The sequence below is a fragment of the Barbus barbus genome (assembly GCF_936440315.1).
Source record: "Barbus barbus genome assembly, chromosome: 12".
Taxonomy (NCBI): domain Eukaryota; kingdom Metazoa; phylum Chordata; class Actinopteri; order Cypriniformes; family Cyprinidae; genus Barbus; species Barbus barbus.
Genome location: NC_136740.1, coordinates 17,837,742 through 18,126,099, shown reverse-complemented (window position 1 = coordinate 18,126,099; position 288,358 = coordinate 17,837,742). Strand labels below are relative to the sequence as shown.

The 288,358-nt window shown below is 37.4% G+C and overlaps 14 protein-coding genes and 1 pseudogene across 22 annotated transcripts in view; 5 read left to right on the top strand and 10 right to left on the bottom strand.

The window, feature by feature from the left end:
* LOC306878268 (polypeptide N-acetylgalactosaminyltransferase 1) overlaps positions 1 to 103,852 on the bottom strand; it is a 119,331-nt gene extending 15,479 nt beyond the window's left edge. Inside the window, exons 1-7 of the mRNA XM_079430509.1 lie at positions 103,458 to 103,852; positions 62,407 to 62,526; positions 37,924 to 38,070; positions 32,290 to 32,458; positions 16,318 to 16,484; positions 3,264 to 3,471; positions 1,355 to 1,525 (exon numbers count right to left, since the gene is read on the bottom strand). Of these exons, the coding sequence (XP_079286635.1) occupies positions 1,355 to 1,525; positions 3,264 to 3,471; positions 16,318 to 16,484; positions 32,290 to 32,458; positions 37,924 to 38,062 (854 nt within the window). The 5' untranslated portion in view covers positions 38,063 to 38,070; positions 62,407 to 62,526; positions 103,458 to 103,852. The remainder of the gene's footprint in view (positions 1 to 1,354; positions 1,526 to 3,263; positions 3,472 to 16,317; positions 16,485 to 32,289; positions 32,459 to 37,923; positions 38,071 to 62,406; positions 62,527 to 103,457) is intronic.
* Positions 103,853 to 110,858: 7,006 nt separating this feature from the next.
* Positions 110,859 to 112,705, top strand: ino80c (INO80 complex subunit C). Of its 2 annotated transcripts, none has more exons than XM_079429573.1 (5): positions 110,859 to 111,204; positions 111,297 to 111,407; positions 111,492 to 111,603; positions 111,789 to 111,856; positions 111,963 to 112,705. In XM_079429573.1, the coding sequence occupies exons 1-5, from the start codon at positions 110,986 to 110,988 to the stop codon at positions 112,092 to 112,094; spliced, it is 642 nt and encodes a 213-aa protein (XP_079285699.1). In that variant the 5' UTR covers positions 110,859 to 110,985; the 3' UTR covers positions 112,095 to 112,705. The 2 variants fall into 2 exon arrangements, with proteins under 2 accessions (XP_079285699.1, XP_079285700.1); XM_079429574.1 differs by having other exon boundaries at positions 110,885 to 111,204; positions 111,309 to 111,407.
* Positions 112,706 to 113,411: 706 nt separating this feature from the next.
* Positions 113,412 to 116,457, bottom strand: LOC306877694 (uncharacterized protein). Its single transcript, XM_079429605.1, has 4 exons — positions 115,364 to 116,457; positions 115,025 to 115,255; positions 114,853 to 114,876; positions 113,412 to 114,771 (listed from the first exon to the last, which is right to left on the bottom strand). Exons 2-4 carry the CDS (start codon positions 115,127 to 115,129, stop codon positions 114,625 to 114,627), a joined length of 276 nt encoding a protein of 91 aa, XP_079285731.1. The 5' UTR covers positions 115,130 to 115,255; positions 115,364 to 116,457; the 3' UTR covers positions 113,412 to 114,624.
* LOC306878548 (zinc-binding protein A33-like) lies at positions 113,786 to 114,394 on the bottom strand (annotated as a pseudogene). Its single transcript has 2 exons — positions 114,379 to 114,394; positions 113,786 to 114,328 (listed from the first exon to the last, which is right to left on the bottom strand). The product of its transcript is annotated as a zinc-binding protein A33-like (transcript).
* Positions 116,458 to 128,632: 12,175 nt separating the features above from the next.
* Positions 128,633 to 134,322, top strand: LOC306877688 (pyruvate dehydrogenase [acetyl-transferring]-phosphatase 1, mitochondrial-like). The gene is made up of 2 exons (XM_079429599.1): positions 128,633 to 129,141; positions 130,873 to 134,322. The coding sequence occupies exon 2, from the start codon at positions 130,900 to 130,902 to the stop codon at positions 132,457 to 132,459; it is 1,560 nt and encodes a 519-aa protein (XP_079285725.1). The 5' UTR covers positions 128,633 to 129,141; positions 130,873 to 130,899; the 3' UTR covers positions 132,460 to 134,322.
* A 10,271-nt stretch (positions 134,323 to 144,593) lies between these two features.
* LOC306877683 (cadherin-17-like) lies at positions 144,594 to 155,034 on the bottom strand. The gene is made up of 19 exons (XM_079429588.1): positions 155,019 to 155,034; positions 153,052 to 153,114; positions 151,954 to 152,049; positions 151,678 to 151,812; positions 151,073 to 151,211; positions 150,823 to 150,981; positions 150,538 to 150,696; positions 148,459 to 148,658; positions 148,181 to 148,309; positions 147,900 to 148,044; positions 147,275 to 147,490; positions 147,115 to 147,191; positions 146,810 to 147,001; positions 146,459 to 146,703; positions 145,603 to 145,733; positions 145,296 to 145,514; positions 145,101 to 145,211; positions 144,882 to 144,998; positions 144,594 to 144,798 (listed from the first exon to the last, which is right to left on the bottom strand). Exons 2-19 carry the CDS (start codon positions 153,094 to 153,096, stop codon positions 144,710 to 144,712), a joined length of 2,604 nt encoding a protein of 867 aa, XP_079285714.1. The 5' UTR covers positions 153,097 to 153,114; positions 155,019 to 155,034; the 3' UTR covers positions 144,594 to 144,709.
* Positions 155,035 to 156,521: 1,487 nt separating this feature from the next.
* LOC306877693 (GTP-binding protein GEM-like) lies at positions 156,522 to 159,798 on the bottom strand. The gene is made up of 4 exons (XM_079429604.1): positions 159,239 to 159,798; positions 158,250 to 158,326; positions 157,951 to 158,155; positions 156,522 to 157,761 (listed from the first exon to the last, which is right to left on the bottom strand). Exons 1-4 carry the CDS (start codon positions 159,552 to 159,554, stop codon positions 157,487 to 157,489), a joined length of 873 nt encoding a protein of 290 aa, XP_079285730.1. The 5' UTR covers positions 159,555 to 159,798; the 3' UTR covers positions 156,522 to 157,486.
* Positions 159,799 to 166,277: 6,479 nt separating this feature from the next.
* Positions 166,278 to 180,736, bottom strand: LOC306877682 (DNA repair and recombination protein RAD54B-like). The gene is made up of 15 exons (XM_079429587.1): positions 180,649 to 180,736; positions 179,621 to 179,795; positions 178,906 to 179,119; positions 174,504 to 174,635; positions 173,698 to 173,982; positions 173,291 to 173,453; positions 172,981 to 173,206; positions 172,699 to 172,906; positions 172,444 to 172,583; positions 171,677 to 171,979; positions 171,444 to 171,592; positions 168,520 to 168,781; positions 168,090 to 168,156; positions 167,558 to 167,758; positions 166,278 to 166,996 (listed from the first exon to the last, which is right to left on the bottom strand). The coding sequence occupies exons 2-15, from the start codon at positions 179,792 to 179,794 to the stop codon at positions 166,770 to 166,772; spliced, it is 2,751 nt and encodes a 916-aa protein (XP_079285713.1). The 5' UTR covers position 179,795; positions 180,649 to 180,736; the 3' UTR covers positions 166,278 to 166,769.
* LOC306877691 (fibrinogen silencer-binding protein-like) lies at positions 175,169 to 177,358 on the bottom strand. The gene is made up of 2 exons (XM_079429602.1): positions 176,751 to 177,358; positions 175,169 to 175,986 (listed from the first exon to the last, which is right to left on the bottom strand). The coding sequence occupies exons 1-2, from the start codon at positions 177,146 to 177,148 to the stop codon at positions 175,413 to 175,415; spliced, it is 972 nt and encodes a 323-aa protein (XP_079285728.1). The 5' UTR covers positions 177,149 to 177,358; the 3' UTR covers positions 175,169 to 175,412.
* Positions 180,737 to 180,817: 81 nt separating the features above from the next.
* Positions 180,818 to 186,933, top strand: rnf41l (ring finger protein 41, like). Its single transcript, XM_079429603.1, has 7 exons — positions 180,818 to 180,950; positions 182,834 to 182,946; positions 184,256 to 184,462; positions 184,568 to 184,707; positions 185,957 to 186,119; positions 186,204 to 186,324; positions 186,397 to 186,933. Exons 3-7 carry the CDS (start codon positions 184,257 to 184,259, stop codon positions 186,643 to 186,645), a joined length of 879 nt encoding a protein of 292 aa, XP_079285729.1. The 5' UTR covers positions 180,818 to 180,950; positions 182,834 to 182,946; position 184,256; the 3' UTR covers positions 186,646 to 186,933.
* Positions 186,934 to 186,969: 36 nt separating this feature from the next.
* On the bottom strand, positions 186,970 to 207,610 carry LOC306877679 (protein virilizer homolog; the record flags this gene model as incomplete). 3 transcript variants are annotated; one of them, XM_079429581.1, is made up of 23 exons in its annotated part: positions 186,970 to 187,323; positions 190,665 to 190,808; positions 190,910 to 191,256; positions 191,364 to 191,530; positions 191,797 to 191,893; positions 192,609 to 192,769; positions 192,883 to 192,999; positions 193,084 to 193,216; positions 193,472 to 193,951; positions 194,614 to 194,849; positions 195,109 to 195,653; positions 196,137 to 196,230; positions 196,546 to 196,628; positions 196,800 to 196,954; positions 197,232 to 197,756; positions 198,325 to 199,534; positions 200,107 to 200,337; positions 200,479 to 200,598; positions 200,683 to 200,848; positions 201,165 to 201,213; positions 201,368 to 201,454; positions 202,793 to 202,905; positions 207,527 to 207,610. In XM_079429581.1, the coding sequence occupies 23 exons, from the start codon at positions 207,587 to 207,589 to the stop codon at positions 187,139 to 187,141; spliced, it is 5,508 nt and encodes a 1,835-aa protein (XP_079285707.1). In that variant the 3' UTR covers positions 186,970 to 187,138. The 3 variants fall into 3 exon arrangements, with proteins under 3 accessions (XP_079285707.1, XP_079285708.1, XP_079285709.1); XM_079429582.1 differs by having other exon boundaries at positions 192,609 to 192,766; positions 207,527 to 207,589; XM_079429583.1 differs by lacking the exons at positions 186,970 to 187,323; positions 190,665 to 190,808; positions 190,910 to 191,256 and having other exon boundaries at positions 191,408 to 191,530; positions 191,698 to 191,893; positions 207,527 to 207,589.
* A 2,054-nt stretch (positions 207,611 to 209,664) lies between these two features.
* Positions 209,665 to 225,063, top strand: LOC306877687 (epithelial splicing regulatory protein 1-like). 2 transcript variants are annotated; one of them, XM_079429598.1, is made up of 15 exons: positions 209,665 to 210,055; positions 210,558 to 210,686; positions 210,979 to 211,092; positions 211,199 to 211,313; positions 211,899 to 211,997; positions 212,091 to 212,145; positions 213,042 to 213,152; positions 213,276 to 213,408; positions 213,634 to 213,676; positions 214,313 to 214,614; positions 215,769 to 216,002; positions 217,529 to 217,715; positions 220,006 to 220,213; positions 221,340 to 221,511; positions 223,652 to 225,063. In XM_079429598.1, the coding sequence occupies exons 1-15, from the start codon at positions 209,924 to 209,926 to the stop codon at positions 223,757 to 223,759; spliced, it is 2,142 nt and encodes a 713-aa protein (XP_079285724.1). In that variant the 5' UTR covers positions 209,665 to 209,923; the 3' UTR covers positions 223,760 to 225,063. The 2 variants fall into 2 exon arrangements, with proteins under 2 accessions (XP_079285724.1, XP_079285723.1); XM_079429597.1 differs by having other exon boundaries at positions 217,529 to 217,727.
* Positions 224,994 to 252,914, bottom strand: LOC306877695 (band 4.1-like protein 4B). Its single transcript, XM_079429606.1, has 23 exons — positions 252,258 to 252,914; positions 245,932 to 246,036; positions 245,579 to 245,621; positions 244,886 to 244,964; positions 243,194 to 243,238; positions 242,653 to 242,705; positions 242,427 to 242,547; positions 241,221 to 241,308; positions 238,809 to 238,897; positions 238,638 to 238,707; positions 235,806 to 235,975; positions 235,616 to 235,725; positions 235,411 to 235,441; positions 235,224 to 235,257; positions 234,412 to 234,524; positions 232,748 to 232,884; positions 229,768 to 229,877; positions 229,584 to 229,667; positions 228,494 to 228,558; positions 228,288 to 228,383; positions 228,093 to 228,216; positions 226,922 to 227,016; positions 224,994 to 226,385 (listed from the first exon to the last, which is right to left on the bottom strand). Exons 1-23 carry the CDS (start codon positions 252,504 to 252,506, stop codon positions 226,322 to 226,324), a joined length of 2,175 nt encoding a protein of 724 aa, XP_079285732.1. The 5' UTR covers positions 252,507 to 252,914; the 3' UTR covers positions 224,994 to 226,321.
* Positions 252,915 to 253,227: 313 nt separating this feature from the next.
* Positions 253,228 to 276,640, bottom strand: LOC306877684 (tyrosine-protein phosphatase non-receptor type 3-like). 4 transcript variants are annotated; one of them, XM_079429591.1, is made up of 26 exons: positions 276,308 to 276,640; positions 270,696 to 270,865; positions 268,351 to 268,458; positions 268,180 to 268,222; positions 267,260 to 267,338; positions 266,982 to 267,026; positions 266,087 to 266,139; positions 265,772 to 265,889; positions 265,608 to 265,695; positions 265,390 to 265,478; positions 265,002 to 265,065; positions 264,705 to 264,835; positions 264,448 to 264,573; positions 263,319 to 263,432; positions 263,127 to 263,217; positions 261,864 to 261,941; positions 261,703 to 261,759; positions 261,465 to 261,621; positions 261,170 to 261,333; positions 260,977 to 261,067; positions 259,427 to 259,491; positions 259,163 to 259,303; positions 258,631 to 258,759; positions 254,817 to 254,962; positions 254,606 to 254,741; positions 253,228 to 254,060 (listed from the first exon to the last, which is right to left on the bottom strand). In XM_079429591.1, exons 2-26 carry the CDS (start codon positions 270,837 to 270,839, stop codon positions 253,980 to 253,982), a joined length of 2,538 nt encoding a protein of 845 aa, XP_079285717.1. In that variant the 5' UTR covers positions 270,840 to 270,865; positions 276,308 to 276,640; the 3' UTR covers positions 253,228 to 253,979. The 4 variants fall into 4 exon arrangements, with proteins under 4 accessions (XP_079285717.1, XP_079285715.1, XP_079285718.1 ...); XM_079429589.1 differs by having other exon boundaries at positions 261,864 to 261,944; positions 276,308 to 276,615; XM_079429592.1 differs by lacking the exon at positions 276,308 to 276,640 and adding an exon at positions 276,012 to 276,221.
* An 11,325-nt stretch (positions 276,641 to 287,965) lies between these two features.
* The window catches only part of LOC306877690 (serine/threonine-protein kinase Sgk1-like), a 4,726-nt gene continuing 4,333 nt past the window's right edge, over positions 287,966 to 288,358 (top strand). The window contains exon 1 of the mRNA XM_079429601.1: positions 287,966 to 288,358. This exon is cut by the window's right edge and continues 435 nt beyond it. The gene's annotated coding sequence lies outside the window, so the exon portion shown is untranslated.

Below are 288,358 nucleotides of genomic sequence, written 5' to 3'. Positions count from 1 at the left end.
CAGTACAACAGTACTTTTATAACAGTAGTAGTACATTGCTGACACAGTCTGAAAAAGGAGATTATATATGTAAAAAGGACATTATATTTAATGCAATAGTCTCTTATGCTCACCAAGGCTGCATTTATTTGATCAAAAATACAGTAAGAACGGTAATATTGTGAAATATTATTAGTTTAGAATATCAATTTTCTATTTTAATGTATTTTAAAATGTAATTTATTCCTATGTGTGTGCGATATCATCAATTTTGAAAGCCGCTGTGCTGCTTAAAGAGACCCAAAAATGAACGTTCTGTCATTAATTACTCACCCTCATTCATCTTCATAACAAATATTAAAATATTTTTGATTAAATCCGAGAGCTTTCTGACCCTCCATAGACAGCAACCCAACTGCATCGCGATACTTATGTGAACGTGTGTCGAAGACTGACACGGAAGAGAAGAAATTGTTGAATAATGATGTCATTTTTGTTTTCTTTACACACAAAACGTTTTCTCCTAGCTTCTTAAAATTAAGTTTGAACCACTGACATCGCATGGACTATCTTAATGATGTCCTTACTACCTTTCTGGGCCTTGAACATGGTAGTTTCGTTGCTGTCTATGCAGGGTCAGAAAGCTCTTGGATTTCATCAAAAATATCTTAATTTGTGTTTCGAGGATGAACAAAGGTCTTACAGGTTTGGAACGACATGAGGTTTAATGACAGAATTTTCATTTTTGGTTGAACTATCCCTTTATTGACTCTCTCTCCTCTCCACCTGTAGCTGGTGTGTGGTGAGCGCACTGGCGCCGTTGTACTGTGGCTGCTGTCGCATCATCCAGGTGGATGCTGCACACTGGTGCTGGTTGAGGAGAGACCCCCCCCACATGTTTGTAAAGCGCTTTGGGTGTACAGCAATACACAATAAAGCGTTATATAAATGCATCATTCAATCATTCATTCATTCTTTAATATTTTAGTCGAAACCATGATACATTTTTTCAGGCTTCTATGATGAACAAAAAGTAAAAAAAAAAGCAGCATTTATTTGAAATAGCATTTTATTGTAACAATATAAATTTCTTTGTCATCATTTAACACAAGTTGTGTGGACTACTTTTATGGTGCTTTTTGAATATTTGTTCTTATTTTCCTTTTCGTTTCATGGAAAACATAAAAGCACAAATGTTTGGAATGACACCAGGGTAAGTAAACAGAACTTTCATTTTTAGGGGAACTATCCTTTTAAGACTAGAACGGTACTTGATTCTACTATGAACCTTTGACTTCAATTGGACATGGTTTATCAAAGCTATTTAATCCTGATTCACTTGTCTAACTACATGATAAGCATTTCAGTTTGTTACCTGACAGGCAGGGTTCTGTCTCCTTTCCTGCGATCCATCTCTCTCTGTGGGACCGGATACCAGCGGAAGTTCAGCTTCCAGTTGAAGCCACCATATGTCATATCAGAGCCTGCCATGTACTCAAACGTGTCATCGCTGATCACGTCAATGATGGGGCACACTACGGTTTTCCTGTGAAACACACACACAAGTGATATTAGCAATACACTTTCACTGCTTTGACCTCATCTACCTGAAAGAATGAGTTTTGCCTGCCACAGAATGTCCCTTCTTTATTTTGAATTCAGCTGGCACACGCTCAGACAAACCTCTCTTTACTCAAACAGATGCAGACACAAATCAGAGGGGATGTCTCGCTAAACCTGTGTCATCAATCAGCACCAAGCAGCCCACTGTGATGCTAACCCGGGCGATGAGGATGGATCGCGCACATACACTCAGGCACTGCAGGCACACTTTCCTTTCCTAAATTCAGCAGACTTAAGCTTCATCTGCTAATGATGCCCCAACAGGCTGCCCGAGGCAAGACAACACAGAGAATCAGCATGTGTATGTGGGCATGTGCACATGTTTAGAAGAGGGGAGAAATATTCCGCATATATCTTCAAAGAATCAAAATCAGATGAAAGTGAGTTCATGTTTCTATACCCTACAAGTTCTCCATTTCAGACACAAATGCAGCCTAAGGTGAAACCCAACTACAAAAGTGTAATAAAGGCCTGGGAAAAAAACTCTGAAAGCTATTGATCGCTCCGCTCTCTGCAAACCAACATGCCAAAAGGGCGGAAAAGAAAGTGTGTGTGAAAATGACTGGTTTGTTTTTATGTTCCACCACAAAGTGCAGAAATGAAATGAAAGGCATGTGCTGGGTGTAACATTTTTTTGTGTTTGTGACCGCATATATGTGTGAGCTGTCAATCCACTAGTGGAATGCTATTTCCCAACTACTAACACTAAATCTAAAGAAAAAAAATATATAAGAAAAATAAAAAATTATATATTAAAATTATATATATATTGGTGCAGACCAAAACACACACACACACAATGTTATTCGTTGTGAATGACTTTTCATGTGTCTTTAGAGATTTATCCTCCTACTACTTAATGCATACGCAGTTTGTGAGCAGTTTTTTTATTTATTTATCATTCAATTCAACCATTTTGTATCGTATTTTTTGTCTTATCTTAATATGCAATTACAGTATATTATGTAGATTATGTAAATAAAATAAATGAATATATGAATAAATAATAAATGAATAAATATAAATAAATAAATAAATAATATGATAAAGACCATCGACTCTACCGTGCGACTCCACCGGGCAGGGACACCGGCAAGGGATAGTAGTAGCTTTTTATTAAATTTTTTCATTGATATGTTTATTATTGAAATGTTGTTGTTATATGCATGTGTTAATTTTATTTAATTTCTTTATTTTCTTAAATATGTGGGTAGATAGTATTTATAGAGTTGTAACTTTTTAGTTTTAGTTACTTTTTCTTATTTGTAAGTCGCTTTGGACAAAAGCGTCTGCTAAATGACAAAAGTAAGTAAAGTAAATAGTTTTATATTCTAATAATAATAATTACTATAGACTAGTAATTAGACTAGAAGTTAGCCTTAAAACATCTTGACCCTAAACCTAAACCTCCACTCACACTCTTTATTTCATGAAGACATATCTTACTTAGGTAAATTATAGCTAAGCAAATCTACACATTTAAATGATCATTAAAATCAAATTTGAACAATTTTATTCACAAAAATATAACCCACATACTATTACATCACATGTCCTGGGTATCCAGCAGAATATACTAGGGGAGAAAAGTCAGCTTTGGATCCTAGGGTTACAATGTTGAAATTTTCAAAGTGTTGCAACTTAAAAGTAGTAGTACTTACTTGTCAAGTTTGATGCGAGCGAGCAGAGGCTCTAGCCAGCCGGTGGTGCATTCACAGTGGGCATCCAGGAAGGTAATCACCTGACCTGTGGAGATGGACGCCCCCTTCAACCGAGCGCGAATCAGGCCCGAGCGCTGCTCCATCCGTACCACCCTGACAGGAACCTCCAGCTTCCGCACGTACTGCTCCAACTGCCTCTTCAAGAAGTCTACATGCACACAAAGGTAACAAACAATTATACACTTATTCACATATACATAGATTATATAGATCAAAATCATATCTTCGCTAAATATCCATCAGTGGATGTTTAGCAAAGCAAAACCTCTCTAGATGCAAACCACAATGCATATCTTAGCCAAGGCACATTCTGAAAAGTTGGGTGGGGCATATTATAATTAAGTGAGAATATTAATTAGGTGAACATTTATAACTGTTTTGCTAATTACCTCTCTCCAACTGCATGCTAATTTGTTCAATAGTCTACCAATGCCTCCAGCCAGCTGATGGTTTATTTTGCCGTTAAAATTAGATTTTTTATGTGGCTGTCAACAATTATTATTTTTTTTCACACTGTGGAGTTTAAGTGAAGCTCTTGAAATATAATGATTGTTGCCATAAAAGGTGTGTGAGGGGGCATGTTCTTTGTCTTGCCGATGTACAGGAAACTTTTCTTTAATAATTTCCCCCCACTTCAATCATTAATCAAGTATTGCTCTACAACAGCATCTGCTGTGGGCGGTTCGATTCATGCTGACAATGACTCCAACGCTTTAACACAGCTCATGTGGAACAACATCCTCAGCTACAGCAGCTATCTTTAAATACAGATCTAAAGTTACTGCGGTAGGATACCAACGCTGTCTGTTATTTTTAGAGATTATTTTAACGAAAGCAACAAATAAAATCTGTAAATTGGTCCAAAAAAAATCTATGTATGGCAAACACACATCCACAGATCCAATCACAAGCCTTGTGATTGGAGATGTGACGGGAGGACATGTCTGTGCAATACAGTCTCACAGAGGGTTTTTATCTGCTCTCTCATGCTTTATTTGAGGTGTGCTATGTGGAACAGAACAGAACGCGCTGAACTACAAAGACAGCAGGAGCAGCAGGGACTTCTCATGCCAGCGACCCCCCTAAAACATTCCAAAAACAGAAAGACAAAAGAGTTTCACATTCAGCCGGGAAAGAAACGTTTATTTTCTGTTTCCATGTAATTATCTGGTGATCCGTCTCTTTAACTCCTTCACACATACAGAAAAACTGACAACATGCAAGTTCCATTCTGCAATATTTCCCACTTTAAGGCGCAAATATGTCACATAATTTAATGTAAATTAAATGCATTGCGAACTCCATAACATGTTGTATAAAACAAGTCAAATGGATGCTCCACTCAAATGAACACTCATCACTCTCTGCATACACGTGAGTAAATCTATGCACACATAAATCAATATCCTGCCTTATTCCTCTAGACATTTAAGTGGAAATAAAGAGGAGGAAGAGAGAGTGGGCGGAAAGAGAGAGAAGGAGAACGAGAGAGGACATCATTAGAGGACAAAATTGAGCGGCAGGAAGATGAGAGGAAGAATTTGGGTCTTTATCTCTCCACAGGAGAAGCAGATTAGCACAGATGAGGGAGGAGGGGGGCTGGCAGCTATTCTTATGCAGGACGTGACCTGCGCAGTCAATCTATTACCGAGCAAACTGGTGCATGTATGTGTGTGCGTGACAGAGTGAGAAAAGAAGACATCGATGTGTATTTTTTGCATCTGTCAAAATGTTGCAATGGTTAGACAGGAGTGTGTGTGTGTGTGTGTGTGTGTGTGCTTCAATGAAGCTTCAAAGCACTCTTGGATGAACACTCTGTCAAAGTCTCTGCACTCTCTCACCTACAGACTAAATTCTGATGTGGCTACAGTTACTCCAGCTGCGCTTTTCTGTCATGGCGGGACTTGTATAGGTTTTATACTGAGGTAATAATGCTTTCAATCCCCTACCTCTGATCTTAAAGGCACAGTTCACCCAAAAATGAACAATCTGTCATTATTTATTCACTGTCCTGTTGTTTCAAAACTTTCTTTCTTCTGTGAAACACAAAATAAGATATTTTGAAAAATGTCTCAGTGTGATTTTTGTCAATACAGTGAAAATGTATAAATCAATAGTGCAGCAATATATTATGAAGTCAATTTCAAACCACACTGCTTTCTGTTGGTAAACTCTACAAATTCGACTTGAAGCCGATGCAAAATCAAAATTCCAGACTGCACAGAATACAATCGAAATTACTTGTTTCTGACCATGAACAATTTGACGAACAATGAAAAATGTGACCGCAAGTTAATGAGGTCCAGAAACAACAATTTATCCCACTGACTTCCCCCTTCGTTGGACAAAAACAGTGAAAAGTTCTTCAAAATATCTTTGGTTTGGAACGACATCAGGGTGAGTAAGTAATGATAGAATTTTTTGTATGTTTTAATAAGCTGTTTTCTTTGCGAGGATGTTTGGGTGGTCCCCACAGATGAGGTGATTTCAAGTTTTATCATCATTGTATGGACATTTGACCCACACACACACACACAAGCACACTAAACATACACATAGCCTACTGAGAATACAAACACACATACGGCACAGTAACAAAATCACATTGTCAAAACCACACTGGTACGTAAACAAGACCCAAGTAGTAGTGTACTCAACTTCCTGTAGTCAACAACACAGATGCAATATGAACTCGCTTACAAAAACAGTACAAGAAATAGTACAAGGCAGAGTCAGACACACACCTATGAAATCGCTAATGGGGAAAAGATGGATCTTAGCAGTTCCATTCACTATTTACCTTCCGTTACAAACCATATATCTGATAACAGAGAGCATAAGAAATACAAAGAGAAACCTTGAGAGAAAGAGAATCAATAGAGTGGAAAAAAACACAAAGGACAAAGGGAGAAAAGGGGATAAAGTTTTTTCTCTAGTGTGTCCTTCAGATAAATAGTGCTCCTCTGAAACTGTAAGGTCAGCATGTCCAATGAATGAAGGTTTGAAGTGAGCAGATATTCACTGATATAAAACAGAACAAGCCAGTTTTATGCCTCAAACTACCGAACATGTTAAATAAGCTATTCATAATAGCCTAGACAGGGCTCCAGACAAAAAAAATCGAGTAAGGAGCCATTGGCTCCTATAAAAGAAAAACTTAGGCGCCAAATTATTTTTTTAGGTGCAACAGAATAAAAGTGGTTTATTTTATTATTATCATTTTATTTTTCCCCCCTATTTTAACATTTCAATCATTTTGTCATGTGTTTATGTCTTATCTTTTCTAGGCTTTATCAGCATTTTAATCCATCTTGTAGATGATCAGGTCGACCGGGGGACTAAGGTTCACTTAAAGTGTGAATTAAATGTCTTTTACAACTTGAAATATACAGTCACAAAGAATTGTTCGTTACACAGAATCTGTACCAATATCATGGACCATAAGCATCACTTGGCAACTGAGAGCAGTGCATCCTATAAATGTTGTCACATCTTTCACACATTCAGTCTGTTTTTCTTCATTAGTAAAATGCAATTTTATAGGAGGAGTTGAATCATGTACAACAGAATAAGTAAAAATATTAATATGCAACAGCGCATAAATATAGCATATACCTCTTTATAGTTATTTTTCTAGCTGACTGATGAGTTTATGGACACTGAGTGGTTATTCTGAGGTAAATGTATTACAATGCAATGTTTACAAGCTTTATACATTTCCTCAGTTTGAAACACTGAATGAGCTTTTACATAAAACATTTCAGTAAGTTGTACTATAGGCTTTCTTATTGCCTACCTTTTGATCATGTTCATTTCATACTATAGTAGTAAATCGAAATATATAATGGGTTCACTTGCTGCTTTAACTGAGGTGCTAAAGAGATCGCGCCTGAGTATTAAGTGCGATACTCTCCGCTCGCGCGATCCGGACGCATACACGGACCGTGTGGACGCGGGGTACTGGTGTTTATATTACCGAACGTGTGCGCTTGTGGTCCGCATTAAAGAGCACCCAAACCGCATCATTTGAATTTCGTAGCATTTTAAAGCTGATTGTTTATTAAAAAGACAGCACAAAGCTTTTTGCGATTACTGGATGGCAAGTGCGCTTCAAATAACAGGAAGTCCATGCATTAACACAACACAGCATATAGACTAAGATCTCGACAAGAAGAAGCCATATTAGTAATGATTATAAATAAGAATTGTTGACGATAGTGCACGAAATAGACACGGCTTTTCTGCACATTGCACTTTGGGGCTGTTTACACCTGGTCACTTCATGCATTTTTTCCTGATCGGATAGCTATCTGATCCTGAAAAGACCAGGTGTAAATGCTGTCCGAAACGCATTCGAGACGGATATAAATCCAATCGCTCGAACCACTTCAGGAGGTGGTCTGGGCGAAACCGGACAAGTGTAAATGCATCTGGTTGTTGAAACCATATATGGTAATTTTACTCCTCCCATAATATTAAAATAATAGACGTGTGAGAGCGTTTTATAGGCTATATGGCATGTTATAGTCAGATATGACAGCGCAATGCAACACGCATCACCGCGGATGAGTAGCGAAGTATTTCTTCAGCAAGCGACGCGCAAACTGAATGAACCTGAAAGTCGCAGACGCTCAACACACAATCTTCTTCATTAAAAGTAGCGAGACTAGCCTATCTTTCCAGTGCTGATGCCAATGGATAATTAATAAAATTATCCATTGCTTTCATTGACGTGAACTCCGTTATATTTGCATATGAAGCGGGAATTGAAGAACGGATTTATATCCGTTTTGCGAAGACACATTTATGTGGCCAAGTGTAAATGGGGAAACGTTTTAACAAATCATATAGATATCCGATCAGAGAAAATGCATGAAGTGACCAGGTGTAAACAGGCCCTTTCAGGTCTCTCTCACTGCGTTCAGCAGACTGTGTGCGGCAGAGACGAGGACTGTTTGAAACCCTTTTCCAGTAAAACTTTGATGCGCATCGTCTTATGTAAGTTTAATACGTGAACATAACAAAAGATGTGAGCGCAAAACAATCGGGAAAAAAGTCATTTCATGCAAATTATATATAGTCGCCAGTGGCTACCTCAGCAAAAACTTCACTCGCAAATTAATATTTTTGGTCGCAAATGCGACCATTTTAGTCGCAGTTTGGAGCCCTGCTAGAGCAGAGATTCCCAACGAGTTTTGTCAGTTAAACCCCTTGACCTAAATATTTCTTTAAAATCTCCTAGAGGTTTTACATTTTATTTCAAACTTATTTTAATTTTACATTGTCATTATTCCATTAATTCTTAGCTTTTAATAAACTTGCAAACCCCTTGCAGTACCTCACAAATCCCAGTTTGGGAAATGCACTCTTGACAAATTGAGCTGCAGTACTAAAAAAGACAACCTGGGTTCAAATCTGTCTCGCAACACTGACGATCTTGTTTCATCCTCCTCTTCTCATCATATTAAAACAGTAACAGCAAGTGTCCTAACAGAGATCGATGTATGTGTTCATGTAAGTTTTTGCATGTGTGTTTGTCATCACATCACAGTGCTGTCAGCGGTTTCATTGGCTGTTGTCTGTGTTTGTGAGTGAATGTTCACCCTGGAGCTGCACACCCCGAGCCGGGTCACATGGAGCACTCGTGCAGGGCTTTCAGCAGCCATTGCAGTGACGCTGGAGGGCAACAGAGTCACGCAGAGGTCATCTATGTAGAGGTCAGAGCACTCCGGTGCAGCTGCCAACGAGACCAATGCCAGTGAAAGACCCGCAGGACACATTTCTACAGTCAGCTGAAACGCTCCTGACCTCTTGGGTCACTCAGAGTCAGTGGCGTAACGGGGATTTGCAAGTGCAAAAACTTGGTGGCGCCTCAAAACAGCAGCCTACAAGAATAAACTTAAAACATGAAAATATTTCAATGCAATTTTGGTTTACTTAATTCATGCAGTCTAAACCGATATGATCTTTTAAAGGGACACTTCACTCAAAAATAAATTCAGTCATCATTTACTTGCCATGAGGGTCATTAAAAATGCATAACTGTCTTTTTTACGTTAAACATATGAGAAGATATTTTGAAAAATGTCACAGTGAAGGTCCAATATTGATCATCACTGACTTTAACTCGATGCATTCATTAAAATATCTTATTTTGTGCTACACAGAAGAAAGTGAATAATACACATTTAAAACAACATGAGGTTGAGTAAATTTTGGGTGAATTTTAGCCTTTTAACAAACTTGAACTGTTTTTTTTTGGATGCCTCTCCAGTAATTTTATAAAATAATTATATTAATTCAGTTTGTTTATTCTTAAAAACCGTGCTTTGCTAAATAAAATTAAATTTAGGATAAACTAATTAATTGTACCATGTAATCATATAGACAGATTAATTCATAATTTATTGTCGGTTTCTTTCTTGCCTTCTTACCTCATCTCCAATCTCTCTGTTAGTGTTTAAAAATCAATAGGAAACTAAATGTTAACCTGATCCATCACAAAGCTTCACTGTTGCTTCATGGCATTCTACCACAAAGTATATGACAACATACTGGATATCAGCATTATCACTCACTGTGTGTCTTCACTATACCAGGGGTTTTCAAACCTGTCCTGGAGGGCCCCCAGCCCTGCACATTTTGTATGTCTGCCTTATCAGACACCCAATTCAGGTCTTGCAGTCTCTACTAATGAGCTGATGAGTTGAATCAGGTGTGTTAGATAAGGGAGACATACAAAATGTGAAGGGCAGGGGGCCTCCAGAACAGGTTTGAGAACCCCTGCACTATACTATCATAAATGTTCAGTGTTTTTGGTCGTGTCACTGCCTCGGCCCTCGGCACTCACATCAATGCGGGGATAGAGGCAACAGCAGTGCAGTGATGGAGAAGATGATTCAGGGCTATGGAAAAAGAAAACCTAAACCTCAACACCTGGATTGAGTAATTACATTAATAAGTACGACACCAGCTAAATCAGATTTCCCAGGATTCACCGCAGAGCAGGAGAAATGCATATGATAATTTGATTTATCGTTTAGAAATTAGTCATTTTGACATTTTAATGAGTTTTAGAGTAAGGTGTTAGGCTCAATAGACTAATGTATATACCATTTAGAAGTTAATAAAATTTAAACCACTGCAAAATGAGCAGCACAGTATATAAGAGAGCTAGAAATATGAAGATGCTCAAAGCCTTTGCACTTTTTCTTTATCACAATTATTTAATAGCTCTCGAGTGGTTCTAATAGCTCTAATAATGATTTCCATATTCAAAAATGTAATGAAATTCTGGCCAGTACCAACAAGGCAATAATTAATTTCATGCTATGACCAATAACTGATAAACGGCAGATATTAAAAATCTATTTTGTATATTATAAAAAAAGTCTAAAAAAATTAAATTAAAATTAAAATAATTTTAAATACTAAACTGTAATGCATTATGAAAAAATTATATTCACTTAAAGATTCTTTGTTTATATATATATATTTTTTTTTTTTTTTTTTTTTAAGAGAGCGTTAGATGATATCAAAGGTAAAAACAAATAAGAAGAGAATGTACAATTAAATGTCCAATATCAGCCAATATGTATCCAAAATCAACTGAAAAAAAATCCCTTATGTTGGCTGATAATCGATATGGTGTATACAGGTCCTTCTCAAAAAATTAGCATATTGTGATAAAGTTCATTATTTTCTGTAATGTACTGATAAACATTAGACTTTCATATATTTTAGATTCATTACAACACAACTGAAGTAGTTCAAGCCTTTTATTGTTTTAATATTGATGATTTTGGCATACAGCTCATGAAAACCCAAAATTCCTATCTCAAAAAATTAGCATATCATGAAAAGGTTCTCTAAACGAGCTATTAACCTAATCATCTGAATCAACTAATTAACTCTAAACACCTGCAAAAGATTCCTGAGGCTTTTAAAAACTCCCAGCCTGGTTCATTACTCAAAACCGCAATCATGGGTAAGACTGCCGACCTGACTGCTGTCCAGAAGGCCATCATTGACACCCTCAAGCAAGAGGGTAAGACACAGAAAGAAATTTCTGAACGAATAGGCTGTTCCCAGAGTGCTGTATCAAGGCACCTCAGTGGGAAGTCTGTGGGAAGGAAAAAGTGTGGCAGAAAACGCAGCACAACGAGAAGAGGTGACCGGACCCTGAGGAAGATTGTGGAGAAGGACCGATTCCAGACCTTGGGGGACCTGCGGAAGCAGTGGACTGAGTCTGGAGTAGAAACATCCAGAGCCACCGTGTACAGGCGTGTGCAGGAAATGGGCTACAGGTGCCGCATTCCCCAGGTCAAGCCACTTTTGAACCAGAAACAGCGGCAGAAGCGCCTGACCTGGGCTACAGAGAAGCAGCACTGGACTGTTGCTCAGTGGTCCAAAGTACTTTTTTCGGATGAAAGCAAATTTTGCATGTCATTCGGAAATCAAGGTGCCAGAGTCTGGAGGAAGACTGGGGAGAGGGCAATGCCAAAATGCCTAAAGTCCAGTGTCAAGTACCCACAGTCAGTGATGCTGGTGTTTAGGGGTCGACCGATATGTGTTTTTCAGGGCCGATGCCGATACCGATACCGATTATTACAGACCAAGTAGACCAATAACCGATATATTGAACCGATATATATGTCTGGTGTAAAAATGAAAATGAATGTCAAAATTAAGAATAACAAGGGCTCTGACAAAAACGGCCTTCCCTAGTGTTGGTTGCACTTCTTACTCTTGTCTTCCCCCATGCATCCATCTACAATAAGGGTAATATATAAAGAGAGAGTTAAAAGTGGGGCCACTGCATGCTTCATGATTAAGCCTATGAATACTAAATACTACAGCTAAACAGCTTGGGGAAATGTAAGTATTTGGCTTCAATAATTTACATGTTAGAAATGTATGTGTAATAGCATAACCTCTCATAATTCTTCATTAATTATTTTCGGTTGACTAAATCATAACCTACAAGAGGTGACTATGCAATTCATCATCTAATGCACATCAATTGATTAATTTAAAAAGCGCAATGTATATAATACGTGTAAATAATTTAATTGTCTTCATAGCTCCATTGTAGAAGTTGCGAAGAAGACCGCAACTATTTTAATGAAACTATAACACTAATAGCCTGTTATAGGCTCACTTGGTTCAATAGCCTATTGAAATGTCCCAATTTCCGTCATCCTAATCTTGGCCTATGTGACAGCAACTTAATCTTGGCCTATGTGACAGTATCTTAGTCTTGGCCTATGTGACAGTAATTTCCATTAGTTTTCATTTACAGAGCAGTGCAAATGAAGGCATAAAACATTAATTTAATTTATCTTTTAATCAAATGAGAGTTGAACTCTATTTTTTGGCAAACAAATGTGTTTACTATTAAAATTAAAACATGTAAGAAATAGCGTATTGTGTGATTGTTCTTTTAAACAAAAGTTGTAATAATTGTAGTAGCATTAGTAAATAAACCGAACTTTTATTTTGACGGGTTGCCATGAGGACCTCTTAAGTTTCTGTAGCCTATTTATGATATGACGATCGTTTTACTCAAACGAAACAGTCAAATGCTCATGAAGTAACTCTCAGAGCAGTTCTGGGGATGATGTTCATATATTTATGTCCTCATTTAGTGACATGGCAGATGCGGAAAACACAGCGAGCGTCGCGCACTTCAGTGTGTGTGTGTGTGTGTGCGTGTGTGTGTGCGTGTCAAAACCGCGCGTCTGTGCCTTTCACATATACAGAGACATGCCGAACATGCAGAATTCATGTTTAAATAGTCTTTTTGCAGCTTAATGTTTACAGATAGTCCATATCATGAGTCGATTTAAGTGTACTGACCTACTTTTGATTAATTCATCCAAACTTTGACTAATTCCGTGACTCCGCGTTATACAGTAAATTCCATTTATATGACTGGATTCCGCGATTCCCCCATCTCGGACACCATAAATAGATAATATTGAGGTTTTTACAACTTCAGTGTAGTGGATTGTAATTTATTGCAACTTGTGCAAGGTCTGCTGCTGCCTTTGAGAGAGAACTGATGCGTGAAGCAGCAGCACCAGTTAGCAAGCGCTTTCGGTGTGAGAGTGCCTTTAGTCTTCCACGTTGATTGGTCGGACTCCTGACTCTCAACAAATCAGATGCGCGGTGGGCGGAGACTGCTCTAGGCCACAGAGTGGTGAGTTCCGACAGGCTGCATCAGAGCCAAATAGCGCGTTTCAAAATTAAATAATTTTATCGGTACATCGGTTTTGAAAATGACCGATGCCGATTATCATAAAAATGCTTAATATCGGTGCCAATAATCGGCCAGGTCGATAATCGGTCGACCCCTACTGGTGTTGGTCCACTGTGTTTTATCAAGGGCAGGGTCAATGCAGCTAGCTATCAGGAGATTTTGGAGCACTTCATGCTTCCATCTGCTGAAAAGCTTTATGGAGATGAAGATTTCATTTTTCAGCACGACCTGGCACCTGCTCACAGTGCCAAAACCACTGGTAAATGGTTTACTGACCATGGTATTACTGTGCTCAATTGGCCTGCCAACTCTCCTGACCTGAACCCCATAGAGAATCTGTGGGATATTGTGAAGAGAAAGTTGAGAGACGCAAGACCCAACACTCTGGATGAGCTTAAGGCTGCTATCGAAGCATCCTGGGCCTCCATAACACCTCAGCAGTGCCACAGGCTGATTGCCTCCATGCCACGCCGCATTGAAGCAGTCATTTCTGTAAAAGGATTCCCGACCAAGTATTGAGTGCATAAATGAACATAATGGCCATTCTTTTATTGGTCGGATGAAATATGCTAATTTTTTGAGATTTTCATGAGCTGTATGCCAAAATCATCAATATTAAAACAATAAAAGGCTTGAACTACTTCAGTTGTGTTGTAATGAATCTAAAATATATGAAAGTCTAATGTTTATCAGTACATTACAGAAAATAATGAACTTTATCACAATATGCTAATTTTTTGAGAAGGACCTGTGTGTATATATATATATATATATATATATATATATATATATATATATATATATATATATATATATATATATATATATATATATAGTAGATCCCTATGCTAAAAATACTGGTGGTTTTCACAGGACCCCGATTTTTAACACGAGCGTATATGTGAGCGTGTGTGTATGTGTGGGCTAATGATAATTTAATTCCAGGTATGTATTTATTACACCTGCTAATCCACTAATCCCATAATCTAGCCAAATTACAGGTTAGTGCAGCAGATAACGACAAAGACACTATAGCTGCAAACCCACATAGCAGCAGACACACAATAGAGCTAATCAGAGACGTCAGGCTGAACATGCACACACACTCTCTCTCTCTCTCTGTATAAATCTGTCTTAACAAACACGCTCGCTTTCCAGTGCGTAAATCACATTTCATCATTGACGTTAATACGCAACAAGGTCACCAGCCATCTTTTTCCTCCAGATCTGTTCTGTTCCCTTTCACTGCACACAAACTCACAAAATACACACAGTGAAAGCAGAGCTGACATGATACAGGCATTTTCAAAGAGTGGAAACAAAACCATGTCATTATCGCTGGAGTGCTGCGGTACAACATCCTCATCTTAATTTAGAGATCTGTGTGAGAGCATTTATTTGTGTATACAAGAGATTTCTGTGCTATCATTCCCCCTCTCAGCATTTAGCACCACATACGTCTGTCAAATTGACAGGTATGTTACTGATCTAACTAGACAATTCATCCAAGATTCATAATCAAAATGTCATAACTTGATCTTCCAGTAGTCTGCTTAAACCAAGCCCCTTTCTTAAAATCAACCTCAGCTTCGCATTCAGATCTGCCTCCATCCAATCAACAGCTGATGGATAGATCCAAGTCACCCGTTTCAATCAAATGTACATCACAAAATGGAAGAAAACATCTGTTACATTACAGTTTTAAGGGGACAGTTCACTCTAAATAGAAAACTGCCATTATTTCCTCACTCACAAGGCTTTCACAACCTCTTTGACTATTCTTTGGATTGCCCACAGAAACATATATAGCAGAATGCCTACACTGTCCTTTCCATACAATTCCATACAAGGCAAGTTATTGTACAGAACGGCTTTATTTCTTTCTGTGGATACAAAAATAATTGGAAAATAGTATAGCCTATACATCATATAGACTAGTATTATAGTGCTTTTTTGTCATTTGAAGCCTCATCAACTATTATTGTATAGAAAAGAACAGCATGAACGTTCTTCAAAATATCTAATTTTGTGTTTCACAGAAAAAAAGTTAGTCATACAGGTTTTAACAAACATGAGGGTGAGTAAATGATGACAGAATTTTTGGGTGAACTATAACTTTAACAAAAAAGAAAACGCTTCAGCAAACACGCATACTTAGGCACGTTTGTTTTCCTGACATGGTGGGAACTTTTCATTTACCTGTATTGTTTTTATACTGGAAAAATAATGTTTCCTATCCCCTATCCCTAAACTAAAGGGGTAACTCACCCTCAAGCCATCCTAGGAGTATATGACTTTCTTCTTTCAGACAAATACAATTGGAGTTATACTGAAAAATGGCCCGGCTCTTCCAAGCTTTATAATAGCAGTGAATGGGGATTGAGATTTTGAAGCCCAAAAAGTGCATCCATCCATCATAAAAAGTACTCCACACGGCTCCGGGGGGTTAATAAAGGCCTTCTAAAGTGAGGCAATGCATTTGTATAAGAAAATGATCCATATTTAAAACTTTATAAATCGTAATATCTAGTTTCCTCTAACTGTTGTGCGCGCATACACGAGAGAGTGGCATTCCAGCAGATGACTTCTCTTTAAGACATGCTCCCAAAGCTCCAAAGCTGTTAAACTTATGACCCTTGGCTCTCCACAATATAAGAGATTTCAAGTTTTATTATCCTTGTGGAAACATTTGGTCCCCAAAACATTGCTGAAATCTAGTGTGCGCACACTCACCTCTCTCACTGAAGTCATCCACCAGAACAATTTCCTCCAGCAGGGATCTCGGTGACCTGTCGATGACGCTGTGGACCGTTCGGAGCAGCGTGGTCCACGCTTCATTATGGAACACAATCACCACACTGGTGCGTGGGAGATCGTCTGGATACACCTTCGTTTTACATCTGCAAAATATAAAACTTGGCAATGAGAATCGACAAAACCTGCAGACAATCAAGTTCAAGATATTAAAAAGTCTACATTCTCCTAAACTCTCTTCCCTCCAGAGCACAGAAATGAACAGACCGCACAGGGTCTGGAGAGCTGCAGAGAGCTCTGTTTGAGATGAGTGGAGATTAGCCCTTATCAGAAACACACAGGCTGTTATGGAGAAAGGGTGAGCGGAGAGCTGCTGGAAAGACTGTGAATGCATCTCATTTAGTGTGAGGAGCTCTAAAAACAGATGACACTGGAATAAATGATGAGAGAGCCTGAATGAATGTTTGTGACTTTGGCGGGTTTGGTGTAATATTCAGTGTGAATGAGTTAACAATCAGCATTAACCAACAGAAACAAGAAAGATATTTATTATTACTGTTATTAGTACTTTCATCTAGTCTTTATCTTTAGCTCAATCTTCTTAAAGGAACAGTTCATCTAAAAATATATGTCTGAACATAACAGAAGCTTAGAGGAATGCTGACGGTTTCATACAATGAAAATAAATGAGCCATATGGTGTCAATGATGGCAATGCGATTGGTTCTTCTGTATTATAAACTATCGTGACACACCAAATTTGAATATGAGCATGTTTAAGTTTCACAAATAAAAAATATAACATTCAGTAAATGATTTAGGACTTCAAATTTCTGTTGGTTTTTGAGTATATGGAGCCCCTAAAGCGACATGGTGATAGAAAAAAATAAGAGATGGGAGAAAAGAATAATATGTTTTTGTATATTAGCATAAAATGCATATTAGCATTCCTGCCTAATTTCTTATTGTATATTAGCCTAAAAGCATAAACTGTTTTTGCGTTCACTCACAAAACACTGGAATAAATGATGACAGAGAGCCTGAATGAATGTTTGTGACTTTGGCAGGTTTGGTCACATATAAAGTTCGAGATGGTGCCGTAGATGGCAGCTACTGTGCATTGCTCTTCAGTGTTTGTACTGTTTTTGTTTGTTTTTCCTGTTTTTTGTTACTCAAATACGATCAGTTTTGCCAGGGATGACCTGCTGAACATTCGGCAGAACACAACACAAAATCTTTTACCGGATTCTGACTACTCGGATGTTTTGCTGGACATTGTAGTTGGCGGAGCCGTAGCTCTGATCAAACACTTCAGGAGGACGCACAGACGTGGGAAGCGAGCCGGCGCGCTCGTGAAGCGTCGTCAACGCGGATTTCGAATGCCGTTGCCTAGCATCCATCTGGCGAATCTCCGCTCTCTACCCAACAAAACAGACGAACTCCTGCTCTCTCGGACAAACAAAGATTTTTCTAACTCTGCTGCTCTGTGTTTCACGGAAACCTGGCTAAATGGCGACATACCGTACAGCGTACTACATCTGCCTAATTTCCAGCTGATCAGAGCAGATCAGGACGCGGAATCAACGGGGAAATCGCGCGGCGGTGAGACGTGCTTTTACATCAATGAGAGGTGGTGTACAGATGTAGCAGTATTAAAGAAGATGTGCTGTTCAGATCTAGAAACGCTCTTCATTAATTGCAAGCCGTTCTATTCGCTGCGGGAGCTCTGCTCGTTCATTCTCGTGAGTGTCTACATTCCACCGCAAGCGCACGTGAGCACAGCTTTACAGAAACTCGCTGATATGATCACAGACACAGAACAACAACACCCGGACTCTGTTTTAATCATTCTCGGGGACTTTAATAAAGCAAATCTCTCCCGCGAACTGCCAAAATACAGACAGCACATCACATGTCCCACCAGAGAGAGTAATATACTGGATACTGGTTACACAGCGATAAACGACGCATAGCACTCTGTCCCACAAGCAGCTTTAGGACTCTCTGATCACTGTTTGGTTCATCTTATTCCTTCCTACAGGCAGAAACTTAAATCTGCAAAACCTGTATTAAGAACTGTTAAAAGATGGACTAATGAAACAGAGTAGGATTTACAAGCCTGTTTCGCTCTCACTGATTGGACTGTTTTTGAAAATGTTGCCAACAATCTGGACGAGCTCACAGAGACTGAAACCTCTTATATCAGTTTCTGTGAGGATATGTGCATTCCTACCAGGACTCATTTAACCTACAACAATGACAATCCATGGTTCACTGAAAAACTCAGACAGCTCCGTCAGGTCAAAGAAGGTGCTTACAGAAAGGGGGATAAAGTCTTGTATAAACAGCCCAAATACACACTGGAAAAGGAGATCAGAGTGGCAAAGAGGAATTATTCTGACAAAATAAGGAACAAATTCTCTTCCAGTGATCCTGCTTCAGTGTGGAAAGGTATGAAGGATATTACCAGCTACAAGTCACCATCCCCCAGCGCTCTGGAGAATCAACAACTGGCAGACGATTTGAATGACTTTTACTGTAGCTTTGAAAAAACAACCCACACCCGCCCTGAACACCTCTCCACACAACCATTAATACCTCCAGCAGCCCCCCTCTCCCCCACACCTACAATTCAAATCAGTGAAGATGACGTGTGCCAGGTCTTCAGAAAGAACAAAAGAAGGAAAGCACCAGGCCCAGACGGTGTGTCACCAGCCTGCCTAAAAACCTGTGCTGATCAGCTAGCCCCCATCTTCACACAGATCTTAAACAGATCACTGGAGCTGTGCAAAGTCCCCTCATGCTTCAAACGCTCCACCATCATCCCCTTCCCAAAGAAACCCAAAATTACTGGACTTAATGACTACAGACCTGTGGCTCTAATGTCTGTGGCCATGAAATCATTTGAAAGACTGGTTTTGGCTTATCTGAAGGTCATCACTGGACCCTTACTGGAACCCCTGCAGTTTGCCTACAGAGTAAACCGGTCTGTGGATGATGCTGTCAATATGGGACTGCACTTCATCCTGCAGCATCTGGACAGACCAGGGACTTATGTGAGGATCCTGTTTGTGGACTTCAGCTCGCTTTTAACACCATCATCACGGACACCCTTCAGAATAAACTGTCTCAGCTCTCCGTCCAGCACATCCAGCACTCGTACCATCAGCACTGGAGGTCCTCTGGGCTGCGTTCTCTCCCCACTGCTCTACTCCCTCTACACCAACGACTGCACATCTAAAGACCCCTCTGTCAAGCTCCTGAAGTTTGCAGATGACACCACACTGATCGGCCTCATTCAGGATGGTGACGAGTCTGCTTACAGACAGGAGGTTAAGGAGCTGGCTGTATGGTGCAGTCTTAACAACCTGGAGCTGAACACGTTCAAAACTGATGAGATGATCATGGACTTCAGGGGAAACCCCCCTGCACTCCCCCCACTCACCATCATGAACAACACTGTAACAACAGTGGAGTCATTCAGATTCCTGGGCACCACCATCTCCCAGGACCTGAAGTGGGACAATCACTTTGACTCTATTGTGAAAAAGGCCCAGCAAAGGTTGTACTTCCTTCGCCAGCTGAGGAAGTTCAACCTGCCACAGGAGCTGCTGAAACAATTCTACTCTGCCATCATTGAATCTGTCCTCTGCACTTCAATAACTGTCTGGTTCAGCTCAGCTACCAAATCTGGCCTCAGAAGACTACGGAGGGTAGTCCGGACTGCTGAGCGAATCATTGGTACAACCCTCCCCACTCTCCAAGAACTGTACTTATCCAGAGTGATAATGAACACTTGACAATAAAACGCAGAACACACAACTCTATTATTTATTCACCACACTTGCTTACTTTTTATCTAATTTTTTCATTTCAAATTTGCACATATCAGACCTGTACACACATAATTGTCTATATTATATATTGTGTTTTTGCTGTTTTGTATATTGCCTATTTGGATATTTGTATTATTCTTTATTATCTGTGTCCTGTCCTGTTGCTGTCTTTCTGTTGCACTGTGGAGCTTCTGTCACTAAAACAAATCCCTTGTATGTGTAAACATACTTGGCCAATAAAGCTCATTCTAAAGCTTCTAAAGTTCTAAAAGTTTTGCGTTTCCCAAGAAACTGTGCATTTGTGCTCCCAAGACACTTTGCATTCTCTCACAAAACTTTTGCGTTTGCATGAAAAACCTCTGAGTTCCCCCAAGAAACTTTGTATTCGTTCACATAAATTTTAGGCAAAGTGTCTCGGGGGAACGAAAAATTAATCACATTTTTTTCTCATCAAAGGGCACCATAGAGCTATTAGTTTAAGTTCTGTTAAAATAAGGTTACTTAATTTATCCATTTTTGTTCATTTCATTGTTAGATATATTTTCAGTACTCTGTACTGTTTTATTCTTTTGTTAATTTTTTATTTGTTAATATTACTTGTTTACTCAATCTACAGTAATGTTTATTTTTACTTTATTTTTCTTATTCACCAATTCTCATTGAAGCCAGTTATTCTGGAAATGCTCTGGCATTAAGAACGTTCTTTAACACACAATGGATTTAGTTGAAGAGGGAGAAAGTGAGATTCCAATCTTTCTTGGATTCCAGAATATGGTCTGAAATTCCAATCAACGTTTCCGTAAACATTCCATTTCTCAACTTCCTTATTGGTCTAAATTTCAATCAGTCATCCAGAGCATGGGCTCTGATTGGTGGTTTGAGGGGCTGTGGGCAGGTTCAGAGAATGTGTTGATTGTTTTGTCAATTATGTAACTGCAGGTCACTGTGCCAGTCTATGCTGCTGTAGGAAGAGGAAAGCCAGTGTTTGTTGTATCTGGAGAGCTAAAGTGGGACACACACTTCAACTTCCTGCCTCATTTCCTGTTTGCCCTGGCACAGCTGGGGGATTTTTTCCTGCGATCACCCAAAAAGACAAAACATCAAGCACAAAACCACATTCAGCAGCAAACATAACTACAATGATCCAAATGATTAATAACTTACACAAAAACAATGACACTAAAACATTTAAAACAAAAGAGACAAAACACCTTCCAACCTACTTGCCATCACACACACAATTAATTAAATGAAGGTGAGGGGTTGTAGCCCATCATGTCCCATCACTGCGGTAACACAGACCCTCTTGGCCCCTTCTTTCTTAAACTCATCATCTGGAAACACACAGACTGCTCTTTTTAAATTCATTAACCTGATGTCGCCTCTCAGGACCCCAGACAATGGTTTAATTTGCAGCCGAGGCGTCTCATTGGTCAGCCCTGCTACCTGCTTGATTAAAATGAAGCACAGATTTCGCTCTCATTCCTTGGTGTCCGTTCTCCTAGATTTTCTTTCTCTCTATAAAAATCAATTTTGTAAAGAAGGGAGATCATGCATCCCTTCCCTCCAATCAGCACAGACACCATCAAAGTGTGAGCGAGTTGAGTGGGTGAGGTAGCATATGCCTGGCTATGGCTTTATATGTGCGTGTGTGTGTGTGTGTGTGTGTGTGTGTGTGTGTCTGTGTCTAAGAGCAAAGGCTAAATCAGCCTAAAATAGCTGCGACAATGTGGAAACGAATGGCTGATCAAAAGATGGAAAGAATCAAAGTTGAAACACACACACACACACATGCTCGCACAAACCCTCAGAGACGCCAGACACGCACAAAATCACATTTCTCAGGCCCTAGGAATAATTGGGTATATTTGGTGCAATCAGAGAGACAAAAACAGCCGTAGGTCTGTAGAACTCTTCCATCACTCTCTCGCTCTCTCACACACACACACACACACACACACGCTCATTATTATACTGGATTTTTTTATCAGACTCCTCAGGCCAAATCATGCTTAACTTCAGCAAAGAGAGAGAGAGAGAGAGAGAGAGAGAGAGAAAGAGAGATGCAGTGGAAGAAGAATATGAGCTTTATAGAATATGAGTTATTCAGTCATTTACAGGACATCCTACTAGACTGAGTTAGTCCAGTGACACAGCTCACTGCGATTTTACACACATTTTCAGCTAGGTGCATGTGTGTGTGTGTTTGTGAGGAGTAATTGAGAACAGCCTTTCTCTTTTACTTTTGCTCGCCTTCTAAAGCAGAAATAACAGCCAGAGGACACACAGGATCGGTTAGTCATCAGTTCTCAAAGTCACCATAATCTCAAACACACACATCCTAAATCCAAATCTCTCTGACCAGCGCTTTCATCATATCTAAGAACAGAACCAAAACAGAAAATGAAAATACAAAAACAACCAGCTGGTGTCACGGCCGGCTTCATAATCCAAAACACAGACTGCAAATGGCAATTGTGGGCTGAAGGACACATTTGACTAATTTGTACGATTTTATTTGGTCAAACCTTTGTGTAGTTGTGTAAAGCAGTTGAAATAAAATTTCAATTGGTTGTGAAGCCACTCTGTCACACACACAGACCACTCCTTTCTGTCAGCATTTTTACGTTTACATTGCTATAAATTTATACAGGTATGTATATAAATGTTGTTCTTTTAAACTTTTATTCAGCAAAGAATCAATCCAAAAAAAATCAGTTTCCACAAATAAATTTGAGCAGTTTTCAATATTGATAATAATAATAAATGTTACTTTAGCATCAAATCAGCATATTACAGTAGCATGATTTCTGAAGGATAATGTGACTGTCACATGTATGTTCCCATTTAGTTCCTGTTTTTCCTTATTTGGTTTAGTTCCTTTTCTCATTAGTTAATCATCATTCATTCTGTCCACCTGTTATGTTCCATTATCTCATTTATCTCCCTCCATTTAAGCCCTGCGTTCTCCTGAGTTTCTTGATCTCGGATTTATGTTGTATTGAATGGTTTAAGTGTGTTGATGTTCATTAAAAGGATCTCCATGTTTAATTCCTCTTCGTGCGTGCTTACTACAGTCACGACAGCGTGGCAGAGACACTGAAATGTTGGATTAATGATGTTGAAAATTCAGCTTTTGAAATATTAAATTATTAAAATAGAAAACTAAGCTATTTAAATTAAACTACTATTTTACAATATATAAGTTTATACTGTATCAAATAAATACAGCCTTGGTGAGCATAAGAATCTTCTTTAAAATATTTAAAAACGTACCAACAACAAACTTTTAAATGATACTAGGCAAAAAAAATGTGATATGTGATTATAAAGTGGAAACAGTGCCTCATCTCACATCACCTCCTTGACTCCAAAACTTTAGTATCTTAGTGAAAATTATTTTTACATTACTCATTTATTATTTAAAACATTATACATTAATTTATTCATTCTGTAGAGTAAATTATTTCCTCATGTTTTTAGAAGGCATGCCTCTCTTGACTCCTCAGAAACTCTTTTTTATTTACCATGCCAATAAAAGCTACCTGAATCTAAGAGAAAGTAAAAAGAGACACATAAAAACAAAGACTGTCAAACTGTAAAGGAAATCTTGTGTTACCTTACCACAGTACAGCTCTCAGCATCAAACACACACACCCAGACAGCAGGAATGCAGTGAAGGAGAAAAGGTCAGATTGTTCCCAGCTGTGAGCTGTTCTCTCTATGCGACACACAACTATAAAAACAGTGTGTGTTGGCGTGGTTGTGTAAATCTATGCTGACTGCAAGTTTACAGTCTTGACCATATGCTTTTAATGGTTCTGCACAACTTGCTAATTACAAAAATACAAGCCAAAAACGTTTTGCTCGCCACACTGGGAAGTAGGGCTGCACGATTAACCTTTATCGCATCGACATTGAGGTTTTAACTCCTGCAATAACATAACCTCAGGAGTCTGAGGTTTTTTCCCCCGCCTCTGACATTTGAGTGACAAACCTATTAGCCAATCAAAATGGTCGAATCTCGCATTCCTGGCTTGCTGGCCAATTAGAAATGGCAATGGAAACAAGGTTGTATGCAGTGCACCGGCTTTCTGTCAGCAGCAAAGCAGCTAACACACAACGTGTACCTCGAATTGTGCCAATAGAAAAAGCTTGTAACTGCGCAGAAATGGCCGAAGGCACTTCTTCGGTGACGGGAGAGGAAGCGGGGGAGCACTTGGTTAACAAGAAGGGTGGTACTTCAGCTGTTTGGACTTATTTTGGATTCGCGAAGAACGACGTGGAGCAAAAGAGTGCTAAATGTAAAATATGTCGACGTGCTGTGGCCAGATCCAGAAGAAACACTACCAATCTATACCAGCATCTTAAAAATCACCACCGACAGTAATATGATGCATGCACAAAAAGTGTGGATGAAGACGAAGCCACGACTAGCCATGGAAAAAGTAAATGGCAGTGGACTACAGAATTATTTTGTTTTTCTAATTGTAAATCTAAATCTAATAAGAATTCATTTTCTATTTTTCAGTGTTTAAGATTGTTAAATTTAAAAACAAATGACCAAGTGGTTAAGTTAATTTCCATTATGTCTTCTTATTCTTTGGTATTTAGGTTCAGGTATTTAATAATCACGAAGCATCAAACAATCTCATTACCTCAATCACTATGTATGTAGTTTATTTAACCCTCTGTGTCGTAAAAGTAACAACATATTTTATTCATAATTTTAGGTTTTATGCACTTAAAAGTATCGAACGCAAAAATCGAAAATCGCATCGCAATCGCAATATTTGTCAGGAAAAACCGCAATTAGGTTTTTTCTCAAAATCGTGCAGCCCTACTGGGAAGGCAAACCAAAAAACTCACACGCAGAGACAAAAGAAGCAAGAATAAAAAATACAAAACAAGAAATCAAGCAATGCATAATTTAGCTGACGAATCGCACAGTGATTATGATCATCACATCATTAAACAGTACACCGAACAGCCAATCAGGTCACACTTTTGAACAGTTAATCATGGTATGAAGGTCAATACAATAACAAATCTTGTTAAGGGGATCATATTCTACAGCAGAGATGTTCAATTAATGATCCAAAAGGTCCAGCCTCTGATTGCAACGGAGGTACTCATACAGAGGACAAATTAGGATCAACTGTTTAATCAGTTGTCTATTGTTTTCGAACCCCCTTGCTGCATTCTCATTTTCTGCAGAGTTGTAACAAAAGTATAAATTTCTCACTGCCGTTTCTGCGCTACTGTTTTTAAAATAACTGTTGTCATCTGACTGAAGCTCTTTTTTAATCAGCAACAGGGCGCTTTAGCGGGAATTGTTGAAAAGAAGCGCGTCTGGAGCTAGTTCAAAATATTAAAAGAGACAGCAGCCAAAGATCATTACCACAAACAACACTGAGCACTTTTGATGTGTACAGCTCTGTTGTTTTGACATATTGTTTAATGTAACTGTTAAAACGGTAATGGTGTAACTGTTGTCTCGCGGAACTGGTACCAGACCGGATCAAACCTGTCTAATATTCAGTTCCAGTCTTTATTCATATTGTGAATTCACTTTTTATTTTTATTTATGCATTTTCCATTTCATTTGAGTTGAAGTTAAGTAATTTTGTTGTGTTTTATTATTTTTATATTTCTATATAGTTCAATAGTTTTTTATTCTTTATTTCAGATTTAGTTTACTTATAAGTTTTAGTTGTACTCATTAGTACATCAAGTCAAGCTAAATGAAAATGAGAAATGTTGCCTTGACAGCGAACTGAAATAAAGGAAGTTTGTTTTTTCAGTTATAGTTCAGTCAGATATTTCACAAAAAAAGAAAATTCTGTCATTATTATTCACCCTCGTGTCATTCCACATCCGTAAGATCTTTGTTCGTTTGGATTAAATTACAATAGCTTTCTGACCCAAACAGCAACAGAACTACCATGTTCAATAAAATAGCCCATGTGACTTCAATGATTCAACTATACATTTATGGAGCTACTTTTTGTGCGCAAAGAAAACAAAAATAATGTTGTTATTTAACAACTGACCTATCGGTAAGCCCCTCCCCTCGAATGCAGATGAGCCAGTGGTACTCAAGGAACAGTTGCACGGGGACCGGAACTCGGACATCTTTAGGTTTCAGCGCCATAGAGAAATATTGGAAGATCCGATCATCGGTTTGATGGTGTTTATGCTACAAAAATGGAAAAACTATGTGCCTGGGGTACTTCTAACACTGATTCCAGGTATCCTGAGAGGATGGGCAATAGAGTTTATTTTATTACATTTACTAAACCCAAACAAAACAGAGCAAAATGTCCCTAAGCATTCAACCCCAATCCCAATGAAGACAAAAACATTCATTTTCTTGTTGTCATACACTCATTAAGTTACAATTTTCATCTGATCAAGCAGAACGTTAATGTCATCTTGCATTTCAGCAAGGTATCTCTGGCTAAAACCAGCTAGCATTGAAGTTAGTGAGTCAGTGCTGAAGTACAAACCTAAATAGCCAACTGTTTTCACGTCCTGTACAGTGTAGGTCAAAAACACATAAACGAAGGTCTATATTTCAGTGCCTCTCCATATTAAAATGGTTAAACGTACATGAATTTAATCGTACTCTGCGCTACATGAACAGTGTTGATCCTTGCACTGTGATCTGTATACCCTCACTTCGAGTTACCCACCATATTTATTTTTAAATATTTTATATAGGCTATCCCTCCATGGCATATTTAATTCCCACTTGAACATTGGCCCTTCTGTGTCCAAAATTGCTCAAAAACCGTGGGACAAGGTTTTCACACTGACTGTCATTGTAAGACAGTGAGCAGATTGTTTGTTTGTCCGAGGGAACAACAGCAACTAAGGGGGGCGGTCTTACCGATAGGTCAATTTCTCTCTTCCGTGTCAGAATTCAACGCACATTCACGACAGTACCACGATGCATGGGTGTGCATTCCGCTGATTGAAAACAAGTAGCAGTGTGCCCAGGTTCTATGTCAGAACACGGCTCCTGCATCAGCAGCACCACATGCATGCGTTGTGGTGCTCTTGTGAATGCATGGAGGAGACTGACATGGAAGATAAGCAGTGGCGTAGCAGATGGGCACGCAGTGCACACACTGCAGGGGGGCCCCGTGATAAATTCCTATTGGGGTGCATCGAAAGACGATGATCATGTATCGACAATAGCCAGAGATATTGTCAAAAGCATCAAACACTGGCAATATTATGAGTATTTGGCATTTCCAATTAATGTAGAACTGTTACATTTTCTTTTTATTATTAGGTCAATGATTATTATTAGGTTATTTTTATTATTAAATAAAATAAGTGCTGTGAGGATAATAAAAGATTAGGCTATTATATTACTCCTCATTGAAAACGTTTTAAAAAAGGTATTTAAAACTGGTCTATTATACAATGATTTATAGGCCTATAATTAAAATTATTCATTAACACTGCAGTCATCAATAAAAATTAAGAGCAGCTTTATTTCAAGATTTTCAAAAACAACCTGTTTAACACGAAATACATTTCTTCTCATTTTTTACACTGTTTGGGCCACAAGAGAAATATTAAGGGAATAATTTAAAACAGTTATATATCATTATCAGCATATAAAGTAGATTTGTCTCTTGTCATCTCTGGGAGAATATGTGCTGTTAATGCAGCAGTGAAAAAACACAAACGTGAAACTCATTTATTGCCTCATAAATCTTCTTAAATCAGTTTTCTGTTTTGCAGAAGTTTCAGGGATCATCTAGATGACACAATATTGGGACAGTTTACGCAGGGGTGTTTTTGGGAAGAAATAGCCACAACTAGGAACAAATACATGAAGATGCTTGCGCACACACACACACACACACACACTTTCTTTCCCCTTTGGCAGATACATTTTCAGTAGCTTTCATCTCCACTTTCCTTTTTTTCTCGCCTAGTTATTCCACTTCCTTCCTTCCGTAGAGATTGAGATATCTTACTTCTTTGATATCAGATCTCTCTCTCTCTCTCTCTCTCTCTCTCTCTCCGGCTCTCACTCATCCTCCTTTGATATGTAATTTAGAGAAACAGAATAATGTATTCCATTTTACTCCATTCAGAGCAGCAAAACAGTAATTTAGTACACATCACACACAGCACTTAGGCGCTATGAGTGTGTGTGTGTGTGTGTAAGACAAGGGAGAGAGCAGAATGTAAGGGAAAACAGAGAGGTAACTGGGAAAAGGTTTATCTGATGATGCACAGTAAAGCATAATGACATGTTTGAAAAGCGTTGCTAAGATACTGTCAAATCAGTCCGATCAGAATCTGATCCTCCAACCAGACGAAAAACGATCCTTAAAGCTGAAGTGCTTCAGTTTTCCTTCCCCATGCAGAGACAAGGAGAAGTAATCAACAATCATCATTCTATCAGAAATACACATCTAATTTTCAATATAGCAATATAGAAAGAATAGTTTTCTCTGGGAAGTCTGCTGCATATTTTGAAAGAAATTATGAATAGAATAGACTATACTTATGACTTTGATTTTGAGTGCATGTCATTTTCTATACACACTCAGTGGACCCCAGAACAGCCCTTCATGACATGGATTTAACAAGATGCCAGAATCCTTCTTGGTGCATGTCGAAATGATCACGTCATGCAGATTTGCAGCAGATTTGTTAGATTTGTGTGTGAGGAGAATGAACGAGGGAGAGAGAGAGAGATGAGAAGATGGATCCTTCTTCTTCCCTTACATGTTTTTGAGCTGTAGAGTCAACAAAACACATCAGACCATGTGCTCTCACGCAAATATGAGGTCATATTTGCAGAGAAAATCAGAAGCAGGCAAACATGATGACTCTCACAGGCTCATAACTCTATTCCAGCTGCAGCATACACACCCCACACTGCGCATCCCCACTTGCTCATATTCTGTCACTTCAACATAGAAAACCATGGGCAAACTTTAAAACTGTTACTTGACCCGTTTGCATGGTTGAATCAAACAAATTAATACAAAAAAATTATTGTAGACCAACATTCTGCATGTTTCTAATTTAATTTTACTTCTTTTTTTTGTAAGATGTACCACTTTAGTATAGGGACCAGTTCTCATTATTGACTAATTGCTTATTAGCATGCCTATTATTAATAAATTGGCTGTTTATTAGTACTTACAAAGCACATATTCTGCAAGACCATATTTTTCATCCCTAATCCGACCCAATATCTAAACTTAACAACTACCTTACTAACTATATATAAGCAGCAAATTAGGAGTTCATTGAGGCAAAAGTCATAATTAATGGTGTGTTAATAGCAAGAATTGGAATAAATTGTGACCAAATGTTGTTATTTATAAAACAAACTTATTGTTTATTTGATCATTTTTCTATCTCTTAAAATAAATGCTGTTCGTCTGAGCTATCCATTCATCAAAGAAACTTGAAAAAAATGCTAATCAGCATATTAGAATAATTTCTGAAGGCTCGTGTGACACTGAAGACTAGAGTAACGGATGCTTAATATTCCGCTTGCCATCACAGGAACAATTTATTTACTTAAAATTTACTTTTAATACACTCTAAAAATGATGTTAAATGCTGTCTGCCAAGAAGAGAAACTATAGACACCTCCAAGCACACCTGCACACACACACACACACACACACACAAAGAGAGTCACAGTTTGACAATGCATCTGTTAATATCAAAGAGTTTAAAACAAATATTGGAATGCAAACTGGAATTTTGAGCCAAATTGTACAGCCCAAGCCATCAGAACCGAATCGAAATACATGGTTAAAAAACTGAGGTATGAATTGAACCACTGGCTAACTGTATTGTTGCATCCAAATATATATACATATATATACACACACACACAGATGGTAAGAGATGGTACTACATAATTACAAAACTCATTAAACAAGAATAATCCTGGCATTTTTATCAGACCTGCAGTTCCCTCCAGTGACCCAGTGATTTATCACCCTGCCAGGCACTGCCAGGATGCATATGCAAACGATTCAGTTCATTAAACACACTTGACGTAATGCTTGACGTGCAGCTCTATGCGAGTGTGTGAATATTGCGTCTGCCTCACAGACGTGTTTCTGCTTTACTTGGCTCCGAGACCTCGGGTGATATTATTGTCATGGTGGAATAGTTACCATGGTGGCGCCTTGAAAGAGAGAACATCCAGGGACTTATTAAAACCGTAAATATTTAAGGCAAGGCCTTTTGAAAGTGTGTGTGTCCACTGCAGAGGGACAAACTCCACATTATTTAGTGCAGTGGGAACGGAGGGGGAACAGTTTGAAGCGATATCACACAGAACAAAAGAAGCGTCACAAATACACATGCACACAAAAGTCTTTTTCTTTGCTTTCTCAAGGACGAATGTGGCATCTTCTCTACATATCTTTCCTTTCCTCTGTGTCACAGAAATAGAAGGTGTATTACGTAGTGTGAAAAATACACACACACCCACACTCACAATCCACACACAGTAATCTGACCTCTACGGCAAATATTAGCAGTTAATATTTGACGTGGCAAACGCTTACAGGATAATAGGTGTTTAAATAACACTTAGGGACACATCAAACAATTCCTCACACACTACGTAATTCACAGTCCAGTGTCTTATGTAAATGTAACTATGAGTTTGGACATGTCTTCACAAAAAGGCTCAGTGAATATGTACTACAATATGAAATATTTAATTTAATTGAAATGTTCTGTAATACTTTTTAATTGATTTTGTTGCACATACTACTATAATTAATTACATATTTGTACACTACCATTCAAACGTTAGGGGTCATTGAGATTTTTTTTGTTTCTGAAAGTCTCTTATGCTCACCAAGGCTGCATTAATTTGATCAAAAATACAGGAAAAAAACAGTAACATTGTGAAATATGATTACAATTAAAAATAACTATTTATTTGAATAGATTTTAAAAAGTAGTTGATATTTAGTGAACTTTTTTCATAGAAAGTTATTTGAAACAGAACTCTTGAGTAGCATTATAAATGGAATTACTCTCTTTTCATTCATTTACTGCATCCTTGTTGAATAAAAATATAAATTTCTTTAAAGTAATATAGAATCTTACTGACCCCAAACTTTTGAACACTTTAGCATAATTATGTGTATTTAATCACATTTGAATGGGCAGAAATTCTCATCACATAACACTGCAAAACAACAAACAATACAAACTCTAGTGTTTTACAAAAAAATAGACAAACTGCATGTAAAAATAATGTTGCTTATGTGTCGAATAAGCAACTTCTCGAGCAATTTCTCAACAAAACTAAAATATAATACACACACACACACACACACACACATACACACTCACAGACAGATAGATATATTGTGCTACAATGTGAAAAACGCTAATAACAGAACGAATGTGTGTCCAAACGGTTGACTGCTAGTGTACGTTGTGACCAAATGCTGCTTAATCTTCACATTTGAAACCAAAGACGGAAAGCAGCTGAAAAGAGAGCAGACCACATCCTGCTTTAAGTAGAAGAGTTCAGCTCTTTCATTCTCACTCAGATTTCGACCAGTTTCTCCTCAACTCTTTGGTTTGACAAGTTTGTGCATAAATACGTTCTTCATATGTTCTTAGTTATAAGAGTTAGAAGATCACATTCTTATGAAGGTGATAGTTGCGAGTCTGATGCTGTATGTGTGTGTGTGTGAAGTTAGGTCATGACTGTGACTCTGTAATTAACACACTCTTATCTTTTAATTGAAAATGTTGATTCTATTGGTTTGCTTCAAACACAGCTGAGAAAAAATACCTCTCCGGTAATTAATCTGAGGGGCAGAAAATAAACACATTTCACGGATCAATGTTTACATTTCACTCCCTGCCACACACGCATTTCACTCAGCAAAAAAACACACACACACACGCAACAATACGACTGTCAGTTACTCTAAAGTCAAACAGCCAAACACCAACCCTCACAGTTCAAAACATAACCTCCATTTCAAAATGATCATTTGGTTCAGTTACAGGCATAAAATGTATCTATTAAAAAAAAGCAAACTCAATTTAAAGGAAGCGATCATAACTAAGCAGACACTCACCCCTCGAGACGCACATCTGGTAAAGATCGGTTGAGTGCAATCATCTCGCTGGCCATCAGGTTAAACTGGTTTATCTTAAACATTTCCTTCATCCTCTCCTGTTGGTCTTTAGCGATGACCACTGGCTTTCCCATCTCCCCTGGGCCGTCATGAGGCTTTTGAACCACAGCTGGAACACAAACACACATGGAGTCAAGACTGTTCCCTTGGCTTTTGATTGAGTGCATATGGGCGTTTCTCCAACTATGGCCACTTTGGGCCCTGTGGACTTTATCAAAAAAGTAAACCCATCATGCTCTCACTAGTTTATTTAATCTGTCCAAAAGTGGATATACACACATCACAAAACAATTCTGTTATGTTTGGCATTTTTAACACCACAGTAGCATTTCCACTGCATCTCAAATGATGTCTGTGATGAGAATGAAATCTAAAAGGCTAATTAAATACACAAAATAAAATAATACTGTCATACTTTTTGCAAACCTGGAAAAGGCACAATAAAAATATCCTGTTCCAAAGGAATATTTATGTTGATTTTTACATATCACATTTCATATTCATCCCAGTCATGCTCTTCAGTGACACTATGCTCTCCTTGTTAAAAAAGCACTAAAAGTGTTCAGAATGGTGAAAATGTCACCACAAATGTGTGAAATATCATAAAACATTTACATACATCCTGCCCACCGAAAAGGATTTGTGGCCTAGATGTCTGTTCACAATTGTTCATTGTGGCATGTGTGTGTGAAGTGTGTGTTTTTGTGGATTTTGTGTGGGTAGATAAGCACTGAGCTTTGATCATTAATAACTCAAAAAGCATGCTTTGGTGGGATTAAGGTCAGATTTGCAACAGTGTGAGAGATTACATCTGCTCTAAGAGGCAAACTGCCTGTTTCTAAGCCGTGTGCCATGCGCTTGCGTACACTGTGTGTGTATGTATGAGTGAACCGCATGCATGTTGAGTGGGCAGGATTTAGCTGTTCGGACTGAGCGCATTACAAGGCAATTTTGTCTTGTTTCCCTGCTCAGCAAAATCCAATGACTTTCCTCAGGGATTCTGGGGGTAAAAATCGTATAATCATCGCTAAGGACACAGGGACAAGCAGCAGAAAATGTGCTTTATTAATGTGGTGAGCAGATTATTTTAGGGTTATTGTTCTATGAGATGATGTGCCAAGTGACCAAACCAAAGTGAATAGTTAGTGACAAAGGAAAGCTTTGTGAAACAATATGCTTTCTCACTGCATTACCATTTTTCTGTGACTATTCCTTTCAAATTCAAGATCTTCTTTCTGCTCCGTTTTATAGTCTCTAAAGCAGCGGTTCTCAGCAGGTTTTGCTTTTAGATTCATATTTTACCTTTACTTTGAGACTAATCACAATACTAAAACTGTTTATAAAGGTAAACTAAAAACATCCATAAAATCAAATTTTGCTCTAGATTTCGCCATTCTTTCTCTAAAATAAGCTGGAATGTGGTTGTATCCTTCAGATGATGTGGAGTCAATACAACTCTAAAAGTATGAGATTATATTTCTACACTCTTTTCTTCTCCCACAGAAATACACACACTTCAATACCAGCCCGTATTTCACAATATAACACCATCAGACACACACATCCAGTGGAAATACACTGTAAAAAAAAAGTTTTTTTTACAGATTTTTCATTATTCAATGAAATACCATTGTTTTACAGATATTTTCTGTATTTTAAAGTTCCACCAATAAATTTACAGATAATTGCTTGTATTTCGGTATTACATACATTTTCTGTTTTTTAAACTGAAATTTTCTTTGAAATTTTTAGTGTATTTTCATAGAGTAATGTGTAATTTTACATGAATTGCTATTTAATATTATGGATTATTTCTGTAAAAATAGGGGAATTTTTTTTTAACCACAAATCATTCAGTCAAATAATTTTTATTTTATTGAAGATCGTTAATCATGTGAGGGTTAAAGTGAGGTTTTTAAGGTTAAATAATAGTATTTGTACATACAGTACATGCACTACAAATTATGCATTGTTTTTTTTACTACTCTTTTAACCTTGTCTTGCAAATAAATGCTAATTTTAAAGCACAAGCTTTAAAAAAAAAAACGTGTTTACTGCATTTATATAAATTATTTCTTTAGTTATTTTACATGGAAAAACTGTACTTTAAAAGTAATTTCCTGTAGATTGACAGAGCAGTTTTATAAAATAACTTGGTGGTTTATGGTGATTAACCTGAAAGTTGGTTGTTTTTCTATGTAATTTGACATGTTTATCTGTTTTTCCATAGTTTAAAAACAATTTTCAACAGTACTGTAATTTTGTGAATTTTGACTGTAAAGTCCTTTCTGTATTGTTACAGTTTTTGCTTGTAATTTTGTGAAATGGTAATTTTCTGTAATTAAACAGAATAGGTCTGGAAGTCCTGCTGCCAGTCTTTTTACAGTTAGTTTTTTTTACAGTGTAGTCTTCTCACTTGTGTGTGTGTTGTTGAGTGCTTCCTGTATTAGCTGTATGTGTGTTTGGAGTTATTTAGCTACAGTATACTTTAGGGACAAAACTGTCTCCAGAGGTTAGATAAATCTGACAAAAACTCTTTTGGAAGCATCCAGGAATGTCTTGAAATTGGAGCCGTTTTCATTTTTTCCCAATAACCAGAGAAGCATACTGGTCATTTCGACTTGAAATAAAGAACAGGATCTGTTACTGTGTTATGATGCAGCTGGTCTCGCGTAGCCAGACCTTCAGACAGACGGCTGAAGGTCTGGAATAGATGTCCGCTTGTTAGATGTCCACATGTCACAGTTTGTTTCATTCAGCGTCACAATTCGGGGCGTGGAAATGTCACCACAATAACAGACCACTGTGTGAAACTCTTGGATGTATTTTAAAGATTCTATGCTGCAAACTTTAAATATGCCACATACTTTTGAAAATCCAGCGTTTAGTTGACCCTGATAAGCGTTCGTCGTCACATTTGTAAACACGACTGCTTTCTTCTTTTGTGAGGGGGTTTGCGCCACGGCATCTTTGTTTCCGGGCGGATCGAAAATAAACGCGACACTCGCGTCTCTCGGAAATCCGGTTTAATTCAACCAGTCAGATGACGACTTCGACATTCCTAAAGTGTTTCCAGAAAAGTGTACCATATGCATCAGACGTTTAGCCAACATTCCGTGGGCATGACGTCTGAGGCTGAGACTATGATGCAGCTAACTTAAGCTTCATGCTACTTGAATCAGTATAATTAGTGACTCATAATGTGTAACACAATGTAACGAGTTGTTAAAGGTACACATTAAGCACATCATTTTATATAATAAATGATACTTTAAAAAGTATATATATTATTAGGGGTGTAACGGTACGTGTTTTCGTACCGAACGGTTCACGGGGCAAATTCCAAATGGAAGTGATCATCCCTATGCCCTAATCCTCGAAAGGCAGAGCCCTTGGAGTGGAGGCTTTGGAGTGAGCAGGGCATTAGTGAGCGTGCCATTATGTAGCCATTTGGAATAGGCCTTTATCACACTTTCGCGTTGGAAAAGCGGAAGATTCAAATAGTAACGTAAAAGAACTTCCGCTGCAGCCTCTATCAATGGCTGTGGCCATAGCACGGCATTGTTGTGGATTATTTATGTAGAATTCAGCACATATACGTCTTCTAAAGACACCAATTTCAGTTTACAACAATTAATTGAGTATTATAAAACGAAGGAATATGTTGTCACGATATCCTGATGCATATTTCGTGACTTAAACAGGAGCGCACGAGGCATACTGTATGTAGGCAATTCTTCAGTCTGATCACCTTATTTCATTACAGAACAGCGAGAAAAACTATACAAACAACATATCACATTAATAAGCATTAGAATTAGCCAAAGCTTAAAACATTAATTATGACTAAAGGCTGTATAGGAGGATTAAATTAAAGGTTTAGGGCAAACTTGTTGTATTAAACATAATGCTCTAATTTTTTCACGACTTTATGATGCAGTCCTCTATAATTGCATCAAATAGAAGTTGTTCAAATAAATAAATATTTCCAGCCCATAGACGATAATTCAAAATAAGTTTCATCATCTTAATCGAGTTAAAAATAAATAAAAATTTTATAAAAAAAATAAATAAATAAAATTAAATCAGTCTGACTGGCAGTGACTTGAGCTGCGTGCTCTTCATTAATCTGACTGGCAACACCGGCAGCGCTGACAGTCGCGTCGCTCAGATGTTATCAGGCTAATGTTACACATTAAAATGATAGGATGACATGATACATGCTATGGAAGTGGTATAAATACGCAGTTTTTACATTGACGTTCATTGCGTAATTTCCTCATTATCTTCAGCTGGCATGTTCCCGTGACAACGAAGCACAGTGTCTGTCAGCAGAGGTCACTGTTTTAATGGCATAAGTGTATTTTTATTGTATTAAATATGCTATATAATATATAAAAACTAATATAAAACTTTTTAAAATATAAAATGAAAGAAAGTGAAGTGACATGCGGCCAAGTATGGTGATCCATACTCAGAATTTGTGCTCTGCAATAAATCCATCCAAAGTGCACACACACAGCAGTGAACACACACACAGCAGTGAACACACACACAGCAGTGAACATACACCCGGAGCAGTGGGCAGCCATTTATGCTGCGGCGCCCGGGGAGCAGTTGGGGGTTCGGTGCCTTGCTCAAGGGCACCTCAGTCGTGGTATTGAGGGTGGAGAGAGCGCTGGACATTCACTCCCCCCACCTACAATCCCTGCCGGCCAAAGACTCGAACCCACAACCTTGGGATTACGAGTCCAACTCTCTAACCATTAGGCTACGACTTCCCCTTAACATAAATGCATGTTTATTTGCAACAGTTATGCTTACAACAATAAATATTTTATCAGCAGCCGTAAGTAATCAAAGCATGCCAATGTACAGCCATATCACACTGCTATGAGTGTGATATTGCATTTATATAACAGTTTGACCCCATGAGTGTGTAAATACACAAGAAACAACAACGGAGAGTCTTTAAAAAAAACCTTTTGTGCGAACTACTTACTTCCACCATGGATTCAAATCTCAAGTTGACCGTTTTAACAGCTGAGATCAAGCCTCCGTTAGCAATTCGAAAACGTCACTTTAGAAGTAGTAACATATATACACACACATGCACAAATAAGGTCAATTATCAATTATTTGGTACTTCCTCAAAAGTAAGATTGCGCAGTACCAAACAGATTTAGAATCAGAACCATAATAATAATGACTTATGATTCCAGCTTCCAAAAAAAACCTAAACAATTATAGTAAATAAAAAAAACTGCTAACAAAGAATTTACCATGGTCACTCTGACTTTTGTAAAATTATTACAGTTATTGTTACAACTATAAAAAATAACACTAAATAACAGATATATTCTAAAATCTTAATTTTTAAGAAAAATATATATATTTTTATTCTATTATTTATTATGGTATTTATTAACTGCGGACAATATTTCATCAGGAAAACATTTCAAAAGTAAAAATCCCAAAATGTGTCTGCAAATAGAAGTGCTAGGACATATTTATTATTAAAAACTACGTGATAACTATGTTATACAACAAAACTGTGTGTATGCGTGTACTCACTGTCTCTCCCTGGCAGTCCTCTCTCTTTTTTGTCATCACATTTGTTGCATTCGCTGAAGTAGAGGAGGATGAACATGTCTAGCATTACCCACACCAGAGAGGTGGCCAGCACCACCTTACAGTACGCAAACTTCCTCATCTTCACACCTGAAACACACACAAACACACACAGGGTGTTACACACAAACACAGGTACAAGCAATCACTTGAGAAGCAGCCAGCGATATTTTACACCTACAACCAGCAACCAGACACCGTGGGTTAAACCATACAGAAGTGAGTTATACCTTACTGTACGCCAGCTATAGTTTTAAACACCATACTCAAGAAACTTTGTGAGTAATAGCTTACCGTAAATATGCCCACTACCTGAAAAAGTTACAAACACAGACACTTTATCATCTTCAAACCAAAATAAAGCACTATAGCTTTTCCAAAGAGACCTTAGAGTGGACATATTCTCACATCCTTTCCCCTGAAGTCCAGAGATAAAGTAATGGCTTCTTGCACCAGAAAAGCCACTCTGGCCCTTGGAAATAAATCTTGTAGAACAGCTTTAAGAAACGGTTTTGTTACCGTATCTTTAGGACATATTTAAATGATCTCTGTTATGATTGGCTAAACTCTCTACATGTGAAACAAGGATCAACATCACAGCCAAATTGCTAAACACTAAATAGCCTTCAATGTAATCATGAGCACATATAACACATAAACATATGTTAATGTATTCATCATGAATGACCTATCTTTCCAGCTTAATTTCCATAAAGGTTCTTGGCGGACTGACCGGGAAGCTCTGCATTATAAACATGAGTATTTTTCCATAGTAAATCAAGCTTTTTATATCAAAAGAGCAAAAAAATCCATTTTTGGTGATTTTCCGTGACCTCTGTTAAGGGCGAACATCTCAAGCAATGAAAGGTGAATACTAATAAGACATTTGACTCTGGTAGTCTCACTACACCACATTAGCAGATGATTTGGAGTGATTATTCCAAAAACTGCTCAAACAGAACCTCAGATTTGACCTTTGACCTAACGGAGGGTGAAAATTCCATTCTTTAACAGGCTTTCTTTAATCCAGCCATCTGCCTTCATTAATGAACTGGAAATGAATCTTTTATTAGCCAACTAGGAATGCAATGAGAAAAGAGGAGAGATGAGGAAGACATGAAAGGTAAGGAAGGATGATGTTCCTATTGGAGGTGAGCAGCGCGTGATACGCTTTGATAAAGGAGAGGTCATTATAACGTAATTACACTGCATCACGGATCACACGCTGAGGCTCCAGTGAATCGCTATCAGACAAGCCCTAAAAATTCAAAACCAATTTATAGAACATAATCCTTCACTACAAATACGTCATTCACCCAGAGAGTAAATGTGTTGGTAAAAGTAGGTGATGTAAACTATAGGTCCAGAAGTAGTACAGCAGATTCAGGAAAACATTTCTTTATGCGGCATCCTATGACGGTTCCGTTAAGGGATAATTCACCCAAAAAATGAATATCATTCCAAATCCAGTATGACATTCTTCTGTGGACGACAAGATATGATACTTTGAAGGTTTCAAATGTTTTTGTCCATAAAAATGAATGTCATCTGGGTTTAAAATAACACTGAGCATTGAATGGACAGAAAAAAACACTGGCATTTTCAAAATATCTTCTTTTCTCATCCACAGAAGAATGAACGTCTTGCAGGTTTGAAAAAAAGTTTATGTATTCCAGTCCATTACAGGCTCTTTGAGCAGGAGGCTGCCCAGCAAGCTGCAGTTGACAAAAACAAAGCTGAAAGCCTCTCCTCTGTGACTCTGTCTCTCTCTCCAGAAAGCCGTACCAAACTTCTGTCATTGTCCCCGTTCAACTCTACCTATAGAGTTATTGGAAGTGTGTTTGTGTGTGTCTCTTTGTGCTCCACATAAGGGAGGAGGGAATCTGCTTAGACAGCCATTTTTGAAGGGAACAGCAAGCCATCAAAAGACAAAAAGAAACACTGGCCACTGTCATCCCGTCACTCTTCTTTATTTTCTGACCCACCCAGACGTCAGCGCTAGAATAACACACTTTTATATGATTCACCATATCTCAAAAACATTTTTACTGTAGGAAACAGTGTGTCCAAATGACTTACTACTGATTTAATTAACAGCATAGTGAACAATTATTTTAGTTCTAAGATGAACAATAGATCAAAATGAATAATATAAATAAAAACATTAAAATAGAATATCATTACATATTTTGGTCACTTTTTATTTTAAGATCCAGTTCTCGCTATTAACAAACCATTAACTTCGACTTTTGCCTCAATAAACTACTAATTTGCTGCTTATTACTAGTTAGTAAGGTTAACTGTTAAGTTTAAATATTGGGTAGGATTAGGGATGTAGAATAAGGTCATGCAGAATATAAGATAAGATAAACTTTATTGTTCCGAAGGAAAATTGCTTTAGACACATACAAGACGATATCTGCTGCTCTACACAAACAACACACCATGCACATACAATACATACAGCGACCCGTCTCAAGTGGTACGTCAGAAACATCCGGACGTGGTGTGCACACCTGTTCAAGTGCAGTAAGACAACAATGATGTTCCTCCCCATCCTCCTCCGTCTGAAGGAGAGTGGCAGGATTCAAGGTTGTGCAACGCTTGACAATGACATTCGGCATATCAAACAAACAGCAGCACAAGTATGTGTCCGTGTCGCCCGCAGAGCAGCGCCAGCTTGTACGATAACATAAGTACGGTAACACTTTAGAATAGGGAACACTTATTCACTATTAGCTACGACTTTTCCCTCAATAAATTCCTAATTTGCTGCTTATTAATAGTTAGTACGCTAGTTGTTAAGTTTAGGTATTGGGTAGGATTAGGGATGTAGAATAAAGTCATGTAGAATAAGGCATTAATATGTGCTTAATTAGTACTAATAAATGGCTAATATTCTAGTAATATGCATGCTAATAAGCAACTAGTAAAGAGACCCTAAAATAAAGTGTTACCATAAGGACTAATAAACAGCCAACATATGTTAATAATATTCATGCTAATAAGCAACTAGTTAATAGTGAGAGAATTGGTCCCTATATTAAAGTGTTACCATATTTTTATATATGTGTCTCTTATGCTCATCAGGGCTGCCTTTTATTGTGAAATATCATCACTATTTAAAATAACGTTCTTTTCTATTTTATCATATTTTAAAAAGTAATTTATTCTTGTTATGGCAAAGCTGAGTTTTCAGCATCATTAATCCAGTCTTCAGTGTCACGTGATACTTCATAAATCAATAATATGCTGATTTGGCGCTCAAGAACCTTTTCTTATTTTTTCAATGTTTCAGAACAGTTGTGTCTTGCTTAATATTTTTTTGTGGAAACTGTGATACATTTGTTTTCACAATAAAAAGAAAATTAAGAAGAACAGAATTTATTTGAAACTGACTTTTATACCAATATAAAAGTCACTTTTGATCCATTTAAAGCATCCTTGCTGAATTAAAGTATTCATTTGTTTAAATCAGAATAAGCTTTATTGGCCAGGTATGTTTACACATACAAGGAATTTGTTGTAGTGACAGAAGCTTTACAGTGCAACAGAAAGACAGCAACAGGACAGGACACAGATAATAAAAGAATAATATCCAAATATCCAAATAGGCAATTTAGAAAGCAGCAAAAATACAATATATAATATAGACAACTATGTATGTACAGGTTAAGTATGTGCAAATTAGAAATGAGAAAATAAAAATAAAATAAGTGAGTGTGGTGAATGGATAATGTTTTATAGTTGTGTGTTCCACATTTATTGTTGAGTGTTCATGAGATGAATTGCCTGAGGGAAGCAACTGTTCCTGTGGCTGGACGTTCTGGTGCTCAGAGCTCTGTAGCATCGACCAGACGGTAACAGTTCAAAGAGGGAGTGTGCTGGATGTGATGGGTCCAGAGTGATTTTACCAGCCCTTTTGCTAAGTACAGCTCTTGGAGAGTGGGGAGGGTTGTACCAATGATTCGCTCAGCAGTCCGGACTACTCTCCGTAGTCTTCTGAGGTCAGATTTGGTAGCTGAGCTGAACCAGACAGTTATTGAAGTGCAGAGGATGGATTCAATGATGGCGGAGTAGAACTGTTTCAGCAGCTCCTGTGGCAGGTTGAACTTCCTCAGCTGGCGAAGAAAGTACAACCTCTGCTGGACCTTTCTGACAATGGAGTCTATGTGATTGTCCCACTTCAGGTCCTGGGAAATGGTGGTGCCCAGGAATCTGAATGACTCCACTGCAGTCACAGTGCTGTTCATGATGGTGAGTGGGGGGAGAGCAGGGGGGTTTTTCCTGAAGTCCACTATCATCTCCACAGTTTTGAGCGTGTTAAGCTCCAGGTTGTTAAGACTGCACCAGACAGCCAGCTCCTTAACCTCCTGTCTGTAAGCAGACTCGTCACCATCCTGGATGAGGCCAATCAGTGTGGTGTCGTCTGCAAACTTCAGGAGCTTGACAGAGGGGTCTTTAGATGTGCAGTCGTTGGTGTAGAGGGAGAAGAGCAGTGGGGAGAGTACGCAGCCCAGAGGAGCTCCAGTGCTGATGGTACGAGTGCTGGATGTGAATTTACCAAGCTTTACTAACTGCTGTCTGTCTGTCAGGAAGCTGTTGATCCACTGACAGACAGAGATGGGGACGGAGAGATGGGTTAGTTTATTCTGAAGGGTTTCCGTGATGATGGTGTTAAACGCGGAGCTAAAATCCACAAACAGGATCCTTACATAAGTCCCTGGTCTGTCCAGATGCTGCAGGATGAAGTGCAGTCCTATGTTGACTGCATCGTCCACAGACCTGTTTGCTCTGTAGACAAACCACAGGGTGTCCAGTAAGGGGCCAGTGACGTCCTTCAGAGAAGCCAAAACCAGTCTTTCAAATGATTTCATGGCTACAGACGTTAGGGCCACAGGTCTGTAGTCATTAATCCAGTAATTTTGGGTTTCTTTGGGACGGGGATGATGTTGGAACGTTTGAATCATGAGGGGACTCCCACAGCTCCAGTGATCTGTTGAAGATCTGTGTGAAGACGGGGGCCAGCTGGTCAGCACAGATTTTCAGACAGGCTGGTGACACACCGTCTGGGCCTGGTGCTTTCCTTCTTTTCTTCTTCCTGAAGACCTGGCACACATCTTCTTCGCTGTTTTGAATTGTAGGTGTGGGGGAGAGGAGGTGTTCAGGGCGGGTGTGGGGTGATTTTTCAAAACGACAATAAAACTCGTTCAAGTCGTCTGCCAGGTGTTGATTCTCCAGAGCGCTGGGGGATGGTGACTTGTAACTGGTAATATCCTTCATACCTTTCCACACTGAAGCAGGATCAGTGGAAGAGAAGTTTTTCCTTAGCTTGTCAGAATAATTCCTCTTTGCCACTCTGATCTCCTTTTCCAGTGTGTATTTGGCCTGATTATACAAGACTTTATCCCCTTTTCTGTAAGCATCTTCTTTGGCCTGACGGAGCTGTCTGAGTTTTTCAGTGAACCATGGTTTGTCATTGTTGTAGATTAGATGAGTCCTGTTAGGAATGCACATATCCTCACAGAAACTGATATAAGATGTTACAGTCTCTGTGAGCTCGTCCAGATCGATGGCAGCGGCTTCAAAAACAGACCAATCAGTGAGAGAGAAACAGGCTTGTAAGTCCCGCTCTGTTGCATTAGTCCATCTTTTTTCCATCACACATAACTAAATAAAATAATACAATTTATCTTAAACGGTAGAGTTTCCTGAGAATTATCCATACATCTACTGCAGTAGGAGCATGAGAGTAATTACGTCCGAGTGTCAGTGTCAGTGTGCTAATATATGCAGGTGCGACCATTAAGAGATATTTAAATTACATAAAATTGAATGTCAAACAGAACGGAGCAGTATGGTGCTAAAGCAGTCAAAAGCTTGCCAAAAACCTCTGGCATCTGATGTCTCTGAGGAGGTCTCACCAGCAGTCAGAGTGTGTGTGTGTGTGTTGAGCTCAAGGTTATGACTGGCACAGAGGTAACGCCACTGTTCTGGTGGCCCTCGTCCATCACAGTGGCATCGCCAAAGGCCCCTGCCCACACCAGCTGGGCCAGGCATTCATCACCGTGACAACACACACACACCTGAGTGAGCACAGGCCTGAGAGATGAAAACAGACACACATATCCCTTGTGCATCGGCTCAAAATGGCAAAGTCTGACATCACAAATACAAACATAGTCTGAATGAGAGTGTTTATGTCATCTAGAAACCTAAGAGGACAGGACGGGTTACACAACAGGATGAAAATATGAATGCTGCTGACGTGAATGATTTGGAATACAGATATGACAGATATACACTCTCCTTTGGTGGAGGTTTGTGTGCAGTGTGTAACACTCTGCAGAAGCCCTATGAGGTGACAGTATAAGACAAAGGAAATTAAGTTGTGTCCTAACTCCTGTGTTCTGAGCCCTTTCAAGGATGAAGTACACTGTAAAAAATATATATATTTTTTTCTAAGTTATAAAAGATTAATGGAGTACATTTGCCAAAAAAATTTTTTTTAAATTTTTCTACTTCAAATTTTTCTTGTAAATTTTACAAGCAATTTCTGAGAGAAAACTGCAAAACTGTAAATCCTACTCCTTTTTTTTCAGCGTAGTTGCTGGACTTGAAGTTTGCAAGCATCAAATCTATATACACAATTAAATTTGACATTCTTATGCACTGTATATGATAAATATTATTTCATATTTACCTAAAACGTTACATATTACCAGATTCCTCCTTAGCTAGAAAAAGCTGTAATGTGTTTCAGACTTTACGCCAACAGGTCAAACGTCTGGATTCATAAGATTACAGCAACAAGAGGCTGCATTAAATGAGAATTTTCTTCCATTTGCATATTTAAAAACATTAATTAATAATTAAAAATGCACTACGAGGCAGCTGTGTGCACATGTTCAGAACATATAAGAATAATTGCCTCACAGGCACACACACACTTTTCTGTCTGCTCTCTGATGTATAAACAAAAGACAAAAAATTCCCCAAATAATTAAAAGAATAAAATAAATAAGTAAAATACTGGTCTAACAGGGTTTCTCCACTTGGAAAACATCAACCACAGTAAAGGATGCTAATAAGTGAAGTGAAGAACAGTTCAATTTTAAAACAGCCCACAAAAACAGACTGGGGGAAAGACACACATGAGGATTTGGAGAGAGAAATTAGTAATTCCAATGGAATAATTCATGGGAAATTGTTTATTAAATTGTGTGACTGGATCACAGTACAGAAATGCCTAATGTTTTTCACACGGTGGGGGCAAACAAATAGCCTAGATCCTGTGATACTAAGTTTAAGATCAAGTTTTGTGTAAAGGTCACAAAAAAATACCAAGCATTATAATATGTCACTCGATGCATAAAAATTACAAACAACATACTCTATTATCTAAACAGTACAAAACAGTTTGACAAAAATCTCTCTCTTCACCATTCTGTTCTCTTATGCACAGTCCTGTTGTCCCATTCCCCCATATGTGTAAAACACACTTCCTTATACAAATACCATTGTCTTTTAAGCACTGGATGGTAATTGTTTCTCTTTTTTTCTGTAATTATTATTAGGCCTACAAAATTATTATTATTATTAATAATTATTATTATTATTATTAGTTTGACTACAAAACCACCACTGGCTCTGCACCCCTTTACCTAAATTCAGTACTTCATACCTATGTTCCCTCTAGAAGCTTGCGTTCTGCAAGTGAACAACATATTATTGTGCCATCCCAAAGAGGCCCAAAATCACTTTCACAGACTTTTTCATTAACTGTTCCCTCCTGGTGGAATGACCTGCCCAACTCAATCCGAGTCCTTAACGATCTTCAAGAAACGGCTAAAAACACATCTCTTCCATCTTTATTTGACCCTCTAACTCTATTACTCTCTATTTTAATTCTCTTTTATCTGTCGTCTTTGTATTTATAAGTCTTCTTTGTATCTATCTGGCCCTCTAACACTAGCTTTCTTTCTTGTTTTCTTTATATAAAATTTTAAAAAACACTTGCTACGTGTTTGGCGTTAGGCTAACCCAGACTTGTCATTGCGCTTGCATATTTTTGCTCTTTTGTTGATTTTGATTGCTTCTATTGTCCTCATTTGTAAGTTGCTTTGGATAAAAGCGTCTGCTAAATAACTAAATGTAAATGTAGTAGACCTTTTATTTGTATTATTATTTTGACATTAATAATTAAAAGCTTTATTGTTAAAAAAACATAATATGCAATATTATTATTGTATAATAAACTAAATCAACAACCAAATAAAGTTAAGTGTGACATCGATAAAATAATCCATGTGACATCAGTGGTTCAACCGTAGTTTTATGGAGCTACAAGAAAACTTTTTGTGTGCAAAGAAAACAAAAATAATGACTTTATTCAACAATTTCTTTCTACAAACACTTTTGGTCCGCTCTATCACCACTCTTCATCAGAATGTTAAGTGAGTCACAACAAAAATGAAAACTCCCAGCTAATATGAATACTGCCACAATTTCACTTCTTCTCAAACCCAATAACGATCCAAAATTACCATCAAGCTACCGTCCCATTTCTCTGATCAATGCTGACATTAAAATCATCGCCAAAGTATTATCCATCGCCAAAGTATTATCCCATAGAATAGAAAAGGTCACACCATCTATAATACACCCAGATCAAACCGGTTTCATTAAAGGTAGACTAGCATCCACCAGTGCACGCAGACTATTCAACTTAATGTACTATTTTCAGTGGCGTAACTTTGCTTTGAAAAGTGGTGGGGACACCGCACAAAACGTTTTGCTATTTGTTTATTTAATAACCGAATTTACTTGGGGACTGAGTTCAGAGTTGGAAATGCACTTAATTTCCACACATGCATCACATTCACAAATATGTCTATAAAAATCCAAATAAGAAAAACGTAACATTCACAATGTGGAACAACTTGCTAAAAGGACAACTTGCTAAAAGTAGGTGATCAATGCACGCGCTGAACGAAGAATCAACATTACCTCAAGAGTCAAGACAAGCCCACAAAATGTTTCCTCATCCAATCAAATAATTTAACCAATCCTGAACTACGCAAAACCTTGTGTAAAACATGAATGAGTTAATTTGTGTTTGAAATAGTTAAACTACCTTTATTAATTAAATAAATGAAATTGTTTTGACGAATCTTTTTTTTATGACGTTTTTATAAAAGCTCTATTTTTTCCTCCCCCACCCCACATGTAAAGGCTAGTTAACGGTAAATGTTGCTACCTATAGCATAAATGTTAAAACATCAACAAAATGTCCAAAAGAAAGCGTGGAAGTGATACAAGAAGCTTTTTAGTGAAGCAGCCACGCACAGTAAAGGCCATTGCACACTGAGTCCGAATTTTTCGTCCGAAATTTTCGCACGTTGAAAAATAAATACGACCTCACGTTGTCAATCACGTTTGCACACTGCCTCCGAAATTGTCGTCCGTCAAAAAAAATCGGATCGGGTTCGATTTTTTTGCGTTTCTCGCATCCGTATAAAGCATTTTGAGATGCTTTGAGAAGGTGTTTTGACCATTCAGAGCCACCGTACAAGCGAAAGCCAAAATCCAAAATGGTGTCAGACAAATTAATACACTTCGTCTTGCAGCACAGAGCACTTTATGACAAACAAATTGCGGAATACAAAGATACAGAATATAAAGAACTGCTGTTGCCTATTTTTTTTATGCCTGGCGCGCACCTTTCCGATGCCGCAGTTCGGTGTGTGTGTCTGTGTGTGTGTGTCCATACCTCAGACAGTCTCTGTTCAGGATAAATTGGTTCACGGAAATTGGTGGTCTTCTTTTTAATGTGGATTCAGTATCGCTAGCAAAGTATCAAACTGAGGCACTGACATCCTGAAATAAACTTTGAATCTCTCGGGATAATCCCGCAGCTCTTTGATAAGGAGGTGGAACTCTCCTTCCTCTCTGCCCAATCTAAGGATTGGATGGACCCAATATTTCCTTTTTCTTTTTCTTTTTTTAAAAAGAGAGAGGCCAACAAAATCATCCTCACTGCTTGAAGACATTTTGTATAGTTTTGCGAATTCTTTCGCAACGGATTAATTAAAACTCATTGGACTCAGTGACAATACTTGACGTACTTGACAATACGTCACGATTTACTTACAGTGTGCAAGGTCTCTGTGCGTGACGAATTTTTAAGATTGCGAATGCGAAAAAACGCATGCGAAAATTTCGGACTCAGTGTGCAGAGACCTTAAGACTAAAATACAGTAACATTGTAGACTACAAATAAATTTTAAAAGAGGTACAGGATCTGTAGACTAATTAATTATAGGGAAAGGAAACTACATATCCCATGACGCATATCGCGTATCTCGCGATAGTTTCACAACGAGACTTAATATTCATCTTTGAGGATGTTGAAAAACTTCTGACCGGCGGAAAAATTTGTTAAATGAATGAATTAGATTATGAAGAGTGCCGATTTGTAGATGGTGCTTTTCCTTTAATACATACCTTACGCAATCTATTTTTCAGTTACTTTTTAAAAGTGGTGGGGACAATATCGAGCCTGGTAAAAAGTGGTGGGGACATGTCCCACCCGTCCCACCCGTAAATTACGCCTATGACTATTTTTCAATTCCAAAAGCAATAGCCATCATAGTCACTCTGGATGCAGAAAAAGCTTTTGACAGGGTCAACTGGAAATTCCTGTTTTCCACATTAGAGAGGTTTGGTTTTGGGGAGTCATTCATTAATTGGATTAAAATTCTATATACATCACCTTCAGCCACTGTCATCATTAATGGACTAACATCACGTAGCTTCACACTGCACCGTGGGACTAGACAAGGATGCCCACTCTCTCCCTCATTATTCACCATTTTTATCGAACCGTTAGCAGCAGCCATCCGCCAAAACAGCTACATTAAAGGAGTTCAAACATTAAACATACAGCACAAAATCAGTCTTTACGCAGATGACATATTACTATACATAGACATATTACAAGATCCCTCATCATCATTACAAGAAACAATTAAACTTTCATTTTCAAACATTTCTGAATACTCAGTCAATTGGAGTATTCAGTCCTTTCAATGTTCCATCCTTTCATTAAGTCACAATAGCTTGGATGTGACATCCCAGACATCACCTATCCCTCTATGCACCAATCACATCACATATTTGGACATTAATATTTCCCCCAGGCTGTCAGAGCTGGTTAGTCTTAATTTCACCCCATTACTCAAAACAATAAATGATGATCTTCAACGCTGGATGAATTTACCATTATCCATTATGGGCAGAATATCAGTAATCAAAATGACTATACTCCCTAAACTAAACTATTTATTCTCAATGATCCCAACACAACCCACCCTCACCTGGTTTAAATCTTTAGACTCAATTATTATCAAATTTTACTGGAAAAATAAGACCCCAAGAATTAAACTAGCTACTTTACAGAAACCAAAAACACAAGGAGGATTGGAAGCACCACATTTCTACCACTACTCTCTGGCTAATCAGCTTCAACAGATATACAAATGGATTCACCCAAACTCATCAGAAAACATATGGCTAGATATTGAGCAAACAATTTGTAAGGATCTAATATCTAATTTCAGTTGCTTTGGGCCCTGTTGCCCAACAGCATCCTTCCCTGGCCCGTGACATGGGCTGGGGCATTAAGTTCTGATATGTCGTAGCCACGGGGGGGATCAATTTATAATTCACAACTAATATTATTAATATTATTATTTTTACTTGCCCTCTTCATTGTCCTCCACCCTCTCCCAGTTTTGATGAAATCATTATTATTATTATTAAAATTATTATTATTATTATTATCATTATGATTGATATTATTATGCTTATTGTTGCTAATAACATTTGTTGGCTTTATTATTACTATTATTATTATTCGTCTTTATTTATTTATTTTTATTTTATTTATTTATTTTTTACACTACTTATATCTGTTATCAATCTATTATGATGCTATTTCAGTTGTATGCTTCCTTCCCCAACCCTAGACACAATGACAGACACACGCACACACACACACACGCACACGCACACACACATGTATGCTCACAGACATATGAATGCAAATACAGGAGTTAATCAGAACGGACTTGTCATGTTGGCCATCAGTATATATGTTTATTTGTCTGTGTTTCTGCATTTTGGCACATGTAAATATTGTCACCTTCTTTACTTAGTGTTTTGTTTTGTTTTTTCTTCTCTTATATGTTTGATCTATGGGGTTCTGTATTTGGTACATGTAAACATTGTCACATTCTTTACTTGCATAATAAAAAAAAAAAAAAAAAAAAAAAAATTCTCTTCCTGGTCAGTCTCCCAGAACCACTAATGTCACATGGACTATTTTAACAATGTCCTTACTATCTTTCTGGGCCTTGAACGTGTTAGTTGCATTGCTGTCTATGCAGAGTCAGAAAGCTCTTGGATTCCATCAAAAATATCTTAATTTGTGTTCTGAAGATAATCGAAGGTCTTACGGGTTTGGAACGACATGAGGGTGAGTAATTAATGACAGAATTTTCATTTTTGGGTGAACTATCCCTTTAATGTAAATTAAAGGAGCAGCAAGCGATTTCTGAGAAACACTGTTATAAGTGGATCAGGCCGAGTACCAAAAAACGCTTCTAGCAAATCACCTGTAAGGGGCATGTCCACTCATGATAGGGGAGTTACCTGTGTTGCATAGCGTGTTTGTGAATTGCGGGGCAGAGCTGTCAAGATAGGGGTATGATTCTTTTTGGTAAGGGAGTGTTTGCTTTGCTGACTACATTTTTGGTGATAGCATTTCTCAGAAATTGCTTTCTACACCTTTAAGAAATGACAATTCAGACGGGAATTAAAAGTACCACATGACACTAGTCTTTTAAATTAAAAGAAAAGGTAAATCCAGCAAAGGATTTTCACACACAATACCGATTCAGACAGTAATTAAATAACTAGCACCTGTAAACGCTGACATGACAGTATGTCCTTATGTAAAACAATTATTTGATTAGGACTACAGAGTATAACATTACTTGCTCAATGCAAATATTGCACACATACAACACAATCAGCAAATACCAGAGCGGGACTGTGATTGTTCTTTTAAGGTTTGGAGTTTCACTTCCTGTGTTACTTCCTGCAAGGGATTCTTACCGTGCTTTCACGTCATGCAATATTCATGCTGTTAGCTGATACTGAGACATATGGACAGGCACACCACCTGTGTGTCACATACAGAGGGGGGGGGGGGGGGGGGGGGGGGGGGGGGATTCCTGTTCAACACACCACACACAAACAGGAATATGAGTTAGCCTTCGATCACACAAACAAATCCACTACATGAAACATCAGAGAAACAGACAGACATGTGGTGGAAAGAAAGGGACAGGAAGAGAACGAGTGAAAGAGCAAGAACACTTTCTCTCTACGCCTCCAACTCTGTTATCTCCCGTTCAAAATGTTTCAGTAAAGTTCTCTTATTTCGGACACAAACTAGCACAATAGAGAAAAGAGAAAATGTCAGACAAGATTATGATATCTGTGATAGTGCCTATATCTCCTCTCATGCACCTTTTTATATCAAATATACATAAAAAAACAGATAGAATGACAGAAAAACATGATAGACAGAACAACAGACAGACAGGCAGACAGATGGAAATAATGATAGCTAGAAAGAAAGAAAGAAAGAAAGAAAGAAAGAAAGAAAGAAAGAAAGAAAGAAAGAAAGAAAGAAAGAACAGATTTAAAGACAGAGAAGACTGAATGACAAAAAGAATGACAAAATGAATGACAGAATGACAGAATGACAGAAAGAACAGACTGACTGACAGACAGAAAGAATGATGAAAGAACGACAAAAAGAGACAGAAAAACTGAAATAACAACAGGAAGAACAACAGACAGATGGATAGAATGATAGAGAAAACAACAGAAAGAATGACAGATAGAGCAACAGACAGGGAGAAAGATAGAACAACAGACAGATGGAAAGAGCAACAGATAGAAAACAGACAGACTGAAAGAACAATAGATAAAACAGCAGACAAACACAGACAGACAGACAGACAGACAGATGAAAGGAAGATAGAAAGACAGACAGATAGAGGGACAGACAGAATAAATAACAGACAGGCAGACAGACATTAAGAATGACAAATCAACAGACAGATGGAAAGAACAAAAGACAGAATGAGAGACAAAAACATAGAAAGACAAGACAGATGGAGAGACAGACAGACAAACAGACAGACACAGAGACAGAAAGATTAAAAGACAGACAGACAGACAGAAAGAACGACAGATGCAAAGAGCAATAGATAGAATGACAGACAGAGAAAGACAGAAAGAAAGAACAATAGATAGAAAGACAGACAAACCCATAGATGAAAGAGAGATAGAAAGACAGACAGCTGGAAAGACAGACAGAAAGAATGACAGACAGAAAGAACGACAGAACAACAGACAAATGGAAAGAGCAATAGATAGAACCATAGACAAACAAAGACGGACAGACAGACACAGATGGAAAAAGAACGAAAGACAGACGGAAAGAACAAAAGAAAGACAGATAGACAGACCGATGGAGAGACAGACAGACAGAAAGAACGAAAGAACAACAGACATGAAAAGAGCAATAGATAGAACGACAGATGGAAAGCACTATAGATTGATTGAATGACAGACAGACGGAAAGAAAAATAGATAGAATGACAGAGACATATAGATATAAACATTATCTGAACTGCATGCCTATTGACCCCTATTTATTAATGAATTGCAAATTAATCTTTCTCTCTCTTTCTCTCTCTATAAATATACACACTGCAAATCTGTCTTTAGTTCTAGGTTCTCGGACAAACAACACTACTGAATGGACTGCACATCTGTCCCTCACAAACACATTTCTTTCATTTGTGAAAAATTCAATATGGTGTCTACACTTACAACAGTCAAGTGTCCATTTGCACATTTGTGCAGGTCTTGACTTCAGTATGACATTGAATTATGCATATTAGATTAGTCCATCCCAAACAGCAGCCAGATAAATGAATTACAAGTCTGATGGCATTACAGTACGAATGGGTCATAAAAATCGAATGAGCTGCGCTTTAACAGATTTCAGCTCAACTAACATGCGTGCAAACTACAGGAGCGCACATCCACACCGCATTGAAGATCATTATCAGCCGATAATCGCTTTGGGATGTTTGATCGGCGGTCTCTAAAAAGGCAGATCTAAAAAAAACAATCTCCAGCTGATGACGCACGTGCCGTGAAAGGTTTGGCACGACATGCAGCGGCACCGTCTTTAGTCTCTGTCCGGCGCGGGTGAAATAATTATAATGCTGAAGGTGAGGTACAATTCATATTTATTCAACATATAAAGTAATTTGAAACTTTCTGTGAGACTCTCCTGGAGACCGTGCGCTCATGCGCACTCACAGCACACACACATAATGTCAGGTTCACATTACTCTGTTTGCAGTGCGTATAGTGAGTATATTTCTCCGTGCTCATGTTAACGGATCAGAGTGTTAACACTGCACGCGGTTGAGGTCCAGTAGTGTGTTCCAGGAGCGGTGCGTCTGCAGCAGTGCAGATCGTTTCCGCACTGTGTCTATCTTTGCTGTACTGCACGCACTGAATTAAAGTGACAATGCGTTCACGGTGTGTGTGTGTTCACTGCTGTGTGTGTGCACGTTGGATGGGTTAAATGCAGAGCTCGAATTCCGAGTATGGGTCACCATACTTGGCAGTATGTCACTTCACTAAAAGTGCTGTTGTAATATGCATTGTTTGCGGTAAATATGAGCTTGGATTGACACGAAAATGTAGTAATTACACCAGGGCTCCAAACTGCGACTAAAATGGTCGCATTTGCGACCAAAAATATTAATTTGCGAGTGAAGTTTTTGCTGAGGTCGCCACTGGCGACTATATATAATTTGCATGAAAGGACTTTTTTCCCGATTGTTTTGCGCTCACATCTTTTGTTATGTTCACGTATTAAACTTACATAAGACGATGCGCATCAAAGTTTTACTGGAAAAGAGTTTCAAACAGTCCTCGTCTCTGCCGCACACAGTCTGCTGAACGCAGTGAGAGAGACCTGAAAGGTGATAATATAAACACCAGTACCCCGCGTCCACACGGTCCGTGTATGCGTCCGGATCGCGCGAGCGGAGAGTATCGCACTTAATGCTCAGGCGCGATCTCTTTAGCACCTCAGTTAAAGCAGCAAGTGAACCCATTATATATTTCGATTTACTACTATAGTATGAAATGAACATGATCAAAAGGTAAGCAATAAGAAAGCCTATAGTACAACTTACTGAAATGTTTTATGTAAAAGCTCATTGTTTCAAACTGAGGAAATGTATAAAGCTTGTAAACATTGCATTGTAATACATTTACCTCAGAATAACCACTCAGTGTCCATAAACTCATCAGTCAGCTAGAAAAATAACTATAAAGAGGAGCGTTTTGTAATATTAATATTTTTACTTATTGTGTTGTACATGATTCAACTCCTCCTATAAAATTGCATTTTACTAATGAAGAAAAACAGACTGAATGTGTGAAAGACGTGACAACATTTATAGGATGCACTGCTCTCAGTTGCCAAGTGATGCTTATGGTCCATGATATTGGTACAGATTCTGTGTAACGAACAATTCTTTGTGACTGTATATTTCAAGTTGTAAAAGACATTTAATTCACACTTTAAGTGAACCTTAGTCCCCCGGTCGACCTGATCATCTACAAGATGGATTAAAATCCTGATAAAGCCTAGAAAAGATAAGACATAAACACATGACAAAATGATTGAAATGTTAAAATAGGGGGGAAAAATAAAATGATAATAATAAAATAAACCACTTTTATTCTGTGGCACCTAAAAAAATAATTTGGCGCCTAAGTTTTTCTTTTATAGGAGCCATTGGCTCCTTACTCGATTTTTTTGTCTGGAGCCCTGAATTACACTATAAATGCATATAATTAAATTCTACTGTGTTTCAGAGTCATCACATGTGGCTTTTTGGCTAGGTTTAAAGGAAAAGAGCCCTGTTAGATAATAATAATAGATGGCATAGAATAATAGAGGCAAGAATAGATGGCACTCATGGAGGTATGGAAAGCAAAGTTCTTTATAAATCGCAGGATTGTTGTAATAAAGATTTAAATGCAAAATAAAATCAGTCGAGCTGACTGTTTCTGCCAGTCATAAGTTAATTTAGAATGTTTGTGATAACATAAGAAAAGTAGTTTAAATGTTTTGCCACTTGCTTGAGCAACTTAATATATAAATCTAGAAGTAGCCTAAATGCAAAAGTAAAAAGCATTGAATAATGTGTTTCTTATATTTATTGCATTTAAACACGTCTATAAAGATTGTATTACTGTAAAAGAAAAAAGAATCTCAATGAAAAAGCATTTTCAGTAACAATGTTTGGATCTGAAATCAAAATGAAGGATAAATGTTGTGTTTGTGGTAAACAGATGGATCAGTAGTGGACTCCTGTGTGAAATCAGGCTTGTAAGCTTTTCAGCAACAATTGTAAAAACAAAAATGCACTGGATGATCAAACATTTAGATGAGATAAATGTATATTTTTGAAAAATGTCTAAGAAATGCCAACCCTCCACCCCTCAAATGAAAAAATCCTCTCTCACAAGAGTCACCTAAGAGGGGAATCCCCCCCCCATTTTCAAAAATGAAATTCAGCCACTGAATAAATGTCTAAAAATACTGATTAGAGTATCACTATAAATAATTCTACATGATAAAAAGTTGGCTTTAAAAAGATCGGTATCAGTGATCGGATCAACAGATACTGCTTTCTGTGATCGGCCTCAAAAATCCTGACCGGAGCACCCCTATTAAATATGCATCATGCACACTGAGGGATCATATCACAAGATCACATGATTACAACAGTTATCAGTATCAGTAAGGGCCATAACTAAGGTAGAGATGGAGGACTAGTTTGTTTGTTTGTTCGTTCATTCATTCCAGATTTTTACTTTAGCTTTAATATTTCTTCAGAGATGCTTCTTCTCAGAGAGGAGTTTAACATGCCAACAGTGTGTGTTTAGACTTCCAGTGTGGTAAACTCTCTCTGAGAAGTTGCGTCAATCATAACAATAAATTCCAAGGCAATTATAGAGACTTAGAATCGCCTGCTGTGAGCAATGATTCTGCTATTTTGCATAATCTGCAGGTCTATGATAGTTGTGCAATAAAAAGTGTACATATGTAGCCTGTCTATTGAAGAGCTGTGTATTCTTGGATTTAGGCTTGGCAATTTTATAATTGTTCGTCAATGTGCACATACAGATGCATTTTTGAAATTGTGTATCAAGTTGGATTCAAATGTTAAATGTTCTTTTAACTGGACAGAAACTCATTAAACTATATTTCTTATTCATGCACACCGCCTTGGCAAGAAACTCCCTCAGTGTCAATACTGTACTAAATAACTTGGCATTTAACACACTAAATACAATTAGCACTACCACTCAAAAGGACTTTTCCTGCTGCAAAGTGCGCACTTCACACATCATAGTTTGCAATGGGGGATTTTTTGAATTTAGGGTTTAAATAGTCACAGCTAACACTTCATTGTTTGTGGGTTTGCATGTTAGCAGTGCAGTGGCAAACTGTTGAAGGCTACATGATACACGCGACTGCTGCATTTTACTAACTTCCTTTTAGGTATCTTTCAGAGGAACAAAGGCAGTCTGGTAGGGGAAGGGCAGGGACATCAGAACCCGCTGATTGTGACCCATGGTTAACTGTCTTCAACAGGATTTGAAATAAATATAAATGCTTCTTGTGAAAAGCTGGTGTTGATCATTGGGGTCCCTGCCAGCACCAAATTTCAGTGTTTTTCCAGAAACATCAATACTGAAGATTGAGAAATTACACTGAATTACACTGAAAAGACACTACTCGATAAAATCATATCTTATTTTGTACCAGTCAAGATTATCTAATCAAACACAAATAAGAATTGATTAATGAAATTAATTCATTATGAAAATCACAATGGTTAAAAAAAGTTTAATGTCTAATGCACATCTGAATGACCTAAGGCCTAGATTTTTGTAACGGTTTTTAGTACATTTGCTAAACCATATCTCCTACATACTGTTCCTCTTGAAGCACTACATAGCAACAAAAACACTACATCACTACATCCCAAACACCTGTAGCACTTCAAACAATCGTTCTGCATAAGTGGGGATGAATAGATTTATTGAAATAGATGTGTGAAGTGAACCGACTGCTTCAGTGACAAAAGAGTCGAAATAAGCTTACACTAAAATTGTAGCTCTAAAATACATTGTAAATACATTGTAACTAATATATTACATATATGTGTGAAGCAACGTATAAATAAATGTATACTTTTGTTCAGGAAGGACACATTCAATGTATCAACAGTAACAGTAAAGTTATTTCTATTCATCAAAGAAACCTGAAATAAATGATTCCATAAAAATATTAAGCAAAATAAAAGATATTTTTAGAGTATAACAGAAATAAATTACATTTTAAAATATAAAGTTATTTCAAATTGTAATACTATATTTTATAATATTACTGTACTGAATTTTTTTTTATCAAATAATTCTTAAAGAACCGAACCCAAACTTTTGAACTGTGGTGTAGTTCATATCTATCGGCAAAAACACTTTGTGAAAGGTGATGTTTTCTTTTAACATAAACCCCAATTATCAACAATTCACAGAGCGGTTTCTAAAAAGAGATTAGCAGAAAAATGAGCACAAAGCCACCTGTAAAATGCATTGAAATACACAACTGAATTAAACTCACATATTGTAGAAACACGAGCCACTTACTGTGAGAGCAAAAAAAAGACTGATATGGACTCCACGTTTGAGAGAGAGAAAAAAATTGAGAAATGTTTGTTTCCTGTAATGATAATTCCTCACGTATTCAGAAGAGGTGTTGAAAAAATGTTCAAGATGTATGTGTGTGTGTAATGATAAAACATCAAAGAAAAAAATCCAACTCCGAGCAGGATGGAGCTGCCAGACTTAGTTTCATAATTAACACACAAGTGAGATACGCTCCTGCATAATGAATTCTCTGTGAATGACAGCAAAAGAATCGCGGCGGTTTAACAGACCCAAACCAGTTATCACGGCGAGCTTCTGTATCCTAATGACTCCTGCAGAGCACGTCCAGCTCCTGCTCTATAGAGACATCCAAGCCAGTGTAAAACCTCTGCTATCGGCCATGTGTGGGAGTCATTTCTGTCTGAAGCATCTGTCTCAGCTATTCATATTTGTGACCCTGGACCACAAAACCAGTCATAAGTAGCACGGGTATATTTGTAGCAATAGCCAAAAATACATTGTATGGGTCAAAATGATCTATTTTTCTTATTTGCCAAAAATCATTAGGATATTAAGTAAAGATCATGTTCAATGAAGATATTTTGTAAATTTCCTACTGTAAATATATTAAAATTACATTTTTGATTAGTAATATGCATTGCTAAGAACTTCATTTGGACAACTTAAAAAGGCAACTTTCTCAGTATTTAGATTTTTTTGCACCCTCAGATTCTAGATATTCAATTAGTTTTATCTCGCCCTTATGACTGGTTTTGTTGTCCAGACTCACATTTGTTTTTTTGTGGTTCAGATATTGCATACAATGGCAAAGCATAAATGTGCGACAGTAGCTCAGCTGCTTTTAAAAATAGTGTAGCTTTTATAGGGCCCTATGATTTCTGCAATGCAGAAAACGCGGACGGAATCGCGGAATAAAACGGAATTTACAGTTTAACGCGGAATGTCACGGAATTTGTCAAAGTTTGGATGAATTAATCAAAAGTAGGTCATTACACTTAAATCAAATCGCGATATGGACTAGTATCCCTAATAAATAAATTATTTATTCATGCTTGGGTGTCGGCGGTGAATCTATTACTATTATTTAGTAGAATGTATGTAATACTACTTCTACTTACCACTACTGTTGAAAAATAATAAAACTTTATTTTTTAAAGAAATAATCACAAAATATTTCACTTTTAATAGTAAAGCCCCTTTATTTGCCAAAAATTTTAATGTTTAACTTTCATTAATTAAAATATAAATTAAATCAATGTTTTATGCCTTCATCTGATAACCAGTAAAATTTAAATACACAACACAAAATTTCTGAGGGGAGAAAAACATTTCATAAGGCTACTGTAAGAATTAATAAAAATTGTTTGTAAAATAATTAGACATGCATCCGATATCATCCTGCTGTGATGTCTGTTCATCAAGAATAAAAGAAAAAAGAGGAAATCAATAACTTTTATATAGCTGTAAGTATTCATCTGTCTTTAGTTTAGAATTTAGTGTTTGATAACGTTATTCAATTTCTGTATTTTCTGCTGAGGGGCATAGGTAGCCTAGCTAAATATAACATTTATTAAAATGGGTTTATGTGAAGATTGCTTTAAGTTCACTTAAATTCTAAGTGATTTTTAAAGTCTATCTGTAAAAATTGATAGCTCTTAATTATAATGTAATGTTTAATGGCTTAGTCAATGGTTAAATGTTAGGGGAATTGTTTTTATAGGAAAATCATTATTACTCAGTGATACTGGCCTTCAGTCATAAAAAAGATGCCATTAAACAAATAATGAATGTGAAATTATTGCAATATAAAAGTATATTTAAAAAACTTTAATGTTAGGTGGGATTAATCGCGATTAATTTCAGAAAAATGCGCGACTAATTAGTTAATTTTTTTCGGTTGACAGCACTAATTTTTTTTTTATGATGGCAAAGGTCAATTTTCTTCAGCCATTACTCCAGTCTCCAGTGTCACACGATCCATTAAAAAGTATTCTAATATGCTGATTTGCTGCTCAAGAAACATTTCTTTGATCCATCCTTGCTGAATAAAAACAATTATTTCTTTTACTAATTGAATTTAATGATTAATGATTCCCTGTGAATCATTAAATATACATTGGCACGATGATTTAAGTCTCACAAACCTTGTTTCATTTCGAAATGAACAGTGATCATATCTTGCAGTTATGAAAGGCTGATGTGGACTCGTCATTGATTCAAATCGATAACTCATGAGTTTGTGAGACTTTCTGAATGATTCATTAAGTACCTCATGAAAGTAATTTGTTTGGGTAATACCGGTTGCTATGTATGTTTTGTTTATTTGCGTGCAGCTCAATAGAAAGATGTTTTCTTGCCGTTATTTTAGTAGCACACAGTTTTACACATTCATTTCAGACTGCAAGATAACCACTGGTGTGTGAGTGTGTGTGTGTGTGTGTAGACCCATAACCAAACGTGATATATATGCAGTATGAAAAATTCCCCTCTGTCCTGACATAGGAAAAACTAATGTTCTTAAATAAACATAGCTACTACTAAATCCAAAGCCTGCACTTGAGTAAAGATGGATAGAGAGAAAGAAGAAAAGGAGGAGGATGTAGTTGTAGTTCCCACTTTCTCAAAAATCCCATGTGTGTTTATAGGGATGGGCCAACCATATAACACTATAATAGCATCCATGTTTTAATAGGTCAGCAGTATTACCCAAAATGCAATAGTGCACAATGTACCAGTCTAATTTCAGAAACCGGCAGTGAGTGGTGATTTCACCATTTCTCAGACAAACTGCTGAAGGTGTGTGTGTGTGTGTATATATGCCAAAAGGCTTAAAATAGAGGGACATAATGAACAGGAAACTTTCAAGGCTTCATGGTTCTATTCTCAAAACTGCTAAAAAAAAGCTTTCCTACTTTTTTGTTTTAAGAAAATCTTATCAAAAATACAGAAGACCGCTCAAAGAAACTGAGGGAGGTTCATTTTGATGCAGAACATCCACACATTGTAATGGCAAATTTGGTGTAGAAATCAGACTGAGGAACAACTGCGCTTCCCCCAAGCCTGTGTTTGCAACTTCCTCTTCCTCTCACAGACGATTACAAGCCTCGAGCACAGGCTCTTTCAAATCAGCACAGCTAACAAGCTACACACACACAAAGACTCACAAAAGAGCGAGAAACGGGGGTGACGGAGATGGAGGGAGCTGTGATGCAAAAACTGCATCCAATGCAGAAAACAAACAAATTGATTATCAATGCAAAGCCTGGCAGCAACAGCAAGTACAATTAAATACTTCAATTCACAATCATTCAGCCATTTCGTGGTGTAACCCAGATCAATATACATTACTGTCTATTTAAAGTTTAGAGTGCTATACACACACACACACTCACACTCACACACTCACATTATAAACTAATTTCTGAAAACTCAGGGAACCTTTTGATTTCATTTGTTAGGCAAAGATCTCATTAAAACAGACCTGAAACCTTTTTATCATCCCCTTATTATTATATTTTGCCACTTTGAATGCCTTATTCAAACACATTTTATAAAACAGATAGTTTCGGTCCTTGATTTTGATTGGTTGAGCCACATTCGCAGCTGTTGTAAATTACTCTACAAACATACACTTTTGTTTTTATTTGTGTAGAGCAACCACTTTGTTGCAACCACAACTGTTTCTGAAGAACTACATTGTTTGGCGGAAGAATACTGTTTTTATTAATATTATTGCACTTTATTTGCTCTGTTTTATTTTGTGAAACCTTACTACGTATATGGAATAACCATTTTATAACGCTTCGCATCGTGCCTAACAACGCCCCTTAGCTGTTCTAAATTCTTGGGGCTTATGGCTTTATTGTTGTTTGGCTCTTGCTCCACTTTAAATCTTAAATATGAAAATCCATACAAAAGTGTAAAGTATTACTTCCTAAAGATGTAAAATTACAATAATGTAAATAAATAGTGAAATAAACTATTTTAATATTTATTGTGTGAAAATGATTTATGTACATTTTTAATTGATAACTGACCCACATTGAGGCCTTATTTCCATAACACAAAATAAGATGGCATATCATTTAAATTAAGCTGTAAATGAGTTAAATTGGGAAAAAAAATTAACTAAGATTATTTTGTAATTGTGTGGATTTTTAATTCATAAAATTTTAGCTGTGAAGTTAACCTTAGCAAGCCAATAAACACAACATCACTTGAGATGCGGTAAAATTACAGTGCATTGGAAATTTGTATTATTTAAAAGTGGAAAAATAATGTTTCCAATTGCGTAAATTGTAAACTTTAAAAAAAATCCATCACGTTACATAGGGAAAGACTGCAAAAGTATTCTTCGCTTTCAGGCACTGCAAACTCCTTCATTGTCACGCTAAATTAATCATGCATTGTGAGTAAAACTGAGCAGACATTCATTCACACGTTGTATAATAAAGAGACTACCAATAATCACATAATGACATAATTGTCTGCTGTATATTAAGTGCATACCTGTTGAGCTGTGTCAGAGCCTGTGAAGGAAGACAGTCTCGTATCCTACAGCGCAGGGCCTCCAGACGAGGGGAGGAGCTTGAGGTCCCGCCACAGAAACCGGTTACTCACGCATGCTCCCTGTAACATACAAAGACAAGCATTAGAGAGATTAGACCGCGCAACAGTAACACTACAGTAACAGCATTTAATAGTGACAGGCTGCTATAGAGGCTATCACTTTTTCTGATAACTCCTGTGAATGATCATAAATTTAGAGTTTTGTCAGTGAATAATGCATATTTTTTAAGTGTTGAGTAAATATTATTAAAAAAAGAATGCATCTAAATTTATCAGTAATTTCTGTAAGTACACTCGGGTTCAATCTTAAATTGTGAAAATGCTATTTGTGTTTCGTTTTTAAATAAAATTAGTATTCAAATATAATATAAATATATTAAATTAAAATACAAATTTTAGATAAATTTTAGATTTATAACACTTTAAATAAATACTGTGCAAATACAAACTATTACACTAAATAATTATATATCATATCAATACCATGTTGTTTATCAGTTTTCACCAGTATGATGTGGATAAAATTTCTCTGCAGTACAAAGCAAGTAAGTAACTTTGGATAAAAGCGTCTGCTAAATGACTAAATGTAAAATGTCAAATGTATATGCAAATGTACACGAAAATGTAAATAAACAACTCAGCCACTCAAAAATCACTTTTAGGCACATCCAAAACAAAATGAACTTGCAATGACTAGAAACAAGAAATCAATAAGTAAGCCCGTTTTTAGCAAATAAATTCAATGTACACCCCTGTGCCACCACTATCTATACAATCAATCGCACCCTCATGAATCATAATATGACATTAAGGACAACATCGACCACATCAGGTGCAGCATTTCAGTCAAAGTCTAAGACTTTCTTTTGTAAAAACAAAAACTGATGTCTCTCTATGTCATCTATAAAAATTATCTCTAAAAACTGTTTATCAGACATCCCACATTCCTCAACTCAAGCAGAATAACCACTATGACCGGAGATTAAGGTGAGTCATGGGAAATCAGAAATCACTATGAAAACGAATCAGCCACATGCAGCGCAAATCTATCAAATGAAGAGCAAAGTCATGATCGAAAACGACTACAAGATTATTTCAGACAGCATCTCCTCCTCTTTCCAGCCTAATATATTCTCTACCTTTCCTTCATTACTTCCCTCTCCATGCATTGTATGTGAGTTTGTAGAGACGATGGAGTCAGAATCGGTTCTCAGCGAAGATGAATAAAAGATCAGCATGCAGCCCGACATCTCTATCAGACGGAGAGAGTGACACTCGCACACACAGTAGCAGCGAGGTCTTGAGCGAGGTGCTGGTCACTGAGCAGCTCCGCTTCATCAAAAGCACTTTTATAATCCCTCACACACTGTACAGACCTTTCCACAGTCCACCACACAACACACACAACGCAATGACTGTGTTTGTTAGACAAACTTCCAAAAACCTGATTGTGTTTCTGAGGTGTTTGACATTGCTAGTGCTAGAGCCTTTCCCAGGAACCATAGCAACGGCTGCTAGGTGAACAAAGGCCCGATTAAAGACTTTCATCTACGATGGGCAGGTCACTACAGTAACAAACAGCCTTTATATCCTTCACAAGACACCAAGTACACACATAGAAACATATTTCATATATTCTCCTAGTTTTGTTTTAGTCAAAGTTTCTTAAAAAAAAATTTCCTTTAGTTTTATATAACCATTTTCTACAATAAATGCCAAGCTGTCATACTAAATGATTATCACTTAACATTATTCAGAACTTAATGTACTGAGTGGATATTAAAATGCCCCGATGTACAGAGTAAAAAAACTCACCAACAACTTTAGATGTTAGTCCACTTGTCAGACAAAATTTGGTTTTACATGATCATGTGTAAACATGCTAACATCGGTGTTTCTGGACAGTTTCAAACAGGTTGTTTATGCTACTGTAAGTTTAAGATGACATGAGTAAAATATATATATATTTTATTTTTATTTTTTTCTTTGTTCAGTTTGCCCTACCTCAACGTCCTAAGTAGGAGATATGTCAACATGAAAGATAGGGCTGTGTATCACCAGCAAAGTCACAATACGATAAGTAACACAATACAGGACTGCACTGAATTTCACCTCAGCTGAATTTAGTAAAACAGCTGTTTATTAAACACTGCATACTATAGGGCCATTTCTATCTATAGGCAGAGGAGACAGTTGACCTCTGCATTATGAAGGGCCTCCATAACTGTACCACAGTACAATATAGGTAACGGCATATGTTTCATGTTTATATTGTGCACTCCCCACCAGGTAAAATATTCTGATTGTTTGCATCTTGTTTTTAAGCCCATAAATAATAATGTACTCGTTCTAATAAATTCATCTTGTAATGTACTCATTCTAATATATTAAAGGTGCCATAGAATGAAAAACTGTCTTTACCCTGGCATATTTAAATAATAACAGTTCTGTACATGGAAATGACATACAGTGAGCCTCAAACACCATAGTTTCCTCCTTCATATGTAAATCTCGTGATTAAAAAAGACCACTGAAAAACAGGCGAATCAGAACATAACACCGAACCATCAGAAGCTCTGCAGGTATTGTAAATAAACAAGCGCGGACAACAGCGAAAATAACAAAATAAATTTTATGTTCCAGGCCGTGCAGGGGGTGTGCAGTGCAGGGATGGGTTGGTGTCTGTATTCAGAAAGGCACAGAAAGCAAATAACGCGAGCCACTAAAGGGACATGGTTAGCTCCTTGCTAGCGGTAGCCTGTTACAGTACATAAGATTTCACTCTCAGTAAGGAGAGATGAGGATGATGGCGAATGACTTACAGATCCTGAGCACCACTGACAAGCATCTGATCTTGTGAAATGTGTGGTAAGTACTGTTGCTCCATAATGTAAACATAGTTTGTGTGATCGCGTCTCTTGAAAGTGAAACTATAACGCGATCGATGGATCGTTCAAAAGCAGTTTCAATGCCTCGCATATTAATAACGGCTCCCTGATGCCCGCGTTTTATATACAGTATAATTACCCGACGATATAACTGCGAGAGAAAGTATTTAAATATATATTTTCCTCCCTGTGCTTCCTTCTTGCTGATGAGCCGTACTGTGAAACAGCCAATCAGAGCAGAGCTCATTATTATTCATGACCCTGCCAAATAAGCCAATAACAGACCGTTTCATTATAGGGAGAAATCCTAGGGTTGTAAATGGACATGTAAAATCGTTTCTGGAGATTTTTTGCCCTTACCTAAGCCACATACCTTCTGTGTAGATATCAGAGAACAATTTAAAATACTGTATCAATGCATTTTATGGCACCTTTAAAAAAATCATCTTTGCTGATAGGTTATCATTGCACAAATTAACACGCTCTCTACGTTTAAAAAAAATAGCAAGCTACAGTGGAGAGAGAGCGCGTACACATGGTTGCCAGGTTGACAAAGATAAGTATCACATTTAGCAGATATTTCCGTATTGCGCAAGTGGGAGGCTCTGTTTCAGCGATTACATCTCTATTTATCAGGCAACCCAGTTGTGGTCCTCTGCGGCCAGATTTAACCTTGTTGTAGCCTATATATTATGCTCTATTCATTTTTATTTTTAGAAACTCGCACTTTTCTACTCAATTTTAAACAATGTTCTTATATTCAAATTAAGCACGGTCCACTGCTGCACACGCGCCACAATATTGATACAGGGCCAGCTGTATCTCTCAAATCTCTGTGACGATACCGATGTATCGAACACAGCGCTAATGAAAGATATATTTTAAACAAAATGAAAAAATGGACAAAAATAATGTATCAAAAATTTTATAAATTAATAAAAAAATAGGGATGTGCAATACATGAGTTATTTATTAGTTATTTGAATTTTTGAATTTTTTTATTTATATTAAAAAAACACATGATGGGGAATGGGGAAGTTTCCAAAAATTTGGTTGATTTGACACAGAATGACCCGATCTGTCCTGGCTAGTCCAGTTGCTGAATACTAAATTGACATATTCAAATACTGAATATTTGAATATGCTGATAACTACCGTGACGTGATCTGCGTTTGCATAATAATTTTCATAAACGGTCTAGAAATTGTGGATTGAGATGGAGTTTTGTTTTGTGAATGTCTACTACAATGGTGGACTACACTATTTTATTTCAAAAAAGCAAAGAAGATCATGATTTCAGGATGTCGCTTTAAAAAAACAATTTCATAAGCTAAAAAGAGCTGATATGGTTCACAAGTAATAAGGCTAACGACACCACTAATACAACAAATCCTCCTCTCTCTATGGCCTGATCCTCTTTCCCTCTCAAATGATGAGCAAATCTCTCTTTCAAATGAACCACAAGCAAAGATAAACAGTATTTATGAAAAACACTGTGAGCACACCTGGAATGAAAGGAAGAGGGTAAACGGACAGCCACAAAACCACACATGGACATGCTAAAACATGCTAGCTCTCTGTCTGTGTATTTCTGCCAAAAAAATGTTGTTTCAGTCAGACAGAGAGCCCACTCACACAGCACATTTACCCTTTATCTTCACTGGACACAAAAGAACTCGCACAAAGGCACTTACATTAACCCTCTTGCAAACACATAAATAAAAAAACAGAGCTGACTGTTCTCAATGAAGATCAATTCACTTTCAGCAGCAAGGCTCCTGGACTAAATTGATCACAAAAGCAGCTGTTCTTCCCTCTTAAATACTTTATCACCCTCAGAGGGCTGCACCCCTCAGGTCAGCTGACTTGCTGCCCAATTACAGTTTTTTACAATCTCTATGACAACGTTTTCAATACTTTTAACAATTTTACTAAACTCTTAACGCAGTTAGCACAACATCTGTTTGTATAGGCCAGTGGTTCCCAACCTTTTTTTCAGGGAACCCATATTTTAACATTCAATTTTAACACATATATATATATATACATCATTAAATAAACTAAAAATATTGGTTGGATGACTACAACACAACATGTTAACTACTAACATGTATGACATTAAAATAAAGTTTTGACAAAAAAGTTTCAAAATGATAAACCTCACATTTCATTTCATAAAACCATTTATAAGAAAAGAGATGAGTCAAAATGATGAATGATTATAGGTGATTATATTATTTTATCAGATTTTTAGAACAATTTTCATCAACCGGTTAAAATTTACAACTGTGCATAAAAAATTCGGTCTGATTATTGCATTGATTTGAACAATAACGGGAGACAGGCCAAAGTGGGCGAAGATAAAAATCTTTGTCATTATTTTATCTTTCTTATGAAAAAATAAGAACAAAGATACACATTACAAATACACAAAATATACAAATAAAACAAACAGTGCTTTATTTTCAGGTACAATAGGTGTATTTAGCAGAGCATTCAAGAAACTGAATGAACAAATATATAAATAAAACACTACACAGACTGATTCCTAAAGCATCTGTATCAAGTTTTTCAGTCAAGTATAGTGAGTGATTTTTCTCTTTGCGTTTTGTTGTTTTATTAATGTTAAAGGAATAGTTCCCCCAAAAATAAATATTCTGTCATCTGTCAATTCTGTCATAATGTTTTATTTTTATACCATCATTTACTCAAAAGTAGTTTTAAACCTGAATGAGTTTCTTTCTTCTGCTGAACATAAATGCTATTTTGAAGAACATGGAAAACCAAACAGTTGCTGGTCCCCATTGACTTCCATAGGATTTTTTCCTGCTATCAAATTCAATGTGGACCAGCAAATGTTTGGTTACCCTCATTCTTCAAAATATCTTCTTTTGTGTTCAGCACAAGAAAGAAATTAATAGAGGTTTGGGACAACGTGTGAGTCAGTAAATAATGACAGAAATTAAATTTTAGGGTGAACTATCCCTTTAATGACAGTCGACAGCATGTTTAGTTCTGTCCCTTTAAGAGCTGCACGCATCTATAGACACGTATCCATTTTTCTCTCAACGGTTTACTTTCATTTTAGACATAACCAACTGAGTCTATATGTAAACCTTGTGTGTTTTGACAGTATTAGCACAAAAGATAACTTAATTCAGTAATCAGGTGCTGTTTGACAGGATTTTAGTGCGTGCGCTTCTGGTGTATGCGCTCAGAAAAAGCAGACGTCAGACCAGCGCGCAAATGAAACATTTAACCAGCAAGGCTTGTATGCAAATAATGTACTTTTGCGATCACGAATAAGTGCAGTGTCCTGTCAGAGTAACTCTATCGCTGTATGTCGTGTTGTACAGTATATAGAGACGGAGGCACCAGAACTGTATTTGATAGAATATGTTCTGTAGCACGATACTACGATATTACTTCAAAAGCAGATCGTGGAGATATTTTTATCGTGAGCTTGGCGACCCCTTGTAAATCTTTAGCGACCCCCAGGTTGGGAACCACTGGTATAGGCTATACAAGTAACACATTTCTTGTTGCTTTGACACAAAATGCATGCAGTTAACACAAATGTAAAATGCTTGAACTTCTTTTACACACAAGCTCAACCAAGACCAAAACAATGGATTTTTACTGCCAAATTTACAAATGCTTTCACACTATATCAGAACAGATAACATCATTTTCTAAACCTAACTTATAGGCTAAAGTCAGGGGGAAAGCTGTTCATATTGTGAATGTTAAACACAAATATATCCTGTATTTTATTCGTTAATGAGAAACAGCTGCTTGCAAATATATAAATTACAGCTGATTCCCATCTAGGAAACACACTCAGGGGTTGAGGTTCTTTCAATCACATGACCATACAATATACAGTAAAAGCCTGAACTTGTGTGGAAAAGTGCACTCCTGCATAAATGTAAGATTTTAGAAGACCTGCACGAAAGACTAGAGCCAGAGGTAGAAAGGGGATAGATGGGAGACCCCTTGTCAATACAGGGCTCCAGACAAAAAAATAGAGTAAGGAGCCATTGGCTCCTATAAAAGAAAAACTTAGGCGCCAAATTATTTTTTTAGGTGCCACAGAATAAAAGTGGTTTATTTTATTATTATCATTTTATTTTTCCCCCCTATTTTAACATTTCAATCATTTTGTCATGTGTTTATGTCTTATCTTTTCTAGGCTTTATCAGGATTTTAATCCATCTTGTAGATGATCAGGTCGACCGGGGGACTAAGGTTCACTTAAAGTGTGAATTAAATGTCTTTTACAACTTGAAATATACAGTCACAAAGAATTGTTCGTTACACAGAATCTGTACCAATATCATGGACCAGAAGCATCACTTGGCAACTGAGAGCAGTGCATCCTATAAATGTTGTCAAGTCTTTCACACATTCAGTCTGTTTTTCTTCATTAGTAAAATGCAATTTTATAGGAGGAGTTGAATCATGTACAACACAATAAGTAAAAATATTAATATGCAACAGCGCATAAATATAGCAAAACGCTCCTCTTTATAGTTATTTTTCTAGCTGACTGATGAGTTTATGGACACTGAGTGGTTATTCTGAGGTAAATGTATTACAATGCAATGTTTACAAGCTTTATACATTTCCTCAGTTTGAAACACAATGAGCTTTTACATAAAACATTTCAGTAAGTTGTACTATAGGCTTTCTTATTGCCTACCTTTTGATCATGTTCATTTCATACTATAGTAGTAAATCGAAATATATAATGGGTTCACTTGCTGCTTTAACTGAGGTGCTAAAGAGATCGCGCCTGAGCATTAAGTGCGCTACTCTCCGCTCGCGCGATCCGGACGCATACACGGACCGTGTGGACGCGGGGTACTGGTGTTTATATTACCGAAAGTGTGCGCTTGTGGTCCGCATTAAAGAGCACCCAAACCGCATCATTTGAATTGCGTAGCATTTTAAAGCTGATACTTTGTTTATTAAAAAGTAAGACAGCACAAAGCTTTTTGCGATTACTGAATGGCAAGTGCGCTTCAAATAACAGGAAGTCCATGCATTACCAGAACACAGCATATAGACTAAGATCTCGATAAGAAGATCGACCGGACAAGTGTAAATGCATCTGGTTGTTGAAACCACATATGGTAATTTTACTCCTCCCATAATATTAAAGTAATAGACGTGTGAGAGCGTTTTATAGGCTATATGGCATGTTATAGTCAGATATGACAGCGCAATGCAACAAGCATCACCGCGGATGAGTAGCGGAGTATTTCTTCAGCAAGCGACGCGCAAACTGAATGAACCTGAAAGTACTCAACACACAATCTTCTTCATTAAAAGTAGCGAGACTAGCTTATCTTTCCAGTGCTGATGCCGCGCGCTCTCTTGATATTGAAATTAGCTGATAATTAATAAAATTATCCATTGCTTTCATTGACGTGAACTCCGTTATATTTGCATATGAAGCGGGAATTGAAGAACGGATTTATATCCGTTTTGCGAAGACACATTTATGTGGCCAAGTGTAAATGGGGAAACGTTTTAACAAATCATATAGATATCCGATCAGAGAAAATGCATGAAGTGACCAGGTGTAAACAGGCCCTTTCAGGTCTCTCTCACTGCGTTCAGCCGACTGTGTGCGGCAGAGACGAGGACTGTTTGAAACTCTTTTCAGTAAAACTTTGATGCGCATCGTCTTATGTAAGTTTAATACGTGAACATAACAAAAGATGTGAGCGCAAAACAATCGGGAAAAAAGTCCTTTCATGCAAATTATATATAGTCGCCAGTGGCGACCTCAGCAAAAACTTCACTCGCAAATTAATATTTTTGGTCGCAAATGCGACCATTTTAGTCGCAGTTTGGAGCCCTGCAATATATGTGATCACATGGAACAATGTGGCATTCCACCATTCCTGTGCAGTCACAGACTGGTTTAACACCCATCCGAGAATGATGTCCATTTTCCTTGCCCCTTACTCTACTTTCCTCAACCTCATTGAGGAGTTTTTCTCAACCTGGAGATGGAAGGTTTTTGACCAAATGTCCCTCCTGGATGCAATGGATGCTGCATTCCAAGACATCACAGCTGAACACTGCCAGGGGTGGATAAGGCATACCAAAAGATACCTTGCCAGAGAACAAGATATCAGGTGTGATGTGGATGACAACATGTGGCCAAATGCAGAAGACCTGGCAGATTAGAAGATGGCTTTTTCTGTTTGTATATTTTGTACTTTCATATAATAAATAAATGGCAACTGTATTGCATATTTTTGTTATCTTGCAGTAATGTCCTGTTGCAAATATAGCACAGGACATTCATATTGACATTGAGTCATGTTTGCGATAGTATTTTCACACTGTTTTTCTAGAGCTGATGTCAATGGAGCAATTCAGTGATTAATCTACTCAATAGCTTTGAAAATTACGAGACGTGATGTTTTTAAATAAATCACTGCTTGGAGGAACATAAATTACTCTGCTCTGTCAATACACCTTTCATGCATGCCAAAGGAGAAAAAAAACAACAAAAACACAATATTTCTGGGCAATATTTTTTCCATTATCTCACTCTGTGTCTCTCTGACACATCGTCATATGTTCAGATTTGATGGCATCAGGGCAGCGTGACAGGATACAGCCTCTGTTCCACTGCACAGCCTGACACTGACTTCCTGCTAATAGATCCGTCATCATCCCAAACCATAAGGAAATGGATGGCACACTATTCAGGAAAATGTTTTTTTTTTCTCTTTCACACGCACACCAGAAAATATGTGCTTTCTCACTCACAGTGATACTTTCTTTATGAGATCAGCAACCACATTGATGTCAAAGTTTCAGAAAGGAAATGAACCCAGACAGAAAATCATTCACAATGACACCTGTCAACCAATACCCTACTGAAAACACAGACAGGAGGATAGAACCCCTCACTGCTTACCACGGTAACATGTCAGGGTCACTTGGTCACATGTTAATAAAATGGCAAATCATTTATTAAACCTATGTTTAGCGATTGAGTCATGGGATATTCCCCAAAGAAATTCAAACTTTTTGTGTCAAGCTTAGAAAATAATGCAAAATACCCTGAAAGGATCATAAAAGTGGTCCGTATGAGAAGCAGCCATGTTTGAATCTTGAACAAATCCAAGGAAGAAAATAAGCCATACTGGTTTGGTACGACTTGAAGGGAAATGACAGCAACATCGTTTAATCTTCAAACTAGTGCATTTCATCTGACTGCAGATCAGAAAAGGTAACATGACAGGATTTTGAAGGAAATCACAGCCCACTTATCAATGTGCAATATCATGTGATATCAATATCAAAATTCCTCTGGCTCTAATGTGACCGAGACTGAGGAATTTACAAGGGTTTTATGTGGACGCACATGGCGTGTAATACCGGTGCTATGTAATATGCTGGCACTCAGCCGAGTGTTATATGAAGCCTGCTTGGTTTGCTTACATAAGATACAGAAGTGTTACAGAGACCATAGTGTGTGGCGTTTCACAGTTGAGCATGTAAAACCGCACACACCCTGGGGCCTTTACTACTATGAAGAGTGTGTGGATATAACAGCACTGGAATATTAGGTACGTCATCTGAGGCGATGAGGGAGCAAAAGTGACTCTGTCCATCTGGCTCCACACCACGCCTAAGAGAGCATGAGAAACGTCTGAGAGCTCGGCCTCAAACGACACATGCGGCACTCACTCAACCCAACACAGACTGCTAAAACATGCTAAGCATCTGTGTCTATGGGTGGAGAAACTCTGCGTGTGTGGGTGTTTGTGTGTAAAACCCAGAGAAAACCAACAAAATGTCCCTCCTAATTAAAATGCAAGGCACGCAAGCCACAACCTCAACCGATGTAATAAAACTCGCACACAAAATCCATCATAAACCCGACGACTACCTCTTTCTTACTGCTATAAAATTGCCACATTTCAGAAGCATCACAAAATGGCAACAGATAAAACATGTTTTATCATCCATTCATTACTGAATGAGATAAAGAGCCTCTATATTCACCTCAAGAACTGTCTGAAACTGAAAAAAGTTACCGGATATAAATATGCCTTCTAGCCAAGAAAATGCATTTGTATTTTTCTATATATTTTTGATACAGTGGCTTTCAGATTTCAGATCTTCGGTAGTATTGTGATACTAAAGCCGTTTCCACCGCAGGAACTTTCCCCAGGAACTAGGGACTTTGGGCGGGTACTCTGTGTGTTTCCACCGCAGGAACCAAGATTTAAATAAAGTTCCAGGTAAATATTTGCCCCTCAGAAAGTCTCTGCTCGCGAGGTACTACTTTTTCAAAGGTCCGGAACTTTCAGAGGCGGGACTTGGGCGCTGAACATGCTGATTGGTTGAATTAGCGCAGCATTGTATTTCAACCACCATATATTATTATTATGAAGACAAACAATTCCCTTCAGAGATACATTCATTTAAACACCACCCCATTTTCAGTATAGATATTTTTCTCCAATATTTCTAACATTGCAAACAGTGAGCTTCTGCGTTTGGTGCACTATTTTCTCTGCTGCGTGTCTAAGCTCTCCTTTCCTCGTTACATCTGTCTTCAGCGTGTCCCGTATCTGGCCTGTGTTCATGTTTACACACTTTTATTTCCACAAAAATGCATTTTGGGAAATGATTGCAATGCAGTATGTGTACATATCCGGAACAGACAAAATACCCATCCGTGACAACCCTACTCAGAACACTGGAATGAAATTGAAATTGAAATGGAATTCAAAATGTAAAATGAATTAATATTCAATTACATTAAATATTAATTCTTTACATTAAGTTCTGTCACTTGCCAACTATTCTCACAACCTCTATACTGGCATATGCAATCAAAGAGCTGCTCCTTTAAGGGACAACAGCCACATACAAACGGGATTAAAGCATGAAAGAGATTCATTGGGATTGAGATTGGGATTATGACTGACATACAGAAGGTCTGGACGCCGATTAATTTCCCAATTCATCCAGCATATGAATTACCTTGCAGCTGAATCAATTCAATGTCATTCGATGATTCCAACAAGTCTGAGTTTTAGTTTCAGCACACATTCCTAGCTCTGCTACATAACGGCTTTCAAAATGCCTTCTGAATTAATGTTCAGTGGATAGAGACCAACGTGTCCTCGCACACGGGTCAAGTACAGACTATTGTCTGACAGCTACATACAAGGGTCAAGTGCAAAGAAAAGAAGCGCAGGAGTTTTCAAGGCTACTTGTCAGTGTCATTGAGCTGGTAAAGTTGGTGAAAGCACAAGACCAAATGTAGCAAGTGGATTTATTGAGGGGAAAAAAACTTTCTGCTACACTGTAAAAGTTAAGAATACTCAAAACATTTGAGGAAACTTATTTAAAATAAATGTTTTCTATTTTAATATACTTTAAAATTGTATTAATTCCTGTGAAGCAAATAATATTTTATCAAAACAAACTATTTAAACTGATAGAATAGAATAGAATAGAATAGAATAGAATAGAATAGCCCCGGGATGTCGGGCTAGCGATTTTGCGAGCCCTGCACAAAATTAGCACTTAATTTCTACATTTATTTTCCTCGTTGTCTGATGCAAAGCATGCTGGGAACTAGAAAACGCAATCATTTTAAGTTCACCTTACTACAACAACATTTTGAGTTTACAGAACTTATTTCAATTAAGTCCAATGAACTTACATTATTATTTGAGTGTTATTAACTCATTTCATTTCATTCATTTCACTGTTCGGTTTGACAGTGTAATTGAAAATGTTAAATGGCAAAATTTGCCAAATATCGCAAAATGAATTGGCTTGAATCCACTCTCTGTGAGTCGCATTGGATAATAGCAACTGCCAAATGTAAAAGTTTAAGGCATTTTTTTTTTTTTTATCTATGGGAGGTTCTTTGCCCCTTTTATCCCACCAGGTAGACATAGCAGTGTAATGGCATTAAAAGCAGCACGATCTGAGACACATGCAGTAAGGATAAGTTACACACTAATGTACTCAGAACTTTATTAACTAAAATAAAACTTACCTGTAATTGCTGCCTTAAATTTTGAAGTTACAACCTACTGTAACAGTCTTTGCACTTTTACAACCACTTTGAATTGAATTACTGAAGAAGAAAATTGAAACTAGAAAATTACTGCTGTCATATTATTAAGTAAAATGAATGGAAACAAAGATGTTATGACATAAGATTATAAAAAAACATGTTTTATAGTAATAACTGTGGTATTTCTTTTTAAAATATGACAGAAATACACCACTTGTAGTCTCCAGACCTGATCCATCAATGTAATAAAGATCCCACTGAAGTTTGCTGTAATGTAGGCGTCCATGTGTTTAGTTGAGTGAAATGTGATTCCCTTCAGTGCAGCCCACAGTGATCTCAGTGCCATATTACAGCCAACACCCCACCCAAACCCTAATGCACACACTCTCTCTCATCTTCAACCCTTTTCCTCTCACTCCCTGACCCACTTTCTTTCTCTTTTTGGTAGAACATTCCACCATAAGATTGGCAGAATTAAAATGTTACAAAGAAAAAAAGGTTGAGTGTGAGAGAAAGACTTACGTAAATCTGTACAACATCATGCACAGCTTCTTCGCTTTCAACTTTTTTCAGTCACTCTCTCTCCCTGTTCTCTGTGTTTTTTCCCTGGCAGAACTCCCCTCCTCCATCTTAACACTACTCCAGTCTTAAATTTCAGCAGAAAGAAGAAAAAGAAACAGTGCAGAGAGCTTCCAGACATGTCCAGGGTGGGCGGACAAGCTCATACAAGAGCCACAGGGCATCAGGCAGACACCACGGCCTGAGAGTCAGACAGAATGGCCCAGAGAACTCTACTGTATATGAGGAAAACAAGAGTATTATTTCGGTTCATAGAAGCGATTAACTGCTTTCATATCTTTAACAACCAATCTGTCTTCTTTATGGTCTGTCTCTCTTTCTTTTTAGGGATTTTGCAGCAGAACAAGGAAGACACTCTTCACTTCCAACTCACAGACATAAACCATCAGGAATGTTGGGAGAGAACATGTGGTTTAAGAAGAGCTGAGAAAAAAAGTTTGATTTATAAAATGTGACAAAATATGCTAATTAACCAATGAGATATGTATATTAATATTAAGAATTGAAAAGCTCAGATGCTGAAATCTTCTTCTAAAATAAGCATTTTGATCAGGCTGCTTGGTGTAGGTTCAGTCATTTCAATTAATGGCAATAAATAGGTTCTTTTCATTGCCATTAATGTGAAATAACTGAACATAAACACAGGAGCCTGAGAAAAATGCTCATTTTAGAAGAAAATTTCAAACGGCACTTAGAGGCTTTTGCATTGTGTATTTATCAAGAATTTCCTAAATATTACTTTACAGATTATTTTAAATACAATACCCTTCAAAGCTTGTGGTCAATAAGTGTTTTTTTTTTTGTTTTTTTTTTATTAATATTTTATAGTTGATCAAAAGTTGCCCAAAAGTGATATTTGACATTTATAGTTACAAAATATTTTATTTGAAATAAATGCTGTTATTTTTTTACTTTCTTTTCATTACAGTTTCTTGAAAAATGCATCACGTTTACACAAAAACATTAAGTAAAACAATTTCTTTCAACATTGATAATAATAAGAAATCATTTTTTTTTGTGCACCAAATCAGAATATTATAAAGATCGCATGACACTGAATCCATGTATCATTCGTTCATTCGTTTTTTGATTTAATATTGAAAGTAGAAAAATGAAAAAACGGCCTTTTTAGTTTTCTCATTTTTTTCCAAAAAACTAAAAACGAGAATTCAGCTTAAATTTTCGTTTTTCATTCAGGGATAGAAAAATGAATAAACAACTTGAATATTCGATTTCTACACGTGGGCGGGAATTAAACGCCCCTTTCTGCTGATTGGTCAGTCTAAGATCAAACTGTGCCGTCATCAGTTCTTCCGCAGTTTTCACGTGGCAGAATAATAGTTCTCCGCTAGTAGTTGTACGGATTCTTTTTGCATTTATTGCAACTACATTTCATCTTTTTTCATCAAACAAACAAACTAATGAATAGCTCGACACAACTCGTACCAGGGCAAAAAAACTAAAAAGGAGCCGTTTTTTCATTTTTCTACTTTCAATATTAAATCAAAAAATGAATGATACACAGATTCACTGGAGTAATGACTGCTGAAAATTCAGCTTTTCCATCACAGGAATAAACACCTTGAAAAAAAAAAATAACCAACCAAACCACATTTATATATAAATAAATATTTAAAAATGACTCCCTGAATCAATCTCAAAATCGCATCAATTCTGAACCAAATCACATGTCTTGTCCAACTAATGAAGCTTCCACGACAGTTGCTCTTGACTGTGAACGAAACAGACCTGATCGTGCCAAGGTGAGCTAGAATTTACTCTTACATTAGAGACGGCATGGAAATACTTTCACCTTCAAACTCACAAAAAAAAACAAAATTACTGTCATCTATGCACGCTATTTCCTGCCCATATTTGCCGGTCACGCACTAGAAACCCAGCCTCACGCAAGCACTTCTGAAACACAGCACACTTGTTTATAATGTCAGACAGATAAATGAAAATATCTGTGTCCTGCCATTAGAGAAATTCATGGTCAGGTGACTTCTCCGTACTTTTCCGTCTGTCACACACACATGCATTCGCTCAGTTATGAATGAGTGCTGACCCTGCAAGATCCAGACTTTATAAGTAATTCATATAAACACAGAATGCGTTTGCATTTATCTGTGATTTTAGACATTCATACAGTCACAAGACCAACTGGAGGGCTCCTGCATTCCCTCCAATAAACACATGCAGCGCTAAGCCTGTTTAAACGCGCACGCACACACAATTTCCTGTGGATGAATGTGAAAGTATTAGCGAGTGATAATCACATCTAATTTTGTCCCTGTGAAAGTTTTCTCCATTTTAAACCTCACACCATAAACAAACATATGCTGCCTCAGTCAGTTCCTCTTAGTCCACAGCACTGAGGAAGAAGAGTTGACCGAGCATTCATTTCTCATCTTTGAATCCACTCGTGGGCTCATTTCCTCTAGGAGTAAATAACAAGAGAATTCGGTATTTAGAAAAGAGAGATTTTTCATTCACTCAACAACAAAAAAATCTTAGTTTATGTGATGGACGTACAAAATGTGAAAATGGTTCCCTTACTAAGAACAGAACACATCCAGCACATCACCTGTCTCATTTGCATAATTAGTTCAATTATGAAACACTAATTCTTGTTTACAGAGGGATAAAAAAGTACTGGCAATGCTTCTATGTTGCATTCCTTTTTCATTTAATACTATTTTCAAATTACAAATTTAAATTGAAAGTTAAGTTGCACTAACATGAAATCAACATGAATTTCATATAATTTCATTCGTTTTATAGTATTATTTCTTTTTATTATTAAATTATTATTTTTTATATTTACTTTTTCATTTATTAAATAATTAATTGAACCTTTTTTCCACTTCAATGCTTTGGCAATAGGGCTGTGTATTGGCAAGAATCTGGCGATACGATACGCATCACGATACAGGGGTTGCTATACGATATATTGCGATACTGTAAGCGCCCCAACTGCACAAAACACCCCCAACACGAGAAAAAGCTGCAGCCGTGCAGCGACATTACCGCCCGCCGCGCCAAGGCTCTTCAACACGTGACGCGGCAAGCGGCGGAACCGAGGTGGCGCTCGCGCCGCAGTCCCGGGGCGGACATTACCACTAAAGCCCAAATGACTCCACACTTCAGCTTTGTACACCGAAACGAGAACTGGAACAATTCTTTCATCCTCCATTACTGGCAGCGAGCTATATTAACGCTAACATGCTAGTATTTCCTGTCACTGTTTAAGTTCAGAGGTGAAGACTGCTCTCTAGCGATCGGGATATGAACTCAAAACGAAACACATACTGCCATGAATCCTATATGATTTATTTGTTTAAATATCGATATTCCGTTTTTGAGAATCGATACAGTATCGCCAAACAAAATATCGCGATACTCACGTGTATCGATATTTTCTTACACCCCTTTGGCAATAAATGTGCTAAATGCATGCCATGCCAATACAGCATTTTGAATGGGACTGAAACAGAAGAGAGAAACCATTTTGACCTCAAATAAACACTTTCACTTTACTGAAGCACTCCTAAAAGAACTTCCTAAAGCACAGAAGCCGAGCCGGAGCACTGATGAACGATGTGCTCCAAAAGCTCTCAGTGCAATGGAAAAAAACTGAAGTACTACAAAGCCTTTCTAAAACATCAGGCTTTCTGCTGCCTTGTAATCCCAAACTGATAAAACCATTACATTTTAAACTGTAGGGCTGTCAGATTAACATGTTCATTTAAATTTAGTACACTCAATTATTTAAAAAAATGTACTAAACATAAAGTGTTAAAAAAGTATTTAATCATACACCCTGACCCATGTATAAACACAAGGATTTTTTTTTTGGAATACCAAACCACATTTAACATTTATTAAAAAAGCATGTTAGCCCAGCCCAGCTACTACAAGTATGGTGTCTCCGCATGGGACACAATCTTCATAGTGTTCATAAACAGCTGTATGGTACGAAACATAACAAAACAGAACAAAGTGGTCAAAGTGGCAAGGTGTCGCTGCACAAGACACTATGCAATTGCCACAAATATTGTAGATCTACAATTACAAAACACCACAGAAGGAGTGCACAAACACATCCTGTGTGGACAACCAATCAAATCTGATTTCAAAATTGATTAATGTAAGCCACTGTTATTAAGTGGCATGGAAAGAGAAAAAGTGTTTTTATTTTTTATGTTTATTCGTTTTTTTACCAGTCTATGTTTGGAGCTTTTCTCGACAAATATTAATTTGATCAGCACACAAAAAACAACAAACTGTATTACTGTTTACTAATATCTGAAAAAGTCCCGTGATCCATGATTGCAACCAAAAAAGGTCACATTTACTTTTTTAATCTATTAACAGTCCTGTTAAAATGTCATTTATTTTAAACCTACTCAACAATGAAGGCTAATTAAGGCCATTTTATGCAGTTCAACAAGTCTTTCATTACAATCCAAACAGCTCATTTCCTCTAAAGAGTTTCTCCATCTGTGGTACACACTCACTTTGGTGAGGAATAAGAAGACAGGCACACCCTGCTGTATTCATAGCAACTCACTGCCAACGTCACCGCCAGTTATAATTAGCATCCGAGCTTATGCCGTGCACCTGTAGCACTTCAATAGACCCCCCCTCCATCCCCAGCACACGCTTAACAGACTTCCTCTTGGCCTCAATCTACTCTTAATGAGAATTTCACCACACGACCCTGTGCCTTAAATTACCGACAACGTTCGCTTTGGTCTCAGTCTGCTGAGTCACTCTGCCAAATCAGACTTGTACACATCCATAATAAAATATATCTAAAAACTAGGGGTCAGCCAAAGGCTGTAACGTCTATAACAGCAAGTTAGATTAATATCCACAATACACTTTTGCTGCTTACTGAGAACACTGATGTCTCAAAAGCTTTTTGTTTCCATCTAGACTCTCTCTTTAAAACATTAAAGACATGTGAATGACCTCGTCTACAACAAGAAGTCTGTTTACTCATAAACAATACATGCACAGAAAAAAACAGCCCTACTGTACTATGAGAGGAACTACTAAAAACAGAACTAGAGTGATATGGGAATTTAGACCACCTGCATTCAGCCAACAACAACTTTTTCTCATGAATTACCATAATGTCTACATTTATTGTAGAAAGAAAACAGGAAACAAAGATAGCTAGGCAAAAGAGAGGGACAAAACAGAGAAATTCCACCCCTTTTTTTCCTCAGCCCAGCTCTCAGGGGGTCAGAGTAAGGAATGCAGCAAAGCCGCTGAGCCGAGAAGACCAACCAATCATGCAAATCAAAGCTCAGACAGAGAGAGAGAGACTGAATGATCTGAATTAACACAAATTCCTCTGCTTTGTCTCAGTCTCTCACTCCACATGCAAACATCAGTTTGGAAAACCCAAAAGAGACAAGGTAAGTTCTAGTGAGAGAATTAAACACTTATGTGATCATTAAATGTCTGATTGTTTTAAAGGAAAAGTGCATTAGCATTCTCATAATGTAATTTCAAACCTGAATGTTTCTCTGTTAAACACAAAGAGAGATGGGTCAGTGACTTGGCAGTTGGCAGTATTTGTTTGTCTAAATACATTCATTTATTCAAAAATACATCAAAAAAATACACGACTGCTATCAATTGCATGTTTTTCATTTCAAAATTCAAAATTCTAAATTTTTTAAAGCAAGAATGAAGTAAAAAATGTCAAGGTAATACAACAATCCTGATATTATAATAAAGAAAACTCCTCATTATAAGAAAGAAATTCTTGAAAAGAAAGCAAAGTACTTTGGCTCAAACTTGATGATCAAGTAATGTGATGCGACCAACAAGTCATGTGGTCCAATGAACATGCAGAAGGAATTTATATCATAGAGGGAGCACTGCAAACACTCATGACTACGTGTCAAGGTCAGTAAGTCACTTAAAAAATCTGATAATTTGATCTTTATAACAAGACAAGTTTCGTTTGGTTGTAAAATGTCATGCGGTGTGACTCTTCAAAAATGTAAATGATACAATTTAATAATGTATGATATATGCACAGATTTTTACCTTGGAAAATATTTAGTACAAGTTTTAAAATATTATATTTTATTAATATTTTTTTTTAATTATTATATTTAAAAGAATAAAATAATGATTAAGATGTATACTCTCACATTACTGGTTTAAGGAAAATATACTATTACTTTTAACTTGATGATTACTCTACATCATTTTAGAGTCATTAAATGGAATCTTTTCTTGGAACCAGTTTTCAAAAACATATGAAACCATTATCATTACATGTCTAGGCACTCTAAATGTGCTCTAAATTAGATTTTGCTAAAGATTTTTCCTATTCTTCATTGTGGACACTCTTATGTCATTGACTCTCACATGTATGGAAAACACATTCTGCTCAAAACTCCTTTGGGTTCCACAGAGGAAAAAAAACATCATCCAGACCAGGATTTAAACGACACGAGGGTAAGACAATTATTGCTCAATTATTTCTTTTAACATCTGTGATTCACAAAAACCCAGCAGCTACAAATATTCTCCAAGTTGAGCCGCACAAATCAGATGACCTTAATCGGGAAAGTGGAACAGTCAGGCCGTATGAATTAAACGAATTAAGCTATTGGCTTCAGATTGAATCAGCCGGTTAGCAATCATTCCAGCTCACTCGTTATAAAGGCCTCTCAATTATGATTTAGAGCTTCATCAATATTCTATTTATTGTGCGGTAATTGACGTGCGCACAGTGTCCGGCGGCTGACCTAGTTTTCGGCTTCTGGCAGATTAAGTCTGTGGAGTCTCTGTGCGGCCGAGCTCAGGCCACTCAAGCTCAAGGCAGAGAGCGATTTCTACTGGCTTAGCTTTGGCACAAGTGCACACATGCATGCAAATACATGTAAATATTTCCCTTCTCCTTAATGCATGCTTGACCGCAGCAATAAAATGAGCTGACGCAGTGGTGCACTCAAAGATAAATTAGACATGATTCATACCGTTAATATGTAAACTCATTGGAGCACAGACGCACACAAACAAGACCATTCTTCTGCTCAATGTCTCTCTCAAACACAATGCTTACACTGTGTGTATACAGCTGCAAGGAGCTGATACTGGCTATCAAGAGGCCGAAGATAAAGTCATTGAGAGAAAAGACAGGCTTTGAACACACACACAGAATGCTGTTGCATTTCTGACACTGCAGTTATCTCACTAAGCTGTGATTACGTCTGCTGACTGCTGAGGTGAGATCCCCCAACTGTGCATTTGATGAGCTTTTTTGGAGAGCTTCCTTACTGTCCCAGTGCTTCCTGTCTGATATGGAAATCCCCATATGATCTATTGCCATGCAAGCACACGTAAAAACATCCACCTTTCCAAGAAGCCCATGATGAGTTGTTGACAAAATGATGAAATGTAACTGAAGACGACGACGGCATTTAACACTTTTTGGTTTTATCCTTCTCCACTCACCAAATGGTATTATTCACTTGCACAAAACGGACATGCTTAATGCCTTATGTGTCTTCCTGACTCTCGACAGACGGATCCTATTGCCCGGATACTGCTATCTGCCCAGGAAACACAGCTGGTGCACAGGATGTGATGTCATCGTGACCAGTAGTAAACAACTGTCCAATGTCTTCCTCCAGTTTTTTTTTTTTTTTTTGTGAGCAAGAGAAGCAAAAAATGTTTTAAAATGGTTAACTAACATTTACATTCCACAATTGAACTTTTAAAAAAGGAGAATGTTAGTAGTAAAAGTTAGACATCATTAAATAAATTTTAAAAAAATAATAATAATTTTAATTCAATTGAACAAAAATATTTGAAGTAAATAATTAACAGCTAAATTATTACTATTAACTAATTATTACTGTAACATTTTGTCTAAATAAACAAAACAAAACAACATTTGGAAAATCAATGGAAAACAAAAATGTCTTAATAAAAATTATAGGGGAAAAATCTAACATCAAGCATGCAGTAAATTTAAGCATTTGAACATTATAATGTACAGAATAAAAAACAAATATTCGTTTCGAGATTTGCTGAAGTTTACATTTAGTGGATACTTATTTATTAGTGTTTTTAAATATTAACTTCATGCGAGTGGTATATAATGGGCAATGCTGAACTAAATGTAAAAAAGAGAGGAAATTATCATGCTGATAAAATAAAATAAAAAAATGATTAGCCGATCACCGATATGTAACTTATATATCATGCATCCCGAAATATTTTACATTTATGTTGTACAACAAAAAAAATCGTTTATTTCTTCTATATAACACCTTACAGGCTACTCAATATTTTATAAAATCTCAAACTCAGACATCAGTCGGTAGGACACAAACCTTGCCAGATATGGTGATAAATGAATGACTAAGTAACTGCCGGGCAGATCCACGCTAATACCATTAGCTTTAGAGCTTAAACAGTACAACTAATGGGCACAAGCCAGCAGAACCACTCTGACAGAACAGAACTGAACTGAACAGTGCCCATAGAGACGAGATGTGGCAATCTCTCGCCGTCTGCAGCGCACCGGGCAGTTCGGAGTGTGTTCTTAAATCCAGCCTAATCCTCTGGGTGAGAGGACCAATGGAGGGAGGATGAAGAGAGAGATGGAGAGATGAGCGCAGGATGAGAGAGAGAGAATTGTGCAGAGATGTTGCGGGTTGATCCGCTGGACTGCCGTAAATCCTTGCTGGATCTCCTGTGGCTTTTGTGACTGGGCTGCGACCAATCAAGCCACCAGCGTGTATAGCACACACACACACACACAATATCTCTCTTTTAGGTGTCTGTGTCTTTTACTAATCCTCTTTGAGCTCCTCTTGCATCACTGCTAGTTCATCTCAACTGATACTGAGATAAGAAGCTCCTCAAACTTCATAATCTCATGGAGAATGTGTGTATGTTCATGGCATGTCCGTCCACAAATTAATTGCAGATTCATTCTAGTAGATGAGCGTAGTGGACTCTTACTGATCCCTTATTAGCAGACATGTTCATTTCTCTTTAGACCAAAAGTTTCCCACACAATACAATCCATTTTCAAAGCATGCTGTTGAGCTTTCATAATTAATGCTCGCTGAGACTTGTTTATTATTAATAAACGTAATTACTTAATTCTGAGCAAAAACCCCACACCAGTGCTTCAGAGAAAAAGAAAATGACTAGGAAACCATTTGGCTCCTACAATGAAACATTTAGAAGCCAAATTACTTTTTTATTTGACAAATTGACTCAGTAAAGATGGTTGTTCAGAAGTGCTTCAATTCACTGAGCTCCTATATTCACAGCTTCTTACTATTAAATGGACATTTCACCTAAAAATAACAATTATATCATCAATTACCCACCCTCATGTTGTCCCAAACCAAAAGACTTTCGTTCATCTTCAAAACATAGATTAAGATATTTTTATTGAAACATGAGAAGTTTTGGTTACACTTTATTTTAAGGTGTCCCTGTTATAGTGTAATTATACATTTAAGTACTGAATAATATTAATTAACTACATGTATTTACTATACGTTTAGGCTTAGGATTTGGCTCAGGGTTACTTGCATGTGCATGTAATTATGCATAATTTATTGTTATTATAATAGTAAGTAAGTTCAAGCTTGCACAAGAACCAATAAAGTTTGTTCTAACAGGTTGGGTTTTGGGTTAGTTTACCGAAAAATGAAAATTCTGTCATTAATTACTCACCCTCATGTTGTTCCAAACTCGTAAGACCTTTGTTCATCTTCGGAACACAAATGAAGATATTTTTGATCAAATCTGAGAGCTATCGGACCCTCTGTAGACAGCAATGCAACTGCAATGTTCCAATGTCCAGAAACATAGCAAGGCCATCGTTAAAATAGTCCATGTGACATCAGTGGTTCAACCGTAATGTTATGAAGCTACGAGAACGTAATCAGTAATCAGCGTTGTTTAATCAGAACGTAATACGTAATCAGCGTAGGTTAAGCTCAGTAGACAGCGCGCGCATGCTGAACGTAAACAACGCTGATTACGTTCTGGGGTACTCTCCAAAATGGTGAAAGACGGTAACGTGCGGAGAATAATTGTTGAATAAATGATGTTATTATTGTTTTCTTTGTGCACAAAATGTATTCTCATGGCTTCGTAAAATTACGGCTGAACCACTGTTGTCACATGGGACTATTATACCGATGTCCTTACTACATTTCTTGACCTTGCAGTTGCATTGCTGTCTACGGAGGGTCAGAGAACTCTCAGATTTTATCAAAAATATAAACATTTTTGTTCCGGTGAACGAAGGTCTTACAGGTTTGGAACGATTCTTTGTCATATTGGTTTTACTATTTTGTTTTTTACAAGTTGTCTGAGCATTACAGCCAAACTAGAAAGACAAAGGTTTCAAGGTAACAAAAAGCACAAAAAAAGACATGGCAGATATTTAGGCCAAAGTGGGCGAAGATAAAAATCTTTGTGATTATTTTATCTTTCTTATTAAAAAATAAGAACAAAGACACATATTACAAATACACATAATATACAAATAAAACAAACAGTGCTTTATTTTCAGGTACAATAGGTGTATTTAGCAGAGCATTCAAGAAACTGAATGAACAAATATATAAATAAAACACTACATAGACTGATTCCTAAAGCATCTGTATCAAGCTTTTCAGTCAAGAATAGTGAGTGATTTTTCTCTTTGTGTTTTGTTGTTTTGTTAACGTTAAAGGAATAGTTCCCCCAAAAATAAATATTCTGTCATCTGTCAATTCTGTCATAATGTTTTATTTTTATACCATCATTTACTCAAAAGTTGTTTTAAATCTGAATGAGTTTCTTTCTTCTGCTGAGCATACTTTCATTTTAGAGATAATCTCTAAAGTCTATATGTAAACCTTGTGTGTTTTGACAGTATTAGCGCAAAAGATAACTTAGTTGAGTAATCAGGCGCTGTTAAACAGGCTTTTTAGTGTGCGTGCTTCAGGTGTATGCGCTCAGAAAAAGCGCAGACCAGCACGCGAATTAAACATTTAACCAGCAATGCTTGTGTGCAAATAATGTACTTTACGTCCACGATCAAAAATCGTCATATCGCACACCTCTACGTTACACTGAAATAAAATTACTGATATCGTGATATAAAATTTTGATCATATCGCCCATCCCTAGTTGGGAATGGCAAGTGAACAATTCATCTGATTTAAGCCTAAAGCTTGTATGAGGCTGTTTTGTGAATCTTTCTGACTGAATTATTAAAAATATCCTGTTCATAACATGTGCTTTTTCACAAATCAGACATCACGACTTGCACTGTGTTTGTTTTTGCGTGCAGGAAACACTGAAATAGAGATAATGATATCTGAAAAAAGCCACATTTGGATGAATGGCTTTTCATTTGTTGACTGGATTTATCTTTAACTGTTCCACTCAGGGAGATGGGAAATCTAAAAAAAGCCACTCCAAACAGTTTAAAACTAGAAGTTGGGTGGTTCAAACTGTTGAGCATATCACCAAGAGTCAAGCATCTCCCAAAATCAAATGAGTGTACTTGGAGAAGAGGCTGACTCACTGTCTGTGCAACAGCAGAGACTCTCGGGCTTTCATGGCCAGTTTGTGTTTCTGCACTGAGACATGTGCAAAATGTTAACAAGAAAGCAAGCACTCCAAAACAAATCTCGCCTGACATTTGGAATAATTCTCCCGACTCACTGTAAGATGAGACTCAGGGGAGAGACATGATTGAGCATGTGCATAAGGGCATGAGATGACCTCATCAGGAGGTGAGTCGCTATGGAGACAAAGTAGGAGGGAAATTACCTCTTCACAGATCCAAAGGTCAGACCTATCCCTGACTCTATGCTAGCATGCACTTCAAAGTGTTTCACTAAACCCCGACACCATGTGACTCAATGTTACAGAAGTGGGCTCAGGATTTGAGCATCCATCATTGGGATGAGTCAAAGCGACAAACAGCAACAGCAGTGTCTGCTCAAAGATTGCTCCTCTATCAGCCCTCAAGCATTATGACTTTATACCTGCTGTAGACAGACTAGTGGGGGCAGTTAATACCCTGTTAAAAGCAATACTGTGCAATCATGTTGCCACTGCAAAAAAAAACTGCTTGAAAAAATGAAGATACATACAGTATAAACAATGCATTTAGTGAGGATTATGTTTAAGGTCAACATGAACAGCCCAATTTACTTCCATAATTAGACATTTCTGAAAAGAGAATAATTCATGAAAAAATGGATTTGATTTTGATTTGATCAAAGGAAATTATTAGATTGTGGAAAGTGGCTTTTCCATAAATTCCATAAAAGAATCTGAAAAGTACAGATGCACAATAGAAGGTAACTGTTTATGCTAATTTATTCTGTTTTACTTGTTTATTACCCTTGTCTTTATTTAACATTTATTTAAAGTGAACCTTTAACAACACTAGTAATTTAATGAGGGCAGTCGTGACCTTATGGATAGAAAGTTGGGGTTCAAGTCTCAGTCTCAGTGTCTAACCAACACTCTCTCCACCCTCAATACCACGACTGAGGAGAGACCCTTGAGCAAGGCACTGAACCCCCAACTGCTCCCCGGGCGCCGCAGCATTGGCTGCCCACTGCTCCGGGTGTATGTTCACTACTGCATGTACACTTGGATGGGTTAAATGCAAAGCACAAATTCTGAGTATGGGTCACCATTCTTGGCCACACACCACTTCCCTTTCCCTTAATAAAAGAAATCTAAAAAGAAATATCCATTGTCCTAACTTTACAGTGTTGTGATGCCTAAATTGACACGCAGCATACAAAACAGTTGATGTTTAGAGTTAGAGCTTATATTTAATTAATTTAGACAAAATAATGCCTAAATTAATGTTTACACTGTCAGTTTTTGGAATTGACAACCGCATTTACGTAAAAAAGTGTGTCTTGATTCTGTTCACACAGCAGCTCATAGTAGCATCTTTCGAAACCTGTCTGTATGAACATGCAACCGGAGTCAAGCTTGAATTCCTTACCAGAAACCACAGTGATAGTGACCAAAGTAATATAAAAAATGACGACATCCATAAAACTGAAAAGTCCAATCGAGCCGCGTGTTCACTTCACCCACTGGATCTTCAATAACTGACAGCAGATTTAAATCTGGGTAGAGAACGGAGCATTTGAGTCACGCATATTACACAAAACCGGTGATGAAGAAAACCTTCATATGACACACATATCTGCATCTCTGTAAATTACCGAAACACACACGAAAACCTGCAACATATTATAGACAGACTTTTTTGAAGCAGAGTGGCTTTCTCGCACTTCACGACGTGTCTAGTCACTCAGCCCGGTTCCGTTTTCCGAGAAAGTGGTTGCAAGTCCTCAAAATGTACCGCTGTGATTTTGCTTACAGAATGCGGTTATCACAGCCATAAATAACTGAACTGTGTGAGAACGGAACCGTATTGAGGAATCAAATACAAGACAGACAACCGTATTCTTCTACTGTGTGAATGTGGCCTAATAGAATTTTAGATGGCTTATCAGCATCTAAAAAAAATTATCAGTGTATGTGTTATCGGAAAGCAAGAGGGATTTGGGATATCAGCCAAAGTCATTTCAGAAGTGGAGCATGTTATTACAATTTGATGAAAAATTATGTAGACATATATTTTATAGAATAACATGAACTGATTAATCATGCAAAAAATATATTTTCCTTGAAGAAAGTAAACAGAGTCCATTTTTATGTTGTGATGGCAAGTAAAAAATGTCAATGGAATGAGACAAAACACATATTAGATTCAAGATAGAAGTTTTCATTCACTATTCATGTTCAGCTCTTGGAATTGCCTGCTTGAGATTTCACATGAACCTGCTCCACTGCAGCCACAAAAAGCTGAAGTGAGAGATACACACAAACAGAATCACACACACACAGCTCTGCATCGCTGAGGCCCATCACCTTATCGCAGGTCTGTGGAGAGCTCTTCATCTGTGGCTGACTGAGGTCTGGACGGAGGGATGGAGCGTAAAGTTTACTGAGAGCATAGTGCAAACATGCAGCATAGTCTGAAGCATGACGATAACTTGCAGGAGAGGAGAAGCTGTGCTAAACTAAGCAGGGGAGTGGGTAAGCTTTGCCACTTCTTTCAACATTATCCTCTGGGCAAGGAGAAATGAGATAGCGGTAAAACTAATATGCCTAAATATATTTCAGCAGTGTCTCCTTTCAACTGAAATAAGAAAAAAGTCCACAGACAAAATATTTTAAGGAATTAAATTGCAAATAAAAATACAAATGATTTACCAATGCATAACCTCATTCACATTTCCATAAACCAGCAAGAAACTGTTTTAATAATCAAAATATTTTTAATTTAAGGTTACAATTTTCAACATTTAGAAATAGTAATGATATTTTTAATAGTAGTATTTTCTTTGCATTTGCCGGCAAAGCTTACTATCACTACAAGTTAAGCTGCTAATATTTGGGGCAAAATACTTAATTTAATAATAGTTTAGGTACATTTTGCGATTATACACTGGCAATTAATTTATTTTAAAAATTAATTATTTTTAAATATTTTTCTTTGACATAAACTTATGTTTACCTGCCACGCAGAAATTAGATGTTGCAATAGAAAACAAAAACATAAAAATTCTAGGCCTATCTAAAAATATATGATGGATCTCCACAACTTTGGTTTGGTGTGCTAGATTTAGGAGGTGACGCATTTTACCCCACTCTCCGCTAGCTGGACAGTTTGCTCAAACAGACTAGTGCACTAATGTAACAAAAGACACAAAGAAAGATAACACAGTTTAATGTCTGTGAGAGTTTTAATGTGCTTGATTAAACTGAACTACATTACAGTGCCGTCGTTAGACAAAGCTTGGCAGCAGAAAATGAGGGAACATTAAAACGATTTATTTGAAGCCATTTGGAGAAAGCACCCTGCAAAACCCTGATGATACTACACAGGCCTTCTCTCTCTTTTTGAGACACAGAGGGCGACTGAAAGAGGACAGAGAGAGAGAGAAAAATCAATCAAGAGCACAGTGTGAGTAAACACTTCAGGGTGGCACAGCCACAGATGCAAGCGCTATGGACAAGTCACGTCTGCCAGCCCCAAAGCAGCGAGACACACACACACACACAACGAAATGTGTTGCGAAACGAGAGAATTCATCTTCTCTCAAGAAAGGCACAAGCTGTCTTCACTCCAGCTCCAACCAAAAACAGCGAGGGAGAGACAGTGAGGGTGAACACTGCTGTAAGACTCCAATTATGACAAATCGGAAGTGTTGATCATTTCTCTTGACATTCGCAATTATTAAAGTCAATTAACAGAATTTACATTAACTCCTTCCTCCCCGTTGACAACATTTTCTGTCAGTGATTTTGTTATTCCGGCAACTGATGTTTTTTACTGTTACAGGGTAACGGGGGCTGTTCTTCTCCTTCCTCGAGATCCAAAAGCAAGCGAAGAAGATCTGTGTAAACCAGAATTTGTTTATGAACAAGTAAGCTAATATGATAACCACACATTCAGCAGCATGTAAAAAACGGCACCCTTTTTAAAAGTGGTTCTGTTCTTTCCTTTTATATATTCACTGTTTACATATTCATATAACAAAATATGATAAAAATGCAGGTGGTGACTGGCAACTGAAAATACTAGGGCCCTGAGAGTCACTTCATGAGCATTTCATAATTTCTTTTGAGAAAAACTGTCATCATATTATATACAAACAGAAACTTAAAGGTCTCCACAGCAAGCCTTCAAAATAAAAGTTTGGTTTAACTTGAAAAAACTGTGACAGAAATATATCACTTAATGTAATGATAGTACTATTAATACTAATAAACTACTAATAAAATTGCTATTAAATCATTATTTTTAAGAAATGTTCACCAGAAAAATAATTTACCATAATTTATTTACCAGAAAAATGTAAATACACAGTATCTCTGAAAAAAAGAAAGAAAGAAAATAACAAAAAGGTTTTTTTATATATAAAATCAATAAATTTGAGATGCTTTTGATTATTAGAATTTAATGACACCATTAAAATGGAATACATAAAATTAATAGAAGACACGTGGTAAAACTAAAACTGAATTTGAGGGAAAAAAAGATTCTAAAACAGATTTCATAGGGCCTTAAAATTACATTTTTGTTAACCTTTTAATAAATTGCTGTTAAATTATGTAAGTTTCATGATTTTAATTACTTAGACATCCTTTTTTATAATTTTAAAAATTTCTAATCGCGATTACGATTATGGATGCCAGGATTACATAATCGTTCAAAGCCACGATTACAAAAATAAATAAAACAATTAAAAATGGCCACTTGCATTATTCTGTGTGCTTAAGAGGTGTTTGCAGCGCAGGGTTTAACAAACTCAAACACACTGGATAAAAGACATTTTGTCTAACTGATAGTCGTTGTCACTCTGTTATTCATGATAGATATGTTAAATGCCAAACGTGTCAAAAGCGGAACAAAATAGTGGTACTGGTTTGAACCACGCGCCACACTGACCTTTTATCCGCTCACCTCAAAAGAAAACAGCACAGCGCAAGCTTAGAGCGTATGCGTTTATTACAGTAACCAGTCACGATCTCGTGCTAAACAATGCTGTGAAATCCAGTAAGAAGCACTCGAGTTCAGCGCAGAGTTCTCCAGTACAAATCACATCTCTTTAATTTAAACTAGTTTAAAGGCAAATAAATCGGAGCTGTTATTCTCATCAACACTGATGCAGAAACAGTGAAACAACGATACAGTTAGAAGACGTTTCAATCCACAAATCACCCACATTGACCATAGTTTTACTGTAGTAACACTAACGGTAACAATGGTACAGTGGATATTCATATCGAGTATTGTTATATTGTTAATATACTAAATATGTTAAAGGAGTAATGGAATATAATTACATTATTTTGTTAATTATTCTATCAGTTGATGTAGATTTGTAATTGACAATGTCGTTAGGCTACTGTTTTTAAACGCAAACACCATAGAAACCATATAGTTAGGCTACTTTTTTACCATGGTAATGAGGTGCTGTACTTTTGGTTATAAAAGATGAGGCTGTTACAGTTTTCACAATGGCACTGTCAAATGTACATGTGCATCCCAACTCAAGCTCCTGCTACTCTGAACTCAAGCTCCTGTTCTAATGTACATTTCTAAGAGACAAAACTTGTAATATTTCATGTTCAGTGCTACCAAATCAGGTGCTGGTGCCACTGCTCTCCAATGTTAGTCTGGAGCCCTGATAATATAAATTGTACTGTAAAATGTTACTTTAATTTGAAATTTGGTCTGTTTAACTGTAAATGAAACAGCTTTATATAACATATTTATACCATGCATAATGTTACCTTTTTTTGTTTAAAGAAGAAACCAACCCAATGTATAGTTGACATTTAAGGCTCAATGCTATAGAAAAGCAATAAAAGTTCAGGAAGAGTGTTTTCAGACTTTATTTAAATATATATTTTATATAAAATATATGGCATGCAGCTTCAAACAATGGCATAAATCTGTTCAAAATAATCGTTATTAATAATCGCAATTAATCTCAAGGGAATAATCGACAATTATGATTTTTGTCATAATCGTGCAGCCCTAATTAAAATGGGAAATTAAAACTGAAAAAAAAAAAAATTTAATCTAGACAAATTAAAATGGAAAAAAAACAGAATTTGAAGAAAAACTAAATGGAATTTGGGAAAAAATAAAATGGATTTCATAGGGCCCAATAACAATCTGGCGGGGAAATAGTTAAAATACTTATTTTGTGTAGGGCAATTACTTTATTTAGACTATGCATTCATAAACAAGTGTAAAATATGTTTCTGAATTACTTTATTGCTGTTTCATGTAAATTACATCTCACACAGGATGTGTTCTAGTGTTGTTGTGTTTCGCTCACTTCCCATTTACAATTTGTTTAACATTTTAATAATAGTTTTGTTTTTCATGTCCAAAACGATATGGTACCGATATATAGAGCATCGGCAAACAAATGTTACTGTTTCTGCCCCACCCCTTTGGAATTGTTTATTTAGTTTTTTTTTAAATGAATGAATGAATGAAAAGCCTCTGTCATAATGGCAGAATGCTGTAATGGACACTTCACTATTAATTCAATTTTTACAATTAAAGGGATAGTTCACCCAAAAATGAAAATTCTGTCATCATTTACTCACCCTTCAGTAGTTCCAAACCTGTATGAATGTCTTTGTTCTGCTGAACACAAAGGAGGATATTCTGAAGAATGTGGGAAACAGAGCAGTTCTGGAGCACCATTGACTTCCATAGTATTTTTTATTTTTTTTACTATGGAAGTCAATGGTGCCCCAAAACAGCCTGGTTACAAACTTTCTTCAAAATATCTTCCTTTGTGTTCGGCAGAACAAATGAATTGTGGATCTTCACATACCTACATCCTTCTTTCCAAGTCACTGCATTGCTCTGCTAAGCATCATGCTATGGTTACAGTAGCTGTAAATTAGGTGCAAACAGCCTGTTTCATAAACTCTGGAGACCAGCTACATAAACATGAACACTGTTAGGCTTGGTTTTCCATCGACTGAGAAGAGATACAAGCTCAGTACGCTGAAAATAAGGACTTAGCATTGCAGAATGAGGTCTGTGGAGACAGTTAGGACAACAGTGGCTGAGCCTGAGCAAGCAAGCTGTTCTATCCCCTAAAGCAAACCTAAATAACATTTACCAGATAATCTGACTACGGTAGCAGTTTGCAAGTTAGAGCGAATGAGAATATGAAAATATTTAGCCACATCCTGTGTGAGATGTAATTTACAGCCATTAAATTTACATGAGTTATATGAGGAGATACAGTCAAATAAAATTATTATTATTTATTTGAATAAATTATTTATGCATTTATTTAAATATAAACTGCACTGGGCTCTTGTTGCGATGCGGCTTTGTTAGTTTAGCGATTAACACTGACTACTTGCTGATTTAGATAAGATCATTTTCATGTTGTCATGCATTAAGTTAAAGATGAACAAAAAGTAAAGAGTCTTCCCTTCCCTGTTGTGATCCAGTGTTTAGAATCACTGAGATAATATTAGAGTTTTTAATATTAAATATTTTAAATTAGTTTTAATTTTTTCCATTTTTAACTTTCATTTTTGTAGGCCTAATTTTGTTGTGTTGTTTTTGTAATTTTATTAGTTATTTTTTAATAAGTCTATATAGTTTTATTCATTTCTATTTCAGTATACATCCAGCTAATCTAAATAAAAACAAGAGGTATTACCAAGGTTTTAATATTTAGGTTATTTCAGTTAATGTTTATTTTATTTCAATTAACAAAAATGTTTTTATGGGTTTACTCTTAGTTAACAATAATAACCCTGTTGTGACCTTCAACCTATTGCAAAAGGAGAAACTGTTTGCTAGCATAAAAGCTACGGCTAGTCATGACAAGACCTCTGCACCACTAAGACTTTTCCCAAATACTGGAGTGTAACAAACTTGAGCTGGCCTGTCCATTAGTGGTACTGTTTGGCATTGGCGATAACAGGTTCAACTCAGCGCTGTTCCTTTAGACAAGTCTGTCTCCGATCCCTTTTGGCTAAGGATGACCTATTTCCATAAAACACTATCTGTACTCGGAGAAGGCCACAAGCACTGTCAAACACACAGGCTAACAGCAGGGCATCCAGCACATGCACACACACACTTACTGGCACTTTTTAAAATATATTAAAATGAAAAACAGTGGCAATAATATCTCACAATATTATTGTTTTTACTGTATTTTTGCAACAAATAATCTAATCAATGCATCCTTGATAAGCATAAGTGACTTTTGAACAATCATAATGTAGGGGTGGGCGATATGGAAAAAATATAATATCACGATTCACGATTTTATCACGGTTCTTTGTCATGTTGGTTTTACTATTTTGCAAGTTGTCTGAGCATTACAGGCAAACTAATTATAAAGACAAAGCCTTTCGAGATATTTAGGCCAAAGTGGGCGAAGATAAAAATCTTTGTCATTATTTTATCTTTCTTATGAAAAAATAAGAACAAAGATACACATTAGGGCTGCACGATTATGACAAAAATCATAATTGTCGATTATTCCCTTGAGATTGTAATTGCGATTATTAATAACGATTATTTTGAACAGATTTATGCCATTGTTTGAAGGTCAGTGTGAAAAGGTCAGAGTGGCGCGCGGTTCAAACCAGTACCACTATTTTGTTCCGCTTTTGACACGTTTGGCGTTTAACATATCTATCATGAATAACAGAGTGACAACGACTATCAGTTAGACAAAATGTCTTTTATCCAGTGTGTTTGAGTTTGTTAAACCCTGCGCTGCAAACACCTCTTAAGCACACAGAATAATGCAAGTGGCCATTTTTAATTGTTTGTTTATTTATTTTTGTAATCGCGGCTTTGAACGATTATGTAATCCTGGCATCCATAATCGTAATTGCGATTAGAAATTCGATTAATTGTGCAGCCCTAATACACATTACAAATACGCATATATACAAATAAAACATACAGTGCTTTATTTTCAGGTACAATATGTTTGAACCTCCTTCAGTAACAAAGCGAAATATATATCTGGACATGGTTCAATAGAGCATCTGGCAAAACATCGGGATTGGACTGGAGTAATGAGTTAGTTGTCCACTTGTTTCCGTCTTCTGACTTCAAAAACTATATAGACATTGTTAGATTAATCTTTTTTTTAATGTCAAGTAAGATTCAAAATCGCAACCTCTCAGACCTTTACACATCAGCTCAAGTGAGAAGCTGAGCCCCTGTAAGACTGAAATCCTAGAATCGCCCCCGTCTCAATGTCACATCCCCTCTTTTCCTCCACTCACATTCACACAATGCAGCTCTCTCTTCAACGGTGTAACCCAACCTCCATTCCAGTTTCTGTTCTCCTCAGTACACGTGTCTGTAACTCGACCAACATCCCAGTTTCTATAGTTCTGTTCAGCGCATGTCTCTTTATCACAATGTAATCTGCCTGTTTCCTTTGTGCCTCTGTTATCCGATCTAAAGCCAGTCACTTTACATCCTGAGCCATTATACCATCCGCCACTTAATATAGTTAATGTCTCTGACTTCATTAGGAGACGGAAACAAGTGGACAACTAACTCATTACTCCAGTCCAATCCCGATGTTTTGCCAGATGCTCTATTGAACCATGTCCAGATATATATTTCGCTTTGCTACTGAAGGAGGTTCAAATGAGTTTTACTACCACAATACCTGCCTATAATATTTTGGTCATCACAGAACATCAATTTAGATCACTGTCTCTCAACTGACACAGATCAAAAATTATGATATTGCATTTAGGTCCTTATACGCTCGAAGGCAAAATGATTCATTGCTAAATATGACTAAGGCGAGAGAAAGAATCTCAGAGAAAGATAAACTGAACGAAACAGAGGAGGAGGGAAAGAGAAAGAGAAAGTATGATAGCAAGGGAGACGTGAGGAGCGAAGATGAAAGGAAATCAAAGTAGGATCCCAATGCATGGAGAAGGGGATCTCCTGTGATTAATCATCCTCCAGCCCAATATGAGAAGAAATAATCTTGTTAATGTCAACGATGCCAAATATGCTCCAAATGCAGTTTCAAGAAAAATGGCAGCTTGAAGATGATGTCACGCTATCTGTTAGACAATGTAACGTAAGGAACATGCGAACTAATGGGCCACAGATCAAATGGGCCACAGTCCTAATGAGCTTTAATTTCATTTCAGATCAGCATTGAACAGTGCAACATCGGCTCAAAAAAGCCTGTCAACATTTCCTGCAGACATTTCCTCTAATCTAATGAAAAATCTCAGAGATCATCATTATGGTGAATTTGTTAGCCGGTGGACCATGAGCTGGAGATCTGCATCTCCACAGCAATAAGAGTCTGGACAAAATCTAATTACAGCCCAGCTGCCTCTGTTAGACAAACACATGGCTGGAAACTCAAGGGATAGTGCACCCAAAAGTAAAAATTCTATTATCATTTATTCACCCTTGTGTCGTTCCACGTTTTTTTCTTTTCTAGAACATCAAAGAAGATACTTTAAAGAATGTTGGTAAATACACCATTTTGGTGAATACTGAGATCAAATATCATCATGCTCCACACATCCCTTACATACTAGACACATACAGAACATGCTACTTACTAATACTACTCAAAACTTACCAATATTCAGGTGCCGTTTCCGTATTTTCACTTTTCTTTTTCAAAAGTAACTTGGTGTCGGAGAAATATTCTGCTGATCTCATCTGTCTACTGCTCCAACGCTCACAGGACAGTTCCCTGTCTCTGTCTGGCCAGCTTTCTTTCTACATCCCCTGATGTTTCAGTTCCTCACACCGTTTCAAGTGAAACTAACTGTGAACATGCAGGGTTATTACAATTTACTAAAACTACAACCATAAAAACATGTTCGTTATTTGAAATAATGTAAACATTACCTGTAAGTTAAAGTTTTCGATTTACTTTCTGTTAAAGCCATTTATAGATTGATTTCCTCAAAAAAAATTAAATATTGTGGTTGTGTGGTGCTAAACGTTGTTCTATTTGAGTATTCATACCAGTCCAAATTAGCAACACTGCCTCAACCAATGGCGTGGCTTTGGGGGCAGGCCAATCTTTAATCCTAAACCTGTTCTTAAAACTATATGTATACTCTTAAGGCTGGGACACACCAATCTGACTTCAAAGAACTAGCGGTGATGCAATCTGTGATCGCATGCAGTTGCTGACGATCGCGAAAGAGTGCAACGGCTTTCGTATGTGCGCTATTTTTTCCGATTTCACTTTCAAACATGTTCCGCAAGGAGGGGAGAGGATGGAAAGTGCAAACAGCCAAAACCTGTATATTTTAGGCGATCTAGAAATCCTGGCAAGGGTGCGTCCTGTAAAAATGGCCCGTATGGTCACCCTAGCTATACTGCTTCAAGTCAGATGCTGATTGATCTGCTCAAATCAAATACTTTATGCGCTCTGGAGACTGTGCGCCCATGCTCCTCCAATTAATTATCCATTAACGGTTTAAATAAATAAGTTCGTTAAGAAAACTGAGGGGGCACAAATTCTTTCTGAGGGGGCAGTGCCCCCTTTTGCACCCCTGAAATCGCTATACTACGGAGTAGCAGTACCTTGCATTTTAAAAAATTAGATGTTTGTCATATATATATATATATATAAATCACTTTAGCTGTAACTCAAAGAGTTTCCACTATGCATTCATGGATGTTGATGTATGGAATACAGGTGTCTACTGTATACAAGAATGGTCACAATGAGCAAACCATATTTTAGGATAAACATTTAAATCTACAACAGTAACACTATATCTGAGGTTAGATATGAAGCTTGAGCAAACGGTGGATTCTGACTGCGAGGAACCAACAGGAAAGGTTATGAAACATTATTTGTTTGCGGTCATTTCTATTTAAGGCCTTGTATTAAAATACGGCCTTAAAGGTCCCACCTCGTCTAGCAGCCGCCATCAACCGGCCCTCTGGAGATCCCCATTAACCCAAATGTCAATATCAGAGTGCTTCACAAGTGCTAAAGGAGGGTCTTAATCTAATCCATTACCGATGACCCTGGACAACAGTCCTAGGTTTTCCTTCATAAGCTTTCGCTCTCCCAAGCTCTCATGTCAGACGTTGCCAATGACGGTCAACGGCACTTTAACTGTTATTCATTGCGTCATGCGACTTATAATTCAGTTCCACCCTCGCTTCGACATTGCCTGTCCAGGAAAGCGAGTCGGACGCTGGGTTACTGAGGAACAATGGCATTCCTGTGCTCTGTGATGCCAGGTGCCGGCAGGAACACGATCCCTTCCATCTGTAAGTCTGTTCTGGCAAGCGCTCGACCAGGCCCGGGCAGCAGCTAGGGAGAGTCACAAAATGGGACTATTGTTCCAAAGCCTCTTGGAGGAACACACTAAACACCCCCCCTTCTCCAACACAAACATTGACGAATGCACAACAGCATAAACTCGCACATCAAGAACGAAGTTAAAGGCAAGAGCAAAGTAGCGTGTCAAACACAGAGCCGCTCCCACTGTCAGTCCAACAACATGCGCCTCACTTGCGCAATCGAGCGTGTGCATTCACATGCCGAGTACTGTACGCATTAAGGATGCAGTTCTGCTGAAGTCTTGCAGAAAGGGGAAACAGCATGCTGCACTGCACAGGCCGGTCCCGTGGAATATGATTATATGATATGATTTCCTATAAATGTAGGACCCGGCAGCCTCTCCTCTCCAAGATTTCTCAGCACTGAGCTACTTCCACATCTGCCTGACCTTATCTTTTTCTATTGCCAAGAACATTATGTTATTAATGACTTTTTGGATTTTCAAGTTACTCATGATGAAACGGAAGCAGCAGCAGATATTTTTTTTTTCCATACTGTGACGTAAATCTGAGTGTAACAGATTATCCAAAAAGGAAAAAAGTGTGGGGTAGGAGTCTGGTTCTATTTAGTGGTTGTTGATTGGATTTTGAGATGTGGGTGATTTTAGAGGGGCGCCGTTTAAGCAGATAAAATGATTGGAGATGTCTGGTATACATCACCACAGAGTCAGTCATTTTCACTGGAAGATCAAGTTATGGCATTATGATTATGAGATCAATTAAAAAGAAAAATGAAATATACATGGATGAACCATACACAATATGATCTTTAAAATGCATTTATTACACAGTGTCAATTTTTATAACATGCCAACTTTAAGCATCAATCATTGGTTAAATCTGCTAATTAATTAAATCTACCAATATGTCTGTAAGAAAAAGGACTGTCACAATCACAATTTAGCAAAATATAATGTCTGTCACAATGAATTTTCTGTTTCCTATTAGAAAATGCCTTCATTATTATCATAAGTGTGACAATCTTTTCCATTAAGATTGTTCATTGTGTTATCCATTAAATTTTTTTTCAACTGCATGAAAATATTACCCTATTAGTGAAAGCTACTGTTATTATTTTAACTGTTTTTTTTTTTATTTAAAAGGTTCTTTATTACTTTTTTCCCACCATATTTTACCATAGTTAATCTACATCCATTTTAAATTTACACCTCATGTCTTTTTTCTTTTCCATGTTATTCGGCTACTTTATTCAACTTTTTTATATAATACTAATATTGTTTTGTAATGTTACTGTCAGTTGAGCTTTTGGAGTTACATACAGTAACTGTAAAATTAAATAAAAACAAAGTATTAAAATAAAAATCTGCCTGACCCACAAAATCTTGTGTTGATTCTATGAATTATTTATCAAATAAAATATAAAAACAATACTGCACAGACTAGAGATTTATTGCAGTCTCAAAGCGATGCTTTTCCTCTACCCTTTTTGGTTTAACGTATTCTCCAAGCTCAGCTACCATTTGATGCCCTCAGGCTACGCTTTACCCCCTCACACACTGGGACTATCAATTCCCCCAACTAAAGCACACATGTAGCCGGGGGTCTGTCCAAACTCCACATAGCCCGTGTGCTGTTTAGAGCCGAGAGAAAGGCCAGTGAGAGCAGCAGAAGATAAATAATGGATAGCTCGTTCTCTCCTCTGTGAGAAAACATGACAGATCCGTTCCTGCACACTCTGCTTGTACAGCTTCATTTTTGACTCTAGGGGCCCGCCACCCGCCATCTCCACGTTCTCATCTTCTAATGGTCCTTCCAGTGATTACTGAGACAAAAGTGCACCGTCTATCTTGATGATCAATCATCCGCTGATCTATAAAGTCAGCCCCACCACAGAGCTCCAAATGTAATCAAATTTAAAGGAGTGGACGCTGCCCGATGTGCCAGCAGTTTGAGGTGCGTCGTTGGCTGTAAGCATGACTGACAACATATTTAGTAGTGCTTCAGCAGCATGCAACCCAATACGTGACGATGACAACTTGGGGCGTTCGACAAAAGCATGCTCAATTTCGCCTGTCATGTCATCCATGGGCTCCTCAGAGCCACTGAACCATAAAACAGCTCTTTTGTCAGACAAGTGTTATTCAGTGATAAGCATAGCATAATTATATAATTACATAATTCAAACACACAAACAAAGTATCTGTGGGTCAAAGTTTCCCATTACTGAAATCGACAGCAGAAGAATAGAAGCAACTTACTGAGGATCAGCTCCATGATCACTTCCTTTTAAAGTCAGCCTACTTCTCTGACTCTTCCTACACACTGGAGCAGCCCTCAAAAGAGCAGCAACGTCAATTTGAACAGCGAAGTACTTATGGCAACTTAAACCATTTCAAGTAATCCAACAGTGACTATTTGGCTTTTTCATGTAAATTTTTTTTTTTTTGCAAATATTTTTTTACTTCACTAGTCATTACATACATTACATAAGTCACTACTAGTACATATTAATTAGTTATCAGCACTTATTCCTTTGTTACTAGTCACTATCTCAAAATGAAAGAGTAACTATTCCAATGTTTCCGGTAACAAATTGGAACAAAACATCGGCACTGAATTCTATGGGAATTTTCTATTCTATTCTAAGCTATTTATTTCTGACTAGAATGAATTCAAAATTCTAAATGTTTAGTATTAATGTCTTATCTACTAGTGACTATTTTAAGGGTTATTACTATCTGTTTCAGTTTTCTTAATGACAGCTGAATATTAGTACCTGTTTATTAGACAGTAATAAATAGTCCAACTACATTTTTCAACTAATGGTCAGATTTTATTGTACGTATAAGCAGTCATTTTCACTAATAATTACATTTGCATAGTAAAAAACAACAACTGCAGTAGTGACATAATGAATGTTACTATTAACACCTGGGATAGATACTAATAATGTTTCATTAATCTGTACTAGGATGGAGAAGATAGTAGGAACTACTAGAATTAATACAAGAACCTGCATTAGTTAACATGAACCAGCAGTGAAAAATACTTCCTAAATATTGCTTAATAGGAATTTTAAACATTTACTACATTTACTAATCACTTAATATTACTGAATGGGCTTACACTAACATGAACTAAATGAATAGCCTAATTTATTGCTCATTGTACGTTAATATTTGATTACTTCTTAGTAAATTACAGAATAAGTAGTAATACAATCGTACATAGGCTACTAGTTAGCTTTCAAATGGTACATTTGTTATATCGGCTTGGCATTCATGCCTTCACTGTGTCCGGGTGCGATTTTTTACAAGAAATGTTATGGAAGCTTGAAAAATCCCAAAATCCCGCATTAAAACACTGCTCCTGTTTAACCTCATGTCTGTTCTGCTTAACACCGACTCCAGTCTGCTACAGAAGAGCCCAAGAAACCGGGAGTCGATGATAATTATGCGGGTTAAGTTAGATGTTAGCTGTAATATTTAAATGAGTTTACCTTCTCTCGTTTCGACAGCGCACTGGACGATAGGAGAGACCGCGGAGTCCGTTCGCTTCGTCCCGGTGCAGATCTGAGGCTCCACGCGCTGGAAATAAATGTGATCTTCAGATCGTAGTAACGTTACCTCAGAAATTAATCCCAAACATGATCGAGAGGAGAGCTGGCCTGAAATACAGCGCTTTTCTCAAATTCCGCTGTCTCGCTCCGAGGAGGATGTTAACCTGTTAGTTTAGTGGGCGCGGGGCGGCCTATTCGCTGGTAATTATGGGGTAAATTGGCCGAAGACCGAGGACAGTCCGTCCGCGGGATGAGCGCTGCGCTCCGGCTGAAAGCACTGAGTGAGCGCCGCTACTCGGTCTAACGGAGACGGAGCACGGAGACCCGCCCACTCTGTCAACCCGGAAGAAAACTGTCAATGCAATGGTATTAATAGCATGTTCTGTTGCACAAAAGTGTGAGAGCCATGGGTGGAAAGTGGAAATATTATTATCAAATATCAACCATCTAACTGACTAAATTAATAATGCACTGTGAAGAAAAAAGACTGCAGAGTTTCTCTTCTGAAAGTGAGAGTTATGTATAGCTTTATTCCATTGCTAACCCAACCAAATCTCACTTCCCAGATGCTGTTGTTCTTACAGTTTTTTCTTCAGTTTTTATAGTAAATCCATGATGGTTATCCAGCTTTGTTCATGATATATGCATGATGAAATTCTGATTTATGAACTGCACAGGCCCCACAAAATGCAAAATAACTAAAATGACCTAGGCCGACGAGGAAACTCAACACTTTTGTTTTGCATAAACAGTGTTGACAGTGTTGTTTGATGTTTTGCATGAACACCAGAGGTGTGATAACACATCAAGCACTGTATTATCAAGAGATAGGTTAATTTGCACCAAAATAGTGTTGATTACATGCACAGCCTTTGACATCAATAGCAATCATTTTAAAATATTAATTTTGCTTTCGTAACTATGTAAATATTTTTTTGACCATTGCATTTTTATTGAATGTAGCATTGTTATTGCCTTCCTGTCCATACCCCATCGGAGCAGACCTGTGTTTTGGTTGTGTTTTGGACATCATTTGAGACCACTGGTAATTATTACAGGTGAGGCCAGTTTCATGTTATGATGTGGGTCTGCTATTGTGAAAGTTTGGTCAATGTGTTTACCCTTTTGTTAAAGTTATACTTACTTTTGCTTACAGAACTTTACATAATGTCACCCATCATCCTACCTCTACCACTTTGTTTTTGCACTGCTTGGATATAAGATATAAACTCGAAGAGCTCTCTACGCAATCAAGAAAAAATTCCAAAATATTGAAATCCCGCTTCCAATTTGGTGTAAAATCTTTGATAGTGTGATCCATAGCACTCTATGGAAGTGAGGTATGGGGTCCACTCAGTGATCAGAGCTACACTAGATGGGACAGACATCCAACAGAAGCCCTACACAAAGAATTCTGCAAAATGATTCTAAAATTACAAAGGAGAACACCCAATAATGCATGTAAGGCAGAATTAGGCCGATTCCCATTGATTATAAATATACAAAAAAGATCCCTCAAATTCTGGATGCATCTAAAATCAAGTCCCACAGAATCAATACATTTTAAAGCACTACAAACCCAAGAACTGAACCCCGAAAAAAAGTCCCCTAAGTCAGCTGGTTCTGACACTTACTAACTCCACTAACACTAATCAGTCTCAGACTGTTACAGAAGAAGGACGCGGACAGAGAGATGGATAAATAAACTGGGGTTTATTGTCAAACAGGTGAGCAGCGATGAGTGAAACAGGTAAGTGGTGAACTTGGAGGTCTTCGGTGATCTGTAGAAAGGTTAACTTGACTCTTCTTTTGACAGAACACAGGGAACTGGAGAAGACACACACCTCACACGGATGGCAGACTTGGAAGGAACACAGGAGCAGACTGACTGGGGAACATCGGAGAACACACTCGGGAGGAAACACTGCAGGCAAGTAGACAAGGAGGTAAGTAGTAGGCATAGAGCTGCGATAGCTATAGTAGGCATAGAGCTGCGATAGCTATAGTAGGCATAGAGCTGCGATAGCTATAGTAGGCATAGAGCGTAGGCATAGAGCTGCGATAGCTATAGTAGGCATAATGCTGCGATAGCTATAGTAGGCATAGAGCGTAGGCATAGAGCTGCGATAGCTATAGTAGGCATAATGCTGCGATAGCTATAGTAGGCATAGTGCTGCGATAGCTATAGTAGGCATAGAGCTGCGATAGCTATAGTAGGCATAGAGCTGCGATAGCTATAGTAGGCATAGAGCTGCGATAGCTATAGTAGGCATAGAGCTGCGATAGCTATAGTAGGCATAGAGCTGCGATAGCTATAGTAGGCATAGAGCTGCGATAGCTATAGTAGGCATAGAGCTGCGATAGCTATAGTAGGCATAGAGCTGCGATAGCTATAGTAGGCATAGCGCTGCGATAGCTATAGCAGTCCTCTTCGCATGAACGAGACCGGACACTGAGTGCTTGGAGGTGTGTGTCTTTATAGCGTGGCTGATGAGTGACATAATGATGTGCAGGTGCGTGTGATCAGTATTCAGGTGAGGGAGTACGTAGTGACTGGCAGATCTGTGACGCAGACCAGCACTGCTTCTCACCCAAACATCAAAATAAATCAAATTATCAAACAATCTAAAAATATATATCTAGAACATTGAACATTGAAACCAAAACACAAAGTAAATTACAACTCTATCGAACTATAAAATTGAAATATGAATTAGAAGGATCTCCAGAGTGTCAGAGACACAAAGCAGAGACAGATCCTGACCAAGTACAGGCTCAGTGAGCACAGACTAGCCATCGAGACCGGCAGACACAGAAAGAGCTGGATACCCAGAGAGCAAAGAGTGTGTGTTCTCTGTGAGACAGGAGAGATCGAGACAGAGACACACTTCCTACTTCACTGTTACCAATTTAAATCAATCAGAGACATATACAGCAAACAAATACACAAACATCATAAAGAACTTTAAAGCAATGACTGAAGAGGGACAATTAAAGATAATACTAGGAGAGGGACAGACAGCAGCACTGGCTGTGAGATATGTGTGGACGTGCCACAGCCTGAGAGACAGCAGGTGAATGTACATAATGTGTGTATTATGTCTGATCTCAGTGTGTTTCCTTACTGTCTACCACAGTGACCCTCAGCCTGTGTGTGTTTATATGTTAAACACTGTGGTATGAAATGTTCACACAAGTTCTTATTTGTTACACTGTTTGTTTAAGTTTATATTGTTATAATGTTTTTATTCTATTATTTTGATCTTTCATTGTTATTATATTTCTCCACATATATTTCAAGCTTTGGCAATATTGTATTTTTTACAGTCATGCCAATAAAGCAATATTCAGAATATCAGAATGAGATCAACTGCTGGATTAAACCGTGTCGGCATCACAATTCAAGGCTTATTCCTCACAGCTCATCTTATTCCAAAAATGAAAAGTAGGCGAGATGAACTTTCTACAGAGGTGACGTGAGGCTTTACATGTTCGTGCATCTCAAGCATGGTTTCGCGTGGATGCGCGAAATATCTTATAGTGCGCGATGTGCCCGGGATTGATCACATTATAGGTGAGCTAAAACGGGAAAGACTGTCCCTCGTGTTGGTTTCATATGGATTATTTTATCAGCGAATATTTGTTTTCGACCTGACTAACGTCATTTAATAATAGACACTTCAAGCTTTCTTTGGATATACTGTATTTCTCATGTCATTTTCGTTCATTCTAGTGACTCGTTTCAGGAAGATATTCACAGAGACTGAGAATGCAGAAAGCTTTTTTGTTTTGTTTTGTTAACAAAAGCTATTAGTTTTCTTTATTTTACAATAAAGAAAATAAAGAAAACTATTAAAACTACCCCCCCTAAAAAAGAAAGAAAAGTTTTGTTGATATTGGGAGTGAATCAGGGTATACAAATAATAGGCGTACTTATGTTTTTTTTTTTTTTTTTGTCAATATGACATTAATGAAAGAACTATGAGTTTCTCTTTGTAGTGTATTTTTTAGGTTTGATCATGTGAAAAGTAAAGTAAACTTGAAAGTAACTTTAAAGTAAAGTAATTAGTAATCTGAGACCAGCTATGTTGTTATTTTTATCGTGCTGTGCTCCCTGTCTGTGTAATTCATAAATTTATTATGCACAGTACAATCAGATGACTGACTTTCAAACAGAGTACGTTTTCTTGCTCAGGCTTGTACTAATCGTGGGATGTTTATTTGCAAAGGCTAGCACTGCTAATGCAGAGCTTGAGCTCTTGAAGCTCTGCCCTCTTCTCCGGAGCACCAGCTCATTTGCATTAAAGCAACATACTCAAATACAGCGCGTTTTGGCTCATACCCTAAAAGTGGCAATTTTAACAAGCTATAAAAATGTATCTGTCATGTATTTTGAGCTAAAACTTCACATACACACATAGCATAATTGGTCCCCTTTAAAGTCGCTTCAGAATTTAGCTTGTTTTAGTATAAAAAAAGGTAATATTAATATGCAAAAACTTAAACAAATATAAATTAAAATTAATATATTCCTTAAGTGTGCTTGTTTGACTTTGCTTATGCTTTAGTAATGCAATAATATATCATTGTGGAAAATAACAGTGCCATATCTAGTGCTATTAAAAGAGTATACACTATAATATTATTTGTCAAAACTTGCCTGACACTGAATATTTTGTCTCCTTTTTTCTTCTTTCTTTCTTCCTTTTTTCTGATTTTTATGCATTTGTTTCAGAGAATAACAGTAGCACACACACACACACACGTTTGTTTCTGTGAATTGTGGGGACTTTATATAGACTTCTATTATTTTTATACTGACCAAACAATATTTTCTATCCCCTAACCCTAAACCTACCCCTTACAGAAAACCTGTTTGCATTGTTACATTTTCAGATAAACATCATTTACTATTTTTAATAAATTACTTTCCCTCGTGGGGACTGCAGGTCGGTCCCCACGATGTCAAAAAATTCCGGTTTTACTATCCTTGTGGGGGCATTTGGTCTCCACAATATAGCATAATCAAGTACACACACATAGAGAGAGCTGACATCTCTCAGTATTCAGTTGTGTATTTGAGGTTTGTTGAGATAGAGTGACTTTCTAAACAATGACCCAGGAAAAAGCCCAATCTTTCGTTTATTGCATTTTATGTTTGACTCATAAAATATTCATGGTTGTTTGCAACTGAACCTCAACACAGAATCTCCCTCTATAGTTTATTTATGTATTGCATGCAGCCACTTGTAGCAGCATCATCTTGATGAAATATAAATGAGACGTCAAGTGTGTTCAGTGCGTTCTTTGCCCAATTCCTCTCTCAACCTTTTATAAAATCAGTAACTCAGCCATAGTACAGCCAAAACACTACAGCAGGACTAAACTGAGATGAATCAAACAGATGTATTCAGGTCAACTTCCAAGAGAGGATGCAAACCCAGCACTATAGCAGGAAAAAGGAGCTCTGTCCCTTCTTATCAGCAGCCGCCTGCAACATCTCAGTTGTTTTCTTCAAGGAAGAGGAGTGAGTGTGTGTGTGTGTGTGTGTGTGATAATAGTGATAATTATCGAGCAATGTCAACAGGATCCCAGGATAAAATGTGGGAAAGTTTTATTCACTGTAAAACAGCAGAAGTGCCAGAGGAAATATGAGCTTATATGAGGGCGTTTTTGAATAATGGCTGAAAAAGGCAGAGAACCACTGCTGCAATGAGTTGATGTTGGGCCATTTGTGTTTGAATATGTTAGTTTTATAGAAATGCTTCATGATTCAAAGCATTTCAAATGTCACAGCAATTATCAGCCATTTTTACTGAACATCCTGCATTGCAGACCTAAACACTGTGTTTGTGAATAATATTATTAACCTACCAGGCAACTTGTTGATATTCTGGTAAAATAACCTAATACGACTCTACGAGGTAATATTTACAAGATCACAAAATGCTACAACAACGCCTTTGCTTTTAGAACAGCAGGATCACTTTTAGTCATTAATTTTTTAAGGAATCCAGGCAGGATAAAGAAGAAGGCATAGCCTGTTTTTTGAATAGAAGTTTGAATGATACAAGTACTGGAAGCACTGAATAAACTCAAGGACAACATAATATTCTACCGAGCCAGTAGCTCTTTCTCTCTCACATTTTTCTCTTTACGTCTCCAACAATATTTCACTTCAAAACATTCAGAAGGGTCCATATGAAAGAGAACGAATTGAACTCCGAAGTTGACATTTGAGATGGCAGAAAAGGTGAAATGACAAGTAATGGCATTCAAAGAAAGGACAAGAACAGAGAGAATGAAATGAAGAAAGATTAACACTCTTTGAAGCCTCCTCTCTGTGGATATGATGTGAAATAGGCAACATAAGTAGAAAGTAATAATTCTAATATAATATAAAAAAAATTATATTTATTGCTATAAAAATAAGCTCAAGTTAAACATCCTTAACAAGAAGAAATGTAAATGTTTTCATATAAAGCATTGGTCTCAAACTCAATTCCTGGAGGGCCACAGTTCTGCACAGTTTATCTCCAACCCTAATCAAACACACCTGATCCAGCTAATCAAGCTCCTCATGATCACTAGAATCTTCCAAGCAGGTGTGATTTGGAGCTGGTTGGAGCTAAACTGTGCAGAGCTGCGGCCCTCCAGGAATTGAGTTTGAGACCAATGATATAAAGGCTTGTTGTGGTTTGGTCTGTACATCGGTTAAAATCACAAATTTAGAACTACACTGATAATGGTTAAAATAGAAATAACTGTTTTTGATGCTGTGTAAATTTTCATTACATTTCTCTCTTAGACTGAGATGTGAAAGACAGAAGGGAAGGGAGACATGAAGGACAATGCCACTGTGGTGGATGTTGTATCAAACTCTACAGAGAGAGGAGAAATAATTACCTGACATCTGTTTTTAACAAAGTTAATTAGTCATTTATTTCTCCCAGCAGCACATGTGATTGAAATATAAATGCCATTACCCCCTTGTATTCTATAATGAGTCTGTCATAAAGCATAAATCAAACTTAACTTCAGTGCTAACTGCTGTGAAAGGAATAGGCAATGTGTTGGCCCTATTTCAAATTAAACTTCAAATATATTACAGAGATGCTCAGTCACATCCATATTATTGTTTTCTATTCAGATATTCAGAAGTCTTGGACATATCTAACTAAAAAGTAGAACACATATAAAACAAGCTCAAAGATTATTATTTTAGTGTAAATATACTGACAATGAAAATGTAAATATAATGGCAATAATCTTTCATTTTGTTCTATATTTGTGCTACAATAATTGTAGTCCAACCAGCGGAACCATCGGGCGATATCGAGTGTAGCGACGGAATACAAACGTCTGGCACTTTCTCATTACTTCCGGGTGAACGGGATGTTGTGAAGAGGTGCAGGCGAACGTGTTTACAACATTTCAGGTTATGATTGTTAAAAGTCAATGAAGACAAATGTCTGCCTCTTCTGAACCGGGAGTATCAAAAGCAAGGGAATTAAATCCAGCGGCGCTCTCGGCGGGTAAAGCTCTGACAGCGGCGGCGTTAGTCGCTCAGGCCCGGAGCAAGAAACGATCCGTCAGTCCCGCGACCCATGCAACCCCGCAGCCAAATAACAACAGCAGCTGCAAAAAGAAGAAAACACAACCTGCGCCTTCAACTACTCAGGCTCCGGTAAAGAATTAACTCTAGCCCTATACATGACATGTATACAGTTTACGTTTTGTTTTTTCTTTGCTTCATTATGTTTCTAATTGATGGTGCAGCATTTGTCACAGGTTGCTCCAGTGGAGTCGACTTCTGAAGGAAAACCAGTGGGCACTGTTGATGTAGAGACTTCTACCAAATGTCTTCCTTTTAAAAACCCCGACTTTGTGGTAAGATTGTTCCAGATTAGAATAAAGTCTAAAATGCTCTCTGTTCCAGTTCAATACATTCATAAGTTCTTCCTCCTTGACTAGCACTCAGGTATTGGTGGAGCAGCAGCAGGGAAGAAGAATCGGACGTGGAAGAATCTGAAGCAGATTTTAGCAGCAGAGAAAGCACTGCCCTGGAAAATCACAGATCCTAACTGTGAGTCTGACTTACAAAAAAACACTTCTAACTGAATCAGACTAATACTGTCAAAATATTACAAACATCCAATCTAATAGTTAAATCATGTCAGTAAACCAATGCACTTATACCTTTAAATGTTGCTGTGTGTGTTGATTTAATTTGTCAGCATTTAAATGTCTTTTGTTGTTTTTGTCTGTCAGACTGCAGCATAGATGCGCCTCCTTCTATGAAACCTGCTAAAAAGTACTCAGACATATCAGGTCTGCCGGTGAGTCTATTGGAGAAAGTTGTCTGTTAATAATCTGGAAGCAGTCATTATTTAATGAGAGTAGTGTTATATACCTATGCTTGATGTTTGTGTCTTTGTGTCCCAGGCAAACTACACTGACCCTCAGACTAAACTGCGCTTTGCATCGACAGAAGAGTTTTCCTACATCCGTCAGTTGCCCACAGATGTGGTGACTGGATACCTGGCTCTCCGTAAAGCCACCTGCATTGTGCCATGAGAGAGAATATAAATCTTTCCTAAATGCTGACTGACCAATGGATGTGAAGGACTAACATTCTTATATCATATCACATTCTATTCCTTGTGTATGTTTATAGTTATACCTTCTTTAATTTGATTGATTACCACAAAATAGTTAAGATTTTTTAAATTTAGGTTTTCAGTGTGTTGTTTATATGAACTACTTGAATTCTTATGTTTGTTTGGCAAAATGAAATCTGAGATCACCTGTATGTGTAACTGTGTTAAACCAATAGCAATACAAAGAACAGGGTTGTCATATATTTTTATTTTGCTTTACCAGCATCATGAGGTACTTACAGTGAAGATAAAGCAACAAAAGATTTCTCACACATTATTGTAACCAAGAAAGCCTCAACTTTTTGGTTTATTCTTTTAGTTTGTATAGGGTAAATACTTATAGTATACTTATAGTTAAATCTGTCAGTAGGTTAGTAGTGTATAGGTTTATAGTGTTTTTTACTTCATTGTTGTATGTCTGTATTTATGTAGCACCGTGGTCCTGCGAGACACGACATTTCGTTCCACTATGTGGGACTATATGTCCCCACATGTAGCGGAATGACAATAAAGCTCAACTTGAACTTGAACTTGAACTTTTTAAATTAAGCAACATTAAGGGCATAGTAAACTAAACTCCTGTAAATTAGATGATAACAAGCAAAACTGACAAAAGGTATACAGTATGTAGCGTCTTGACCATGGAGTTAGAGCTAAAGACAGACTTGTCTTTAGGAAAACTTTGGTACTGGAGATGCTATTAACATACAACTTATGAGTGCAGAAGAATTAGATTCATTTGATCATCAGGTCATTCAAGAGTTCAAGGCCCGATAACAGTCGGGTGACCATTTAAATCTTTATCATCAAAGCAGATTCAGTACCATGAGTAATTTTTCTTACAACAGCAGCAAAACAAACAAAAAATATTTGCTACAAATTATGTTTATAATTTAATTATTAATAGTACAGTACAGGGTCAGAAATTAACTTTTTCATTAAGGGGCAATTTTTGCCCCCTGAAATTGATTTTTAGGGGTATTTTTTATCACCACCTTAATAATTGTGTCTGTGTTGTCTTTAATGTTAAATACTTCAGTTTAATCAATTTAACTTCAATCAGTCAAAAAACTTAAACTGTTGCCAATAACAATTGACCATTTGCCAGGAGTTTGACTGACAGGCGATCTGACCCATCATAATGGCGAATATGCCAATTTGTCTGACAAAAAAATTGTACGTGGAAAAATGGTGTATTGACATCATTCCGTGGATGGAAAAAAAACAACTTCTCATGGTCATTCATGTTTATTTTGTGATATAACTAGTAAAGAGGAAGAGATGATCGGTTTAAGTAAGGAGACAATTATATCACACCATTGAGATGATTTAAAAGGCATATAAACAGTTATCAAAAGCTCTCTACCATGTATTCAAACAACTCTTCATTGCTTTATGGAACAAACATTTAATCATCCAGTTGCACGTTTGCTTACTGTGTGCTGCTACAGAACAATTAGGGTTTGGTACATATTTCAAAAATTTCTGTTATTCGCTCCTGTATTACAAGAGAATGATATGAAAAAGAGCAATAACAATTCTTTACTGTATTGTTTATCCCAAAGGGAGTGTTGTCCTTTAAACTGTATAGTAATCCTGCAACATCTCTCACTGTTTTGCTGTTGTTACAACCACTTTAGCCGGTAATATTTGCAGAGAGGAGGCTGCATTGTAACAATGAAAGAATGGAAAGACGCCCTCAGTGAAGGTGGTTGTTATTGTGCATAGATGTTTGTTAGTTACAGGATCACAGAATGAGAGTTTTCCTCTGTCCCAGTCCAGCTCCAGTCTCACCTTCTGAAGCTTCTCTTTAACTGGAAATGGACTGTTTGGGTTTCTCTGGGGATTGTGAGAAATATCCACCATCTTTGTACCAAACACACCAGACACTGGTTTTAAAGAAATCTACACCCTTCCTTTTATTTGTTTCTGTGGTTACACCAATTATCCACCATGAATTGTCTCCAACCTCCACATCCCAGAAGTGTGTTCCTGAGTTAAATCCTTCTGAACCCAGAACACAGGCATATGGGTGAAACCTCTCTGGATTATTAGGAACTGGTTGATGCACCTCACTGCGTCTCAGACTGGTCAGATCATCAGACAGAATCAGATATGTATTTGCAGTGTTTGGGTCTAGAGTCACAGGAGCTGATGAGAGATACAAACAACGTGTGCTTTTATTCTGATGCTTATTTAACCAGTGTCGGTTAACATAGTGTTATTGATAAATACTATTGCTGACAAATGTTCAACAGTTTCCTCTGATTTTTGAACAGTGCTATTATGGATAGACTTGCTTTGTAAATATAATTCACTTTGTATTTATTTACAGGCAGTGAGGGTTTAAGAGGTTCTATAGTCTGCTCATTGAGCCTGGGGTAGAAGAGGATGCCCTCATAAAACTGTTCCTATGTGAGTTTAATTGAAAACACTGTATGTTTACACTACTCGCTGTTTCGAACAAGTTCCTGCATCTTCTTCCAGACTCTGAAGGTCAGGTTTCTCAGATGACCTGCCACATCAATCAAAGCTCCTGAAAGCATCTGTGGATCCTGCTGTGAACTCTGGGCTCTTGCTGTGAACTCTGGGCTCTAGAATAACATCCACTAGTCAGAACTGTAGTGAGATTGAGTTTACAATCAAAGACACAAGTGGCACAATTTATCACTTACTTTTTCCAGTGTGACATTAAATCTCTGGAAAATATACAAAACAATTTATTATCACCTTAAATAATTAACATTTTAATATGTCAAAAGACCTTTTCAATACAAAGTGAGAGTTTGACTATGCTGGACAATAAGCAAGATGGTTTGTGCACAAGAACAAATATTCAGTTCTCACATGTAGAAATGAGGCATCACTGGTGTTTATCTTCTCCTCTATGTCTTTTATTGTGTCTGATAGAGCTGAGATATGTCTGTTCATCTCCTCAAGATTTTCCTTCATCTTCTGACTCTTCTGCTCTTCCTCTTTCCTCAGTGCAGTGATTGAAGCTTCTTCTTCATCTCGCAGAAACTGATGAAGTTTCTTAAACTCCTCTTTAATCTGCCACTCTGTTAGCTCAGCCTGAGTCTGGACATAAAAAAATAGAGACTCACCTGCATTTTCATATAACAGATTATACATTTTCATGATAATTTCAGTGTTAAAAGTATTGATGATTTGACTTCTGATACTCACCTTGATGTGCTGGATTGTTTTATCACAGTCTCTTTTAATGTTTTCTGTGTGTTTAAGCTTCTCTTCTAAAGACTTCAGTGCTGTTTTGAGCTGCTCCTTGAATTTAACAAAGTGTAACAGAACAGGTAATGTATTTGCTTGTTGTTACATGTTCTTTGGGATAAATTACGCAGAACAATTCTGATTATTGTTTTTATCAATAATTCATCAATGGTAATATCATGGTGATTTCATGGATACTTTCATTCTTATGCTGTTTATTTGACAAATATAGTGATATCACCTATATTTGTAATTGTATGTGAACCGATAATGATATAATGCAAATGCAATACAAACTTCAGCCCTGATGGCTGGATATATTTTATTCTGCTGCCATCTACCAGCATCATAATGTATTACAATGATACACTAACAAACTAACAAACCTAAAATTGCTCTAACTCGCCTCTTTTAACCAATTATGATTTCACTATTGTAGCAGACATGAGAAATGTGTCCTGCCTTGTAAGATTGAACAACTTCATTGATGGGGCGGAATCTGTGATTGACATGTTTTTCTGAATCTCTGCACACAACACACAAAGGCTGTTCATCATCCAAGCAGAAGAGTTTGAGTTTCTCATTGTGGAGACTGCAGACCTCCTCAGACCCTGAAGCACTTTCTACTGTCAATGACTCACACAAGTTTTTTAACACCAGATTACACGGCGGTTCATCTCTTGAGGAACTTCTCCTGCAGACAGGACACTCCTGAGTATTGCTGGTTTTCCAGAACTGTTGAAGACACTCTTTACAAAAACTGTGACTGCATGACAGTATAACTGGAAAACCAAAGATTTCACAGCACACGGGACAAGTAAGATCTTCCACTAATACTGTTTTCACAGAAGCCATTCTTAGTTAGATTTTTTACTTTTACTTTCTCTTCTTTGGTTTCATTAATAACCATCAGAATCTGAAGGCCTGCTGTCTATTCCGTTCTCAGTCCAGTAGAAATATATGGCTAACACTGAATCACTTCACTGAATCCTTTCTGCTTTTGTCCAAGAGTTGAGAAAAGTGTGGCACCAAAGAGAGAAATAATAAGAGTCACTTCCTTTGTTGTGAAAGAGGGAGGAGTTTATCATGATTATCTGGAGCTTCTGGTACTTTGAGTCTTCTTTATTTGATATTCAAGTTCCTGCAAGAGAGCAAGTACTGTATGGGAATCGAGAAATAAGTGTTTGGTTAAACTAAATAACTTAAGAAATAAGTTTTGATGAGCTAAGCTTAAACTGTTCTGTAGACAGACAAGGAGGTTATTGTAATAGTTTATTGATCCGTTGAAATTCACAAAGCAAAGATTTGCTTTATAGGACCAAAAAGGTTTAAATGAATTGAAAAGTTCAGTATCATATTGCTTCTCTGATATGCTGTCATACAGTTTGATATATTCATAAGTCATTCATTTTTCACAGTCTTGCCTATAAATAAAAACTTGACTGATTTGCTTGATTGTGCCTGGTTGATCCTTTTTTCCACAGTGACAAGAGCCTGTAAGAATTGTCCTCTGTAAAGGTTCATATTCATCCAAGTCAATACAGAGTGTCATGTAATATTTAGTCATTTTTAGACCAATTTCACAGTCATTTTCAGATCTTCATAGGTCACATTATGAAATGTAACCACTGAGATATGGAGCCTCACCTTTAAATAATATTTTAATATTATGTCATATTTTGCCCTGGAAAAATCACTGATCCTAACTGTGAGTCTGACTTACAAAAGTAACAAAACATATGAATCAGTATTTTTTATATCAGTATTTAAAACAATATTTTTAACATGATTAGAATAATAATTCCAGACCATGTACAGTAAGCAAATGGATATGTTTATATCTTAAGTGTCATGTCAGAGTGTCAATGTGTTGATTTACTTGACAATGTACAAATCCCTTCTGTCTTTTTTTTTTTTTTGGTCAGACTGCAGCATAGATGCGCCTTCCTTTATGAAACCTGCTAAAAAGTATTCTGACATTTCAGGTCTACTGGTAAGTCTGTTGTAAATTGTGTTTTGTTAATGTAGAAAAAAATATTATTTAAATATTTTGAAGCTGTGACACAACATTTATAGACTTTAACATTTAATTTCTATAACCACACTTTTTTTTTATCTGTGTCCAAGGCAAACTGCAGACTAAACTGCAGTTTTACTTCTGTCAGTTGCCTACAGATGTAGTGATCGGATACCTGGCTCTCTGTAAAGCCATCTGCATTGTGCCCTAACAGAAAACTCTCCCCAAAACACACATCAGAACAAGTTCAGTTTCTTGTGGATGTTTATGGTTTCTTTCTTTGTAAAATTGGTTGGTAACCATAATATAAAGAAGAGTGACCCCTTTTCCATTAGATTGTCAGTAAACAGTTTACAGTGAAATACTTAAAGTTTATTCTCTATTACTGATAAAATATGTTAATTAAAACTATACACTGCAAATACATTGCAAACTGTAGCACCTGATTACTGGATACGTTTTGTGTTGCTGCTATCAACCAACATTATGAGGCACTACAGGCGTAATTTACGGGTGGGACGGGTGGGACATGTCCCCACCACTTTTTACCAGGCTCGATATTGTCCCCACCACTTTTAAAAAGTATCTGAAAAATAGATTGCGTAAGGTAGATATTAAAGGAAAAGCACCATCTACAAATCGTCACTCTTCATAATCTAATTCATTCATTTAACACATTTTTCCGCCGGTCAGAAGCTTTTCAACGTCCTCAAAGATGAATATTAAGTCTCGTTGTGAAACTATCGCGAGATACGCGATATGCGTCATGGGATATGTAGTTTCCTTTCCCTATAATTAATTAGTCTACAGATCCTGTACCTCTTTTAAAATTTATTTGTAGTCTACAATGTTAATACTGTATTTTAGTCTTAAGGTCTCTGCACACTGAGTCCGAAATTTTCGCCTGCGTTTTATCGCATTCGCAATCTTAAAAATTCGTCACGCACAGAGACCTTGCACACTGAGTCCGATGCGTTTTAATTAATCCGTTGGGAAAAAAATTCACAAAACTATACAAAATGTCTTCAAGCAGTGAGGATGATTTTGTTGTCCTCTCTCTTTTTAAAAAAAGAAAAAGAAAAAGGAAATATTGGGTCCATCCAATCCTTAGATTGCGCAGAGAGGAAGGAGAGTTCCACCTCCTTATCAAAGAGCAGCGGGATTATCCCGAGAGATTCAAAGTTTATTTCAGGATGTCAGTGCCTCAGTTTGATAATTTGCTAGCGATACTGAATCCACATATTAAAAAGAAGACCACCAATTTCCGTCAACCAATTTATCCTGAACAGAGACTGTCTGAGGTATGGATACACACACACACAAACACCGAACTGCGGCATCGGAAAGGTGCGCGCCAGGCATAAAAAAATAGGCTACAGCAGTTCTTTATATTCTGTATCTTTGTATTCCGCAATTTGTTTGTCATAAAGTGCTCTCTGCTGCAAGACGAAGTGTATTAATTTGTCTGACACTATTTTGGCTTTCGCTTGTACGGTGGCTCTGAATTGTCAAAACACCTTCTCAAAGCATCTCAAAATGCTTTATACGGATGCGAAAAACGCAAAAAATCGAACCCGATCCGAATTTATTTTTTGACGGACGACAATTTCGGAGGCAGTGTGCAAACGTGATTGACAACGTGAGGTCGTATTTATTTTTCAACGTGCGAAAATTTCGGACGAAAAATTCGGACTCAGTGTGCAATGGCCTTTACTGTGCGTGGCTGCTTCACTAAAAAGCTTCTTATATCACTTCCACACTTTCTTTTGGACATTTTGTTGATGTTTTAACATTTATGCTATAGGTAGCAACATTTACCGTATAGCCTTTACATGTGGGGTGGGGGAGGAAAAAATAGAGCTTTTATAAAAACGTCATAAAAAAAAAGATTCGTCAAAACAATTTCATTTATTTAATTATTTAATTAATAAAGGTAGTTTAACCATTTTAAACACAAATTAACTCTCATTCATGTTTTACACGAGGTTTTGCGTAGTTCAGGATTGGTTAAATTATTTGATTGGATGAGGAACATTTTGTGGGCTTGTCTTGACTCTTGACGTAATGTTGAGCGCGTGCATCGATCACACCTGCTTTTAGCAAGTTGTCCGGCTGGTATTAAGAGAAAATTAATTCATTCAAGTAATTCAAAGTAGAATGAATCGTAATACACACACACACACACACAATTGATTGGGGATTAATGAATACGCTGCAGCTGAGCTGACCATGAAATGGTAAATTCACCATATTTATCTTGCGTATTTTGATTGATATTAGCTACCCTGGATGTGTTGTGATAAGCAAAACGTAACATTCACATTGTGAATGTTACGTTTTGCTTATTTGGATGTTTATAGACATATTTGTGAATGTGATGCATGTGTACATCAAAGTGAAAATTAAGTGCATTTCCAAATCTGAACTCAGTCCCCAAGTAAATTCAGTTATTAAATAAACAAATAGCCAAACGAGTTGTGCGCTGTCCCCACCACTTTTCAAAGCAAAGTTACGCCACTGCTACAGTGATACGTTGAGAAAATTAATCAACACACTAGAGACCCTTCTGAACATTCAAAATTAGACAGTAAGCCCACATCAAGACAGCGCTGTTAAAGCCTTGGAGACTTGGATGGTTAACTAACAAACAGAACAACAGTCTTGGTGCTGTTTTATATGGAGTCCAATTGACTAAATTTGTTTGTAAACTTATTACACAAAAAAAGAGTCCAAAAATAAGCAATACAGTCTCTGTGTAGAGTAAAAACATCAGAGGAGTCTGCCTTATAATATAAAATGGTTGAAAATCTCTTTACATCCTGATAGCAATCAACAGTTAAAGTGGTCTAAATATAGCTTCTGTAGAAGGCTCAGACCATAAAATGTTTGTCTAATCATTGCATTCGGTCGGAATGTCCAACCTGCCTGTCAAACTATACAGTATATTTACATATCTCCCAACAGCCAATAGTGAGAGTTTGGGGTGTGGCTACTGTAGCAGGCTGAACTAAGGGGTTTTTAGCTGATGTAGAAAAATTAATTAATTTTCCTTGCTAAAATACACAGAGAAAGACAGTGCGGTAAAACAAGGGTAAACATTGGCAGTGGGTTTAGAAGATGGAGAAATTTGTTGGAATGTTTGGGTTTCAATGGATATGACAAACTTGCAATGTTTCTTCTTGAAGTTAAAAGTATTCCTAATATGTTTTACTATGTATTGAAAGCGGTCAACTTTTACCTTCTTTTCTAAGACTTTTTAGACCTGTAATAGCTGTTTGTGATGTTTGAGTTGAAATGTATGGGCCACGATACTTGGCCACACACTACCTCCCTTTCCCTTTTCCCTTTAAATGGCTTCCCTGCAAACAAGTCCTTGCGGGGCCCATGCTGGCTTTTAGCTGTCGGCTTGGGCCAGCCTACACCAAACCTAAACAGGCCCAGCATAGGCTTGTCCAGGAGAGGCCCACAGCTTTGGGCTCACTGCAGGCTCTCTGTGAGCAGGCCACACTAGCAGACTGTCCACATTAATGTAGATCCACATTAATACAAAGTTAGAACTCTTTTTTTTGCTGCTTTGTACATTGGTTATTGGCTATTTCTTGTTATTTTGTTTTATTACCTGTGTCCTGTCCTGTTACTGTCTTTTCTGTTGCACTGTGGAGCTTCTGTCACTACAACAAATTCCTTGTATGTGTAAACATACTTGGCCAATAAAGCTCATTCTTCATTCTTTTTCATTCTTCATTCTTCATTCTTCATTCTTCGTATCCGTGCTGTGCGGCTGACACAGAACAGCGTGCGCTGCTTGCATCCAGCGGATATTCTTTTTTGTGAACAATTTTTTTATTTTTTATTTAAAGGCAAACTCAAATACATGAAAAGAAGGGAAAAAAGAATAAGTGCTGTGAATCAGTGCTGAGTTGTCTTTACAGATTCATCAATGGTTTGAGGAAAAAGTCAAAGCTTAAGGTGTGAATCTCTTGGGGAAGTGGCTTGAGTAGTTGGTGGGGCCTTTTAATAGTTGTAATACAGAATCCCTGCACATGTATGCATATTCTTATTTATAAGAAAACACAAATATCAATCAACACTCTTTATATAACTTTATTCAAAGAAACAAGTGTTAATGATAAATCCCCTGTGATGTTTGTACTGGCTACTGTATGCCACCAGGGCACCATACAGACTTTATTAAAGAATTTGCTGATTTTCTATCTGAGGTAGTGCTGGATGCAGATAAAGTCCTAATTACTGGTGATTTTAATATCCATGTTGATAATGAAAAAGATTTGTTGGGATCAGCATTTATAGACATTCTAAACTCTATTGGTGTTAATCAACATGTGTCAGTACCTACTCATTGTCGAAATCATACTCTAGATTTAATACTGTCACATGGAATTGATGTCAGTGGCATTGAAATTTTGCAGCAGAGCGATGATATCTCTGATCATTATCTAGTTTTGTGTATATTCCATATAGCTAAAGCTGTAAAGCCAACTCCTTGTTACAAATATGGTAGAACCATCACTTCTACCACAAAAGACTGCTTCATAAATAATCTTCCTGACTTATCTCAGTTCCTCAGCATATCCAATAGCTCAGAACAACTTTATGATGTAACGGAAACTATGGACTCTCTTTTTTCTAGCACCTTAGATACGGTTGCTCCTTTACGCTTAAGGAAGATTAAGGAAAAGAGTCCAACATCGTGGTGTAATGAGCACACTCGGGCCCTAAATAGAGAAGCCCGTAAAATGGAGCGCAGCTGGAGAAAAACAAAATTAGAGGTATTTCGTATTGCTTCGTGGGAAAATACTCTCTCCTACAAGAAAGCCTTAAAAACTGCTAGATCTGCTTACTTTAGGTCTCTTTTAGAAGAAAACAAACACAACCCCAAGTATTTATTCAATAGAGTGGTTAAATGAACAAAAAATATAACATCAGCAGGTGCAGACGTTACCCAGCAGCACAGTTGTAATGACTTTATGAACTACTTTACTTCCAAGATTGAAACTATTAGAGATAAAATTGTAACCATGCAGCTGTCAGCCACAGTATCGCATCAGATAGTGCACTATAGATCCCCTGAGCATTCTGCTCATTCTCTTCTATTGGAAATGAAGAATTGTATAAAGTTGTTAAATCATCTAAACCAACAACCTGTATGTTAGACCCTGCTCCATCTAAGCTCCTAAAAGAGGTGCTTCCAGAAGTAATAGATCCTCTTCTGAATATTATTAACTCATCATTGTCATTAGGATATGTCCCAAAAACCTTCAAACTGGCAGTTATTAAGCCTCTCATTAAAAAACCACAATTTAACCCCAAAGAATTAATTAATTACAGACTGATCTCGAATCTCCCTTTTCTGTCAAATATATTAGAAAAGGTAGTATCATCACAACTATGTTCTTAGAGAAAAATTATATATGTGAGGATTTCCAGTCAGGTTTTAGACCATATCATAGTACTGAGACTGCTCTCATTAGAGTTACAAACGACCTGCTTTTATCATCTAATCGTAGTTGTATCTCTCTATTAGTGCTACTGGATCTTAGCGCCGCGTTTGACACTATCGACCACAACATTCTTTTAAATAGATTAGAAAATGATGTTGGCATTAGAGGAAGTGCACTGGCATGGTTCAAGGCTCAGTACTTGGCCCCTTACTTTTTACGCTTTACATGTTACCCTTGGGAGATATCATTAGGAAACATGGTGTTAGCTTTCACTGTTATGCTGATGATACCCAGCTCTATATTTCTTCGCGACCTGATGAAACTTACCAATTTGCAAAACTAACGGAATGTATAGCTGATATCAAAAACTGGATGACTTGCAATGTCTTACCGCTAAATTCTGAAAAAACAGAGGTGTTAATTATTGGACCAGAAACTTTTGCATGTAATAACCTAGATCACTGTCTAATACTTGATGGCTGTTCTGTAAATTCTTCGTCATCAGCTAGGCGTACTTTTTGATAACAATGTTTCTAGCATTTGTAAAACTGCATTTTTCCATCTTAAAAATATCTAAATTACGACCTATGCTCTCAATGTCAAATGCAGAAACATTAATTAATGTATTCATGACCTCGAGGCTAGATTATTGTAATGCTTTATTGGGTGGTTGCTCTGCACATTTAATAAACAAACTCCAGCTGGTTCAAAATGCAGCAGCTAGAGTTCTTACTAGAACCAGGAAGTATGACCGCATTAGCCCGGTTCTGTCAACATTGCACTGGCTCCCTATTAAACATCGTATACATTTTAAGATCTTGCTAATTACCTATAAGGCCCTGAATGGTTTGGCACCTCAGTATTTGAGTGAGCTCTTATCACACTATAGTCCTTCACGTCCGCTGCGATCTCAAAACTCTGGCCATTTGATAATACCTAGAATATCAAAATCAACTGCGGGCGAGAGATAGTTTTCCTATTTAGCGCCCAAACTCTGGAACAATCTACCTAACACTGTTCGGGAAGCAGCCACACTCTGTCAGTTTAAAGCTAGATTAAAGACCCATCTCTTTAACCTGGCTTACACATAATACACTATCGCATTTCTATAATTCAAATCCGTTAAAGGATTGTTAGGCTGCATTAATTAGGTCAACCAGAACCGGGAACACTTCCCAAAACACCTGATGTACTTGTTACATCGTTAGAAGAATGGCATCTACGTTAATATTAGTCTGTTTCTTCCTTATTCCAAGGTCACCGTAGCCACCCAGATCCAGACTGTATCCAGATCAGATGGTGGATCAGCACCTAGAGATGATCATACAGACCTGAACGTCAGCGGAGACCAGTACACCTAGATGAGCCCCAGAGACAGATCCCCAGTGTTTCCTAGACGGCCATTGGGACAAGACCACAGGAACCAGATGAGTCCTTTGCACAATCTGACTCTGCTTTAGTCTAGATTTAAACTGCTGATTTTGCCTGGCCAGAGGAGACTATTTCGACAAACTATTTCCCCGTCTAAATACTGTAAAGCTGATATAAAGCCACCCAGCTTTATATCAAGCTGATATAAAGCTGCTTTGACACAATTTGCATTGTTAAAAGCGCTATACAAATAATAGTGACTTGACTTGACTCTTATGCTGTGTTAGTCTGACGTGATCAGACTCAGTCTAAACAACAGTTTGTCCACTTTCTTGTATCTCAACTGACTTAGTTTGTTTAAAAAGTGAGGTTTTTATTTGCATAAACACTGTTCTGAAAGGGAGTCAGTAGCTGTGCAGATATAGGTGGTGAAGAGAAGGTGAAGACAAACTTGACAGGAGCAAGACTTCCTGGTTCTAGAGATGCCATTACAAGTCACTCAGTATTACAGTCAGAATGAAAGACTTGAGAGTGCAATAGAATTAGATTCATTTGACTCTAATAAATTCATTTAGGATTTCAAGACTAAAGGTTAGACACAAACACACTGGAATTGATTGCAGCTGCTTAAATCTTTCATATAAGGAAGATTCAGCCCCATCATTCCTTATTCTTGCGGCAGAATTTAAAACATGACACATTTTGGTTAGTTTGCAAAATGGAAAAAAAAGAACCTTTACTGAAGCAAGATTCTTTGTCTTGGGGTATACACACACAGAAAGCTGCTTATAACTCATTTATCCATGTTTCTTTATCGTTCTGACGTGTCAATAGCTCCTGCCCACTAAAAGCTCCACAGATATATTTGCATACCATGATGCAAATATTCAATCGATTTACACTTTATATCATCGCCAACATATACAGTGGGTAAAATATGTATTGAACACGTCACCATTTTTCTCAGTAAATATATTTCTAAAGGTGCTGTTGACATGAAATTTTCACCAGATGTCGGTAATAACCCAAGTAATGCATATACAAAGAAAACAAAACAAATAATTTCAGAAATTAAGTTATGTGTAATAAAATGGAATGACACAGATCAAAACTACTGAACTACTGAAATGTATTTAATATTTTGCACAAAAGCCTTTGTTGGTAATGACAGCTTCAAGACGCCTCCTGTATGGAGAAACTAGTCGCATACATTGCTCAGAAGTGATTTTGGCCCATTCTTCCACACAGTCTTCAAATCTTGAAGGTTATGTGGGCCTCTTCTATGAACACTGATCTTTAGTATTTATTTTCTATTGGATTCAAGTCAGGTGATTGGCTGGGCCATTCTAGCAGCTTTATTTTCTTTCTCTGAAAAACGAGAGTTTCCTTGGCTGTGTTTGGGGTCATTGTAACCCTTGTTTCATCTTCATCATCCTGGTACTGTAGGTATTGGGACTGAACCAGCTAATATTAATTTCCACTGACTATGGGCAGGATTGCTTTCTAATTACTGATGGATTTCAGCTGGTGTCTTGGCTTTCCATGCCTTTTTGCACCTCCCTTTCTTAATGTGTTCAATACTTCTTCCCTGTGTCATTCCATTTTATTACACACAACTTAATTTCTGAACTTACTTACAAATAAAAGGAAGGCTAAGGAAGGTGGAAATGTATGGAACCACTTTAGAGAAAGTATAGTGTTTTAGATTCTTGGGAGTATATTTTGACACAAAACTAACGTGGAGGGAACACATAAAGTACACAGTGTATAAAGTGCTTAATGTAATGAGGTGTCTTGCAGGATTGGAATGGGGAGCAAGTTTTTCAGCTCTGAAATATATTTATATAGCAATAATAATGTCTAAATTAGATTATGGTTGTACTGTGTATAGGTCAGCAGCAAAATCTGTGTTAACTGAATTGGATGTTGTGCAGGCACGAGCTTTAAGAATATGTTTAGAGGCCAATCTGGACAATGGAAAATACAAAGGTGGACATAGAGCTTCTAATAATAAAAGGCAGCAGTGGGATTACAGATATAGTCAGTGAATATTATAGATATATGGACAATATGTACAAAATAGTATTCAAATTTTTACAGATGGATCAAAGGATTTACAAACAGAGGCAACGGGATCTGCTGTGTATATCCCTAGATGTCATGTGGGAGTAAACAAAAGAACATCTGATAGTTTAAGTGTGTATACAGTCGAGTTATATGCTATATTAATAGCATTAGAATGGATTGAACAATCTAGATTGGACAACGTTGTAATATGTAGTGATTCTGTATCATGAGTATACAGTCTGGTGTAACTAGAAACCAGCAGGAATTACTTTATGAAATTTGATTTACAAACTCAAGAATAAGTAGGCAAGGGAAAAATATTACATACATGTGGGTGCCAGCGCATGTTGACATCCAGGGAAATGAGAAAGTAGATAGACTGGCAAAAGAAACAATAAAAAAAGAACATGTTGACATCAAAATTAAATGATGAAAAATAGAAGGGAAGAGTTTAGTGTGGAAAAGAATAATGCAAAAATGGCAGCAGCTGTGGGATGATGAAATTAAAGGGAGACATCTGTACATGATAAAAAATATGATTGGTATGGAAAGTAAAAAGGGAAATAAAAGGAAGGAACAAGTTATAATAAATAGACTGAGGATTGGTCATTGCAAGCTAAACAAAACTCTTCATGTTATAGGAAAACATCCGTCAGGACTATGTGATAAATGTCAGGAGGAGGAAACAATTAAGCACATTTTTATATCATGTAAGAAATATATACAAGAAAGGCAAGACTTCAAGAATCAGCTACGGGAAATATGTATAGTAGAGTATAATGTTAAAAATATAGTAACGTGTGGAAATAATGACCAAGGACGGAGATATTTGTTTAGTTTTTTAAGGAGGACTGGACTGGAAGGACGAATTTCATCAATTGAATTAAGATATAGTAAGTCAAAGTGAGATTGTAGATGGCAGTAATGCAACACTATGGATGCCAACTTCCGTAAAACTCCAACGAAGAAGAGGAAGAAGAAGGGATGTATGCGAAATCGCCCCCTATATCCTCAGATAGTGCACTATTTGAGAGGACAGCCATTTTAAGTGGTGTTCGAAAGGATAGTGGATGTTCTCTAGTGCACTCATTCAATCCCACAATGCACCGCAAAAACGAGTGTAAAACTGATGTATACTCAACAGCTAGAGAATCCCCAGAATGCACTGTGAGAACAGCTGAATCACCCATTCATTCATGTTAGAAGCGCTCGTCCACGGCGTCATACAACACAGGTACAAAATGAATGGTAAATTGACTATTAGTAGTGATGGTGAAATGAAGCTTTTCAAAGCACCAAGGCTTTCCCCTCAAGTGTATTGTAACAAGGTTCATTACTCGAAGCTTTCCAACACTGCGCACACTATCGACATCTTGTGGTCAAAAGATGAAGGTGATGCATGCCCCAGATGGCCCATTATTATAATAATAATAATCATCATTATTTTATGAATATTGTTGATTGTTTCATGTAATAAATCACTTTCTGCTCTGAAACCCCCAAAAGCAATACAATAAAATTCTTCTGAAATAAAGTTTTTCTGCGTGGATGCAGTACACAATAGCTTATTAATGAAAGAATTAATACATGGGATAAATTAACTTGTACAGAAACTATTATTTTTATGAATGTGCTTTGATCAACACATGCAGCCTTATTCAAATAAGCTTTATCCTTATTCCTAAACCTATGGATTCATAGGCAAGGCTCATGTAGGCATATATAATCAAAAGAAAAGGACATTATTGTGGAATTGTGAAATGCTTGTGAACTGGTTAGTGAAAGTGCATGTTTAGCTCTAAAATTTCTCGACATGGAGGATGTGTTGTTATTATAAGGAGGATGTGTTGTTAGTATTATTCGTTATTATAAACAAATTAGGCACTCAACCTACAGAAGGAGGTCACATCTATTAATATTTTGAAATTATTTTCCTACATTATGTAGGCCTATTATTTAACATATTTTATTATACATCGAATAAGCATAAAATACACATGTAAATATTTATTCATATTATAGTTAATTATTATAATTCTTTATTATTTTTAAAATACCAATCTTACTACTACTAATAATAATAATAATTATTATTATTAGCTTATTTTATGTGTTGCTACAAGTTGAAAATGCTGCCAGACTTCCGAACGGCCTTTTTTCTTGGCTGGTTCCATGCTGACCATTCAAAAGAGCTCAGTCTCTGTTCCGAGGTGCTTGGCACGCGAAACCTGCGCAAGGGGTTCGAGCTATTTTTGAATCAGATTACGAAGCAGTCACGTGGTTGTACGCGAAAGTGAAGCTTCGGACGTCACTGATCACGTGGTTATGGCAAAACGAATCAAGCTCCGATACACTGCTTCACTGCCAGATGTTTCGTATTTTTGATACAAGCTTCGAAGCCTCGGCGCAGAACGTCACATCACTAACTATTAGGGTTTATACATAATTACCGTGACAGAGTTCAAGATAAATCCTTCAATCTTACTACTGGAGCTGCCCGTATCAAAAGATTATTAAACAGCAAGCAAACTATACAAAAGCGGCGGAAGGACTGCACTCAGTGTCCGAATTCACTCGTGTTCATTCACTCCTTCAAGTGAACTGTATGAGTGGACTAAATGTAGGGAATAGTGAATGAGGGTATAGGGGGTGATTTCGGATACACCTCTGATGACGTAGCAGCTATGTAAGTGGACCAATCATGTTGTCCGGTGGGAGGTGAACTAGGCTGGTCGGATGCGGGCGGGGTGAGTGCATATGAACTAATGTAGCCTTATCAAACATCGGCCGCAAACTCAGTTGTCCAGTAATATCCTCAGGTAAGAATATTTATCTTTTGTTTGGCTGTAATGGGTTGCGCATGCAGTTCGTACAACGATAATGTGCAAAGATGCAGCGTAATTTAGATGCATTAGCGTTTGATATTTGTCCACGTTACAGTCACGCAGTTTAGCAGGGGTTTGCTGTCCATCTCAATCACTTTTTTTCTCTCTTGAAATAAAGGGACATTTATACGATTACATTTCTCAGCGATGATATTATCTACTAAATTATGTTGCCAAGCCCAAATGTAAACAATATGGCAACTTAGTAGCAAGTATGTAGCCGATGCTGGATGATGTGGACGGGGCGTAGCACTCAACTGAGCTTTTCCCTTTTTTGCAGCTTTCGTTTTGTTGTGAAATTATAACTTAAAATCGTTCTAACATCTGATATAGTGTTTTTTTGGCATGATTCAAGTAACCCGTCTGGTAGTATGTTAGCTCCTTCGTTTGAACTGCGTGTAACAGAGCGCAAGAAGCCGTGACAGCACTTTAACCATCTGTATCCATTCTTGCGGAAATCTTAATTTGCGAGTACTCCACTGAAAACATTATACTAGATTTTTTTTTTTTTAAGGTAAGTGGTTGCAAACTATTTATTGTAGCTACGTTTAATAAAAAAAAATGTTGAAAGTCAGTCAACTAAATTAGTTTATTTTTTTAAAAATTGTAAATTCAATTAATTAATTATTTTTTTCAGTTTGTTTGCATAAGGGTGTTAATTTTTCCCATTGGGGAACCTCAAGTCAAAACAAAACGTAAAAAGTATATTATTGTTATGTAGCCTATTCTACAATAGCCTAAACATTTCAAATGGCGTTTTCGAACGCTTCAGCAACAACAAAAGTAGTAGTACTAGTTGTTCACCTAAGTAATAATTACATTACTGATCAGTTTCGACTGAATAAAATTATATATAATATATATATTATAATATATTTTAAACAAAAATATAATAAATTATATTTACTTTTACTTTTAGTCATTTAGCAGACGCTTTTATCCAAAGCGACTTACAAATAAGAAAAAGTAACTAAAACTAAAAGTCAAAACTCCGTAAATACTATATACACACATTTAAGAAAATAAAGAAATTAAATAAAATTGACAAATGCATACATAACGACATTTCAATACTAAACATTTAAATGAAAAAAAGAAGCTAAAAACAATTCAAAATATTCCTTTTTTTTTTTTTTTTTATTTACTTAGAAGAAAATAAGAACAACAACTTTAGTTTTGTGTTTAGACATCTATAAGATGACGACAGATGCCAAAAGACAATTTGGGTTGGGCAAAGATAATCACTGACAGAAATTCCTTTAAAAATGGGACTGACCTGAAGGGCAGGGAATAATTGCAATGTTCACTGGGTTGCAACAGTTTTGCTTTATGTAATGGGTAAATGTTACAAGGGACAGTAATAGGCCAGTGGGACACTCAATGTGTCCAATGCCAAGAATGTGGCAGCATGGGACTATAAATAGCCTTGGGACACTCTCCCATCCTGAATAGAATGGCGTTTACATGCCTTGACCTTATCCTTGTAGTAATCTTCTGATGATTTCAAATGTATAATTTACGGTCATTTGAAGTTACTTTTACATCAAGATCTTTACATTGTAAACCTGACTACTGATTTACTTTTATAGCTCTGTTTGAAATCTAGACAAATGTGAAATATGAATTTTATTGAACTTTTCAAATTGAGCTATGCTTTTCCTGCAGGTCCTTTGAGGGTAAGGTCAAATTATCATGGCTGCTACCTCCCAGGTGTTCAGGGTCATCCGTGGCAGGAGGTTTGGTCGGATCCTGGTACCAGCCGTAACATGCCAAAACTGCAGCCAGTCTCCTCATCTATGCATCAGTGCAACTCAGCCACACAGCTTTGAACAAAGATGGCGGCACCAGGTGCGGGGATACAGGACCTCACCTGCATGGCACACCTACTACTTGACCCCACCTCAGGTTAACAGCATTCTAAAAGCTAATGAGTACAGCTTTAAAGTTCCTGAGTTTGATGGCAAGAACCTCAGTTCGGTCATGGGCTTTGACAGCAACCAACTACCGGCAAATGCACCCATTGAGGATCGCCGAAGTGCAGCAACGTGCTTGCAAACCCGTGGCATGCTTTACGCTGTATTTGATGGCCATGCAGGCTGCGCATGTGCTCAGGCACTCACCGAGCGCCTCTTCTATTACATTGCTGTCTCATTACTGCCACATGAGACGCTGATGGAGCTGGAGAATGCGGTGGAGAGTGGACGACCTCTTCACCCGATACTGCAGTGGCACAAGCATCCCAATGACTACTTCAGCAAGGAAGCTTCACGGCTCTACTTCTCCAGCTTGCGCACATACTGGCAGGAACTGCTGGATCTGAGTGTTCCTGGGGAGCAGCCAGATGTTGCTGAAGCTCTTGTGACTGCCTTTAAAAGGTTGGACAATGACATATCCCTTGAAGCGCAGGTTGGCGACCCGAATGCGTTCTTGCACTACTGGGTGCTTCGTGTTGCATTCTCAGGCGCTACTGCATGTGTTGCACACATTGATGGTAACGAGCTGCATATTGCCAACACTGGAGATTGCCGTGCCGTCCTGGGCGTACAAGAACCTGATGGCTCTTTTTCTGCCCTCACGCTTACCAACGACCACAATGCGCAGAATGAATCTGAGATGAAGCGCGTGCGGTCTGAGCACCCACTTTCTGAGGCCAAGAGTGTGGTGAAGCAGGATCGCCTGTTGGGGTTACTCATGCCGTTTCGCGCCTTTGGAGATGTTAAATTCAAGTGGAGCACTGAACTGCAGCGACGTGTTCTTGAGTCTGGACCGGACCAGCTCCATGAGAATGAGCACGCCAAGTTCTTCCCACCCAACTATCACACACCACCCTACCTCACGGCGGAACCGGAAGTGACCCGACACCGCCTTCGTCCACAGGATCGTTTCCTGGTGCTGGGTTCAGACGGGCTGTGGGAAACGCTACACAGGCAGGAGGTGGTGAGGATTGTGGGTGAACATCTCACTGGAGTGCACCAGCAGCAGCCAGTCAGTGTTGGTGGCTATAAGGTGACCTTGGGTCAGATGCAGGGATTGTTGCAGGAGAGGAAGGCTCGCATCTCCTCCACCTTCGAGGACCAGAATGCTGCTACGCATCTGATTCGGCACGCGGTGGGGAATAATGAGTTTGGAATGGTGGACCATGAGAGGTTGTCAAAGATGTTAAGCTTGCCAGAGGAATTAGCCCGCATGTATAGGGATGATATCACAATCATTATAGTGCAGTTTAACCCACACGTCATTGGCGGACAGTAGAAGCAGACACATTCTTTCTTTCACATGCTCTGTTACACATATCATCAATTCTTATCTTACGCACAATCTCATCACTGCATTATCAGTAATATCAGCACAGTGAAATGTTACTTAAACTAGTGGAATGTATTACTCGAGTGTATTATTTTTTTTATTTTAATATCTTCATGGCAGCTGCCTTTGAAATTAATTCTAATATTCAATAGGTGAGCGGTGTTGATTCTCAGTGTTATATGTGGAATTAAACCAAACAGAAAAAATTATGCTAAGATCACCCTAGACCTACTATCACTATTAAACCATCAAGACTGGAAATGTACTAATGTAGGTTCAGCAGATTTTGCACTGAGGAGAGACTTTACATAGTGCTTGTTTTATGCCAAAATTTGCTTTTATGTTGTGTGCTTTTAATTTTTGAATGAACGAAAAAGGAAAGTAAAGCAAAGGTCATTTAAAATATTGAGTGAGAAAGAATGAGGATAGAAAGCAAAATAGATCCAGATATGTACTTTTAAGTTGGAGTGCTCTGTAACTGTTGAATGAGAAGGACAATACACCCAAAAGTGTAAATTCTGTTATTTACTCCCGCTCATGTACGTCTAAACCTGCATGATTTTGTTCAAAAAACAAGATATTTTGAAAAATGTCCCAGTGACTGAAAATCAGTCTTATTTTTGGACCCTGTTTGCTTTCATTTTACAGTTACTAATTATGCCTTTTTTGTGTCCTGAGTGCAGGTTTAGAACAACATGGGGGTGAGTAAATGATCAAAGAATTAAAATTTTTGAGTTAACGATCTATTTAATGTTTTATGTAGGTTCTAAAGAACCAAAAGAGTTGCTAATGCCACTAATTATCCAGGGACATGAAAGCAGCAGTGTGTTTTTCAGAATTTTCTTGCAAAGTATTTTAGTACCATCTATATTCTATCTTTATTTGACTAAGTTCTTCTTTTTGTTCAGCATGCCTTTAGATAGTTTTTTATGAAGCATGTCTTGGAGTTCAAGTGTCATCAAAACATGGTTTGCGCAATCGAAATCCTGATAAAGAGGTCTGCGTTATTATTCTTTTACCTGTACATGGAATCAGAATTTGAGTACATGGTTTGCAGTAAGGCAGAAGTTCCTTAATTGACACATTTGACGTGTAAAATGTAATTAAAGACTGAACTGCTACTGCACAAAAGAGATTCTCCGTTACTTAACTTTCATACCTCAGTCCATTCTGATAGTGATCTTTTATTTATAATGCTGCTGGCCATTGCTGAAATTCCTGTTTGGTTTTCTGATGTGTGGATGTGTGCTGAATTTCTGAAAGGTATTTAAGGAAAATATTAGGTTAATGACACAAACCAGATATGCTTTCACTTTTTGTTTGCACGACAATGGGGAAATGTGAACCTGAAGGGTTTTTTAATTAAGTTTCCAAAGTAATTCATTTGGTTTCTAAGTATTTTTCCAGGTGTCACAACATTACCGGCCACAAGGTAGAGATTAGAATTTGAGTTCAATGTCTTTTTCTTTTTTTTTGGTCCGAGGGTTATTGAACAAGGTTAAAACCACAAGTTTGTGATTATGCTTTCTTGCCTGTTTTCATTATGTTCTCCACTCTTGCACAAGAACACAGCTGATTATACCACATGAAATGTTTTGAATGAGTCAATTAATGTAATACTGTAATAGTTATAGGTTTGCTGAAGTGTAAATAGACTACTCTTACTTGCTAAGTTTGAAATGTTTAGTATATTTAACAATATATTGTCAAATGTATTTAACATTACTTTGTGCTGGTGCATGAGCATGACTTCTGCAAGTACTCTTGCCTTTTGTATTTCAAATGTTTTAATAAAAATGTAACCAAGTAAGTATTGTCCAAATTTTTTATTCTGTTGAAATGAATGCATGCAGTGTAAGGTTTTCTAAGTTTTTAAACGGAGCAATCCAGTCTAGCAGACCTAAACAGATCAAGGTGACTTTTGTTGCCAGAAGCTGCATTTCATTCTAGGAATGCACATTTATTTTGTAAGAATAAGTGAACTTCAGGTGTCTTTGGAATACTGCCCAAACAGAGCTTTGGGTTCAGGGACAAGGGGTCAAATCATCATGGTGTCAGATCACAGTCTCTGATTTGGCAAACTGTAAGTAGGTCAGTCTATCATAAGCCTCTATTCATGACATGGCAATTATGACAATTTAAATGTCAAGAGTTCAGCGGTTCAGGACATGCATATCTGCAGTTTCAAAGTAAATGTTATGTAGCCTATGGGCCTGACTTACAAGTGTAATGTTCTTGCCAAACACCCACAGCCAGATTGTTCATTATCCTGACAATACCATTTAAAAATCTGGGGTCTGGAAGATTTTTTTTTATGTTTTTGAAAGAAGACTCTTATGCTCACCGAGACTACTGAATTTTTAGAAGCCATCATTTCAGTCTTCAGTGGCACACGATTCTTCAGAAATCATTCTAATATGCTGCTCAAGAAATATATTAACAATGTTGAAAACTGCTTAATATTTTTTGAAAAAGCATGACACATTTCAAGATCAAAAGAACAGCATTTATTTGAAAGAGAAATATTTTGTAACTTTTGACTAATTGAATGCATCCTTAAACGTAAAAAAAAAAAAAACTGACCCCAAACTTTTGAACAGTGGTACTGTATACTTTATTCAAGACAAGACTTAATATGCAATACTCACTGTTCTAAAATATCTTGCAGGGGTCCTTTCTCCATCTCTTCCTCCACCAAGAGGTCCTTACCCAAATAACAGTAAACAATCCTTCTGTCACTGACAGACACTGGAAGAAGTGTGTTTGCATTTACAAAACTAATAAACATATCCAAATAGTTGCAGACACAGCCTGGATTCTCGTAACATTAGAAATCGCGGGAATTAATTCAGCACAAAAGAAGTAAATAAAGAAAGTTTTAATTGTGAATCCAATTCTCCACCTGGGGGCGCCAATCGTCAACAAACACAAATGGCTGGTACAACCATGAAGTATCAAATCACGTGAAATAGCACTACAGCTTGAAAGACAACAAACTTTCTCTCCAAATAAACTTTATATCTGTAATATAATGCATGTGGTATAAAGCCTACTGCCTAATGTGTGCGTTAATTATCTGCGTGTGGCGACTGAGATGATGATTGACTGATCTACGTGAATAGTTGACGCATTTCTTGCTTATTTTACTGTATAAATATTGGTTTTATCTGCAAAAAAAACACACCAGAGAGTGTATAAAGGACTTTGAACAAACTCCAATATGCCATGAAAGTTTGACTCATCCAGCTCTGGATACATGAACGTCCTCGCCTATAAGGCTGGTCAAATATCTCTTTTTTTTCTTCTTCTTTCTGTGTGCTATATTTACTTGTGTTGTGTTTTTGGAGCTGCCTGTAACAACAGATTTCATTATTTAGTTTAATATTTCTTCACTGTTTTTTTCCAGGACAGTGGCCAGATTGACTAGGGTGAGAGTGTTTTTACTGTAAGCATGATGATTCATTCCCACACCAGACATCCTCCTCCACTCAACAGCCAGAAAAACTCGTCAGCTCCACTGACTCATTCTATCAATCAGAACTGGTCATTTGGATATTTAGCTATTTAAATCCACTGATATTTAAATATTATAAGCTTTCGTTATTGAAGCGGTAATAGATTCACTTCATATACAGTGCCTATAAAAAGTCTTCATACCCCTTAGTTTTTTCACATTTTGTAATGTTGCTGCCTTATGTTGAACTGCTTTGAATTCCTTTTTTTCCCCCACATCAATCTATACTCTATACACCATAATGGCAAAGCAAAAAATTGGTTTTTAACATCTTTGCAGATTTATTAAAATAAAAAACTGAAATGATTCCATTGCATAAGTACTCATATCCTTATCTGGGACAGTTGAAATTTAGCTCAGGAGCATTCATATTGCTTGTAGGTGTTACTGCACTTTGAGTGAAGTTAACCTGTGGCAAATTCAATTGAATGTGTATGATTTGGAAAGGCACACATGTCTTAATAAAAGGTTTAACAGCTGAAAATGCATATCAGAGCAAAAACCAAGCCCTGAGGTCAAACAAACTGCCTGTAGAGCTCAGAGACAGGATTGCATCAAGCCACACATCTGGGGAAGAATTCAGAAAAACATTCTGCTGCATTGAAGTTTCTGTTACCCATAATGGAAGAAGTTCGGAACAACCAGGACTCTTCTTAGAGCTGGCCTCCTGGCCAAACTGAGCAACTGATGGAGAAGGGCTTTGGTGGTGACCAAGAAGCTGATGGTCACTCTAGTTGAGCTCCATGATCATATGTGGAGATAGGAGAAGCCTAGAGAATGACAAACATCACTGCAACACCACGGCTTTATGGAGGTGTGGCCAGACTCAATCCTCTCCACAGTGAAGACACATGAAACTTGGAATTTGCAGAAAATCACCTAAAGGGCCCTCAGACTCTGAGAAACAAGATTCTCTGGTTTGATGAACCTCAATTCAGTTAGAAGGAAACCAGGCACTGCTCATCACCTGCAGAGCACCATAACAAAAGTAAAGTTTGCTGGTAGCAGCCTCATGCTATGGGGCTGTTTTTCAGCGGCATGGACCGAGGGACTCGTCAGAGTAGAAGAAAAGCTCAATGCAACAAAATACTGAGACAGCCGTAATGAAAACCCACTCCAGAGCATTCAGAACCTCAGACTGGGCAGAAGGTTTGCCTTCCAACAGGACAATGACCCTAAGCACATAGCAAGAGTGGCTTATAGACAGCTCTGTTGATGTCCTTGAGTGGACCAGCCACAGCCTGGGCTTGAATGCAATCAAATATTTCTGGAGAAACCTGAAAATGTGCGTCTGCCCCCATCCAACCTGACAGAGCTTCAGACGTGAAGAGATGAGGAGAAGAATGGCAGATAATTGCCAAATTCTGATGTGTAAAGCTTGTTGTATCATACCCAAAAAGACTTGAGGCTGTAAAGGTGCTTCGGCTAAGTACTGAGTTAAGGGTATGAAGACTTATGCAATGTACTTATTTAATTTTTTTTTTTTTTTATTAATTTAAGTTGTGACAATTCTGTTTTTGCTTTGTCATTATGGTGTATGGAGTGCAGATTAATGTGGAAAAAAAGTAATTCAAAGCAGTATAACCCTAGTGAAAAAATAGTATACTTAAGTACAATTTATTCGTATACTAATATATTTGTGGCACACTATAAATTGGTAGGCCTATACTTAAAGTCTGCTAAATCGGAACAACTAATTGTGTACTAAATGTATTTTAGTTGTGCAAAAGCAGTGCTGAAGTTCAACTAAAGTTGTAATAAATATACTTGTTTGTGCTAAAGTGGAACTATTCCAAGTATACTTAAGTACACTTTAAATATCCACTCTTTTATTTAATTTTTGAAATGCAGAATTCGTTCAGCATAAACTTCAAATATATTTTGGTGGCATTACAATTGCAATAAAATTACACTGTAAGAGTGTTGAACATACATTAATATTATACTAATAACAAACTGAGGTCATACTATCAATTACTTTTAGTGACTTTAAAATGCATTGCCAGTGTATTCCAAGTAAACTTGAAGTGTGCTAATGGCACAATTATTGTGCTTCTAATGCAATAAATTAATCTTTATAAACAACAGCACAGCTCAAGATATTGCCTTTTACTAACACCCCCAGCATTCAAGCCAACTCAATTATCCATTTTGACCCATACAATGTATTTTTGGCTAATGCTACAAATATACCTGTGCTATGACTGGTTTTGTGCTCCAGGGTCACATATGTAAAGCTGCTTTGCAACCATCAAAATTGTGAAAAGCACTATTTTAAGTGTGGTTAAATAATTGAAAAGGTAAAATTCATAACTATACAAAGTACTGCATCATTATGAATTATTATTATAATTATTTGCAACTCAAAACATTTCTTTATATCAAAACTATTTTTATACTCAAGTAGAACTGAAATACAGTGTATTGTATTGTACCTTTAATCATAACAAGTCAACAGAGGATTCAACTAAAATAAATTACTGAAGTATTACTTCAATATTTAACAAATTAAATAGTTTTATTTGCAAATCCCCCATTGCTACATTTGTGCTGTCGGCAAAAGTTGTGTTTGGAAACCCTTACAGCACCTGTTAGCAGAAACATACTGGATGTTTCAATTCATACCTCACATTTTCTTTGGTTTGCCCAAAAAGAAAGTCTTAAAAAAAAAAAAAAAATTACACAGCATCATCTTAAAATAATTTAATCATTCTCAGATCTGAAATACATGGTGAGACTTGTGTCTATCGCTGTAATGAGTTTCTAGACTCTAAAGGTTTCTTCTGAAAAATGTGCCAAATTTGCAACACAGATTCCCAATAGTGTGCACTCTACCGAGCTCAGATGTTTAGCAAAAGTACAGCAAACCTGATTGCTGGTGAAGTTCCGAGCTCATGAAAGTATAAGGTGAGGAGAGACTGACTTATCAAGGCCCCTTCACTGAACATACTGAAGCCTATAGTTAAGCCGATGTTAAACTCACATTATTAAAATACTTCAAGACACTTTTAAGGGGTGAAGGAACAAGCAAATATCAATACACAGAATGTGATATTGTCACTTCTGCCATAGTCTTATAGGTGAGAACTCATACAGCGGCCTTGTTTACTTAAATCATATGACAACATACAATACAAACAATCCCCACAGACATACATTATATGGCTTTCATACAGCTACAGGATCATGAGATGAGTTGTTTCATTCATTCCTTATCGACACTAGTTATTGGACTGAGTGAGCATGTACATGTCATTGGGGTTATAAAGTGGTGTCCTCTTTCAAAGGTTCCGTCCAGTTAGTTTATATGAGTATGTGTGTGTGAAAAGTTTTTAACAAAATTTTAACAAGTTTCAAACATGTTGTAGATGGAATTAAGAACCTAGCCAGTGTACTTTCTTAAAGATGAATATATATATATATATATATATATATATATATATATATATATATATATATATATCATCCTTCCCCAAATGCATTTGTAAAAAGTATAGTATTTTACAAATTAATTGTAGTGCACTAAGGTTGTGCTTGATGAAAGCATGAAATAACTACATTTAGATTTTATTTTCATTTTTGGATGAACTATCCCTTTAATTTTATAAATAGCTTTAATGTAGCCTAATGAATCTTAAAATATTACATTTTACATTATCATAGTTCTTCGTTTTAGATTTTTCAAAATCCTTAAACTTACATATTTCCAGGTTTAAATTACAGTGGTGTGAAAAAGTGTTGGCCCCCTTCCTAATTTTTTTTATTGTATTGCATGTCTGTCACACTTTAATGTTTCAGATCATCAAACAAATTTAAATATTAATCAAAGATAACACAAGTAAACACAACATGAAGTTTTTAAATTAAGGGGGGGTTTTTATGAAGGGAAAGCAAAATCCAAACCCACATGGCCCTGTGTGAAAAAGTGCTTGCCCCCCCCCCCCCCCCCCCCCCCCCAGCCACACCCAGGCCTCACAATCAAGAAATCACTTAAATAGGACCTGCCTGGCAAAGTGAAGTAGACCAAAAGATCCTCAAAAGCTACACATCATGTTGAGATCCAAATAAATTCAAGAACAAATGAGAAAGAAAGTAATTGAGATCTATCAGTCTGGAAAAGGTTATAAAGCCATTTCTAAAGCTTTGGGACTCCAGCGAACCACAGTGAGAGCCATTATCTACAAATGGCGAAAACATGGAACAGTGGTGAACCTTCCCAGGAGTGGCCAGCCGGCCGACCAAAATTACCCCAAGAGCGCAGCGACGACTCTTCCAAGAGGTCACAAAAGATCCCACAACAACATCTAAAGAACTGCAGGCCTCACTTGCCTCAGTTAAGGTCAGTGCTCATGACTCCACCATAAGAAAGAGACTGGGCAAAAATGGCCTGCTCGTCTCAGTTTTGCCAGAAAACATCTTGATGATCCCCAAGACTTTTGGGAAAATACTCTGTGGACAGACGAGACAAAAGTTGAACTTTTTGGAAGGTGTTTGTCCCATTACATCTGGTTTAAAGTAACACAGCATTTCAGAAAAAGAACATCATACCAACAGTCAAATATGGTGATGGTAGTGTGATGGTCTGGGGCTGTTTTGCTGCTTCAGGACCTGGAAGACTTGCTGTGATAAATGGAACCATGAATTCAGCTGTCTACCAAAAAATCCTGAAGGACAATGTCCGGCCATCTGTTCGTGACCTCAAGCTGAAGCGAACTTGGGTTCTGCAACAGATCCAAAACACACCAGCAAATCCACCTCTGAATGGCTGAAGAAAAACAAAATGAAGACTTTGGAGTGGCCTAGTCAAAGTCCTGACCTGAATCCTATTGAGATACTGTGGCATGACCTTAAAAAGGCAGTTCATGCTCGAAAAAACCCTCCAATGTGGCTGAATTACAACAATTCTGCCAAGATGATTGGGCTAAAATTCCTCCACAGCGCTGTAATAGAATCATTGCAAGTTATCGCAAACGCTTGATTGCAATTGTTGCTGCTAAGGGTGGCCCAACCAGTTATTAGGTTTTGGGGGCAAGCACTTTTTCACACAGGGCCATGTTGGTTTGGATTTAGTTTTCCCTTCATAATAAAAAACTTCATTCAAAAACTGCATGTTGTGTTTACTTGTGTTATCTTTGATTAATATTTAAATTTGTTTGATGATCTGAAACATTAAAATGTGACAAACATGCAAAAAAAATTAAAATCAGGAAGGGGGCCAACACTTTTTCACACCACTGTATATGTCGGGCCCCACTGGAGATGACTTTTAGCAGTACTATTGTCATTCACACTGGTATTCACTTTAAGAAATTTGTAGCCTGTTTAAAAAAAGCAGTGCACTTGCTTTCATTAGTTTCTATTTAGACTTACCTATTCTCTTGCAGAGGCAAATATTTAAATCTAGTTTGAGCGACGAATGGAGCTCAAGCGTAGTTCTGGCAGACCACGGCGTGACTGCAGCATCAGCTGATTGTAACTCCTCCCACTACATTTAATAAGATATATAAGATCATCCGTACTCACACTTGCCATTGTCTGTCGCACAGACATGCATTCCATCCCCAACTCCTCCTCATGCAGATCCATGATCACTTAACTGCTCGCCCACGGAGATATATCGCCTATCCTGCTCATGTTGCTCAATAGTTCAATATTATCCACAGTACGATGTTACTCTACTTTGTGTATATTACTGTGCATATTAAAATATCTGGCAATTGCTTAGGATTCAGGGGGTGTTCAAACCTCAGCGAGGTTTGCCTGTGGATAGCTCAGAACTGAACCCTTCAGAGCGAAGCCTGCCGCCAAACATAAAGTTCAGGACCTCTACAATATTCTTACATCGAACAGAGTGGTCCTGACTGAATTAAAATATTCTGGGGCCTATAATTAATTTGATAACTCCATTAATTGCAGAGTGATTCAGAGTGAACCATAGATGGTTGTATTGCTCTAAGCAGATGAAGGAAACGTGCTCTTGCTGCACATTGAGTTCTCTGTAAGCCTCTGGATGAACATGTGCGGATGGGGTGCTCTGTTGTGCTGGGCTACAGATGAACGATTCAGTTGACACTGTTATGATTTTAATGTATTCTCAGTTTGGCTCTGCATCTCATAACAGTTTGTTTGGTTTATGTTTTGGCAGAGGGTCCAAACTGCCTAAAAGATCCATGCATGTGGTATAAAAAAAAGGATTTATCTCCCATGTTCTGTTTCGATGATTTTGGCTGTTACCATGACAACACATGTTGCGTGGGAGAGACAGAGTCAGAGGTTGAGGAATGATCAGATGGCTAGACAAAAACGATCAGGGGAACTAGACAGACATCTACCTACCACTCCCTCATTCATCCATCCGTCCATTTTTCAGTCATGGGCAAGGTCAAGAGAGGAGCGATGCTCATCTGTCAATCCATCTGATCAACTTTTTCTCTGTTAGCTTGTGGAAAATCCAGTGAAGTCTATCTTGACAACAGCACACCAAGTGGTGGTAAGCATATAAAAGAAGAAGTAAAGTTATATTAAATTGAATTGTGTTGTTATTGTAAATTGAATGAATTGAATTTCACTGTCACGGTTAATCGTTAAGTAAGTTTTGCGGACCCGCTGTGTGACCAATCAGAATCAATTTTAAAATGTGAATTAAATCCAACTTTCTCACTGTACCTGAACGTGTTTATTGAAATAATTTGGCTTGCTAAAGATTAAAAATACTTTGTTTCGCGTCCTAAAGCTTAAAACATTATATATTTTCTAATTTTATCATGCTTTTTCTTAGTTCCCCAAGTTGATAACGTAAACACACAACTCTACACAACTGATTGTCACCCTTACATCAGGGTGCAAGAAGATAAATAGCACTGTGTGTGTCCAAGAATGGACATAGAACCCCCATCGGATGAGATCTGGCTAATATCAAACAAAAGGTATAACCATGTTTTTTTACTATTACCCTGTGACATGCTCCACAGAACCCCCAACTCAAACTTTCTTAGTCAGTGCACTCTCCTCTTGTTTTTGTGTGTTTGTTATGGAACGTTGCTTAGAGACTGAAGAATATGAAAGTAATAGATCAGCATGAAGACACACAGACTAGTGATACAGACTGAGAATTAATGAGAGGGAGTTTTAGGCATCTCTAGTTTGTTTGATTTGTCTCTGGTATTTCATATTCTCTTCTTGACAGTAACATCTGTCTCTTTCAAGATCTGCAATCTATGACAAAACTTTATAGAAACACAAGACATACAATTATATAAGAATTATGTAAGAAGCAATAAACAAGTCTTTACTCATTACAATTATTTCTCTTCAAAAAAATATCCTTAATGCTCAAAATCTATTTCTTGTGTTATCTTGTTAGCTAGTCTGTTTATGGTTGTATATGTTATTGTTAATAGTAATATACTTTACATACTAACATGTTTAAATGTGGGAAGTTGTAGGAAATGTGAATATATATATCTATATATATAGTGCTGTCAAACGATTAATCGTGATTAATCGCATCCGAAATAAAAGTTTTTGTTTACATGAAATATGTGTACTGTGTATATTTCTTATATGTAAATATACATACATACAGTATATATTTGGAAAATATTTACATGTATTTACATGTCTATGTTTATATTCATATCAATTATATTATAAATAAATATATTTAATATATAAACATAACATATTTTTCTGAAATGTATACATGTATGCGTGTGTATTTATATATACATAGTAATTATACACAGCACACATACATATATTATGTAAATAAAAACTTATATTTTGTTGGTCTAACATGATTACCTATGGGCTCATTCTCTTGCACCTCAAACACAGCTTCATCACACACATCATTCACATCCTCCACCTGCACATGAATCTCCATGGGTTTTTCCAGCTCAACACCCTGTTCATCTTCTGCCAAGACCACTTAAGTGTACTAAAACACACACACACTCACACACACACACACACACATACATGTCATATCGTATATTAATCGTTTGACAGCACTAACATATATATATATATAAATATAAAATAAAAAAAACAATATCTGGGTCAAAGTAGAACTTTATTTACAGAATGAACGATTTTGGTTTTCTACATCTCAAATAGGCAAAAGTGTTTTTGTCATTCTGTGATTTTTGTGCCTTCAGAACTGAAGGGCATTACAGAGAACCTGACCCTAGGAGAAAGGTCAAAAACAAAAAATATCACATGGAAAGATTTTTTTACACATTTTAGTTGATTCTTGGACAATGGGGAATAAATATAAGATTTACATTTTTATAGGTTTTAACCATATGAAATATGACAACATACTGTATACAACATACTGTACTAAAAATATACCACAAAGATGTTTAAAATTCCAAGAAAACACTGGGGGGCAATAGATATATTTTTTAAACTGGGGAGAAAAAAATCTAAATTTAAGTAAAATATTTATAGTATTTAAATATAAATTATATATCGGCCAGGCCACATGGTGAATAAGTTACTGTTAAAACTGCGCAAATCTTGAACATGAATATTTAATGTTAATAAAAATTGTGTTATAAAAATGAAAAGAAACAGCACGACCACTTTACAAAATAAAGGTGTGTGTGTGTGTGTTGAGGGTCATGGATGTCAGTTTGCCTGGGTTGTGTACTGAATGATGTTTACAGTTCCCCGACTCTAGAGCATTGCTTTAGTCTCTCCAGAAGTTGCTGTTCTCTGCTGATCCTTCTTCTTGATTCGGTAGATCACAATGATCAGGAACAGAACTGGAAGGAAAAAAAACTTTTCTCAGTTTGCTTCTTTTTAGTCTTAAATATTAATAGCGCAAAATGAAACAAATCAGTCTTACTGATGAAGCCGAATATTCCTGCCAGGAGGCCGATGGTGCCGCTCATGCCCAGCTTCCAGCTGTGAGCTGCTGGCTCGACGTAACAGTAGCCCAATTTAGTGCAGTTACATATACGCACTAAGAAAAAACAAAGAAAGAAATCTCAGATTAGATGTTAGAACATCATGTTAGATGTTAGAATGCTAAATATGAAATAAAGAGAAAAAAAAAATAGTTTACCATCAAACTTTTGAGTGATACCCATCCCAGCATTGTCTTTGATGTTGATGGGAACAGTGGCATTCAGATCACTTGAGGGCTTCTTCTTCAAAATCAGCTGCGCTGAGGTTCCTGCAGATACATAAACAGGTTTACATACTTACAGCAGTAACTGAGTGTAAGCCAATATTTTTTTTTTGCTGAAGATCTGCTCACCATCCAGAGGTTTGATCTCAAAGTTTGGTGACTTGCGGTTAATAGAGAAGGTGAAAGGCTCTCCGTAGGGGTCGGCATCCTTATCTACAGCAGTAAGTGTCAAGGGGGTCATATCCTGCATGCAGATGAAGCCCTGTGTCTTTTGCAGTTTAGGGTAGTTGTCATTCACATCCAGCAGATGAATATCCACCTTCATCTCAGCCTCCTGCTTGTCTCCCTCTGAGAGGAATAGAAATAGATTGGAATATTTACCAAATGACACTCACCTGGAGTGACTCAGTGCACTGGGGCTCTGTTGATTTCTCACCTGTCTCATAAGCGATGATTGTGAGAGAGATCTGCTCCACCGTCTCTCTGTCCAGAGCAGCTTTAGTCTTCAGCTCTCCAGAGTCAGCGTCCAGCTCCAACCAGTTATGTTCATCACCTTCCATCTTAAACCTGACAAAAAGAACATAAAAAGAAGAAAAATGTAAGATTGGTCACTAATTTAATATGCAAAGTTGTGACACTGATCTTGTGGACTCTTGAACTTCAATCAAAAGGCCAGATGTCCCAGATGCTCCACTGAAGCACAAGATGCTCTTTAGATCATCTCAAATTATTTTGGAGAACATAAGATTTTACATAAACTCGGATTTCATGCAGCTCAAGTGCTGCTGTCACTAAAACATTCTAACATTTATATGTACATTTTTCAGTTCAACTTTTCACTTAAATAGTTGTGCTAATCATAAAATTGGAATATATATTGAATTATTAATGTAAAAAAGTGTTTTCAGTAGTGGTCTGTAACATTTATACCCCACTGTATGTCAAAGCGCCAATAAACCTGATAACAATTATTTCATAAATTGCACAAAAAAGCTCAATTTTTCAAAATCAAAATCTTTAGCTCAATATAAAAATGATTTATTTGTAGTTCTATGTAACCAAGGTGGGATTGCATAAAATGTTACAAGCGTAGACAGACTTAAATCGAAATATTATGTTGTTTTTTTCATCAGTTTCAACATATAACAACTGGAGCAGAGCTCTTCAATAAACTTCAGAAGTAGAAATATCAAAGCACTTGAACAAACAATCTCATGTAATTATGACTGATATTGATGTGATATGATACTATTATCATCTGATTATGTAGGAGAAATAATGCAAAGCATTACTTGATAGTCTTTCCCTCTGGATCCTTGGCTTCAGCTGTCATTATTACGGTTCCAACCGTGATGTTTTCTGGAACGTTGACGTTAAGAGTTTCAACTTCAAACTCTGGAGGCTCATCCACATCCACCAGCTGAATGACAACAAATGTGGTTGCATTTTCATTATACTCCACTCCTTCAATCAGGGGCTCGGGATTACGGGCATCGATCTGTATGTTGAAGACGCTCTGGAGCTCGTAATCCAGGGGCTGAAGATCGAGAATAAAAAAATAAAGAAATGCAAAAAGCATAAAAAAGGAATGTAAACAGTTTTTGCATTTCAACACATGTTCCTCATGAGTGAAGTCTTGTTACCCGAGCAATGTAGACTTCGCCTTCTCCAGTGGCTTCATCAACCTTAATGGCTAAGAGGTTATGTGGGTCTCCAGCAGTGATGTGATACTCCACCCTAGAGCTTCCTGTTCCTGGGTCATCTGCATCTGTGGCTTTGATGGTGAGCAAAGTGGTTCCCACTTCAGCTAGTTCAGGAACACTGTGGGACCCATACTTCAATAGGGAAGAAGGTAGTTATGATTATGAATCAGTGCTGAGATTAAGTATTCAATAATCTACATGGAGAAAGAATGTTATTTATGTAAGGAGTAAAATAAAATATATACATCTTTTTTCTCGAAGACAGGGATCTCGTTATTGATGTCGATGACCTTGATGAGAGCTTTACATTCCGTGGTGTAAACTGCAAACAAGTGCAAAAGTCAAGGAGCGCATTCTTCAAAAAATTCTTCATTTTTAGTTCATTTGAGTTCAGATTGTGTTTACCTTCATCCGTCACACTATAGGTGAGCTCATACTGAGGCACCTCCTTCCTTTGGAAGTTTTTATGTGCCACTTTGATTTCACCATTGACTTGGTCGATGGTGAACATTCTGTCAAACGGCTTGGCAGGCTTCTGGCTTAGGAGTGTGTAGACTAATAATGAGTTCAGTGTGCCCTCCTTGTCACTATCATGAGCAGGCAGTACACCAATCTGATTACCTAAACAAGCAGAAAATTAAACATTTCAAGATCAAAATTGAAGGAAAATGATAAAACAGTTAATAAAATACTAAAATAATACTACATAAAATAATACAATAATAATGCACCTGGTTTGAATTGATGTAATGTGAGTGTGTGAGTGGTCCAGATAAACCCTATGTTGTGGGGATCAAATGTTGGGGACGTTTGGTCCCCACAAGGATAATAAACACCTGATTTTTTTTTTTTTTTACCATTTGGTAACATTTTTTTGATCTCCATGAGGAAACAAGCTTTTAAATTATACAAACTGCAGAAAATATGCAGTTTATACAGTATATAAATCATTACATCTATGCAAAGTCCCCATAAAAAAAGAAAACCCATCTGTGTGTATGAGTGTTTATAAAGGGTCTAACATTATTACCTATGGGCTCATTCTCTTGCACCTCAAACACAGCTTCATCACACACAGGAGGGTTATCATTCACATCCTCCACCTGCACATGAATCTCCATGGGTTTTTCCAGCTCAACACCCTGTTCATTTTCTGCCAAGACCACTAAAGTGTACTAAAACACACACGCACACACACACATACATGTCATATGTTTTATACAATAAGTAATAAGGAGTGAAATATGTTGAAGCCCGATGTAGTTTGCAGACTGGTATTGACTATTTTTCTCTTTCAGTTTCTCTATTTACCATATCTTTCTCTTCTCTATCCAAAGGAGCGGTAACATAGATTTTTCCATCTTCATTGATGGTGAAGGGGAAGGAAAGCCTTTCTTTCTGCATCAGTCTGTACAATGCAGTGGGATCATTGGCACGCACCTAAAAAAACAAACAAACAATAAATAAATAAAAAAATAATATAAAATAAAACTAAATAATGTAATTAATCATTTCAAATCATATGAATAAAATTACAAGCAACACTGCCTACTATAACATAACATTATTGTTTTTAGATCCAGACTTACTGTAGTAAGATACATAGGGTATTCCCCTTCCAAATTTTCTCTGAGGGTGATTGGTCCAGGGCTGACCCAGAGGTTTTGAATGATAGCTATGTTGACTCGTGTCGTGCTGCTCAAAGCGTTTGGAGCTCCACCTCCTAAATCCTCTGCACGAACAATCAACGCATAGTCTGGATCTTGAAGAAGATTCACTTCTCTTCTTTCTGCTCATACCAAAATAAACACACATCAATTATTCTGATTCTGAAGTAATGAAATAATGATTAATAAAACACTGATTTTTGTTGCTCATTTGGAGTCGTTTGGAAATATTTTTCCAACGTAACTCAATGTAAGTTATTAATTTCAAAGTTATTAATATTAAACTATTGTTTATTGAACTGTTTATCAAACTTGAACTCTGAATCAGTTGAATCAATTGCTTTCCAAATGATTCACAGTTTCAGAGCTCTTGAAAAACCACAGGCCGTCGTCACCTGCAGGGCGAAATGGTGTAAATGAAATGAAAACGTATACCTTTTACATATCAATTGCAACTATTTTCTTGAAATTGTTGTCTATTAAATGAACTACTGATTTACAATAAAATAGTGGTAAAAGCTTTGTTTTGAAAGCGCCCTTCATTATTGATCTGAGTATCAACACAGCTGTGATTCTCCCATAATAAAATAATGTCAGTTCAGGAGTATTTCATGTCCATTTGTTTATTTGACAAGTTACTGTGTGTGGTGTTCACCTTTAAGTGGTGAGGTTCAGTCAATAAAATATTATTCCACAGCGTGATACAAACTAATGAAGTGAAAGACCTGCACATTTCTGTTCGTCACGTGATGTTCATTGATTTGAGCTGGTAATGTGGATGCTGAACGGTGAAGTAATCTGGGTTAAATCCAGCCTCATTTCTGGGACGACAGTAATCTGCACTGATGAAGGCTGAACTGCTTGAGCACAGTTAACCACTGTGTTCTTTTTTACATGTGGCACGTTCCACACACCAGAGTGAATGTAATCGCAGGAGTGGTCATTCATAGACATTAACACCAGTTTAATCGGAGTGTGTATGTGAGAACACTGCAATCAGTACTGTTCATTTCAGTCTTATTCTGAATTACATGTACTGTCCTCCCTCATGCTCTCATTTGATCAAAGAGGATCACAAACGGAGTAGACAGACCCAGATACTGCTTTCATTTGGCCCATTTATACATTTCATAATCAAAGTTCTGTTATTCATAGCGTAATGCTAGTAAACAAGTCTCTGAGTCTGGCATGAATATGTACACAACATAAACAGATTTTTCAAATTACCATGGAAGCTTGTTCTCACCACAGGAATAAAAAATAAAAACATAACTGACTTTTTATCTCACAATTCACAATTTTTTTGAAATATTGTGTTTTTATATCTCACAATAAGGACTCTTTTTTCCCAGAATTATGAGATAAAAACTCTGAATTACGAGATATATACTCGACCAAATTACCCTATTAAAAAAATTCTGAATTGTAAGATATAAACACAGAATTGAGTTCCAGTTTTCAGTTTACATATTTCAGTTTTGAGTTAATATCTCACAATTCTGTGTTTTTCTTAGAATTCCAAGTTTAAATCACACAATTCAGTTTTTTTTTTCTTTTTTTCTTTTTCCTCAGAATTTTGAGTTAACATCACCCAATTCAATTTTTTTTTAAATCCCATAATTCAGACTATTCAGATTATATCTCACAATTTTGACTTTTTGTCTCAGATTTGTGAGAATTTTGAGATAAAGCTGCATTACATTTTTTTATCCCATGGCTGAAATAAGTTTCTATATAAAACTATTAAACCAACTGTATGGGTGGTTTTGTTAGTTTTTTTGCTTGTTTATTTGTTGTTAAAAATCAATTCTGTGAAAAGGGTGGAGTGCTTTATGGCAGCAATAAATACACATGTACAACTATCCTCTGCAATTATGACAGTGATATATTTAGGAATTCCACTCACTTAACTGTAGGGAGCTCCAGTGTCACAAAAATAAACAAAACCATACAGTTGCGTTAAATAACATGATTACTGTGTGTGTTTCTGTATGTTCTCACCAGCACGTTCGACACATGTGTAAAAGGGGTTGTTCTCCAGAGGCATATTGTTCCTTGGAAAACAGTAGTCCTCAAACTTCTTTTTCAGGACATCAGGACTGCCATGGACCTCCCCACGGCTGTACGTTACAGAGGGCCTGGCCCTCAGAAACTCTGCTCCTGCAAAACAACAGAAAGACACAAGTTCATCTTCTTTTAAAGAGAAATACTGGTTTGGCACTCAAAAAAACATATGCACATTTGGGTTTTTCTGTGTATATTTTTGTTCCAAATATGTTGACATACCTTCCTCTGTTATAAAGATATCTCCACTATCCGGGTTAATGTCAAAGTAGAAACCATTTCCAGGATTTGGGATTTGGTTCACAATGCTGAATCTAAGTTGGGCATTCAATGTGTTGAGATCGTCTGCATCGGTAGCAAACACCCGCATGAATGGAACTCCTGCACGCACACAAGTACAATTAAAAGTGTGTTCATTTTAATTTGAACAGTTTAGAGTTCAACGTCTGTTGATAATGCGTGTGTTTCTCACCTGCAGGTGAATGCTCTCTAACACGGCCACTGTACTGACTCTCACTAAAGACAGGGTGATTGTTGTTGACATCCACAACTTGCAAGATAACCAAGTAAGGCCCATCAACAGTTTCACCATCTACTGAACGTGCTTCAATCTGAAGAAAAACACACACATATTTAGATATGTTTGTACTTGAATTTACATTTAGATGTCAACACATGTCAGTTTTTATTCATTTATAAAATTATAATGATATCAGATAATTTTATATAATTATTATATGGTTTTATGACCTCATATCAACCAATAGACTATAATGGAATATTTGTACTTTTAAAATTCTTTACACATCACAGAATCATTTAAAATTAACTACTGGATGTAATACAGAGATTTAAAATAGTGAAAAATAAATAGTGAGCAGGATTTAAAATATAGACTTTCCATATACAAAATTTTAATGTAAAACCATGTTGCTAAATATAATCCATGGTCATGTTGTACATCAACAGTGTGCTTTGTGCATACTAGAATAGTACAGTGTAGGGATTTTGTATCTTTTTAAAGACCCAGGTGCTTGTATGTTATGTGTGATATGTCATAATACAATGATAAATTACATTTAGATGGTGGCTTTTCTCAGGGCTCCATTCCAGAGGTTGCTCCAGGAATAGCCAGCCATCTGAAGAAATACTGATCTTTTCTTCGGTCTCTCCGCTTACATGGAATGTCTCCGCTTCCTCTGTTGATATAAACTGAACAAAGAAAACATTTTTAGAATATTTTCAGACAATACATTCAACATGTTACTGACAACTGAAGATGTTCTAATAAAAATGTAAGCATTATGTCTTCATATCTAACCCGTTAAAACACAAAAACAGAGCCTACTGTACCTGGTAAATGGGATAGGGCACAGGTGTAGCCTCTGGCACATCTAAAACTAGATTTCCTAATGGCCCCTTTTTGTCCTCCAGACCAATCCCATGAGCCTGAGAAAAAAAAGAATTATGAAGCCATATGAAAAATAACACCCTAAGTTGCTGAATTTAAATTGGATGGATATTTTGCCACACTTCTTAAAGGGATCATCGGATGCCCATTTTACACAAGTTGATATGGTAGTGTAAAAAACACCTTCTTTACCCTGTCAAAGCTCTGTTTTCAGCACGCTGTTCTAGTTCATGTTGCTTTAAATGCTAGGGAGCTCTGCTGACTCCACCCCTCTCTTCTGTGGAGTGACGAGCAGACCATAGATATGTGTAGATTGCCTATTCGACCCCTCCAGATCCGTTGACACGTCAGCCATCTCGCATTCACCATATAATCAATAAATATTCAAAGATATACAAGTGTATAACTTGATGTTGTAGACGCACACAGTCAATGCACTCAAAAGATTCACAGACCGTTCCAAAAATAGCGGATGGCTTACGTTTCTCGGCCAATAGAAATTAGGTATCTAGGTATCTATGGAGCAGGCCTTCAGGGGCCTGTACAGAACTGCCTCGTTCTGACAGGAATCACAGATCAGCCTGATTTGAGAAAGGGGATTTTAAAATATGGGTGGATTTTTATCATTATAGGATGGACGTGTACACACACTTCCAACACATTTATGTTCAAACAACTTGTAAAGTGAATTTTGCATCCGATGACCCCTTTAACCGAATAAAGATGTTAAATTACCGGTACTAAATTATTGTCTTACTGCAATATCAACAGTCATTTATTTAATATCAAGTCAATAATCCATTAAACCTATCTGCGCTTTGAAGGTTGCTGAATATTTGCCCATTTCTGTGGATTATTTATGTAGAACAAATCATTTAACTTTCCGAATGAATCCAGATTATGTCTGAGTGTCTTTGACTGATTAATGGAGTGTGGGCAGAGTAATGGACTTCAGCATAGTTACTCATTTATGGACTGAAAAAGATTGAAAGGATACTACAAGGTCACCGAGTTAAAGTCCTACTCACACACACACTTACAATGCTGACGAGAAGGGTCAAGTGTAGCAAATGTGCACCTCTCATGGTCCCAAGCAGCAAAACCTGGTGGAAAAGGAATGAAAAAATGTGAAACAGTGCCTTTAATTAAAAGGACCTTTATTATAGTTACTGCAAAAGCCATTATAATTTACAGCAGTGACATTTATTTGCCAAATAACTTTATTAGATGACTATTCCCTGACATGATGGCCCCTGCTGTGCAAACTGAGCAATGAAGTGGAGCCACATGGTGTGACAAAAGTCTAATTACATGTTGCTCAGTCAGGAAATCCTCTGTGCATCTCATATGCATAAAAATAGTCCATGAGTTGCATTTGATGGTGACATCCTGACTCTCATCGTGTGGCGCAGTGTGTGTATGTGTGTGTGTGTGTGGGGGGGGTGTTAAAATTAATCGCAGCTCATAAAAAGGTTATTTAAAGGTCACTTGCCATTCAAGCATGGGCGGCGCTTCCTGTGCCAGACAGCGCTGACTATGTGCGCATGTGTGTTTTTGTGTATCACTGCTGTATCACAGTTGATCAGATTTTACAATGTCTGTTCTGACAGTTATATTACAAAGCCTAGACTTTTAAAAATTAAATATTTGTGTACATGCACACGTCTGAAAAGAGGAAGGGACAAAACATTCAAATAAAATGTTCAAGAAACAAATGTGTGTGTGTGTGTATACCTAGCAATTGCTATACATTCAGCGAAACAGTATAGTGCTTTTTCAGGGTCTTTTCAGGATTCAGATTACCAACACAATATCTATAATATATTCTAAACTTTAACTTTATCATTTGCTCAGATTTTGCTTTGTAAAAGCAAACAAAGTACTGGTTTCTCAGTTTAACAGATCACATCATTCATTTAAGTAAACATGGGACAATTATTAAACACTTAGTAAATGAAAGAAAGTTGCAGACCATGGATCAATAAAGGAAGTTTACAGGTGTGGCTCCATACTTCAGCCCTCAATAAACATATTTATCGAGATAAACAATAAACAGATAAAAAGTTTATCTGATCACACACAATGTGTGTGAAGAGATAAAGATATGTAGATAAATCTGTGTTAGTCGTAGTTTGGGTCCAAGAGTAGATTAAGCTGTGTCGGCAGTTTTAATGAAATATTGTATTGAAATAAGCTGTAAGGTTTAGTGCTTTACTGATACTGGAATTTTATTTCGGTTTTATCGGTCAGATCTATTGTGAAGAACGGACACACCTTCAGACAGATGTGACACAAGGTGACATTGAAGTTAATGTGACCTCTGATAAGCTACTTTTGTTATTTTGCTTAAAACTCTTGATCGACACAATATACAGATTTATTGGTTGATATTATTAGGGGGGGGGGTTTAATCTGTATCAACATATTTAATGAATCGGAACATTCTGGTGCACAAGATGAAATCAATACTCATGTTCTGTTGTAAATATCAGCTCAACTAGTAGCAGTTATAAGAATGAGAGTAAAGAAAATGTGAATTTTCGTTCATAATTTTTGGACTTTTCAAACTCAAAGTGATTTAAATAAAAACTTGGATATTCTAACAAGATATAAAAATGCAACAATAATCCATTAACATTAGGTTAGATGGCTCTAACTATGGGAACAAGAGGCCTAGACTTGTGACCTCTGAGGACATTCTGACAGTACAAGATCAAAAAACATCACATATACACATTCATCTAGCAAATATGCTCAGAAATAAGTTTGCATCTACGATATACAGCAAGTTTCGATATGTTTAAATGTCCTTCCACATAAGCTGGTCAACACCCTTCTGAACGCACTGAGCAAAGTCAAACAAGATCATAACCTAACATAGACCTCGAAAGCAACATTTCAATGCAAATGACATATCGATAACTAATAACATATACTTTTAAAATCAGCTTAAACTCTATAAACTCAACTATAAGAAGATATAAAAGAAAGGATAAGAGACACCGACCTGTCAGCAGAGCTCCTCTCCTTAAAAGACTGAGCGTTTCAGTCTTGAAGTGCTTCCTGCTTAAGTCAAAGTTTAACTCTGCTTTATTGAACCTAATCATTATCTACTGATTCACCACTCAGGGGAGTGGACTGTAAATTTAAGGTATTTTATGGTACCGTCTGGCAAATATTGTACTGGATCGGTGGATGTGTTAATGTGTAAACATCAAGCGTTTAATTAAAAGGATACAAAACAAAACAAAATATTCCTCTGTAATCAGGGGCCTTACTTCAGTCATTTCTATGCAAGATTATAAGGACAAATCAGAATTCCGAGGACAAGCTTAGACAAAAAGAGAAAAATATATCTGACAACAAGCTGTGTGACAGATGAAAATCACTGTAGATTCATACGGAGCGTAAAGGTTACCTTCACACGGCTGTGTGCTCACAATCTTGAGTAATACAGGCCTGCAATCTTTGATCCTTGATCTTTTGACAGACTCTGGCTTGGTTGTGCTCCATGTTTCTCAGTTTTGTCTGATACTGAAAATGAATACATAAGAACTTCTGAGGTGTTCAACAATGACACCTAAAAATAAACTTTATTTACTTACCCTAATATCGTTTCGTTCCAAACCTGCATGATGTTGTTGTTTTGGACCGCATTAACTTTCGCTCTATTGACAAAAACAACTGAAACATTTTTAAATGTAATCTTTTAAAATGCAAACATTTGATGAAATAATGATTTGAAACATCAGTTTTTAAAGGTAAGAGTGACGGCACACTTACATGAAATAAAGCAAATATGGATATGAATACTGTAACATATTAACTTCTGAAAAAGCTATTGTAACCACTTCCTGTAAAGTGACCCCTTCCATGTAAATGTCTCAGGTTAAAGGCACCTTGAGTGGTAGTTACTCAAGAATTTCCCATGGTTTTCCATTGACTAATTATTATGCAGCCGTATCAGCACAATGGAGAAAAAGTAAGAGGGTAAAGGTTAAGATTAGGAGCGATGATACTTACTGCAGGCACTGGTACTGAAACTGAGAAACCTGTTGCTGCTACTGAGATGAACGATTATACTGCAGGTGACCACAATTTGAGTAACATTACAACACTGTTGGTGTAGATGGAAGTTTGTGTCATCGAGTCCAGTCATGCATAGTGGGGATCTGACAGGTTAACAATGGCCTCCAAATGAGCAATACCTGACAATATGCAACACTCCACGTGTACTCACAAATAAACAGGCATCAGCTGCCTAAGTAGCTTCAGTCTTCCGGTTTTAACACATCTTCTACATTCATGATCATTCATTATCATTCACACAGCAGTGATCACACATCAGCTGAATGTGTCATTCATTTGTCCTTCTCACCTTTGAAAGATAGGAGGAGTGTTTCTGAATAACAGGAACAAATGTGTTCTTGCATTACACACAATTATTACACACATATTCACCAGCAGCGCTGAGGCTGTAATGAAAAGATGCTGCTATACATGTCCGTTATCTGTGAATTATCTTTATTTATAAAATAAATAGATTAATATAATGATACTGTACTCTTTGTTAACATTAAAAATATAATGTAATTTATTGTAAGGTCATGTTCACTAGATGTTGAATTAACATTCACTAAGATTAATAATTCTTTGTTTCAAATATGTCAAAATCCTTAAAAAATGGTTATTTCCAGTATTAAATTAGATACTAAACCCCAGACTTTCAGTGTATATTTAGACTTTACAGTATGCCTAATTGTAAACTGGTTAAAAACACACAATCGACATGTTAAAATGATCATTTGTGCATAATGGGCAGAGAACGTGTACCTGAAGCTGTAATCCCTGAATAATATGTTGTCATATGCACACCACAGGAACAGCTGGTATATGTTTTTTTTTAATCAAGGTAATTGCATTTATGTTATATGATATACTTTAGAGTGAACCCAGCTGAAAAGACAACACCATAGATATATAAGTGCTTTTCCGCTTTTCCAGATGTATGCACTTTCAAAAGGACTCAAGTATTTCAGATTCATCATAAAAACAATATATATATATTTTTTTAATGTTATATGCTCAGTTTATATGATATAAACTGAGCAAAAGCTGGACAAAACGTTTCACACACAAGGTACGACAAAGAGGTTTCTCAATTCAAAAACAAATCCACTAGGAAAATCATAAAAAAGTTGCATGTTGGGGTTCCCACAAAAACATTTTAGTATTTCATGGCTTTTGAAATGTTGGCTTTTGAAAAGGACAATGGGTAAGACTAGAGCGTTCTGTCCTTCACAGAGGGAGCGAGAAGCCTGTAATCGATGCTCTTCTACAGCACAGTCTAATATAGACATCCATGGCTAAAATGGGAAAAACAAACAAACACTTGAACAGATACTTTCCAAAATGTTTGCACCTAAACGTCACAAAATACAATTCAAACTTTCAGACCAATTCAAAGTCTCTGCACTACAGACTCATCAGGTCATGACATGATTTGGACTTGAGTTTGAAGGCTGCTTGCTTGTTCTTAGCAACCATTCTGTTAATGAAACGCTTCGCTTTTTTTGGGAGACTCTCCCGTCGCTTTTGAAGAGAACAACGTCTGGTGAGGTTCTCTGTGCTGTCTCTTCGCAGACGGAGCAGGCGGGTGATGCCCTCAAACAGCGGCCAGACATTGTGTTGCATTGCTGCTGACGTTTCAATGAACTTACAGTCAAAGACAGCAGCAGACGAGCGACCCTCTAAAAAATACAAAATAAAATAATAAATGAAAATTCCCAGTGATCTAAGGTAAAACAAAGAGTACTTTTTACTAATCCCACAAGTGGATTTGCACTTGCACTTGGAAGATGCTACTGATATCAGTAACTTTAGGTTAAGGAGTAAAGAAGCACTGAAGAGTTTTACTATTTCATTTCAGAATCACTTACCACTAATGGACACTTCCCTGCAGCGAACCAGGTCACATTTATTGCCGACGAGGATGATGGGAGTGCAGTCGGCCTCACGCTGGCGTCGAAGCTGAATACGAAGATCTGATGCTCGAAGGAAGCTTGAACGATCTGTTATGGCATAAACTATAATGAAAGCGTCTCCTGTCTGCAGACATCGCTCCTGTGTCCAGCTGCCCTCATCCTGATGGAAACAGAAATCAGAATGTCTCTGAACCTCCAATCACTTATAAAGTAGGCTACATTAATACAAATTTCTGATGAACTAAAGGTGTTACCTGTGAATCCCACGTGTCCAGCAGGGTAATGGTGGCCCTCTCACCATCTACTGTTATTGTCTGCTCAAATACTTCACCTGAGAAGAGAACATTAAAAAGGACAATGAGTTGAAGGTTATCAATCGTGGCCATGGAAAAAACGTACAAACTTACAATCGGATCCGCTTTATATCTTATAGTGACAATAAAAACTGGTTTGAAGTTTTCTGTTCAATCTGAAGAGGTTCGATTTGCTCAACTCACGCGGTTACACAAAGGCCAGCGCTCCGTCAGACACGACCTTGAAGCAAAGCGCTCGAGCGCCCTACCGTTGCTATCTATGGTAACCTCATTAGACTAACGCGATTTCTGTTAGCGAGCCTCTATGCATGAACTATTCGAACTTGTAGCCTAATGATATTAATATTATATGCTCATTCGTGTATTTATCGAATTATTGCACTTCATATTATTATGTTTAGTGTGCACTTCAGTAGTCCTAAAAAGGACTTTAAATGTCTTTAAAAATATTTCCCTAAACATGACTTTTTGTCAGTTTCCCCCTGGGCCCCAGTTTGCAACCTCCTGTTTATACATTTCCAAAAATTACAAAACGTAAATTATAAATCTATCTAGCTATCTCTCTCTCTCTATAGCCTATCTATATATGGCTATATACTATTTATCACATAACGTTATGACCCTCAACCTGTTGTTTTGACTTTCTAATTCTACACAATTCTTTCTAATTCTACACAATTCTTTCTAATTCTACGTGACCACTAGACTAGGCTACATGATTCCAAATTGTAAGAGTTTATTTAATTGCATGATGATGGGAAAACGTTGAATTTTAAATACGTATAGCCTAAACAACCGCTACAAGCTTATATCCAAATTTAAATCTGAATCAAGAACGTCAATGCAACACCAAGTGATTATTTGCGATAGTTGATGTGTCTGTGAACAGTTGGAGAACAAAGAGTCAGTCCAGTTAATTGTCCGCATACCTCCATATAACTCGCATTCGCTGCCCATGCTGTCCGATGCTCCGGCGAATATACTAGCGAGCGCGGACTTTCCGACGCCGTTGTCCCCGAGCAGGACAACAGTAAAGGGTCCAACGGAAGCTGGAGTCGCAGACTCGGTGGAGAGAGCGGAGTCTGAAGAGGTGGACGAGCAGGAGCTGGACCAGGACATACCGATGTCGGGACGCAGGAAACCATCGCTCAGCAGCTGCCCTCCGTCCGTCCCGCAGATGCTCCACCGGCGCAGGTGATGCTGAACGCGGATACTGTGGCGCCGCATGCTCGCCAGCAGGGTCATTTGTGCAATTCGACGACAAACACTCGGTTAAACGACGGGTGTCTCTTCGAATGTGAATTGAAAAACTAAATAGGACGCTCCAAATTGTGCTCCAATAATAGATCCAGTCCCATCCAGCAGAAACCTGCTCAACAAGATCTAATTGCTCTTGGCTTCTTTGTCTTCAATTAAGCACACCTGAGTGAGGATTGGTGCTGTTTGCCCTGGTAATCCTGTACGTCTATATTTTGCGCAGTAATGTGCTTTGAGCTCTCAGTGCAGTTCATGGTTATATTAAGGTCTCGGTAGCAGTGAGGATTTCCTTGACGTCACTTTTCTCTCCCAATGAGCTGCAGCGGGTCTTTCCTTTTAGCGCCCGATGGGTGTGAAATAGAGTTTCTCTTGTGCGCATTGAGACGTGATTCAAGACCAGAGCCAAAACTGAGAGACAACCCGCTTCAAGGAAACCTGTTTAAAATTGCAATTCATTTTACAACACATTTTATATTTGTACAATATTTTATAGATAATGTGTTAATTTCCACTCTCCATCTCACAGCCCTTAATATTTTCTAGCACAGTATAAACTGGTCTTTATGTGAAAATACACAACTACCTTCAGGATGGGGTGCAAGATCTTCATATAGCTAGGCTACTTGGGGTTCCTTGGCATCAAAAGTTTGAAAGCCCCTCATCTCCATAAAATATGTTCTTAGAACGTATTGTTAAGGGGAAATGCCATATTATCATTGCAAACATTTTGGAAAAATTACTTTTGTGTGTTCGCTGAACATTTTGAAGCAATAGTGACTAAAACATTTTCAGAAAAAAAGAAAGAAAAAAAATCATGAACGATTGTTAAAGAATTAAAGACTAGATAACTTTGACAAATGTTCTGTAGAATAACGTTTAGCCAAAGTTTGAGAACGTTGTTTATTGGGTCTGTCTGAAATGCTGCACAGACCAACTGGATAAAATGAAATGAGTGGCATTGTCAATGTCATTTTCAGTGACATTATGTAACCTTGATTTGTCTGTTGGTTAGCATAGTAAACCAGTTAAGGCCAGGTTAAGGCAGGACACCTAGGCAGGACAGTAGATCCTATTTGGCCTTTTTCAGAACAACTAATCACATTTACTATAGACAGACAAACAAAATAAAAGACATTCTCAGTCATTAGTTCTTATAATTGTCTGGTACAGCAAATAAACTAAATATATTTTAAATAAAGTAAAAATACTCTGTAACAAATAACCTCTCATGATCCTGTTTTCTGTCGAGACTTGCATGCAACACCAATCCAAACGAGATCAATGTGGCCAATTCTGAACTAAATCAAAACTAAATTCTCATTAGGCTACATCAGTCTCTTATACACTACATGCCATGCCAACAAATCAAGGATTCAGACAAAGTACAACACCACAGATGCTCATGCTGTCCATTTCACGCACGCACACACATACGTGCACATAAACATGTACCGAGATAGAGATTACATTCACTCAAAGAAGGACAAACAACAGATTATAATGAGTTATTAATGTAATTGCTGGATTATGATGACTGCTTCTATATTCAGAATTGATATAGATGAAGGGATTGGATGGATAAGAGAAAATCGCAGTAGAGTGCTGGATTACCTCTTTCATTCATTCACTTCTCTAACAGCAGATCAGAAATCAGAGAGGGTCAGAGACATAAATGGTGCTTTACAGATAATATGAGTGAGTGATGCACCACCAACATAAAACTAAAAGCAACATGGCATTTTAGGTTGTAATAGCTGAAAAAGCTTATCAGTCTGGAACTTTTTCAAAAGTGTTTAAGCAGCAACATCTGCAAATAGGAATGTAAATGGGACAGTGCAACTTGTGTGTGGTGTTGCAGTAAAGCATGCTGCATTAGGTTAGTGCTATGGCCATGAAACCTGAGCTGACCAGTGATCCCGAAGAAGTAATTGCAGTATCTGGGCCATGCGTCAGGAAAGAAGGGATGAAAAGGGATAAGTTAACTTGGTCTTGGAGAGCAAAAACACTACAGAGATAAGCATAGTGTCAAGTGTTAAATGCCATTTTAAAGAATTCAAGACGAAATGTTCACGTGGATAATCAATGCATAATTACAACTGCTTTATGTTATTTTTAGCACTGTTGTCTCACAGCAAGATGATGTCCAGTTCAAGCCCCAGCAGAGACAGGAGGCCTTTCTGTGTGGAGTTTGCAGGCTCTCCCTGTGTCAGCGTGGGTTTACGCCGGGTACTCCGGTTTCCTCCCACAGCCCAAATACATGCAGGTCAAGTGAATTGACCTGCATGGTCCCCCATCACATATATCAAGGGTGTCAAACTCAGTTCCTGGAGCGCCATAGCCCTGCAGAGTTTAGCTCTAACCCTAATTAAACACAACTGATCCAGCTAAACAGGTGCTTCAGGCTTATTTGAAAACTACATGGTTTGTGTCTTGGAGCAGGGTTGGAACAAAACTCTGCAGGGCTGCGGCCCTCCAGGAACTGAATGTTGAAGAAAATAAATTTTGGTTGATTTTACATGATTTTCTATATGCTCATGAAATATAGTGGAGAGTTTCTTTCTAGTTTCTTACCATGAGTGGAAAAGTACAGCTGTTAGAGGAGTTTGTAACCTTGAAGGCCGAGGGAGATATAAAGGTGGAGGAGCACCCTCCCCATTTGTTGCACTCTGAAGCAACCTGTGTGTCTGTATGACTGTTGACCTTCTTTGCAAAGAATAAAACTTTTTAAAGACTACTGAGTGACTACTGTTTGTCTCTTACACGGTGAGAGTGATTTTAAATTGCCACATTTTTTTGACGTTTGACATCCCTGATATATACACACACACATATATATATATATATATATACACACACACACACACACACAAACACATTATATATATATATATATATATATATATATATATATATACTGTACATATATAGGTGCATCTCAGAAAATTAGAATATGGTGAAAAAGTTCATTTTTTCTTGTAACTTATTTCAAAAAGTGAAACTTTCATATATTTTAGATTCATTACATGTAAAGTAAAACACTTCAAAACTTTTTTGTTTTAATTTTGATGATTAGAGCTTACAGCTAATGAAAGTCAAAAATCACTATATCAAAATATTAGAATATTTACATTTGAGTTTCAATAAATGACCATCCCTACAGTATAAATTCAGGGTATCTCTTGTTCTTTGAAACCACAATAATGGGGAAGACTGCTGACTTGGCAATGATCCAGAAGACGAACATTGACGTCCTCCACAAAGAGGGCAAGTCACAGAGGGTCATTACTGAAAGGGGTGGCTGTTCAAGGAGTGCTGTATCAAAGCATATTAAATGCAAAGTTGACTGGAAGGAAGAAATTGGGTAGGAAAATGTGCGCAAGCAACAGGGATGACTGCAAGCTTGAGAATACTGTCAAGCAAAGCTGATTCAAACACTTGGGAAAGCTTCACAAGGAGTGGACTGAAGCTGGAGTCAGTGCATCAAGAGTCACCACGCTCAGACGTCTTCACGAAAAGGGCTACCAAGCCACTTCTGAAACAGAAACATCGTCAGAAGCATCTTACCTGGGCTAAGGAGAAAAAGAACTGGACTGTTGCTCAGTGGTCCAAAGTCCTCTTTTTAGATAAAAGCACACATTTTAGAGTGGCCTTTTATTGTGGCCAGCCTAACGCACACCTGTGCAATAATCATACTGTCTAATCAGCATCTTGATATGCCACACCTGAGGTGGATGGATTATCTCGGCAAACGAGAAGTGCCCACTAACACAGATTTAGACAGATTTGTGAACAATATTTGAGAGAAATAGGCCTTTTGTGTACATAGAAAAAGTCTTAGATCTTTGAGTTCAGCTCATGAAAAATGGGGGCAAAAACAAAAGTGTTGTGTTTATAATTTTGTTCAGTGTATATATATATATATATATTGTATATCTCCACAGAAAACATAAGCAGCACAATTGCTTCCGACATTAATAATAATAATAAATGGTATATAATAACCAAGTAATAATAAATTCTTGAGCACCAAATCAGCATATTAGAATGATTTTTGAAGGATCATGTGATACCGAAGACTGGAGTAATGATGCTGAAAATTTAGCACTGCATCACAGGAATAAATGACATTTTATACAGATATAACTTTACTTTGATCAAATAAATGACTTGGTGAGCATAAGAGAATAATGTAAGCATTTTTCAAAATCATAAAAAAAACTACTGGCTAATATAAGATGAGCAATATATGTATAATATATATATATAAAAGAGCACTGCCCTTATATATAATTTTGATTTGTTTTCAAATTTTATATATACAGGTGCATCTCAAATTTGAATGTCGTGGAAAAGTTCATTTATTTCAGTAATTCAACTCAAATTGTGAAACTCGTGTATTAAATAAATTCAGTGCACACAGACAGAAGTAGTTTAAGTCTTTGGTTCTTTTAATTGTGATGATTTAGGCTCACATTTAACAAAAACCCACCAATTCACCATCTCAACAAATTCGAATACTTCATAAGACCAAAAAAAACAAAACATTTTTATTGAATTGTTGGCCTTCTGGAAAGTATGTTCATTTACTGTATATGTACTCAATACTTGGTTGGGGCTCCTTTTGCTTTAATTACTGCCTCACTTCGGCGTGGCATGGAGTTGATCAGTCTGTGGCACTGCTGAGGTGGTATGGAAGCCCAGGTTGCTTTAATAGCGGCCTACAGGTCATCTGCATTGTTGGGTCTGGTGGCTCTCATCTTCCTCTTGACAATACCCCATAGATTCTCTATGGGGTTCAGGTCAGGCGAGTTTGCTGGCCAATCAAACACAGTAACACCATAGTCATTGAACCAGCTTTTGGTACCTTTGGCAGTGTGGGCAGGTGCCAAGTCCTGCTGGAAAATGAAATCAGCATCTCCATAAAGCTTGTCAGCAGAAGGAAGCATAAAGTGCTCTAAAATGTCCTGGTAGATGGCTGTGTTGACTGTGACTTAAGAAAACACAGTGGACCAAAACCAGCAGATGATATGGCAGCCCAAATCATCACTGACTGTGGAAACTTCACACTGGACTTCAAGCAACATGGATTCTGTGCCTCGGACTCTTCCTCCAGACTCTGGGACCTTGATTTCCAAATTAAATGCAAAATTTACTTTCATCTGAAAAGAGGACTTTGGACCACTGAGCAACAGTCCAGTTATTTTTCTCCACAGCCCAGGTAAGACGCTTCTGATGTTGTCTCTGGTTCAGAAGTGGGTTGGTAGCCCTTTTCCTGAAGACATCTGAGCGTGGTGACTCTTGATGCATTGACTGTTTGAATCAGCTTTGCTTGACAGTATTCTCAAGCTTGCAGTCATCCCTGTTGCTTGTGCACCTTTTTCATTCTTCCTTCCAGTCAACTTTGCATTTAATATGCTTTGATACAGCACTCTGTAAACAGCCACACCTTTCAGTAATGACCCTCTGTGACTTACCCTCTTTGTGGAGGGTGTCAATGTTCGTCTTCTGGATTATTGCCAAGTCAGCAGTCTTCTCCATTATTGTGGTTTCAAAGAACAAGAGATACCCTGAATTTATACTGTATGGATGGTCATTAATTGAAACTCAAATGTAAATATTATAATATTTTGAGATACTGATTTTTGACTTTCATCAGCTGTAAGCTCTAATCATCAAAATTAAAACAAAACAACTTTTTAAATGTTTTACTTTACATGCAATGAATCTAAAATATTTGAAAGTTTCACTTTTTGAAATAATTTACAAGAAAAAATGAACTTTTTCCCGACATTCTAATTTATTGAGATGCACCTGTATATATATTTTTTCAGCTAAGGTTTGTTCCTTCTAGTTTTGTCTTTCATTATTCCATATACGTTATTTCACTAATATCAATAATTTTCTGTCTTCTCCTAGCATAAATAAAGGCTTTGTTACATATGCACTGCACAGGCACCATTAAGTCCTCAACAACCTAACTGATCTGAGCACAAGTCTTTACAACATTCAGTGACGCCTGAGTCCTTCCCTCTGGGACTACACTGCAGGAACAATCTGCACACCTGATGGTACTTACAGTAAAGGCTTGGCTGAGGAACATACACACATCCCTACAGACTCAATAGACATTGTATTGTTACTCTGGAAACAGTTGCTGGGATCTCATCATCACAGCCTGGACAGTGTCATGCTTTCAAGAGGTTGCTTATACACAAGTGTATGACTAACACGCCATCTCTAACACTCCACTCTCCACACCAGAGATACAGACGCATGCAGATACACACAATCTGCGACGCAAGCGTTATATCATAGCAGAATGATCGATCAGTGCCCCATTCAAACCCTGAAACTCTGTCAATAAACAACAGCGAATGTGCACCCAGGTTTGTTTCATTAATGAGTCACAGAGCTGATAAGTTAATTTCCTGCTGGTGACTGTTGTGCCTCTCTGCTTTCGTGATCGTTCTGTCATTTCTGATTCCTGTAGTCAGAGTTTGTGTTACTAATAGTAGTGACAATGAACAGATTTAGCTAGAAAATGCATTAAATGAACCATCTGCGGAACAAATGTAATCCTACAAAGCGTCCTGTTCCATGATTCTCTTATTGAGATGGAACAAACCTGGTTTTGGATACATTTCATGTAAACCATCCACATTGTATAAATTAGGATGATAACGGGGGAAACAACGTAATAAACAAGACGATGGAGGTCAACCCACTATTTAATCAACCGATTCATTAGCAATGTGAAGATGTTTCCATAAACACTAAAGAACAAAGTAAACTAATGATTAAAAACTAACAAAAATCATTATATTTAGGATAAATTCATATGGAAACTGGTTCTCAGACAGGATTATACTAGAAACATCTAAAAAGCAAAAAAAGCCTAATGTGACAATGTGTTTGTCTGACAGATGCCCCGGTGCCTTTTTTCCTGCTTCTATTAATGTTTCTGATTGTGCTATTAATCGATTTCTGTCTGTGTACTGCTCTGATTCATTCTGACAGAAGGAGCAGATATTTAAATCAGCGGGTTCCCTAATTGGACACAAATACACTTGCTTGCACACACAACCAAAATATAATAACAACATAAAAAGTTTTATTAAAAGGAAAAATGTCAATGCTCAATCATTCATCAGACATGTGGCATGTGGGCAGTGGGTTTGTATATGTTTTGAGAAGAGGAAGAGTTTAGATTGTGGTTTGGGATTTGGAAGTGGTGCTTTGAAAGGCATATGTGATGTGGTTACGGGCATGATTTAGATAAATATCATCATATGACTGAACATCTCCAGAGAAATGCCTCCAGTGCATGAGCTCAGACATGCTGACTCGTTGTGGAAATGATACCGTGCTGTCCGAATGGCGACCCAGCTGACATGCCCTTCCGGTGTCCTCCTTTATCTCCTTCACAAAACCTGCAAATGTTTACATTCAAATGAATTAAAGCGGTTACTTTTTTATTTTATTATGAGAGAAGATCAAAAAGAGATACAAAAGTCAGTAAAAACAGAATAATTGTGAAATATTATTACAATTTAAAATAACTGTTTTCTATTTTTTAATATATATTTAAAATGTAATTTATTCCCATCATAGCAATGCTAAATCTTCATTTGAAAACAGTTGCTTAATGATGCCTAATATTTTTGTGAAGACACATTTTCTCAGCATTCTTGGATGATTGAAAGTTCAAAAGAACAGTATTCATTTGCAATAGAATCATTTTGTAACATTAAAAATGTCTGTACTGTCACTTTATCAATTTAATGCATCTTTGGTAAATAAAAGTATTAATTTCTATTTAAAAAAATGACCCCCAAATTTAGAACAATAGTGTACATAAACATATATAATTATCTTCTACACCTCAAATATATATGACTGATTGCAATTAATTAATCTGTATATATCTTTTAATTATTTAAATTTTTTGAATTTATTGAAAGAATCATCTAGTTCCTCCTGTATTTATTTACCTAGAGTATTTCCATCTCCAGTGCACTGGCAGTCCAGTAGGTCATGTGTGAGGCAGGTGGTATTAGGTTCAAAACTGAAAAGGTTCCGTAGCTCCTCAGCAGAAAAGCTAATATGCTCAGCTTTCTTGGACAGGTCCACCACTGTCCCAGAAAGCCCTTGTTTACTCACCTGCCTCTGATAAATCTTTTCTTCTATTGAACCTACAAGACACACAAGGCACAGTATTGCAGACCAAAACTAATGTGCAAACTCTGTAAACAAATGTTTCCATCCATGATTCATCAATCTGAAAAGCCTTCCAAAAATAAGAGTGTGTCTCATCATGTGATATGTGTCATAACATAGAGCCTATTGGTAGAAAAGAAAGCCAGTCAGTTTGTGTGGGTTATGATTGATGAATGGCTGTGAGATGTTTCAGGTCAAGTATTTATTTTTATTATATTATATTGCACAGTTATAACAGCTAAATTCATTCATTGACAGACAGGCTGATTACTTATTTTATGGGTAATTTACAAATGTTTTGGTTACCTGTTGTAAGAAATCTGTAGATGTGAACTGTTTTCTTCTGTCCATCTCGCCACACTCGTGCCATGGCCTGAGAAATGTACATCAATAATTGTTTAGATAATTTGAGCCTTATAAAACAATTCATTCATTCTGGCTGCAAAACAAAATGATGTTGACATATAAAAGTAGAGCATTCAGACAGATAAATTCCAGAGAGAGAATGGCCAGATTTACAACAGAGGTTCAAGTTTTTTTTGTTTTTTTACTGACATCTAGTGGTCTGAATAAAAAGGCGCAACTAAGACAAGTATGTGGACTCAAAAAGACATTGAGCTGCATGATATCCGTTTGTGTGCGTGTTTGTGTGTGTGTGTGGAATATTGTATAACATATGTTTTATTGTTGATTTGCAGTGTTACATGGCTAACTGTAACAATGGAAGTCCACTGACCTGTATGTCATTGGCAGGGTTCCAGTCTATATCATATAAAACGAGATGGGAGGCACCAATGAGGTTTAGTCCCACCCCTCCAGCCTTGGAGCTGAGTAGCAACAGGAAGCTGGACGAGTGTGGGCTGTTGAAGGAATCAACAATTCGTTGTCGCTGGGCTACAGGTGTCTTTCCATCAAGCCGACACCATTTGTAGCCTATATGATCACAAACATCCTGCAGCAAGTCAAGAGTTTGTGTGTAGTTTGACACCAAAACTACCCTAAATAGAGAGAGACACACAGAGACAAAAATGGACACGAGTTTCACACAAGATATGTCAATTAAATGGATATTTGGACTCAATCACAGCAATATTTGCATGTTGTTGAAGGTGTCAAACAGGGATGTTTTTCTTTTATAATATATCATATAATTAATGCAGTCAAACAATTAATCACGATTAAATCGCATCCAAAAATAAAGGTTTGCGTTTACATAATATACAGTCATGGCCAAAAATATCGGTACCCTTGGTATGATCAAAGGCGGCTGTGAAAATTAATCTGCATTGTTGTTTTGATCTTTTATTTAAAATATAAACCTAAAAATATAACCTTTCATTGGATAATAAGAATTTAAAATGAGGGGAAATATCATTATGAAATAAATGTTTTTCTCTAATACACATTGGCCACAATTAACGGTACCCTTTTATTCAATACTTTTTGAAACCTCCATTTGCCAGTTTAACAGCTCTAAATTTTCTCCTATAATGCCTGATGAGATTAGAGAACACCTGACAAGAGATCAGAGACCATTCCTTCATTCAGAATCACTTCAGATCCTTTAGATTCTCAGCTCCATGTTGGTGCTTCTTCTCTTCAGTTCATCCCATTCATTCTCTACAGGGTTCAGGCCAGAGGACTTGAATGGCCAGAGCAGAACCTTGATTTTGTGCTCAGTGACCCATTTTTGTGTTGTTTTTGAGGTTTGTGTTTGGAATATTGTACGGTTGGAAGATCCAAACATGGCCCATTATAAGATTTCTAACAGAGTCAGTCACTTATTGATTTTTTATCTGTTGGTATTTGATAGAATCCATGATGCCATGTGTCTAAACAAGATGTCCAGGACCTCCAGCAGAAATATAGGCCCACAACATCAAAAATACAGCAGTATATTTCATTATACACATGGGGTACACCAAACTCATTTTAAGTGTTTGCTACTAAATAGCTAATTTTTTAGATTAATCTAACCATAGAAACAGTCCCATTTGAAGTTCCAGTCGTGTCTGATAACTGAATATGCTGGAGTTTGTTTTTTGGATGAGCTAGGAGAATTTTTCTTGAAACCCTCCCAAACAACATTTGGTGATGTAGGTGCTGTTTGACAATTTTTTTTTAAAGGTTTTCTGACCCTGAGACTCAACTATTTTCTGCAATTCTCCAGCTGTGGTCCTTGGAGAGTCTTTAGCCACTCAGACTCTCCTCCTCACCGTGCATTAGGACGATATAGACACACGTCCTCTTCCAGGCAGTTTCATTACATTTTATGTTGATTGGAAATTCTTAATTATTGCCCTGATGGTGGAAATGGGAATTTTCACTGCTCTAGCTGTTTTCTTAAAGCCACTTCACTAATTTGTGAAGCTCAATTATCTTTTGCTGCACATCAGAAATATATTCTTTGTTTTTTCTCATTGTGATGGATGATTAAGGGAATTTGGGCTTTGTTTTCCCTCCTATTTATATTTCTGTGAAACAGGAAGCCATGGCTGGATAATTTCATGTTCATAATCACCCTGGAGTGCTCAAAATTGTGAATGTGAATGGGAATATACTTCAGAGATATTTTACTCATAAGAATTTCTAGGTGTGCCAATAATTGTGTCCAACGTGTATCTGAGAAAAAATATTTATTTCATAATGATATTTCCCCCATTTTAAATTCTTATAATCCAATGAAAGGTTAGATTTTTGTGAATTTTTTAAATAAAAGATCAAAAGGATTAACAATGCAGATTAATTTTCACAGCCTTCTTTGATCATATTTACCAAGGGTGCCAATATTTTTGGCCATGACTGTATGTGTGTGTACTTTGCATCTTTATTATGTATATATAAATGCACACACATACATGTATTTATTTATAAAATATTTACATGTGTATATATTTTTATATAGAATTTATATTAGGTATAAATATTTTATATATACATATAACATTTTCCTTCAAAATATACATGCATGTGTGTGCATTTATATATATACACATACTAAATATACACAGTACACACATATTTTGTGTAAACACAAACATATTTTGGACGCGATTAATCGTTTGACAGCACTAAATATAATATAATATAACTTTTTTTTTTACATTTTAGGATAAATTATAATATAATTCCACATAATATATTGTAATAGTTTAGCACTTCAGCACAGTTTTGAGCACTCAAAATTAGAATATAATATAAATTAATATAATTTTTTAGATGTACTTTTGTTTTTATCTGCTTTATCACTCAAAATGTGTATACAAAAAAATACTACAATATATTACTTTATTCAGTTTCATCTGTTCCATGTTTTTTTCCTGACTGTGTTGTAAGCTCTTCAGTATATATTGCTACTCTAACAAATACAGTTTCTTGTGGCGATTAATAAAGTATTTTTCTCATCTTCAATACTAAAAGTAAACTTAGTAGCAGCAGTAATAGCCCTTTTTAATCGCAAGACACTGTTTGTATTGTGACCTCAATTTGGTGACACCCATGTAAAATATAACTTTCAAAAGGACACTGATATTACCTCAGTGTTTGTTGAGTGTACATCATTTAAACATTGATTTATCAGATTAGTCAACACTTGTCAACATTTCTTAAAAGTGAAAACCTTTCAAATGAGATGTCTGACAGCAGTTGCATATGTGGTACCTGTCTGTGTGATTGACGTGCTGTATTGCTGACAGCAGGTCTGTTAGCACTAGAAGTTTCCCAGAGTCTGCGGTGCTGAAGCCACCTGTTGAGTATCCCTCAGGAAAGAGTTCCATCATTCCATCCTCATACATCTCATCTGACTTTTCCTGAAGCAAATACCACAAATAGTTAGAAAGCAGCAATAAGAAGACAAAAAACAAGCCATGGCAAAATACTAGCACCTATTGTACCTGTAAAGTGTTGTAGAGCAGCCCGGGGTGGTTGCAGAGTTTCTTGAGGGCGGTGATGCATGCGAGGTGTGGGCTGTGTGTGTAAGTGTGTGTGCTGGTACCAGAGAGGCAGGCTCTGATGGGCCGTGTGGCCAGCAGGACTCCATACAGGCGCAGCTGCAGTTCAGTGGGTTTGCAGAATACGGTCCACTCTATCCGCTCGGATAAATACTGATTAATGATCTCCTGAGTGCGCCGTAATGTAAACACACCTGTTAGACGAAAGAGCTCAGCAGCACGCTCCTCTCCAATGGACCGCTCTTCCTGAAACACACAGTTGTGATCAATGCCACTACAGCTAAATGATACAGGCTCACAGTCAGGGGGACATTTTCTGAAGGGATTTTTTTTTTTAAATCTATTAATATCGGATGATGAGCATTATTGAATATGTAACTGCAAATGTTAATGTCCTCTATTTTTACATTTGCATTACCTTTGCCATTAAATATTTATAATGAATATACATTTTCATACTGAACATTATTTTGTTGTGATGCCTAAATTCACTTATAATTTAAAATGACTGATTATAGTTTTTCTGTTATAACTTCATATGTGTATATATATATATATATATATATATATATATCTATATATATTTATTTATTTATATACATATATACACACACACACATATATATATTAAGTAATATAATAATTTTAAATAAAATTTGTATATAAAAAATATATAAATATTTTATTGCTCTGAAAATGTAGATGTTTACCTCAGTGCAGGTGGGTTGGCGAGATCTGAGAATGGGTTCTTCATAAATCTTCCTGTAGGCTGCCGATGTTCCCAGAATTCCTGGATTTACAAACTCAATGATGGAATAAAATTCCTGCAGGTCATTCTGCACTGGAGTACCTGTTAAATTGATAATGGCACTTGTTTTTTTTGTTGTTGTTTTTTTTACAATTACACAATGTCATACTACTACACTTGTTTACAAAAGTATGTGTGTTTGATTGAAATAGGAAACCTGTTAATATAAGTCGGCGTTCAAATGAGAGGGCTATGAGTGCGCCGGCCGTTTTGATGTTGCTGTTTTTAAGGCGATGACCCTCGTCACAGATGAGCACTCCAAAATCCAGCTCTTTCAGTTGCTCCACAGAGCGCAACAGCATCTCGTAACTGATCACCATGACGGAGCAAAGAGGAGAAGACACAAAGTCCTCTACACGGTGCACCTACAGAGAAAACATAAGCTTTTAACTTTCATCACTCTATCTGTTATCTGACACAAACAGCCACACATACACACCTGGTCCACGGTGTAAACACTGATCCTCTCCCTGCCCAGCCACTTGTTGAACTCAGCTGCCCAGTTCTTGACCAAACTTCCTGGACAAACCACAAGAGCCCTCTTCAGTACGGGCCGTCCACCGTAGGGGCCCTGTCTCAGTAGTGTCCACAGAACACAAATACACTGCAGCGTCTTCCCCAGTCCCATCTCATCTGCCAGAATAGCCCCACAGCGGCCAGGCAGTCTGCAGCACACATACATACATGTGCAAAAACATGCAGAAGTGCACATGTAAGACCATTACAATGACAGATAAACTCTTATTTACCTCATTCCCATTAAACATTCGTAAAGGAAGACCACGCCCTCTCTTTGATGTGGCCGAAGATGATTGGTCAAATGGGGGTCGATGACCACGTCCACCAGTGAAGAACCAGATTTATTATACAGCCACTGGTGATCAGTTGCTGGTCGCGGCATCACTAGGGCACCTAGGGACCAATAGAAAGTAAGCGGTATGGAAATGGATAGCTTGGATTAAAATGTAATAATTATAATATATGAACATTTCAGGGAAAGTATTTATCCTATAATGCAACCATTTCTTTGAAATAGTAACCATTTTAATCACCTTTTTGTCTTCATTATTTTATTAAATGGACTAGCAGTGTAAATTTTTAGAAGTATAAATATTACATGCATCAATTAAATCTTTAAGTTGAGCATGTGCTATACCTGGTGTATTCGGGTCATGTCTGGGTTTACAGATTGGTTTTTCAGGATCAGAATCTGTAAGTGCACCTCCCTTGAGCGCTGGTTTGGTAAAGGATTTGGACACTGGTCGATATACAGGAACCTTCAAGACGGTTTCTGCAGGAGTCTCAGCAGCATTTTGAAAACAACGGCCTTTGACGTAGTCCTCTTTGGATATGACCCCCATGACCTCGATTTGCTTCCCTCCTACCATAAGAGTCTGACCCTCACACAAGCTCTCCAGCTCTGATGCCTTATATCCTGAACCTGACAGAAAAACACTGATTTAAAACACACCTCTACACAGACTCAATTATATTACCTCAAAAGTGAAGTAAAGGGAGAATTGTACATTTTAAATAGGGATGCACCAATATTACAATTCTTGCCATTTAATTAATTACATGATATGGCTGATATCATGGCCAATATTAAATCTTTTTATAATTTGATATAAAATTAAAAGTAAAGAACTCAAATCAATAGGTTTAATGTTTTAAAAGTGAATTTAGGTAACAGAAAATGATAATGCATAGTGAGAAAAGTTTTCAGAGATTTACTAACAATTACATTTGTTAGTAAAGTGTTTTTAAAAAATAATTTTAAACCATTAGATGACAAAGGAAAATAATTGGTGAAATGAGCAAAGCTTGCACAAATATACAATATCAACAGGAAAAAAAACTCTAATATAGGCTATATAACAATATATTGAAAATCCCTATCTTCAAATATGCATTTATATACAAATCCAGAAGTATTGCTAGAATGTGCTGTGACAAGCAAACCTCGTCCAATGTCCCGCCCCTCCATGTCTTTGAGGACAACAGTCCGCCCCCTGGCAACAAGCACAGCATCGCCTTCCCAGCGCTTATGCTTCCTTGATGACGCTTTGCACCACATTACACTATAGTAGCGTGCTTTAAAATGAACAAAAAAAGGATTAGCAATGATAAATAACACCGCAATAGCCTAATCATAGACAATATTTTACTGATTACATAGTCTGAAATTATAAAAGTGCCTTTATACAGCCACTAAACATATGCATAAATGCTCATTTTGTGCCTTGCTCTTTTGTTCTGTCAGATAAACTACATAACCAGTGAGATAGACAGATAAAGGCATAAAAACCATGAAATCAGCTTTTTGGAATGCTTAAGTATTTATTACGAATGATTAACTATTGACAATTAAACAACAACAATCCAATCAATTCCCGATGGATAAAATAAAGTCCTGATATATATTTTGTCTCATCTGAGAAGCTTTTTTATTCTGAAGTCACAATAAGGGGGGGAAATGAGCAATTTCCATTTTATTATACTGTAAATAATCACCCAAATGAACGGAATCATCTTGACTGAGAAGGTTCTCATTCATTGCTGTTGCTATGAAACACTCCCTGTCTAAAAAAAAAAAAAAAAGAATAAAAGGACAGGCTCAAAACACAGAGTTTAAAGCAATTATGAATTTATTAGTGAATACATAGAAAATAAAATCTTATTTTCTACTTTAACCAGGCATTCACACATTAAAAAAACTTTCATTTCTGCTACAAACATCAGGAACAATCCTTGTACAAATGTCTATCGAATACAAAAACAAGAAATAACTGTACAAACAAGCCTGTTCATTTTAACTTCACATTACAGAGTTCCCTTTGTGATAGACTTTCAGACGTGACACCATACGTGTCACATCAATGGCAATCCTTGGCGTAACCTGGCCGCCCTCAATTTCTCCACTTTGACCCTTGACCGGAGTAGCTCCTCCTCCAGCTGTTGCTTTCTCTTAAGCCCTTCCCTCTTCTCCTCTAGATACAGTCCAAGTTTTCTGTGATTGGCCAGGAGCAGCTCATGCTCCTCTCGCATCATCTGCAGAGCTTCTGCCTCAAAAACGGGATTCTTGAACATTGCCCTCCCCCTCTGATACGTGCTCCTCCTGGGACCGGGTGCCGATGGCGAGGGTGGCAGGTGTACAGAAGAAGGGCACGGAGACAGAGAGGCCGCATACACGTGGGAGGCTAATTCCTCCTCCTCATCTTCCTCCTCTTCCACTACTTCACTGTCCCTCTCGTTCTGTCTGTGGTGGGTCTGACTGCTCGGGGTGGCGATGGTGACAGGTGAACTGTGGGATGTGATCAGGTGGATATCAGGAGGTGGTTTCACATCTTCAGACTCCACCCTCACAGCCGCATAGTCCGACAACGCTGGGAGGGACAAACTGCTGCCTGGCTGCTCTACTGGAGAATTTCTCTTGAACTGAAGCCTAGCATAGACACACAAAAAAAATCATAACATTGAATTTTGAACATGTTTTATAAAAAACAAGAGCTTTGAATGCTCATTTGTCTCAGGATATATTCTAATATATACGATATAATTCAAATTAATCAGATCATGTGCATCCCCAGCTCTTTGCTGGATTTGTGGTGATAACTGACAAAAAGAAAGACCTGTTGTTTTGTCAACACAACAGAAAGACATGAAGATGTTAGTGGAAAGTAACTCCTCTGGCACATGGTTGCAAACCTGGCATTAACGCAGCATCGGAAATACGGTTAATGATATCCAAATCCCCTCAGCACTGCAGCTTACCTCTTTCACAGGATAGAGTGAAAGGACAGCGAGCGTGTGACTACAATGTGTGCTTTGACCGCATATGACATATTATAACTAGCAAAGATGATGTTCAAATTCTAATTGGCTGAGTGTGAAAATTAACACAGCAGCTGAAGGAAAAATCTGGGAAAATGTATGTGAAGATATTAACAGAAGCTGAATCAATATTTAAAGGTCCAATATTAAATCCAGCCGAGAGCTATGGATGCACATGATCGGATTCCTTTGAATTCGCTAATGGAATCAGATCCATCTTAAGAGTAGACAATTAGGCCTCCTGAGAGTATGTGTTTATGTATTTACTTGTTATTGACTTAATTTTTACATTGGGTGATAGATATGTTTTTAATTATGGATGCACCTAATAATGTGCCAGTTTTGTCATGTAAGTATCTGTATGCTCAATCTCACCTGTGAAGCGCGTTCAGCTCTTTGTCCCCCACGTGAAACAGTTGAGGAATCATTTCCATGATGCGCTTGGTTGGCTCCGAGATGCTGCCCCGATACTCAGGTTGGGCATGGCTTCGCTGAAGAACTTCCTGCTTGGCACTTTCTTTAAGTCGCTTATAGAGGGTCCGAAGGCCCTGAGCCGTTCTGGGGGGCCTCTCGCCTCCGAAACTATTATAGCGCTCTGCTATGCTGTCCCAGCACCGGTTCTTATCCACGATCACGGCGTGCTTGTTGGTGTGCTCCTCCAGAATGCGTATGTGAGGCTGGACCAGCCGCAGAAGATCCAGTTTCTCAGACAGGGTGAAGTTGGAGGAGCGGGCCTTGCCGACCATGCTGTTTGACATGAATATGGTAGACATCCTGCTTTTAGGCTGGTCTCAGTGCTTTAGGTTTGATCTCCTTCTCTTCTTTTCCCTGTGCTGTGTGTCTGTCTGTCTTTCTCTACTCACTTGTGTGAGCAGGCTGCTCCACTGCTTGTCTCAGTTAAACAACACACACATGCACAAACTGGCTCTCAAGCACACAGACGTTAAGAAAAAGAATCAGGCTTAACTAGGCCAGCCTCGATTAGGCCCACGCCTACCCGGGGAGGGCTTTGCTGGAATTCCTTTTAGCTTAAGCTGACGCAGGTTCAGTAAAGCTGCTTAAGCCTGGCCTGACCTACATAACAAACCCGACTACATTAGACTAGAAACACAGGGGAGCTTTAATTCCGCTGCAAACAGCGACATGTATTGCATTTTTAGCGGGAAACGACTCGAGGCGTGTTTTTGAACGTGTAGTTATATTTGAAGCGCGTCAGGTCCGTGTTTTGACAGGAGACAGAGAGTCCGCGCGACTGCTGAACCCCCAGAGGAAACATTAAACTTGATGCTTAACGCGTTCGCGAGCAGCATTGTGTGCGTGCGTACAGACATTGTTTTGAACTGCTTTTCGGACACCAGTTGCTATATATTTCCCAGGCTGACTGACAAACAGCTCACACTCATAGTAAGCAGGACACCTCTGCCTTGAATCTGTGCAAATCTGTGCACGGCACGAATACGATCTAATACGCATAGCGCCTGTCAATCAAGAGGTCCGTGCGTACGGATTGGTTAGTTTCACTCAAAGCCGAAGTTGAAGGCGGGGAATAGAGATGCCGTTAGGTTCAACCTGACCGCTCGCCGAGCCTTTTGCTGTTTTTCTCTACTAAGTTAGATTTACTCAAAGATTTAAAACTAAGTGCATCTCCTCATTATTAATATTTATCTTTAATCTCTTTCTGAGTTTTTATGTGTACACTACATCCTAGCAAACTGTGCGACATTAAATAATAATCATCAACGTGATAAGGTTCACAAGACCATGCAAAACTGACTCATCACTCGATAGCATAGCAAACAAGACAAATAAAAAAAACGAACAATTCTCTTTATATTTTACTCAAAAAATCAAACAAAGCAAAACAAAACCAGACAAAGTTAGTCAGTCAAAACGCCTGTCGCAAAGCTGTATATAAGTGCTGATCAAAATGAATATTTCTGACATAGCTGTGCTTTTGCTCTCTCTCTTTGTGTCTCTACAAAAACGCAGATAAATAGTAGCATAATTAAAACATAAATCAAAATTTCATTACCATTTATTTATTTGGGGAATAGCGGTGTAATAACGGGAATAATGCAGTCTTTATTGCAAAATAACACCCATTAGGTTAATACAAGTCTGGGGTTTTTTTGCGATAATGACCACCAGCTCAATTAAGTTCTCTGCTTTTTGGATTATGGATACAGGAGATTTTAAAACCTACCAGTTTCTAAAACCAATAAATTAAAAACATAAAACAGAATTTAAGACGAGTTGTAACTACAGAACACCTTTTCAGCAATGTGTTTATATTGAGTGGCACAGGATTATCAAAAATAAAAATCTAAGTCCTCCTTTGAGTCTAAGTTTAAAATGTGGTTACAAATAATGCATTACACCGATATTACCAAAGGAAAATCCTTTTATTTACAGACTAATATGCACAAACGAGACTGAAAAATCTGTTTAGCATTTACTGAACAAAAAAAAACAGAACAAGTGATATTTCAATCATAACACACCCCCAAAATGGGACAGTGCTGCATCTTACCGGTAGCTGTGTCGCTGGCGAGCGTGTTTGGCTGTGTTGAGCAGCTGTCTTTATCTGCTGGTTTTTCAGGTTCAGAAAAGTCAGGTGAAGAACTGAAGCTGTTTTCCTTGCATTCACCGTGAGGAACTGTACTCAGCACCCTGGCTAAAGCCGTATTGGCCACTGGAGCATTAGTCACAGCTGGGGTATCTCCACTACTCAAACACCTCTGGATCTGCAAGGAGAATCAACTTTTGAAACAATATCCGCAAGGGAAAAAAGACCCTAATGCATGCACCTCTTCAATCACATTGTTACACTGCACTATTATCATGAAACAGATTAAACCCACTAGTAATAACCCATAGACACAAAGAACCCGAATAGACAATGTGAACAGTGAAAGTGACGTGACATACGGCCAAGTATGGTGACCCAAGTATACAATGCTCTGCATTTAACCCATCCTCAGTGAACACACACACGCAGCAGTGAACACACACACACAGCAGTGAACAGTGGGCAGCCATTTATGCTGCAGCACCCCCCACATACAATTCCCGCCGGCCCAAGACTCGAACTCACAACCTTTGGATTACGAGTCTGACTCTCTAACCATTAGACCACGACTTCCCCTTAAGATATTATCAATCACATATCAATTATGTACATAATCACAAGCACTGCATAACATTTGTCATCATGACCACTTTTTAAATATTCTCTTGTTTGTGACCTTATTGAGTAGCACATTTCCCAAAGCAGGTGTGGGTGGTGGTGATGGTGCTGATGGTTCTGGTTGGGGAAGAGATAAAGGTGGTCCATCATTCCTCGCTGGCCCTGGTGGCATAAACCTGGTTTTCTTAGCAGTATTTCCACAGAGCTGACTCGGAGCTCCAGATCTACGCATTCTGTCAATGAAGACACACAGTAATAAAACCATTAATGATTAAAGGGATAGCTTATATTCTTCTGTTAAAAAAAAAAAAAAAAAAAACTGAAGGAGAAATTATTAACAATTCTTTTAGTACATTAGTGGAAGAAATATTTGAAAAAAAGACATGCAGTTCTTACTGAATTTATTGCCCAAGCAGTTTGTTCTCAATGATTTACAGACAGAACCCCAGAAATTATTTTTACATCATTTATTCATTTAATGTGTGCGTTTACACCGTTTTAGAGGCGGCATAAATGCAAGCAATTGGTCATAATTATACAGTAAATATAAATAAAACCAAAAATGTGTTAACATTTCATTCTTTTACTTTTTATAAAATTCGACTGATTATAACTGAACTCATATCTACTATTTGATGTCATATGAAGAACCAGTCAGTAACTACACTGATTTAAGTCTCACGAGCCTTAAGTATAACATAACAGTAACGGTTCTTATATAAATAACGGTGGCTCTCGTAGGTAACGTTAAGTGCTATTGATTCACTAAAAAGAACCGACTCATTCGAGTCATTCGATCAGAACTCTGACTACTGCCTGTATACTCTTAATTCATTAAAAGAGCCTGCTCAAACGGGTTTGGGATGACAGGAACGCGATAAAACAATGACATAAAGTTCATTTTGGGTGAACTATCCCTCTAGTCTGCGCAAAGGACATATAACAAGCCTCTGTCGCTGTTTTTAGCTATACCAGGGTGAACAACTAAAGCCTCGTTGGCTGTTTCTAATTCTCCAATAATTCTCTTTTCAAGTGTACTTGAATTTAACATATTACAAGTACACAGACAGTGCGTTAAACGCTTACCTTTATGTTTTCTCCTCGTATGTCAATCGCTTTCCCTGTTTTCAAAAACTCCCTCGAAAAACAACAAACTCGAGTCTCCCGCGGAAGTGACGTCTCTTCACCGCGATTGGTCGAAACGCGACGTCACGTGAAGGGGATGGAGTGCAGGAGCTTATGAGCAGCAAAAATCAACAGTAAAGAGAGAGGAGTGTCAAAGAAACCTGACAGTAAATGTTGACTGCTAAAATTGTATCTAATCCAGCAGGAAAAATTAGGAGACGTCTCAAAATTTTGATCCCTGTCAACCATCACTTATCAAACAGGCAAGTACTATGTGCAACTTACACATTATTAACCCTTACTTGTTTTATTTTAATTCATGTACATTATACAACAAATATGACCATACAGCTTTTGTACACAAGTATAGTTTTGACATCAAACATTTATTGATTTGTATGTCTTTTATTCGGTTCAAAATAAAATCAGACATAGGTCCTTACAGTCTTTCATTAATTACTATTACTCATACTTCAGATTCATATTAACTGTAGAGATGGGTTATTAATTAACATATTTTATTGGCAGGCAGTACACTTTTATTGCTGTATGATTTCTGTTTTCATTTGTACTGTACAGGTTTCCCACAGCCAATGAAACCTAAATATATGTCATTAAATTGTTAGTCTTGAAAAAGACAGTATAAAAGAAATCTATGTTAATGTTTCTATAATCAAGATACATTTTTTTTAACTATCCTTAGCTTTAGAATATTTAATTTACTGGTATAATTTTTATCAAATATATTTAAAAACATTTGAAATCATGAATGTCATAGAGAAATCATAGAAGAATCATGTAAATTCATTGGTCAGTGTGTGGGAACATTGATTTTAGTCATTTGTAATATATAGTGCTTGACTGTGATGGTATTTCATTTTTATTTCATGATCACATCATTCACTCACTGTTTAATCTCTTGATTGTGCACAGATGCATGTCTGGTTGTGTTTGTGCCGATGTTTTATATACTGCTGCATGTCTGAAAGTGAAGCTACAATGTTGCTGTGTGGAAAATAATCCAATCAGAGTGTGGGAAAGCGTAATCCGGTCTAATCCCACCACAGCCATGAAGAACAGAGATCATTCAGGCAGTGAGAGTGTCCAGACACAGACACACCAGCACACACAAACATCCTCTCCTTCAGAAAAACATTCACAATTACACAGTATTTCCTAAACTGTGGATCTGTAACAAATGACAATAACGGTATAACTAGAGTGCCACAGTATAAGTGTTAATATAGAATGAAATGCACAAGCCATACGTTGACACCCCTGACGAGATCAGTTGTTTTTACTCTCACATGGCCAGACAGGTGCAGGAACATTTGCACAGGTCACCTGTTACTGGGTTGTTTTTGAGGAGGCGACGAATGCAATCTTGCATTTATCGATTTTACAAATGTTTATTTCAGTACATATAGCTTTGTGGAATTTTATTTATTACAAGTACAAGTCTCCATTTCATTACACTTTGTCAGTTTATTTTGCCTATTGTTAATATTATTGTTGCTAGTGTTGCTGATATAAAAATGAAAAAGCTATTTTTTTTATTGTTGTGAAATGAAGATCAAATATAACAAAATCATAAGTAAAACATTAAATAAATATCAATTTTGCATATCATTTATAGGACAAATAATCGGTATTGGTTATAAAAATATTTATTGGTAATTCTAAAATTGAAAAAATAAATCTACATTTATTCTCAAACATGCATCTTAAATATGAGTTTTGCATTTCTGAACTCTCCATGTTCAATTTTACCACAGAACCACCAGAAATATTTCCCTTTGGATGTAGAGTTTATGCGTAGGATATTTGTGTAGTCGATAGATGGTGTGCGTCTACTTGTGTATTTGTGTGTGGGGTTGCCAGGTGCTTCAGTCTCATTTGATCACTGCATGAGGAAGAGTTTCCCAGAGGGTTTCGTTAAGGGATTTCGGCAGAATTTGTTGCACATTAGATGGTCTGTTGTAAAGGTGAGAGTTGCTTTGAAAAGGTGCCTCATAAACTGCTTGCCATACAATTCATGCTCGTTAAAGTGTCTGTTTCCTAAGGTTTAGTATAAATGAAGATGGCAAACTGACCCCAGATCCCCAGTGAATGTCTACATTCGTAACCCCACCCACTCATGTTTCAGTCCAACAGCTGCCACCTGGCTGTTTCTACGGCAACTGACCAGACCACCTTCAGCAAGCACACCTGAGAGAAGGAGGGAGAGAGGGGAAGACAAGATACCACAGACTCTGTCAGGTAATTAAAAAGGTTAAAAAAAACTTTTTTAAAATATACATTTTTGATTGTACATTTAAAATATATTTAAAGAAATTTTCTGGATATATTTTTAATATACATTATGCTGTTATACTTACTTTTATAGCCTGTATATTTATATATTGCAGAACCTTAATATATTTAACTTATGGCAAAATTTGGTAATTCTGTATGTTGTCTGAGTGTTGGCATCCTCTGAGGGGTTGGCATCATCTTTTCTCAGGTGTTCGGTCATCTCAGATCATTTAAGGGTTGGATCCAGACTGAAGCTTCTGTAATTCCTAGTTACCATGGGATGTTAATCCCGTGGCAGAAACACAGAAACAAATAGAGACATAATTAGCGTAGCTGCTGTTCCATCTAAGCAAAAATGATTTGTTCAACCCAAGCTAAAGAATAATAATAATGTACATTTGATCAGATATAACTATAAATATAATATTTGTTATAATGTAAAATGAATATTAATAACTATTATGATAAATTTTCTGGGGGTTTTTTCAACAGTTTAATATATTTGGAAAAATCTGTAAAAAAATTGTAAAATAAATTTTATTTTCTTAAATTTCTGTACCAAAGGTTTTTAAAAGTTTTTTTTTTAAGTTTAAGATATTTATTTTAATTAATGCACAAAATATGTAATCTTTGTTTTTGTTTTTTTTATAGTTTTGATTTTAAAATTAAATTAAAATAAATTATGGTTTCATTATATTAATGTAACTTGCTATGACTTTGATACAATTTAAGTTATTTATATGTATATATATATTATATATATATATATACACACACACACACACACACACATATATATATATTATTTTCTATGTAGTTTAATATATTTTCTATTATACAATTTTCAATTATACAATTTTCTATGTATTTTAATATAAGTTATGCTTACGTCAATAGCCTGTAGGTTTTAGTGTGCACAGACATGAAGATTTAACTACAAAATCTATTCAATTTATTTTGCTATAAAGCAAAGTTGTTGTAGGGTTTTTTTGGCTAAATGTCTGGTTTAAAATGTTTAAGAAATAAAAGTATTAATATGCAAATTATGGTATTATTGTATTTTTGTATTGTTGGATCGATCCATCCATTATCCAGACAGCTTGTCCTCTGCATGATAGGTTTATTGTTGAATTTCAAAATTCAATTCAAGGAAATTATCAAGGAAATTTACAATTACCCATTATAATATAACTATAAGATAGCATTTTAGTCATATGTATTTTGGTACTTTACATCAGTTTGTTCAGTGTTGTTTTCTGTGTGTGTACTCTAGGATGGGCTATGATCTAGAACGTTTTGTAGGCTATGTGAACGAGGGTCTGCTGTGCTGTGTGTGTCGGGACGTGTTAGAAGATCCTTTGCAGGCTCCGTGTGAACATGCCTTCTGCAGCTCCTGCATTCATGGATGGCTCGTCCACCATAACACCTGTCCAGAGGACCGCTTGCCTTTAGACATCACACATCTACGCCCACTGTTCCGGTAACACAGATGTATTAAGCACCTGTAATTGCATAGAATCACTTAAGATAACCTGATCGTTAATGCCATTCATTTTATTGACTTATCCATACATGTGTGTTACAGATACATGAGGAATGATTTAGCAAGGCTGCAGGTGAGGTGTGTGTTCCGGCCACAAGGTTGTGAGGTCATATGCGCTTTGGAGTCTGTTCATCGGCATGAGCAACAGTGTGATTACGCTTTGCTGAACTGCAGTAATGCAGGTACATATATACAAGCATATAAATCTTCAGTATATCTTGGTACTCCCAATTTGTTGGCATGGAACAGGTGGCTTATACACAGCAGCTACAGTCTCATTCATACATATACAATACAAGCGCTGTTGTAACAGCAGATGAATGAGTGTTGTAGCCACAAGATTAAGCATCTAGAGTTGGGTGATCACATTTTTAATTATTAATGAGGGACCCCCTTCGGGTGAAACGTTTACCTCAGGGTTAAAAAAATTGAGCTGTTCTGTCAGTAAGGTAAGCAGATTCTCGCACATAATACATCTGCATAAATTTTAGTAAGCTTAATGCAACATTCCCTAATCCTGGAAATTTGTGTGTGTATGTAAAAATGCAGGTGACAAGTACTTATGCTATCGTTGTGGTAGGTGTACTGTTTTATGTGTGTGGTGTGACTGCTGTGTGTCTTTTTCTTCAATAATAAACCTTCCGCTTGCAATGCCAACATTTTCACTGGCTGCTGAGATATTATACATTTAATTAATTCTATTATTTCAAAGATTTAATTAAAATGTTAGCATTTTTATGTATGTATAATTTTATATTTAGATTTGTATTTTTGAATGTGGTTTCAAAAAAGAATTAATAATCAATAATTTAATTAAATATTTTTTTTATTCATTTAGTTTCCTTTACAAAGAAAATAGGCATTATTAGCTGGGCATTATACAGTAATTATAATTAGTTATACAATAGAAAACGGTTATATAAAATTGAACAATATTTACAGTATTTTTTATCAAATAATCTAACTGATCTGACCCCAAACTTTTTAATTTTTTTATCATTTATTTAGATAAATATTTAGGTTCATCATTTTAAATGTATAGTTTTCACATTTATTTAATATTTGAAAAAAATATTACACTTTTTTTAAACGTATATCCATTTTTTTAATCAAATGTTATGTTTACTTCCTAAAAAGAACTGGCAATACTAGCTGGACACTATATAATTACAGTTATACAACAAACTCAAAGAGTCATTAATTCATTAATACTTTTGCTGTAAAGTGTTGGCATACATGGCAAATCATTCTTGCACTTTCAACAAATCCTTATCTTGAACTAGATCATTTTACCTAGAGCTGTCCTTATTGATCAGCCCTGCCTGTTAGATGCTATTTTTCTCTGCTCTTTGTGCATGAACATTTGCTATGTGCCAGGGTTTCCTCTATTTTTGATGTTTAATGTTCAGTTTCCTTTGCGGTGGCATTCAGGCTGCCCGGTTCAGGTGTCTCGGCGTTCTCTGGAAGCTCATCTCTGTGTGTGTGAATACAGCAGTAGAGTCTGTGCAAACGGCTGTGAATACACAATCCTAAACACAGAGGAGGCCCAACACAACTGTGTATCGGAGCTACGAGCTGAGCTCGACATGCTCAGGTAGAAACATCTGCTCAAGTCATACTGACTGTGACCATGTAAATGTTTTTAAGCTTGAAAAATGCCTGTCTGTGTTTGTTACAGGGCAGAATTAGACTGCAAAGTCGAAGAGGTGCGACATGAAATGGAATCTCGCTTGGATTCCCAAAGACGACACATGGTGCAGAAGGAGAGTCTGCTGAGGAGTGAAGTGGACGAACTGAAGGTACCATACTGTTCACATCTGCTGGCTTTTGTGTGTGTAGCGAGTTACTGACAGGTGTGTGTTTGTGTAAAGGGCCAGCTGTCCAGAGTCATGTCAGATGTCCGCGTTCTGCTGGGTGCAGAGAGAGCACGCCGACAAGAGCTGGAGAGGGTGGAGCTAGAGAAGGCGGAGCTTCTTGAACTTTTAAAAAAGGAGGGGCTCAGACAAGCCATGCCCCCTGAAGCAGCACCGCCCCCTGCTGAGGTACAGAGAAAGCTGAGCCCAAGAAGCCTAGCTTTGGACTGCATCAAAAGAAAGAATAGAGAGGTGACAGTCATCTGAGGACACTGCTTTTCACGGCTGAACATTAAGGAAGAGGGAATGTCACATGATGCTAATAGAAAACCACTAACTGGAACTCGTCATCTGAATGTAGCCCCATTATTGTAACTCCTCTGGGTGAACCGAATGATTGATATGAGATTGGCTATGTTCTATGATTTAACCAAATTGTGTAGTAAAAACACTTTTTAGACCAATTTTGTATGTTTACAAAGGTTTGTTTTCATATTTAAAATAACGAGATGCATTCTGCTAAATCCACTGATATTAAAACAGTTTTGACAAGGTAGACTGTGGATTTCTATATAAAAATTCACTCAAACAGATAACTCAAGAATTTAATCATATTTAACAGTTTTTAAAATGAGAGAAACACAAAACATGACAATGATATACACAATATCAGCCGATGGTTGCAACAGATATAGCAGATCCACATCCTGATTGGTCCTTTAGAGCCTGACGGCTGAGTCTGCTTTGCTCAAGGCAGCATTTAGCGAGTGAATGAGCGGACGTGTCGGCCCCGTCCGCCTCCGCTTCCTCCGCTGTTGAACTTCCCTTGACCACGACCACCGCCGCTTACTCCACCTCCTCCTACACCAACACCACCACTCATCCAGGACAGGCCCGTCCCTCTGCCTCTGGTGGCTCTGTCCCGAGGAGACAATCGGTAAGCACCTGAAGAGTTAGGACAGAGGGGTCAGGAACTGTTTGACATGTAGGGTTAGATGTAGGGTGAGCTAAAGAGCTTTTAAAAACATTTTATTCATTAGAGGTATTTTTTTGCCTTTAGTCATCTCTGAGGGACACATCCAGCAGGTGGCACTATCACCCAATGTTTTACATTATATAATTATATTATTTCACTAGCGATTGACCAATATGATTCCTTAAACAGGTAATGCTGAAAGATAAACAATTGTATTATTACTGTGAAATTTGAAAAATTATAAATATATATATATTTTTCATTATATAAGTGTAAGATAGAGGTTGAACAAAGTTTTATTTAATAGCCAATGCAATACAGGCTTGGTGAGTAAAGGTTATATACAGTCATGGCCAAAAATATCAGCACCCTTGCAATTCTGTCAGAAAATGCAACCCTTCTTGCAAATGTTTTGGTATTCGTGTTTATTCTTTTTGTTTGCATTGGAACAACACAAGAAAAACAGAGAAGAAAAGTCAATTCTTATACAATTCCACACATAACCCAAAAAATGCACTGGACAAAATTGGCACCCTTAATATTTGGTAGCACCCCCTTTGGAAAAAATAAACTGAAATCAATCACTTCCTGTAACCATGAATGAGTTTCTTACACATCTCTACTGGAGTTCTGGACCACTCTTCATTTGCAAACTGCTCCAGGTCATTCAGATTTGAAGGATGCCTTCTCCCAACTGCTGATTTGAGATCTCTCCACAGGTGTTCTATGGGATTCAGATCTGGACTCACTGCTGGCCATTTCAGAACTCTCCAACGCTTTGTTTGTAACCATTTCTGAATGCTTTTTAAAGTGTGTTTCGGGTCATTGTCCTGCTGGAAGACCCATGACCTCTGGTGGAGACGCATCTTTCTGACACTGGCCACTACGTTGCGCCCCAAAATTCTTTGGTAATCATCAGATTTCATGATACCGTTCACACAGTCAAGGCATCCAGTGCCAGAAGCAGCAAAGCAACCCCAAAACATATTTGAACCTCCACCATGTTTGACTGTATGGACTGTGTTCTTTTCTTTTAAGGCCTCATTTATTTTCTGTAAACAGTGCCATGATGTCCTTTACCAAGCTCTACTTTAGTCTCATCTGTCCACAGTACGTTCTCCCAGAAGGATTGTGGTTTTGTCACAAGTTTTGGCAAACTCCAGTCTTGCTTTTTTATGCCTTTGTGTCAGCTGTGGTGTCCTCCTGGGTCTCCTACCATAACGTCCCTTTTCATTCAGATGGCGACGGATAGTGTGAGCTGACACTGTTGTACCCTGTTGTCTGCAGATCAGCTTGAATTTGTTTGGAAGTTAATCGGGGTTCTTTATCCACCATTCGAACAATCCTTTGTTGTAATTTTTCATTAATTTTGCTCTTCCGTCCACGTCCAGGGATGTTAGCTACAGTGTCATGGGCTGTAAACCACAGTGGACACAGGAACATTAAGATCTCTGGAGATGGACTTGTAGCCTTGAGATTGTCCATGTTTTTCCACAATTTTTTCTCTCAAATCCACAGACAACTCTTTACACTTTTCTCCATGCTCAGTAGGGCCGTCAAAAAAATAAAAAAATCGAAATTTCTAATATTCGTTGAATTAAAAAAAATAATAATTCCACATTCGAATGCAAAAACGTTGCATTCGAATTTTAGGTGTGGGTCAGGCCGCCTTATCAGTGGCGCACGAAATGCGACGACCATGCAAGTGTTGCATTTTAATGCTTTTGTTAGCCTATCCAGCTGAACCCACTGGATGCGGCGCTGCTACGTTGTTCATTTTAAATATTGCGGAAAACAAGAGCATTAGTGTGTAGAAGATGTTGTTTACGTCAAAACTGAAAACAAGCCGTTCACACAGAACGCATATTTATCGCATTTTCTATCTAGAGGGACATGCACTCGCGTCTCGCACGAGAGAGAGAGATGTTTAGAAAGCCATGTAAAATTAATGTAAGTTCAACTTTTAAAAAACAGGTCTCGAGACTTTATGGCAGTTTTTCCCCATCCCACTGCATGTCAAGTTTTTAAATGAAGAAAGTATCCTACTCTTTGTGATTGGTTTTCGGTCCTTTGTATTAAACTATACATACATGCATGGTGCTGTTTTTTTTATTGTTTAAGCAACTTAATTATATATGGTTTATAAACACTATTTTAAACATTAGGCACTTTTTTTCAAATTTGAAGAACTGAAGAAACGTGCATAATATTTTGCTCGATGCGCCCTCTTGTGGCCTCAGGAGAGAAGCCAAAAGCACAAAGGTTGAGTTGTCTCCATTTTAACTGATGCAAGTGTGATTACTGTATTGCCCACACCTGTTACTTGCCCCTCTAAATACAAATTACAGGAGCATCACATGCTTGAAAAGTAATTATTTCTTACAATTTTGACAAGGTGCCAATCATTTTGTCCAGTCCATTTTTGAGTTCTGTGTGAAATTTTATCAAGTTTGACTTTTCTTCTTTTTTTGTGTGTTGTTGCAGTGCAAACAAAAACTAAGTGAAGTGAAGTGAAGTGACATTCAGCCAAGTATGGTGACCCATACTCGGAATTCGTGCTCTGCATTTAACCCATCCAACGTGCACACACACAGCAGTGAACACACACACACACCGTGAACATACACCCGGAGCAGTGGGCAGCCATTTTATGCTGCAGCGCCCGGGGAGCAGTTGGGGGTTCGGTGCCTTGCTCAAGGGCACCTCAGTCGTGGTATTGAGGATGGAGAGAGCGCTGGACATTCACTCCCCCCCACCTACAATTCCTGCCGGCCGGAGACTCGAACCCGCAACCTTCGGATTACAAGTCCGACTCTCTAACCATTAGGCCACGACTTCCCCAAGCATGTGAATACCAAAATATTTGCAATTGGAATACCAACATAGCCTATACCATTCAAAAACTTGGAGTCAGTATAATTCTTTTTTTGGGAAAGAAATTATAGAAATGAATACTTTTACTTAGCAATGATGCTTTAAATTGATCAAAAGTGATGATAAAGACATTTATAATGTTCCAAAAGATTTCTTTTTCAGAAAAATGCTGTTCTTCTGAAATTTCTATTCATCAAAGAAACCTGAAAAAAATTCTACTCCGCTGTTTTCAACATAATAATAATAAATGTTTTTTTGAGCAGCAAATCAGAATATTACAATGATTTCTGAAGGATCATGTGACTGGAGTAATGATGCTAGAAATTCAGCTTTGAAATCACAGGAATAAATAAAATTTTAAAATATATTCAAAAAGAAAACAGTTATTTTAAATAGTAAAAATATTTCAAAATTGTACTATTTTTTTAAGGCCTACCTGTAGGTGGCTGTCTGGATTGTAACGGTCGAGTGAAGTTGCTTTGCCCTCCACGAGGTTCACTGTAAGTCCCTCTGTGAGTGTCAGCGGTCACTGGAGTGCTCCAAGTGGATCCACGACCACCCTCACGGCGAGGGTAGTTACCTAAAACAAAAATTATTCTGAATAATGTGTCATGGATTTTATCAGTCACATATAAAAGGAGTACAGAGTATATATATGTTGAATCAAACATTTATGTGTACCAGCAAGCAGAACACTCTTGGGGGCTGGTGGAGTGAAGAAGCGGGCGTGACTCTGGAAGCCCCTCCCTCTGGTTCCTCCAGTAAACAAGCCTCTAGTTGGTGGCTTGGCTCCTCCTCCTTTTGGTGGGCGTTTGGGCAGGGGTAGGCCAGTGGGTTGACCCACCTCCTTAAACTCTGCAGCAAGGAAATCATCTACATGCATGGAAGGAGGTCGACTGGTGTTCTGCTTGCGCTGGCGGAAAATGTCATGTGGTCGAGAGAGCTGGCCAAACACACCGCGACCCCGACCCCGAGGGGCCGCCATGAAATGAGCTCGTTTTGCAGGCTCCACATAATCTGAATTCCCACTGCAAATGAAGAAAATGATTTGTAGCTATACAGAGTTATAGAGTATACATTCAAGGTAAACTAGTAACCTCAGACTAGAATGGTAAGCAGACAACACTTTGTGTACCTGGATGTGATGAAGGTCTCATGTTTGTGTTTGCCCAGTCTGAAGCCTTTGGATGGTTTGCTGTGTCCTGGGGAAGTGGGTTCACTGAGGAACGAACGCTCTAACTCTGCCTTTAGGTCTAAGTCTGGACAACACTGCTGGGCCAGTGCAACTAGGTCTACTTTCACCTGCAACACATACATTAACAATGCTCACATGAAACACTACACATAAAATGAAGAGCAATTTATACTTTTATAATTGATTAATAATCCAGACTCTACTGAATTTATTGACTCCATAAAGAATATGCATTCTAAAATTTGTGTAAGCAAAGAAAACAAAAATGTGTTACCTTAAAACCTGCCATAAACTGTTTACGTTGCTCTCCAATTGCTCAATTGTGTATTTCAATAACAAATATATTTATCGTTCCTGCAAAGACATGTCTCACCATGTCAACTTCTGTCTCCATCTCATCTGACTGGAATGGAGAGAACCACAGGGCCTTCAACTGCTCGTCCAGGACATCCGAGAGAACAAAAACCGTCCTGAATGGAAATAACCAATGAGTGAGGGGAAAAAGAGAATGTAACATTGAGGCATTCAAGTATTTTCATTTAATAGTAAGGATAATAGTAAGGATGTGCAAAACTACATATTTACTAAATTGACTAATCCAATTAGACACATTTGGTTGGGGCATTTATTTAAATAAGAAGCATTTTTGCATTCAAACAACTAGATCATTCACAACAGAAATAGAATAGAAAGCAGGTTTCTCAAGTTGCATTTAAAATTAGAATTTTGTATTGACTTTTGGCCTTTTTTTTTGGCCTTTATTGGGACAGGACAGTACAGAGAATTGACAGGAAGCAAAATGCCACAGGATCGAGAAAGGGATCACAAGCCCAGACTCGAACTTCTGTTTGCCCCATATGTAACCGTGCCTCATGTTGAAGTTCTGCTCGGCACCAACAACTATTCTAAACTTAACAGGAAGTCTTTTAATCGCAACACCTAGTTGACTCACTTAATTCATACACCAGAGTAATTTTAGTGTCACTGAGACACTATTATATATTATATTTTAGAACATCAAATTTAGCTAAATGAAAATGAGAAAGCCGCCTTGGCACCTAACTGAAATCAGGTAAAAAAATAATGATATATATATTTTATTTCAATTAAAGTTTGTTCAGTTTTAGTTTTTTCATGAATTTATAAAAACCAATAACATACACATAATTACTCTCTCTGTACTACCTGTGGTTGAACTGTGTCTGAAGGGGTTCTGGTGCAGGTAGAGTGGGCTCAGCTTCAGGCTCTGCATTAGTTGGGGCATCTCCAGAACTTTCAATAATCTGTCGCAGTCCAGCCACATTCTCGAGCAGAGTCTCCAAAGACTCATCCTCCTTACAGAGCTTCTGCACACATGGGGAAACGAGAGAGTAGGACAAGATTAATATGTGCGTCTCCCTTCTTTCAGGCTGTAGGGCACAGCTTAATTATGATATATAACCTAAGCTGCCACATGTACCATGATGTGTTTCTCCAGTTCTGATAAAGGATGCTCCCCTGAGTCCTCCTTCCACTGCAGCAGCTGCTTCATGTCACTCACACTAAGAGCCAAAGAGCGACTGTCTATGTCTTCATCCTATGTAGCATAAAGAATATCTATTACCATATACATGCATGCATGCATATAAGTACAAATGTACTGATTCTATTGTCAGCCTACCATGGCTTCACTGTTCAGAATCTGTCTCAAAAAGTCAAACAGGGCTGAAAGGAGCTCAGTTAACTCTTTGTTAAAGGACGTGGTTTCCCTGCGGATCAGAGAGGAAATGGCCAAGCTGTGTTTCTTCAGAGAGCTGCAACACAAACACCAAAACGATAACCGATAAACATGAAAATTCTATATTATTTTGTCTAAATAAAAAAAATACATTCAAACTGAAGTTTGCATTTAACTGTTAATTTGTTTTAACAAACATAAATAGAGGAAAATAAGCAAGCACAATTAAATATCCAACATTAACCATTAAATTTGAAATATTCTCCAATAATGACTACTTTATATATGCATCCCTAAATTAGCCAAAATGACATCAAGCGCATTGTGATACCTTTTCAGATGATAGAGACCATAGTCGTGCTCAGTGAGAAACATCATGGTTCGCAGACACGTGAGCTGGAGTGTGTAGCTGCTGTGTGTATTTCCCAACACTTCCAACATCCCGTCACATATGTACGTCATCATGTCTCTGGTCGGCAGTGCATTGGCCAGCTGCTCTGCCTCAGACACAGAGGCTTCACCCGAGCCACTCACAACCAGTGACACATCCTGGTCACACAGTGACTGAAGGATGGAAGCTGTCAATTCAGCGTTCTGCTGTGCTGACAGTGCGGCATCTGCAGGTAGGATAAGCATGGCAGCCAGCGAGGGAAGAGGGTCTGACAGTTTGTCCTCCACTTTCACATCACTCCGGCCCTCATTGCGTGCATTTCCACCTAGTAGAGCCAACATGGCTGATTTGCAAGCCCGTTGAGATGCCAGCGAGTCGAGGAGAGCTAGTAACCTCATCAAGCGTGTGCCAGCTGCCTCCCTAAACACACAACACACAGTCCATTTCAGCTGTCTGGAATATACACACCAGTCAAACTAACCCATTTAAAATTATCTAGGCTTAATCAGTTATCATTAGACCTAATCAAACTGATTATTAATTTTTGTTTTTAAATTATATGTTGGTCATTTCATTTAATCTTAATTAATTGCTTAAAGCTAAAAATATGCCCCAAAAAGAGGTCCACAGCTGTACTACAGGAAGTCTGCCAGTTATGTAGCACATTCAAATTACAATTCCTACATTTGTAAATCACTATTTTTAATATAATTTTTTTTTCAGAACTTCTGTGATTTTTAACAATGTAATTTGAATTTTTTTAGGAATGAATTTTATACTTTTTTAGGAATTAATTTTATAATTTTAATATAGTTACAAAGTAATTTAATAAAAAAATAAATATAAATGATTTTATAAAGATTTTTTTATAACAATTATATTAGATATATATGTGTGCATGTATAAAAAAACTATACATATAATTTAATTTATAAAACGCTAAAATGCCATTTTAAAAACATACACACACACAAACAAGTTCATGTGTATAAATATAAATGCATAATTGTTCTTGATATCTATATAAAAACAAATCTACAAGCTATGAACAAATTGTCCTTAATATGATGAAAGTGTCTTACTGTTGCATTTCCTCCTGCAGCTGCTCCAGCAATGTCCTCATCACCAGAGTCGCAGTGGGTGCAGCAAGATCACAGAGCTGTATGCACACACGGCGGAACATGGAGAGTAGCGGCGGACAGCTGTTGACACACACGCACCTCAGCACTTCCTGTAATACCCGAGCCTGAGCGTGTAAATGCACACTCCACAACTTTCGTGTGTTCATCGCAACCCCAATGTCTTGCATGGATAGTGCCTAAAACAGAAAAAGGGAGATGGAAAGAGTAAATTAAATCAACTATTTTATAGAAATACCTCCTGGTAAAACAGTTATGGAAGCATAAATTTGCTGCCTATGTTTTGAAACCATCCTCATGTTAGTAGTTTTGTCAAAATTTGTCTAAAAAGTGTCTAGTCAGGCAGCTCACAAGTGTTTGGATCAGAGTTCCTGTGTGTGGGGCAATCAGCAGCAAGCAGCGACAGGTACTTGCAGCCGCATATTTGTGTTCAGTTACCTGAGTGGTCTGCATGGGCAGAGGTAGAGGAAGCAGTTCTGACAGCAGACTAAGGCTGCTGTAGATGTTCTCTGGAGCAGCCAGTATAGAGTTCAGCACTTCCTTCAGCATCAGAGACCAGCTGTTTCCGGCTACGGTCTCCTCTGAACCGGTCATCTGTTCGCTAACTGCATGTGTGAATGTTAACAGTATCTCTGTCACATCTCCCTGGATACGCAGCTCCTCTGTATCCAGGCGACCGGTTGTCGGGGTGGAGCAGAGGATCATGTGAAGGGCGACACAGACGGAGGGCACACGCACGTCACGGAACGCACAGGTTCCCCCGCACAGCAGCTCTGTCAGCATGGCTCGGATGAGTCTCAGTGAGCAGGAGGCCACTGACAGCATCATGAGTCGCTGCGCTGTGGGGCCCATTGGACCACGTAGTCGCCATGGCAGCAGCAGCAGTGATGTAAGCTTCTGAAGGACTTTAATAAAAGTGTCCATGCCCTCTGCACTGAAGAGAGCTATGATGGCCTGGTTCCACTTCAAGTCTTTCTGCTGACCTGCAGATACACAATGAGACACATATGCTAATATCTTTATTGGTAATCAATAGTTTTCAGCAGTAAATACCAGTAATAATTGAAACAATTTGAGATAAAGCGCCAAAGCAAATATGTTATTGATCATTTCTTTAATTTAATTATTCATTTAAACATTTTTTTTTTATATATTTTAATATTTCTTATAATATAAATGACAGGATTTATATTTACATTTATTTATATTTATATTAAATAAATGCATAATAAAGAACCAAGAAATAAATATAGCAAGAAATAAAGAACATTAAAATATTAATTAACTAAAAACAAATATTTATCTTGTAAATATTTATGTTGGATTAATTTTAACAATATAATAGACAATGAGTAATGTTAGGTGCATTTATACTGCAAAGCCTAGATGGATAGTTTTTTGTTTGTTTAGTATCTAGTTAAGATAAGCTAAGTTAAAAGTAAGGCATACAGTATGTTTGCATGTACCTGGCACAGTGGTTGGAGGGCAGGCAATGTGGCACAACACTCTGAGAGCGGTTACAAGACCCACCCCATCAGCTGTCATCAAGTTCTCCAGATTCTGACAAAAAAAAGCAACATTTTGCAACATTTTGATGCTACACCATATTAAATAATATATGATGTCTTTATCATGTTGTGACCCAAACCTATGTAAATTGGCATTTGAGCATATAAGTGAAGGAGATAGTTTTACAGCTAACTGCAAGAGATCAAAGTAGGTTCTTATTCTTGTTGAAACTTGAAACATCAGTGCTTTAATGTCTTCATAATGATCAATGCCTAACATAAAACTAGCATACATGTAACTCATCCCCTATAATCTTAAACCCCCTTAAAATGCCATAAAATGTGGTTATGTGGTTGATAACCTCACCTGCTTTATGTAATCAATAAGCATAGGAATGCCACTGATATCAAAGTGTAATTTTTCAAGTGGCTCCAACCACTTAGACAGCTCTGAAAAACACATTTTATCATAGAGGTCAGATGTGAAAAGCACTTAGATTTACAAAAATTATGAAATGGCTTTTAGGGCCTTGGAAAAAATTGCTTTTTAATAGATCACAGGACTGGTGGTTTGCCTGAGATTGAAGTGTTTGGTAGGCTGCAAATGAGTAGCAGGCTCACCTTGAAGCTTGGCATTGTTTTCATCAGCTTTGGAAACATTAAGTAGTGCAGCGGCATAGTGCTCCATCATCCGGAGATCACCTGACGTCTGAATCACCAGCAGTACAAGCATACAGGCATAGTTATACGTTACGGACTTTCTTGCTTTTCCTTCCCTGTATGAGAGAGTGAGAGAAAGTCAGCAAGAGAACAACTAATTTAAGAAGATACAGTACATTTAAGTGAAAATGACTGTGGAGTGCCTCAGGGTTCTGTATTTGGCTAATTTGTGTTTACTAATAACCTATCTACTACATGGGATCAAGACACATTCAACACAAACACATCGTATTCTTATATGTCATTATATAGATTTCCAAAATATACACTCTGACAGATCCGACATTTTTAAATCCCTGTTTATATACAACAGGTGTATTTGTATATTCTCACCCTTGGCCCTCTTTGGCATGGAACTCCACCAGGTTGATCAGACAGCTGAGGTTGTTATCCAAGCTAAAAGCATGCGCGACAGCATTTCGGCCTGTGCTGCTAAAGCTAATGACATACAGGCTGTGAAGTGTTGCCAGAACACCTGGATTATCACCATCTTCAAGCTCTGCCCCGTTCAGCTCAGCAACACCCTGTAGTGCATGTAGAGTCTGCATAAGCCACACCCAAAAACCATCGTCCATCGAACCCTCTCCACCTGCAGGAGCATCTTCACCCTCAGCCTCTGAAAGGGGCGTCAATGGAGCCAAGTGAGAGGGTGGGGTCAGGTGAGTGAGGGGTGTGAGGAGACGAAGCAGCAAATTGGTGGTTTCGTGTTGGCTAAGGAGGAAGAGGAGGCCCTGCTGGGATTGTGATAGGAAACGCATCAGTTCTCTGACAGCCTGCAGGACTCCGATGTGGGCACATGTAGCCGGATACGACAAGACAACTGCCAGGGATTCCAGAAGGTGACAAGCATGCATGTATCTGTAAAAAATAAAATGCAATAATTAAAAACTTGCTAAATATTTGAACAAAAGGGGTAAATAACAGATAATAAATGAGTACACATTTAAAAAATATATTAAAAATGATTATATTTAAACTAAAATGGATAGTTCAACTAAAAATTAAAATGATGTCATTAACTACTCATGAATGACTTTATTGTTGAATGAAGTTATTTTTGTTTTCTTTGCACACAAAAAGTATTCTTATAGCTTCGTAAAATTACAGTTGAACCCCTGATGTCACATGGACTATTTTACCGATGTCCTTGCAATGTTTCTGGACCTTGATTGTGATAGGACCCGGTCTATGGGAGGGTCAGAAAGCTCTAGGTTTTTTATCAAAAATATCTTAATTTGTGTTCTGAAGATGAACAAAGGTCTTACGGGTTTGGAACAATGAGGGTGAGTAATTAATGACAGAATATTCATTTTTGGGTGAACTATCCCTTTAATAACAATTAATATACTATATATATAATAGAAACCACTCATTATCATCATAATAAATAAACAAGACAACAGTTTTGTCGCCATATGGTCCTGACCTGTACAGTGTTGGATAGGGATCATCACGCTCTGGTGGCCCAGTGATTCGGGCACTGGTGGGAAAAGCTTTCCCAGGAGGCTGTACCATACAGTGAGGTGCTGTCTCCAGCAGGTGGAGCAGTTCTTCCAGAAGACCTTGCAGCCTTTCCAGGTCACTTTCTGACAAAGAGACAGATTCCAGCAAGGTATCAATGTCCATTGGGCTTTCCCGCTCTACCTCCTGGGTTTCCCTCTCCCTCTCATCTACTTCCCTCTCAGTGCTTTCTCGGTCTCTCTCTCCAGCTTCTCTCTCACTCTCACTACCCTCTCGCTCACCCACCTCCCCTACTGTGGGATGGCGTTCAGCCCAAATGCTGGCTGTCCTCTGCAAGTCAGTCAAAACCTCATAAAAATGTCCCTTTTGTAAAATGGCTGTGCCAGCTGTTGCGACACGAACGGTCTGGTCCAATAGAAACAAATCCAGCAGACGCTGGTACCCACTCGTCCCATCATTGTCATGGTGACGGTCTCTGAGCAGGGCCTCGATACCCTGTGGCTCACTGATGATACTGTCGAGGGAGCGCAGCACGTTGAGTTTCAGAGTGGATGAAACGTGTTCTGCAAACAGCAAGCCTAGGAGGCTGCCAACAATCCCTTTCTCCAGCAGATTCTGCACAGCCTGGGGACCACAGTCGGCCAAGGCAGAGGCCAGTTTGGTTCCTGCTTTAAGCTGGCGTAAATTCAGCGCTATGGGTTGTGCCAGGGCAAAGTCCAAATTAAGAGCTTCACAGCTCCAGTCGACCAACTGCTTCAACTTCTCACTCAGCCCATCAGGGTCCTTAATAGACAGGAAGCTCATCCCTTTTTGCAGAAAGGCAGGGATCTCCTCTAAGGCAGTTACCCAGCCTGCCCCTCGCTCTGCCCCCTGCCCCTGCCCCTCCCCCCAGGCCTCCAACAGTTCTAAGAGTTTTGCTGCAGACTCCGCCCACAAGGAGCTTGAGTCCTGGATATCTACCGTCTTAAGGCGTTTTAGCTCCGCCTCATAGCGTGTAATGTGCGGGGGCGTGAAGTGCTGGAGAGGTCGGAGATCACGCTCATATGGATCATACTGGACGGTCGGTAGTGATGCAAGGTCCTCAGGTGTATAATCCAGGTCAAAGGCAGGCAGCTTGAAAGCCCCACTCTCCAAATCCTCCTCATCACTGGATATCTGCTCATATCCATCATCACCTGCATACAAAAGCAAAACACTTCACACATAGAAAACAGAACATCTGATACATTGTTATTGGCTCATCAAATCTAGCAAGTTCAGTCTTGACCTCAAACTCTGTTGAAATGTTTAATAAAGTTGGGTGTCAAGAGTATAAACAAGACTCCATTGGTTCTTTTGAATATCACTGAACTCTGCAGAGAAACAGATGTTCTCCGCACCAGTGTCAGGAGTCAGGAATTTTCATTAAAGGGGGCAATATTTGCAATTGTTCACCCTATGAGAGCATTATATGTGTGGGTATGTATGTATGTATGTATGTATGCATATATTTTTTTTTATTTTTCCTATAAATAGCGACAAATTCTTAACATTTATCAATAAAATAAATAATAAATACATACTATTTATTATTTGCAAATTAACAAATATTTACATATTTATATTTAATAAATTAAACAAATAAAATATTGCATAGCAGATTTTTTTTTCAATTTAGGGAGCATTTTTTCCTCACACATGAAATATCTGAGTCATTCTTCCCCAGAGCACCTGGTTTATTCACCCTCACAATACTGCAACTCCTCACCTTCTCCATCTTCATCTGTGACTTCCTCACCCACTTCATCTTCTTCATCATCTTCACCCCCCCCACTTCCCTCAGACTGTACATCCTCATCCTCCTCATCATCAGCCGGACCCTCATCATCCTCCTGCTCTGCGTCAGAGTAATTCTCATCTGCAGGAAGAGACCCTCGCTCAGGTGAGACAGGCTCCAGGAAATCATCACCCTGTTCTGTGTTCTCCACCTTTACTGGACCTAAAGCAAAGACAATACAGTGAAGGTCAGTGCTCAGAAGTTTTTCAGTTTAAGAACATGCAATAACAAAAAATGCTAAATAATATATAGTTGTGTCAACATATATAATACTTAATATTTTCCACACAGACATACACTGACCAGGTGCAGGTAATGCCTCCTCATCATCATCGTCTGGAGGTGGTGGTCCTGGTGGGGTCCGTGGCCCTCTAGGTTGTGGTCTTGGGGGGCTGCCATTAAACTGTTCTTCATTTTCCCACTCTACAATAGATTTACACACTTGCATTTAACATTTTACATAATGACATGGCATTATATATGTGTGTATATAATGTTTGTGCTGACCAGTTTTAATGATCCGCTTGGATCCCAGCTGCTGCTGTTGGGGCAGAGGGGGTGGAGGAGGTGGTGGAGAGTCCCGCTCGTGGTTGTGGGGGCGCTCGGCTGTGCCATACACTGCCAACGTCAGGCATGTGTACCATCCACGCAGGACTAACCCATCTGTGTTTATCTTCAATAACACAAAGACAAAATGAAAATTAGGACACGTCTGAGACTAGAGGGGAGGAGCATAAAAACTTGCTCATTCCAAAACACAAATGAAGGATCATTTGTTTACAAGCCACATGAGTGCAGGAGCTGACAGCTTTAGTCATTACAGAGACATCTGCTAATACATTGTGGATTTCAGAAAATGCTTTTGAAGTATTTATAGAGCTGAGAAAAGCTGCTGTCAGCTGTTTTGGAGAAACCACAAACATATTGGTGCATGTATGCGAGTTTTACGCAGACATTTGTTGCTGGGCTGTAATGAGGGGGTCTCTTACCTTCCCATTAGGCCTGAAAATGATTGATTTGTTCTCATCGTACTCGAGGCTAGTGAGAAACGAACACCAACATCAGTGATTTGAACAATCAAAAGAGTACATGCATCTATTCAGCTACAGATTTGTGAGAAAGCGTACTGTATTTCTTGCTGAGCCTGTCCAACACAGGTGTGCATGTGTGTGTATGTGAGTTTATTTAGTACCTTCCCAGCCTGTCAAACACTGGGGCGTTGGGTTTGGACACATTGTTGAAGAACAGGTCCAACTGGAACGCATGAGGGGCTGTTTCCCTGAAGATACACAGGAAGGGGCATTGCAACCGTCAAAACTTAATCCTGAAACCCCTATTTGCCATCAACAGGTATTTTCTGTCTAATCAAACTTCCTGTAAATCAGTTAGCCTGTAGGAATCATTTTAAAAATGCAGCTTTTTCTATACAGATTTATTGTCAATTTTATCATTTTAAAAGGACAGAATAAAGAATAGTTTTATATGTCCTATCAAAACAAACTTCCCTTTTCTCTCATTGTTCTCTTAACAGGTATGGAGACAAGTGGGATGAGGGATGAGATCATGGGAAAAGCTGAGAGTGGTCAGAGAATAGGGGGTGTGGTGGATCTGTTTTTAAAGAAGGAACAATAGCGACCACAGAAACCTTTTCCAATTTCCTCAAATGTCCTCCAGCCATTTCACTTCTGAGGACAGCACAGAATTACTCATGTCCTATTGTGCACTACAGAAGCACTGGGACAGTTTGTACACACTATAAACAAGGTAGAAATGCTGTCACAAAAAGTGTAGCGAAAATTAGGGATGAGCAAAATGACATCTTTTCAAGAATGAGATATTTACACTATTGTTTAAACGTTGTTGTTGTGGTTTTTTTTAAAAGAAATTAATACTTTTACTTAGCAAGGATGGTTTAAATTTGAAAATTCAAAAGTGACAGAAGTGATTTTGATTTTTGATTTTTATTCAGGGTGTTCAGAAGCAATTCAAAGTTTTGCAAAAAGAGACACAAAATAAATATGTTTGATATCTAAATGTTTGATTCCTTTTTGTTTTTAACACATTCCAATCAAAAATGAGAATCGATAAGAATCGATAAGCAGAACCGGAAACGATAAAAAAACGTCCTACTGAGAAGACATTTATAATGTTACATAAGATTTTTAATTCAAATAAATTCTGTTAATTTTAACTTTCTATTCTAAAAAATGGTTTTCACAAAGATATTAAGCAGCACAACTTTTCAATAAGGCAGTAAAATTATTATAAAGTGGTTCTTTGATAAATGTATTTATAGGGGATGAATTCAGACAGAACTTTTCTTAACTTCTTTTATAACTGTTAGACTGTCAGCATTCAAAAAATCCTTTTGTAGAAGTTGTTTCTATATTCATCATACTGGCACTAAAAAATATAAACTTCTAGAAATAAAAAGCCTTCTCTAAATGACTTGCTGGTTGTTGGATGACAAGTGAACCATCCTAACCCAAGAATGGTCATGTAATATGGATGGCACAGGCCTGTGTGGACGGATTCAGTTGTAGTTGTGTGATTCTTTATAGACCATTTCATTTCTTGCTGTAATTTTAGACAATAGAGTGTGTGTGTGTTTTCTCACCCAAATGCTCTGCTGTCAGGCAGGTTGCTGTGTGCTTTGATGCCAGGGGGAATGACTCGCACTTCTGTGATCAAGACACCATAAGGAAACCGCACAACGTCCACATTTGTCAACTTGTAAGAAGACAGACATAGAAAAATGTTACTAAACTTACTTATCAAGACAAGGATAAATGTTATGACAGATGGACTGATACAAGGGCCAGATTCTCATAGACACACCCTGACTGAGCAGCCAACCAGAAAAACAGTCCGGCTTTTTATCTGTTAAAGTCTTGGAATTAGGATTCTTATGGTTCAAGCTATTTGAAAACACAAAAGCATTCTCCGAAGTTCTTACTGAATCTAAAAAAGGTTGAATGATGTATACAGTCCTTTCCTCAACAAACTGTCATAGGGCAAAAGGCCTGTCCAACCTGTTTTTACAGAGCTGTTGGAATACACCTGTGGGGTGGCAGATCACTGCAACAATACAAAAGCACCAATCAAACACATACATACATACACACCCTAACAAGACAAATTCCAGGACAAGAGATCTGTTTCCAGCCTTCACTAACAGGATACTATGTAAAATATTGGAACGAGGAGAAATTGCATGTAAAGTGATTCTCAGACAAAGGCTTATATAAAAAAATAAAAAACACACACAATCACAGTTGCCTCTCAACCCAAGATCTAAGTATAAAAAACAGCACTGAATCAAAGATTTTTATGTCTCACGGTACTCTTCGTTTTAACTTAGTGAGTGATTGATTTGTTAGCAATCTGACTATCTTGCATAAGACACCATATTCTGACCTAGGATCAGGCCATTTGATTTTTTTTTTTAAAAATTACATTTTTAGATTTACACTGTATTTAGGGGTGGGCGATATGGGAAAAATATATCACGATTTTTTTTTTTTTAGAAATATCACGATTTTATCACGATTCTTTTTTCATGTTGGTTTTACTATTTTGGTTTTACAAGTTGTCTGAGCATTACAGCCAAACTAGAAAGACAAAGCCTTTCAAGGTAACAAAAAACAAATAAAAGACATGGCAGATATTTAGGCCAAAATCTGTGTCATCATTTTATCTTTCTTATTAAAAAATAAGAACAAAGATACACATAATATACAAATAAAACAAGTGCTTTATTTTCAGGTACAATAGGTGTATTTAGCAGAGCATTCAATGAAATTGAATGAACAAATATAAAAATAAAACACTAGATAGACTGATTCCTAAAGCAACTGTATTAAAGTTTTTCAGTCAAGAGTAGTGAGTGATTTTTCTCTTTGCGTTTTGTTAACGTTAAATGAATAGTTCCCCCCAAAACTAAATAGCCATCTGTCTGTCAATTCTGTCATAATGTTTTATTTTTAAACCATCATTTACTCAAACGTTGTTTTAAACCTGAATGAACATAAATGCTATTTTGAAGAAGGTGGAAAACCAAGCAGTTGCTGGTCCTCAGTGACTTCCATAGGATTTTTCTTTCCTGCTATCAAATTCAATGTGGACCAGCAACTGTTTGGTTACCCTCATTCTTCAAAATATCTTATTTTGGGTTCAGAACAAGAAATTAATAGAGGTTTGGGACAACATGTGAGTGAGTAAATAATGACAGAAATTAAATTTTAGGGTGAACTATCCCTTTAATGACAGTCGACAGCATGTTTAGTGTTCTGTCCCTTTAAGAGCTGCACGCATCTAATATACAGGCACGCATCCGTTTCTCTCTTAACTATTTACTTTCATTTTAGAGATAACCAACTGAGTCTGTATGTAAACCTTGTGTGTTTTGACAGAATTAGCGCAAAAGATAAGTTAGTTGAGTAATCACGCGCTGTTAGACAGGCTTTTTAGCGCGCGTGCTTCAGGTGTATCCGCTCAGAAAAAGCGCACGTCAGACCAGCGCGCGAATTAAACATTTAACCAGCAAGGCTTGTATGCAAATAATGTGCTTTTGCGATCGCGAATAAGTGCAGTGTCCTGTCAGAGTAACTCTACTGCTGTATGTCGTGTTGTACAGTATATAGAGACGGAGGTGCCAGAACTGTATTTGACAGAATGTGTGCTGTAGCACGATACTACGATATTTCTTCAAAAGCAGATCGTGGAGACATTTTTATCGTCCACGATCAAAAATCGTCATATCGCACACCCCTAACTGTATTATAATAAAACAGCTGTGAGGTCATGCTCTCTGTGAAAATGCGATTATTTTCAAATGGGTATACCTGTTGGAATCAGTTAAAAACTAAAAATGAGCTTTATTTAGTTACTCAATTCTGTTTTGCAATTTTGTAAGCTCATGAGGCTGTATCTCTCATAATTTGAAAATATTGATTTAGACAGATGAATGTATGTGCTGTCAACATTTAGTCACGATAACAATTTTCCACTTGCTCTCAGGGTAAATTTCTGTAAGATACGATGATCAGACACGCTCAACAAATAAAGCTGATAAATCAGAAGCGATTGGTCATGAAAAGCACAGCAGAAACAAAAGCTGACTAAGAAAAAAAAAAAAACATTTAGCATTACATCACTTACTAGGGCTGGTCCAAATACCATTATTTGCGCTTCGAAGCTTCAGTAGTAATCAACACCGAATATTCGAAGCTTCAGAGGGAGGGGGCTGGACATATTCTTCTCTCTAATAAAGGCAGGAATCTCTGTGTGTCTGTTTGCATTTTTTATTATGTCGAGAACCGTTCATCCAATCGACTTCACGCGTGGCAGATGTGTTGCTGCAGACACAAGAGAGTGCAGTGTCGCATTTTGCTGCAATATGGACATGCGACACATTCAGAATTAATAAACTTTTAATAAACTACAAAACAGCACGAGCCGGAAGCGGCGTGCCTCACGAGGGGCAGGGCTTATATGCTCCGAGAACGGACACTGCACTAGAGATACAAATTACACAGGTCTGTTAAGACTAAGATCAATACTTTTAATAAGGTACCCTATCATTTTTCTAACAAACAAATCACTCCTAAATCAGAAATTAGCAGCACAGTAATTACTGACACCGTAAAGGGTAGGCTATTTAAATAAAAGAACGAAAAATAAATGAATAAAGTTCAACGAACTGTAATAAATAAAGACCACGGTAGCATACTTTCAATAACAGCATCACACATTTTAATTAACAAACAGTATAAATAAAATTAAATTAATTCCCTTATATAGAATAAAACAAACTGTTATAGGCTGAACAACAACGTAACGTTAGGCTGGCTAGACAGCTCATATTTCTAAATTAATGGGTCTCATATCCATAGAGATGAACGCCGCTATGGCATCTGTTTTCTAGCTCTTTCTTAGCATTAATTAAAGTTTCTTAGAGATCAAGTTGTCTGCATCTCCTGCGCTTAATCAAGCCACTCCCATAATAACTGGGCTCAGATTAACTGTATAGCATGTGTGTAAGACTCCAATCCAATTATAAAGTAATTATTTCATCCCTAATAAATCTTTCAATGAGTATAATGAGTATAGATACTGGCTGTGTCTATAGTATAGACTACACAACATTATTTTCAAATTATTATTATTTTAAATTAATGTCCCTGGATATTAATAAAGCATAGTAATAAAGTAGTGGTGGCTGGGGCAAATGTTAAGTATCAATTCTGCTTAAAAAGATGCAATCTAATCCTGTTTACATGACAGTTTACAGGCCTGTTGCTATGACAGCAAGTCCAGCACGAGCTTTGAAGAACCAAATGATCCAAGATCAAGCGAAATCGTCAACAATCAAATCCGGCAAACTGAATTAGTGACGTATGAAAAACAGACCCCTGAGGATTACTTGTGGGTTATTGTGATGCTTTTATCCTCTGTTTGAACTCTCATTCTGACGGCACCCATTCACTGCAGAGGATCCACTGGTGAGCAAGTGATGCAATGCTAAATTTCTTCAAATTTGATCCAATGAAGAAAACTCACCTACATCGTGGATGTAGTAAATTTTGAGCAAATTTACATTTTTACATGAACTATTTCTTTACCAATAGAGAAGTTATATAGAATCACAAGATACACAGAACAAAACTTTCAAACAACCACAGCGGTTAAATGAGCTCACATATTAATCAAATATTAATCACTAGCTAAACGGTACATTGAATGCACGGTGTTTCTGCTTTCCTATTGACCCCAGATCCACACAATTTACCCCCTGGCTACTTCTGTAAAGGTCTATAGATTACAGACAGATCTCCTTGTTTACATGCACATGCGGTGCTGTCAGAAATACATGAACCGGGGCCTAACTGAACAGGCACCGGCTGATTCCCTTACAACAATATATGAGCATCTTATTATTAATGAATAAATAAATAATTGATCACTGTATATTCTACTTGTTAACAGCAACTACACATACGCTGTCAACAACAACTATATAACCACGAGTTTGCTTGCTCTGGGAACTTAAACGTACAATAACGTCAGGTTTGATCTGCAATACAACGTCTATAGTCGGTTAACGTAATTATTTTAAAGTAAAGAATAACGGGTGTTATTATGAAAATGTGAATTATATCTTTAATGAATTGAACATGTATCAATTATTGTGCTAATTAGCAAGCTAACCAACTGTTCACAGCGCTCAGTGCGTTATTACAATGGAAACTTTAAGAACGCAGGAAAAATATTTCAACGTCTGTTAGACATTAGTCTCTGTATCATGCGGTTAAAAAGACACGGGTGAAGATGGAAAACTTCCCAAGTTTACCTCTGCACTTTGATGCTTGAACGTATCTAAAAAGAGCAGCTCCATTGCAGAATCCCCCGCCATCTTTCTTGGTCACATTAGGATTTCCGGTAAAGGAAACACTTCCGGAGTTGAAGGCATACGTCAAATGTTCTGAAAAACATTTCAGTAAAACCATATACATAAATCCTTTAGTAATTATTAATTAGGCTACTAGGTTTCGATAATGGCTTTGTATATCACAACACATTGTGTCCAATCTTGCACATGTAGGCTATTCCAAAACATTAAGAATAGATTATATAAAAAATATAATTACAGCCAACGTTTCAGAGCTAGTAATTATTATTATTCAGAGTTTTTTTTATTTTATACAAAATCTTCTCCAAGTTATTTTTCTTTTACACATAAAATGCACTTTTTCTGGATTAGCACATTATTATAAAGGATTTACTGGAAATCCCCGCATGATTAATGCATAGAAGTGACAGAAGAAAAAACTATTTACAGGTTAAAGTAATTAATCTTCATTCTATTAAGGACCTGGGGCAAGGGACGTGTCCCTATTAATATCCAGCGACTACCAAACTGTCCCTAGCAATAATTTTGATCAAACAATTAAATATTTTGTGTATGTTTTTGTCATTTCAGACGCATCTGAAAGGCCATACCATTGATATTATACCTAAGAAGTTAAAGTAAATAGGTTAGAGAACTGCGCGCTCTCAAGGACGCACATCCATGGGAGGAATATAGTCGCACACCAGACGAGAAGCGCAGCCGTGTTTAGAACTCACAGGTATTGCACCCAATTCAAGACAGCAGTCTAAAACAGTTCATATAAAAGCCCACTTCAGGAATTAAGTACGGTGCATCGATGAGAAAGAAGTGGTGTTTGACTAAACAGAGAAAACAGAAAGAGAAAGCACGACCTATGGCTATTATTAGATCCAGACAGAAAGACACAGGTTTAGAGGAAATATACACAATCTTCCTGCCTAGGATAAAGTCATTATGAACATTAACATAATTTGGGACAAACATAATGTGGATTTTATGGTAAACTATGTAAAATGGCACTCTGGTGCATGCAGCAGGATTTGGAACATTACTTTAAATTAATGTTGTTCAACTGAATGTAGGCTACAAATCAAACTGTTAGCTGAAATATCCACATAATAAAAAAACAACACTGAAATAAGAGCGTGCGGGTTATCTGTCAACAGCAGCAGCAGAGTATTCTTTCAGAATCATCCTGGGTCCAATTCAATTAATATTAAAATAAAGTGATGTGTGATAAAGACACCCAGCGCTCTGATGCTGATGATGTTGGTTCACAAAATCATATTCTAATTGTGTAATTGTCTGTTAAACATATTAATACAAAAAACACTGTGTATATGAATTATGATTGTTGGCTACCATAAGCTATAAATAAAGACTTTAGGTGACATGAAACAGTTGTCAAAGGTCTATCAAAAATGCAGAAGTGATTGGGTTGTTGGGTGCGGGCGGAGGGTCGTTTGGGGAGTTGGGTTGATGTCCCCACCAATGTCAAAAGCAAACCAACGCCCTTGGATAATGGACACCTTAAGTGAACAATTATCACAATAATTATCACAAAAGAAGGAAGTCTCATTTAACACAAAACAGTTTTGCTTTTGTTGCATTTAATGACTTAACCTAATTCTCAGGGGGGAAAAAACAGTGTGTGAAGGCCAGTTATGTGGCATCTTTCTCTTTTTCAGTGCCTGTGATGGACACTCACGGCGTGTTTACTCGTGCTTTATAACAGGCGAAACATTGACTTATAACATGGTTATATAGTGGTTCAGATCAATGTAAATCTAGGGATTTGTTTGGTTAGGCTAATATAGTTTAGTTCGTAGGATACAATATTTAAACTACAGTGAAAAGCCTTGTGTCATTTTTTACACATTAGGTCCTGTTCGCGTTTGATGGCAGGTGAGCAGGTGTTAATGCTGGCTTATTTGATTAGTAGACTGTGTAAACGTGTAATAAACAGATCCTGAATTCCCTCACATTATGTAGCACGAGCGCGTTTTCGGCGTGCCATGCCACGTCCTTGTTTCTCAGCAGCAGTAGGAGGGCTTTCTTTTGGGCAGGTATCTATTACCTGTGTCACGTGGGCGGTGGCCAGGTAGGGCGCACACAAAACCAGCGCGATCCAAGCAGCCATTGCGGAGCAGAGCCAAGGGTTTCGGACTTGTTTGCATCGATTCTTACGCAATTAAAAGGCCACGGGACACATCGAGGCGAGTCCGAACCCGGCACTGATCTGTCCGTAGGTGTGGGGTCACTGGGCTCTTTGCTTCTCTGTCACCTGGAGTTGATCTCTAGGGTTTTGCTTTTGCTATCGGGGTGGTGTGACAATACTTTTTTTTCCCCTTTTTAAAAATGACGGTTAATCCAGATTATCTGGTGCTTTTATTCACCACCACATCTGGCGCAAGTGGGGACCAATTGGGATCAGATGAGAAGGAAATTGTACAGTTGGTTTGGCAGGTTGTGGATTTAGCGACTAAAAAGGTAATTTCATATTTCCCCATGATGGTGTGTATGCGGGTTATGCTTTGGTGTGTGTGTGTGTGTGCGTGCGTTGGTGTGTGTGTAGTAGGTTAATTCTGGTGGAGGTTACAGAGAGTAAGTCTTCATTAATATGACATATTTTGGGGAAAAAAATATTACTAAGTAAAAGGACAAATAGTAAAATGTATTTATTTATTCACTTTCATCTATCTATCTATCTATCTATCTATCTATCTATCTATCTATCTATCTATCTATCTATCTATCTATCTGTGTGTATATGTGTGTTTGTGTAATTAATTCTGTTGAAGGTGTGAGAGAGAAATAATTTATCATTTATATAGAGCAGATATTTAAACAAAAAGTCCAAAGTCAACTTTAAGCTCTATCAATCTAAATCCAAATCTATTCCCCTGCTATTTATCAATTCATCCATCCATTAATTGATTTGCCTATGTAAATCTATGTTGGAAGTGAGCATTCCTCTGCTTTCCGCATTTAGGCTGGTCAGGTAAACGAATTGCTAGTCAAACCGGATCACATTGAGCTTTCTGAGGAGTGTCTGGAGGTGAGTGGACTCACCGAGGAGACCTTGACAGAAGCTGAACCGCTTGAGGAGGCCATCGAACAGGTGATCATTCTCATACAATCTGTTCTGACAGGCTGGTATTTATCTTTTTTAGAACTTTCAGTTCAATATACATAAGGATGTTTGCATATGAGAGTGGATCCTTTCAAAGGACTTTCTTTTCTAACTCTCTTTGAGGGAGGGTCTGTCTATACACCATTTAGTTGCATATCTTTACACACTATTAAACATTATTTAACAGCTTGTGGATTGATATTTGCACAAGCAGTCTTGTGGGTATGTATTAAATGGCACATAAAAGTGGCGTTTACTCAGAGTGTCCATGTGTGTGCAGTTGAATCAGAGGTTATGTGCAGAAGTGGACGCAGGTGCAGGAAAAACCTTCTACCTCTGTACGGATGGACAGCTGCACATTCGTCAAGTCCTCCATCCCGAGGCTTCCAGCAAGGTATCAAACTCTAAATACTGCAAGTGAGGAGGCAATATTTATTTAGAAGCTAATAATTTATAAGTGCAGATGTGTTTTCTTGACCGCTTGCTTTCATGATTTCCAGAATATTTTGTTACCCGAGTGTTTCTTCTCATTCTTTGACCTGCAAAAAGAGTTCAAGAATAAATTCCCATCAGAAGGGGAGTTGAAAGACTCGAATCTTCAGGACATGGCTGACTGTATCCTTAAAAAAGGTCATGACATCATTTTGTGTGTTTTTTTTGTAAGACTTAAATGGATGAGAATAGATTATTGCACATGTTAGTAGATAATTCTCTGACAACCAGTGTGAGGAAGTTGCATTTGAGTGTGTATGAGAGCGAAAGATAGGCAACAGGGTGTTGGCTGCAGGATCCCAAGGTTTTGAAATGCAAATAGACTCACAATAGTGTGGTCTCAATTGAGCCAGCAAGAGAAAGCCAAGAGTGTTTAGCCAACAAGCTTAACCTGCCACACCTGCGCTGTAACGTCTTAATACACACACACAAACACACACACACACACACACACACACACACACTCAGAATCAAACATACAATGCAATAGCACAGCCCTCTGCACAGTAAGAAAGGTTAATCGAAAGTCATTCTCTCCCTCCATGTTTCTATTGTGCCTTTATGGAAGACTGCTGTGTTTCAACTGTCCTTGTGCGTTCATAAACCCTGTCCTAGTTGTTCCTTGCATCTTTACTGTGTCATTAAATGGAAATTATCACCAGTAACACTAAACACAGATGCTGTATTCCTTGACTGCATTGCGATCAGACCTAAATGTGGTTGTAGATTCTTCTCTTCATGCGTTCACTGCTCACAAAGTTCAGCAGATGTCAGAAATTGTTTTAGCACTTATCTCGGAGCCTGTCTGTAAGTCATTATAACTTACATATTATTGTCTGAACACATGAATTTAATATTCAGAAGTGTTTTTGTGAACCTGCTTTATTCGTCTTCATATAGGCCACCAGTTCTCCGTCCCAGAAAAAGTGAATGACAAGTTTGAGACTGGCACTTGGTAAGAGCTGTTTCTTATTTAAACTAAACTAACAAACAAATGTCTGCAACTGTGTTCAAAATTATTATTTTTTGCTAAGTTCCACATTAATATTAATGTCCAGTCTCACCTTAGCAACTATTGCCATCCACCACACTATAAGAGTACCTGCATTTGGAAATATCAAAAGAAAACCTGGAAATATAAAGGAAATTGTGTTTCTTTAAGGTCTGGAAAAGACAGTGAAATTAATAAAATCATAGAAAATCATGGGATTTTGTATAATGATTATACATTTTTTCAGTTACTCATTAAAATATTACTGTTTGTGACTCTAATTTCTATAAAATGAAACAAATGACTATAAAATGGAAATGGAAGATGTCATGTGTGCTAAGTTTAAACGTTTACATGAAATGTTGTTGTGCTGCCACACTTATAATAGTGATGCTATAATTCAAAGAGGATATTAGTATTACTGAGTATTTTAATATAACATTTTTTTTTTCTTTTTCCTAATATTTTAATAAATACAGAGTTCATGCTGTGAATTAAATTGTCTTAATCAGTAATGAACATGTATTAACTATTTCTGGTAAATGAATATTACAGTAGTTTTATTTATCTGTTGAGATATTGAAGTTTTTATTTTCATTCAGAAGTATTTATCTAAAGAAAAACATCTGGTAAAATGCTGTACAGTGTCACACATAATTCTAGCCAGTGCACGTTTACTGGAAATCATGCAGGTCACCGAAATCTCTTGTTGAATCCTATGAGAATTTCTGTAAAGCTTAAAATAGTAGTAACCAAGGATGTGGAGCTTAACAAAGGGTCACTTGATATTAATTGTTGCCTTGATACTAGTATAAGCTGGTGCGGCACATTGTTTAAATTGCATGTATGTATGTGTATAGCAGTAAGATGGAGAGGGTGAATGATAACACAGTGATCAGAGCACGGGGTCTTCCATGGCAGTCCTCGGACCAGGACATCGCCCGATTCTTCAGGGGTCTCAACATCGCCAAGTATGCACACATAACCTACAAACCACCAACAGGCAGCACTTATTAATAAATGATCATCATTCAGTCTGTGCACAATGCCAGTGTTTCTAATGAATGACTGCATGTGTGTGTCTGTGTGTGTAGAGGAGGTGCTGCGTTGTGTCTGAATGCTCAGGGCAGGAGGAACGGAGAGGCACTAGTGCGGTTTGTGAGTGAAGAGCACAGGGATTTGGCACTGCAGAGACATAAGCATCACATGGGCACCAGATACATTGAGGTACACACACATTCTTAAAGCTATTATATCACGTCTAGTGTAACACTAGGTATAGTGATATATAAATATATCATATGAATATCATTTTCAATCTGTTTTGGTACATGAAGTTACATTTAGTGCCCTGATGAACTAAAGTCCGGTTACTATAACCTTTTTTTAAATTATTGTAGTGGAATTGTATGTAAATTCTAAATTATTTACATACATTATTTTGTATTGCAGGTTTACAAGGCAACAGGTGAAGACTTTCTAAAGATTGCAGGAGGTAAAAACACTTTTTTTTGCACTTGAGTTTGCATGCATGTGATATTTGGGGTTGTATATGGATAGGGTTTGGAACTGAGAACCGGTTCTTATTCTTATTCAGAACTGGTTCCATAATTAATTAAATTCCATGAATAATCTATTCTTATTCAGAACTGGCTCCATTAAAAAAATGGAGCAGTGTGGCCAGTGTAGATTCCCAAACTTAATTATTTGTATGAGCCGGTTCTTTGAATCTAAAAATGTAATGTGCAAACAATGTAGTCTGACTCCTACAGAGTGAGAACTGATTTACATTTATTTATTATTGAAGTCATCTCATCATTTGGCAATGAAATCAAAATTATTTTTCCAAATATTTATGCCTTAAAAAAACTACAGGAAGTAAAGTAACTGGAATCATTCACAAGAATTGGAACAGGAACTAACTTTCTTACTTTCCCATCCCTATATGTGAACAATCTTTGCACATTCTTGTCTTACTAGTTATTATATGAATGCAGTTGTAATATAAACTGTCTATATCATCTGATTTCCTGAGTTTGTGTTGTGTCAGGGTTATTTGCATTGGTTTGAGTACGTTTTGTGTATTTTAGCTTCATATTGAGTGGCTCATGTGTCAATGTCTAACTGACAGGCACCTCTAATGAAGTGGCCAAATTTCTGTCGAGGGAGAATCAGGTTATCATACGCATGCGTGGACTTCCATTCACCGCCACCGCAGAGCAGGTGCTGCAGTTCTTCTCCCCGGCGTGTCCTGTGACAGACGGCAGCGAAGGCATTCTGTTTGTACGTTTTCCCGATGGCAGGCCCACTGGGGACGCGTTCGTCCTGTTCTCCTGCGAGGAGCATGCTCAGAACGCACTCAAAAAACACAAGGACATCCTGGGCAAGAGGTACATAGAGCTGTTCAAGAGCACTACGGCTGAGGTGCAACAGGTGAGAGCAGCACTTCCTATTTGATTTGAAATCATCGGTTGTGTGGTGTGTATTTTAGATGGTTTAGACAGATTCAGTAGGGCAAGTAAAACGTGAGGTGTTTGGGTGTGTAAATGTGTGTACAAGCATGTACTCTATCTGAACGACCCGGCTCGCTGAACAAACAATCAGCTCGGCAATCTGTAAAAGATTAGCTTTTCAAAGCTGCCATAAAATCTCTCTTCTAGTCTTCCTGTTCTGCAATGCAAAACCTTTAACATTTCATTGTTACTAATTTTGTAGAATTACTTGGAATTCCTCTGTTTTAATATTTAGCTGTCGTCATATATATCAAACCAAAGCTACTCAACCATAGCAGGAGGTTAAACTCACTTTAACCCTTTTAACAGTTCTAATAACAGTATGTTCAACTGATTTTTAATTGTTTTATTTTTACTTTTAACATAAGTGCATAATCATAAGACTACAACAATGAACGTAATATGCATAATAAATATATATATTTTTATTTTTAGTTTAGTTTTTATGCCTGTATTATATAAACGCAGAGATGTTTTGCTATTAGAGTGGTTGCAGATTTATTTTCATCTTAGTTTTTTGAATGCAAAATATGCATTAATTAATGAATTTTCTTTCTTTTTTTTACCTATAACTAATTATAGGAAAAATATGAACACTGGTAGAATAAAATAAAATCGGTCAAACTAATTTTCTGTCTGTCTAAACCAAAGTACAGATATATTGGACCAGTCAGTGAGAAGAGTTAATTATAAGTAGAATGGGTAATTACATTAAACAATCAAATATAAAGAAACAAAGAAAGGAACCTAAAAAAATCTGCTGTGGGTTTTTAATGCTAACCCTTAAGTGACAGTTTGACTTGCTCAAACAGGAAGTGCATGGATTCATAGACCTGATCTGGTAAAGTTCCAACAACAATAAAACCGACACAGAATGGGCAAGTTGTCTCCATATATAAGGGCATTTAAGGATACAGACACACCAAACGTGTGTTTGCGTGGTGACAAACAGTATCAGTACCTGCAGGTAGAGCACAGTCCATCCGTCATCTCCACACCTGGAGCTATAAAAAGGCAGAAGTCTTTTTGATGATGTGCACTGCCAGTCATATAACTCCAGCATTTGTGTGTCAGGTACTGAACAGATACTCATCGGCCCCATTGATTTCCGTGGCCCCGTCCCCCATCCTGTCTGTTGTGCCACCCCCCACATTCATGTCCCCAACGGCAGCAGTGACAGGTGTGCGGGACTGCGTGAGATTGAGGGGTCTGCCATACGATGCCACCATCCAGGACATATTGGTTTTCTTGGGGGAATACACTGCTGACATCAAGCCACATGGAGTGCATATGGTGCTTAACCAGCAGGTAAGGATCTCAAGACCCACTTACATACATATGAACTGTAATATTCATATGAAGTTCATCCAGTAACAAAATAAACACACCTATGCAGTTCAGAATGTGTTCTGTCAGGGAGTTTTCCCCCTTTGGCTCAACTGCTCCATAAATAAGGGTGATTAATCACAGCTTCTGTCAGGACTTGTGTTTCTTCATTCCTTTACAATGTGTTTCTGTCATGCCTTGGTCCTTACAAAATCTCAAAGCATGCTAAAGAGAACTGTACTTGAGAATAGGACTATACAAACGTTTTCACACAAACCAAGTTTTTTTTAAGTTGGCTTGCTTGCTTGTATATTTTCAGCTAGATATAAAGAATTAATTTAATGATTCTGATTCCTCTTAACGGTTCCATTAAAGATTCAAAAGTTGTGTTGATATGATTTTTTTTTTTTTTTTTTTAAGAATTCTCTTATACTCACCAAGGCTGCATTTATTTGATCAACAATACAGTAAAAACAGCAATATTTTGAAATACTGTTACAATTTTAAAAAATTACTTTTCTATTTTAATATATTTTGAAACATTCTTTTTTCATGTGACTGCAAAGTGATCATTTTAGTATGCTGATTTGGTGCTCAAGTAACATTTCTTATGATTATCAATTTCGTAAAACAGGTATGCTGCTTAATAATTTTTTTTTGTGGAAACAATGATACATTTTTCAGGATTTTTTGATGAATAGAAAATTTAAAGGGACAGCATTTTTTAATATAGCATATGTAAAAATGTAAAAGTCTTTACTGTCTTTTTTTGAACACATACTTATTGAATAAAGTATTAATTTATTAAATAATCCTACTCTACTAACCCCAAACATTTGAATGGTAATGTAGTACTTTTTAAAGAACTAAATATTTTGGGAGAAAAAGTAATTGTGATTGTAATGATGATTTGTTTTTTAATTATGCAAAAGGTCTTTTTACAGATTTTCTTTTTATGCAATCCAATAATTATATTAAATGAACTAGGCTATATATTAAACAACAACACTGAACAACCACTAACAACAACATTTAATTCATTTATTTTTATAACTTAACACTTAACTACACATTGTCATATGAACAACTAGTCAGTAACTACACTGATTGTAGTTGTATAGCTGTATGAATTTCTGTTGTTTAATCAAAATAAACATTGTTTATTCAGGTATTGAACTGTAGAACAACTGGACTGTTTCGCATTGTATGCTTTTGATTTAAAGAACACATAAGACTCATTTGTTTGGGGAGCTGAACTATAGCGGTTGCACCATTTTTGCATTCATTAAAAAGAACTGGCTCATAAGAGTCTGTAATTATTCTGAAATTAAACTACATAGTTCACAGTGTCTGTTTGCACTATATTGAATAAGCAGTGCAGAAAACATCAGTATTTTAGTACAGGGTTCAAGTATTTTTTGAAAAATGAATTTAAAATAAGAAGAATTGTAAAATTTTTTGTTTAAAGTGAGTTTATGAATTCAGCATTTGTTTGTGTGTTTGATCAGGGTCGTCCATCGGGTGATGCTTTTATCCAGATGAGTTCAGCTGACCGGGCGTTCCTGGCGGCCCAGCACTGCCACAAGCGCAGCATGAAGGAACGTTACGTGGAGGTGTTTGCTTGCTCCGCTCAGGAGATGAACATCGTGCTGATGGGGGGGACGCTCAACAGGAGCGGCCTCTCGCCGCCACCATGTAAGTTACGACGTAAGTGCCGCTGGGCTCTGGGGCTGCTTCTCTCAGCTGTGTGTGCGGGTAGGTGGCGCTTCACGCCTTCCTGTTTTTCCCCTTTCTCTCATTCATTCACTTATTCATTCATGGTGGGTGTCCTGTCCATTTTCCTGCCCAGGCAGGAATGGGCATCAGGAGCAGTAGGAATTTGGGTGGGTGAATTTTATTTTTTTTATTCAATTCAGATCTGAGTTTGTCAGATGCTTTTCCACAGCGGGGGAATGGAGGTCTTTGATTTGGGGTGATTTAGTGCAATCTTTCTAAATCTAAATGTGCACAAAATTTTAATCCACATTATAAATGTCACCATATGCACTTTGGTGTGTCGTGGAAAGGTACTTTCTGTTTGATTTAGTGTAGATTTCTTTCTCTCTTTGGTTGTAGATTGTCAGCTCCGTAACTTTGCTATCCTAACAACCAACAGCGGCACACGTAAAAGCCTCGGCACGCCACAGGTTCAGTCCGGTTAAAGGCATCTTTATGCCTGTGGCTGTGTACTGATATGTGTTGAAGGGTGGAGGAACATACTTGACTTGTAGCTGAATTATAATGGCAATTATTGACAGTTTTGTGTTATGTTCTGCTGCATGCTTCGAGTGTGAGATAAAGTTTGGGATAGATATTTTAATAGAAATACATTTATTCTCCTAAACTGTACAGTGAGCGAAACATTTCAACAGATTTAATATAATGAGACACATAACATACACATGATAGATGAGATTTGTAATTGTAACTGCAGCGTTAACTATGAGAGATGCTCAAATTGGCTGCAAGACAACTCATTTATACACGGGTTCACAATGTGACAAGTTTGTGACAAGACAGGCTTTTGAGATGGCTACTGCTTGTGGCTACACCATATAGTGTTCATTGTTTGTTTGATGGGATGACTGCATGAGCCTCTGATGACAAACAATGAACAGGACTTGAAAGGGGTTTAAAGGTGTAAAGCCCTCATTGTAACTGGAATAGGTTCAAGCCAGGACCACACCCTTTATTTTTTTGGCAAAAATACCTTGACTAATCGCTAGTATTTATTTTATTAGTGATTATGTAAATTTAATATTTCATCATGTCACATTCATTCATTTTAGTCCACTTTATTCTCACTAAAATGGTATACACAAAGTTGTGTGCCATCTTAGTGAGAATAAAATAAAAAAATATACAAATATATGAAATTATTAAAAAAATATATAGCCTATATTATTTTGATTAATTTTATTCTCACTAAAATAGCATTAAGCTGTGGTTCTCAACCTTTTTTGACCCTGCTGTTCAACACAAAATTTGAAAGCCCACCCCCTGCTCTATATAGGACACAATATTTCCAGTATTTCTGCTGTAATTATGACAAAGCTTGTTTTTAAACTCTAGTTAACAGAAACTGAGAGTATTAATATATTAAATTTCTCAACCTTAAATTAACTTTACTTTTTTTTTTAATCTTAAAGGGATGGTTCACCCAAAAATGAGAGTTCTGTCATTAAATACTCGACCTCATGTTATTTCAAACCTGTAAGAACTTCGTTCAGCTTTGGAACACAAATTAGGATATTTTGGATGAAATTCGAAAGCTTTCTGAGCCTCCATAGACAGCAATGTAACTGAAATGTTCCCAGGCCCAGAAACCTAGTAAGGACATCATTAAAATAGTCCATGTTACATCAGTGCTTCAACATTGCTCTATATGGAGGGTCAGAAAGCTCTCGGATTTCATCAAAAATATCTTAATTTGTGTTCCGAAGATGAACGAAAGTCTTTTCATTTTTCATTTCATTCAATTTTCATTTTTTGGGAGAACTATCCCTTTAAGTCATCCTGCGGCCCCCTGGTTGAGAACCACTGGCATAAATAATTAGCCAAATCAAATCAGTTCAGTTTATCATTATTCAACTTTTCCAGCTCCAATGTGACAAATCTATAGTTATATAGTTTACACACTATAGTTGGATTTCAACAATTTATTTATTTATTTTTTTGTCTAAAAGCTTTGTTAATGCATTTTTAATTTCTTGCGTGTTGCTTTTTCTTAGCATATTTTCATCAGCCGTATGTTTTATAAATTTTTTTTTAAAATGAATCGCCATTGTGCATTTTTTTTAATCTCCATTATCAATGACAGAATTAAAAAAACACTTTTGTCATTGACAAGATTAACACTACAATCACATCTAGTTGCCAAAACTGGAAGCTTCAAGGTTGTTTTTTCACTCAATAATTCCTCAATATCCCACATCCCCCATTTCAGGTTTGTCCCCTCCATCATATGCATTTCCTCACGGGACAGCTATTCTTCCTTCTGGAGCGGTTCTTCCTCCGGGAGCAATGCTACCTGTGGACCCAGCAGCTATCTACCCCTCCCAGTTCCTATTGAGTCCCCGACCCCTGGCACCAACGACAGCCTTCTACCCTTCCAGTAACCCACTGTACATGAACTACACCACCTATTATCCCAGGTAAGAGTTATATTAACGTTGTTTTTCAGTCCAAGATAAGCCATGCACATACACAGATGCAGTGTAAGATCAATAGTTACCTGCAGTTTCATTCACAGAAGATGATGAATGGATAATTGAATACCATTTATCCTTGAGTTAATGACGTGTCTAATACTCTAGTGTACATATTAATCCAAGTCAGTATCCAAAACTTAGGTAGATTACTGAGGAAGGAAGGTATCATAGATGCATAAATGGTTCCAAATAATATGCCATAATGCTGTGTGTGTGAAATTATACAAATGGCATCTGAAGGAGTGGTTGAAAGGAAAAATTTTTTATTAATGAATATCCATTGGAATTTATAATTGCAGTTCTATCAAGAAATAAGCACTGTAGTCACGTAGTTATATCTAAAGTTCACTTGAATTTATTACAGATCATTAATTGTGATGCCTTGGAAACCTGCCTGAACCAGTTTCTTTAAGAGGAACCTTTTATGTTTTGGACACAGTCAATATGTCACTCTTACATGATGTCAGAATACTCACCGGTAGCTGTCTTATGTTCACTGAGATGTTTCACAAAATGTGAATATTTACAAACAACCTTTGTGTATTCGGTTGTGTTTGAGGGTGTTTTGTGGGCTTTTTTGAAGAGCTGCTCAAATGAAGCTCTAAAAGCTGAACATAATGACTTTGTCTCTAAGAAGGACTTGGCACAACCAGGACTGGGTGTGTTTACAAGGGTAACGCACTATACAGTGAGTGTGTCACACCCAGGTCGTTTAACACAGCATTAATGTGCATTTTAGCTCACTTCATAGTGGAAGAACTGGTTCAGGTACTGATTGTCTGTGTGAGATTATAGATCTTCTCTAGGGTTTTTGTAGCCTTCCTAAAGCTAGATAATCATATTTCTGTCCTTAAGAGTAATCTATCACTCCAACACAATGATGTTTGATTGGGGCGGGACTTTTTGTTCAACCAATGGAAGAAAAAGAGATTTAAAAAAAATATATAAAATATAAATATTTCATATTTAATATAAGAGCTGTATAAAATACATATATATGAATAATTTGACTTAGTATAATAAGTTGACTAGTATTTCATAAATTTGATCCATGTCTGTTCTCATACAGCCCACCTGGCTCCCCCCCTAACATCAGCTACTTCCCTACTGGCCACACCCCTTCAGCAGGCTCAGTCCTCTCAGCCCCACCCACAGCACTAATACGAATGCAAGGCCACGCCCCTTCCCACGCTTATAATTGCGGGGTTAAAGAAATCCTCAGCATGGTACATGGATATCAGGTGAGTTTAAAATACACCCACAGCTGTATTATAATATCAATGTGAGTTCAGGAAGGTACAGGAATTTCTTTCATGCCTTTTCTCCAATTATTTTAGTTGACTTCCTACCAAATAGCAAGTAACTAAATTATTTACAGTTCACTTCTGGCCTCTGCAGAATTTAAATGTATTACTATCCAGCTGCACAATGTTATTGAGTGCCACTGATCCAAATGCAAGTCCTAGTTTGTTCCACATCAGAAACACAGTGTGTGTGTGGGTTTATAGGCAGGGCAGGGCTGGATTGTAGGGAACATTAAGGTGTGTCTTTTGCCCTGCAGTGCTCAGCATTGAAGATTTAGATGCTTTAGTGGGTTTGAGTAACAGGACCGCATAGTTGCATTGTCACACCCCCTCGATGAGCTAAACAGGTTCCTCTGGTCTAAATTCCCTCACAGCCACACACACCAAGCCAAGGTGCGGTGCATTGGCCTGCTCTAACTTGACTACTGGTTTTCCGTTCCATTGCAATAGGATTCTAATGTTAGTACCCTAGATCAGGCAAAATAAATATTCATGCATAAATAATAATACACACAGTGAACACTTCTATATTGCACAAACCTACTATACTGTATATATATTCAAATAAATCTCATTATTTATATAAATCATACATTCTTTATAATTGAATTTATATATTATAAAGCAATCATATTATAATTATTTTAAAATACATTAAAACAAATATAAATGTATATGGGTAAAAGACGAGACGTCCCATTTTGGTGTCTGCATCAAGTTAGATGTACAAAAGTGATTTTATATATATAGAAAGTAGTGCTGTCAAATGATTAATCGCGATTAATCGCATCCAAAATAAAAGTTTTTGTTTACATAATATGTGTGTATACTGTGTATATTTATTATGTATATATAAAAACACTCACATGCATGTATATATTTAAGAAAAATATGTTACGTTTATATATTAAATATATATAAGATATAAATTATGAATACATGTAAATACACGTAAATATTTTAAAAATATATGCTGTATGTATGTGTATTCCTATATACATAATAAATATACACACACATATATTATGTAAACAAAAACTTTTATTTTGGATGCGATTAATCGTTTGACAGCACTAATAGAAAGCATATTTAATGCAAGTTAAAGTGTCTACTTTAATGTTTCAAATAACTTTTGTGAAAAATAATGTGATATAATGTTTCATCGTTCAACGTAACAACATGCCTGATAAGATTTTTTGGTATATGAACTATTGTTACACTGAATGACATTTTAGTATGTGTGTTTTGTAAATCATAGTAAAAAAGTATGATAGGCATCATTTTTTATTCAGAAAACATGAAATTAAACAGGACACATTTTAATGTACAGGGAAAAAATGTATATTTTATATATATTTACTCGATAACTGTAATACATTTGATATTTATTTCCAATAAGGGAAGGAGACCCTCTGTATTTAGAAGAAACTAGGGTGTGTCAGTTTCTTCTTAACATTCCTGCTTCGAGTTAAGGGTGTGAAGGGTTTCACCCAAAGTATCTAAGTGTGTTCAAAATATAGTTTACTATATTAAAACAGTAATTATTGCTATAGTATGTACTTGATAGTATTACACATTATATTTATTTGATTATTTATTTAGTCATTTAGCAGACGCTTTTATCCAAAGCAACTTACAAATGAGGACATAAGAAGCAATCAAAACCAACAAAAGAGCAACAACGTGCAAGTGCGATTACAAGTCTTGGTTAGCCTAATGCAGTACAGATAAATATTATTATTTTTTATTAATTTTATTTTTTTATTTCAAATAAAAAGACATATAGATAAAATAAAATACATTATACAGAATATAACACTAAATATTTAACACCACAGGAGTGAAACGTTCTATTAGGCTGCCTAATGGGCTATCAAGCCCATTCTAAAAACAGCTGTGACTCCTGCCATGCACACCCACAATGTGCGTGTTTCCCATGCAGGCTGTACATTCGCCTCAGGCGGTTTGCTAGTTAGTCAGTAGGAGGGCTGTCACTCATTTGAGGTGGGACTTGTTATAAATAATGAGGCATAAGCATGTTTCTTGAGCAAATGTAATTTCTTTCTGTCTCCTTTAGCCCGGCAACAGCGCTTTGGTAGCTCTCCCTTCTATGCTGTCGGCCAAGCAGCCTATTGGAGACCAGACTATAGGAGGCGGAGCCTATCTTGACTTGCAGTTGCTTTAAGCCAATCTATTGACGAGGCCACACCCCTGTGGTGGATTCTACAAACCCCTCAATACAAAGCAGTTTATGCCATTTAAACGTGTTACAATATACACGTTTTAAACAGTAGTATGCTATTTATATAAAAATTTAAAAAAGAATTATATGTATTTTGACATTTAATGTATATTGTACATTGTTTTTTATGCGTTAGAGCTAATATTCTACTCATACGGTTTGTTGCAAGAGTTTGTATGTTTGTGTCTATGCACATGCAGTGATGTTCACTCAGGAAATAGCTTCTCGAACCAGGGTCTAAACATTAAACCTGCCGAATCTGAGGCAGACTTTCACTGATACCATAAATTTAAGCCAAAGGACCAGAAAAAAAGTGTGTGTGTGTGTGTGTGTGTGTATGTGTCAGTGCCTCCCTGTTGATGTGACTCTACCGTGAGTATATGTAAATACGTAGAGACATTCTCAAGCCTCTCTTTGTTTTTTCTTTGAAGGTTTTAATTTGCATGAAGTTCATAGAGCTAGCTGTTCTAACTTGTTTACAAGATTCGCCAAACTCTTACAGTGTAGTTCGTGGATAGATGCAACGTGTAGTTCTTCTAAATAATTTCGTCAAAAATAGCTCAGAACCAGAATCAGGAACAACTTTTGTGCTTAATATCTGTGTACCTGTGTCATGCCTAAGAATAATATGTATTGTCTGTACCAATCAATGTACAAATTTCTATAGCTAAATGTGCTTGTTGATGTGTGCATGTGTAGCAGATGTAACCCACTAATGAATGTGTGTGTGTTTAGCCAAAAAAGTCAATGCATGTGTGTTTATTTACTGCACTCAGAGAGTGTTTCGGGCCTGCTGTAATGCACACAGATGTATTTTCACCCATTGTCTGTGTATTAAGGAAAGTGTTTGTGTGCATCTGCTGGAATGTGAACAGGTTCTTTTGTTACCTGCAGCTGTATACCATCTGTGCCCTCCTGTTTGTTTATGCCAATGTGCCTCGTTTATTATACTCTGTGCTTTTTTTAAATACTAGGAGTAATTTGCATGTTTAGGCTTTTATGAGCAGTAGGAGTAAAGTGTATGACCGTGAAATAGTCAGTGTGATTTATTTGTACTAGTACCCTCACATGCCAACAGGCAGTAGTTAAGCAAAGCACTACTCTTTCATGTTACCGAACTGTTACCATCATATTTGTAATTCGTAAACTTATGTAGAAAAGAGAAATCAAGAATTTGGCTGTTTGGAGAAAGTATTATTTTATTTTGATATTTTATAATAACTTAAAATAAAGGAAATTTAACTACATTTCTGAGGGATTGACTGACTGACTCACTATGTGCGTATTTACATTTCCACACCTAAAAAAGTGAGACGTGATTGAGCTACATTAAATATTTTATTTCAGTAAGTGTGGTCATATCAAAATATTAACATTGGAGTTGCTCTCCCTTATGATAATCAAGTTGTAAACAAGAAAATAAAAAGTTTACATTTCATTTTGCTGCTCCTGATCTTCTTCTCAAAAGAAATCCTATATGAAATGCATATTTAATGCCCTCTAGCGGGCAATATAAGCATCAAAACATCATCTCTTTTCAACGCGCTTCCGGAAATGTCTTTGTTTTTATATTACAAGAGAGATTTAGGAGGTTGTTGTATAAAACTGCAGTTTCATATGAAAATGTATATAGGGATAGCAGTAAAATCTTTCACAAAATATATATTAGAAACCTTTAACTTTGCAAGACATTTATGCACAATCCACACTATATGCACACTGTCTAAAAATGATATGCAGTACAACACGTTTTAAACAGTAGTATGCTAAATACATACGACCCCATTATGCTTTCAGGTCAAGTGGTGCTAATAACTTCAGAAATAAAATCGTATTTTATTCCAGTTTTAAAGATGTTTTCAAAATTTTTCGAAATGTGTAAACGTCATTTAAGCTATTCAGTTACGTAATGAATAAAAACAGATGTTCAAGTTCACAAGTCACATTTGAAACAGAAGAACACATTGCATTGTGGGATATAGTCTCCAAGGCAGTGTGCTCTGCTGTATACTACACATTTCGGAAGGTCAAACTGGTATTTTGCATACTGTGCACAGTATTCATACTGCATACTACATAAATAGTATAAGCAATATAGTAGTATTCTATTCTGAACATAATCAAATATAGTAGGTCTATACATTGACAGCTTTAAGCAAAGTCTGACTTGTTTAAATAAAGTCTGCCCCCTAAACTTCAGGAAACCATAGACAGATTATGAAACATTGGGAAAAATAAGTATAAAGAATTATTAAAAGTTAATCAGTCAGATCATACAGCGCCAGTGCCATGCTATAAACAGAGTAAGCAAACAAACAGAGAAATGTTGCTGTTACTGCTTTAAACACTGCTGTGTGGTATTGGCATAATGCTAAAACAGCTCTTATAGCTTAGAGGTTTGTTTAGGTTCATATACTTTGTAACAGTGAAAGTAGTGCATTGAGTTAAGGGCTGTTTTGTCTGTGTAGGTTTTGTGGTCTGTCAGCAGTTGTGCTGCATGTTGTCTCAGAGTTCTGTCATTAACAGAGCCCTCAGCAGTTTCTCTCTCTCCATCCGCAGGTCTTCAGAGCTTCACACGTCAGAAGACAGACGGATGAAAAGAAAGAAGAATGGGAACAATCAGAGAAAAAACATTAAGAACCATGTCAACCGATGGAAAGAAAAATGGACAAACACGCATAACAAAAGAAAGATATGAATAATCACAGAGAGGCAGGCAGAAATATAGTAGGAGAATATATCTACTTATATTTTAATGGAATTATTCAAGATTTTGGAAAGGGCCTGACTGACACTTTTATGTGTATTTGGTATTCCCTACATTATGTGGACCAAATGTCCCCAAGGATAGTAATACCAGTAATTTTTGACCTTGTGGGAACATTTTTTTTAGTCCCCATGAGGAAAACAGGTTATAGGAAAACAGGTTATACAGCCTAATACGGAAATAAGTTTTTTGAAAATCTAAAAAATGCGTTGTTTTCTGTGAGGTGTAGGGTTAGGGTAAAGGGATGGAAAATACAGTTTGTTCAGTATAAAAATCATTATGTCTATTGGAAATCCCATAACACATGGAAACCAGTGTCTTTGGGGATAATATGTTACCTTTCTGTATGTGTAGCATATGGCAGCAGGTGAGGTACAGGACTTGGAAAGAACAGTGGAGAGTTGTCATGCTCTAAACGTGATGTATCCTTCTGCTATAGAGAAGAAAAAGCTAAATCAAAGGTTTATATATTATCACATAGCATCTCCAGAGATTAAACTGAGATTTTAGTGGTGGGGGAACTTGTTTGCACAAATTTGTAATAAACCAAACAAAACTGTTATTGCATATGAGCAGATTTATATAGGAAACAATGGTTGCATTTTATTTTGTGATTCAACTAAAGCATACATTGTTTATCTTATTTATACAGTATACCGTATGCATAGGCCTATAGGCCTACACCTTATTCATTAACCGTTAGATCAGTAACTAGAACAAAGTGTCGTAAACAAAGTAGTAAATCTATTTTAAAAGTAATGCAAACAGCATAATGATTATTTTTATACTGCTGAAAAAACTGGAAGTGGCTGACACCAGGCTACAACTGGCTAAAGAGGAATGCATAAATGCTAAAGGTAACCAACTTAAAGCGTTTTTTCACCTAGTTTCACTTTTTAAATCGAGACGGATTTAGTCAACTGGACTAGAACACACATTAATGTATTGACAAACAAACTGACAATATGTTTCCCTCTTTATATTTCATAATTTAACAAAACACATATACAAATGTTTAACGTTACTACACTTATCGTGTTTGGAATCGGATCCCTTTTAAGATTAATACTGTCATTAACTCAAAGGTACAGTTCAACGACAACAAAAAAAGAACTTACTGCATTTCCTCTGAGGAACACAAAATATGATTTTGAAAAATGCCTGGTTCAACTTTTATGTGTGTGTGTTCAGTAACGGTAACGTTACAAGAAAGAAAGTCAACCATATTTGGAACAAGTGAATCAAGTGAATGATTACAGTATTTTCATTTTGAGTAGGCTATACTATCCTTTAGGTGCGCTCATAAATTTTTTTCTTCATTATACTGTATTTTCTCCTGTCTCCCTTGGATATTTGTTATTGGATATTTTCTCTTGTGGAATAAATTAATCAAGGAAGACTGTGAATATAGCCTTTCTACAATGGCTTCAGAAACTGAAAACTTTTTGGTAAAAAAAAAAAAAACCTTTTGATTGCATCTCGAAGGAGTGGGCATATAGTAAATCTTACCGGTGGGTATATGGGTGGTTGGACCTGTTTGTCCAAGGAGCTGATTGAGGAGGATTTTCCCATACTGCACTGGGAAGAGATGGCTGCAAGTGCCTCAGGGAGGTCATCTTCATCACTATGGTTACTATAGGACAAATAAAATATATCAAGAGAGGCCATATTTTTAAATCTAAAATCGTCCACCTATTGACTCACAAGCTAAACTGTCTGACGAGGCGTTTGCGCCGATCCACTCTGGGCTTCTCTATATTCAGACTGCTTGAGCCTGAATCCTGTGAGGAGCTGGGATACCTGAGATAGGAGTCTGAAGTCAGTGAATATAACACATGGAGACAAAGACGCTTGATGCTAGAAAACCATTTGAGACATGTACCAACTTCCAAAGTTGGTGCTGTCCTCACCTGTCAGTTTGGTCTCCACTTGAAGAGTTCCCCTTTGAGGTTCCACTATCACTTTGGGTGGTGCGCTACAATATGAGAGAGCAGAGCACAAGCTATGCATCATTTCACTGCTGCTGTCACATGCCCTTATTCTGCAACCTTAATATTTGTGCTTTATAAACTGTTATAATTATCCTGTGTATAGTTGTACAGTATTTTACATTTTTTTCCCAAAATCCAGCTAAAAAGCTAGGTGGCTTTATGTAGTTCCTAGCTGGTCTTTAAGTTATACAGTTTTATAAATAAAGGTTCTCTATTGGCATCAGTGGTTCCATGAGGAACATTTAATGTCCATGGAATCTTTCCATTGCACAAAAGGTTCTTTAAAGTGCAAAAAGATCCTTTAGATTTTGTTAAATTTTTCTTCACACTAAAATGGTTCTTTTATGAACTGTTCACTGAAAGGTTCTTTGGAAAAACAAAGAAATGGTTCTTCTATGGCATCACTGAAAAATAATCCCTTTGGAACCTTTATTTTGGTTATGCCTGAGGTCAACCTGGTAGATTTTGTTCAACCTCAGGTTTGGTAGACCACGTTAGATTTGGTAAAGAGACCTAATCAACCTAGTTAAGCATTAAAGTCGGCATTAGATGAAAATGTACCTACCTATCTCTATTTACCTATTTTATAAATGCATGTTATAGATATTATTGCGAACGATTCATCCATGTATGGGTTTCATTTAAAAAAAACAAACTCTTTAATGTTTAATAAAAATTTCATCACTTGATCTTCCAGTGAAAACAACTTCTCAAGTCATTTAGTCTTCTATTCCCCTTTCTTACAATTGACAAAGCTTGCATTCAGATCTGCCTCCATCCAGTTAATAGAATCAAGTCCCTGCAGTACTTTTTGTATTATTATTACAGTCAGATATACATTATTTGTTAGAAAAGATGTTGCTACTTCCATTTCATCACAACTTTAAACTCTGGAATGACCTGTTTTGTCAGTCACTTTAGATGCAGATATATAAATAGATAAATTAAGTTTGCATCAGCTTTTATGAACAGTGTCATGTTCATGCAGTCTGTCAGTGTGAGCAGTTACTTTAGAGATGTTGCTCTTCAGCTGTTCCTGTAAAACCGCAGGGGAGGAAGGAAGACTTTTCTCAGAAAGTGGTTTTCCCTCTGCCTGTAGTTACAGAAGGAATTGAATTATTATTCATATGGCATAAAACAGCCATACAAATATTTTCTGTTTGTTCCAGGTGGCTGTGATCTCCATAACTGACCATGTCTATGTTGATGTGGAGGGCCGGCCAGGCTGCAGGTTCTGCTTCTTGCTGGTTCTGTAGAGCTCGATCCAACTCATCCGGGAGCCCAGGAGACACAACCCAAGCTTCTGATGTAAACAAACACATCAGCATACTTATTCTGAATTTTACAAGGTAGTTTCACTCCTCAAATTTGATTAGGAGAGCGGCATTCCCAGAGTGCAGTCCAAAAAACCTTAGTGAGGGTAGCAGCATATTTAATTTTTGACAGGAATGAAAACAAGGCTGTGAGCGATAGAAGTACTTCACAAGTGTTACATTTTTTTAACAACATGCAATTGTTCAACTCATAAAAATTTATTCCCAAAAAAATTTCAGTAGACAAAAACACTGTTGAAATCTGTGGCTTTTGAAAATGACATGCTATCTTGGACCTTTATACAGTGCATGCCATTATAAAGACTATAAAGAGTCATTCACACAAAGGAAGATTAGCCTACTATAACAATAACAATGAAGTTTTAAAAGGTGTTCTAATTCTATGAGAATAGGGGTCCACGCCACAGCTATAATTATAACAAAGAGGAAAGATATCCCTCCTTTGTCGTCCTCCTCCCCCTCCTTCATCAACTCTAACAGCTGACGACTTTGCCACATTCTTCATTAACAAAATTACAAACCTCACTGCAAAATTCTCCACATCACAAACTGTCAAACACATCTTACCAGCAAACATACACTCATTCACATCCTTCTCTCTACTCTCTGAGGCATAAGTCTCTAAACTCATCCTTTCCAATCATCCTACTACTTGTCCGCTTGATCCTATTCCATCTCATCTCCTTCAAGCCAGTTGTACCTGCACTCACTCACATCGTTAACACGTCCCTTCACACTGGAGTTTTTCTCTCAGTATTTAAACAGGCTCGTATAACCCAACTTCTTAAGAAACTCACTCTTAACACAACTCTTTTAGGGAACTATAGACCGGGTTCCCTTCTACTTTTCATTGCAAAAACACTTGAATGAGTTGTGTTCAACCAAGTCTCTGCCTTTCTCACACAGAACAACCTCCTGGACAGCAACCAATCTGGTTTCAGAAGTGGACATTCGAACGAAACTGCCTTGCTCTCAGTTGTTGAAGCCCCAAGACTTGCAAGAGCGGCTTCCAAGTCTTCATTACTTATCTTGCTGGATCTGTCCGCTGCTTTTGATAGTCAACCACCAGATCCTCCTGTTAACCCTGTTGAGAAAGGGAATCTCAGGAACCGTGCTCCAGTGGTTTGAGTCTTACCTCTCAGATAGGTCCTTCAAGGTATCTTGGAGAGGTGAGGTATCCAAGTCGCAACATCTAGCTACTGGGGTGCCTCAGGGCTCAGTTCTTGGACCACTTCTCTTCTCTGTCTACATGGCATCACTAGGTTCTGTCATTTAGAAACATGGCTTTTCATATCACTGCTATGCTGATGACACTCAACTCTACCTCTCATTCCATCCCGATGATCCGACAACATTTCTAACTGACATTTCTTGCTGGATGAAGGACCATCGCCTTCAACTTAACCTAGCTAAGACAGAACTGCTTGTAGTTTCAGCAAACCCATCACTTCAGCACACTTTCACCTTCCAGTTAGGCTCATCAACCATAACTTCTTCAAAAACAGCCAGAAACCTTGGAATTGTGATTGATGATAAGCTGAATTTCTCAGACCACATTACTAAAACTGCCCGGTCCTGCAGATTTGCTTTATACAATATTAAGAAGATCAGGCCCTTTCTTTCAGAGCATGCAACACAACTCCTTGTTCAAGCTCTTGTTCTGTCCAGACTTGACTATTGCAATGCTCTCTTGGCAGGTATTCAGCCAATTCAATCAAACCTCTACAATTAATCCAAAATGCCTGTGCAAGATTAATATTTAACGAGCCGAAAAGAACACACATCACACCTCTGTTCATCAATTTTCACTGGCTACCAATAGCTGCTCGCATTAAATTCAAGGCATTAATGTTTGCCTACAAAACCACCTCTTGCTCTGCACCCCTTTACCTAAATTCAGTACTTCAGACCTATGTGCCCTCTAGAGACTTGAGTTCTGCAAGTGAACGACGCAATATTGTGCCATCCCAAAGAGGCACAAAATCAATTTCACTGACTTTTTCATTAACTGTTCCCACCTGGTGGAATGACCTGCCCAACTCAATCTGAGCAGCTGAATCCTTAGCTATCTTCAAGAAACGGCTAAAACACATCTCTTCCATCTTTATCTTTATTTGACCCTCTAACTCTAGCACGCTCTATTCTAATTTTATTTTATCTATCGGTCTTCTTTTTATTTAAAAAAACACACACAAAAAAAACACACACTTGACCCTCTATCAATTGCATATTTATTCTGTAACTGCTAGCTTTTCTTGAAAAACTAACACTAGCTTTCTTTTTTCTATTCTATCTACTTGTTTCTTTATAAAAAAAAACAAAAACAAACAAACAAAAAAAAACCACTAGATTTATTTTTTCTATATTCTGTCTACTTGTTTTCTTGAAAAAAAACAAAACCTTGCTACCTGTACTGCGTTAGGCTAACCAAGATTTGTCATAGCACTTGCATGTTGTTGCTCTTTTGTTGGTTTTGATTGCTTCTATTGTCCTCATTTGTAAGTTGCTTTGGATAAAAGCGTCTGCTAAATAACTAAATAAAAATAAATAAATATTGGAATCACTTTAAGTATGATTTTTGCAGCTGATAAATGATAAAAACATTGACAACTAATAAGAATCTGTTGAGAAAGTGTGAAGACCCTATCACACCAAGAATTCTTATAGTTGTGCTGTGGACTTTCCTATTGTCCTAGAATTAGAACACATATTATAATTATATAATTATAGATTTCAAAAATAGACAAAATTTTCTGTCTTTAAAATGTAAGAAAATCAATATAATCTCGATTATTTTACATTTTGCAAAAAGAGCACCCAGGTCAGACTCGGGACTCACTAGGTTTAGCTGTTGTGAGGCACAATGCTTCCTGTTTTTCGAATCCATGGCGATGGTAGCAACAATGGATCTTTCCAGAAAGAGCTTCGTTCTCTTCCACACTAAACCTCCGGGTGTCTGCAGTGCTCAAAGGGAAACTATAAAACAATTCACAACAATGACAGAGTGTGCAATGGTACATATGACAGCTCCCCATTATTTTTGGTCTGTATGACGTAAAGATTCAGAGAAAAGAGGCTCTCAAGTTCATTCATACATGTCGACACCCACCCACACATGCAACAGAATGGCATATGTCATCATTATTGATCCTATACATTCACAACACAAGTAGCACCAGCATAAGACCAGTGCAAACCTGAACTGGTACTTATATATTGTTTTATTTTCAAGTAGCAAGTTATGAATAACCACGGTAAAATGACATGCAGAAACATGCACACACAGCTTTCTAATATAATAACAGAGAGCTTATGAAAGTAATTTCAGTGGATGGACCAAAAACAACAACAAATGTTTATGCAAATGGTGTTATTAAACAGAAAATGGAACAGTGCAAATGTTAATACAAAAATGAGAAGCAAATGTCAAGGGTTTACATAATCAATAAAACTGAGTCGATTAGTGTAAACAACACATTTATTAAGGCAGGTCTCATTGCAGCAGTCTGTAATCATTAAAAGCCCCTGTCCCTTGCTGATTGAACAGATTTCAATGGCCAAACACAAATGTTTCTAACTTAACACTTCAGCAAATACGTAATGATCATTACCACATATAGAACAGCTGTCATGTGTACTTTCAAATTGAATTTTAAATTAAGTAAAGCAGGGTTTGTAAACAGTGGTTTGCTTGGCATGATATTATATTAGTGATTTGCACTTAAAAGTAAACTTTTAGACATAATATGCACAAATCCATGAACTAAAATGATTACATAGGCTATAATCTAGAACAACGGTGCTCAGTCTGGCTTTTGGAAGTGTTTGCACACTTGTCTGTAATTCTTAACAACTTGGTGAGATGGATCTGATGTGCCAAGGGTAGCACTGGAACTAAACTGAGCGACCTTGCTATAGAATATAAAACCACAACAGCAGCAGTTACATATCCTGACATCATCTTTCAGGTAATTTGCTAGTTCTAAATTTGATCGTAAATCACGTAAAACTCTAAAAGCTATAAACATGCAGATTGTCAGACATCAAGGTCTGCATATGCTGAATATGTTTTTGTGATTTCAGGATGCATTCGGTCTGTTGAGACAAGTCGCATGATGGATGATCACAAGCAACGGATGAGACTCCTGCAGGTGTGATGATGCAGATGGATGACACACTGTGATTGGATGCGAGCATTCAGCGGTCTCTTTTACTAAGGTGAGTGGCTCATCCAAACACTCTTTCACATGCTCACAGCGCAGTCATAACTTTGTCTCTGTGCACGATTGACACACTCCTGCCACTGCGCTCAACCAAACCGCTCTCACCAAACCCACCACTGCTCGCAGGGGGTCTGTCCACATTGGAGGGTCTAAATCAGACACATATGCACATGCAGGTGAAACACAGATGAGATCAGCCTACATTTCGTGATTTTTGTAACAGAAACTAGAAGATTGGCAAAGGTTTTATCTTTCAGTTTCAGTAGATAAAAATGTATACCTGTGCGGTGGCGGAACGTGTCCCAGTTCCATAGGCTGTATGTATAGGGGAGTTAGACTAGATGGATGTGATCTTTGCCAGGGTTCGTGTGCAATTGGAATGTTGTGCTTATACTGGAGGGAAGCAGAAAAAATATGATTCATATGAGTGAAGTCTCTTGCTAGTTACTTAAGCATTAAGAACTTAGTCAGCTAAATATTCTATGTAAAAAAAAAAAAAAAATCTAATGCTTTGCTCATAAGAATTATTTTCAGAATGTTATTTGGATATTAAAATGAGTCACAAGGCTCAGGTTTTCTAAAGAACCCCAAAAGGGACATGATGATTGGAAAAAATTGTAATGGGAGGAAAAATATTATTTAAAAAGTGTTGTGAGAAGCGTTCTTTTGCTAAACTTTTGTGTTCTCTTGAAAAAACCTTTACGTTTCCCTGAGAAGCTTTGCATTTGCATGCAAATGTTTGTGATCATTATTATAATTCTTTGTTAAAAACTATACATTTGTGAGTTAACGCAAAAAACAAAAATACAATAGAACATAAATAGAACATAAATACAGAACATTTTGACTTACAATCAACATTTACTACTGTTACACTGTCTATAAAATAAAACAATACATTTCCAACCTGTCTTTTAAAAAACAGAATGAAACCGTACAAATGTATTCAATTAATATTTAGGCAGTCCTAAAACAATTTACAAAATAAAAATGGCCTTAAAAAAAAAAAAATCTCTGATGTAGCTACTAAATCCTCAAATGTATTTCTTCCTAAAATAATCATATAAAATATAAAGGATATTGAAAGAGTACCGGTGTTAAGCTTGGCTCAGGACTGGTCTGTGCACTACAGAATGGAGAGATCATTTTTCATTACTCAATCACAATCAGTACAAATAGAATAATGTTCATTACACAAGCACAACAAAAAGAATTAAATAAGCATTAAAAAGCGTGTTTTTATATCGGAATGCGCATAATTTTGTTTGTGTGGCTTTACCTTAGATATGGATGTTTTGCTGGAGTTATGGCTGTGGAAGACAAAAGCAATCATATAAACATGACATATGTGATGTGGCACTTGTATTAAAGCAGCATTTAAAGGCTTTAGCGTTAGATGCGGGGCAGACACAGATATTAAGCATGTCACAAATGCAATATGTTGATTACTGAAATGAGATATGGCATACGGCACACAGACCTACCCTTGACCATAGACTGGGCTCGTGATGGATATCTTTTACTTGGTCTTCTCTCAAAAGTGCTTGCTCTCCTGACATTACCACTATGTGTGGCCTGATATTCTGTCCTTCCACTGTAAACACAAACAACATGACCCTTAAAAAAGGCGACAGTGTAAATATGTTGCCAGAATAGGTGTACGTGTGTATGTACCTGAATCTGAACCGTGAGCCGAGGCGTGTGAAGTCACTGCGGCTTCTGTTATTGTGGGTTGGCTGTCTGAGCCGGAAGAAAGCATGGCTCTCGACTGCACACTTCCAAAAGTGCTTACACTCCTGAGAACTCGAAAGCTGAAACACAAACGTGTGCTCCTGCTCTCGGCCCTGCACCCACAAATATACAGGCGCTTAAATTTTAGAGCACTTAAAAATAAAGATAGAGCACAGGGTTTTCCAAATTATTAATTAATTTTTTAATGTTTTACTATTGTATTTTAATATTACAATTATTTTAAATTAATTACGAATGAATGATTTAAAGGTTTAGTTAACCCAAAAATGAAAATTAGCCCATGATTTAGGCCTACTCACCCTCAAGGCATCCTAGGTGTATATGACTTTCTTCTTTCAGACGATTCCAATCGGAGTTATATTAAAAAATGTCCTGGCTGGAAGCTGTTCTGTATGTGTAGTGCATGTGCCGGTGAGAATATGCGAGAACCAGTGTTTGTTTACTGGAGCAAAGGAAGCAAAGTTTCCTTACGTTAGCAAAGGAAAACCAGTCTCCTCTTGGCTTATATAAAAATCCTCCAACATTTTTCTTTACAAATCCTTATTTTGTACTTCTAATTTGTGACCGGTGTTTTGTTTTGCTCTCTCCTCTGCGCTTCTGTGTTCGTCACTTCTCACTGGCATCCTATGCCATGGAACGGCTTCCGTGTACGACAGTTAGCGCAAGCAAGAGAAAACTGTTTATAACATCTTTATTCACCCACCAGAGCCGTGTGAGGCACTTTTTTATTATGGATGGATGCACTTTTTTTGACTTTTGGGCTGTTGAACAAAAACACCCACCTACTGCCATTATAAAGTTTGGAAGAGCAAGGATATTTTTAATATAAGTCTGACTGGATTTGTCTGAAAGAAGAAAGTCATATACACCTAGGACAGGGGTCTGCAACCTTCAACGTCAAAACAGCCATTTTGGCCCCTTTCCCACAGAATAAAATTCACGTGGAGCCACAAAATATTTGATGCCCAAATAAAGATAACACGGCATATAGCTAGTTTTATATTCAGTTATGTTACAGGGCAGGGGAGTAGCAATCATTTCAGAAGTGAGGGGGACAGAAATGTCAAATGTAGTAATAATAATAATAATTATTATATTTATGTATGTATAATTGAAAAAAACCCCCAAAAAACTCTTACTTTTAATTGGCTAAGAAATCAAATACACAGCTGGACAATAACCGATAATTTATCTTCTATAATATTTTTGATACATTTAATAATGACAATTTTATGGTTATGATTGTACAATCAATATATATATACTACAAACACTTATTCCATCTTTATCACAGAATAAGGCAGAACATATATTTGATTGCTTCTGTACTGTAATTAATAATGTCAATTACCACTGTATAATTTGTATTTATTACCTGGAGAAGACTTGAAAAACACAAACCATTTCGTCTTCACCTTTCATCAGCTAAGTTTTATGCTTGTTGTTCAGCTTAGCTACAGCGATAGCGGTATGCCTGTCAAAAGTTATTATTACTTTTCATATCAGTCCGTTTTGGACTTTCTGCTGGAGAGCGTCCTCCGGCTTCAAGTATGAATGAAACATACAGCGCATGAGAGTGTTCAGCGCTCCGTGATGTTCATATCGTTTTGGATACGAATAAAACTGGGGGTTGGTGTTATGGGGGGCGGAGTCAAAAGTATCTATTATATTATATTATATTATTAATTTATTATATTAATTTAAACCGTTATTATCAAACAATTATATTATTTTAGTAACATATAAATATATTTTCCTTTAGGCTTTATCTTCAGAGTTTTATAATTCATTATCTTCTTGTCGCTCCAACGGTTCACATTTACAACCATGTTTTCTGCATAAAAATAAGGGTTGTTTTTGGTTTTGGTCTAAACAAAGAGAGGAAGGGCTTATTGAAAAATGCAAATTCATTCTCTGCCAGCAGGTGGTTCTTTTTGCCAGGACTTTAGCCGTTTCCCTGGTAACCACAGCAACTGACTTTGAAACTTGTAGCACTCATATTTAATCAATTAAACCATAGCCTTTGAAGTGTAAGTTATATCTCAATTTACATGTATATTTTGTTTATTTTTTTCCACCGGAACACCACCTGAGTCTTCTCCAACCCATTTCTACCAGCGATCCTTGTTTCCTTCCCGCGGTACTACCTGTGCAGATATCAACAGCATCACTGGGTTGTAGGTTGCCAAGTTGAGGGTATAAATGGGTAGAAATTTGTATGTGTCGATTGTGTGAGAAGGATGCGTTTCATACAAGATCTGGCAACTGGACAACCTTGGAATTTGTTGACGTGATTGATTATTCATATAATGAGGTGGGCCATACAAATTACAGGGGAGTTTTACCAGAAGCGATTATTAAAAATACGAGAGAAATACAGGAAAATATTTCAACGGGATGATAGCGGGATAGATTCCCGGGAAAAACGTGAGGGTTGACAGGTATGGACTTGAGGGTGAGTAAATCATGGGCTAATTTTCATTTTTGGGTGAACTAACCCTTTAAAAATGACTTTTTAAAAAAATAAGTAAAATATGAAGTCATCATGAACGAAGCCAAAGTTCAGCTAAATACTTAATTGTTTCTCCCACATTAAAATAAAGCAAAATTAAAATGTATTGTACAACTATGACATTACAGCAATAGTAATTATTTGAACAGCTTATCAACCAAGGCTGAAGGCCCATGGTGTAGAGAAACGTCTACATTGTGAGCACAGATAAGTGAGTGCAATTTTGTGCATGTAAAACTTACCTTCTCATCATCCTCCACCACTTCTAATGTCAGTCGGTTCTTCCTGAAGTCAAGACGGGGTATTTTAGGCCTGAATGGAAACATTTGTGATAAGTATGTTGAAATGGAAAATATCAGCCATGACTGAAAAGTCAAAGTTCAACTAAAGATCAGTGTATCTGTGAATCTCACCAAAAAAAGAGACCAATTTTGCTGGATCCCTCAAAAACAAGGATTCCGGTTGGTGTGAGTCCCAGAGCATATTCTCCTCCATCCCGTCCCTGCACATCAGTATAGAGCATTTTTACACAGCAGTCTCACACTATCTCACAAGTATATTACACAGGTTTTTCTGAGCAGGTACAATAAATACACTACCATTCAAAGGTTTGGGGTGGGTATGATTTTTTGTAATGTTTTTGACAATGTTTTTCTTTTCTCATTTATTGTAGACGACTGCATTTATTTGATCAAAAATACAGTAAAAAAGTAATATTGTGAAATAATATTACAATTTGAAACAACTGTATTCTATTTTAATATATTTTAAAATATAATTATTAGAATTATCTATGTTAAAAACAGTTGTGCTGCTTAATATGTGTGTGGAAATCATACATTTTTGAAGGATTATTTGATGAATAGAAAGTTCAAAAGAACAGCATTTATTGGAAATAGAAATATTTTAAGATCAGCTGTCACTTTTGGTCAATTTAATGCATCCACGCTGAATAAAATTATTACAGTACTTTCTTTGAATTTTTTTTCTTACCCAAAACATTTAAACGGTAATGTACCTCCTGATATCACAAGTACTTTTAAGAGCTGATGCATTAAATTGATGGATGAATAGATGGATAATATTACTTCTGATAATGCTATTATGATCAATTCAGCTGCCGTAGTGGTATATTACTGCTGTTGTGAAGGAACAAACGCAGCTTTTTTTTTTATCATCAACATTTCAACCACTTATTACATAAACATAACTAAACCAACCAACAGACAATGCCCATGTTTTACAATGCTAGTGAAAAAGAGAAGAGAGAGAGAAATCAGGGATCATCAATAAACTCCAGGTATGGTGTCCAAACTTGAGGAAAAGCTTCAGTGGACATACGAGTAACATGTTAGAAATTCTAAGGGAATCATTTTCCAAACAATCTTGTGCCTTCCTTTCAAAGATGGGGGTTTGTCACTGATCCAAGTTAAAAACAAAAAAATGTCTGGCAGCAAAGCTAGAATGTCAAATAGATGTCTGTTAAATTTGTTCAGCAAGTGTCTGACTGGGAGACCTAGAACCAAAGACAAGGGGTCCCACTTTAGCTCAAGTCCAAACATACTGCTCATACATACAACAACTTTTGACCATTAAACTCCAATTACAGATCAGTTCCATAATAAATTGGTGTAATCTCCCACTTCTATCTTACATTTAACACATAATGGGGAATTGCTTGAGTCAAACTTGCTTCTAAGAAACCATGTGATATACACTATGCACAATCCTGAGCGATTTTATTTGCCTGACTCCAGACGTTTTCCCATTCCTCCTCTGTGATGGTCAATTGAAGCTCCCTCTCCCATAATCTTCTAAGGTCCTGGGTTTTCTTTTCACCACGTCGTATGAGCAAAGGGCATTATAAAAGTATGTGATCTGCTTACACGATGGGGGATTCAGCAGAATCTTCTCTATAAGTGATGTGGAGGAGTTAGTGATTTTTAAAAATCCCTAATTTGAAGAAATCTAAAGAAATTAGGTCTGGGCATCTTATAATTTATAATAAAACATTCAAAAGATATCAAAGAACCTTCATTAAAAAAAATCCCTGTCTGCATATCCCATACGTGTTCCAAGTTTTAAAACCGGAATCAGAAAGACTAGGCAAAAACTTATTGTAAATGGGGGTTAGTGAAGAAGACAAGTCAGTCCTGCCCTCTATCTTATGTATAATTGACCAGGCCTTCCATGTATTACATACAAATCTGTTGTCACATAATTCCGTAATTGCCTTGAAATTTCTAACAAATAACAGATTTTGTAGAGGGCAAGGTAACTGTGAAGCTTCTAAGTCAAGCTATGAATCTGAGCTGACAGGCCAATTGGTATTTTTTTTTACTTTTGGCAGGTCGAAGCCCCCCAAAGAACCGGAAAGCTGCAACATTGAAAATTTTAGTCTTGGCTTCCGCTTATTCCATATAAATGAACTAAGCCATCCATTTAATTCCTTTATTCTTTTATTTGGCAATAAGATTGGTATCATCTGTTGTGGATAAAGAAGCCTGGGCATTATATTCTTCTTAACTACTGCAATCCTGCCAAGACAGAAAAGAAGAAGATCTGACCATCTTATTAAATCGTTAGGCAAATGCAGCTTTTAAGAAGGTGTAATACCGAAACAGAGTGATGTAATGGAGGTATTATGGGTTCTAATATTGTCTTTGTAAAGTACAGTATTATTATAGAGCTCTTATTGTAAAGTTACAACAGGGTGAAGAAAAAATAAATAAATGAAACCAAGAATTTGAATACACTCTTAGAACTGCAATCCTTGAAATCCAAGTACTGGAAGGATGTAAATTAACTAAAGGGAGTGAGCTCACCTTCACAAAGTGCATGTCTACTCCATACATCTCCAGCCACTTGCACTTATTCAGGAAATTCAGTTCAGCTTGAGAAGGACTCATTCCCCTGTAGAGAGACGTACTGGTGAACATTCAAACTCATGAGCAGTAATGAACACCACAACTCATCATTCAACTCTTTGTCCAGTGCCCTGTCATTTCATGGCTAGACTACAGCAACTTCCTCTTGCACAACCTGACAGCATTTGCCATATGTCCCATCAAGCGCATCCAAAGTTTTGCTGCATTTGTTATTAACCTCTGGAAATCCTCTCACATTATACCTCTGCTCTGTGCTCAAGTCGCTACATTGGCTGACAGAATCTGCAAGAATTCAATTCAAGCCATTATTTTAGTCTTGCACTGAATATTTTCAACCCCCAGGTTTATAAAGTTTCAAAATTTCTCCTTTCATTTCCAAGATCAACAAACAATCCAGACCCATTTAAACAAATGCAACAGCTCATCTGTAGGGAATGATCTTCAGCTAAGCACGTACTTGTACAGTAGCACGCTGACTTTGATGACTGCTCTTAAAACAGGGTCAAATGCACAGCTGAGGATTTAATTAAAACCACAGGGAGACCGAGTTTTCAATTCATGTTAAAGGCATGTAAACTGTTCAAATGTGATTATCGCTAGCAAATTAAAGTGTCCAAATTTAATTAAGTGAGACCAAATCTGACACTTCAGTCATTCTAAGGACTTCATTCAAAATGCACACAAGCACAATCTTACACAGTGTTGTAATCAGGAGCAATGTGACAAAACGTCGTGCAATAAATCTCTGTTAATCTTACTGTCTGTCCCAACCAGACTGTAAAACTACATTTTGTTGGTCGCTTGCTCAGTGATTCAATGGGTTTATATTAAACATCAAATGTTTTCTAATTGGCTATGATTAGTCAAGTTGCATAGTACTTAAGCTTTCAGTCAACTTGTATGTCAGGACATACAGTACTGTTAGCTGCCAAACAGAAAAAAAGGGCTCTTTATTGGCATCAATGCTTCCATAAAGAACTTTATCATCAGTGGAAACTCTCCATTGCACAAAAGGTTCTATACAATGGAAAGTTTTCTTCAGATTTTTTAAATATTCTTCAAAAATTGTTCATGGTTCTTTAGAGAACCCAAAATTGCATTGCTAAGAGTGTAGGGTGGGGATAAGAAATACTGATTCATTACCTGCACTCAGCCCATTTGCGGTAGATGTCTGCCTCCATTATCTCCGTCTGTTTGGGTGAAAAGCGAAACTCTGATACCAACACTATAAAGTGTTCTAATGGATCACAATCCCCAAGTTCACCTATTAACACGTGAAATAGAAAGAAATGGAAAAAGGCAAAAATCTGCTGTAAATATGCAAATACATGAAAAAGTCCAAACTGCCCATAAAACACACAGAACTCACTTTGTAAGCAATAAGCCCCGAGCTCCACAGCCACATCATATGGACATTTTAACCTGCTCAGGGAAGAAGCAGAGACTCAATGACCCTTAAATCAGCCAGTAAATGTGTTTGCCACATACAAAAGGCAACTTTCACAGCATTCAACAGACATAGTTTTCAAACAATGGTCAAAATCCACTTCCGTAAAACGTGAAATGACGAGACCCCGTGTTTATGTAAGAAATTGTGTGCCCCGTGTGGGAAAGTGTGTCGGAGTGTATCTGTGCTCTTAAATTAGAAGCTGTGTGTTGGTTCTCATTGGAGTTTCTTTTATTAAAAAGGAGCAGAGCAGCACCCAGGAGACCAGACCCAGATTATACGCACTGAAACAGATCTTTTATTGGACCCCGGTAGAAACCCTGCCTCGCTGTGTGTGCACGTAACAGAGGGAGGGTCAGAGGTGTGACACAGGGCAAAAAGGAGGATATGAAAGGCTCTCTCTTTTTCCACTGCGAGTGCATGTTTGTGTGTGTCTGGCTGTGAGGTAAGCGTAATTTCTTACTTGCCAGACAGTATATCTTGCCTAAGCTGCAGTACGAAAAGATACCTGCAAAAATGGTTACATAAACAAGTTAAATATTATAGTGTAAATATTTTACCATACATATTTAGTAGGATGAACTAATAAAATCTGGCCAACATTATAATATACAAGAAGACAAAATAGATATTTATTTTGAGATTTGCTAAGTTTATAGTATTATTTAATCAGAGTGTATTTAAAGATTAATACGGAGTAAGCATTTGATGACAGCTGATATATCATGCATCTCTAATACATTTAAAAATATAATTCACCCAAAATTAAAAATGTAAAAAAAAGGATTTCAATCTTCTGAAGCTATTTGATATTTTAAAGGGGTCATATGACGTTGCGAAAAAGAACAATATTTTGTGTATTTGGTGTAATGCAATGTGTTTATGCTGTTTAAGGTTAAAAAACACATTACTACATTACATTATTAACACATACTGTACATTATTGTTGTTCCTCTATACGCCAACTTTCTGAAACGTGCCGATTTATACAAAACTCATCGTTCTGAGAAGCGAGACGTGCTCTGATTGGCCAGCTATCCAGTGCGTTGTGATTGGCCGAATACCTCAAGCGTTAGATGGAAATTCCCCCCCCCTTTTACCATATTGTGATGCTGTGTCCCGGCGTGACGACATAAAAACAATTAAACCCATTATAAACGAGGCATTTGTTGTGTTGCATTGCGCCGCGTAAACATTATGTCTACATTTGTGATCGAAAAAACGACAAACAACAAGCACTACTTTACACAGCTCAAAACTCGCGTTTGAATCGTCAGTGACAAATTCTTTAAATAAGAAAACGTACTTACAGGCTGTGAGTCAGAAGCGCCAGACTGTCCTTGCAAAGTTGGAATTGCCCCACTTTATAGAAACAACCTTTGTGCAAGCCAACATAAAATGCGCTGCACACACTCAAATATTTAGGTTGAACTGTTCTGGAAGAATGTTGTAAATACAACTTAACCACTGATTTCTAGTTGTGTCCTCTTTTGGAAGCCCAAACAAAGTACTTTCGCTTTCACAACGAAACACAGCGTCTCCAGGACATGGCGGCAGCAACAACAAGACTGCAGCGAGAATAATAGTTCTGCCTTCTATCATTGCGTATACGTTTGGCCGGTGTTTTGCAAATTTTCCCACACCGTGACGTAGACATGTGGGTGCGTGTTTAAATGAGCCATTTTAGGGGGGCGTGGTCGAGTCTTAACTTTTGTAAAGAAGTTAAGAAAATTTGTACATAAACTTCAGGGATCTTATCTATGCACAAACAGCTTGTAACACTCCAAAGAGAAAGGAAAACTTGAAAATCGCATCATATGACCCCTTTAATTCTACGTCACTTCAGAAAACAATTTAGCAAATGAACCCTATGGACAACATTTAATATATTTTTTTTATAGCGCCTTGTCATTTTGGAGCTTGATAGCAGCAGCTTTCATTCATTTCATTACATGGCGATGAAAGGATATTGTGGAGGCCTGGATATTGTTTAAAAACAAACAACTTTTGTGTTTCATGTAAGAAAGTAAGTCCGAACAAAATGGTGGTGATTAATGACAATTTTTATTTTTGGGTGAACTATTCCTTTAAAAATCTCAGTTTGATGAATTAAAGAGCTTTATAAAGACAGGCATATATGACTACTGTTGTTTACCTGGTGAACTCTTCGTGGAGGTTATTAGGCTCTGAAGAATAGAATTTAACCCTGAAAAACAATCTATATGGAAGTCCATCTACAACAAAGAGATTTTAAGTAAGAGTAAGTGTACACCGGAAATAAAACAGACACTCAATGCCAATGACTTCGAAATTTGTACATAAAATTTAAAGGAATAAAAGACAAGAAGCTCTCCTTGAAGGTTATGAAAGATTGTTGTCATAGAGACAGGCATAAGTCAGCTAATGTTGATTCAGTGTGACTCAACGGCTTTTAAAAGTGTTGTAAAGCATACACCATTCTGAAGGGTAGCACTGCAGTTATGCTATATTATAGAAAAAACGCCAGAGAGACTAAATCAATAGCCTTATTTCACTGACAACAGTCTTTTTTGAATTGCACACAAGTTACATGGCCTGAAATATTTTAAATCAGTGCAGAAATCAAATTACATTGATACTATTTCCATCTCCCACTTTCTCCATGTAACAGCTGCGTGGGGTATGTCTTGCACAGCATACATTGGGACTGGCTCTAGTCACACCCATAGTATACACTCATAGACGCTTGTCACTAGTCAATAAGGCAACAGTAGATTATGAGCCCAAGGTCATCAGCCATCTGTGACAAGCCGACTAAACAACTCCACAATAACTACTTGTGTAAGTGTGTGTGTGTGTGTCTACTCACGTCTAATCTGCTTTTTTATGGGCTTTGCTGCATCCAACCATTGCTGAAAACATAAGGAAATGTGAAGAACAAGAGAGCGGAAAACAGCATGGGAGGATTGGGGGAGACAGTGGGAGGGAGGGAGAAGAAACAAGACAAAGAGTTTCTTATTAGTCTGAGTGCTGAGAAAAAGAAAATTCTGTTGTTCTGATAGATGTTGAGTGGCTGTTTCACACTGACACTCTCCATTTCTCATTTCTGGTCTAAGAGCTGCAGCTTATAGAAAAACAGGTCACTGCCGCACACACACACACACGCGCACACACACACACACACACACACACACACACGAACGCTCATTAAGTGCCACTCACCGCAACCTGCTCTGGGTCCATGAACTGCAGACCGAAGTAATCAGCCTCCACCAGATCCAAATGATACATAATCTGATCAAACAGATCCTGTCCCTTGGAGTGTTTCTGAAACACACACATTTAAAGCACAGATAAATCACTATGTGTGGAAAGCTCGGGGCTTCACACTGATCTTGTGACAGTTTAAGGGGACACCTGTGGAGCACGTTGTCAGCAGGAAGTTACTCCAGTGCGCCTGCAGGGCTTGATGAGCTTGATTAGGCACAGCGATGTACATGCTACATTGATTTTCATATGCACTCACTACAGCTGAGTGATATAGCTTAAAATATCTCAGAATTAATTTCATTTAAGTCTTTTGATGGTTCTCTTTCAATCAGAAGAACCATAATTTTATTTAACGTTTAATCAAGTTACATACAATAAAAATATAGACACCTACATACACACTCATATACAGTATCTTACAGAAGTGAGTACACCCCTCACATTTTTGTAAATATTTTATTATATCTTTTCATGTGAAAAGAAATGACACTTTGCTACAATGTAAAGTAGTGAGTGTACAGCTTGTATAACGGTGTAAATTTTCTGTCCCCTCAAAATAACTCAACACACAGCCATTAATGTCTAAACCGCTGGCCACAAAAGTGAGTACACCCCTAAGTGAAAATGTGCAAATTGTGCCCAAAGTGTCAATATTTTGTGTGGCCACCATTATTTTACAGCACTGCCTTAACCCTCTTGGGCATGGAGTTCAACAGAGCTTCACAGGTTGCCACTGGAGTCCTCCTCCACGATGACATCACAGAGCTGGTGGATGTTAGAGACCTTGCGCTCCTCCACCTTTCGTTTGAGGATGCCCCACAGATGCTCAATAGGGTTTAGGTCTGGAGACATGCTTGACCAGTCCATCACCTTTACCCTCAACTTCTTTAGCAAGACAGTGGTCGTCTTGGAGGTGTGTTTGGGGTCGTTATCATGTTGGAATACTGCCCTGCGGCCCAGTCTCTGCTTCAGTATGTCACAGTACATGTTGGCATCCATGGTTCCCTCATTGAACTGCAGCTCCCCAGTGCCGGCAGCACTCATGCAGCCCCAGACCATGACACTCCCACTACCATGCTTGACTGTAGATAAGATACACTTGTCTTTGTACTCCTCACCTGGTTGCCACCACACACGCTTGACACCATCTGAACCAAATAAGTTTATCTTGGTCTCATCAGACCACAGGACATGGTTCCAGTAATCCATGTCCTTAGTCTGCTTGTCTTCAGCAAACTGTTTGCAGGCTTTCTTGTGCATCATCTTTAGAAGAGGCTTCCTTCTGGGACGACAGCCATGCAGACCAATTTGATGCAGTGTGCGGCGTATGGTCTGAGCACTGACAGGCTGACCCCCCCACCCCTTCAACCTCTGCAGCAATGCTGGCAGCACTCATACGTCTATTTCCCAAACACAACCTCTGGATATGATGCTGAGCACGTGCACTCAACTTCTTTGGTCGACCATGGCGAGGCCTGTTCTGAGTGGAACCTGTCCTATTAAACTGCTGTATGGTCTTGGCCACCGTGCTGCAGCTCAGTTTCAGGGTCTTTGCAATCTTCTTATAGCCTATGCCATCTTTATGTAGAATTCTTTTTTTTCAGATCCTAAGAGAGTTATTTGCCATGAGGTGCCATGTTGAACTTCCAGTGACCAGTATGAGAGAGTGAGAGCGATAACACCAAATTTAACACACCTGCTCCCCATTCACACCTGAGACCTTGTAAAACTAACGAGTCACATGACACCGGGGAGAGAAAATGGTTAATTGGGCCCAATTTGGACATTTTCAGGATACATATGTGTATATGACTGCAGTGGAGTCATTCAGATTCCTGGGCACCACATTTTCTCAGGACCTGAAGTGGGACAATCACATCGAGTCCATTGTGAAAAGGCCCAGCAGAGGTTGTACTTTCTTCGCTAGCTGAGGAAGTTCAACCTGCCACAGGAGCTGCTGAAACGGTTCAACTCTGCCATCATTGAATACATCCTCTGCAATTCAATAACTGTCTGTTTCAGCTCAGCTACCAAATCTGACCTCAGAAGACTAAGGAGAGTAGTCCGGACTGCTGAGCGAATCATTGGTACAACCCTCCCCACTCTCCAAGAACTGTACTCATCCAGAGTGAGCAAAAGGGCTGGCAAAATCACTCTGGATCCCTCACATCCAGCACACTCCCTCTTTGAACTGTTACTGTCTGGTCAACGCTACAGAGCACCAGGACAACCAGACACAGAAACAGTTTCTTCCCTCAGGCAATCCATCTCATGAACACTTGACATTAAACGTGGAACACACAACTCTATTATGCATTATTTATTCACCACACATACTTATTTTTTTCATTTCAGCCCTTTTGCTCACTCTGGATAAGTACAGTTCTTTGAGAGTGGGGAGGGTTGTACAAATTATTCGCTCAGCAGTCCGGACTACCTTCTGTAGTCTACGGAGTCTTCCCATTTATACAAAAGTGATAGTAAAATATCACTTTTGTATTTTAAGTAAACGTTATATAACTTTGTTCCAAATAATCATTACAAAGCCATTTGATGGATAATAACAATCCCAGAGCACCTTCAAAAGCCAAAGAGAAATCAAAAATCTGTATTTTCTATTTCATGTAGGGTCTAGATGAGAGGGACCACAAAAGGACACACAAAGGAAAAACTCTATAAACTATTCTGGAGGTAATCTCTGCTTTGTGATGGTCAGTTTATTTTCAAGTCCAGCATTCCACTGAGATCAAAAACTTGAACTTGAGAATTTGGAATTTAGCTATTGATTTGTTCCATTTTATGGAGCTTGATTGATTTCCTTTGTTGGTTCGAGGATGTTGTGAGGCGAAGGACTGAGCACATGATCAGAATAGGCCATGGAAATGGCAGGAGCTCCCTGTCAAGACAAGCATCTGGAGAAGTATGAGTGGAATTCAGCCAATCACAGTGCTTAGTATCCTGAATCCGCATTTTTACAGACTAAAAGAAATTAATCAATCAAATGCAACATTATTTTGGAGTTCCCCAAAGACAGTGTTAAATAAGCTGCTAATATAAGTGGCCTCCAGTTTTCTAAGCCATTTTTTCAGTTGCTCTACCATTGAAAATTTTGGGGGCCAGTAAGAATTTTTTTTTTTTTTTCAAAGAAATTAATATTTCTTTTCACAAATGGTGTTGTAAATTGATCAAAAATGAGAGTAAAGACATTTCTATTGTTACAAAAGCTTTACATTTCAAATAACTTATTTCAAACTTTCTATTCCTCAAATAAATGTCACAGTTTCTACAAAAATATTAAGCAGCACAACAGAGATAATATTAAGAAATGTTTCTTCAGTGCCAACTCAGCATGGAATGATTTTTGAAGAACCATGTGACGCTGAATGCTGGAGTAATGGCTGCTGAAAATGCAGCTTTGCCATCACAGGAATAAATGACATTTTAAAACATTAAATAAAAAACACTAATATAACAATATCACTGTTTTTACTGTGTTATTGCCAGCCGTAGTGAGCATAAAAGACTTTAAATCAAAAACGTTAAATCTTACTGACTTCAAACTTTTGAACAGTAGTGTGCATTTAACCTGTATTAGTTTTAATAACTTTTTGAGACGTGTTTTGCCAAAGAAGTGTGCTTAAATTCCGCTTGGTTTGAGTTGACTTTGTCATGTAATGAAGTGACAAGTGTGGCTTAAGTGTCCAAATACTTCTTTGGAGCCACTGTATGAGCTTGATACTGTATGCTGTTGCTGTGAAACGTATAAAAGACGTAAAATGTAAAACGAAGTCAGGCTGCCTTGCCTGAACGTACGGAATACTGCAATACAATGATACAATGACCTGAAGCATTTATAGACAATGTATTATTTTCTTTCAATGGAAAGTACTAGTCCATTATGCTAACATTTAGTCTTGATAAAGGCTTCCCATTTTGACATTTATAAGAGTACCACAAGACACACAGACTTAATCTAAAAGACAGATGAAAACACACACTCATACTGTATATAAGTTGCACACAAACCAAGGCCGGAGCAAAAATAGCTTGAAGTGTCAGAGGAGAGTGGCTGGATTTGGGACACACCCTGAGGGGGGGTGGTGGCTATTATTCTCTTTGATACTTGCTGCTGTTCAGGTTGACCTACAACCCTTAACATACATAAATCAACATATATTTCAGAGCTATTCTCTACCCTGCCTTAAAAATAAGAAACTGAACTGATCAACTTTTGAAACTAAGCTGATTATCGGGTTAGATGGTTGGAACTGGGATGACATTGGTAATAGTCAAATCAAAAGAATGCATGATGTGTTACGCTGAAGTACTGACACACGAAAGGTCTTTTTATAAATCATTTGATTATTTACATGTTCAGACTTGCATGGCATAACATTGCCTGACTATGACAGCCATGTTTATAAACCAACGATCAGCAAAACTGTGTCTTTGAAATATAAAACAATAATATTGTGACGTGCACCACAAGCTTCCAGTAGCCCTCACTGCAGAACAAAGATCCAGGGGGGCGGGGTTGGAGATGGGTAGGTTTAGGGATAAGGGGGTGGAGACAGGTAGGTTTAGTTATATGTAAGGTGGGAGGAGTTGAATCTGGATCCAACCTCGCCCCCTGGCTCTTGTGTTCTGCAGTGAGGACCATCACCAAGCTTCAGGTGTTTACTGGGCTTATATTGAAAGGAGGAAATATTCACCATTAAATATAATTGTGTAATCGTTCTAGTCCTCTAATTTGATTGGCCCAGAGGCGTTCCAAGAGTGCTGATATTCTTTGACACACTTTTGTATCATTTTCATTAGTCTATGTTCAGGCATTCTAGACCAGTGGCGTGGAAGCAGATTTTGCCTGAAGAACATGTTTTTGACAGTAGGAGCTTCTGTGTTTTCTTTCTTTCGCTCAAAGCAGGGACATAAAACAAGGACAAGGACATAAAAAACGTGAGGAGGAGGGTGGGGGGTAAAGGCTAAAGCCGAATTATTACAGAACACTTTGATTGGAGGTGGTAAAACCAGAAATGTATTTTGCGCAAGTAAACAAACGTTTATGTTAGTCTGGTGGTATTGTTTGGATTACATTCATACTATATAGAATGTACATTTTTAACAGTCACAAAGTGCGTATTTTAATTCAAGAGAAGTGAATACTGAGAGAGGATGTGATTGTGATTTTAGACGCAGCCATTGTTTTTGGTCTAAAACTCTGTCATACACTGTTTGATCATGTTTAAAGAACTTTTATTGTGTAGTCACTTAAGCACTCGATTACAATGATGTCGGTTTTAGTTAAATAAACTAATAGCTTACCATACAAATCCCAACGTAACCTGATAGCTTATACACTACATGCACTTACACGAACACATGCATATGTTAAATGTCTAAAAATAATTCCGTTCTTAAAAAGATGTAGGCTAATAATTTTCAGTTATTTGTTAATTATTCTTATTATTTATTGACAGTTTATCAAGTGAAGGAAATTACTTTGTCCAGCTTATTTTATTAATCACTATATTTTAAGCAACTATATACATATTTAGATTTAGTTTCTTTGTACTTGGAGACAAATTCGAGGAAATATTCTAATTCTTAAGTCAGCCTTTCTCGCTGTTGCTTGGTGACAGTCAGGTAGTGTTTAATGTTTTGGGTTCTTTGGAAATGTTTTCATTGTCTGAGAAGCAACATACAATCTGTCAATTCTGTCAAAAACGCAAGTTAATGGATATTACTTGGACATAACTCAAATGCACAATTTTACGCTGCAAGTAGAAGGTATAGTGTTAAAAACTGACATGCAGTAGTGATCTGGTCAGACACGGAGTTACAAACAGACGAACTGAGGCAGAAAGTGATCGACATTTCATGGCGCGGCTTGCAAAAGAGGGACCAAAGGTTAAGCGCCTAACTGGTTCGTCTACCTCAAATGGGAAATCATTTCTGGTAAACACTTGAACAGCGAGAAGGAGAGAAAGAAAATGGGCTGGGGGAACTCCTCGTGTTTTTCCGCCCAGGTTGTTTCATTTTCAGCGAAAGCTCCCGGAGCTCGAGGGAATCTGCAGGGTTGTGTGACAGGTTGAGCGGTCGCTATAGGTGGGAAGTAAACATGAGCACGAGCACCATCTGTTTACCGGGACAGGACCCAACACCGGGGAAATCCGGCCGGCCACACAGTGACGGGCTGTTAAAACCGAACTGTTAAAGCCGTTAAACACTACATTCAAAGCAACCAAGGTGACTTTTCTCTGACGAAACGCTCCACTCACCGGTAACTCCACACTGACATCCGATCCGTCCAGCAACAGGACTCTGCATGTGATGGCGTCTTTGCTGTTGCCCGCCGCGGGGATGTGGACTACGGCTCCCCCGGTCACTACGATCGGCGCGTGAATCACCTGCTGCTGGTGCGCCTGCAGCACCGCGTTTCCGCCTCTGCTGGTCCAGTCCAGCTCGTCTGACGTCCGAAAGCGTCGTTTTGACCGACGGCTAAACGTCCTGCGCAGAAAGCCCATCATCTTTTCCCCGCGAGATAGCGCTTTAATCAACCAGGGAAAACGGCACCGATACAGGACCGCTCAAGAGGATGGCATCCAGCTGTTTCCCAGGCTCTCCGCGACGAAGAAAGGCGGCGTCTAGAAGACTGAGCCGTTCAATGCAGCGGGGACAAGTCGGGACACGGCGACCTGTCACGAGCTCTGTTTCCTCGTGGCGTACGGGCTAGAAAACACGAGCGCACCTGCCAAAAACAAGAGAGAATACTCCAGTTCTTTCGCTCGGTTGAATAAAAAGTAACTGCGCTTCAATTGAACTTCTTCTCGCGTTCGCCGGAATGACTGCGCGTTAGTTCCTTTCTGTTATTGACGGAAACTGATGTACCTCTCAGGTAAGTCAACCAGAGGAACTGGCCAGGCAACCTGTTCTGCGCAAGCGTTAAATCTCAGAGCAACCCTCAAACTTTTTTTCCCTCTTCGGGTCAGTGTGCGCGACGCAGCGCTATCTGCTGGTAAGCCAAACAGCGGTCAGTCAGTGTGAGGTTACCTTCACGAGAGCCACCATCTCTGAATTCCCCAGCAACGACTACAAGTCAAGAAGCCTTCTTACTGTGCGGTGCAACTGCAACTGCGTTAAGTCTGCTATCAGGAAATAATATGCGGCCAATCGTCAGCATTTCACGCACGCTCATCCAAGCCCCCCTCCCAAAAGATATCATCATGAATAAGTGAAGAGGCACAACGTGATTAGAATTACACATTTTATTTATTTATTTATTAACAGAGGTGAATTTAATTATTCTAGTAGTGGTTTGGTTGGTCAGTCTCAAAGAAGCCTACAGGTCACAAAAAAAATAAAATATAAAATATATATTTAAAGAATGCAGTTTATATTTTGTTTGTTTTATTGTTATTGTAACATGAAAAACAAAAAGATTTATTTAAAACATTTATTTAAAGTAGGCTATTTATTCATCATGGCAGCATTTGTTTTAAAGCCTTTAATGAAAATGGATCGATTTTTAGTAAATAACATTACTGTCATTCATAAAAAGACAATATCAAAGGGATTAATGTAGCAATGAGAATTGGGGAGTAAAATGTGCTTAATTGTTATTAAAATAATGTATTACAAAAAAGAGAGAAACTTTTAAATATTCTAAAAGTAGATTTTTAGATCTACTTTTACGTTTTTATTTTATGCACAATATGAGTTATATAGTTTTCCTCTTAATTTTAGGGTGAAATGTGGCCTGAACATTTCATGACAGATTTTGTGCCCTATAAGCTTATATGTGTCAAAGTGCTTTATGTTCTTCCTTGATTCGCACAGCTGTCAGGAGAGCCACAGTAAGAGAAGAGACTGTCCATCCATCTTTATCCAGACACATCTTCTACTCCCTTCCCATTTTTCATCTGTCTTTATTGACAGTCGGATCACAGCTTCTTCCTTCACTTGTGTGTTTCAAACAGTCCCCTCCCATCTCTTTCTTCTTATCAACTGTTAGGTGTTGAGCTCTTTTTCATTCCCTCTCTGTACACCCTCAGAATGGCCTCACACACAAAGGTGAACTGGCACTGAAAAACAAACATGCACAGAGCACAAGTAATGCCGGCATATCCAATAAAATCAATCTAAGATATTAAAACATTTGATCCAGTGGACGAATCTTTAAAAGCCATTTTAGCCATACATAGTGTGATGCTACATTCAAACCACCATTACTGATCTCCTTTGACCCTTTCCCATAGTTCTAAATGGATTTATATGCCTTTTTTTCCCGGTTTCTACTGCATAGACAGACAAGTTTTGTTAAATGTCCATCTTTCCAACCCTTTTAATGAGTATGTGACTCCTTTGAGCTGTGTGTAAAGGGTCACTGCTGTTGTATTTGTTCTGAAGATATGTTCTAACTGAATACGTAATTGAAGGTAAAGTATGTACCTATTTTCTGCATCACATCAAAAGTGTTTTTTTTTTTTTTTTTTTTTTTGTCAGAAAACAATTCTGAACAGAATTGCATCGGCTCAACCAATCTGTATGAGTTTGAGGCAAAACTATTTTGGTAGTGCCAAATGACATGTCTTTAACTTGTGTGTATTGTCTATGAGTGTGTTTGTACCGATGTCTGAACCAGCATGGCCCTCTGTTCTCTCATCAAGGTAATGATCTCTAGGGGATACACTGGCTTTTCCTTCTCCATCAGTGTCATGGCTGTCTCCATGATGATCAACACACCCGTCCGCCCGATGCCAGCACTGCAGAAAAACATTCTCTTGGTAAAATGAGCACCTGATAACATCCATGTGTCTGTGTGCTGGAAGTCCTCTCACCTGCAGTGGACCATAAGAGGTACAGACTCCTTTCTCATACTTCTCATTGACTGGACAAAATCCAGCAAGTCTGAGGAATCTTCTGGTACCCCATGATCTGGCCAGGCGGCATACTGCAAATGAGTGATCGAACGCTGCTGTCCTAACTGTAAAAAAAAAGAAGAAGGTGAGGCTGAGTACGAGAGAATGCTTGAATGAGTATGTATAAAAGCAAACAAGTCTAAACATGCCTGTGTTTTGCCTTATGCAGAAGGATATTTATATCAAATATTCTTAGAACGAAAGTATGTTTTATTGCCTATTTATCTTTAGTTTTTATATAATCATTGTAACTTCAATTACTGGCATATGAGCACAAAAAGTTTGTATGCGCATGCTTTTCGGTTGGAATACGCATAAGAACATTTTCACATCAGTTGCTGCCTTTGTAGATTTATAAATCTTTTGATCTAACATGAAATTCATAGAATTTAGGATTAAATCAGATGGTACTTGGTTTTTATAAACGAGACCCCAGGTTCCTATCATTCTTTAAAGCATTTTCAACTCCATATTGCCTAAATACAATGATATTTCAAATTCTATCAGTTCTATCATGATCTTATAAGTGGGTGCAAGAAGAAGTAGTGATCTTTAGGTGAGTCTGAAGGCCAAAGTGAAAAAAATAATTCATTTATTGTGACAAATCGGGCAGAAAGGAATAATTGGTTTGCAAGCTGTGGTACAAGCACTCACACACTGGCATTTTTCCTGTACCCCCCCCCCCCCCCAATCATCCTTTTCCTCTCTCCTTTTCTTTATTTTTCAACTGAGACTCACACACACACCCTATATAGACGACGAACATGTGATGTAACCTCCGTCTGCTGTCCGTGCTGAGATTAACTCCCACCAACAGAGACAACAGATGGGTCTCCTTTCTCCAGCAATGATAGATTGTTTGAGAGTGTGTGAACATGTACTGTATGTAGATGTACATGTATGCGCACGGTCCCACAGCGGTACATGACCTGTTTGCCATGTTTACCATCGCACACAAATGTTCCCACACGTTGATGCTCTCTCACACACTAGAATCTTTCCCATTAACATGCCTAAAGCCAAAATTCTGTTTTAAATGAAACATTAAACTCCATCATAATGCGACTGACAGAGCATGAGTAATTACAAACATTTACATAAGAAACAGAATTTTGCCAAAAATAAGGCTAGAATCATAAACTTAGGGACCAAATTGGCTCTTGAGCATCTTGGTTACGCATACAGCAGTGCATAATTTCATAAAACCTTTTTTTATTTTTTTAGATTAAAAAGCCCCCATGAAACCACGGTTTCTCTCATGTGATGTATCTCCTGTTGAAACAGGAAGTTTGGGAAGGGCTTTTACCACTATGACTTAATTTAGAATATCTTATTACTTTTACTATTTTTTTTGATAAAGATAAAGAAATAGCAAAATAGTAAGAATAGTATAATATTGCAAATTCAAATGTTCTTACTATTTACTTGTATACTATATTCATACCATTTCGTTTTTACTTGTATACTCCTATTTCTGCCATATCTAATATAAGAATAGTTAGTATTAGAATAGTTTATCTATTTACTCATATAATGGTATATACCATTATGATTTACTCTGACTTGTCTGCTCTTACTAGTTCTGCCATGTATAGAGAAGCAAAGTTAGCATATATTCTTACTATTTCCTCATATAGCTACTTATACAGTATTTTAGTATATACTCTATTTATTCTTACTCATTTACTATTTTTGTTTTTTCCTAGTTCTGCAATATATAGTCTAAAGGGCTGGAATACAATACACAACTTTTAAAGTCCTCGTGAACCGGAAGTTGCTGGCAACTTTATTGCAGTGTAGTGACGTACTTCCAACTGAAACGGAATATTGAATAGAGGGCAGGGTTTTATTTTTGCACTCCTCCTCTGGCACTCATAGCAACCTAACGGTTGGATGGGCATGGTAACAGATATTCTGCCCAAGCCATCAAACTGAAGTCATCAGAGAAGGAATACCATTCCAGAGCGGAAGTAAATGTTCAGATTTTGATTAAAATTACCATGACAATTTTTTTTTTTTTTTTTGGTGGATTAACTTGCATGGATTAATTGTTCACCTCAAGACTAGCAATGTGTGCTACTGGTAACAAAATAAGTCAATTTTGATTTCATTCTTTATATCTGAACAGATTTTAAAACAGTGGGCATCATAAACTTGCCGATTTTGTAATAGACACAGAGGAAAAACTGGCCATCATACACTAAACGACTGAGGATCACACACACTACCAGGATTTTTTTTTTAAGATTCATTTTTGGCCTTTTATGCCTTTTTACTTAGGTAGGACAGCATAGGTCGACAGGAAGCAAAGTAGGTGAGATCAGAATAGGTCCACGAGCCAGGACTCGAACCCGGGACACCCGAAGTGCAGCAGCGCTACATGTTGGGGCACTGCCCAACGAGGCCATCGCAACCAACACACACTACCAGGGCTTAAAGTTGTTCCTATCACAACAAACTCACCAAGAAACATGCGCCTTGTTGCTAAGAGATGAATGACACATGAAATAAAAATATGTGTTCTAAAATCTGTTGAAAATATCAAACATGTTCGATAGCCTATCCTCGAACTGGATGGAATTGACCCGTTGCAAAAACCTACCCTCCTTAATTACTGTTGCTATCTCTGACAAGCCATGCCTCTCTCACACTACACATCATGTTCTCACGCAGTGAAAAATACATCATGGAGTAAAAAAAAATACATATTCTCCTGTCTGCATGAGTTTGTCCGAACTGATTGCACTGTATTTTATATATAATAATTTCCTATTTTTAACTGTTTTAAATTAATTTTAAAAGTTGTTTAAATTCCTTGTTTAATTTGTGTTTTAATATTTTGAATGATTATTTTATTTCCTTTTAAAGCTCTTTGAATTGCCATTGTGTATGAAAAGTGCTATATAAATAAACTTGCAATATACAATATGGCGGATTTGGCATTATGACTGGTCAGATCGCCTGTCAATCAAGCTTTTTGCAAAGGGTCAATTACAGTCCAGAGTCTGTGACAATCACACACTGCACGATTTTCTACGAAATCTGTCAACTCAAATCTGCAGACTGGCTCTGATTTTTCTACTTTTCCAGACTGTAAATCGGGGCAAAAATCATGTAGTGTATTCCAGCCCAAAGAAGTAAAAGTAAAAGTGGTATTCCAGTATGTTGTCCCGAATTCATCCATAGTTTGTGACTAGCATACTGACACACTGCACATTCTCCCTTATAAAGATATAGTATAAAAATAACAATATGCTAGTGTGCTATTCTGAATTCAATTCAGCTATAGTTAACTTTATAGCTAACTACTCAAAGTATTTCTGCCATATATGATATAAGAATAGTTAAAGTTACATGCTAGTAATACTCCGAATTATGCCCTGGTTTGTCCAGCAAACTACTGTTTTTCCCTTACAAAGATATGAGGAATCTTCTCATTCTACAGAGCATGTGTTTGGACAAAAATCTGTCTAGTGCAGGATGAGTCATCAAAATTTTTACTCCCTTTCCCAGAGTAGTTTGACTGTAATGTTTAAAAGTGCATTTTGTCAACCCAGGAGTACACCAAGCCACAAACTCACATTTAAATTGCTACTGTATACCTGTATATATAAATGTATATATATTCTATGAGTATTATATGCTACTTTATATAAGTGATTACATTAGCTTTTGTTTGTTTCTACTGCACCTCACAGAGGTGGTGTCCATTTAATAGTATGTCCGGTGTTACCTGAGTATTTGTGAGTGTTAGTTCTCGAGTAACGTATGCCAGGTTACACTCCTCTGAGTGACAGCACACCTGAAGATACCCATAATCCCTCACTTCAGGGGGATGCGGCCAGTATTGGTGGCACTTGGTCTGTGGAAATTTAAGAGAGATTACTGAGCATAGAAAAAAAAAAAAATACACATACACACACAATTGTGCTCACTCTCTCCCTCGCTCGCTCACACACAGAGTTTATTAAATCATCCCTTTGGAAAAGAATGCAGAGCGCTTGGTTACCAAGCAACAGACAAGCCGAGCCGAAGAATACGGTACTCACAATAAGCTGTCCTTGGGGGACTGGAGGTGTGTGATGGGTATCGTCTGATTAGGTGTGTGTGTGTGTGTGTGCGCGCGCGCTTGTTAATAAGAGTTTTTCTGGCGTAAAAGTAGCTTCCTGTCTCGAGTATGTGTGTATAATGTTCATGTTTATTAATATTGCAGCACACTGTGTAGTTTCTAACTGTTTTCATTTCATGTGTATGTGTTGAAGTACCCGTCCTCTCTCAGTCAGTGTGGTGAGCATGACGATGACACTGACATTCTGCTCCCACACGCTCCTCCAGAAGTGTGTACAGGTGTGCGGCAGTGGACCCTGAGCTGCTATGTACCGCAAAACACAACCTGCTGGCTCAGTCTGACAGACACACACACACATTTCTGAGTCATCAGTGTCATCTAGAGCCATAAATTAAAACCATTCACAACTAGAAAAATCAAATACTGAATAGAAACGAGGCAGACAGGTAGTCATCCATACCTTCACGTGACTGGCGTTGATGTAATCATCCCCCTCTTCCTGCAGCACCACTCTGGTGATGTCATCTGGAAGAGAAGTATGAACAAGCTGAGAATGAGGAAGAGAGATTTACGGATTATGTGAAAACACTTCCTCCGACTAGTTTTAGAGAGCATTACGCCTCATTCCCCGATCGAAAGCTTATGCACAAATGAATAAAATTATATGTTTGACCTTAACCTGTAATCTACTCCAGTATGGCAGCTTAGTTCAATCTCATCATGGTCATCCAGCAACCACTCTCTTCTTGTAAAATACAACCCCCCTGAAAATTCGTTTTGAATTTTCAAATGTTCTATTGAACTTTCTAATGAGCTTTTTTGAAGTTTTAATTGTTCTTTGAGCTCTCAACCCAACAAAACACAGTTCTGGATGCTGATTGGTCAATACCCAAACAGTGTAACAGCAATACACACAATATCGTCACAGCAAATGGCAAAGCATATGTTCACCTAGCTTATATTTATGCTTTATCTGAAGTGATTTGCATTACATTCTCACTTTATCAAGCATTCCCAAGGAATCAAACCTATGACCTTGCTGTTGCTAGTGCTGCAGTACCCTACTATCACTTGACAGCACTGTCTACTAGCCTCAGTATACAAGTCAGGTACTATATTTTCTAGCAGAAGAATGTTACTTAATAAAATAGTTAGAATTTTTAATGTGTGACTTTAAAATAACTAGGGGTGGTTTTTGACTAGTGTTTTCAAACGATTAATCGCATCCAAAATAAAAGTTGTTTATTTATTTATATATATATATATATATATATATATATATATATATATATATATATATATATATATATATATATATATATATATATATATATATATATATATATATATATATATGTGTGTACTGTGTATATTTATTATTTATATGAATACACACTTATGCATGTATATATTTAAGAAAATTTTATATTTGTATATATAAAATAAATATATACACATGTAAATACATGTAAATATTTTCTAAATATATACTGCATGAGTGTGTATTTATATATACATACGAAATACACAGTACACACACATATATTATGTTAACAAAGACTTTTATTTTGGATGCGATTAATCATTTGACTGCACTAGTTTTGACCTATCCAATGACCTATTCCAATTCAGTTTCATTTTAATATATAACTTTAAAATATAAACTTTTAAATGGTGACTGTTCTAAAAACTGTTCTTTTATGATCACTACAGCAAACTGTCAAGACACGTTTAGGAACATTAAAACATTTATTGTCTGCATTTAATGATAAAACTGACTGACTGTAATTTTTCAGCACAAAATCAATCTTGTAATTTAAGAAATAATATCGATTTGTCAATATTAAGATTGAATACAATCAAAAAATTTATATCTTCCCAGCCTTAATAGTAACCATTTTCAAGCAATAACACCATAAGTGTGCTATATTGTGAATATAGACATTATAGGCCACAATTATTAAATTTAGCATGTGATAAATTTTTTATCAGGAAAGCAATAAAACTTACATGGTAATACATCTTTGTACCGATTCTTGTCCATATTCTCAGACTGTTTTGCACAACACATTGACATGCCTTCTTTCTTCCTGTACAACTTCTGTAAGTAGCAAAACACACATATACATGCACGGATGACAATTATCAGCAATGCACACACATGCCAACTGAGACATGCTGCAAAATATTCACATGCCCCAACCTCAAAGTGCAGAAGCAATGTGCCGGTGACCAATCCCCTCTCCAGACGGGTCATGGACTCTTCTAGCGTCTCTCCAGATGGCTGAGTGGACAGTGGGGATATTTCACCCGGAAGTGTGAGACCCTCACCTAACTGTATTGTGGGTTCGACTCGCAAAGAGACACCTGTGACACCAAAGAGACACAAATGCTGTTTGTGGTTTCTGGACGCACAAGACACTTCAATGATCAAATTAAACCAATTAATTCCCCTCAAATTACATTTGCACACATGCACATCAACAAAAAAATCGTACCTTTGCGACGCACAAGCAATGCAAGTTCCTTGCTGTGTGACTCCCGGCTTGCTTTGATGAACATGACTACCTGCTGATGTGTGTGTTCTGAAATGTCCCGCCCATTTATCAACAGCACCTGATCGCCCTCCATCAGTGGAGGCACACAGCGACTGGCCTGCAACAGTCCATATTTGTACAAATGCAAAAACCAAGAACTCATTCATATTCAAAAGCAGAAAGGATTTTTATGGCTTACCGGAGATGCAGGGTTAACATGAGAGATGGCCAGGGGCATCTTCTGATCCACGCCTCCCTGAATATTAGCCAACAATATTCTGATACATGGTCTCCCACAAAAAACTCGATCTGAATGCAATTTAAACAATGATGATAAATACATATTGTGAACCGACTCACTTTAACATTGAAGCCAAACTTCCCATCTTGGTCTGGGCTGATCCTCACAAGTAGCAGATCCCCATCAGCTGTCACACTCTGCTTACATATAACCACAAAAATAGACCCTTTGAAGCAGGTAGGACAGGAAGAGGATCAGAAAATGGAAGACTCTGAAGTCTAGCTATAAAATACTGACATATCATATATGTAGACATTTCTTACAACAACAAATAATAAAAAAAAACACAACTGAGTGTGTCAAACGTGACCACAGAATATTGTTGTTCTTTTGTGAGTAGACGGTTTCATTCTCAGCTGTTTTGCACACTGATAGCAATAGCTTCTATTTAATAAAAATGTCATTGTGTTGTTCAATGACAGCAGCAGAGTTGCATGAACTCCACAAGTTTGTGTTCTCCAGCATGATTTGAGAATGATCCAGAGCAACTTGTGCTTCAATGGTGAAAATGTGACCTAGAATTAGCACATCATTGTAAAGTTTCATAATTGAAGCTTCTGAAATCCTAAAAACTTGTAGTCTCAGACTTTTGGACCCCACTGTAGTTTTAAAGTTTTTTCATGCCCTAATCTCGTGAGGCGGGAGACAGGTTTTCAGTGACTCATCAGCATGACTGTAGTATCAGCGTACTGCTTGGATTTGTCAGAATGGCAAACACTGGATATTATTTCTGACAGCTGATTGCCCTGACGCTGGACTCGGACCTTTGGTTTAGGTTCTGTGCCTTTTGTTGCATATAGTGTTCGCTGTTTAGCAACGTTTTAATTGCTTTTCTGAAACCCAATCAAGCCGTTTTCCTGACCACATCACAAATGATAATAGATTTAAATCTGTTCCAGGATGAATCTACCGACACCTGTCAAGAACATGTCTGAGATATTTAGTTTGAATTCAAAAATGAAGCCCATTTTAGGACCATAAATTATATTTAAATTACAAATGTATTTATTTTTGCACCATAATTAATGTTTTATGGCAATTTTTCAACTTCTCTATGACCTTCCCTACAACTCCTGGAAAGAATAACAACACTTTGCTGAATTTCCACATAATCTAATATAGTTTTTAACTGCCCCATCCATCAATCACAACCATCCACACTCTGCACTGAAATGAGCCACAGGGAACTTCATTCCAACCACTCATTTTGACGCAATGCTCCTTTGGAAAGGTATGCAAAGACGCTTTAAAGTTAAGAAACTGTTGTGAAATGCATTTCCCTTGATCTTGCATCATCGGCTATCATGTACAATAACACTCACCTTATCCCAGATGTGCAAATCATCCTCTTCGGTGATGATATCATCACTATGAGACCAACTACCACTCGTCCGCCCCTCCTCCTGAGGTTTCCTTCAGTGCAATCAGTTTTAATAAGTTACTTTGTGTGTGCTGTTGAATATATATGTAAGGCAGTAAGACTGTGTGCATTTGCATATGTAGAGTAAATTTGCCTGTAGGTATAGAACACATCTTCACTCTCAGTCACATAGCTCATTTCATTGGTCAGGTTGTCCACAGATGATGGGCGTGGCTTACGGAAGTCATGACGTAAACGAGGACTCCGCCTAAAATGAAAGATATATTCACACTATTATAAACACTTTTCCTTATATTAACCTTATAAGACTAAGACATTGTTTAATAAAACATATATGTAAAATGTATGCGTGATATATATATACAAGGGGAAGTCGTGGCCTAATGATTAGCGAGTCGGACTCGTAACCCAAAGTTTGCGAGTTCGAGTCTCAGGCCAGCAGGGATTGTAGCTGGGGGGAGTGAATGTACAGCGCTCTCTCCACCCTCAATACCACGACTGAGGTGCCCTTGAGCAAGGCACCGAACCCCCAACCTCTACCCGGGTGCCGCAGCATAAATGGCTGCCCACTGCTCCGGACCGGGTGTGTGTTCACTGCTGTAAGTGTGCACTTTGGATGGGTTAAATGCAGAGCACGAATTCCGAGTATGGGTCACCATACTTGGCCTTATGTCACGTCACTTTCACAAAAAATGTATATATACACTACCAATCAAAAGATTTTTAATGTTTCAGAAGTCCCTTATATGCTCACCAAAGCTGCATTTATGTAATTAAAAAAAGCAAGAAGTTATACTGAGAAATATTATACCAATTTAAAAGTAACTCTCCTCTTTTTTTTGTAATTAATTTCTGTGATGGCAAAGCTGAATTTTCAGCATCATTACTCCAGTTTTCAGTGCCTTCAGAAATCATTCTAATGTGCTGATTTGGTACTCAAGAAATATTAAATCATATTTCATATAAACAGTTATGCTACTTATTATTTTGATAATGTTATCCTTTTTTCAGGACTCTTTAATGAATAGAACGTTCAAAAGAACATAATTTAAAAAAATTCTCTTAACATTATAAACTTCTTTTGTTCCATTTAAAGAATCCCTGCTAAATAAAAATATTTTTTTAAGTATTTTTTAAAATCTTGACCCCAAACTTTTGAATGGTAATACAAATACATTTCATTGCATGTTAAAATACATTAAATAGCTCTAATCCATTACTGTAAAGATTAAATATTTTAGAGTGTATTTTAGCACTGTTACCAGTTGGGTGTGTTGGGTGGTGACCGTGAGGGTAGACTCTTTGTCTCTAGTTGTTCCACTGAGTTGGACCTCACCGCAGGGTTCAATATTTTCTCACCAATCAGCTTTCGGTACAGTGGGATAGAGCTTTAGCAAAAATACATGCAATTAAATTCACACACTCAAATGGTGGAGGCAGCAATGAACTCTGATTAACTCCAGCAATAAAGAACAGAGTAATATTTTTGAATGGCTCCGTCGTGACTCTGCCTGTGTACCTAAGTTTTGAAGCCGAGTGAGAGGGTTTCCTGTTGTAGAATGTATGGTGGTCCACGCAGGATTTCCATAGATTTTTACAGGCACGTGAACTTGGCATGGAGAGAGACACCACGTGGTGACGTAGCTCACCCTGTCCCACACATATAAATGAGGAAAAAACAACACAAAGAACACAACACAAGTCTTACACAAAGATATTGATTTTTCAGTATTCAACATCTTTGAGGCATTAAGAATCTGGCTTTAATATGGTAATTATTTTGAAGGACGAGCATGATTAATCATGCATATCTTACATGTTTCCGGCGTAGGTGGACAAAGAACCGTTTTCTTTTGAATGAAATTTTGATGATGTTAATCCTGAAAAAAAATCAGCCATTCAAAAAGCAGCCTCCTCGTCAAAACACCAGCATCAAAATAAGAGACACTGTTTCCAGGGCTCTTAATTAAACTAATAACAGTAATTATACTTTTCTACAGTGTTTATATCTCATCCATTGTAATGATAATCACAGCTGTGACAAACAGAGCCGTAGCACTGTCAAACGTCATTCATAACAGCTGTAAACATCAATGTAACATGCTTAAAAAGTGTTTTACAAAGAACATACATCAAGCATTTATGCAATTACAAATAAAGAGAGCAAAAACATTCAAGAAAGAATCTGATTGGCCAAAACTTACCAGGGGAAAAAACTGGAGCAAATTAAATGGCAAAACAAAGCCACGCCCCCTGATGTAATGCCCACCCAGAGGGCGGGGTTGTTAACATCCTATAAACAGTGATTTTAAAATATAATTAAATAAATTATCATCATAATCCACTTTAAAACAATATTAACAGTTATTTCTTACCATTTTGGAAGAAGTTGGAAGAGGATTTTCAACTTAAATCATTGTACCTGAGCATGATGTAGCTCCACTCCATACAGGTCTAATGTTCTCGCTGTATTCAAATAGCACAGCTCAGCTTCACTCTGACACAAACCTCTGAAACACATTCAGACATGTACAATTAATAAATGTGTGTGTTTGTGTGTATGAATGAATGTATATGCTGACATACTTGTGCTGTGGATGCAGCGACTCTACTTTCAAAAGGAACTCTTGGTCTTGGTCAGGAAGAAAATGGGTCTGACTGAGGTATCCGGCAGGAGTTTCAGGGACATAGTCTCCAAGCTCAGCTGTCAATCAAACAGCAGTATTAAAACGCTACGTTTGAGACACAGTGATTGTATGTGCTTTGTTCAGTTATCTTCAAGTTTGACTGTGCTATTTTCTGGAGAAGACTCATGCCCTCTACAAGGACTGCAATATCAATAATGTTTCTATGGCAGGGCGGCCAATCACAATGTGAGGTGGTGTAATTTCCACAACTTACACTGAACAGCGTAAGAAGCCAGTACCACGGCTGAGCTTAAAGGACACTTTAATCTGCAATAAAAACACATCATGATATTTTGGGATACATCATACAGGGTTGTGACATAAGTTTATTTTTTATTAGTATTTGTCAATATTAATTACTTGGCATTTAATTGTCAGGGTGCAAATATCCAAAGTGTATAATTCTTATACACAATAGTATGTTTATCAGACCACACACAACCTCACAACCCAAGAGTTATAACTCCCTGAGCTTTCATCTCTAACCAGAATCACCAGTTTTTCAAGGACTGCATAACCAGCATCCTGCATGTATTATAATGATGTGGGTTGCTGGTATTTTTGATCATTAAATTCATAAAAACAATACAAAAACATTATAAAATAAATACTATACAATGCCTCTAAAGTACATTGGTTATATTTTATAATTTCAACAGTATACCTTTTTCAAAATACATTAATAGTTATCCTTCTTTCATATTGTAAATTATGTTATGATTCCTAAATTCAGTTGTAGCATAAAAGAAATACTGGTTTTACTTATAAATGGTATACATTTCTAATAGCTTTTATTTATCGGTTATTAGCCTAGCATTAAAACAGTTATTGTGTCATCTGCATCAATTAGACTTTGATATACTTTGACTTTGATACTTTCTCAGAGTAACTGCTGCTAAAATTCACCTTTACCATCACAGGAATAAATGAACATTTAAAATAGAAAGCTGTTATTTTAAATTGTCAAAATATTTCACAATATTCCTGTTTTTACTGCATCGTTATTGAATAATTGCAGCCTTGGTGAGCATAAGATTCATCTTTAAAAAAAAAATAAAAAGCTTACCAACCCAAAACTTCTGAATGGTAGCAAAACAACAAATATTTACCTCCCCTCACAAATGTCCTTTTTAATTTGCAAGAAATAAAAATGCCTGTAAAACAAAATAAGGATCAAAAACCTCTCACTCAATTCATATAAATAGTGTGTGTGTTGGTGTACACACACATACATATATATATATATATATATATATATATATGTGTGTATGTATGTGTAATGTATGTATGTGTGTATATATATATATATATATATATATATATATATATATATATATATATATATATATATATATATATATATATAAAAATATAAAATTAGATGCACCTGGTCTGCTCATGCTGGAGGGAGTTTGGGTCAGAGATGAAGAACTGCACTCTAAATATGAAAAAGAATGGAGCGGAACCTGAGGGAATAACAGTGGGAGAGAGAGCACAGGACACAATCAGGGGAAAAGGACCTCAAAAAAAAAAAAATTGCAAGCAACAGATATTTATTCAGGAGTTACATTGAATGAATATCTGTTACAGGAGTTACAGAGTTACATTGAAGCTCAGTATCATAGTATTTCTAGAAAAAAAATGAAGGAAACTGTGGTTTTGGCAATTCCCCAGAAATCTAAAGCAATTTATTAAACCATAATTTAAAGTCAAAAAAGCAGGTGGGCACTGAAGCGTGAGCTGCAATCACCGTCCGTGCCTTATTGCATGCACATCACATCTGATGACTCAAGTAAGTTGATTAATTAAATCTGCCACCTCCAATTCTCATGAGAAAACAAACATGTGTTTCCTGATGCGCTTTTAAAGGAAACAAAATTCTTTGTGCTCCTATGACATAACTCATATTACACGCTCATCAAACATGTGCACTCTATGCCCGCATGAAATCTGATTCCACAGAACTTCTGCAGAAAGCCCTGCAGGTTTACACAGAATTCAAACATCATTCTACATATCCATTCTTTGTTTATGTTTGTGTATAAAAATATTTGTTATAGCTGACCAATATTAAAATGCTCTATTATTTTGTCGAAATACATAAATATAACTGATTAAAAAAATGAATCATCTTAAATGCTGCAACTTTAAATGAACATTAAATGATGGCAAAGGGAATCGAAATGTAAAAAGTTGGGGGAAAGGGCATGCAAAATTAAATATCCAATCTGATTTTCCACCACAAATGTAAAACAAATATATTGACTCCAGGTGGGCCTGTGTCTGTGTGTGTAGTTTTTCTCTCACCCTTCAGCTGTTTCTTAAAGGGCTTGTTAGGGTCCAGCCACTTCTGAAATGACAGATTGAATCAGTTCAACCACTGAAACCATCATGTTTCTTAAGACAGGGCATTATCTTTTGCTATTTCTGGGTCATAGCAATAAACACTTGCTCTTTTGCAGCCACACATTCATTTACCGGAGAGCTGGATGTGTCCTCGCTGATCTGCAGGCTGAAGTACTGCTTTTCCACTATGTTGAGGTGTTCGCAAGCCAAGTCGAACAGCAGATGACCAGCATCATGTTTCTGCAAGGCAATAACACATGCAGTCCCATTAGGAACTGTACCAGTTTACCAAACCTAGATTTATAAAGTGACCATATTATTCAGGGGTTAACACAGTAACAAAACATAAAAAAAACCATATCAATTGTGAATATTATCACAACTGTGTCCTATTTTAATATAATTTAAAATGTAATTTATTCCTGTGATGGCAAAGCTGAATTTTCAGCAGTCATTCCACCACTGTTCAGTGTCACATGATCTTTCAGAAATCTTCTAATATGATAATCAAGAAACAATTTATCTTTGATGAAAATGGTTGTGCTGCTTAATATTTTTGTGAAAACAGTGATACATTGTATTCAGGATTAAAAAGAACAAGTTATTTGAAATAGATTAGTTTTGATATATTGTAATGGTCCCTTTATGGTCACTTTTGGTCAATTTAATGCTATCTTTGCTGAATAAAATAATTAATTTCTTTAAAAATAAATGATAACATTTAACTACACTCACCTAAAGGATTATTAGGAACACCATACTAATACTGTGTTTGACCCCCTTTCGCCTTCAGAACTGCCTTAATTCTACGTGGCATTGATTCAACAAGGTGCTGAAAGCATTCTTTACAAATGTTGGCCCATATTGATAGGATAGCATCTTGCAGTTGATGGAGATTTGTGGGATGCACATCCAGGGCACGAAGCTCCCGTTCCACCACATCCCAAAGATGCTCTATTGGGTTGAGATCTGGTGACTGTGGGGGCCATTTTAGTACAGTGAACTCATTGTCATGTTCAAGAAACCAATTTGAAATGATTCGAGCTTTGTGACATGGTGCATTATCCTGCTGGAAGTAGCCATCAGAGGATGGGTACATGGTGGTCATAAAGGGATGGACATGGTCAGAAACAATGCTCAGGTAGGCCGTGGCATTTAAACGATGCCCAATTGGCACTAAGGGGCCTAAAGTGTGCCAAGAAAACATCCCCCACACCATTACACCACCACCACCAGCCTGCACAGTGGTAACAAGGCATGATGGATCCATGTTCTCATTCTGTTTACGCCAAATTCTGACTCTACCATCTGAATGTCTCAACAGAAATCGAGACTCATCAGACCAGGCAACATTTTTCCAGTCTTCAACCGTCCAATTTTGGTGAGCTCGTGCAAATTGTAGCCTCTTTTTCCTATTTGTAGTGGAGATGAGTGGTACCCGGTGGGGTCTTCTGCTGTTGTAGCCCATCCGCCTCAAGGTTGTGCGTGTTGTGGCTTCACAAATGCTTTGCTGCATACCTCGGTTGTAACGAGTGGTTATTTCAGTCAAAGTTGCTCTTCTATCAGCTTGAATCAGTCGGCCCATTCTCCTCTGACCTCTAGCATCAACAAGGCATTTTCGCCCACAGGACTGCCGCATACTGGATGTTTTTCCCTTTTCACACCATTCTTTGTAAACCCTAGAAATGGTTGTGCGTGAAAATCCCAGTAACTGAGCAGATTGTGAAATACTCAGACCGGCCCGTCTGGCACCAACAACCATGCCACGCTCAAAATTGCTTAAATCACCTTTCTTTACCATTCTGACATTCAGTTTGGAGTTCAGGAGATTGTCTTGACCAGGACCACACCCCTAAATGCATTGAAGCAACTGCCATGTGATTGGTTGATTAGATAATTGCATTAATGAGAAATTGAACAGGTGTTCCTAATAATCCTTTAGGTGAGTGTATATTCATAATTAAGTTTAAATAATTAAATTAAATTGAGCATTCAAAAACTAATTTTGAACTAATTTATGGAATTTAATTAGCAGAGAGGTAAACTCTTCTATTATCCAGTCAATGTTATCAGTTAACATGAATCAACATTTTAATACCCATTTAATTTTAACTCATTATACCTTTGTCAAGCAGAGCCCTCAGGCCCACTGCCCTCATTTCTATCATCTAGCATAAGACCCTATTTCCTGTTGACTTCATGACTGTTTCTGCCTGACAAAAGTGCCTGGGTGCACATGAGGGAGGGAGGGTGGGTGGGTGGCTGTCCTTCAGAATATGAAGCCAAAGTTATTATAGCAGTGCAATATGGAACATGAGAAGAGAAGCACCAGTGTAATATCCATCTCCACCTTCGGACTGCCAATAAAGGCAAGCTCATGAACACATGCACATTACTTCTCTCTCTCTCTAGGGCTTTAACAGTCATATTCGCTCATCCTACAATCCAAAGACATCTGCATACACTCTTATACTCACACTGACAGTAAAATTTTGGCTTGTGCCATCAGGGAAGAGCACTACACAGAGTAGGCCGGAGCGTGGCATGTGTGTATGTTTGAACAGATCGGCACGTCCAAGAGCAGTGATCTTGTTTCCAAGCACGCACCATGGGGATGTCATCGCCAAACCCTGTCACATATGCACACCTGCCAAAACAAGGAGTCAAAATGGTTAAAGGCAAGCACTTGTTCCAAACGTGAAGGTGACGATGATGAAGCTTATGACTACCTGTAATAAAATAACGTGACACATGTGCAGAACTTCTGTACATGCCATTCCAATGTTATGAAACAAATTTATGCAGTACATTCTCTTACTGTGTGCAACAGACATTTAAAAAAACATGTTGTGAAATGCATCCGATGACGAGACCTTAGAAAATCCCTTGTAACTGTAATTATACATCCTGTGCAGAGAACGTTACACCCCAAATGATGGATGGATGACAAGCTCACCGAAATTAATGTAAAAAAAACAAAACATATCACATATATAGTGATTTTAGAAACAGTCAGCCTGTTTTTAAGATCACACTGATTGTGGGAAGCACTTTAACTTTTCATAACATCAAAATGGTGCTGCATGCTATGAGGTCATCAACATGCAGAATCAAAACCGTCAGTTTCTAAGCATTTGGGTTTCATTAACTCTCTTACTCATCCATTTCTCTACTTCATAGACACTTACACACTTACTCAGTCACACTCTCTAGGTCTAAACATGTTCTTGCATTGTTTTTCACACTCTTCTTTTCTCCTCCCAGCACAGTCCAGGAATGTGGACTATTTTACTACCCAAAGAGACAAGAAAGAGCGAGAAAGAGTTTCACTATTAAGGCTGATTCAAAAGACACACTTTTTCCTACGTTCTCCTTCAAACCACACTAAAAGTGTGAAATATACTGAAAATGTCATTCCTTATTTTCCTAAACTGTCAAAGAGTGATCAAATACAGATGTTACGGGGGAGTTCGTTCATGCATCTGTCACAGCCAAATTTATATTGAAAGCAGAAAGCAGCTTTGATCTTCAAGCACACTCGGTACAACAGTGACTTAATGTTCATTAATGTTCTGTGGAAAGTGTATTTTATTTTGTATGTTGCATATTTTATGTTATTCTGTCTACATACTCTATATACTTCGGAGACCAATCTGTGTTTTCATTTGTAAAAACAATACATAAAGTAAGTAATGTTTTTAATACTATACTAAAAACGCAGTTATCAGTTTGGTTTGGTCGACATTTATAATTTTTATAATTGGCTGTATGCTCAAAAAAATAAGGTTTCTTCACAAAGCCAAGTTAAGTCTGATCATAGCAGCATAAAAGCCTAAATTATGCCTGCTCTGACCTACCTTCACATTTTTCTGTGTAAATGCACCTCTTAAATGACACTTCAGAAGCGCTTCTGTGCCACCTTTGCTGTGTAAATTTGGCACATGTCCCCATTTAAGGCGTCTTGACATTGCCAAGTTAGGGCTGCTCTGTTCCTGCTCAATATTCAGCATAAAGACATAATGCTGCACAACAGCCAGAACAAATGATACCTGCGCTAACCCACCTAAACCCTAATATCAAAGTATACAGTTGTAATTGCTGTGTAAATGCATTTATGCCACCCCTGAGCAGAATTAAACAGTCTGTGTAAAAACACTTGTCACTTCAGCAGCACATCTGTACCACAGTCTGGCCCTGTGTCCCAATGTGCATACTATCCATCTGCCCTAAATAGTATTGAAAATTACTAATATCACATAGAATTTAGGATGGATAGTATGCTCATTGGGACGCAGGCAAAGTGTAAATTTGGCATTAGAAAATGAAAAATGAGCAGTGTTGGGGAAAGTTACTTTTAAAAGTAATGCATTACAATATTGCATTACTCCCTAAAAAAGTAACTAATTACAATATTTGCATATACCCTCAGTATAGCCACTTGTTTTGTTGCTTCGCAAGTCCGTAATCTACTGTAGCTTCCCCTATAATGGTGTCCCATACAGTTGTGTGAAACTCGTGATTCTTTTTTTTTTTTTGCATAACAGGAACAGTAATACAACATATCACCTTGTATTCAACTATTATCACTTACATTCATAATAGCATCAAAGGAACAAAAAAATAATAATTTAAAATACAGGGGATAACTTACAAAACATTTCTATAGGAAAAGGATTCAGTAATTCTTTATATCCTTTTTACTTTTTTATTTCTTAGATCTTTTAAATCTTCAATGCAATGCTTTAGTTCAATTTTAAATCATGTAATGTTAGGTTTATTGTTAGACCATTTTTGTTTGTGTATACGGTATTTCCCATACATGAGTATTAAATTAATAAATAAATTTTGCTCCAAATTCAAATTCTTGTACAACAAAAATATATCTTTACCAGAGAATCGAATCTTTAATTTTATACATTTAAATATCAGATATTCAATATTAATCCAAAACATTTGTGTAAATATACAATCATAAAATAAGTGTTTTATGGATTCTTCCTCTAAGTTACAAAAGATACATGTGGTCTCCATGTCTCTAAAAATGTTTGCAACTACTTGTTCCACTGGGTAAATCAAATGAATAACTTTATATTTAACTTCTTTAACTTTATTGGCGAGACAGTATTTACTGGGTAGTTTCTAAACCTCTTTTTTGCATTTCGGCAATAATGTGGTGCTACATAATTTTTTAATATACAAGTTATTACATTTATTATCAATCATTTTCACACCATTAATACTTAACTGATTAGTATATAAGGGGATAGACTCTAAAGATATATTGCTGGACAAAAGTTGAATAAGGCCACTAGGAATGGCATCAAATACTACTGCAAACTCTTTAGCAGGGATTTTATAATAATTAAGGAATTCACAGTAATTAAAAAGATTTCCATTATTCTTGAATAACTGTCTCACCATAATTATACCGTGATTATACCAGTTTCTATAAAATAAAGACTTATTTTTAAACGTAATATATTTGTTGCTCCATATCACTGATTTATGTGGAGAAAAGTTATGCTTAAAGATGAGCATCCATAATAAACAAACCTGTTTATGAAAAGAAGAAAGCTTTATCGGAACCTTGTTAATATCAAAGTTACACCTTAAAAAAAATTCTAAATTCTAATCCTTTAAATTTCAGGTAGTTCTTAATCCACTTGTTCTTAAACACTAAGACCACCATCTTCAATTGGATTGCACAAAACTGAAACTCGTGATTCTTTGTTGTAATTGGTGCTTGAAAGAACTCCCTCCACTCAATGCCGCTTTTGTTTTTCACCTACGAGCAGGGAGAGCCTACTGGCCATCGGGAGCACCGGACATTCCCGGTGGATCAGTAGAGTAGTGAGCCATCATCCATTCAGATGAGACACAGAATTATTGTTATAGTCGTGTGATATATGAGAACATTAAAGGTTCTGTAGTGATGCTGGCTGAAAACAGCCACGACAATGTAAACTGCATGAAGAGGTAAACTGGAAAACACCAATACATAGGCTTGTCAATTCAACACCATAGTAATTTACCATGGTTTTACTTCTTGTGACCACCATCTTACTAATACTAATTAGAAGCATGAACTTCTCTCTTTAGATGTTTAGTTCTAATTAATTTTAATAGAAGTAAAATGTTGATTCAGTAAGAGCACGATTAAAGATGAATATCAGTGTCTTATATAAATTAGGTGTGCATTATTTACAAATATTAAAGTTCTTAAAGGGATAGTTCGCCCAAAAATAAAAATGATCATTTACTCAACATCATGTCATTCCAAACCTGTATGAATTTCTTTCTACTGTGGAACATAAAAAAAGAAAATAATTTGAGAAATTCAAGACATTTTGTACATACAGTAGGGTAAGCAAAATGGTTTGGTAACATTCTATAAAATGTCTTCTTTTGTATTCCACAGAAGAAAGTAAGTCATACAGGTTTGGAAACACATGAGGGTGAGGAAAGGATGACAGAATTGATTAGAAGTAGGCCTAAATTGTCTGCATTCTAGCTCAAAATAATTGCCAAGTGCATTTTCTATCTGACAAAAATGCATTTGCTTTGAATTCAGTAATATCCATCATTATTGGTTTCTGTCCTGTTTTATTTATTAATCTATTTACTCCAATTGAAAGCCCTATAACCCAAAAAAACATTCATGGGGGAACTCGTGGGCCGGATATATCCAGGGCTAAATTTTAACCCCAGTCCTCCCCTGCCTACACGCAAAATCCCCTTGCAGGAATTCCCTTCCTAGATAATACAATCAGTGTATAAATGCATAAAATAAAACATTAAATTCAAATGTTTCTGTGAAGCACTTTTCACAATGTTATAATAAAAAAAAAAACATGTTGAAATTATACAGAACTATATACATGATATACATGAAATTATATAGATCTGTAATAATGCGGTCGACAGATGGGCTGGAACAACCAGGAAGTCATGCTGTAGACTACTTGAAAAATAATCTATCTACCAATTTTAGACTGTATTGATATTACTAAGTCAATATATAAATCACTAATAAACCAACAACAACAATAAATATATATATATATATATATATATATATATATATTGGTGGTGGTGGGACGGGGGGACTACACCACTGTATATACTGTATACAGTATGTTGATGTTTTGGCAGTACTGTATGCAAAACATTCATGTCAATAAAATACTTTGTAATTTGAGAGAAATAGTGATAGAGGGGCAGTAAATTTGATACAGACATAAATCTGTTGTCCTATGAAAATACCATGTTATTTGATACTAACATTATGACAATTCATGTTAAGAGCCTGCAGTTATTTCAAATTAACATTAAATCGCTCTTATGTTCAGCCTTTACCTTACAGATCCTGATCGCTCTCTGGGACTCTTCTGCAGTGAAGTTGTGTCTCTGAGACTAGGGAACTTATAGTGACTTAACACAGACGTTTAGCAGGTTTTGTCTCACTTTCTGACTAAATAAAACACACTTCAGAAGTCTAAAGTATATATGTTTACTTTCACTCACACGTTTGGCAACGGTTTGGCGAGCATTAAAAGTTAATGTTTACCAGTAGCTCGCTACTCGCTCGAGCTCACTTTTGAGAGACGCGATATTTAGGAGGTAGGAAGTGTAATTACTTCAGACCATACTTAAAAACAAAGGCCTTTCCGACTCTAAATACGGCATTTTAAAGTTTCTGAAACAAAATAGCAAGACTGGACATTTGAACACGAGAAACAAGCAGCTCAAAGTTTCTGTGTGAGACACGGGCTTTTCTGGGTGTGCCGTCTTACGTTTCTGACTGAAATCCATTGAAGTCCACGCTGATCTGCTCGGTCCCCGGTTCTGTCAGATCTCAGACCCGGACAGCCCTGCACCAACATTTGGGCTCGAATAAACGTTTCGGATTAAACAGAACAACCAGTTTCGGAGCTTATCGCGATATTTCCCAAGAAGAACCATTCAAGAGTGAACAGATGTGTTGTTTTTAAAGCCAAATATACGTCATTCCGCATTTTCCTTCTCCAGCCCACAAATATGGGGTCCACACGGAACATTCCCACAGCATAGAAATGCGTCAGAAAGTTACCTGCTTGAGGTGCTGTCAACTTCACTGCGATGCTAGAGGTGCTTATAGTTCCCGTGATGAGAGAAAACTTTCCATGTTAAGGCGATCATGGTTGCAGGTGTCGGTAAACTTCCGGATTATGTTTTTTTTTTATTTCTCTGGTTTCCTTCGGGAGGGCAATCACGGCGTCACTGCGCTCAACACAAGTTCAAGATTTATCGCGAACATGTAGCAAATGTAGTGTTATTATGTTTCCCTTCTTACTGATAGTGTGTTTACAACACGTTTCACAAATTTCATGATGTGCATGTAATTGTCAACCCACGTATGGACATTTCCGAGTTTACACGAGCCTTGATTTCTGGGCGTGTGTCGTGCTATGCGTGAACTCTCAGGAATTCAACCGGGTGCGAGCAGTCTCAGGTGCGTGTGCCCGCCGGTTTAGGGCGCTGGCTCCCCTGAGTCAATACAGCACACGCGAGTCCAGGAAAACTGCATGCAAACTGGTCCCCCAGCCCAGGTAGGCTGGTTTTAAATGGTTTTTAGGCGCCCTTCAGCTTGTCAGGGTGGGAGAGCAGCTGGCCACCCAGCTAAACACCAGGCTGGGAGACCTGCTAGACCAGTTTAAAACTGTTCAGAATACAGTCAAATGACCCTCCGGCTTGTTATGTTGGTATATAGCCAAATGACTCCAAATGTGACCCTGCCTGGACCACAAAACCAATCATAAGTATGGGTCAAAATTATGATTTTTTTTAATGCCAAAAATCATTAGGATATTAAGCAAAGATCATGTTCCATGAAGATATTTTGTAAATGTCATACCATAAATATATCAAAACTTACTTTCTGATTAGTAATATGCATCGCTAAGAACTTTATTTGGACAACTTTAAAGGGAGTTTTCTCAATATGTTGATTTTTCTGCACCCTCAGATTCCAGATTTTCAAATAGTTGTATCTCAGCCAAATATTGTCCTATCCTAACAAACCATATCAATGGAAAGCTTATTTATTGATGTATAAATCTTAATTAAAACAATTGAGCCTTATGTCTGGTTTTATGGTCCAGGGTCACAAATGGGAATTAATGGAGCTTTTACTCATTATAAATTAGCTTTTTTTTTGTATAAGTTGGACCATAGAAACAAAATGTTAAGGAAGTTGAGCCACTATGTTTGTACTATTCGAGTGTTTTGGATTTCTCTTGAACCCAAACATTTTTAAGAAATTAAATATTAAAGGAAAAGGGAAAGGGAAGTGGTGTGTGGCCAAGTATGGTGACCCATACTCGGAATTTGTGCTCTGCATTTAACCCATCCAAGTGTACACACAGTAGTGAACATACACCTGGAGCAGTGGGCAGCCAATGCTGCGGCGCCTGGGGAGCAGTTGGGGGCTCGGTGCCTTGCTCAAGGGTCTCACCTCAGTCGTGGTATTGAGGGTGGAGAGAGTGTTGGTTATTCACTCCCCCACCTCCAATCCCTGCCGGACATGAGACTCAAACCCACGACCTTCAGGTTACAAGTCCGACTCTCTATCTATTAGGCCACGACTGCCCATTAACATTTAGCCACAATGTGATTCTGGTCTTGCAACAAGACAGCAGCTTAGATTTAAAAAAAATCTACAATGAGGTTATTGAGGGTCTTGTGCAAATGTAGTGTAGCTCAATATGACCACTTAAACGAGGTACCTCATGTGGCTATGATCAGGCATTGAGTTGATTTGGGATGTTCCACAGCTACAGTGTGATCTCTTATTAGTTCTGACAAATGTGTGTGGGTGGCCACCAGATCACTCACAATTTGTTTTTAGATTGTTAATTGTGTCTCCCAATGAGAAACCACGAGGTAATTTGACAAAGATACATGTATCTGTGCATGTGTATTTGTGTGTCCTAGTGTCATCTTTCTGATTCAGAAACTAATCAGGGCTGACTGTCCCTTAACCTTCTTCTTGCCAAATATAGATTTCTCTATTTCCCCACCCCTCTGTGATATAAGCGATATCAGTGGATTTCTTTGTTAGGTATAGCCTTAATAAATCATTGGGTGTTGCCCACCTATGTGATATTTCAAAGTGAGTACAAGGAAATTAAATAGTGTCAAACAAATAAAAAATCCTGTGGATTATTAAAGAAAAATATTTGAAATATTTGGTTGGGTTTTATGCATGCAACTTGATTATAGACATAATCAAGTTATAATTAAATTTATATTATAATTTAGGTTTAGGAACTAGGAAAGACCAGACTCAGACAAAAATGATGGTCTAAAAGGCTGGTACCTTTAGACACTGGGGTGGTACACACAAATAAACTAATATCTGTTTATTATATAAAAAAAATCTCTAAAGTTAAACAATAAATACAGAATAGGCCATAGAAATAACTGGTCTATCAACTGAAAAAACACTGCAGCAGTACTACTTTAATTACATTTTTTTTTTCTTTTTTTTTAAACATTATTAATCTGCAATGTGTTCTTTTATTTTAGGTACTCTTAATTTCTCATTGCTTTCATTGGGGATATTGGTTTTCAGAATGGATAGTCACACAGGATTGCAAAATACATTTGACTGCTGAATGCAGCAACTGACGAATCTGAATCAAGAATTTAGAGTGTGCTGTAATAAAACATGTTATTTTACTACAACTTCCTTTCAAGAATGAGAGACAGCAGAGGTTCCCCATTTCAAAGGCCAAAAGTTATTATAAACTGACACTGTCACTGACATGACCCTAACCCTAAATTATACCATAAACACTATGACATAACAGTATTGACAGTCTTCACACATCTCTTCTCTCCCTTTTATCTTTTGTTGTGTAGTGTGTAATATAATCTATCAATTAATCTAGGTATCATGCTTTATATTACAGTGCGTAAACCAGTCTTTCGTGTTATTATACCTCTTTATATGTAACAACCTGCGCTTGTTTATCTTAAAATGTCGTTGTCATTGCATTGAGACTGTTAACAGACACTATACTTGTTGAGGTTGCTACATTTTCAGCATTAAATTCAAATGTATGAGCATTCATGTTTCTGTGTGTTTTGCATATGTGCATTTGGCTGTGGTGACAAGCAGGCAAGTCTGTTATGTAACCTGTAAAGTTGGCTGATTGAGAAGGTTAACATGCCAACATGGCAATAAGAGAACTTTTAATTTATTAGGAGCCTAGACAGGTTGATGAAGGTTCCCCCTTAGATATCAAAAAGTTCAAGTTTATTTGTATAGAGCTTTTTACGACACAAATCGTTGCAAAGCAGCTCTACAGGAAATTAAGTTTCCACAATATATTTATATATTACAGAACCTTAATATATTTAACTTATGGCAAAATTAGGTAATTCTGTATGTTGTCTGAGTGTTGGCATACTCTGAGGAGTTGGCATCATCTTTTCTCAGGTGTTCAGTCATCTCAGATCATTTAAGGGTTGGATCCAGACTGAAGCTTCTGTAATTCCTAGTTACCATGGGATGTTAATCCCGTGGCAGAAACAGAGAAACAAATAGAGACATAATTAGCGTAGCTGCTGTTCCATCTAAGCAAAAATGATTTGTTCAACCCAAGCTAAAGAATAATAATAATGTACATTTGATCAGATATAACTGCAGTACAAGATTATAAGATGCATTATCTGAATGCTTAGCTAAAGAGATGAGTCTTTAATCTAGATTTAAACAGAGAAAGTGTATCTGAACACCGAACGTTATCAGGAAGGCTATTCCAGAGTTTGGGAGCCAAATGTGAAAAAGCTCTACCTCCTTTAGTGGGCTTTGCTATCCTAGGTACTACCAAAAGTCCAGAGTTTTGCGACCTTAGGGAGCGGGTTGGATTGTAGCGTGGTAGAAGACAAGTTAGGTACGCAGGAGCTAAACCATTTAGGGCCTTATAGGCAAGTAATAATATTTTGTAAATGATACGGAACTTAATAGGTAGCCAGTGCAGAGACTGTAAAATTGGGGTAATATGATCATATTTTCTTGACCTGGTAAGAACACTAGCCGCTGCATTTTGGACTATCTGTAGCTTGTTTATTGAAGATGCAGGACAACCACCTAGCAGTGCATTACAATAGTCCAGTCTAGAGGTCATGAATGCATGAACTATCTTTTCTGCATCAGAAACAGGTAGCATGTTTCGAAGCTTGGCAATGTTTCTAAGATGGAAGAATGCTGTTTTTGTAACATGGGAAATATGATTTTCAAAGGACAAGTTGCTGTCTAATATAACACAAAGATTTTTGACTGTAGAGGATGTAACAGTACATCCGTCTAGTTGCAAATTGCAATCCAAGAGATTCTGTGTACTGTTTTTTGGTCCAATAAGTAATATCTCTGTCTTATCTGAATTTAATAGGAGGAAATTATTGGTCATCCAATCTTTTACATTTTTTACACAATCTATTAGCTTAGATAGTTTAGAAGTTTCATCTGGTCTTGTTGAGATATATAGTGGAGTATCATCAGCATAATAATGAAAACTAATCCTGTATTTTCTAATAATATTACCAAGGGGCAACATGTATATTGAAAATAGCAGAGGACCTAGGACAGATCCTTGTGGTACTCCATACTTTACTGGTGATAATTGAGATGACTCCCCATTTAAATGAACAAAGTGGTAGCGATCGGACAGGTAGGATCTAAACCATCTTAAAGCCTGCCCTTGAATACCAGTATAGTTTTGTAATCGATCTATGAGTGTGTCATGGTCTATAGTGTCGAATGCAGCACTAAGATCAAGTAATACTAGGAATGAGATGCAGCCTTGGTCTGAAGCAAGAAGCAAGTCATTTGTAATTTTAACAAGTGCAGTTTCTGTACTATGGTGAGGCCTGAACCCTGACTGAAATTCTTCATAGAGATAATTTTTTTGCAAGAAGGAGCACAATTGAGCAGACAACTTTTTCTAAAATTGTAGACATAAACGGAAGATTTGAAATGGGTCTGTAATTTGCCAGTTCATTAGAATCTAGTTGTGGTTTCTTAATAAGAGGCTTAATAACTGCCAGCTTGAATGGTTTTGGGACATGACCTAATAACGATGAGTTAATAATATTGAGAAGCGGTTCTTCTGTTACAGGTAACAACTCTTTCAGTAGTTTAGTAGGTACAGGATCTAATAAACACGTTGTTGGTTTAGATGCACTCATAAGTTTATTTAGCTCTTCCTGTCCTATAGTTGTAAAGCACTGCAGTTTCTCTTTGGGTGCGATGAATGAAGTTGAAATACTAGACGCAGTAGAATATACATTTGTTATTGTATTTCTGATGTTATCTATTTTATCAGTAAAGAAATTCATAAAGTCATTACTATTAAACTGTGAGGGAATATTTAGATCGGGTGGCGTCTGTTTATTTGTTAATCTAGCCACTGTGCTAGATAAAAACCTTGGATTGTTTTGGTTATTATCTATGAGTTTGCGGATATGCTCTGCCCTGGCAGCTTTTAGAGCCTGTCTATAGCTGGACATACTATTTTTCCACTCAATTCTAAAAACTTCCAAGTTAGTTTTCTCCATTTGCACCCAAGATTACGAGTTTCTTTCTTGAGAGAATGGGTATAACTGTTGTACCATGGCGCAGTACGTTTTTCTCCAACCTTTTTCAATTTGAGGGGGGCAACGGCTTCTAATGTATTAGAGAAGATAGTGCCCATGTTGCAAGTCATTTCGTCTAGTTCAAGTGTATTTATGGGTACACAGAGCAGTTGAGGTAAATCAGGCAGGTTATTTGAGAATCTGTCTTTGGTGGCTGGAACAATAGTTCTGCCCGGACGATAACGCGGAGCCATATAATTAATATCAGTAATACGCAGCATGCACGATACAAGGAAATGATCAGTAACATCATCACTTTGAGGTATGATATCTATATCGGTAAGATCAACTCCATGCGATATAATTAAATCTAGCATATGATTAAAACGATGAGTGGGCCCCGTGACGTTTTGCTTGACTCCAAAAGAGTTTATTAGGTCAGTAAACGCAAGTCCTAATGCATCATTTGTATTATCAACGTGAATGTTAAAATCTCCGACAATTAGCACTTCATCAACATTAACTAATAGATCTGAGAGGAAATCTGCAAATTCTTTTAGGAAATCTGTATATGGCCCTGGCGGTCTATACACAGTAGCCAGAGCAAGAGATAAGAGAGATTTATTTTGCATATCTAACAGTGTAACATTAAGCAGAAGTATTTTGAATGAGTTAAACCTGTTTTCTGAGTAACATTGAGAATATCACTATATATTGTTGCAACACCGCCGCCACGACCAGTCTGACGGGGCTCATGTTTATAACAGTATCTTGGTGGAGTAGACTCATTTAGACCAAAATATTCATTTGGTTTAAGCCAGGTTTCAGTCAGGCAGAGTACATCAAAATTATTATCTGTGATCATTTCATTTACAATAACTGCTTTGGGTGCGAGTGATCTAATGTTTAGGAGCCCAAGCTTTAAAAATTGTTTTTGTTCATTTATTTTGCGTTTTTCTGGTTTAATCACGATCAGATTTTTTCTAGATCCTGCATTAAATTCATTAAATTTATATTTTGACCTCGCTATTCGGGGAACAGACACAGTCTGTATAGATTGGACAACGCAAGTACTTCTATCATTTAAGTGGGTAGAACAAAAGTCATCATAGCAGTTATTTGAGAATTGGCTTACTAGTCAGATGGAGCCCGACAGGAGTTCCGCTCCGACTCTGCTGGGGTGCAGGCCATCAGCACGAAAAAGCCTAGGACGCTCCCAGAAAAGATTCCAATTATTAACAAAGAGCAGTTTCTGTTCTTTACACCATGACAATAACCATTAGTTTAAAGCAAACAATCTACTGAACCTTTCGTGTCCTCGTCGATACGTGGGAAGCGGACTTGACACGATGATCGCCGTCGCGGGCGATGTGTTGCGTACCGTCTCGATCAGGCTCCTGAAGTCCCTCTTCAGTGTCTCCGTCTGGTGTCGTTAACCCCCGCGTGCAGCACGACAGCACCGATGCTCTCATCGCCCTTCAGGATCACGGGTATCTGCGCAGAAACATCGAGAACACGAGCACCGGGGAAACAGTGAGTATGCACTTTACCTTCAGCTAAAGTAGCACGGACTTGCCGGACGATGGAGTCTCTGACAATCACAGTCGCGCGTTCCATCTCGCGGAGGGGAGCGAAGCGGTTCCGGGTGGAGATCTCGAAGACGGAGGCAGCGGAGGGGGAGAGGTCGTGGCCCGGGGCCTGGCTCGCGTCTTCCGCTGCTGGTGCACCCAGGGTCCGTGGCATCGATTCCCGGTGTTCTGAAATAGTCGGTGTCTGAGATTTTCGGTGACGCTGGGCGGAGCAAACATGAATATTCATGAGTTTCCTGTTGCGCGTTAAAGCGCTACTGAAAACATCAGCGCACTCTAGAATCATCACAGCACAGAAAGTTTGACGTTATGTAAATATGTTTCAGTGTCAGTGGCGATCTACAGTGATCTTTTTTTTTTTTTTTTTTTTAGCTTTTGAAGTTTTGTTCATATGAGCACAATATTGTATATTGTATATGTTATGTTTGATTTCATGATTACAGCAATTCATTTGCCTTCCTGTCATTAGGATATGCCATTAACATGTGTTATAAACCCTTTCCAGGGTCTTTTAAAGTTTTGTTTGATAACTTGATAACAAATATCTAAGGTGGCATAAAGATCTAATACAAAATTTAGTTTTGCTTGCTCAGCTGGTAAATAACAGATTGTAGTACTTAGCGAAAATCATTTCACATGATTTAAGTAGCTAAAGTAACATACCACATATTAATTTGCACAGTTACTACTATAAAGAAATGAAGTTATAATGCTGAATACATTAAAGCCATTCAATGATTTGGTGTTAAGTTTTATGTACAAATGTGTATGTGGACATAATGGGGGGGGGGGGGGGGGGGGGGGGGGGGCTTCAGTGCCTTGATCTGTTAGGAGTCTTTTAGGGGCACCAAATTTGTAGAACAATTTTTCTATGCAGGCTGTTACCTCCTCTGCACTTTTGGTTTTCAGTGGGAAAGCCTCACACCACTTTGTGAAGTAATCTACCATCGCACAGGTATACTAGCCTTCTTTCGTTGGTGTGAGCTTTCCCACTAAATCCATCCCCACAATATCCCAATGCTGTGTCACCTAATAAACATTCATGTTTACTATATAAAATAGCTGTAACAAAAATATTCCTTGTGTTTTTCATAAAAACATGAATTACCACGATAGGGGTATATTCTGTTGGGTTCTTCAGAGAAGCACTTGTCTTTTTTGACAAGCAGCACAGTGTTTGACCTAAAATCAAATCAGTTTTGATGGAATAATAGATGTATGAAACTTACATTTCACTGCTGGTTATACTCTCTATAATTGTGTATGCGACGAATAAAAATCTTGAATCTTGAATCATGAACGAAAACACGACGAAGGATTCACATATTAAACTCACCCATTTTTTTTATGTCCACAGACATACCAGGCCAATAAAAGCACTTGTTTATGGCATCCAGGGTTTTTTAATGCCACAGTGAGCACCTATTGGGCTGCTGTGGAGCTCTTCAAAAATTTCTTGGGCACTTTTTTTCGTGCTGACCAGTGGCGGAGCCAGAGGGCTAGTTGGGGTGGCAATTGCCACCCCAGACGAAGTCCTTGCCACCCCTGTTGCCACCCCGCTGAAAACATTACACTGTTTGATTTTTACGAACATTTCTCAAATCTCCCAGCGGACGTGAATGCATCCTTACGCAGCACGCACAAGCGTGCAGCGTGCTGTTGCTGCTACACTTTTCATTGGTTAAGCTGACACGCAGCTCTTTTGTGCTCCAAACGGCTCCAAAACATCGCGGCAGCACACACGGGACCGATGAAGAGCGTTTTGCTGGTATGTACGGCTTTTATTGGTATTAAATTAAACAAAGTACTGTTTTAACGGGAAGTAAGGGAGACATTGCAGACAGTGCTTAGCATTAATTAGAGCTGGGCGATTTTTTTCCCCTAAAAAAATCTGCGATTTTTTAATAAAAACTCGATTTGCGATTCGAATCGATTTTTTGTCTGTTACGATAGTCACTGTGTCAGATTACACGATTTTGACTCCTAAAAATTTTGTCACGTCGTGGACAAGAAACATGTCAGACTACAGGTTGTTTTCCGACCAGTCATCGCGAGCTGTCTCACACACTCATTCACTCGCACATACACAAGCTCACTCATATAGCCTACACACACACACTCGCACACACACTCTCTCACATACACGCACTCTCTCTCTCACACTCACAGACACACACTCACACTCACTCACTCTCGCGCGCACACACACACAGTCACACACACTCGCTCGCGAACGCACTCACTCTCCCTCCCTCACTCACTCAATCGCTTACTTTTTCGAATTACTTTTTGCTGCTCATTTATACACTCACTAAGTTTAATAAAAATACATAATACATTTATGTAATATTTAAAGGTGTTAACTGTAATCTTACAATGCAAAATTATAACTTACAAAGGATTAAATTCATTAATATTAATATCAAATAATTCACAATTATGTAAGTATCTGGATATTTGCCGCGGGCGAGGGCTTCAATAACCTCTCTCTTTTTTTGACCATACATGTGTTTGCATCCCTGAATAGATGTGACTGTAGAGATGTACTGAAGTAACTTTGTGTAGACCAGTGGTTCCCAACCTTTTTTAACTCACGGCCCACACAGCCAAACACATATGTTTCCGCGGCCCACTGCAAAAGAATTTAAACGATCCCGCTTTTTGTGTCGGGTTAACTAAGTACTCGGAAGCAAGGCTGTTAATTGTCTTTATTGAATAAACTGGTAATGTATTGAATAAACAGAAAATATACATAAATTATGATTTATTTGATTTTGACTAGACATTTTTTATTATATTAACATTACAATTTCTATTAATAATAATTGGCGGCCCCCCTGCAATACCGTCGCGGCCCACTAGGGGGCCGCGGCCCACAGGTTGAAAACCACTGGTGTAGACATACAATTTATTAGCACTTAACATAACATGTCTAGACGTCTTTAAGCAATTTTTCTTGTGTTGTCCTTGTGTTGTGTCTATGTTTTTTTTTTTGGATTGTTGTTCTATTATTATTCTTGTGGTACATATTTGAATGTGTACAACTGCCTTGTCCTGCCTTGTTTTGACAGGTCCAAGTTTACCTCAGTTTTTGTTTACTACTGGACTTGATTAGTCCAAGGAGCACTTTGAATACTTGTTCTATTTTTGCTGTATACTTAATACATATATAATTGTGTACATTTTGGAAAATAAAGAACTTTAATTAATCTGTATACAATTTGTGGAAAATAATTTATTTTTAGTGTAATTGAACACTTTGTATGTTGACCCCCAAAATAATACCTTGCCACCCCTTTGCCACCCCTGTTTTAAAAGTCTAGCTCCGCCACTGGTGCTGACCACTTTTGCCAAAGTACCTTCTTTTTTTATATAATAAAAAATGGGGTGGTGATGGCGCAGTGGATAAGACACATGGTTTGAATCCACTGTGAGACACCAATGTGTCCCTGAGCAAGACACTTAACCCCTAGTTGCTCCAGAGGCGTGCGACCTCTGACATATATAGCAATTGTAAGTCGCTTTGGATAAAAGCGTCAGCTAAATGAATAAATGTAATGTAAATGTAATACAAAGCTTCATGTGTTTGTGTGTGTGTGTGTTCACTGCTGTGTGTGTGCACGTTGGATGGGTTAAATGCAGAGCATGAATTCCGAGTATGTGTCACCATACTTGGCTGAATGTCACTTCACTCACTTAAATTTGTCTTGTCTGGAAAGACCCTGAGGTATCTTTCCAAATCTTTTAAAGTCTGTCAGTGCTTTGAATTTAGCCTCATCCAGCTTCAACGCAGCAGTGCAAAATCTAATAAATGAGCCTTATATATAATTGATCATTACATGTAATTGTGCGTCTCTGTCATCTAGCCATTCAGTCAATTGAATAGAATAGAATAGAAAGGGGGGGGGGGGGGGGGGGGTAGAAAAGGCTTATATCGTCTTCTCTATACACACATTTGCGATTAAAACTAGCACCAAAATAACCTGCTGTCTTTATTGTATTCATAAATGCTAAACAGCCACATAATGACTTTATCTTTTATCATCACACCATGTCTCTAACCAATTGAAACACTGTGTTAAGAATGTTTATATAATAATTTAAATATATTACAAAAACATGAATTTATTACTAAAGCTGTGTTGATGTTATATAAGCTACCAACTGAGCAAACAAAAATAATCACCCCAGAATGATCACAACTGAAACTGTCAACACAGCAAAGATACATTTATATCAGTTATTAACAGTTTTAAAGATTGTTAAAATAAATTAGGTACGTAAACAAAAATGTATGTTGGCTCAGTAAGTTGGAGTGTATCCTCAGGCACATCAACAAATTAATAGCTGTACAATCTAGAAACAAAGATCTACAAACTATTGTGCCAACATTAACAGTAGCCTAAATACCTGCTGAACTTCACACTTCGAAGCATTTCTTATTCTGAAAACAGTCAATATTTTCAGTAGCGCTTTAACGCGAAACAGGAAACTCATGAATATTCGTGTTTGCTCCGCCCAGCGTCACCGAAAATCTCAGACACCGAATATTTCAGAACACCGGCGCCAGAGTGAAGGACATCTGGGAAGATCGCGACTTGTGAGCATCAGCCCGGGATGTTTCCAGCGCAAATGATAGTGTATAAAATTGTTTTTAAGAAAATAGACGATAAAGAATCAATTTGATGGAGCTCAAACTCAAAACATGCAGTCGCATATCAGCGCATGCGTAGACAAGCTTCAAGTTTCTGTTCAAAAACAGACCAAAACAAAAGTAGGATATAGTTAGCTATCCAAGAACAGTTATGAAATCCGCCAACCACATTAGTGCGAAAAAGAAGTTATGTGAGAAGCTGAGGTTCCTCTCGAGCAACCATTATTGTGCTAAATTAGTGTTCAATACTATATCGTTCCAGGTTGCTATGGTTACC

Coding starts and splice junctions, on each gene's coding strand:
- ino80c (XM_079429573.1), top strand. CDS start 110,986: ATGTCTGCCTCTTCTGAACCGGGAGTATCAAAAGCAAGGGAATTAAAT. Junction 111,408..111,491: donor TTAAAAACCCCGACTTTGTG/GTAAGATTGTTC, acceptor CTCCTTGACTAG/CACTCAGGTATTGGTGGAGC. Junction 111,604..111,788: donor GAAAATCACAGATCCTAACT/GTGAGTCTGACT, acceptor TTTGTCTGTCAG/ACTGCAGCATAGATGCGCCT.
- LOC306877694 (XM_079429605.1), bottom strand. CDS start 115,129: ATGAAGGAAAATCTTGAGGAGATGAACAGACATATCTCAGCTCTATCA. Junction 114,877..115,024: donor GTGATGCCTCATTTCTACAT/GTGAGAACTGAA, acceptor TATATTTTCCAG/AGATTTAATGTCACACTGGA. Junction 114,772..114,852: donor TTAATGTCACACTGGAAAAA/GTAAGTGATAAA, acceptor ATGTTATTCTAG/AGCCCAGAGTTCACAGCAAG.
- LOC306877688 (XM_079429599.1), top strand. CDS start 130,900: ATGGCTGCTACCTCCCAGGTGTTCAGGGTCATCCGTGGCAGGAGGTTT.
- LOC306877683 (XM_079429588.1), bottom strand. CDS start 153,096: ATGAGAGGTGCACATTTGCTACACTTGACCCTTCTCGTCAGCATT. Junction 150,697..150,822: donor TATCTTTATAACAGAGGAAG/GTATGTCAACAT, acceptor GTTGTTTTGCAG/GAGCAGAGTTTCTGAGGGCC. Junction 148,310..148,458: donor ACCCTATGTATCTTACTACA/GTAAGTCTGGAT, acceptor TTGTTTTTTTAG/GTGCGTGCCAATGATCCCAC.
- LOC306877693 (XM_079429604.1), bottom strand. CDS start 159,554: ATGACCCTGCTGGCGAGCATGCGGCGCCACAGTATCCGCGTTCAGCAT. Junction 158,327..159,238: donor CGAATGCGAGTTATATGGAG/GTATGCGGACAA, acceptor TTCTCTTCTCAG/GTGAAGTATTTGAGCAGACA. Junction 157,762..157,950: donor CAGGGAAGTGTCCATTAGTG/GTAAGTGATTCT, acceptor TGTATTTTTTAG/AGGGTCGCTCGTCTGCTGCT.
- LOC306877691 (XM_079429602.1), bottom strand. CDS start 177,148: ATGTCTACCATATTCATGTCAAACAGCATGGTCGGCAAGGCCCGCTCC. Junction 175,987..176,750: donor GAGCTGAACGCGCTTCACAG/GTGAGATTGAGC, acceptor TGTCTATGCTAG/GCTTCAGTTCAAGAGAAATT.
- LOC306877682 (XM_079429587.1), bottom strand. CDS start 179,794: ATGCGTAGATCTGGAGCTCCGAGTCAGCTCTGTGGAAATACTGCTAAG. Junction 173,983..174,503: donor GGGGCGGGACATTGGACGAG/GTTTGCTTGTCA, acceptor TTTTTCTGTCAG/GTTCAGGATATAAGGCATCA. Junction 168,782..171,443: donor CACGTCAATCACACAGACAG/GTACCACATATG, acceptor CTCTCTATTTAG/GGTAGTTTTGGTGTCAAACT.
- rnf41l (XM_079429603.1), top strand. CDS start 184,257: ATGGGCTATGATCTAGAACGTTTTGTAGGCTATGTGAACGAGGGTCTG. Junction 184,463..184,567: donor CATCTACGCCCACTGTTCCG/GTAACACAGATG, acceptor TGTGTGTTACAG/ATACATGAGGAATGATTTAG. Junction 186,120..186,203: donor GCTGAGCTCGACATGCTCAG/GTAGAAACATCT, acceptor TGTTTGTTACAG/GGCAGAATTAGACTGCAAAG.
- LOC306877687 (XM_079429597.1), top strand. CDS start 209,924: ATGACGGTTAATCCAGATTATCTGGTGCTTTTATTCACCACCACATCT. Junction 212,146..213,041: donor AAGTTTGAGACTGGCACTTG/GTAAGAGCTGTT, acceptor GTATGTGTATAG/CAGTAAGATGGAGAGGGTGA. Junction 213,409..213,633: donor TGGGCACCAGATACATTGAG/GTACACACACAT, acceptor TTTGTATTGCAG/GTTTACAAGGCAACAGGTGA.
- LOC306877695 (XM_079429606.1), bottom strand. CDS start 252,506: ATGATGGGCTTTCTGCGCAGGACGTTTAGCCGTCGGTCAAAACGACGC. Junction 244,965..245,578: donor CATAAAAAAGCAGATTAGAC/GTGAGTAGACAC, acceptor TCTTTGTTGTAG/ATGGACTTCCATATAGATTG. Junction 241,309..242,426: donor CGCAAATGGGCTGAGTGCAG/GTAATGAATCAG, acceptor GTCTCTCTACAG/GGGAATGAGTCCTTCTCAAG.
- LOC306877684 (XM_079429589.1), bottom strand. CDS start 270,839: ATGACATCCCCATGGTGCGTGCTTGGAAACAAGATCACTGCTCTTGGA. Junction 265,890..266,086: donor GGCTTCTTACGCTGTTCAGT/GTAAGTTGTGGA, acceptor TTTGATTGACAG/CTGAGCTTGGAGACTATGTC. Junction 265,696..265,771: donor TCGCTGCATCCACAGCACAA/GTATGTCAGCAT, acceptor AATGTGTTTCAG/AGGTTTGTGTCAGAGTGAAG.